The sequence below is a fragment of the Podarcis erhardii genome (assembly GCF_964252035.2).
Source record: "Podarcis erhardii genome assembly, chromosome: 4".
NCBI classification, from domain to species: domain Eukaryota; kingdom Metazoa; phylum Chordata; class Lepidosauria; order Squamata; family Lacertidae; genus Podarcis; species Podarcis erhardii.
Genome location: NC_138508.1, coordinates 68,730,469 through 69,018,826, shown reverse-complemented (window position 1 = coordinate 69,018,826; position 288,358 = coordinate 68,730,469). Strand labels below are relative to the sequence as shown.

The window sequence follows — 288,358 nt, the reverse complement described above, 5'->3', positions numbered from 1 at the left end:
ACTTACTGACTCTGTAAAATTTGATTTATGGGTTGTGGTAGCTTACTGCGTATATTTCTAAAAGCTCGCTTTAAAAATATATGCGCTTTGTCTGTTGCTTGTGGAAGAAGGAGAGGGGGAAAGAAAGGATGTCATATGTTGTGTGTGTATGTATGTGTCTGTGGGGAAAAGCCTACATGTGCAGGCTTACCACACACTTTGGAACGCCTTAGAGTCAGGGTCTACAACATGTGGAAAGGATATGCGGATAGAAGTCTACTCATGTAGTCTTTGCTCTGCAAACATCAATGCCTAATGCACATCCAATGCTTTTTCTACAAGTACCAGGGAGCTAAGTTTATTGACCATTATCCAGTCCATCACTGCATTTAGGCACTAGCCCAGGGCTTGCACAGTCTCTCCTGACTCAGATGCAGTGTTGTTGTTGTTGTGTTTTTTTGGGGGGGGGGATGCAGGGGTATGCATACCCCTAAACATTTTGTGAATTAACGGGAGAAGAAACTAAAAATAATAATAATAAAAAAATCTTCTGTAGCATGGTGAATCATCAGTTCTATTGAATAGCACGGTGAATTGTAAGTTCCGTTGCTACCCCCAATGGCGGTCTCATTTCCTGTCAGGGTGTTTCCTGAGTCTCAGACGGAAGCGAGCATTTAATGTGTGAAGTAGGAGTTGGAATCTAGAGCAGTGATTGGTCAGTTTCACTGTTACCACCTCCAATGGCAGCTTCCTTTCCTTTCCCAGTGATTTTCTTGAGTCAAAATGAGAGTACCCCTAAACATTTTTTTTAGGGAAAAAAAGCACTGCTCGGATGTAGTAGAGAAATAAGAGTTGGTCATAAGGATCACTTCCCAACGGATTCATAACTGCATTGGGGACAAAATACTGCACTGTGGCACCCGTGGTTGGCACTGATAGGAGTTGGAGTCAAAACATCTGGAGGGCATTACAATGGCGAACCTTGACTTAGAAGAATATAACCCATAATAGGACTAAGCACTTAGATAGGGCTTTTCAAATATTCAGAGCATAAATATTTCACTACTCCTTTCAATGCAGCTCGGTACTATTATCACCACATTGAAGTTAGGGGCGGGGGAAAGGTTGAGAAATAAGTGGCTTGCCTCACACAATTCAGCAGAAATTGGAGCTGCTTACAACATGGATCCTCCGTTTTCAGCTCTACACTGAAGAACTCCATAGGGAAGTAGTTTGTGGTCATAGAATCATAGAAGTGTAGAGTTGGAAGTGACCCTGAGGGTCATCTAGTCCAACCCCCAGCAATGCAGGAATCTCAACTAATGCATCCACGGCAGATGGCCACTCAACCTCTGTTTGAAAACCTCCCAGGAAGGAGAATCCACCACCTCCCAAAGGAAGTCCATTCCATGGCCGAACAGCTCGTACCTTCAGAAAGCTCTTCCTGATGTTTAGCCAGAATCTCCATTATTGTAACTTGAATTCATTGGCTTGGGTGGGTCGTACCCTCTGGAACAAGCTTGCTCCATCTTGCATGTGACAGCCCATTAAATATTTGAAGATGGTGGGCAGTATCCACAAGTCACACCCCATGAGAATCAGCCTCTGTAAGGTCTGGTTTTCAAACAGCCATCATACTGCTTCATGGAAGCAGACTGCTTCCATACAGCAGTTTATTGTAGACTTGGGGCTGCAGGTTTTTCACAGCATCCACACTACGCCATCAAAATGTCACCCCATATTTCCATAGTTGTCAACTTTCCCCTTTTTTAAAGGGAAATTCCCTTATTCCGAGTAGGAAAGGGAAAAGGGAAAAGTTGACAGCTATGCATATTTCTCCCCTCATCAATTTAATCTGAATTTAATTTTTCCATTGCTTTGTTTCTTTATCAGATTTTCTGTGCCAGTGGTAAATGGGGAAATCATATCTGGCGCCATTTTGATGATTTGTGAGCAGCATTACGTCCACAATAAAGTGCCACGTGGAAACAACTTCAGACAAAATATTTCTGGCTAAAACCGAAGGCAGGAAACTTAGCTTTGCCCTGTCCACAGACCAATCCCACCCCTCCTCCTTCCTACAAAGTAGTTCCTGTAGGTTTTGGGCTTTCCTTGTCTGGAAACAACCAACACCACTGAATTGCTTTTACTTCGTGCTCCCACTAACCAAATAGAAAAGGGAAATGTATTTGTTTTAAATTCCTCACAGTTTGAGAGTACACCACTGAAAAGCAGTCATACAGATACGCTTATGATAAGAAATGACTAAATATGATTCATAAATTTGTACACATGGGATAAACTTGTATCTGTAAATATAGACTACAGATACAAGTTTATCCCATAAACTGGAGCTATCGATTGGAGATGCCATTGAAATTTTGTTGGCAAAACCAATCTCTGGCCAATCTTTTCTCTCTTATATATTCATTAGCAAAGGCTGCTAACATTCTATCAGCATGAGGTCTAGAATCACTGAATCTTCATTGTGGCCTAGCACACATCTCGGTTATGCCCTCTGATCATATGATAGTGGATAACAACCCAAAAGCTAAATAAGTTGATCCGTGCTGTCCAATAACAAAGAAACCTGCTAACTCTTAGCTTTGGTTTTCGCAAAGTTCCTAATCCAGTATTTTCTCATTATTAGGGCTTGATTTAAGAACAGTTGAGCTGGACTATATTAGATTGACATCTGATCAATTAAGATTTTCCCAAATATTTGGATTATCTCAAATTGTTCACCTAGAGAGAGTTAAGAGTTTTTGGAAACCAGGCTTTCTGGGCAATGTAACAATGCCAGGTTAAACCTGCTTAGACACCTGTTTCCCATGTTACTTTGGAGCTTGTAATCTACTATTTGCAGCTACCACATCATTCATTGACCTCAGTAATATATTTTTTAAAATGCTCTCAGTGCAGCTGCTATTTGTAGTTTACAGGAAATATGAGATGATATTATTATTATTATTATTATTATTATTATTATTATTATTATTATTAAAAGATGGCCTATGTTTGGGGCTGAGGGAAGTAGGAATTTACTTCCATCAAAGAAAAATGTCAGACTAATGCATACTGAGTTGTAGCTGGTTTTAAATCGATATCACTATGTCTCAGATCAATGGCTTAGCAAGCAAATTATTTTTTCAGAGCTATCGACTTTCTAGGAGGGCAATGCTATGTGCACTTAGATCATATAAGCTTCTGCCTTGGCTATGATAATAATCAAGACAGATTTGTAGGTCACCTTGAAAGTGAGACAAAATGTTTCATCAAAAACAGATGCAGAATATTAAAGATAGATGGGGCAGAGAGTTAGTTATTTGTTGTTTAAGGTGTTCTGCTTTATTATTTTATTTTTACATCACTATTACTATTATTATTACTATTAAAGTTACCTTGCTTTTTTTGCACAGGCGGGGCAGAGGAGTCTTAAATAAATAAGCATGCCTTTTTTCCTGAGGGCACTATATTGACTGTCTAGTTTAAAAGGCTTTTTCCACTCAGTCATTTTTCATACTCTGCAAAACACATCTTCCCTGTTGTGAACCTTAATTCACAGCTGTCCCCACATCACTCATGACCTGTGGAAAGGCACTCCTTGCACTGGTAGAAAGCTTTACCCATAATTCTGATCCTATTTCCAAATAGGATTGGAGCTTTCATGTGTATACTGACTATGTAACTCATCACAAAAATATTGCTACACTAAAATACAGAATATCTGATCTCCTTCCACCCCCCACCCCCAGCACCACAAACACCCTTGCTCAAGGGGCAGCAATCACTTGTACACCAGGCTAGACAGACAGACAGACAGACAGACAGACAGACAGACAGACAGACAGACAGATGATAGAGATAGATGATAGATAGATAGATAGATAGATAGATAGATAGATAGATAGATAGATAGATAGATAGATGATAGATAGATAGATAGATCATAGAATCATAGAGTTGGAAGAGACCACAAGGGCCATCGAGTCCAACCCCCTGCCAAGCAGGAAACACCATCAGAGCACTCCTGACATATGGTTGTCAAGCCTCTGCTTAAAGACCTCCAAAGAAGGAGACTCCACCACACTCCTTGGCAGCAAATTCCACTGTCGAACAGCTCTTACTGTCAGGAAGTTCTTCCTAATGTTTAAGTGGAATCTTTTTTCTTGTAGTTTGGAACCATTGCTCCGTGTCCGCTTCTCTGGAGCAGCAGAAAACAACCTTTCTCCCTCCTCTATGTGACATCCTTTTATATATTTGAACATGGCTATCATATCACCCCTTAACCTCCTCTTCTCCAGGCTAAACATGCCCAGCTCCCTTAGCCGTTCTTCATAAGGCATCGTTTCCAGGCCTTTGACCATTTTGGTTGCCCTCCTCTGGACACGTTCCAATTTGTCAGTGTCCTTCTTGAACTGTGGTGCCCAGAACTGGACACAGTACTCCAGGTGAGGTCTGACCAGAGCAGAATACAGTGGCACTATTACTTCCCTTGATCTAGATGCAATACTCCTATTGATGCAGCCCAGAATTGCATTGGCTTTTTTAGCTGCCGTGTCACACTGTTGGCTCATGTCAAGTTTGTGGTCAACCAAGACTCCTAGATCCTTTTCACATGTACTGCTCTCAAGCCAGGTGTCACCCATCTTGTATTTGTGCCTCTCATTTTTTTTGCCCAAGTGCAATACTTTACATTTCTCCCTATTAAAATTCATCTTGTTTGTTTTGGCCCAGTTCTCTAATCTGTCAAGGTCATTTTGAAGTGTGATCCTGTCCTCTGGGGTGTTAGCCACCCCTCCCAGTTTGGTGTCATCTGCAAATTTGATCAGGATGCCCTTGAGTCCATCATCCAAGTCGTTGATAAAGATGTTGAATAAGACCGGGCCCAAGACAGAACCCTGTGGCACCCCACTAGTCACTCTTCTCCAGGATGAAGAGGAACCATTGATGAGCACCCTTTGGGTTCGGTCAGTCAGCCAGTTACAAATCCACTGAGTGGTAGCATAGTCAAGACCGCATTTTACCAGCTTCTTTACAAGAATATCATGGGGCACCTTGTCAAATGCCTTGCTGAAATCAAGGTAGGCTACATCCACTGCATTCCCTTCATCTACCAGGCTTGTAATTCTGTCAAAAAACGAGATCAGGTTAGTCTGACATGACTTATTTTTCAGAAATCCATGCTGACTATTGGTGATCAAAGCATTCCTTTCTAGGTGCTCACAGATTGTTTGCTTAATTATCTGCTCCAGAATCTTCCCTGGTATTGATGTCAGACTGACTGGGCGGTAATCATTTGGGTCCTCTCTTTTCCCCTTTTTGAAAATAGGGACAACATTTGCCCTCCTCCAGTCTGCCGGGACTTCGCCTGTTCTCCAGGAATTCTCAAAGATGACTGCCAGTGGTTCTGAGATCACATCTGCCAGTTCTTTTAATACTCTTGGATGCAGTTCATCTGGCCCTGGAGACTTGAATACATCTAAACTAGCCAAGTATTCTTGTACTATCTCCTTAGTTATTCTGGGCTGTGTTTCCTCTGCTGAATCATTTGCTCCAAATTCTTCAGGTCGGGCATTGTTTTCTTTATCGGAGAAGACTGAGGCAAAGAAGGCATTGAGGAGTTCAGCCCTTTCTGTGTCCCCTGTTTGCATTACACCATCTTCTCCTCTGAGTGACCCCACTGTTTCTTTGTTCTTCCTTTTGCTACGAACATACCCATAAAAGCCTTTTTTGTTGCTTTTAACCTCTCTAGCAAGCCTGAGTTCATTCTGTGCTTTAGCTTTTCTGACTTTGTGTCTACACGTGCTGGCTATTTGTTTGAAATTCCTCTTTGGTGGTTTCCCCCCTTTTCCATTTTTTGTACACATCCTTTTTTAATCTTAACTCAGTTAAAAGTTCTTTAGATAGCCACCCTGGCTTCTTTAGGCACCTTCCATGTTTCCGTCTCATTGGTATTGCCTGAAGTTGTGCTTTTACTATCTCCCTCTTAACAAACTCCCAGCCATCATGAACTCCCTTTCCTTTTAATATTACTGTCCATGGGATCTCACCCAGCACTTCCCTAAGTTTTATAAAGTCGGCTTTCCTAAAGTCAAGAAATTGAGTCCTAGTATACTTGGCTGCTCCTTTCCGCTGTATAGTAAACTTCAGAAGAGCATGATCACTCGCGCCTAATGATCCTTCCACTTCTACCCCACTAACCAGGTCATCAACATTGGTTAGGACCAGATCTAAAATGGCTGTTCCTCTTGTTGCTTCTCCCACTTTCTGGACAATGAAGTTGTCTGCAAGGCCAGTGAGGAATCTGTTTGACCTTATGCTCTTGGCTGAGTTTGACATCCAGCAAATATCCGGGTAATTGAAGTCCCCCATTACTACTATCTCCCTTCCTTTTGCATGCTTGGCCATCTGTTCCAGGAAGGCATCATCTATGTCCTCCGTTTGGCTTGGGGATCTATAGATGAATGATGACAGAGTGGTGCCTCGCAAGACGAAAAGAATCCTTTCTGCGAGTCTCTTCGTCTAGCGGTTTTTTCGTCTTGGGAAGCAAGCCCATTGACGGCTTAGCGGATTAGCGCTATTAGCGGCTTTTAGCGGCTTTTAGCGGCTTTTAGCGGCTTTTAGCGGCTTATCAGCTTAGTGGATAAACGGCTTAGCGGCTTAGAAAAAGGGGGGAAAGGGGGGGAAACCCACAGGAACTTGCAAGACATTTTCGTCTTGCGAAGCAAGCCCATAGGAAATTCGTTTTGCGAAGCACCTCCAAAACAGAAAACTCTTTCGTCTAGCGAGTTTTCCGTCTTGCGAGGCATTCGTCTTGCGGGGCACCACTGTAGGTAGGTAGGTAGGTAGGTAGGTAGATAGATAGATAGATAGATAGATAGATAGATAGATAGATAGGGTTACACTTCCTCTGAAGGAAAAGTTTCGTAGCTTGAGGGTACTCCTAGATCCTTTGCTGTCGCTCGAGGCTCAGATGGCCTCAGTGGCCCAGGAGTGCCTTCCATCAGCTTCAGCTGGTGGTCCAGCTATGCCCCTGTCTGGACAAGAATAGCCTAACTACTGTTGACTATGCTCTGGTAACCTTAAGGTTGGATTACTGCAATGCATTATACGTAGGCTGACTCTGAAGACGGTTCAGAAAATTCAGCTAGTGCAGCTAGTGGGCCTTTCAGTGATTTAATCTTGGGGGGCGGTGTGTGCTGTTTTTGTTGAATCTATTTATTTTCGATGTTATGTTTTTCTGTGTTATTTAATATCTGCATTCTTCTCTTATTGGAGAACTACATGTTATGGGACAGCATGCAAATGCCACAAATAAATAAACAAATTCTTGAAAGCCATTTCATTTCTGAGATTAGTCTACAGCATATCATGTTTATCTGAAAATGTAAAGACCAGTGTGACATGGGACAAAGCAATCCGATCTCACTTGCTGCAAACTCCAGCAGAAAACCCAGCACAGTCCCTTTGGTATGTTTTTAAGCCACAGAGACAGATAGAGAGCTGTGGTGACATGGGCCGTGAAACAAAACTGCCTAACTTTTTCCTATGCTAAAGAGATGTTAAAAATAAATGAGTATCCATTTACTCTGATTTTCCACACATGCAATTGATAACATCTCCCAAAACATGCAATTAGCCAATCTGTGAGTCATTCTTTCTAATTTAGCATTCATATTGGAAGGAGGGCAGTGTAAGTGCTTATCAGCATGATTTAAACTACCCTGTTACCATATTGATGGCTACTAGCCATCATGGCTATGCTGTGCCTTCACAGTTAGAGGCATTAATGCTTCTGAATACCAGTTGCAGGAAACCACAGGGAGGTAGTTTGCTCCTGTGTTCGAATCCTGCTTGCAGGTCTCCTTTAGGCTGGACTAGATGGACAATTGCCTTGATCTAGCAGGCTCTTCTTATAGAGGCTCAGTGGTAGTTTGGATCCATAGACAGGGCTTGGAAGATGTGCAATTGTATTAGGATTCCTTTATGTGCTACATTTTGTGGATCCAGATCTGCAGCAGCATATAAATGTAAGAATGGATCTACCGTATTTTTCGCTCTATAAGACGCACATTTCCCCTCCAAAAATTAAGGGGAAACGTGTGTGCGTCTTATGGAGCAAATGCAGGCTCCTTGGCTTCAGCGAAGTGCAGTGGGAGCGTTCCCACTGCGCTCCAGAGGCTTTGGGTTGCCTTCACTGAAGCCTGGAGAGTGAGAGGGGTCAGTGCGCACTGACCCCTCTTGCTCCCCAGGCTTCCAAGGTAGCCGCCGGAAGCCTCCAGAGTGCAGCGGCAACTCCCGCTATGCTCCGGAGGCTTTGGGTTGCCTTCACTGAAGGCGAAGGCAATGTGGGAGAGGGAGAGCTGCACAGCGCCCCTTCAACGAAGTGGGAGGAGAAATGGAAGGGGCTCCATTTCTCCTGCCGCTTCGCTGAAGGGGTGCTGCACAGAGAGGGGGAGAATTTTTTTTCTTGTTCTCTCCCTCTAAAACAAGGTGTGTCCTATGGTCGGGTGCGTCCTATAGGACGAAAAATACGGTACTTTCTCAATATTCCTTCAACTTCACGAGACTGATAATCCACCTATAAACTGGATGCACATTTAATTTATGTTATCTTTTGTTTATGCTTTTGTGCTTTTACTTTTAAATTTGTATTCTTGTTATTGATTTAAAATGTGCTTGTGGTGTTATTAATGTTAAGTGTAGGCTGCTTCGAGATACTTGTGCTAAAGAGTGGCATGGCAATTTCCCAAAATGAATAAATACATACATTTTCTTTCTTTGCCCTATCTTCATATTCCTCTCTTTCCCCTGTTTTTCTCTCCAAACGATGTGTTTGGTATTGTCATTCAACTCATGGAACACCTTAGGTAAGATCATTTCTGTTGGTAGAAGAACATATTCTATTTAAAAGGTGGTTTAAAACGAACAGGCATGGGCTGCATTGAGCAAGCTAACATTTATTTAGCTGCCATATTTTCTTTATTGCACATCATGGACATGATCACATTTCTCTTCAACTTATTAGACATTGATTTCTGCCAGGGACAAAAAGAGTATTTTATTTATATACCTTGATTTATAGCTGTTCTATTATGAACGCTTGAAGAAGTAATAATAACTACAGAAACAGAACTGGGGGAAAGCTCAATTGAACAGAATAAAATGCAATAAAACTGAAACCAAACAGTAAATCAAACAGATTAAAGCACAGTAACATGGTAGTTAAAGAAATCACCCCTTCTTCCAACTAACCCCTAAATGCCTGTAGACTAGAGTCAATTGGCACATAAACTGCTAATTGAAGTTCCAACAATCTTTTGCTAGACTATGCATTTTGAAGTAGGAAATATATTTCCAATGTAGTATTCCTTTATGGGTTGTTGTTTTTAATTAAAAAAAAACAAGTTGATGAATACAAAAAGCGGCTGGAAATAAACACAAGAGGTTTGTTTATGTTTGAAATTGTGCCTGTCAATCAGTGTTGATATATAATGAATAAAATTTTACCCAGAATGCTTGCATTTGGCATCTTACAGATACAGTCCTGCAGAATAAATTACAGCACCGGCCTGGTTTTTAATGTAGGGTAGCCAGCTCCAGATACTTAGAATAAGTTGAACTGTATAGCTGCAATGACAAGAGAAATACAGGAAATACATCTAGGAGCTGTTCTGCATGTCCCTTGATAACACAACATTACCCCACATCCGTTTTATGCACTGAAGCCTCTGTGGAACCATGCCACTTACATAACAAGACCACGTGTCCTGCTAATTCGTTTATCATGGCCCTCTCATCTTCAACCAATAAACTTGGTGTCATTTCCTTCTATCATTGTTTCCAGAAAAAATAAGGGAGGCACATCCACTCTGCTTCCTTCTCTCTCCCCCCCCCCCCCAAATATTCTCAGGGCATCATTTCAGAGCTGCAATGGCCCAGTCAGCATCTTCCGGCCTGCCAGCCCTTGCATTACCTCACGGCCTTTTCCTCCCTGCTAACACCAGAGACATATTCTCCTACTCTCATAAATCACATGTGGAACAAATAAGTGAAGAGGAGTTGCTAGCAAAAACTATGGAGGGCAGAGGCAGGGGCAGGGGTGGGGAGCAGCTCAAGTGAATCATTGACTCAGACTTACTCTCACACATAAGCAGTGCACAGTTATTGCAGCCAAGCCAAGCGCCAACTTTCACACATTCTCAGCTGCTTTAGTCCTATCAGCGAAGAGTAGGGAAGAGGGCAAGCTCATCGCTAAATAACCAACTGGCTGGCACAGATCTGGGAATGAAGGTGCCCATCTCAGCAGGCCTCTGGCCTCCAGGACATATCTTTCCAATTACTGCAAGCAGAGCTATTATTTTTCTATATCCATACATGTTTCCTCTGAAACAGTTTCTACACTGCTTTAAAAAAAAACAAAAAACTTTTTGAAAGGTTGTTTATAAAACTTGAATGGAAAGATTAAGACTTCTGAAAAAGGTCCAGTGGGAATAAGCCGTCTCATCTTGAATGACAGGAGGATTGTTTTGTTTAATTTGGGTTACTCAATATAGCCAGATGAGATGCATCATTGCAACAGCCACAGCAACAACAAGCAGCTAGGGATTCAAAGTAGGGGGAAGAAATGGGGCTAAAGCTGTTTATCTTTGAAATTGCAACAACCAAATGTCAATGTTTGATCCCGACTTAGGGTAAATTCTCAGAGGCTGAAACAGAAAGCGGAGGGGGAAGCAATTGCTTCCCTCAGCCATGGCTAACCTTCCAGTACTGTGCTGGTAATAAAACTGTGTGAGAACGACATGCTTCTATTTACATATTTTGCCTGGCACACATTTGTGTATTGGGTGGCATTCAGACAAAAATGTGTCGTTTTCTAATTTAGAACTCAAATTTCAACCTTTTCGTCTGTTACTGGCTGGAAATGATCATTCCCGTTGTAGGACAACCATCAAAAGGCAACCAAGTGAATGAAAAATGCCACTAGTTTTAGGATACTGTTTCTAGAAAGCTGCTCTGACAAGCCCAAGATACATACCAGAATCGAGAGACTGCACTGGGCAACAACAGCAGCTGTGCTCTTTCCATCACTGCCCTTTGGAAATGGCCGGAGCAGCCATAAGAGCTGTGGCCTAGGTGGCATAAAACCAGAATTCAGGCCAGGTGTCAGCCTCCAGTGATATGGGGCACAATGTTTGTGCCCACCAGTGGGAGCTGACACCTCTCCCCCACCCCCCACCCCCGCTACCTTATTTATCCTGGCACTCAGCAGAAAAGCACTGGGTGCAGAGAAGCACCATACTCCATAACAGAGGTAAGTAGAAGGTAGATCACAACGCAGGGATAGATCTCTGGGTGAATTGCAGTACACCAGAAAGGTGTGAAACAAGCAGTGATTTTATGAGCAGCAGGCCTTGTCCGCTGGGTTGTGGTATATACACAGCCGGCCCAGCCATGAGACCAAGTGAGGCAGCTGCGTTGGGCAGCAGAAGCCCAAGAGGTGGTGCTCCCCTGGATATAGGTCCCCAGTGTATTAAGTTGGTTTCACAAAGAGCAGTTACAAGGCCTACTATTCTCTCCTTGCCTCTCTGTCCAACTCCCTCTGTCTCTACTTCCTGTTCCTCCTTCAGGCGCGTCTCTCTGCTATTGCTGGTTGTAATTCTGAACTCCATACATTCTGTTGCAACCAGCCACTCCAAGACTGAGGTATTGTCAGCCAGGAGCTGTTGAAACTGTCTCCAGGGCCAGGAGCTTGGCAGAACATACACTCAGCCATTTGGAATACACAATACCTTGGAGGAGCTAAATATGCCATCGGTTTCCCAGGGGTCTCTTGGCTATGTTGATGTTTGCAGGAGGACACCAGTAGACCCATCCGTGGACTAAGCAGCAACAGCAACACAATTCTTGGGATGTTGGATGGAATGTTAATTTAAAAAATCACACTTGATGGTGTTAAAAATTTAGGAAGGGCATAACATAGATACACAATTTCATATATGAGTTTGTGTGTGATGGGAAACCTTCTCCACATAAAAAGAGGACAACCAAACTTTCTTGAAGCCTTTTCCTTCTATATCAGCTCTGAGTCTGCTGATTTGTATTCTCTCTGTGGAAGCAAGGTTCATTAGCATTCCTGCAAGGATCACCCACTAACCCATTTGGCTGCATTCCTAAACACACTTGCCTATAAGCAAGAGGATCTGAAACAAGTGAGACATACAGATAAGTAACCACATTGAGGATGGAAGGCCTTCTAAGTCGAGTGAAATAAACTATTGAAATAGGGTGCTTTTGAAAAGGAGGGGGTACCTGGGGTACCCTTCCCCCTTGCACCAATGACCTTGTCGCTGATTTACAAAGCCCTGCAGAGTAATACCCATCAGAAATTTTGATGCGTCGGAGGGAAATGACACAGTGACGGCAATGCACTTTCTCCTCTCGCCCCCCGTGATCGAATTATGGAGGAGGAAAGAGAATACAAAGTGAGCTGTAAACAGTGGGAACAAAAGCTTCTCTGTGCTGTCTGCTGACCTACTCAGACTCGCAGCTTTATCAATAAATTGCATTATCTATGCTCGAGTTAGTCCCACCACAAAGGATATCTCTCAAGGTTATCAAGACCGTGCTTAACTGTAAAGATTTCTGAAGATTAAGGCTGTCAAGTGCCCCTTAGTTTAAAGGGCTCATCTCCCCCACCTCACCACTGCCCGTAGCACCACCATTTCCAAGCATCTTCTTTCTAAAAACTGCCTTAAGATTTTATACGAAAGACCTGATCCAGCATTCAGTTTGGATACAAGGGCTTCAATGAGGACACAGAGCAGGCTGATAGGGGTGTGCATTGGCATTGTGTGTGCATCAAATGGCAGGGGAATCAGGGTGATTTAGGGAGCCGCCTTCTGAAGTGTGATATCTACAACAAAACCTCACCCCCATTGGATTTGGTGCCCCACAAAGCCCTGTGTCACTCTATTGCTCTATTTCAATGTTTTTCTGTATCAATACAGCTCTCCATTTCCTATATATCTCTATGTTGCTCTTTGCAGGAAACTTGGGATTCATATGCCTGTGCAACATGCACAACAAATACTGGATATAACAAGCATTTGGAGGTGACTCATACACTGGTCTTACATTTTCCTCAAGGGGTTGACTCATATGCCTGAAGAACACTAGTTTCCATATGTTATCTACAGTACTGCTATATTAAAGTTATCAGTGGAGGGACTCCTGGCCGTGAGGTGGGTAGGGAAGGGTGAACCTGTCCATTTTCCAACTCTAGGATTCTATGATTCTATGATTCTATGATTTTGTTTTATCATTTTCCCAATCTTAAGTTCAGTGCTCCAGCTTTCTACATGAGTTTGCAAAAATAGAAAATTAAGTCGCCATGGATAGCTCAGTTGGTTATCAACATGGTGCTGATAACACCAAGGTCATAGGTTCAATCCCCATATGGGAAATCTGCATATTCCTGCATGGCAGGGGGTTGGACTAGATGATCCTCAGGATACCTTCCAACTCTACAATTCTATGATTCTATGAAAATTCCTCAACATCTCTGTTTGAATTCTGCTAATATTTGTATGCAATTTTGAACAAGATATACATTTTTGCAAAGGAATTTCCCCAAATATAATACTTTTTGCATATTATTTTCACTAATACAGTCGTATCTTGGTTGACGAACGCCTTGTGAGTCAAATGTTTTGGCTCCCAAATGCCACAAACCCAGGTGTGTTCTGGTTTGCGAACATTGTTTGGAACCCAAATATCCTATGCGGCTTCCGTGGCTTCCGATTGGCTGCAGGAGCTTCCTACAGCCAATCAGAAGCCGTGCCTTGGTTTTCAAATGTATTTAGAAGTCGAACGGACTTCTGGAACAGATTCCATTTGACTTCCGAGATACCACAGTACATGCATTTATACACACACTTTAGTATATGCACATTTGTATGCATTACTTGCCTGGAGAACTACATTGCAGAATTTGGAAACGTGTAAATTTCGAAGGATGGCTGTATTTTGACTTATTACCAAAAGTGCAAATTTGGCAAGTTCACCTTTAAACATGAACTGAATTTCTCCCCATCTCTAGAAATGGGTAGCTGCCAGTGATGTCACCCCAGTTGTGAAATGTCCCACCAGGCACCTTCTCCATTGTCCTTTGGGAACCAGGCAAAACCATTATTATTATTATTATTATTATTATTATTATTATTATTCCTGCTGGCTTCTATATTGGGGGGGGGCTTTCTTCTTTAATTTTTCTGTATTTACACCTTAATTGTTCCATGCTTTTTGTAAACAGCCCTGGGTGTATGACTGAAGGGTGGCATAAAAAATAAATAAAGACTAGCAGATATTTCTGCAGGCAAGAAAGAAGATGGGAAGAAGGAATTGCTATAAATATCTCCGTAACAGAATGAGACAGGAAGCCTCTTCGTCTGGAGATTTACCAGAGTCTCAGCAGTTTCTAAGAAATGTGGTAGCTCAGCCTGAGCTGAAACCTACAGAGAATAGTTTCAATTGTTTTTCCTCTATTTCCTTTCTAACAATATCTTGTTACTTTAAACATGTTACTACTGTACATCCTTGGAAGCCTCTACAATACAATTCCAAATAATAAAGGAATAAGAGCTGCGATGCATCAGGCCAAAACCTCATCTAGTACAGCATCCTGTTTATCATCTGATCAGATCCTGCAGGAAGCACAAACAGGGGCTGGAGGCAATGGCTTCCCTTGCTCTCAAGCAAGTGGCTTTCAGTGGCCTGCTGCTTCAGAAAGGAGCTTTGCACCAAGTTAGATCATTGGCCCATCTAGCTCAGTATTATCTGTGCTGGGGTAGCCAACATGATACCCTTCAGCTGTTACTGGACCTCAGCTCCCATTACCCTGACCATTGGTCATGCTGGCTGAGGATGATGGGGGCTGGAATCCCAAAAATTTCTGGAGGTCCCTCCATCCATATTGTCTGACAGCTGCTCTTTAGAGATTCATTCAGGCTTCTTTCCTAGAAAAGCCATGAAGATCTTCCTCATGTAATGCATGAGCTTTCCCACTGAGCTACATCCTTTCCCCTAAGTGTCTTATCACTCCCTTTCCACTAGACCCTCTTTTTCTGTTTGCATCCATCACATTTTTACCCACATTCCTATCAGTCCATGCTCCCCACTATTTTCCCAGCATCGGTGTCATCACAGAAACAACCACCGCTATGGCTAGGCAGCCTGCATTTCCTTTTACGTTTTGCCCCCTTTTAAATCCATGTAACTTTACCATAGTAATAATCTGTAAAATGCCTCGTAGTGGATTCATTTGCTGGCTTTTGGTAAACTGGAAGTAATTATTCAGCTTCAGTCTGATCACATGATGCGCTGTGCCACGCTTAAGTGTCTACTGCAGGGGTAGGCAACCTAAGGCCCGGGGCTGGATCTGGCCCAATCGCCTTCTCAAGTCAGCCCCTGGGAATTGGCATGTTTTTACATAAGTAGAATCTGTGCTTTTATTTAAAATGCATCACTGGGTTATTTGTGGGGCATAGGAATCCGTTCATATTTTTTTTCAAAATATAGTCTGGTCCACCACATGGTCTGAGGGACGGTAGACCAGCCCACAGCTGTAAGTTCCCTACAGTGGCAAAAAGAAAGAAACTTGAACTTAATATCACATGTAACGAATGTTTGTACAGTAGCTTCTTTCAGGAGTTGCCTTCACTGTGCATACAGTCAATGTATGTGGAGTGGTGCGGCACTACATGCCACTAGCCAATTAGCCATAAGGTCTTCACGCCGCAGGACTGCTGAGCATTTAGAACTGTACAGCATCACCAGTGTCATTCACCAATAGCTCCCATTGGTTCTAGCAAGTACAGCCATGCTGGCTGAGGCTGATGGGTGTTGTAGACCAAAAAATATGGAGCGTGCCACGTTAGCAAAGGTGCTGTATATACGTGGGATTCCACGCAACGTGAGATGTCCAGTTGCCCAGGATGCCAAATCATGTGGAGTACCCATGCATGAGGAGTTCCACATGTGTCGGAAGCCTTTGCAGACCTCCCAGCTAGTGTGCTGAGCGCTGGGGCCACTGGGACAGTCCCACTCCTCCTTTCCTGTGCACTTGGAGGCAGCACCTGAAAAGAGCTGGGATCCTTATGAATGCAGCTGTTTTCAAGGACAAGGACTTTCAAAATTAACTCAGAGGAAGATTTAGGGCAGAACGACTGGCTCCGCCGCACTGGGTGCTGAGCCTAGGGGGCGCTCCAGGGTGCCACAACTATGACTGTTGCAAATTGAGCAGAATGGAAGGCAAAGGGGGGCAGATTTGGGGCTCAAACTGGGTGCTGCTGAAATTTGAAAGACCCACATCTGCCCCAGACATTCTCCTCATTTAGCTACCCAGTTCTTAACATGCTGAATTACTTCATGGGGGTCCTGAGAAAGATAATGATAATTTACTAAGAAGGATAATTTAATATAATTGTTTCAAAAAGGTCAATTCTTCACCTAAAAAAAAAAAAAGAGGAATGGATGGAATGTAGAATCACATCAAATGCTCACATTTCAGATTTCATTAATGCAATTTCTGTATTGGCATAAGGCAGCCGAAAAGAACTGCTGTGTTACAGTGTCTCAGCATTCAGCACACTTGCAGGAAATTACTCACACTGGACAAGCTTTTATCTGCTCCTCAGCTTGCCTTCTTTACTGGAATGCCATTAGTCATGCTGCAGCCTTCCAAGGGTGAAGAGCCAGCCACACTGCCTTGGCACAGAGATGGCTTGCTACATTTTGTCCTTAGGAAAAGCCTTCACAGTGCAGTGATTTGACTGACTTGAAAGGCTTTTCAGACATTCAAACAGAGTGTAGAATCTCCCAAATAAATAAAGCAAAGGGGGTGGGGAATAGAATGTAGAAAGAATTGCATTTTTGTGTGTGTATGGGGTGAGCGGATAGAATCATAACAGTCAGCTACATCCTCAATCTTTGTGCATTTGTTTGAACAGCTGAATAAAGAGAGAAAGTGTGTAACTTGAAGGAACATGTAAAATGAGTAAAATGCAAGTGTGTGCTTCTAAACACGTATTCTATATGTGAACATTTTATATTCTTAACTCTTTAAACAGTGGCAAACTGGAAAATAAAGATTTGTGTTTATGTAATGCTTGAAAATAGAAAGGGCTTTTAAAAACAACACGCAAGCAAGCAAGCAAGCAAGCCATTAGCTGCGGTTTTAATCATGTCCCATCCACCAGAATCTTTATCTATTATTTCAAATTGTATGCCGCTTTTCCACATAAACATACTCAAAGCAGCAGTGAATGTGACCACAAGAAATGCAAATCAATACATCATTGCAGCAACAGTCTAAATGCTAGTTCATTTCAGAACATAGCAATCCAAATAAATAATTCATTACGATAATATGGATATTATAACATTTTAAATTCATTTTAACTGGCCATTAAAACCTATCAATTGATTATTATTTGGTTACATTTGATCACCATTTCCAATGTAATCAGTTGTTAACAATAACATAACAAGCAAACAATACACAGCCATGCCGTGTCAATTAGTATAAAATCTAAGAAACTGCACATTTTATTCATAGAAGTTAAAAATTAAAGTGCAGTTATTAGGAGCTTGAACATATACTATGAAGCGCTCAAATTCAGCCGCATAGGGAGCCACTCTTCTGTTGACAATAGATGAAATCCATCACCTCCTTTAGTTTGACCTCTTATCCCAGACCCCCATTAAAGCCATCAGATAACCACAAAAAATTAGAGTGTATCTATGAAACCAAACCACCTCTAACGTGGAAGTGGTTCAGCCTGACCCCTTCCCTTCCCTGGCTCTTATCCTATAATTAATACAATGCTCATACCTTCCACCATCATACCACAACACTCTGCAAATTGCATTCATTTAGAAGTGTACCATGGTTTTCAGTCTGTTCCCTCTTTTGGTCTCCTTTTTGGAGAGTCATCAATGCCCTCCAATGGCAGGCAGACTATGACAATACCATAGGCAAATACAATGGGTTGAACCCAGAATTCTGTGAACGCTCATGGAAGAGAGGGCTCTTAGGTCCTGCCTTCAGGCTTCCTCTAGGCATCTGGTTGGCCACTCTTGAGAATCAGATGCTGAACCAGGTGGGCCTTTGCACTGATCTAGCAGAGCTCTTGTGAGGTTCTTACATCTCCCTTCACCCTACGCCACATGCCACAATCAGCGCTGTAAGGTCAGGGAACCTTTCTGAAAGGTGTGGGAGATGCCACAGGGAGGTTACAGAAAGAAAGAGGAATTGGCTAGAATTGCCCTCTCCATGCTTCTTCTCTTAAGAAGCTTTTGCTGGATCCAACCCCCTGCTGTGAATGGGAGTAACATGAACCAAAATCCTCCTTCCATTCAAAAAAGGGCACCTTTGGATCCAGCCCAATGTTTTCATAGCATCCAAATCAGCTCATGGAGATACTGAATTACCCTGACAGCTGGAATTTACCGCATCTGAAGCTTCTGCCCTCTGCACACAGTAGTCATATTTTACACTTTGATGTTTATCAACCTCTACATTTTATTTCACAGAATGGATCTGTCTAGATAGCTACAACTCTCTCCATTCTGTCAATAAATCTGCTGAGTCATTTTGCCTGCTAGGAAGAAGCAAACATCTGTGAAAATTCATAGTTGACTGACTCCCATTAAAATAAATGGAAGCCATGCAACCAAACCATTACAGATGCCTCAGTGGGTGGATGGGGGGGGGGGAGGATCAAGCTGGTAAATCTGAAACTGTGGCAGCATCTTTTGTTCTAAGCCCACTACATATCCAGTGAGCCACATGCAGAGTATGTGCACATGTTTAACATTGCTCCAAGGCCTCTTTTGTAAAGTGCTCCCCAAGAATCCCCATATGGTTGTTTTTAAGAGTGGGTTTTTAGATTGCTGTTGGATATTCTTTGAGGTCACCTACAGAAAAGGACACTTTTAAAACTTGGGGTGCTCATATGGATTGTGTGAGGTGCACACCTCTAGATATTAGCGAAACCTTACAATTGACACTTTTGTATTCAGAGATTGTGTTATCACTGGTCTAGGGAATGAACCAAAATTCAGTGCTTAAACTGAGATAAATTAAAGCACTGTCATTATATTAAAGCACTGCCATAGGCTTATTACAATAAAGAACATTTCTGTCAACAATCCAGCAATCCTATACAGAATAAGTTGAACCAATTGAATTGCACATATCCAAGGGTTCTGGGGACTCTAATGGTCATGCAAAGTTGTGTGCATCATCCAAGAATGTCCCATTATACACAATCCAGTTGTGAATGCATAATATTCTTGCAATTGAAGTGAGCAGGGAACGACATATTCATACAGAGCTCTTCTTTTAAGTGTTGAATTAGGGGTTTCAAACTACAGTACATAGGATCAAAAAAAGAAGATGGAGTTGAATAGGAAATCTGTGCGATTCAAATCAGGTGGAAACTGAAAGGTTGGAATGTTTTCTGAAAGGGCCTATGAGGTGATTACAGCTCCAGTAATTGTTTCGCCCAGCCATTCCTTTAGGGCAATCGCTTCAATAAGAGGTGCCAAGAGATGGATGGAGAGATCTAAATGCAAACATTCTGCAAACAGCTTAATGCTTAAATGTAGTGGAAAATAACTGACATCACAAATGCCCCAAAGCCAAGCATATAGATTGCATACATCAGTTTAAACAAAACAAAAACAAAAACACACCAAGTGTTTCATACATTAATCCTGGAATATTGAATTCAGACAGGAAAATATAAACCCAAATGCTTCTAGGATAATAGAATAGGTTTGTATTGAATGTCTTTATAGTGTCTTATTAGCCCTGTTCAGGCACTGTTCTCTGTGTTTTCATGTAAGCAATCAAACAAGAGAGAGCAGAGGCACACTGCCAAACCTTGCCCCCTCTGGCGCATCATTTAAGACCCTGATTGTGCAGGCTTCTGAATCATGCAGGGAGCCTGCAGGAGGCGAGGAGGCTCCCTGCTGCAGACTTTCACCCTCCAACTGGTAGAGGGGATGCACATGGAATGAAGATGATGTGGTGGAGTGGGCGGGGCTTGGCAGAGTGCCCTGACCCCTTCCTCACATGACTGCTTAGACGTGAGTTCAGAGAGTGCCTGAATAGGGCTTTGTCAATAATCTTCTATTAAGCACAAAATAGAAAACATAGCCAGTGTGATATCTAGTGGCCTCAAGTATTTGCTTGCAGGGCTTCCTATCAGAAACTGGCTGGCCAATGTGGGAAACAGGATGTGGGCCTAGATAGGCCTTTGGTCTGAGCCAGCAGAGCTCTCCTTATGTTCTTAACCTCTATGACCGACTACCATAATATGCTTTACACTTGGCCACCCTTGTAGATGATTCAGAAGCTTTCATTGATGTAGAAAGTGGCAGCATGCCTTTTGGCAGATAAAGCAGAAGGATATTCATCCAATTCTGTAACAATGGCAGTAATTTCCAGTTAGCTTCTGGGACCATTTCACCATGTTGTTTTTGTTTTTAAAGTGTATAGCCCTTTGCAGTCTTGGGCTTACAGACCTCAGGGAGCAGTTCTCATTTTTGCCTCCTTCTGCCAATTAAGAGGCTCTTGTCTCCTCAGTGACCTTGCTTTGGCATGAAGCAGGGCTTTAACTGTGATAGCCCCGAGGGCTATGGAGCAGCCTCAAAGAGGAGGTTCACCACTACACTTATCTTACGGCCTTTGAGGAGGGTTGAGGGCGTTAGATTCAAGTCATTTGACAGCTGATAGTGGAGATACTGGCAGGTAGCATAGTTGCCCTCATTTCATTACGCAGTTTTTGTTTTTGTTTGGGGGCTTCTTCTTTTTCTATTCATTTTTTAAAATTATTTTTAATGCATTGAGTTATGAGGTTGTTTTGTATTTTAAGACACCTCTAGCTTGGAAGAAGAAATGAATGTGTGAATAAGTCACAAATTGAGTAACCCTTTCCCCAGCAGACATAATTAAAATTGTAAACCACTAAGAGGTTCTGTTTACAGTCAAGTGGTAGATACACTTTGTTAAGTAAATACATACATACATACATACATACATACATACATACATACAGATAAAGTCTGCAAGGGACCACAAAGTCTGCCCTTGTTGGTCAGAAGAAAAATAATAGATATGAGATGGGATCCAGCATAGGGGGACTCTGGCTATCCTATTTCCCATTCTGGCATAATCATGCAGTGATAAGACTGTACCATTTGCTGAATTGCTATTAAAGCCATAGCACCTTTAAGAAGGAGCAGGGGGTTAGCTGTCTTATATGCACCTCCACCATTTGTTCTTCAACATGAAGAAGTATCAGTCCCTTTAGAGAGTCTTTAGATCACTTTGATCATTTCTATGTGTGTGTTTCTCTCGTACTTTCCCACCAATGCTGGAAGATCTGGAGCATACAGGAAGAGTCTGTGCTAAGGCTCTGTCATATGTTTGGGTTCAATATCCTGAGGCAAGAGTTAACACGGTGTTTTTATTAAAAAGCAGATACAACAAAAGCAACTGGTTTTGTGCAGGAGCTCCATCAGCCAGTCAAGTTCCACCCACTCACACGATTATCCAGGAATCATCTTTAAACCACCATCTGAATGTTTCTTGTAAGGAAACGTCTCTAACTTACTACAATCACCACAGGATCCTCTCTGTGTCAGAAATGCTCTAGTTTTCTGGAGAGGACAATGGTGTTGAAAAAGGAGCGACAAAGTATCTGGGTGTGGTCTGAGGACATGCGATGCATTCACCCAGCTGAAGAAAAGCAAGTCTGAGTCTGGTCATTGTTTAGTTGGGAATTCCATGTAGGCCACCTTCATTTCCATGGTGGAAGAAAGGCAAGATACAATTGTACCAAAAATCTACCGCGCAGATCTTCTAATATTATTAAGAGGCGCACCGCAGGGGTTACTACTCATTGAAAGTCCCATTAAAGGGGTTCTTGTGTTCAAGTGATAGGTACTCCCATTGTTTTCCACATATAGAGATCTGGTTTTGAAACAAACATTAACACGATATACCAAATAAATAAACAAGAGCCCACCCAATGGGTACCACTTCAGCTACAAAACACCTTGTGATTGAATTTTTCCATTTGCTTCTTGCATCAGAGATACTTGCTCGTCTTGAAGTCTCAATAAGCAAACAAGCCAGTGGTAATGTTTACAATTAAGTCAGAGTAGCAACTGATTAAACATTTAACAGATCTAAATTGGAACAATATCTCTCAGCAGCCTCAGCAGTTTGCTTCCCTGGAGCATTTTGGCTAAAGTGAAAAGTTTGGTGTTGTCGATATACAAATATAGTTCAACCTTGATTAAATAAAAAGCAGCACCAGTGTTTGATTGGGGAATACAAGGGAGTAAGGAATAATACCTATGTTCCAAGGACACACATACATACATAGGATAAATTTGCAATTCTGAGGCTGATATAAAAGCAGTGGTAAAGATCCAGTGTGGTGCATAGACTTAGATGTGGCAAATCCAGACAAGTTTGCTTCACACATCCATTTTTCCCTACATTGTTACTACATCTGCACTTGTTCTCTCTCATACTATTCCTGTGAGGAGATAAGGCCAAAAATGGATACTAAACAGGGATATGTTCCGTCTTTCCTTCCGCCAGCCTCTTCTGAGTAAGGCTCTAGGAGAGTTTGTTTCCTCTTCCATTATGGTGTCACACAGCCAAGTCTGTTTGGCAATGTAGTGCCGTGATATCATTGTATTGACTATCTGGTCCCTAATTGGCTAGAATGATGCAGTGAGAAGCCCTTTCAACTACAAAATTAAAAAATGGAGCTTAAACAGCAGTCAGATCTGGAAAGCAACAGCCATGAATAAAATGTGAAGGGGTGGGAGATATTGGTGTAGACACTGTAGCACACAAAACACACACACACCACATAGCACTTTTACATTCACAACTGAGTCAAATGGAAATGTGGTGCTGCACTAATATTTACATTGTGCTGTGTGATGAGAAAAATATGTGGATTCATACTGGAAACAGGAACCCTACTCAAAAGACACTCTTTGGTCTATACTTCTTGGTCCTCTCCAACTGTTACAGACGGCTGCTTCTATACTTGCCTAACATTTCTCAGTTCTAGTTACAGATAGGTAGCCGTGTTGGTCTGCCATAGTCAAAACAAAACAAATTCCTTCCAGTAGCACCTTAAAGACCAACTAAGTCAGTTCTTGGTATGAGCTTTCGTGTGCATGCATTAGTATCTGAAGAAGTGTGCATGCACACGAAAGCTCATACCAAGAACTGACTTAGTTGGTCTTTAAGGTGCTACTGGAAGGAATTTGTTTTGATTTCTCAGTTCTGTTTTTTATGTTACCTCATGTGTAGGGTAGATGCCACTAAACCCTGCTTCTGCATGGCAGTGTCTTTCTTTCCAGTCTTTTATTGATGATTTCTCCTGTTTATTCATATATAAAATAAAAATAATAATAACAGCATGTTATCCTCACAGTCTATTTTCCAGTGATGGGTTAAACTGAATTATCTAGAAACTCAAGCACACTTCAGGAATAATTAAAGCCTGGAAGCTTTTTCTTTTCTTTTTTTACAAGGCCGTGGCATTTCTCCCTCCCACTTCTAAACTCTCAAGCGAATATCAGGAAAAGGCAAAATGGTGTAATTTGATATTATTAATGGGTCTATACGGCTAATTTAATTTCTGAGAAATTCTTGTAGTGAAATGAGATATACGGAAGGGAAGCAAAAGGGCTTTCTTTCTTTCTTTCTTTCACAAAGTTGCAGGTCTACATTTTTATGCTACATCAATATTGAAAAATTGGAGACTCAAATGTCTTTTTCATAAAGCCTTTGCAAACACATATTAGGGCTGTATTTGTACCTAGCTATTCATCCATGATTCCCAGTGGGATTTATTTGCCCATCATCTGTTGGTATCCTAAATTTGTATGATGTTATGCAGGTGTGCGCTTTTTTCATTAAAAAGGAAGTTTATAGTGACGAAAAAGAAAATGTACCTGTACATTATGCATAAACATAGAAGACCCAGATGCGTAACCATGTACATTATTCGAGTTATGGGTCAACTATGGAATCATACCAACACAGTTTCATCAAGGGGAGGGAATGATAAGTCTCTTTCTTCCCTTTGCTCCTTGTAGGAGCATGCTGCTGCTGCTCCTCAGGCCAAGATATCACACAGGCAGTGCAATCACAAGTCTTCTCACATGCCATCTCCAATGACGAAGTACACTGAGGGATCCGTCATCACCAGGGCTTCCACTTGGTCATGGATTTATTGGGGAAGAGGTAATGGTGAGAGAAGGCCTCTTTGCATGCTGTCTCAATGTAAAAACTACACAGACAGATTTGACAGGTTATACCTCTCTGCAACTCTGCAGAAATGACTGATCCCCTCCTCCTAGCCAGAGGAACTGCTATCAGCTCATCTACGTTAACATGAGCTGCCAGAACAGTTCTAGTTGCCTGAAGCTACACAAGGCTGGCACAGTCATTAGCCAGAATGAGGTAGCTGCTTCCTATGGCATATGGCAAGTGATGGGGGTGGTGACAAGGCATTAGAGGACAGCACAGCATGTGCCACACAGCCCACTTTGCACCATCTGAGCTAAGCTGCTGCCCTTGGATTCCTGGAGGATGTTGGTCTGTTACCAGTGTTGAATCTACTGTCAACCCAGACTTATTTTGTACATGGAATACAACTGGGAGGGTGCCATTTTGCTCTTCCTCAACCTAGTGCCCTCCAGATGTTTTGAACTACAACATCCATCATCCCTGCTGGTTGGCAGAGCTGATGGGAGCCAGGAGTTCAACAACATCTTTCAACCCATGCAGCTACAGCCATTCAAGTTTGGGCAAATCCTTGAAAAATTCTTAAGTCCTGGTGGGATCAGGCCTTTAAAGTATGACGGTCCTGTGTTCTTAAAAGTGACACTGTCTTTTCTACCCAAAATCTTCATGAATAAGATGATAATGGGAATAGATTAAAGAGAAAATATTTCTGTTTTGAGTTAACTTTGTACATCCAGCGGTATTGTCTGTGTTGACAGCTTCGTGCTTCTGGTAGCCAGGTTTATTCTCATATGCCAGAGATTAGCAAATGAAGCAGTAAAAGAGGAAACAGCCAAAATCAGATGTACATGCCAGTATGTTTGGGGCACCTTGTCAAAAACATGAATTCTACTAAACCACACTATCAACAAAAATACTAATTTTAAATAAGCATTTCAAAGGGTTGATTCTTCACTAGAGACCTTTACTACTCATTGGCCATTGCTTACCATAAATGGAATTGAAATAGAAGCTCCATGCAGTATTTAATAATATAGTACTTTTTTATCCAGCAGTGCCTTTCACCATGGCCCAAACATTTCTATAATATTTACACACAAATAAATCCCAGCCAGCAAAGGTCCTTTCCATTGTTAATCAATGTGATGTTGTGGATACTGCCCATTTTATTGCCTCCTGCTGAGCACAGCTAGGCTACTAGTGATGAACTGTCCCATGATTGCCCTTAGAATAGCTTCTCTTAGGGTGCTTCCAGATGACCTGTTTATTGAGCATTCATCCTGATTTCTTTGCAATTAGAGATTAGATGACAGTGGTTTTTAATGCACATTAGTTCTGGTTCTTTTGTGTGTGTAGAGAGATTAGATGATGTTGTGTCAAACCAAGTGCTATTCCACAGTTTCCAGCACATTTCCCCATCACTTTCCTTACTGCAAACCACCACCACCCCAATGTTTTGGGGAAGCGGGTTTGTTGTGCAAGACCTCCAAATCAACTATAATTGTTCAAACAAAATTTGCTGGTATGTGATTAAATCCTACCCATAAATAGTGAGTCTGGAAGTGCTATTAATTGCACAATGCCTGTTTTTGTCCCTGGAGGAGGCTGCACTTACTTTTTCCCTTGCATTTTTCTTTTAATTTTTTAGCAAAATAGTGTGGTTTGGCTATTTAAAAATATGAAAGGAAGATGAGTATCCTAGTAATTAAAACCTTTATACTATCCTATAGAAACAGAAATTGGCATTGGGGAAATTCCAAGAGGCTATTGAATAAGGGGAGGAAGTATTTCTGAGCAGAAAAGACAGGAAACTGCTGAAAGGTTTCTGAGCAAGTGACTCTCTCTCTCTGATGACACTGCTGGTTGGGGTAGCTCACCAAAACATATGACACACAACACATGATGACATTTTGCTAGCTGCTGGACAAGTCAATGCAGTTTGGGGTAGCCTCTGAAATTTCGGGTGTGGGGGGCAGGTGAGAAAAAGCTTACTTGAATACTTAGAATGCAAACTATGGTTTCAACTCTAGGTTCGGTTCAGGTGTGACATCTTGGCTGAACCAACATTAAAGTGTAGCAATGAAAGGTTGAAGAAAATTTTGGTTGAGATAACAATAGGGAAATATGTCAGTTATAGAGACCCTATCACCCATTTATTAAAACAGTAATAATTTTACCCCCATTAACCTGCACTGAATTATGAAGCTCTCATAATTAAATATACTTTAAATGCAAAATGATTACTTCAAGATTCCCAGATTAACACTCTTTGCTCTCGCACAGCATTTCCATGCTTTCCCCTACCAGTCTTATAATGCTTCTCTCTTGTCTTAATTAGCATTGACATTCTTGATGCTTTGGTGTTTATATGGATTAGCAAGGAAATCTTTTTTTTTTCTTTTTGAAAAGGGAAGGGATAAGTGATATAACCCCATTCATTCTTGAGTAATCAACCTTGTCCAAACATTAATTCTTTGTATGAATGAATGTAGGGGAAGCAAGGGATCAGTATCATGGCTCCTGAAGCTGCGCCTGACTCCCATGTGTGTTTTTCTTAGTACCATTTACAATTGGCAATTAAAGAGGGAAAGTGTTCGTTCGTTTTCATTTTAATAACTTACGGTATATGCTGCTTAATATAACACAATCTCTAAGCAGTTCACACAAAGCACAACCAAAAAACCACAAGCAGTGTGTGTGTGTGTGTGTGTGTGTGTGTGTGTGTGTGTAGTATCAAAATACAAAAATAATCCAGAAAAACATTACGCAAAACATTAAAACAGAAATATGGGAATTATGTCTGTGGGCTGCTTTGAAGAGAAGGCATAGTGAACCCATGTTCAAACCCAACTTCACAAACCTTGGTTTGAATTTGGCTCAGTTCAAACAAGCCAGAGTTGAGCTTAACTTCAGCGTACTGGTCAGTATGTTGGTGACAAAGTATGATTACTGAAAAACAGATGTGAAAGCTTCCAATCTATTCCTTGAAGCTGCAGGACAAGGGAAGCAGATGAACCTGGTTTAGTCATGACTTCCAAACCAGTTCATTACCAAAGGCTTACAAACTAAAAACCTTCCTGCACATAAGGAAAGTGGATGGATGGAAGGGAGGGAGGGAGCAGTAGTGGCTAGTGGGACTGTAAGTGAGGGGCTTCCTCGCTCTCCTGGCTTCCCAAAGCCACACACTGTTCCTGGTTGCCAAGAGGGAAAGGCTCAAGGCAGTTGGGGGCTTGGCACAGCAGCAGACCCAATCCGGTGCTCCAGCAACTGTGCCTGCCTCATGCTGAGCTCTACACGTGGGAAGCCAGGACAGGATTCAGCCCAACCAGCTACTACTGGGAGAGTAATTATAACAGAGTACATCCATTCTATTATTGTTCACTTTTATTTAAAGAAAACCAAGCAAATATTTCTGGGAGGACTAAAGCAAATGGAAGAAAGCCCTACCTAAGCGGACAATGAAGAGCTGAGAGCTTTTATCCATCAAGCTTTAAACAGTACTCTTTCCGCCCCCAAAGGTTTGAAAAGACAAGCAATTTGAGAGCAAAACAATAGCATGCAACAGTGGAAGGCAATTATGGAAATTAGTTCCATTGGAAGCAAGAGTTCAGAACAAAACCTTTTATTGAACAGTGGGATATTCAAGCAGACTAAAGTTTCTAAAAAGAGGTAGTACAAGAGGTATATCTATTTGCCATGAGCGTTTTGTTTATATATAAAAAACAATATCTCCACAAGTCTATCCAGGTGTTCTTGGGGTTTTACACAAACATCGTGTGGTTTTTATTCAACAGGTTGGGTATCTTTTTTGGCAAGTCCGTTTGCTCTCCTCAGGCGGACGGCTTTGTGGGCAGGCCCCAGGCCTCCCCTGTGAGCTGTCACAGGCCAGATTGTCCTCCTGCAGCCGAATTGGCCAATGGTGACAGGAAATTAGCAGGCATTCCCCTGGGCATGATGCCAACTAACCAGTAGCGGCACTTGACCCCACGCCATGGGCAAGGATAAATGCCCAGCCTACAGGGCCTTTCAGCCTATTTCTCACTGCATTCATTATTCCACCCACTCTCCCTCAGATTTGGGTTATTTGCGGATGGTACAACCTTACCATGGACAATGTTGGTCACTGGATTTAGAGGCTGGGCAGAAATTTTTCCCGTCTGGCAAATTGGCCCCGCCATTTGGGTTTTCGCCTACCTCATAGCGATCATCAAAACTTTGTAAGGCGGATAGGCATTGGGTAAGCCTAGTCTTAGTTGGAGAAGAGGTTGTAGCTTCCACCTGCCCCTCCATGGGTAAGGGTATCCTGTTAAAAGATCTGGGAGGAATGGCTCCTGTCCAATTCCCAGATAGGGGCTACAGCCATACCACTCCTCAACGAAGACCACTTGGGGGGCACCCCAATTTGATGTAGGTCATAGGGCTCCCCCCTATTCTAAATCAGAGCAAATGTCAATCCAGAGAAAACCCAAATTGCTGTTTGTTCAGATTGAGCGCTAAAGAGGGGTTTCCCCTGAGGAAAAGCAGTGAGACTAGAAGAAGTGTGGATAAGCCCTAAATTAGTCTTCCTGACTTGCTTTGTTAACTCTGTGACTTTGTTCCACAGACACTGATGCACCCCTAAACCATTTGATGGGTATATTTGCAAAGCTACTAGCAAGTGTACTTACTACTTAGTCTTCATGGTGGTTGCTCTTCCAGGACCACCTTCTTGGGATTAGTCTATATTTTGCTGACGACATACAGACAAAGGCATTAATTGCCTCGGCCTTTGTAAACTGCAAAAGAGCTCATTTAGCAGTTTAAAATGGGATCCAGATGCACCCACTCAGCATTTGCCTTGATAGCTTTTGGAGACCAAGAATAGAGGCTTTAAGCAGTAACTTTTTTGTGCTCATGGCAGGAGCCCAAGGTAATCTAGCATATAAAAATAATACTGATGAGTTCATTATTTGGTATTTTCAGCCAACTGGGCTGTTTGTGCCCAAAACATTGTCTGCATGTTTTACAACTATGTATTTTTAAATATTTTTTTAAAAAAGAGAAAATAAAAACAGAGTAACAAGTGAATGCTAAATTACTATCATCAGTTTTGTTGTTGTTGTTCATTTGTTTCTCCTGTACAGTACTTGGACAGACACATGGAAATGTCTTGACTAATATTCTAATTATTGACCTTTGTTTGTTCCTGTGGTAACAGTTGCACCATCAAACCTATTCCAAATGAAAAATAAGCCAATATTTACCCAATGCCAATTTGCCTGGTGTGGTCAATGAATTTCAGTGATGGTGGCTCGTCACACACACAAGTTAATGCCAATTCTATTTGCAACTGACTTTGCTAGTTCTGTAAACACATTTTAAACTGGGTGGAAAAGAGGTTGTGAGCTATTCATTGTGAGACTCAACCAAGTGTAATTTACAGCCCTTAAGGGTGTAACCATTCAACGATTTCAGTCACTATTTGATTAAAATGTGTCAGTGCTATAGAATGTATCTCTTCTGTCACCTTTACAATTTATAGAAGAGTTACAATCAGTGCGACTTTAGTATGAAATGCTATAGCAATCACAGTGACCTCCAACCCTTCATGATTGCTACTGTTGCTTTTCTTTGTCATTTTTCTTTGTTCTGTTTCTTTTTGTCTCCTTCCTTTTGTCTGCCTCTCTCCTTTAATTTAATGTAAGTGGTGGCTGGCAGCTGACTTGGACGGCAAACGTCTTAAAATAACATTGCCACGGTGCAAGGAAACACCCACAGGGATGCTGGACATTGGACAACCAATGTGAAGATAAGATTATTTGTGGGTACAAAAGGGAAAAGTTAAGAGATGACAGGAAAATGATGGGGTGGTAAAAAAAATAATCACCAAATGTTACTAAACAAATCCTGGAGTTTGTTACAGAATTTGGAAAGAAAGTATAAAAGTTATTAATAGATAGACTGTAATTTCTGCATTCCTTTTAAATAACAATCTGCTTCTTTGCCATTCTAAATATTACTTTTACTGCTGAAATATGAAAGGGACAAAGGCTTATTTTGGGCAACCTGTTTATTCAGCATTCATTCTGATTTGTTTGCAAGGAGGTTAGGTCATGACAGGCCAAGCAAGTGTTAGCCCACATTTTCCAGTTCACTTTCCTTGTTGCAAAAGTTTGATTTTTTTAGGGAAGCGGGTTTGTTACACAAGACCTCCCAATAAATTCTGATGGTGCAACCTGAATTTTCTGGTTTGAGATTAAGTTGTACATACCTGAAAATAGCAACAGTCTAGAAGCTCAGGTATAATAGTTTCATTTAGCCAATGGTTATTTGTGTAAATTAGGTATGTTCCTTCTAGTACTAACTAGAGTTTATAGTTACGTATAAGCTGGCTCTAACACAAAGTAGGTCTTTACTCCAGATTTTCACTTCCTTACCCATTTTAATAGGGATGTTAGCACAGTTATGCCCCACTCCAACAGTGGAGAAAAAAGATATTAATTTATTATCTGACTGACAAATAAAGAAACAACAGCTTAACAAAGAATACCATCAAATAAACATTAAAAAATAATAATCAAACCAACACAGTGCCAGTCTAAGCCTATAACTCTAAACATACAGCTAGATCACATATACAACTGACAACACATTTTAAATGTTATTTTTCACCCTTCCTCCTCTGGTTTGTGTAGAGATTAGGGAGGGAGAGATCTAGTCTTTTAGATCTTCTGGATGACAGATCTTTCTTCATGCTCCCACCTGTCACCTGTGCCAGATTAAAACCCACCTCATCACAGATACATTTTACCATGGAACATATTTGCCTATTATGTCTCTCTCTCCATCTCTCTCTCTCTCTCTCTCTCTCTTTTGCTCTCGCTCTCTCTGTATTCTTGGATTCCATAGCAGCATAGTAAGATTTTGTTTGACTTCATAAATGAAGTGTATTGAACTTTAAAGCCCACAAACCCTCTTGGAGAAACATTTAAGAGAAAAATGACTTATAATAGACTTTTCTTCTTCCCTGGCTGTTATTTTCCTCACATTGGTTCACATAGCAACAAATGGCATGTTTGTGCTGTTAAGCATTGGTAATGCCATTAGCTCCACACCCAGTGACATCACACAGAATGGGAATCTATGATACAAGTAATCATATGGCAGCAATTATGATTTTCATTGTCATAAGGAAAGCAGAATGGTATAGTGCTTTGGGTCTTGGCCTTGGCCTAGGGTGTTCCAAGTTGAAATCACCACTCAGTCATGAATCTAAATGGATGACCTTAGGCCAATCATAGTCTTTCAGACTAATCTATCTCACAACATGTCCCTCCCCACTGCCTGGAGACCGGGGTAGGGATGCGGGTGGCACTGTGGTCTAAACCACTGACCCGAGGGCTTGCCAATTGGAAGGTCAGCGGTTCGAATCTCCACAACGGGGTGAGCTCCCATTGCTGGGTCCCAGCTCCTTCAACCTAGCAGTTTGAAAGTACATCAAAGTGCAAGTAGATAGCGACAACCCCAGAGTCATGCGCAACTGGACTGTCAGGGGTCCTTTACCTTTACTTTAAGCATCACCTTAAACCAACTGGAAGAAAGGCCATGCAGAAACATAATGAATGTAACAGCTTAATGAGGCAGCTTAATCACATGTGTAGATTTTCTACTCTTTTCAGCTAGGTCCTAGACCTCACCAGATCCTGGACTTGCAGTGCAGTTTTCAGTGTAATCAGTTATGCAGTACATGAAGAAACCTCTCTTTCTTTACCAAGCAACTACAAAGAGTATCTCATCATCCAGAGCAGCCTTCCTCAATCTGCTACTCTTAAATGTTTTAGACTACAACTCCTATAATCAGTGCTTTTTTTCTTTAAAAAAATATATGTTTAGGGGTACTCTCATTTTCCTACTCATATTGAAAAACTGCCCCTCAATGAGGCCAAACTTAGATTCATAAAATGTTTAGGGGTATGTGTACCCCTATGTTCCCCCAGAAACATAATCCCAACTATTGACCATGCTGGATGGGGCTGATTAGAGTTGTAGACATAAATATTTGGGGGACACCAGGTTGGGAAAGGTGGTGGGACAGAGTTTTCAAAACAGAGATGATGACTCAAGCGCCAGAATTTCTCATGTTGGAAATCAGGAACCTATTTTATGATATACTATGTAGGTCCATTATGTCATTAGTTTTTTTCTTATTCTTTTCTTAAATTACCTTTATTGGTTTTAGAGAAAGCAAGACGTGGGTGAAATAGAAAGAGGAAAATCACACTGAATAAACAACACAACCATTCAATCAATGTCAGTTCCAAATTTCCCAAAGACATACGATAATATGAACCACCATTTTCTTTCAAAGGGAAACAGCTTCCTTTTTCTAATTAGGGAAAATCAAAGCCAGAGTGGTATAATATTGTGTGGTGTAATGACTGAAGTGACAGGGAGACCCTGATTTAAATTTCTCTTCTGTTTTGAAGACTGTGGGTGGCCTTGGGCAAGTCAATCTCTATCACTCTAACCTACATCATGGGTTCGTTGTGAAGCAAAAGTGCCGGTCAACTGCTCAGAGGCCAGATGGGATGAAAATGGAATAGTTAACCCAGTTCAAAATGGTTCCATACCATAAGGATTCTGTCTGTAACTTTAACAAAGGGACGTCTTCTGGGCTCCCTGCTGCTGAGCAAAAGGTCCACCCTTTGTTTCCACAAAAGATGAAATATGGCAATTTGGGGGATTTTCTTTATTCTTCTGCAGCAAAAAAAAAAAAAAAAAGTATTTATTTTATTGCTGAAAGATCCTTTCCCTCTTTAATTAAAATAAATATGCATTTGTCTTATATTTCTGGAAACCACCTGGGTGTTTAGTGTATGTTTTTAGTTTTGTCCACTGGGATAAATTAGCCTACCACTGAGCTAAATGCGACTGCCCTATGCAAACATCCAGACCCACTGACTTCAAGAGTCTTTTTGGTTTTCCCACACAAGCAGAAAATCTGTAATGCATGTGTTTCAAATGCTAGTCGTGCTCTTTTCTTGGAGTTCTATGAGTGAACTCCTAGGCATGTTTAACTCAGTTGTAGGTCCCACTGAGCTCAATGGGACTTACTCCCAAGTAAGAGTGCTTGTGATGGAACTGTTTGTGGTTTATAAAAATGCATGCAGCCTCAGGTGGAGAATAACGACCCATCCACAGGAAACATGGTCTGAAGAACTTGTTTCTCAGTTGCCATCTCTTGTAGCAGTACTGCCTCTGTATGCTCTACTATTTATCTGATGCATAAACAATGTAGAGCTGGTGAATTGTTTAAATTAGGGGTAGGGAACCTGTGGTCATTGAGATAGTGTTGGAATAAAGTCCCCATCAGCTCCAGCCAGCATGGCCAATGGTCAGGGATGATGGGAGTTGTCATGCGAAAACATCTGGAGCATGACAAGTTCCCCACCCTGACTTAAGTAATATTTTTTAGTTCACACAAATTCCTTGTATCTGAAGGCAGTGAAAGTGTGTTAGTAAAACTGATAGGGACAGCTGAAACTGTGTGAACGATGTTAGTGATGACAGAACCAGGGAATGACTACAAGATAGTTCCACATGGACTTCATCTAGATGAGTTGTTGACTGTTCTGAAGTCAAGGTGTCTATTTTCTGCAAGCAATTTTTCCTTACACCACATCATGACCTCTCACAGATTATCCTTGATGCCTCTGTCTCCAGGACACCCCAGCTCCATAGAACTACTTAGGAAGGATGTTGTAGCCTTTATTTGCAAAATAAATGGCTCTCCAGTGGCCTTTTACAGCCTGGGGCCCTCCAGATCTTTTGGACTACAAGTCCCACTAGCCCTGTCTAGAATGGCCAGTGCTCTGGGATGATGGGAACTGTAGTTCAAAACAGGTTGGGAAGGCTGCCTTGCCTGCTTTGTGTCTGGAGGAGGCCTTGATACTTGCGGCTTTAAAAGACCTTCTGAACCATTTGAACACCCCCCTCCAAAGATAAGTTATATACCCCTGCTGTCCCTAAAAAGAGAAAAGGAATCTTAACAGCACCACATCCATGAGGAGAACCAAGATCATGCATTTACTACATTCAGCAAAATAATAAAAAATGCAATCACTGTGCCCATACAGGAGCATATTTGAGTTCCTGAGCTTGTCAAAACTTCAAAACAAGGACCATTAAGACCTAACAGTGCAATCCCATGCATGTTTACTCAGAATCATCTCCTGCAGTGTTCATCAGAGCTTACTAGTTAGTGTGCTTAAGGATTACAGTCCAGCAAGATGGTCTCGATTCCTTCTTTTCTACAGCTACCCCAAGTCCTTCCTATACTCATACAAGTTGCTTGCACTTCTACATCTATACTCGAGATTGTTTGCCTTCCATGCTCACGACACTCAAAGGCCACAGTTCGTATGAGGACCTAAGTTTGTGAAGGAGTGTATGAGCTGTGCCTTGCAACCTTCACTTTTTATGACAAACAGGAACAATTGAAGGTCAAATGCTACCCCTTCTTTCATTGAATTCACATGTCCAGGAATGTGTGTGGTTTTTTTAATAAGCTTGTATTTGTGCTGAGTTTTACAAAAGTTATCTGGCTAAAATCAAACATCGTCTCTGTTTCTCCAGTTCTCAGGTATTCTTTGTGAATTAATAAATGGCTGAAAAAATTCCTTAATGCCAACTGAGTCTCTTGCAGGAGGAGTCAAGGTGAAAAATTTTCTGCTTGATCAAGAGAATAAATGCACAATAAAATTTCCAACACCCGTTCATTATCTGAAGCCAACTCTGCCCTTGAAGGGAGCCAAAAAAAAATCCACAAGAAGAATAGAAGGATTTAAAAGACACCATTCAGACCACGTTGTAAACAGTTTAGGAGGCTATAGGCAAGGGTGACCTCTGAACATTGGACTTAAGAGTGATGAAACTGCTGGATGTTGAAGGAACCGGCAAGGAGGCACATTAAGGATAAACAAAACCCTGTGAGAGTTAAGGGAACTTTTATTTCAAAGGTCATTTGACAGTGTCAGTTCCCTGGCCTCTGGTCACTCACTATTGTTCCCCACAGTGACTGTCCATCTGTCTCAGACCCACAAAGGACAAAATGGCATCTATCATTATCGATTACTTTAGGTTTTGAAGTGTTTTGTGAATTAGAGGCTGGTGCTGATGGAGGACAATGACTCTCGCTTACGCTTTTTGGCTGAAGGGCCATGGGGTGCCTCAGGCACTTTCTTGGCTGGTCAATAGGGGCTTTTGAAGACCGGCTGCACTGCAGCCAACACATGCCAAAAAAAGAAGAGAATATTGCTGTCAGGGTCAAGTTTGTTTCAATGACCACTCAGGAAAGGGTGGCGGGGGGAGCACATTTATAATTATGAGTCCCTCCATCTGAAATTTTGTGGCACCTCCAGTTTAATGAGACAACTACCGTATTAAAATGGTTGATAAATTGTGCTCCAGAAACTGAAACTCGGACTGTGTTTAGGGAAAGGGGACACACATGAGCAACTGGAACATCACAAGCTGTTTATAGCCAGATTGCCTTTATTAATTTTATGTTTTATGTTTGCAGGGCAGCAATTACAAAATATCTATCCAAACATCAGTTAATTTGGAAACGGCATCCTACCAGAATGCAGCAGTGCAGCAGAACAACAACAAGCTGGCTTAAAATTGGGGTGCTGACAGATTTGAGGGCACTCTGGGAAAGGTGACTTCCAGCCCTGCCATATTACTCAGCCCACCCCCTCATTGCTCTGCTGCTGGTTGCCTGGTTGGTGGACCTGAAGATTCAAGGTGCGGGACGTTTTGCTCCTGCAGCTGGCTCTGTGGCATCATTTGGAGACATGCACGTACACCATGGGGTGCTAGATTCAGGCTCTGTCATTTTGGTCCAAAACTAGAGGCCTGGAAGGACCCTACCACATAAACCAAATGAACTGGTCACAAGCAGTAAGGGCCTCAGACTCTCCAGTCTCTACTGCCACCTGGGAATCCAAAAGCAATGGTGGGTTTCCCACATCAATCAGGCCCTCCATCACGGACAATTCCATCTTGCCTGCCTTGCTTCTGTAGTCAGGCAGTGATTTGGATCTCCCAAGGCTTTTTTCCAGGGGGTACTCAAGGGTACACAGGACTGGCACCTCTTTTTGTTGTTGTTAAAAAGTGTGGCACTTACACTGTAACAAATTCTTTTTTTAAAAAAAATATTTTTTATTAAACAATTTCAACATATCAAATTATCAAATCATATAATCACATACATTATTTCCCCCCTTTCCATCCTTCCCTCCCCCCCCCGAGACTTCCCTCAGCTCCTCTCTCTGATTTCTCTGTACATATTATTCTCTGCATGTTATAAAATTATACATAACCTTACATTGTCTATCCATCATGTTATCAACCAATAAATTTGTGTATGTTTATTCAAAACCTGCCAGGGAGTCCAATTCATTTTGTTGTCTTCTTAGATAATTTGTGAAAAGCTCCCATTCTTCCTTAAAGTCCTTGTCCCACAATTTGTATGTCAGTTTAGCCAGTTCTGCATAGCTCATCCACTTTTCTTGCCTCTGTTCTTTCGTTGGGATTTCCTCATTCTTCCATCCTTGTGCTATCAAGACTCTTGCTGCTGTTGTGGCATACATAAATAGATTCTTTGTTTTTCTTGGCAGGTCTTGTCCTACAGTCCCTAACAAAAATGCTTCTGGGTTGTTGTTTTTTTACAAAAGTGTGGCACTTACAGTGTAACAAATTCATGGTGAGTACCAACGCATCTTTTTCTAGAAAAAAGGCACTGGGACCTCCTAATTTTGTCATCTGAATATCAGCTCCTGGGGGTAACAAGTGGAAGAGGTCATTTGTGCACATTCTGCCTTTGAGTTTCCCGTAGACATCTCATTGGACCTGTATGAACAGAATGCTGGACTAGCTAGGCCTTTCGTCTGATCCCGTAGGTTTTATGTCCTGCTCCTTAGCCCAAATTAAATGAAGGGACGTGGGTGGTGCTGTGGGTTAAACCACAGAGCCTAGGACATGCCAATCAGAAGGTCAGAGGTTCAAATCCCCATGACGGGGTGAGCTCCCATTGCTCATTCCCTGCTCCTGCCAACCTAGCAGTTCGAAAGCACGTCAAAGTGCAAGTAGATAAATAGGTACCGCTCCGGCGGGAAGGTAAACAGCGTTTCCATACGCTGCTCTGGTTTGCCAGAAGTGGCTTAGTCATGCTGGCCACATGACCCAGAAGCTGTACGCCGGCTCCCTCGGCCAGTAAAGCGAGATGAGCGCCGCAACCCCAGAGTCGGTCATGACTGGACCTAATTACCTTAGCCCAAATTAGTCTGGGTTCATTTTGCAGATATCTGGAGGACCACAGGCTCTCCACCCGTGCTATAAGTGCTCCAATGCTTTTTGTCAGAAGGCATTTGGTACATTTAGCCACTTTGGGGCGTTTTTCTCACTGTCAATTGCTGTTTTATGATTTTATCTTACTCGGTATTTTTAAATATTCTATGCTGGCTTGACATTAGGAAAGCAATCTATGCATATTTTAAATAAACCCATGACCTTGAGACCTTGTGTACCATCTTAGCTGTTCCCATGGGCTTACGTGGGAAGAAGGACTAATCTTCAGATCCTCTTCCTCAGCAGAAAATTATTTGCTCACCCTGCCCAACACCCTTTATATACTGCAAAGTGCTTTGCTGATTTAACAGGGAGGAATCTTGAATCTTTCTCTCCCCTGATGGTCATGATGATGTGCCTGGGTCCCTGACCTCAGAAATATGGCCATTATCAATTTCCTTTCTTTGTTTCATATCCATTGAGCAAGGGAGAAGATTATTACTGAATGTTGTTCTTGGTTTTATTACATCAATCATTAATTTATTATTTGAGCAACTCTGAAACACTTCTCTGAGGTGGTTATTTCTGTTCTGAAATTGGATTGCATCAAAACCTTGTGCAAAAAAAGAAGAACAAAAGAAATGTTATTAGTGTTGCTCTGTAACATAGACAAAATTGTCAGTGACATTTCTTCCTGACTGAAGACTAGGAAGCAAATGTGACCTCCTGATTTGTTTTTGTTTTTTCCTCCTCAGGAGAGAGTCTGGGAACAAGAACAAACCTAACTTATAGTGCCTGAAGTGCATGATTCAGTACAGTTATTCATTATAGCAAATGTTGGTTTATCTGTTCCATTTATTATGAACATTACTCCTATTAGACTTATGGTTGTTGGGGGAGGAATTCTATATTATTTACATGCCATTGTGTTGATTATTATGTAAAATTGCTTTACATCCACCCTTGTTGACTCCTAATGGTTATGCAACTTTAAATAGTTCGTGATAATCTTTAATTTCACCTTTTCCAGCAATCAAAACATACCTGGAAGGCAGCAAAGCTATTCAAGGCTGGATGAAATATTTTATATATGTTGATTACTTGCATGTTCAAAGCATTTTGGGCGAGGGAGAGGGAGAGAGGGGGGGGAATGCATCTGAGGGACTGGGAGAGATTAAACCCTAGTCTTTCACAGAATATCTTATGCCTTTGACAGGAAGAGAAATCAATGGCTGGTCAAAAAGCATATTCTGGACACTAAGGTATGTGAAAATGAAATGCTCAGACCAGCTGCATATAAATAAAGTGGCTAATTAATGATCTGCCTCCCTGAGAGTTTCATATCAAACTAAAGCAAATGCTGGGAAAGTACCTGAGAGAGATAGAGAGAAAGAAAGAGAGAAAGAAAGAGAGAAAGAAAGAGAGAAAGAAAGAGAGAGAGAGAAAGAGAGAAAGAGAGAAAGAGAGAAAGAGAGAAAGAGAGAAAGAGAGAAAGAAAGAAAGAAAGAAAGAAAGAAAGAAAGAAAGAGGCCTCACACTGGTATAGTGTTCACTCAATAATTTAGTGATGCTTTGCTCTATGAGGAACGGTGGATGTATAAGCTCATCTCTGCCAGATCTGAAGCAAGCCTTATACTGCAAGCAACTGTCACATAACTATTCAGCATGGCAAGGGAACATTGGCCTCCTTTCTCCCAACTGCCCAAAAAAGGGGGAGGGAAGACCAAATACCGTATATTGAATAAAGCTATCTGACATTTTACCATAAAGGTAAAGGTAAAGGGACTCCTGACCATTAGGTCCAGTCGTGGCCGACTCTGGGGTTGTGGCGCTCATCTCGCTTTATTGGCCAAGGGAGCCGGCATACAGCTTCTGGGTCATGTGGCCAGCATGACTTAGCCGCTTCTGGTGAACCAGAGCAGCGCACGGAAACGCCATTTACCTTCCCACCGGAGCAGTACCTATTTATCTACTTGCACTTTGACGTGCTTTCGAACTGCTAGGTTGGCAGGAGCAGGGACCGAGCAATGGGAGCTCACTCCGTTGTGGGGATTTGAACCACCAACCTTCTGATTGGCAAGCCCTAGGCTCAGTAGTCTCCTTTCATGTTTTAAAAGGTACATCTACTCATTGCGGCTCTTGAGAAGAACTGAAACTGTAAGCGTTCATTCATGCATTTGCTTGACCTGCATTTTGATGGTACTGTGTACAGATTAATTCTACTGCGCTTTTCTTGGTGTTCCGCAGCTATACCTTGTGAAAAAAAATCTGATCTTACCAACTGAACAAAAATTCTGTCACACAAAATCTCTCTTTGGATTTCCCAGGCATTCGATAAGATCCAATTCAGCAGGTAAGGTTGGCTTTTTGCAAAGGAGAACACAGGACAACGAGAAAAGCTCTCAGACCCAGGGGAATTAACAGAATACGATCCAAATACAGGTCAGGCAAAAGTGTGAATGAGCCCTAAGGTTGTATACAGTATTTAGAACTTTCATGATAGATTGCTGCAGAAAGTGTTTCTTAACACTTTGAGACTGCAAATTTTATTTTATGGATTTTGATATTGCTGTATATTGCCCCCACAATCTTCAGATAAGGGTGTATAAATAAAATGATCATAATGTTGATCATAATGGAAACAGCAACTGCCATCTGATCCTTTAACCGCAAAAAGTGTGAATCTGCATGCAAAGTGTAAGTCCTACCTCTGAAAATTCTCCCTCCTCAAAAGTCAGGCTATTAAGTTGTGGGTGAACATATCAGACGGCACAGCGATTCTTCAGACAGCTCTTGTTTATTCACAGGCCAGAACAGAACTGAACTGAAGGGTTCATCCAACCTGCTTATATAGAGCTCAACTACAAAGCAACAGTAACAACTTTCTGTAACTATCCAATCACTGAACGTCACTTTCCATTCCTTATTTGCATATGCGGACCTGAGTGAAAACTATCTACAGTATCCCCCTGCTGGCCCAGGGTGAGAACTTCAGTACATAACACAGGCAACCCCCTATGTGGCCACAAAGTGCACAACCAATGCACGCTTGTGTGTTCAAACACCTGCTGAATAAACATGTGCCCCCCCATATGCTACCCCATTCACACCCCACCAAGAACAGCCAGCAGATTGTGTTCAGGAACAGCAGAAAGAAAGTAATTCTGCAACAGAAATTAAGAACGGGAGTGTACTGCCCCACCTTGCACAATGTAGCATTAATGTACATAACATTTGTTTTTTAAATACCACTTGTTCTGCCTCTGTGAAGCAGACCTTACGTATAGCACTTCCTGGCAGCATGGAATGAGCATCCTGTTCCTTAAGAAAATCTCAGTGTTCTTTTACTGCTGCACAAAGCAGAGTTCTTGTGTGTGGTTTTCTTTGTACACTGGCACTAATCATTTGTTATAGTCTCTCTCCCCCCCCTCCATTCCAACTGTATAAACTAAGAGTTAGGAAGGTGGGTTAATTTGCTGACGATTCTTGAAAACAATTGTTTCATTGCTAATGGATTGGGGTGGGCTACAGTTTCATATTTATGCAGCACCTGCTGTATTTTCTGCCTGCATGTGTAATTCACAAGCTATCCATTGTTTGTTCTACCCGTTTTCAAGCGTTATTGGGAATGGGAATGACTTAATGGACAGACAGGCTGCTGAAATAATAATGTTGCCCTTCCAGTGATGGGAAGCAGAAGTAACCAGCAGCAGCCCAAGATACTCACACACAGTACTATTTTTAAAAATCAATTTTGTATTTGCAAATTTAACAAGGAAAAAAAAGAAAAAATAACAGACCACCATCAGTTCACATTGGGGGTGCAGTGACTATAACTGCAGAAATGTGTAAGTTAATATAACCCCACAGATGTCCAAAGAGGTATTCCCAAAATAAAGATACAAAAAGTTCACATCAACAATGGTAGCAACAACCCCAGCCCAAGATTCTGCTCAGCAACCTCAGTTTCTGTAGCGGGAGTCCGTCAGGGTCCTGTCCTCCCAGGCCAAGTGGGAAAAGGCCTGCAAGGCAAGGAGCTGGTCTTCCAGGACTCACAACCATTGGGTGAATCTAAGTAAAGGCTATGGTTTTCCCAGTAGTGATGTATGGAAGTAAAAGCTGGACCATAAAGAAGGCTGATCGCAGAAGAATTGATGCTTTTGAATTATGGTGCTGGAGGAGACTCTTGAGAGTCCCATGGACTGCAAGAAGATCAAACCTAGCCATTCTTAAGGAAATCAGCCCTGAGTGCTCACTGGAAGGACAGATCCTGAAGCTGAGACTCCAATACTTTGGCCACCTCATGAGAAGAGAAGACTCCCTGGAAAAGACCCTGATGTTGGGAAAGATGGAGGGCACAAGGAGAAGGGGACGACCGAGGACGAGATGGTTGGACAGTGTTCTCGAAGCTACCAGCATGAGTTTGACCAAACTGCGGGAGGCAGTGGAATACAGAAGTGCCTGGCGTGCTCTGGTCCATGGGGTCACGAAAAGTCGGACACGACTAAACTACTAAACAAACAAACAAACAAAGGTTCTAGTATTATAAGGTAAGGTGAGAAAATTTATATCTATGCTACCCATAAACTTGATTACTGATGTTAAAAAAATAGGGACTTTCTACTAAGCAGTCACACCCAAGAGATACCGACTAGATTAGGGCGGACCATGTGAAATATGCTCAGATACCACTCCATTGCTGTCCACCCTGCAGCATCTGCTGCCTGAAGCGTCTACCTCACTCTGCCTAATGGTAGGGACCAGCCCTGGCAATCACTATGCAAGAAATACAATGAATACAGAACGGGAGGAATGACTTTGAAACACCATGTTAACGCCTACGCTGAATTTTGTTCCAAATGCCCTGACCTTTGGTTGTGTACACACTCGTTTACTCTGCATCCAGTGTGCTCCCACTGCAGGTTTGGGAAGCAGCATACACATAATGTAAGCCACAATCCATATCTACACTGCATTTTTGTGCAATTTCCCCCCAATCAGCTTCAATCCGAATTGAGAAGAGGAATGAATGACCCAACTCCATTTTAAGCTGGCAATGTGTACAGCACAGCCTTTCCCTGTAACATATTGGAATCCTTGCATTCTCAGTTGCTAAAATCCAAAGAAGCACACAGCCTATGTGGTAATTCAGAGTTTATTTTAAGCCGGCAGCCACTGCTGAGGTGCTCTTTAGAAAAGGCGCAGTCTCCTCCCTCTCAATCGGCACCTTTGACAGATGCAGGGGGAGGTTGTGGTAGTTAGCAAAGAGGCAATGAGTTTACATGAACCTCGTTCTCAGCATGCTTCAAAAGAAAAGGCATCCTATGACGCTGGCAATCCAAATTGTAGAAAAGAACAGCAGTGAGTGCCACTAAAAAAAGGGTACTGCACAGCATGCTTTCATGCATGCCACTACTCCTCCACAGCAACTTTTAAATTGGAAGAAATAGTTGTACCTAGCCATATGGTCGCAGGCAACAAGACAGCCATTTGCCCACAAGGTAGAAGGTGCCACTGAGGACTTACTCGCAGGGTATCTTTTGGGATATTTTCCTCCCACATCAGTAGGGTGATAATAATGCTGTTGGTCACATCTACACCACACATTTAAAGCACCTGGCTTCCCCCAAAGAATCCTGGGAACTGTAGTTTGATAAGGGTGCTGGGAATTGTAGTTCTGTGAGGGAGAAACCTCAGTTCCCATGATTATTTGGGCTGATGGAAGTTCAGCGGGATGTAAATGCAACTAAATAAAATGAATAAATCCTTGTTCCCGTTTAGAAAATAATGTGATACAGCAAAGCTATGGAAATGCAAGAATTCCATCGAGGGTGAGGGGGCAAACTCCAGCCACCAAACTCAGTAGAGTGAGAACTAATGAAAGGTATCAGGAAAACAAGACCTGAGGAAGAAACTTGTATAAGCACCCAGAACCCACTGCGAAGAAATATTTTGTAACAGCACTTCAAATCCAACAATATATTTTCAAGCTCTGAAGCAGTCTGAACATTTGCAGTCTTGTGGCTCCATATTACAAGGATTTATAGGGAGCAGTTTTATATTCCAGCATGCATCCAAGAACACACATTTAGATGTCAGACAATAGCAGTCACAGCCCACACACTGAATATATGATTACCCGGCACAGCAAAAGGTTTTCCAGTTTGCCTCTACTGAATGTAATGTTCTTTCAGTCAAAACTGCCTGAACGCCTTAGTAAATTGCGGCCTGGGCAGGAAGTTTGGCTCAATGCACCTTGCAGAGTGCCGTGCCCTTAATGGTTTGTTGTTTTTTTAAGTTAAGTATTAATGACTAAGTTTCTGTAAGTACAAAGCAGTCACTTTATTTCATGTGTGTTCTGTTTGTGGTGTTCTTTTTTCCTGAGATGAAAATGAAAAGCCGGAGTGCTGTGGCCTGTACAGGCCCATGACATTCCGCCACTCAGCTGCCTGCACTGCATGAAAAAGTGTGCCCCCAACTCTTCTGCAATATCACCAAGGACACTGAGATATGAACTCTTTGAGAGTTGTGCCCCAGGCAACGTCTCTGACGCTGCAAAGAGGTCACACCTCTCAGATCACCTCCATTGGCAGCGCTACAAAAAATGTTGCTCTCTTAAGAAAGCACAATGTCTGCACGGTCAGGCAAATTCTGGCTATGGTGCCTCATACCCTCCAACATTTCTCCGATGAAAATAGGGACGTCCCACTCCATAACGATAATTTTCCTGTTTATACCCCACATATCTTACTGGGTTGCCCCAGCCACTCTAGGTGGCTTCCAACATATACAAAAACATAAGAAAACATAATACTTAAAAAAATAATAATCCCCAGACAGTATTGCCTTCAGATGGCTCAGGGGTCGGATAACTCCTCAAACCCTCCAACATTTCTCCAATGAAAATAGGGACACTGTAAGGAAATGCGGGACATTCCAGGATCAAATCAGAAACCAGGACAGCTTCTCTAAATCAGGGATGTCCCTGGAAAATAGGGACACTTGGAAGGTCTGGCGCCATATGGAACTCCCTTCCTGCCCCCTTCCATGGCCAAGTATTTACACCCAGTGTTTGAGGTGTCTGTGGCAACTGGGTGCTCGCATTGGCAATGATAGCTTTAAAAGAAGAACTTTGAGATAGGCTGTATGCATTGCATAAACATGAGTAAGCTTAAGAGTTTTTGTTGTCTTCTAGGACACCTTGCCAGTAATATACTGCTTCCTGGAATCTTATTAATCTGAATTTCTATGATCATAGTACATGTCTGACTCATTCTATGGTGTTGAACTATTCCTAATAAAGAAGGTTACTGGCACTGCTGATCACATGAGCTGACCTTTTACTGTTTGACAATAACCCTGATTTCTTAAAATGCCAGTAACCAGACATCAAAATAGTAATTCAACAGCAACTAGAACTAGCAGCCTTCCAGATGTGTTGGACTTCAACTCCCATCAGCCCAAGCAAACATGGCCAATAGTCAGGTTGGGAATCCAGCAACATCTGGAGGGATGCAGGATCCCAACCCTATCCTATAGTATTATACTGCTGTGGATTATGAATAATAATTGTCAGATTCTTAAAGGTAAAGGTAAAGGGACCCCTGACCATTAGGTCTAGTCGTGACCGACTCTGGGGTTGCGGCGCTCATCTCGCTTTACTGGCCGAGGGAGCCAGCGTACAGCTTCTGGGTTATGTGGCCAGCATGACTAAGCCACTTCTGGCGAACCAGAGCAGTGCACGGAAACGCCGTTTACCTTCCCGCCGGAGCGGTACCTATTTATCTACTTGCACTTTGACGTGCTTTCGAACTGCTAGGTTGGCAGGAGCTGGGACCGAACAACGGGAGCTCACCCCGTCACGGGGATTCGAACCGCCAACCTTCTGATCGACAAGTCCTAGGCTCTGAGGTTTAACCCACAGCGCCACCCACGTCCCTGTCAGATTCTTAGCAATGCATTAATGTATGTGTTTTCAAAGCAGCATTGTTATGCTGACCAATAATTGATTAAAAAATGTGTATCAAATTATTCTGTTTGGTATGAAGGAGATCACCGTGCTTGTGTGAGGTGTCTTGTTATTGTTGAGTCACAAAACATGATTAAAACTCACAGAACCAAAGCATAGGGAGAGAAACCACGCAAACATATTGGTGAATCTCAGACTTGTCACACCTATGCAATAATACTGTGTGACATGAAAGTAAAACATTGAAAGATATTCATTTTCCACACAAAAAATGATTATATGAATGTGTTTTTGCCCAGCAGAAGAGGTCTAGTTAGGCGATATCCTTAGTAATTGCTATGTATTAATTTGCAGACCTTGTCTGACTAGGCCAGCTGAGATAGCAGAGAACCTTCTTCAAATAGAATTGAGCATTTGTCCAGGCAATCCAACATCGAAATGGCTGTATATCTACAAGAGAAATTGAGTTATAGTGAATAACTTTGTAGAACACAGACCCTGAGCAAAAATGACTGAATTATATGTTTGGGCCTAGTGTAATCAAGAGGCATATTATGGTGATAACAATCATGTTATGGGTTAAGGGGGCTGCTTGTGCGTAAATGGTTGAGCTCTCAACTCATGCAATCAGTTTCTAAACTCTCCCAGTCCGCGGAGCCATGCGTGCATGGCTACCTCAATCGCTGGCAGAATCTGTCAGTGGGCGTTTCCGGAATTTGCGCCAACATAAGAGTTCCTTAACGGAAACTCTCCTTCTGGATTCTCTGCGTGACAGTTTCCTACGCGGAGTAGGCGTCCCCAGCGGAGGTCCTGAAACCTCTCCGCTGTTCTCACTGGAAGTATCTTGGAGCCATCCCTCCGACTGAGTTTCTGTGGGAACTCTCTCTCTCCCCCTGCTGGTTCCTTCCTCAGCATCCGAGGCTCTCCTACCCTCCTTGAGCCCTTCCACCACCTGACTCTCCGATGGCAGTTCCCTGACAAATCATAACAAAATTATAAGTGGCAATATATGGTATATATTTTTTAAAGTGCAGCATCAAATAACGAATAAAGCAGCAGATAAGGATCCCCCCCCATCAAAGCAGCACAATGAAAGAAACGTAACTGAAAGCTAGGCTCTCTCCCATCCCTGATAAGACATGTCTTTACCAAATGACAGAAATAATTTAAATGGCGCTTTCTGAGGAAGGATAAGTTACTGAACAGGCAATTGAAGCTTGCCATGATCAAAAGGATCTCCTACCCATGCTCCATATTTCAAGAGAAAAGACCTCAGAGTATGGTCTGAAGACACATGAAATCACCACTTTGCCAAAGCTAAGCAGGTCTCGGCCTAGCCTGTGCCTGGGCAGGTGATCATCTGAAGGCCGCTTGTATGCTGCCTCGGTTACCACGACAGGGTGGCAAAAGGCAGGAGGCAAATGTAAGAAAATAAGTAGCTGGTGGAGGATACCACAAAAAACCTCTGGTGTTGACTGGAGGGCATGGGAAGCACGTGGGAGAGAAGTTGCTCCTCAATGTTTCAGGTGCTCTAACAATGTGCATCCAAGAAACAATGCACACACTGCCCTACAACAGCAAACCTATAAGATGCTACGTTAAAACTGGCCCTAAGAGGATTATCTAAAGCTGTGTGTCTTTCTCCTAGCTGACAATGAGGACTGTGACATTACTCACACACTATAAGAGACTCTCTAAGCAACTTACGGCACAGTTGTGTTCTTCAGCACCACATGGCTGCTGCCCCTCCCCTCTCTCTGCCCCCCTGGTGCATGATTTGCCTGAGGCAAGTGTGTCACTCTGCCTAATGTTTTCTGGATTAACTAAGCACGCACGCCACGTCAGAATTTCGCCATTTAGCTAGGAAAGGGGTTTGAGACAAGACCCATCCTTGGGTACAGCTGAAGGAGAAATGTCTTAAGAAAGACGTGGATTAGGCTTTCTATGCACCACCACACCCACTCTGAGGTACCACCACACCACCTTCCTCCATATTCTTGCATTTCCTATACTCCTGCTCACATAATAATCATAAAACAGCAACAGAATCACCACAATGTTCCATACAGTGGTACCTCGGGTTACATACGCTTCAGGTTTCAGGCGCTTCAGGTTACAGACTCCGCTAACCCAGAAATAGTACCTAGGGTTAAGAACTTTGCTTCAGGATGAGAACAGAAATCATGCTCCGGCGGTGAGGCAGCAAAAGGAGGCCCCATTAGCTAAAGTGGTGCTTCAGATTAATAACAGTTTCAGGTTAAGAACGGACCTCCAGAATGAATTAAGTTCGTAACCCAAGGTACCACTGTATTAGCTTTTTATCATGAGGTCTTACTCGCTGAATCAGTTGTTAGGCAGCTTAATTAATGCTTGTGCTCACTTGCCCTGCACATGGAGGAAATAGCTCACCATTCTTCTGGGTGATGCCACAATGATAAATTGACCACCATTCAGCAGTTTCCTCCCCCAGATTTAAATTTGCATATGAAAGTTAACGCGACCTGCAGTAGCACACAGCTATCTCTGCCTACTATCCACAGGGGGGTTATGTTTTTTTAGAATATAGATCTGCCAATCATAGCTACTAATTCCTACATATTCCCAATGTTAACTCCCCATACATTGTTCTCTCTCTCTCTCTTTCTCTCACACACAGACACAGACACAGACACACACACACACAGAGAGAGAGAGAGAGAGAGAGAGAGAGAGAGAGAGAGAGAGAGAGATACACTGCTCCAGAGATCAGCATTGGAGTTACCAATGGAGTTGGTAAAGGCTGCAGATTCTGAATAGAAGCTTCTTCCTCACTGGCAGTATTTCATGACGGAATGTGCTTTACTGTGTTAGGCTGCAGGTGAAGGGCCAATGTGAAACTGAAAGCGTTCCACGCCACACTGCCCTCACCGAGCCTTTGAGCAAGCTGGTACCTGGTGCAGTAACTAAATTCTAGCACATTTGCAAAGCTAAGCAGGGTCTGGTGTGGTTTCAAATTAGATGGAGAACCATGCGTTGAGATTCCTGCATTGCAGACGGTTGGACTACATGGCCACTGGGGTCCCTTCCAACTCTACAATTCTGTGATGACTGGCTTTTCACCCACCATCTTGGAAACACATTTAATGTTTCCATACTGGAAATAAAACATCACATAATTGGGATTATTTTAATAATGTTAATATATTGAATGAACTTTGTGTGACAATATCAGGCTCTTCTTCAGGGCAGATATTTCTAGTGGCTCTCTCAAGTAAATCAGACTACAGCTTCCAATTATACTTCCTTAGATGCTAGGCTATGTTCAGCAGGCCTGAGTGGTGAAAGAGAGCCTACAAGAAAACATAATATGCTACAATCAAATGGGGAAATGAGAAGCTGAAGTTATGAGGCTGGATAAGGGCGGCAGTTGTTGTAATTAAATTTTCAAATTCTTCATAAATCTAGGCACTAGCTTGGCAGTATTCATGCTGTTTAAAAAACAAACAAAAAAAACACTTTATACTTACTATAGTAAAACCAAATGTACAAATATCCTGGACTCACCTACTAATAACTGCCTAACCAAAATATTTAACATGGTTGCTCAAGCAGCCTTGTTTGCTGTGATGGGAGCAAATACGCAAAACTATAAATTATGAGTTTCTGAGGTTGGATACTTTCTTCCTAGATCAAATATGAACAAAAGCATTGGTGGTTGGGGTGGAACAGGAGTCAATATTTCCTATGAAAAAGAACGTTTAGTAGAACGGTGGAACTTTACAACAAATGTCAACGGATCAGTTAGAAAATGTCAACACAGTCTGATAATGACTGTAATGAGAACCACGTGTGGAAAGCAATGAGAAGCAAGTGTGAGCTGTTCCATTGTCAACAGCAAGAACATCCTGGCTGTGCTTGCGAAACAAACTCGCGGGGTCACAAAGAGTCAGGTGGCATGTCCTTGAGCTGCCTTAAATCTTACTGAAATCAATGGGACTCAAAAGCAGGGGGCAGGAAAGGTGATTTCTGCTTGAGGTGAGAGGGCAGCAAACAAAAATGATCAAAGGTCTGCTCTCAGGGACGTATTCTGGACTAACCTGCAGAACAGCAATAGGGTGGATGCCCAACTGACTGATTTGCAGAAGCCAGCAAGTTTTCATGGCCTAGAGGTCAACGTTAAAGGTTCCACAATACTGACTAGGCTGCCTAACCAGCCCATGTTTGTATTTAGCACAAACTTCTTCCCCCACTCCAGTCTTCTGGCATACACAGAAGTTGCTTGGGTTAGAGACAGACATTTCTACCATTTGCACCTAGAGATGGGGTAGAAATTCAATTCAGTTCACATTTAAAGGTGCATCTATGAAAAATTCACTTTCCAAAACTATACAAGAACCAAGGCACGGCCATCCTTTGGAAATCAGACTTGTCTGAATTTTGTGTTGCGGTTTTTCAGTTGAACCATGTTCGCAAAAATTCATATATTCAGGAAAATGTGCATAAAAATGAGATTGTATGACTGAAAATAACATACAGAAATGTCTTATATTAGTTTGCAAGAATGTTTACTTTAGTCAAAACTGCATACAAAAATGTGTTTTATCAGGAGAAATTTGCACTAAAAGTCAGATGTACCTTCATGAGGGTGAACAACTGGCAAAAACGAGCAGGTGTCTCATTTTTCTTCATTAAAACGTTAAAAGTGAAATGGTCTGTTTTAGTGGAACTTTTGCACCCTGGCTTGCATGCATCGATATCCCTTCAAAAATTAGGGATAGCTACAGTATGTGTTGCCACATCCCCACAAGTTAACTCTCTAAGCCTCCAGTAGATTCTCAACCACTGCGACATTCTTCAATGTCTCCAGACAAGCCAAGGGAAGAATACTGAAAACCTGTAACGCAGAGCAGATTATTTTGTCTGCCCTGTTCGACATGAATTATAATTCAATATATTGGTTCTCCTGCATGAACGCCATCTGCTTGTGACCATTATAATCCATTTTCTATGCTGCAGAGACAAGATCTTAAGGGGGAACGTGTGTGCACAACCACTATCCAAACACTGCCGCTTCTCCCTGGGGAACTATTAAAGCCCGGCACACCCAAGTATTTATGAGCCATAAACTGCCTGCTTCAAATGGAGATTCATCGGGAATCCCTGGGAGAGACTGACAAAGACAGAGTATCCTGTAGCCGCATGCTGGTGGGGGAAGGGGCGAAGTAAAGGCTACAAAGATTCCTTCTAAGAGCCGCAGCAGCTGCAGCAGCTGCATTGATCAGTTGCTTCCCATTACTGCCCATCCATCGCTTTGTCTCTCCAGCAGCCAGAAGGAAAACAAAGAGATTCTTCCAAAGTCATAGTCCATTAATGTTTTTGGGGGAAGGGGGGTTGGTTTTTGGGGTTTTGTGCTAGGTCACCACTCCAGACTAGTGTCTGCACATTACATTTCATTAAAAGAGTGGGGGTGGGGGTGGGGAATGTGAGATTCTACTTGTACTGAACGCTTTTGACTATAGTCCATGCTGATGCACAAAGGCTGCAATGTCCTACCTAGTTACTCAAGTGTAACTCCCTTAAAATGAGCGAGATTGTGCCCATGCAAAATTTGAGTGGTCGAATTTTGTACTTTGAAGGGGTGCAGCTTTCAGAACGGGGCTTTTGTTAGTGTACAGAAGACAGTTCCATAATTGCATTTTATTTTTAAAAAGAAGGAAACAAGGACATGTGTACATCTCAATAAGGTTTCAAAGATGCATTTTGATCTGCCGTCAAGACAGGCTTTGACACAAAGCCACAGAGACAAATGGGAGCAGAAGCCTGGGGGCGTCCACATTCCAGGAATGTCTGCCTTAGCGAAGCAAATACTTGCAGAGAGAAGACCTTTTTTAAGGGTTTGGAGGAGGTGCACAGAGGCAACATAGCAGCTGCTTGATGACCCTTGAATATATTTTTTTAAAGCCATAACTGATAAGTTTCTGACTTGAGATGGTCACCTTGGACATGGGCACACTTAAAAATGGCAGTCATAGGATGGAAGTCTTGCTAATTTAGATTATAGTGTTATACTTCCTCCTTTAATTCTCACACAACTTAGTGGGGCTTAATTCAGAATGGATATGCATAGGATTTCACTATAGTCTGTGATCTTCTGCATGCAGATGCTCTACCACTGAGCTACAGACCGTCCCCTTCCTTCATTTTGCAGGCTTTAGGGAGATATATCTGCTATTATTATTGCTCTTCCAGTGCAAGTACTTCTGCTGGGCAGATGGAATAAGTCCCCCTCTCCTCCCCTGTCTGCTGTTCTGGGGATTCTCCTGAGCAGAGCAAATTGGGGGTTGTGGGGATGGCATGCAGCAGGCAGGAGGGGGGGATGCCCCATTGCACTAGTAGGACTCATTCTGGCTTTTACTAGTACAACCTAGTTGCATCCAGCCCACTGGTTCTGATGTCTAAGAATTTCATTGCTGCTACTGTTATGATTTCATTATTGCTTGACTGTGGTTTATTATTGTGTTTGTTTCTTTATTACCTGGTTTTTGACTTAAAGGTCTACAAAGTAGTGAATGTGGGCAAATACACTTATGCAAACTTAAAAACTTTGTTGCAGTTGTGATTAAGGGGCTAAGAAGCCAAAGGCAATGGGACAAAACTAGACTGAGAGAGACAGCATCACCATGAGGGAGGAGGGGATAGAGAGAGAAAATGGACGAAGTCCTGAAAAGTTGAGAGTCAAAAGAAAGCATAGGAAAAGGCTATGGAAAGCTTTAAAGGCATGGAGAAGGAATTTGTGCTAGATAAAGAATAGAAGGCAGTAAAGAGGAGCATCATATTGTCTAAGCAACAAAAGAGATGAATGTTTTGTGGATACGTTTGAGCAGACAGATGTGAAAGAGGAATAAAAAAGAAAATATTACCCATTTGACTTTTAAACTGAAATCTTAAATATACTTTCCTGTGTTAAACCAAATGAACCAAATGCTTTTACAAATGACACATTTGTCATCCTGAACGAACACACTGCTGGAAAACTTAAACTGAAAGATGGAGTTTTTTTCAAACCAAAAGCACATCCGTTCCAAAGACTCCCAGTATAGGAAGAAAATAAATCTAAACTTGTCTTGACCCATTCATCTGAGTCACAATGAATTCCTCCAGTTTCTTTCAAAGCACAGAAATCTGCAAGACCTTTTGTGGTTCTCTGTTTCTTGATTCATAGATACGTATGAGATTGCAAAAGGAGGAACTCACTGCCTTATATGGCTAAATAACTGTCTTGTTTTTGGGGGCAGGAACTAGCTGGCTGCAGATTCCAGAAAGAAAAGTATATGGTGCTACAGGATGCACAAATGAACAACACTCTCAGAATGGTATTCCATGATTGTGTAATTTCTTTGAAATTAATGCTGCTAGGTTTTCCAGGGAAATACCTCCAGCCATTCTCCTTTGTCCTCTTAGTATTTCCCTTTCCTTTTTGCCTCTCTATACAGCTGTTCTTATACACCACTGTAGTTGCTGCTGCTTTCACTATAGGTGTGGAAGATAGGTGTGCATGACAGCATTTGGCAGTTTTTGCGTGCATGTGCGCATTCACAGCCACGACTTGAAATGCTTATTAGCCCTGCAAGCAAATACATCTATGAATGCTACCGGGACTTGCCACATCAAAGCTCCAAAAGAAGGCAATTTCCTCCTGCTCTCTTGCCTACCGAGAGATTATGAAATAAAAATGCTTGAGATGCTTCATTGAATCAGGTTTCTAATTCCCTTCATGCCCAGGGTAGCGTGCATACTTCCTCCTGGATTTTATGATCATAACAACCCTGCTGAAAGAACGTAACCCAGTTTCATAGCTGAACTGGCATTGAGCCCAGGTTGCCCCAGTCTACATCAAACACTCCATAGACTGGCTTGGTGTCCTCCAGATGCACCATCATCTCTGATCGTTGGTCATGCTGTCTGGAGCTGATGGAACCTGCAGTCCAGCACATCTGGAGGTCACAAGCCTAGTAAAAGTGTTCTAGATAAACATTGCCCTGCACTGGCTTTTCATACATTGTTGAATTAAATTAAAATAAAAGTCAGCTGTACAGACAACAACCGTTACAGGCACGTCTGACATGTGCATGACTGGGGCTGCATGCTGAATGCACCACGTAAATCGGGAGTTGCCTGTAATTTGCAACTCAGGGCAGTGTCAGACAGAATGCTAAGCGGTTACAGACTGGACATTTTATCACACATCTGCACTTGCTCAGGTATCTTAGGGCAGAGAAAACCTACTCTGAATGATTTTGACCCTGTGCAATGGCTTAGTGATAAGGTCAGGCAGGAAGCACAAATTCCTTGTGCTGTTTCTTCCCTTCCCCTTTTGTTTCATCTCCCGGCCCCCACCCCAACACGTCTGAAGAAAGGTAAGAGCCAATGGGATCTCTAGTCCAAGTTCTTTTTCTTGCAGTGACCAATCAGATGCCTGAAGGAAGCCCACATATATTTTCTCATTTATTTAGCCTTTGTATCAATATCTTTCAGTTAGTTACAAAGCTAAGTTTCTTTATTGCCGTCTTCATCAAAAGGGCTGCATGCATTGGGCTGAGAATGTGGGGTGGGATGTGTGTGTCTTTCATGTGTAGACATGTATATTTTGGTAGTATGCTTAATGCTGGTGGTGTTCCTCTGAAATGCAACAGAAAACAAAGACTGCAGACTCCTCTTCCTGCTCTTATGAACCAAGCCTGATTGCATAGAAGAGTAAAGAGCGGCCCCTCCTGGCTCAAGGCACAACTCGGATTGCAACTTGTGGAGATTCCTTCCACCCCGCCCCCAACCTCTACTACGCAGCAAATGGCAGAGAAAGGCGTTTTCGAGCATGTGCAATGAACTGCATCAGTGCCAGCTTTGCGTTTGTGATTCGGCTTTGCAATTTTGATTCACCGTTTACAGCAGTTGCCAGTGTGGGATCTCATTAAAAAGATACGGTGCACATCTAATTTTGCAGGTGTAACTCTCTGCTTGGCAAGGAGTGCTGTACAGAGCTGCCAGCGAATCAATAGAACAACAACAAATGACTAGATTGACACACCAGCAGCCGGCTTCTGAGACCGAGAATTTCAGCGCCTAGGAGAATTATGTACTTCCCATTTTGACTAATCGCTTCTGGCTGCAGTGGATTCTTTTTAAAGAGGCTGAATCTGCGTTAAGCAGCAAGAGAGACACTCTGGGCAGTGCTTCTGTCTACATAACAAATGAGCAAAATTCCACCATTCCTTCTAGATTTCACTTCAGCCTCATGTGCCTTTGTTTGCTGTGGGAAAATGAGCGGCGCTGCAGACATTGCCTCTTCTTCCAGTACATTGCTATGATGGAAGGAACAGCAACACCCCACTTTTTATGAAACTGTTAATGGTCGTGTCCTGTATCTTTCTTAAAATAACTTTTCATGGGTTTTATAAACAAGGATCATAAAAGGATAAATGATACAAATAAATAGATCGAGTCTTCTTGTGCTATTTTTGTGACATACAAATGACATAATAAATTTGCAGTAATATCTATGACATATGGTTCATTATTAGTGGTCAATGTGTGAGTTATTGGTCTGAACAAAACCAAAGGGGAAATTGGATAGATTTGATTGATAACACTCAAACGCCTAATCAGCAGCCCTTGTAGTTGTTCTTAGATTAAGTATGAGTAATATTCATTTTTCCTCCTATGTTACCAGTGAAACAATATAAAGTCTTGGTATATTCATGAATGTGGGACAGGGGTTCGAAGTGAAAATAATAATTAAAGTTTAAATTTAAATTTAGATCAAACAGATTGAGCCAAATGCTGATGCCGGGTTTTGCTCATTATCCGGACTATTAAATAATAATGATGATAATAATAATAATAATAATAATAATAATAATAATAATAATAATAATAATATTTTATTTATACCCCGCCCTCCCCAGCCAAGGCCGGGCTCAGAGCGGCTTACAAGCAATAATAAAAACAAGATGAATGATTACAAACTTAAAAACAAAAATAAAATACAACATTAAAATAATGGAACATTAAAATATTAAAATGTAGCCTCATCGCAGGAGGAGAAGGAAAAGGAAAACATATTAGCATATGTTATGAAATTAAACTACACTGGGGTAAAGCCATCTGATAGCACTCCGTTCAATCTACAAAGCTATTTGTGATTGCAGTCTGTTTCCCACCCTTCCAATACCATTCTGCTATAGGAAGTACCTTATGAGCGGTATCCTAAACCCCAGGCACAGTGCAGTGGATATAGGAGGGGTAAAAAGCAATGGCAGCACAAGCTTCATCACCCAAGTGAACTCAGCAAGCATTTCAATTTCAAATATTATGGTTATTCATTTTTATGTATTTACTTGATTTAGGGGAAACAGTTGCACCCCCTGCACCCCCAACAGCATCTGGAAGGGCATGCAGCTTCCCCATCCTTGCCCTAGGCCATCCACAGCCAGCTTGAGAAGAGAGTTATTTGCAAGGAAAGGAAAAAGACACCCCACCCACCCAGTGCTTTTTTTCTGGGGGGTACGCAGTGGTATGCATACCCCCAAACATTTTGTGAATCTTTGTACTTTTACTGTATTTATTTCCCCTGATATAAATCACTACAAAATGGTGATTTTCTTGAGTCAAAATGAGAGTACCCCTAAACATTTTTTAAAGAAAAAAAGCACAGCCCCCACCCCACCAAAAAGATTCATATTTGCATGGAATTCGCATATAGTGATTGTTATGTGTAGATGCAAAGTTATAATCATTGTAATTTAAAACAAAACATAATTCATCTCACCACAGTGTGAAAAGACTGTGATAGTGAGGAACACTGATCTGGTGACCTGGGTACCCGCTCAGTCTGCTGCTAGCTGTAGATGGGTGGTTTGAAAGCCCCTCTCATTTCTCATTTCTTCTTCTTACGCAGGCTGAGACCCTACCTGCCCACGGACTGTTTCGCCAGAGTGGTGCATGCTCTAGTTATCTCCCGCTTGGACTACTGCAATGCGCTCTACGTGGGGCTACCTTTGAAGGTGACTCGGAAACTACAACTAATCCAGAATGCGGCAGCCAGACTGGTGACTGGGGGCGGCCGCCGAGACCACATAACACCGGTCTTGAAAGACCTACATTGGCTCCCAGTACATTTCCGAGCACAATTCAAAGTGCTGGTGTTGACCTTTAAAGCCCTAAACGGTCTCGGCCCAGTATACCTGAAGGAGCGTTTCCACCCTCATCGTTCTGCCCGGACGCTGAGGTCCAGCGCCGAGGGCCTTCTGGCGGTTCCCTCATTGTGAGAAGCAAAGCTACAGGGAACCAGGCAGAGGGCCTTCTTGGTAGTGGCGCCTGCCCTGTGGAACACCCTCCCATCAGATGTCAAAGCGATAAACAACTACCTGACATTCAGAAGACATCTTAAGGCAGCCCTGTTCAGGGAAGTTTTTAATTTGTGATATTTTAGTGTATTTTTGGTTTCTATGGAAGCCGCCCAGAGTGGCTGGGGAAACCCAGCCAGATGGGTGGGGTACAAATAATAAATTATTATTATTATTATTATTATTATTATTATTATTATTATTATGGTTCCCCATCTATAAACTGGACTTGGAAGAATCAGCCCTTCAGATAGAATACTGTCCTCTGTAATGTAGGACACATCACCACCTCAAGTAGGGGTCTCTAACAGATTATAGTTCCCTTTCAGGAAAGGAGGACAAGAGTGGTCCAAAATCTTGTAGCATGTGTCATCCAGTGCTTATCTGCTGTCCCTGAGATAGTACAGTGGTACCTCGTGTTGCGAACTGTCCCCCTTACGAATTCTTCGGGTTATGTGCTCTGCTAACCCGGAAGTAGATGCCCCTTGTTGCGAACTTTGCCCTGGGATGTGAGCAGAAATTGCACTCCGGCAGCATGGCAGGAGCGGGAGGTGCCATTAGCAGAAGCGTGCCTCATGTTATGAGCGGTTTCCGGTTGCGAATGGACCTCCAGAACAAATTAAGTTCATAATCGGAGGTACTACTGTATACAAACAAATGGAACTTGCTGCCATCTATTGGTCTTCTTACCAAACTGCGGGAGGCAGTGGTCATCCGAACTGAATTCGCCCATTCCCGTCCATTTTAGTTCACTGATGCCCAGGATGTCAATATTTATTCTTGCCATCTCATTTTTGACCACATCCAACTTACCAAGGTTCATGGTTCTTACATTCCAGGTTCCTATGCAATATTTTTCTTTACAGCATTGGACTTTCCTTTCGCTTCCAGGCATATCCGCAACTGAGTGTCCTTTCGGCTTTGGCCCAGCCGCTTCATCAGCTCTGAATCTACTTGTACTTGTCCTCCGCTCTTCCTCAGTAGCATGTTGGACACCTTCTGACCTGAGGGGCTCATCTTCCAGCGTCATAACTTTTATATGCCAGCTGTCTTTGTCCATGGAGTTTTCTTGGCAGGGATACTGGAGTGGCTTGCTGGTTCCTGCTCCAGGTGGATCATGTTTGGTCAAAACTCTCCACTATGACCTGTCCATCTTGGGTGCCCTGCACAGCATAGTTCATAGCTTCTCTGAGATATTCAAGCCCCTTCGCCACAGCAAGGCAGTGATCCATGAAGGGGGCAATCTAGATGGCTTTTATTTATATCTCTAAGATTTTGCAGACTTTGGGGCCCACCCAAAAAAAAAAAAATCAAGTTGGGCCCCATTTCCTCAAATTGGCTAGCCCCGAGTCTCATAGTTGCTGGACCTAAGTTGCCCTGCCCTTGCATGAAGTCTTGGGTTTGCAATTTTGGAAGAGGGGAGACTGCGGCACTGGGGAGCAGGCAGGCTGGGGAGGCCCCCTAGATTTAGAGGCCCTAGGCTTAAGCCTAATTAACCTATACATAAATCCAGCACTGGCTCAGGCACATAAATACTGAAGACAAGCCCTGGGAAATTAAGCCTGTCATGCATATTGAAATTCCCTTTCTTACACAGCTTTTGAAGGTGTTTTCTTTTGCATCTGGCCACATAGTTCTGAAGCTCTCCCTGAAAGGTGCGTATTCTTCAGACGGTTTAAGATGGTCCGAATAAATGGGCCATGGAAGATGGAATAAAACTTATCCCCTTCTTAAAGCTGCTGGGTACTGCAGTGGCCCCCTCCTCTTCAGGCCTCCATTCAAGGCTAATTTAGTTTCTGGCTTCCAAAGCAATTTACAATACAATCACTTGCACTGTGAGACCGAGTGCTTGGAAAGTCAGTAATGACTCCTTGCCAGTGGTTCACCAGGGTTTGGAAAGGCACAGGCACAAGCCCACTGAGGAGTACCCAGTGGAAAGGGCAAAAAAAAGGGGGAAACCAATCTCAAGATGCTGAAGATCTGCCTTATTTGTTCATTTTCATTCAGGTGATTTCTCACAGGGTTCCCTCAGGGTGGAAGGACTCATTGTTCTTAACAGCCATCCAAAGGGAGTTGCCTCCAAGTAAATCTGTCAGGTTGGAGTCACTGGCACAGTATTAAGGTTACCAGACGTCCCCGTTTCCCGGGGACAGTCCCCAGATTTACAAATCAGTCCCCATAGAAAATCCATTGAAGTTGCCATCTGCCTGAAATTAGCCCTGGAGTTGGGGAGGCCATGCCATGGGTTATATAACAATTACAATATAAGCACAACTGTGACTCGCCATTGGGTGTCACTCTTCTTTCAACTAACAGTAGCACAGGCAAAAGCAGAGAAAAATCATCTGGGTCCTCTTTAAAACAGTTGAAAACACTCCCTTACAAATTGGCAGGGTTGCCGTTTAGATGTGTATTGGAGCCATCCTATGCCGTGCAGCAATATCAAAACCTTTCTCAGCATTTCGGTTAACATGCTCTGCTTGGGTTGTTTTGATTCTCTCATCCTCTCCTCAATAAGGCTCAGGGTTCTAACTTCTTTCTTCTTTTGGAATAATGTTATATATTTCACAATTCACTGAAGGGGGAAACATTCCTGGGGCATTCGGTTTCTTTTGGGAGAGCACCAGTGACTTAGGGTGTCTTTGTGACAGTTGGTGTATTTACAGATATACCATTCACCTAGATATGCCGAGCTAAAGAAAAGCCTCTGTCATGATCAAGGAGACTCAGAATCACTCACCAGTTATACCCCCTGCCTTCCCGGAAGAAGCCCTGTGGCAACTCCTATCAGCTCCAGCCAGCATGGCTGAAGGTTGGGGGTGATGGGAGTTGTAGTCCAATAGCAACTGGAGTCTGCCAAGTTGGGAAAGGCTGGTATGAGGGCTGCTAAAGGAGGCCAGGGAGATATCAAAAGGAATACACAGACCCCTGCCTGCCATGCAGTGGAACATTTATTATCATTTGCTACCCGCTGATGATGTATCAACCAACTATCCTCTACCATTAGCAAGCCAGACGCCCAGTAAATGACGGGTAACAAAAGTTTAGACTTATTCCCATACACCGCACTGTATGGTTTACATTAGCAAAAGGAAACTAGCAGATTACTGATGCTGTCTGCTGATTTTCCAGAGATTTGCAAGCATGGAACAGGAAACGACATTTATATGAAAAAGACTTGATGAAGGAAATCCTCCGAAGTGAGGTGTGGTTTTACATGTGAACCATTGTACTGAATTTCCATCAACAGTGGTGCATTTGTTACGTCTATATCCTGAAGGAAAGAACTGTGCTTGACCCTCTAGCTTGAGCCAGAATCCAGTTCAGTTAAAGTGTTTGTGTTTAAACAATGCTAGTCTTTTTGACTTGAAAGGGACTGCATAATCTAAGGGGCAAACACTACATGGAACACACTTCTTGGATGTGATTATTTTTTTTTAATGTGCATTTGTTTTAAACCTTTTCTATTAATTCTTGCATAATTGTTTTTACACTTGCCATTGTTTTAACTGTTTTATGTATGTTATTATATTATATATATTTTTAAATGATATTTATTGAAATTTCAAATAATACAAAAAAGAAAAAGAAAACAAAACAGAAGAGAGAAAAGCAGATTTAAAAAAAGAAAGAAAAAAGAACAACAATCAATCTTAACAATCCTTTCCCCCCCCCATAACTTCTTTTCTGCGACTTCCCCTCACCTCCCCTTCTTGTATTCCTTATCCAGATATTTGTTCAACAAGTTCTTACCCTTAAAATTTTAACCCTAATTTGTTTTTATATTTAATTCAATTTATATATCAAATTTTAACTTATATACATTGATCATTATACTTAAAGACTTTTTCTAAGGTCGACCCTGTTTCCCTTGCATGAATTCCCCATTTTTACACTAATAGCAATACAAAAAAAGAGAAACAATAGAAAAGATCAAAACATACTTGTACACCCTTCGGATTTCCAGATCCCACCCTCCCTTTCCCGGTTTCAATCCCCAAACCATTGTCCATTTGTCCTTATACTATCAGCCTGGATTCCTCACATCAAAAGCTCTTAAGTCTCTCTCAGTTCCTTTCTGCCGGTTTTTTTGAAAGTCCTTTGTGATAACCACCAAATCTCGGAAGGGCTCTATCCCAAAAATGTCCATATTCCATCTGGCCGGGCCTTCAGATTTAAAGGTGGAGCTCAAAACTTGTTTCTTAATCCTTTTAGGTCCAAATGTCCCAAAATCTTCAGCTCTCCACAAAGGGAGAGCTTTCCAATCCTCCTTCTTCGGTTCAAACCAAATTTTCATCATCCAGTCCTCTTTTTCTTTTATATCCATCTTGACAGGCCTCCAGCTCCCTTTTGCCTTCTGCAACATTTCAGCCCCTCCTTCCTGATGCTCCTGTTCAGCAAATATCTCTTTCTCCACTTTTTCTTGTTCAGCTGCCTGGGCTGTAGACAAAACACGACTCTGCTGTACCAATTTTCTCACGAGAAAAGCAACCTCTTCCAGATCAGCTAGTATTTTTTTACCTATTTTGATTCTTGTAATGTCCCCGAATCCCCTCTAGAGGGATTCTGGTTATTAAGTATTCCTTACACTTCCAGCCCAAAAGTCCAGTTAGCTTGTTTCAATTCTTCTTTATTTTCAACAATTTCTCACTATATTGTAACAGATGTAACCAGCAAAGGCATCAGAAACAAAGTTCTCTACTTTTCCCCACTTTGACAGCTAATTTGACAGCTGTCAAAGTCTTCTATGTCTCCTCAGCAGGCTCCTCTCGCGGATCGCTCCCGGGTCTCGGGGGGGGGCACTTTAGCTCTCAAAGTTAACTCTTATCCTCCAGCACAGTTACTTATACTGTCAATCCGTGCAATTAATAGTTTAATCCATTAAAAAGGAGATATTCTCTCGACCTTAAATATTTAGTCCTTGCTTCAGATTGTTTACAAGACTGGGGAGACGGACTTCCTCTTTGGTCTTCCCCGGTCGTGCCAAATTCAAAGAAATTTTTTCTTTTATAAGTCCAATTTCCGTATTACTCATGGGTTGTTGCTTTTAATCCAAATGTTCATAGGAAAAAGTCAGTGCTCTCCGTCGAATGGCATGCGGCTTCGCTCGTCAGGGGAAGCAGAAGACTCACAGCACCGCGCCTCTCCCGTCCCCCGCTCCGCAGCCTTTAAAAAGGCTCCTTCGCGGGTCGGGGGGCGCATACGGTGCCCGCCGAGTCACCAGGTCCACGGGCTTCCGCGCCCGTGGTTTTTGAGGGTCCCCGCGTCGCCGGCGCGGCAGGACCCAACCCCTGTCGAGCAGATTCCCTCCGGAGCTTGGAGGGAATCCGCCATTCGGCTGTGGCGCCAACCCGGAAGTCCTATGTATGTTATTATATTATAAATAGCTTTGGGATCCTCATAAGAAGTGATTCATAAAGTAAAGAAGTAAATAAATAAACTCCCATCTTTCCTGACCATTGGCCATGCTGGCTGGGGCTGATGAGAGGATGGGAGATGGCGTCCAGCAACCTCGGGGGGGGGGAGCTGTCTTTGCTATAGACAACTAAATTACTGACATGGTGACATTTTATTTATTATTTTGCAATTTTGCCAAAAAAGCTCAACAACTTTTCTGTCTGGATTTTCACCGTTTGAAATATAGCAACCCTAACAGAGGCCCAAAGAGAAGAAGAATTCCAAACAGCACTTGACTGCTGAGGGCGATCTGACTGTGAGAATGAAAACAGTGATGAGAAAGAATGTTACGGACAAGGGTAGCAGGAGAGCAAAACCCAACAATTTTGTTTTAAAAATGAGGAATACCCTTTCACAGGGAACTAGCACAAATGGATACAGCAGAAATTAAACTGACAAAAAAGATAAGAGGCTTTTCATTTGGGGGCCCTGAGGGAATCTAATTAACCACTTTCTAGAGAAACGGCAGCAGTGCCTCACACTGAATCCTCTGTCAGATACTTGGCAAGAAGTCAAATTGCTTTGAAAGAAATTAATGGGGAGGGAAAGCTATAATGTCTGACGATAAAGCAAACTGGCTGGCCTAAGAGCTGTAGGGCCTTTGGTTCTGGAATGCTTGAGTGCATATTGAGAGTAGACCAGTGATGAACCCTAGGATAGTGTTTACAAAAGAACACAAAGAGCATAGTCATAAATCGCCCGCTGCAGCCTGTAATTACTCAAACTCTATTGCAGCAGATTTCCTCTTCATGTGATAAGTACTACTTGAAGCCAAACTAATGAGCAATAATGACCAGAAAATTGATTGGTTGAGGTTACACCTTCTTACATTGGTGATGCAGAGATAGACTCATTTCTAACTGTGATTAAGCTACTTCCATCGTTCTGGTGTCAACTTCAGTGAGTCCATACCTATAGTTTGTCCATTATGAGCTTCTTACTTTACACCCATCCTGCTGTTTAAGGTGATATCGTTGTAATCAAATAGAAGAAGCTAAAAACCACAATTGCACTAGGGAGAAAAGAACCCTACCATACATATAGTTCACTCAACCTAGGAATGAGCTCCAGACAGACTACACTTGCCATGAAAGCTATGGCTATTACATATCCTCCAACATTTCTATAATGAAAATAGGGATTTCCCACTCCATAATGACAACTTTACTATTTATACCCCACACATCTTACTGGGTTGCCCCAGCTACTCTGGGAAGCTTCCAATATATATAAAAACATAATACCGTAAAACATTTTAAAACTTCCCTATACAAGATTGCTTTCAGATGGCTTCGGGGTCAGATAACTCCATAGCCTCCAACATTTCTCCAATGCCAACCTAGCAGTTCAAAAGCACGTCAAAGTGCAAGTAGATAAATAGGTACTGCTCTGGCGGGAAGGTAAACAGCTTTCCGTGCGCTGCTCTGGTTCGCCAGAAGTGGCTTAGTCATGCTAGCCACATGACCCAGAAGCTGTACGCCGGCTCCCTCAGTCAATAAAGCGAGATGAGCGCCACAACTCCAGAGTCGGCCACGACTGGACCTAATGGTCAGGGGTCCCTTTACCTTTACCTTTTAAGGAAAAGCAGGACATTCCAGGATCAAATCAGAAACTGGGATGGCTTCTCCAAATTAGGGACATCCCTGGAAAATAGGGACACTTAGAGGGCATGCTATTATTATTACAACAGAGGCCATGCACAAAGGCTTCTAGAGATAAAGGATAAGCAGCTTTGTGACTGCAGCTGTACACAAGAACACAAGAGCCCTTACCTATACTTGCACATAGTCCAACTCCCTGCTTCTTTCCACCAGTGGTCAACCAGACATCTTCAGAAGGCTCACAAGCTGGACGTGAAAGCAAGATCCCTTTCTTCCCATTATTGCACCCCAGGAATGGTATCCAGAGAACTACTGCCTCTGAACCTGGAAGTTGCACATCTAGCAGCCATTGATGCTTGGGTCATCTAAGGAAGTGGCCATCACCACATCCTGTTGCAGCAAATTCTGTAACCATGCATTGTGTAAAGAAGTTCTTTATTTTGTCTAACTTGAAACCATGGTTAAAGCCATTTTTTTAGACCTGAGGGATAGCTCAGTTCGAGCCCCACACTGGGTGAAAGATTTCTGCAGTGCAGGGAGTTGGACCAGATCCTCATTGTCTCTTCCATCGCTATGATCCTCTGTAATGTGTGACACATAGCCACTCTACACCCCAGTGAGAGGCAAAAGGATGAACTCATTCTATGATAAATCAGTTTGTCTGGAGTCTAACAGATAATGCAATAACATGGAGAGCACCAAGGCTTAAGCATTTTCAGGCAGACTGTCTAGAACACCTGGAGCTGAGAGTGATGTTTGTGACTGACGATGACATTTTCCTCAGGCCTTAAATTAAAAATAACTTTGGATAATGATAAAAGTTATGAAAATGCCCTCAGACCTAACTGACAGCTATTAAATGTGCATGTGCAAGCTATTTTTGAAAGATGAAATGTTTGCTCTACATGTTGTGTCTGAATTATTTTACTGCACATTCTTAAGAAGCTCTTTAGAAGCCTTCTGTGGTTTGCCAATAGGGTAAGAAATAGAATCCCGAAGCAGACAGGCACAGAGTGTTTTAAGGAAAGAGCGGGCTTTTATGAGCTGAATCATCATTTGTTTCCTCACTTGCAGAAAGAGTTTTGGCTTGTTTTCATATTTAATCACAAGCAAGGAAATTCAACATTCTTCTACAACCGGTATCCATGGTCAAATAGATTGCTGAATTAAATTATTATTTGAATGGTGACTCTTTCATTTTACACCCACCAGACTGCCAATAGGTCTGGCTCAAAGACATCCCTTGGTTTCTAATGCCATTTTATCCAGGGACTTTGTTATGCTTCAAGCTAAGGCCAGTATTGTTTAATGATAAAATCCCAAATAACCCCAACTATACTTTGCAGGTATTGGCCCAGTTCACACATCACAGTAATGTTTTACTATGAAAGGTGGTGATTGCTCCCACTGTACTTCTTGACTCTGGCCTCTAAGAGAAACAAACCACAACATCTGGCTTAAAAGGTAAAGGACCCCTGGACAGTTAAGTCCAGTCAAAGGCGACTATGGGATTGTGGTGCTCATCTCACTTTCAGGCTGAGGGAGCCAGCGTTTGTCCACAGACAGCTTTCCGGGTCATGTGGCAAGCATGACTAAACTGCTACTGGCGCAATGGAACACCGTGACATAAGCCAGAGTGCACGGAAACACCGTTTACCTTCCCGCCACAGCCGTACCTATTTATCTACTTGCGTTGGTATGCTTTTGAACTGCTAGGTTGGCAGGAGCGGGGACAGAGCAACAGGAGCTCACCCCGTCGTGGGGATTCGAACCGCCAACTTCCTGATTGGCAAGCCCAAGAGGCTCAGTGGTTTAGACCACAGCACCACCCGCATCTGCATCTGGCTTAGTGTTACATCTGAACCAGGGATTGTTCTTTACCTTGCTTAATCAAATCATGATTGGTAAGTCAAGAACAAATCTCAGCTGAACTTGATTGTTTGTTTCACTTCAAACAGACCCTAGTTCACACGAAGGCAGAAGAGAGGAGTGAAACAGGAGCCATCTGGTTATTGGGATGTACAAACACTGCCCAATGTAGGTTGATGACTGGCTTCTTAGTCATTACATCTCCCCAGTATAATATTGCTCTAGAACTTGAAGGCTGCTGTCCTAATCACATGTACATGGAATTGAGTCCTACTGAACTGATAGGTCTTATAAATTTTTTTTGCTAAAATGTGGGGAATGGATAAGCTAACTTTGCCTGTTTTTAAAGAGCCCACATCCTCCCACTAAAAAATATTATTACAGCCTGAATTAGATACCGGTATTTTCCTGTCAATCTTAAGATTTATGAAAGAAGTCTCTAATAAATCATTTCAATAGGATGGTGAATAATTTCAGTGTAATAATTCAGTGACCGGATCATCTCCTCCTAGCAAGATACACATGGTAAACCTTAAGATGTTGGGGAAAAGCCAGATAGACAAACTTTACAACAGGTAGACATAGGGGAAATGAACTGATTGTTGCCATTTACTCATGTGTACTGTACTAAATCAGACTTTCACAATTATACTGGAAACAAGAGCAGAAATGGATTTTCATGGTGATAGTTACAGTGCAAAACCATAAACCACTGTTACCACTGTTGCAAGAAATTCATCGAGATGTCCCTGAATACAAAGAGATTTATCCTTTATTCTGCAAAATACATCATTTTTATGAGAACCTAGCAATTGATTCTGAAGAACATGTCCAAGCATAGTTTTGCAAATTTCCCTTTTAACAATTGCTAGCTCCCTCCAATGAACTATCAAAACTGCTTAATGCTCACCCAAGTTTGTTTGTTTTTTAAGCTGTTTGGGGAATTTGGTGCAAGAGATATGATGCTGAGGGGCTAATGATAAGATGGTTGGGGGGGGGTCTCATTACCATTAGACACCATAACTAAAAAAATGCCTGCCTATTATAACTGCTCTGGTGTCCTGCACATAATACATAATGAAAACAAAAACAAACAAATAATCCCCCCTCTGATTACACATTTAAAAGGGCATAAAAGGGTCAATTGGCCAAAGGCCTTGTTGAAGAGGAATGTTTTTGCCTGGTGCCTAAGAAAATATATTTCCCAGTCTGTGTCTGTGCTGGAATTATTTTTAGAAGTGATAATGGTTTTATCATTTATGTGTTTGCTACCCTGGACTCCTTTGGGAGGAAGGGCGGAACATAAATTCAGTCACCATCATAATCACCATCACTACCACCATCATCTAGGATGCCAGTTGTATTATTTCTTTAAAAAGAAGAAGGGATAGTTGAAAGTACAGTGGTACCTCGGGTTAAGTACTTAATTCGTTCTGGAGGTCCGTTCTTAACCTGAAACTGTTCTTAACCTGAAGCACCACTTTAGCTAATGGGGCCTCCCGCTGCCACCGTGCCGCTGGAGCACGATTTCTGTTCTCATCCTGAAGCAAAGTTCTTAACCCAAGGTACTATTTCTGGGTTAGCGGAGTCTGAAACCTGAAGCGTATGTAACCTGAAGCGTATGTAACCCGAGGTACCACTGTAAATGACTTTGACATAGAGGGAACATGAGTGGACTTTGTATCTGCTGGGAATGGAGTGGCCATCTTTGTAATGAGATGAGAGGATGGTTGTTATAAAAAGATTTCATGTTCTTTCTTATTTTGATGCAGCCATTTTAATACCAAATCTTAATAATATAATGGGGGGGGGGTCGGATTTCTAAAGCATGTTTAATTCCAGGATTGTTTTCAAGTGCTCAGCAGGTAAAATTAAACCACTGTAATGGGTTTTCAGTCTCACATTGAAAAAAAATGGCTTCGTGGCCATACTATGGAGTTTTGAAGTCTTATCACTGCTCATTTAATGACTTTAAAGGCCCTAGTACGTCATTAAATTGCTACCCATGGCAAAGCAACTACAGTATAATGGCTCACCACCTAGACCAAAAGCTTTAGTCATGAAGCTGCAGATCAGGAAACATCTGAAGGCACATGGGGGAAATCACCTGATCCAATGCGGTGACCGCTGCCATGTGGAATAGTTTAAATAAGATTGTAATGAAAACATACCAAACCATATATTACATTAAAAGAAATGTGTTGACCTTCAAGACAAAATTCATGTGTTTATGAATTCATTTAGCACTATCAAAGTAGGTGGAACTTTTCATGGCATGAAACTGCATATAAGGACATTTGACAAAGCTAGCATCTGTGAGCATTATTTGAGTGTGAAAATATCCCATGATTTCCACCTTGTGTGCTAATGATTCAGCCTTGGCTTCATCTTTGAAGTGGTTGATCTAGAAAGAAGCAACTGATCAGGGTGGGTGGGTTAACTTTTGCAAGAACAAGACTGCTGTAATATTTAGGACTACTATTTATTTTTTATTTTTAGAGGGATCTACAAGGCAAAAAAAAAAAAAAAAGTCAAATCCACAAAGGCCTCTCAAGCTAATCACATTGTCAGTTGCAACTGTATAGCCTTTGGAGAATGAGTTTTTAAAAAACCACACAAGTATGCAGATTTGCCTTTTAACTGTGAATGAGAGCAGAGGATTAAGTATATGATATGAAGTTTTTAAATGTTCAAAGTCTTGAAAAGTTCTTCATATTTCAAGCATATTTAATTACAATGTAAAGCATTTAGGAGAACTGTAAGAAAATACGTTCTGAGTGTGGATTATTGGGATGCAGGTTCCTATTTCCCCAAAGCAAAAGGGGCTGACAGAGGAAACACACCACCTGATGGGAAATTATTACACTTAATGCACACACCCTTCTGGCAATCATCTTCAAAGCATTTTCTAGCTGCAATCACACTGAAATTGCTGAGCTATGTTGTTCTTCTCATAACTCCAGATGGGAGTTGTAGTCCAAAACGTCTGGAAGGCACCAGGTTGGGTTAAGGGTGGTCTAAGTTGAGCATGAAAGCTTAGAACTGGCAGATGTGTGACCTGTGACAATTACTATTCTTTGAACAGTGGAACCACGAATGCCTGTAAATTCGAACATGTTGGCTTCCGAATGTTCAAAAACAGGAAGTGATTGTTCCAGTTTTCAAATGATTTTCGGAAGCCAAACATCCGGCACAGCTTCTGTGGCTTCCGATTGCCTGCAGGGCGCTCCTGCAGCCAATCGGAAGCCACGCCTTGGAAGTCGAACATTTTGGAAGTCAAACAGACTTTCGGAACAGATTCCGTTTGACTTCCAAAGTACGTCTGTACTTTGTTTCTAGTTCTGCATTTCAGTTTGGAGTGGTGGGGATATGTTATCATTAACTCAGTGGCTGCGTACCTATCCTGATCTATTTGTACAGAGTTTGTGGGGAGATTAGATGACACCAGCTATTTGCAAAGCATTCATTTCGATTTGTTTATAGGGGCGTCATACAATGTTCCTTCAAGCAAGCATTAGAACACACTTTCCAGTGCATTTCCCCATAACTTTCTTTATCACAAGTATGATCTCGTGGTTTTTTTCGGGGGGGGGGGTTGTTGCCAAATCAAGTTTAATTGTGCAGCTTGAATTTGGATGGAATGCTGCCCAAAACTAGCAACTCTCTGGAAGAACCCTTAGTCTCTGCATGTCCCAATTGGATGAAATGGAAAACAGGGTGTGAGTGGCATTTTGATGGAGATGCCGTTGGCTGGATGCTGTGAAAAGCTTCCATTCATGAGTAGCAACAAACCCATGATAAACTCACATGTGGAAGCACTCCCAGTGTGGAAGCAGCCCCAGTACAAATTGCTGTCCTGTTATTAAGTCTGCTGTAAAGCAAAGGAAGCTTTTGCTTAGCTAAATTACCCTGGGATTCTTCATGGTGCTGAGGATAACTATTAGTACAGGCACAATGATCTTCTTGCTGATTGCCAAGGCAACACTTAAATATGGCTCTTTGGAACAACTCTCTGCTAACTTTCAGGATATCCCTGGTATGTTGATGGATGGAGTGTGAGAACTGGGTTTCATTTAAATTGCAAGATGAGAATGATTACTGTAACTTGCAATAAACATTCTTCTCTGGAAGGCATGGAAGGATGACATTCAATCCTCCCTCCCCCAGGATCCCATTTTAATTTGCTTCCCCTTTCTTCCCCTCTTCCCACCAACAAGTTTTACTTCAGTTGAAATAAGTTATATATAGACCACACTGATGATTCTATTCCATTTTTAAGCTGCCTTCTATGTCCACAAGTAAGGTGTTCTAAAGGAGGGTGAAGTTGTGGGTTAGACAAGAGAAATCAATAATCCATAGCTATCCTAAAGCATCATTTGGAAGCTATCATTAGCCATTTTAAAAGATGTTGTATGACAAGAGTTGAGGCGCCGCAGTTGACTGAATATTTCTGTCTGCTCTGCATCATTAGTGAAGCAGTCAGTCATGTAGTTTCACATGTTAGTTTTGGCATACAAAGCATGTACAAGCTGAATTCCAGAATCATAATACCCAAGAATGCACACCACAAGAAGCAATTTCCCCCATACATTTTTGTTTTTTTTAGGCAGGCCACTTAAAACTAAGCAGTTTAGATTAGTTTAGTGATATCAAATGTCTTCTGTGTTAGATGAACATATTCGGTGGTTTCAAACAGGATGAGCCAAAAAAAAATCATTTTCTGTGGGTCTTATATTATTTCAACCCCATCAAACAAGAGAACAACAGGAAAAGTCTATGCGCAAGCATCAGATTGAAAGGTGTCAGAACAGGGTGACCCGCTATTTAAATAGCTTAGGAACATATCACAAAGTCATTGACCTGGTCACTTTCAGAAGAGTTGGGGGTGGGGTGGCGATCCACATCCCAGGCAAACAAAATGTAATCAGTCCCCCAAGGAAAATAATGGTTTTCAGCATAGCATGCAGACCCAAATAAAGGAAAGTAAACCTATATGGGAAATGACCTGGATTTGTTCAATTTACATTTCCTGGTTTCCTGTTATTCTTTTTCACATGGTGCTGTTTTATCCATTACCAGCACACCTGGGAGCTAGAGCTCAATCAAACAATCAGGACTAAATGCAAACTGGCACTGGAATTTATTTGTTTTGTTATGGTAGTTGTGTGGTTTCTTGTTTTTTTGTTTTTAAAGCCATTCCTAGATCATGACCCGACATATAATTTTTAAGCCTAACAGTGCTGCTTCTGGGAAAGAGATTTTCTCCACAGGAAAGCAATCTTTTAAAGAGCAAGAAATGCACTATGTAAAAGGAGTCCCTGCAGGGGAAATATTGGGCCTGTCTCTCCATATGTGCAAGTGTCATGGGCCAAGGCTGCTTTCATAAAAGCTGTGCTTGCACATAGTTCTAAGCTGTGATTTAGCATTAACAAGGACAAGGTGCAATAAGCCTCAGGCTCCCACAGGTATATGGAAGAGTTTGGAAGCTTTCATTCTGCTTTAGATTAACCACAGTTTCGCATTACACCCAAACCCTAAACTGTGGCCAATCCTAATCATGTTTTGCTGAAACAAGCCAGCTTTCAACCGGCCATAGTTATGGCAAACCACAGTTTATCCAGGTTTGAACATCACAACAAGTTGTAGTTTATCAAAATTGGAAGGTAAGCTTCCAAACTTCTCCTCATGGAGCCACTGGAGGAGAGAACAGGGGAAGCGCATGAGCCCAAAGTGCAAACACCTGTCTGTGGCTAATCTAGATGCCTTCCCCTTCCACCCCCCACCAACAGGAATGAATGCAACCATTGCAGATCTCTGAGCACAGGTGTTGCATGCTGTGGTGATGATGCGGTCCCTCAGAATTTCACCAAAGTGCTGGAGTGGAGCCTCTCTCTGACTGACTCCCAGGACAGCTAGCCAGAGGCAGGTGGAGCAACACAGGGAGGGAATATAACAGGAGCTGTTTCTGAGGGAGGGAGCTAGTTAGGGCCTGGTTTGAGATAGGAGATAGGGATTAGGATTGGGTTTGTCTGAGGGAAAACTGGTTCTGATTTAAGGTGAACAACCACACTATCTATAGCAAGGGGGGAAAGCCTTGCAGCTTACAGATAGGAAGACTGGGCTGAGTGCCTGGGGAAGGTATACAGACAGGAGTTAACTGGAGGGCTGAGTCTGAGCAAGGAGAGGTAGAACCTGTGGAAATACAGACAACCTGGGTCTCATTCTAGCCAGGAAAAGAAGACTCCCAAACCAGTAACCAGGGGTGAGGCGATCCCCTGGGTCAGTTGTACTCATTAGAAAACCTCAAGAGTAGGATTGTTAAGAGAGTGGGTAACTGACAAACAGTACCCCTTTGCTTGTGAACCAAATTAATAAACTGTGTTAAAAGCATTGACCTGTAGCATCTGCTTGAACTAAGGACCTAGAAACGAGTAACAGAAACGGAAGTGTAACAACTGATTTTGAGCAAAGGGAGTTTAAGAGAAGTCGTGCCTGTGTTTAAGCCTCTGGCATCCTTATATTTAGTTTAAATAATAATAAGTTAACTTCTACCTGAAAGAACGCATCTCCTGACCCAACTTCGTTTCACCAACTTCCTGGGTTGTTGTTTTTTAAATAAAACTGTCCTTGTTGATCAACTCCTGCCTGAGACTCCCTGAATCACAATTTACCTCACACAAGACCCCCAGCCTGTGGTAAATGGTAGGCATTCATTTAATTGGTGTACCGTGAGGTGGCCCACTATGTTTAATGGGGGAGCAGTTAGCAGGGTGAGTCTACATATGCTGACAAGGCCTCACTCCTGGCAGCAATCATGCTGCAGCATTCTGCACCAACTGCAAATCGAACACAAGGGAAGCCCAGCATAACGCCCATGGGAGTAATCATGTCTTGAAGTAAACCAGTGCATGAACTACTGTGGCAAGGCTTTCCCAGTCTGGGAATAGTCGTAGCTGTCAAACCAGCTGCCGTAAAAAGCACTTCTAGCCACTGATGCTCCAGTTACACAGCTGGATCCAGAATCACCCCTAAAGTGCTAACCTGCTCCTTCAGGAGGAGTGCAATGTTTGTCAAGCATTTGAGGGTGGCCCAAAGACTATAGGTACTAGCAGATTTTTTAATTATTATTTTTTTACTTTAATGTACCTTTTATCCAGAAACTGGAAGTCAAATGGGTGTTTTCCAACTTGCCCTGTATATATTTTGCCCCAGGTATGTGGCTTTACTGTGCTCAGTGTTCACTCAGGAAAAAAACATTTTAATTAAAATATCAATTAGTTATTGGGGCCTATGCAACAAGCAATGCCTTTAGGACTGGAATGTGTGCAAGAGGGAGAGATCCCTGCTAAGAAACTTGTGGGCACGCTACCAAGCACTGTGGGAAATGGCGAGCAGAGTTACCAGACGTTGAGAGGCAGGAGGAGAGGCACTTCAAGGAAAAGAGGAGGGAGGTCTGACTTCTGTCAGGGGTGGTGGGTCAAGGCTAAGCATGAAAAGTCCTTAATGAATCCAGTAGTTGTTTTCTACATTAGGCACTGAGGGGGACAAAAAAGAGAGAGATGTTTATGAATAGCCACCTGGAAGGCAGAGCCAAGCAAAGCAAGGAATGGGTGGAAGAGGAAACCTGTGACTAGAAAGGGTTAACGTTCTGCAGCCTACACAATTGTGGGTAAGTGGGGAGCCCTTTAGATGGAACACTTTATTAAATAGTGCAGACATTTGGGCATAAAAAGCAAGATGAGAGAAGGGCATCCCACACAATATGTATGAACAGTGTGTGGCAATGCTTCTGACTGAACCTTCATTGACTGGCTCTTAGGAAGCAGCTCCATCTCAACAGTGTGTCTTGTGGGCCTGTTCAGCTGGACTGCCATTATATTGACCCTGATATTGGTTGGCTTGTGGTTGTGAGTGACATGGTGCCGATGATATAACCTACCTGTCCCCTAAAGCGCTAGTTTGCTAGCAGTCACCGGGGCTAGGTTCAAATCATAAATCATCATCACAGAGGAGAAAGAGACAGCAGGCTGTGCAAATGAAGGATATGTCCTCCAGGGAATCAGTTATGTCACCTATGCTATTCTGTATCTATGCAAAACTGCAGGGACAGGTTGTCCATGGATTTGAGGTGAGACACCAAACTTTATTTCTTCTTTTCTGCTAACACCAGTGAAACTGTTGAGGCTTTAAATCAGTACATCTAGTGCCTTAGTGATGGCCAGGGTACTTGGATGGCTTTAAAAAACAATTAAGACAAATTCATGGAAGATAATAAGGCTATTAATTGCTACTAGTTATGATGGCTATGTTCTACCTTCACTGCTTTATGTCTCTAAATATCAGTTGCTTGAGTGGTGTTGTTTGTGTAAATGAGCTTTGATAATTGAAAGTTTTTTGGTGCGTGGTTTTTCTGCTTTTCTGAAAGAGTACTTAACCATGTACATTGCAGTGAAAAACTACTCAGGGCACCTTCCTTCTCTCCCTCCATGATTCTGGGATGGACATTCTTTTTCCATCCCGTCTCTGCAATTTTAAAGACCATTTTTTAAAAGGCAGTTAACAGCATGATCCCAGATTCCACTACACAGCAGTATAATGAGAGCACAAGATCCAGCATGTCAGTTCCATTGTTCAGCATTACAGAGCTGTCCCCATTCCTTGTGCAGGAACCGCGGCAATTAACAAGACTGTATTGCTGTACACAGCACTTAGGACAGGGGACCTTTGGCTCTGACCCACCGGCAAGAGATAAATGCCGGACTTGCACCATGCATTTAAAGTGGTACCATACCACTTTAAACAGATATGGCTTCCCCCAAAGAATCCTGGGAAGTGCAGTTTGTTATAGGTGCTGAGAGCTGTTGTTGTTTAGTCGTTTAGTCGTGTCCGACTCTTCGTGACCCCATGGACCAGAGCACACCAGGCACTCCTGTCTTCCACTGCCTCCCGCAGTTTGGTCAAACTCATGCTGGTAGCTTCCAGAACACTGTCCAACCATCTCGTCCTCTGTCGTCCCCTTCTCCTTGTGCCCTCCATCTTTCCCAACATCAGGGTCTTTTCCAATGAGTCTTCTCTTCTCATGAGGTGGCCAAAGTAATGGAGCCTCAGCTTCAGGATCTGTCCTTCCAGTGAGCACTCAGGGCTGATTTCCTTAAGAATGGATAGGTTTGATCTTCTTGCAGTCCATGGGACTCTCAAGAGTCTCCTGCAGCACCATAATTCAAAAGCATCCATTCTTCGGCGATCAGCCTTCTGCTGAGAGCTGTTAGGATACCCCTATTCTCCTCACAGAGCTGCAATTACCAGAGTGGTTTAAAAATCAATCTCTCTTGCCAGGAAACTCTGGGAATTGTAGCTCTGTCAGGAGAACAGGAATATTCTAACAACTTTCAGCATCCTTAACAAACTACAGTTCTCAAGATTCTTTGGGGGGAGCCAGGGGTATAGCTAGCTGCTTGGGCACCTGGGGCAGTGTGCACCCCCTGTGCCCAAGGCGAACTATAGCTGAGGGGGAGGCGGCAGACAGATGCAAGCCCCACACTGTGCTTTTGGGCAGTGCGGAGCCTGCAGGCACTTGAGCCACTGCATCACTCCCAGGAGAGATGCGTGGCTTGGGTGCACTGCAAGCCCAAGGCTTGTGGGCTGCAGGCCTCTGCTCTATTGACTGGCTGTATGTTTCTATTGCGCGCAGCTCGCAAAATGCTCCCTTTCCCTAAGCCCTTGCCAGTTTTGCCGCCTGCCTCTTTCTTCACACTTGCCTGGGCTGCCTACTTATTGCAGGAATGGGAAATGTCTGCTGCCATCCGAATGCTGATAGGACTTCAATTCCCACCATCCCCAGACAGGATAATGGGAGTTGTAGTTCACCAACATCTGGATGGCCACATGTTCCCCAGTCCTGATATACTGGGTACTGGCCTCAACTTGTCTCTCTGACCTATGATTTTTGCTTTCCTCCTCAGTCAGATACTTTGGCTCAGCCAGCTTGTTGTAAAAGGGCCAGCGCTGAGGAGACGCAGATCTCTCCACTCTCGTCCAGGGAGGCCCTGACTGACCCTGCATGGGATGGAGTGCCAGATCCCCTCTTCTGTCAGACAGACAGAGAGAGAGGTTCAAACTCGCCATTAGTAAGGTTTAAGTTTCAAAGGGGGTTGAGTTATGGGACAATCAGTTAACATGAAGCACATTAACCTTGCCAGAGCACAGCTATACATTACAGAACTCTTTCATGTTTAAATATCATGGAATGATGTTCAAAGGAAGTTAAGAAGGCTACATTTCATTGTAGTAATATATGGGAAAACAGATAGGCAAAAAAAAAATATATATACCCAAACATGGATTTTCCATGTTACAGAGTAACTTTAGAATACCAATGAATGAATATGAATGAATGCACACACACACACACACACAGTGGTGGTCGGGGGCAAGAGTGACAGAAATCTAGGCAAACCATGTCCAGAGCAATGAGTTAATACGTTCCAAAATTCCTAGCAAAAGCCATGTACAAGTCTTTTCTTTCATTCATTCAAAAAAGTGTTGGGAAGATCCCAAGGGGATGGGTGGCTTACAGAAAAAATAATTGAAAAAAATAATGTGGGGGTGAATAGAAGTTCAAATAAGGAGGGTGGGCAGTATATGTTGGGTTCTACACAAACCAGTTTCTCTCCTGGGGGAAATAGCAGCTGGAGGAGGTTTGTTTTTGTCAGGACTGTGTGGCGAGGGTTAACCCCTCCACACTGTATGCCACGGTGCTGATCCTGAATAGGACAGCCTGTGGCTGTTACTTAAACAGGAGGAACTGGGTACTTTAAATGCAATCATGCATTTAGCATATAGCCTAGTTTGGCCCTGGAGGATTTCATTTACAAATCCTTAAAGCCTGAACATCCTCCCCTTCCTTGTATGACCTGTAGACCCAATGCAAAGGAATAGGCAGGAAAAGCATTGAAGAACATAATGTAAACTCCATGTAATCCCAAAGGGGCTTTCACTAGAGTTCAAGCTTTCTTGATACAGTAAGAAAATACCAGGAGAAGATACAGTCCTTGGTGTGTCCTTCGGGATTTGTGGGCAGGTAGGTCTCAGTGCACCAATAACATTCCAGTTCAATGGAGATGTGTGCTTGAATGCATCCACAGCCTTCGCTAGAGATAGTCCTAGTACTGGAAACTTATGCTGCATTCAGTCTCTGGGATGGAAGCGAAAGGCATTTTCCCAGAGAATTTCTTGCCATGTCAGCAGTGCAGAACAAAAAAATGCACTGGTTGTTGTTGTTTTTTTGTCCTGCTAGTTTGGAACGACGACACATGCAGCAATCCTGTTGTCATCAGCCAAATTCTTCTCCTTTGACACAACACAGTTAATATTAAAAGCTGATCCCGTTCTGAGAAGCAGTTGGCTGTCATTCAAATGCCTGGTGGTAAAGAAAGGTTTTTGACTGGTGCTGGAATAAATTCAGAATTGTCCCAGGCAAATGTCACTGGGGAGAGCCACTAAGAAAGCCCTCTCCTTCCTTGTCACTCTCCAAATTTCTTTCGGATGAGGCACCTGTAGGTCTGAGCCTAAGGGTCTGAGCAGACCTGCAGAAGAGGTATTCCTTATGGTACAGAGGTCCCAAGCCTAATGCTGTAGACTCTGTCGCAGTTAACAGGGTGGATCTCTGCACTGAACATTGCGCTAATAGCACACATACAGAATTATTCTGAAAATAAGGCACCCGAGTCCAAATGTCCTAAGAGAAGAAAGTGCCACAGGAAATATAGCAATGTTGGTATCCGTGAAGTTGAGATAGTTAAATGAGGTGAAAGGTAAACAAGGGGCTGGTGCAGGTATACCCTGATCTCTAAGTTATTTAAGGAGATTTGATTTTGGGTAGGATTTAACTACATCTTAGCAAAATTCAAATGGCACAATTCAAGTTGTGCGACAAACCCGCTTCCCCCAAAATCAGACCTGTTGTGACAAGTCAATCACGGGGAAAGCAATGGAATGTTTGGGATAACAATTGCTCGGTGTGACATCATATAACTTTTCCCAACATCACAACGACTGCTCAATAAATTGCTGGCATTGACTAACCACCTCACAAACTTCATGCAAACAAATCAGGATGAATGCTCAATAAAGGAGTCACTTGGAAAATACTTCAGAGATAAGCTCGGTGGTTTGAATCCCCATGACGGGGTGAGCTCCCATTGCTCGGTCCGTGCTCCTGCCAACCTAGCAGTTCGAAAGCACGTCAAAGTGCAAGTAGATAAATAGGTACCGCTCCAGTGGGAAGGTAAACGGCGTTTCCGTGCACTGCTCTGGTTCGCCAGAAGCAGCTTAGTCATGCTGGCCACATGACCCAGAAGCTGTACGCAGGCTCCCTCGGCCAATAAAGCAAGATGAGCGCTGCAACCCCAGAGTCGGTCACGACTGGACCTAATGGTCAGGTGTCCCTTTACCTTTTTAAGGCAGTCCAGACTATTTGAGCAGTATATGCACCTTATGCTCAAAGCACATGACTTCCCCCAAGGAATCTTGGAAACTGAAGTTCATCCTGCACGGAGCTACAACTCTCAGCACTCTGAACGAACTACAGCTCCCAGGATCCTTTGGGAGAAAGTCTTGCGCACCAACTCTCCAGGGTGTGCGGCGACGAAAGGTGCCTTGGCCCTTTTTAACTTCGGATGCCACGGACTGAACTTGGGACCTTCTGCATCATGTGATGCAGATGCTCTAGCACTGCCCTAGAGTCCAGTTTTTGGAGGGGCAGCAGGTCAGGTTCCCCTTGCACCCGACGCCAAAAATAAAAAATAAAACAGCGTATCTATTACTGTCCCAAGTAATATGAGCGACGCTTTATTCCCGAAAACCCCTTACCCATTTTGATTGTTATGGTCAATGCTTGTCTCGCATTTGCTTGTTTCTCATTTGTTAATTACCTGATCTCTTGTCTGGGGACAGCCAAGCTGAAGGTGCATAAAGCAGCGTGTTTACGATTATTTTAAGCAAGTGCCGGTCCTACCCGCCCCCCCACTCGCCCACCTCTTCTCCATGCAATAAAACCGTTGTTTGCAGCGGGAGGGAAGGGCCTTTGAGCAACGTGGGGGTCTGCCGGGGCGGATCTCCCATGCAAATCTCCGCCCCCAGGCCGAGGCATGGGGGAGAGGCAAAGCTCAGACCTCCCGGCGTGGCTTTTCCCGTCTGGATCTAGCGCGGGTTCCTCGGTCCCGCAGCTTTGCGCACTTGCCAGCTCTGCTCCCCTGCCCCATGGAAAGGCTGGGAGGAGTCCAATAGCTGCGGAGAAGAAGAACGGCGAAGCCAGCTTCCAGGGAGGAACAGAAGACCCCGAGAAGCGAGGCGGGGTCCCTCAGAGAGAGGGGGGCGTGGGCAGCAGCGTCCCTGGATCGTCGCGCGTAGGTTTGCCTTCCAGTTTCAAACTAAAGGACATCTCTCTCTCTCTCTCTCTCTCCCAGCTCTACCCAACTGCCTCCTGTTGCTGCCTCTGTTTCCTCAGGCATGGTGCTGCTCGCCTGGAATACTTTTCTAATTCTTTCCTGGCTGCCCCTTGTTGCAGGTGGATTCCCCGAAAATGTCAGGTTAGTATTAAAAAGGGGCAGGGGGGGAGGTTATGGGGGTTTCTACCGCTTTATATCTGTTCCTTTGGAGCCAGTGTTTTTGTTTTAATGCATATTTTGTGTTTCTCATTTGGTATTTTTATGTCAAGAGCCGCCCTGTGATCTTCGGAAGGAGGGTGGTGTACAAATTTAATATAAATAGGTTTAAATAAAATAAGAGAGTGGGTGGGGTTTCTCTCGGGCACTTGTCTGCCAGTCTTTGCGGCTAGGAGTCACCCGCCAAGGGCTGGTTCAAAGCAGCATTTAACTCACCTGGAAGCTGAATCTGTGACCTGCCTCTCCTGAAATTTATTCTGATGGGTTCTCTGCAGTGCTTGGTCTGCTAGGGCTTTTCCACGCTGGCTGCCAGAGAGCCTGAGTGAGAAATACAGCTGCGAATTGCAGCTCTGTGAGGGGAATGCGTGCAGAGTGCATTTTCAAGTGATCACAGCCTGTGCCTGTGCATCTAGGAGACAGAGCTTCCACTTTGCCGGATGTTGTTCGAAAGAACTTTGGGTGGCAAGCAATTCTCTTTTGGGGAAAAGAACAAACCAGTAGTTTAAAGGTGTGGCTGCTCTGAGGCTAGTGCCGTGGTGAGCCTTTCTAATCTGTACACCTGATTTAGTGAGGATTTCAATGAGAGTAGTGCAGAAGATAATGCCAGAAGTTGTGTCTGCATGCTGTATACATTAGAAGAGGGGCCAAGGTCAGTGTGCAAGGGATTGCATCTCTCTCTCTCTCTCTCTCTCACACACACACACACACGTGTTTCTCCTCTTCCTGATGCCACCCCTCCCTCTCTTCATAGAATCATAGAATTATAGATCTGGAAGGGAACCCGAGGGTCATCTAGTCTGACCCCCTAGAATGGTAGTGGTTCCTTCCTCTGCTTCCCCTTGCCACACCCCATTCCTCCTCTGCTTCCCACATTAGTGGGAAGGCAGTTTATCTCCACCTCTTCTGTCTTGCCTCAGTGCCTTGTTCTGAGGAAGGACCAGGGTGAGGTGGGGAGTCCTTAGCATTCTGTGTGTGGTGACTTTGGTGGCACAAGTACCCTTCTGGTCACCACCCCCAGAATGTCTTCCTTTGAGGAAAGACCCACACACACACACCCCTTCCTCACTGGGTGGGTGGGTCATCAGCATCACCAGAGAACAATAATGTAGTGAGCGGTGGACCTGGGGAGGCGGAGGCATCCGTTTGCTGCTTTCCTGCATCCATCTCCTGAGACAATTGTCTCATTCTGCTTCATGCCACTTTCAGGGCAGCTCAGTTGTGCCCTGCCTCCTCAACAGCTGATTTCATGTGTTTGCCAAAGAATATTGTATGCTATAACATGTAGCTGGACCTTGCAAGGGATGTTGTATTGTAGGGGAACAAGGCTACAGTATGTTAAGCCTGATCCGGAAGAGTGTGAGGAGTTCTGTCCAAATCAAAGGGGCAGGTGGTGTTCTTAACTACCTCATGGGATCCAGATAGATTTACACAGCATTTGAAATTGCACGTTGGCAGTTGGATATTCCCAGTAAACTGTCCTGTCCTGTGTGTTTCTGGCCTGGACAAACAGTATATAAAATGTACTGGCAGCACCCCCAAACATGGGGATAGGCGAACTGAAATCAAACCTGAAAGTGGATAAGTATGGTCAGCGAGTTAAAAAAACCTCTGGTAAAAGATAGTTTTGAGAGCAAGTACAAATTACCATTATAGAAGCGGTCTGAGTCACTCATTATCTTTTAAAATGTATACCTTTATTTTTTTTTTTATAATAATTTTTATTAATTTTACAACATAAACAAAAAACAAACAAACATAATGCGACTTCCCCAAACCTCCCCTTCACTGCATCCAAATTTCAAAATTTTTAGCAATTCTTCATCCCATTTTTATATTTAATTCTCTTTAAAAAGAGTTTCTGCTTTATAAATTTCGATTTATAGCTGTAATTCTTTGTGTCCAATCCCCTGACATCTTAACATTCCGAAATTTTACAACAATTTTTAAGATAGATTTTAAATTTTTTCCAGTCCTCCTCCACTGTCTCTTTCCTCTGGTCACGGATTCTGCCGGTCATCTCTGCCAGTCCCATAAATTCAGTCACCTTGGTCTGCCATTCTTCCAGAGTAGGTAATTCTTTAGTCTTCCAATACTTCGCCAAAAGGATTCTTGCTGCTGTTGTTGCGTACATAAAAAAGGTCCTATCTTTCTTTGGTACCAATTGGCCGACCATGCCCAGGAGAAAAGCCTCCGGTTTCTTTACAAATGTCCACTTAAGGATTTTCTTAATTTCATTATAGATCATTTCCCAGTAGGCCTTAATCTTTGGGCAGGTCCACCAAAGGTGATAAAAGGTTCCTTCACATTCATTACACTTCCAGCAATTGTTATTGGGCAAATGATATATCTTTGCAAGCTTGACTGGGGTCATGTACCACCTATAGATCATTTTCATTATGTTCTCTTTCAGGGCACTACATGCCGTAAATTTAATACCTGTGGTCCATAACTGCTCCCAGTCAGCAAACATAATATCATGACCAATATCTTGTGCCCACTTAATCATGGCTGATTTAACCGTTTCATCTTGTGTGTTCCATTTTAGCAGCAGATTATACATTCTAGACAAATTCTTAGTATTGGGTTCTAGCAATTCTGTTTCTAACTTTGACCTCTCCTTCTGAAATCCTAGTTTTCTGTCCTGCTTAAAAGTTTCATTAATCTGGTAGTAATGTAACCAATCTCGGACTTTAGGTTTCAATTTCTCAAAACTCTGTAGTTTCAACTTTTCACCATCATATTCTATAATTTCACAATATTTTGGCCAGTCTGTATCCATGTTCAATCTTTTTACCGCCTTAGCTTCCATTGGTGACAGCCACCTGGGGGTTTTACTTTCAAACAAATCTTTATATCGATTCCATACATTATACAATGCTTTCCTAATAATATGATTTTTAAAATTTCTATGTACCTTTACCTTGTCATACCATAAATATGCATGCCAACCAAAACTATTATCATAACCTTCCAAGTCCAGAATGTCTGTATTCTCAAGAAGTAGCCATGGTTTCAGCCAGCAAAAAGCTGCTGCTTCATAATAAAGTTTTAAGTCCGGCAGGGCAAAGCCCCCTCTATCCTTTGCATCAGTCAAAATCTTAAATTTAATTCTGGGTTTTTTGCCCTGCCAGACAAATTTAGATATATCTTTCTGCCACTTCTTGAAACAGTCCATCTTATCTAAAATTTGCAATGTCTGGAACAAAAACAACAATCTCGGCAATACATTCATCTTAATTACAGCAATTCGGCCTAACAAGGAAAGTCTCAATCTTGACCATATATCGAAATCTTTCTTCACTTCAGCCCAGCATTTCTCATAGTTATCTTTAAATAGGTTCACATTCTTAGATGTTAAATTCACCCCCAGATATTTTACCTTTTTAGTAATTTCCAAACCAGTTTCTCTTTGAAAACTGTCTTTTTCCCCCACCGTAAGATTTTTTTCCAACACCTTTGTCTTGTGTTTATTCAATTTAAAACCTGCTACCTGACCAAATATTTCAATAAGTTCCAGAACTCTTTTTGTGCTAGTTTCTGGCTGTTGTAATGTCAAAACTAAGTCATCTGCAAATGCTCTTAGCTTATAATGTTTAGTTCCGACCTGTATACCTTTAACCAGCTGGTCTCTTCTAATCATATTAAGGAAAACCTCCAGTACCGATATAAACAATAGAGGGGAAATTGGGCATCCCTGTCGTGTCCCTTTCTCTATTGGAATTTCATCCATAACCATACCATTTACAATAAGTTTAGCCTTTTGCTCAGAATAAATTGCACTTATACCATTTTCAAAGTTCTTGCCTACCCCCATTCCTTGGAGATTCCTCTTCATAAAGCTCCAACAAATATTGTCAAAGGCTTTCTCTGCATCCACAAAAATCAAAACAGCTTTTCTATTTATATCAGTTTCCAAAAGTTCTAGAATATCTATAATATTCCTCACATTGTCTGACAATTGCCTGCCTGGTAGAAAGCCTGTTTGGTCCCTGTGGATCTCCTCTAACAAAACTTTTTTGAATCTTTTTGCTAGAATGTCTGCAAAAATTTTATAATCCACATTCAAAAGTGATATAGGGCGGTAATTCTTAACTTGATGTTTCTCAGTTTCTGTCTTTGGTATAAGTGAGATGAATGCTTCCTTCCACGATTCGGGAGCCTTTTTCCCCTCCAAAATTTGATTGCAGACTTCTTTCAGTGGTTGTATTAACCAATCCTTCAATACTTTATAATATCTCGCAGTTAGTCCATCTGGTCCTGGTGATTTTCCCAGCTTCATATCCTGGATGGCACTCTCTATTTCTTGATCTGTAATTTTCTCATTTAAACTCCTTCTGTTGTTTTCAGAGATTTTTGATAGTCCGTATTTTCCAATAAATTCTTCTATCTCCTGTTCATTTTTTGGCCCTTGTTTGTATAATTTCTTAAAGAAACTTTGAAAACAATTACTTATCTCATTTGGTTTATTAATAGACTTCCCATCTACTTCGAGTGATGTCACTGTATTCAGTTTTTGTCTCTTTTTCAGCTGCCAAGACAGTAGCTTCCCACATTTATCTGCAGACTCAAAAGTCTTTTGTCTCATTTGTTTAATTTTCCATTCTATTTCCTGGTTCATCAATTCCATATATTGTGTTTGATAGAATTTTATTTCTCTTAATATCTCCTGGGATTTAGGCTTAGATCTCAGTTTCTTCTCCCCTTCTTTTATTAGATTCCAAATTTTCTCTTTCTTCTCATTCTGTTTTTTCCTCTTTATTGAATTCTGTTGTATTAGGAAGCCACGCATCACGGCTTTACTTGCGTCCCAAATGATTCTTTTTTCTGTGTCTGATCTCAAATTGATCTCGAAGTAGTCTTTAAGTGTTTTTTGGGCCTTTTTACAAATTTCCTCATCTCCAAAGAGGGTGTCATTCATTCTCCATCTAAAGGTTCCAGCTGTTGTCAGTTTCATTTCCATCTTGACAGCATTGTGGTCAGAGCAGGTCTTTGGGCAGATTTCTGTTTTTTTAACCTTTGATGCCAGATTACTAGAAATCCATATTTGATCAATTCTAGTCCATGTCATTTTTGCTTCAGAGAAGAAGGTCCCCTCCCTTTCCAGAGGGTTCCTAGTTCTCCAAATATCAATCAGATCCATAGTGTCAGTCAGGTCAAAAAAAGTCTTTGGTAGTCTTCCATCATTAGATATTGTTTGTCTTTGGGCCTTATCCATATTTGTAGAGACGACTCCATTCATGTCACCCATCATTATAATTTTAAAGTCCAAAAAGTCCATTAAAGTCTCATGCAACTTCTTGAAGAATTCAGCCTTCCCCTCATTTGGTGCATAAACTCCAACAATCAATATTTTTTCTCCATGAATTTGGATTTCCACTGCCAGGTATCTTCCTTGATCATCCTTAAAGATCAATTTTGGTTCAAATTTTTCCTTGACATAAATCACAACTCCTCTTTTCTTGACTCTATCTGATGATATAAATTCTTGTCCTAATCTCTTGTTTGTTAAAAGTTTTCTATGTATCCTGGCAATGTGGGTTTCTTGTAAACAGATTACATCTAGATGTTCCTTCTTTAATAAATGAAATACTTGGCCCCTTTTTCGAGGGTGGTTCAAACCATTGCAGTTCCAACTGAGGAGTTGCAGAGACATTTTGGTTACTGGGTAGATCTTCCACCGACTGCACCAAGTTGTTGTTCCTCCTCGGTCGGTGCTCGGTTCAGTCCAAAAGATAGATTTGAGATGTCCGGTACTTCCTCCTCACTGACAGTTCCTTTCTGAAGATCCTCTTGATTTCTTTCCAAAAAGAACTCTTTATCCTGGTTTGTTTTTATTTTAATTTTCTTCCCTTTGAAGCTAAAGGACAGCCCTTGTGGAAATTCCCACCTGAATGGGATATTATTCTTCTTAAGTAGATCAACTAGTTCTTTAAATTGAGATCTAACCTCCAAAAAATATTTAGGAATATCCTTGAAGATTTGAATCTGAGAATTTTTAATGACCAAGGCCTTCTGGAAGTGTAGGTTCAATATTTTGTCTCTTTGTTCCTTTGATCCTAAGGTAATTAAACAATCTCTTGGCTTCTTCCCTTGCTTCCTGCCAATCCGAAAGGCTGAAGTTATCATAAATTCATCTTCCTCTCCATCTAGCTCATCATTCCAGAAGTCTTGAAATTTATCTGTGAGGAATTCCCCAAGCTTGTCCTCTTCCTCTTCTGGAACCAGTCTTAATTTCAGATTCTTACTTTTCCTTTCCAGTTCTAGTAGGGCTAATGCTGAATCATGTTCATGTACTTTTTTTACAATAGGCGCAAACTTTCCTTTGGTTTCTTCAGCAGTGGACCTAGCACTCTCAGCTATTCTCCTTGTTTCCGTAGATTCTTGAACCAAACGGTTTATAGAATCTGTATTAGATGAAATTGTTGTTGTATTCAGGTCTAGTCTTGTTGTCAACTCCGTCAGTTTCTTAGAGTTCTCTGTAGACTGTTTGGTAAGTTCTGCAGATTGCTTAGTGAGTACTTCTAGTGGCTGATTTATTTTAAGCAGGGCCTGTGTCATTGACTCCATTGATGCTGCTGTTATTTTTTCTTGTGCAGCTGCTGCTCCTGATAAGGAGCCTCTTTTTTGAGCTTGTTTTTGAGCCTGCTTTGTTTTACTTCTTGTTGAAATCTCTTCTGGCGGGTTGCTCATAACTCAAGGTCATTCACACAGGAAAGTTGCAAGTGGAAAATCCCACTGGATACACCGTAATGTAACTAAAGCCCTCTAGAGGAGGAAATTGTAGCCATCCAAAGGCACCCAGAACAAAGAAACAGAAAGTCCAAAGGCAGAAGTCCCATTAAAAGTCTTTAGTTTGTAGCACTTTACTGTTAAAATTGTAATCCACCAAAGTCCCGAGTATGTTTCAAAATAAGTCTTATTTTGTAGCCGCTGTCCTTTGACAGCTCACTTGACAGTTCCTTTTTTCAGGCGATCGCTGCTCCGGCAGCCTGGCCAGAAGTATCGGCAGCAGAGGTTTTTTATTCCTTATCCCTTTCTTTTGCAGGTTAAATTAATTCTGTTTCCTCCCCCCCTTCTCCTGCACAACAGGGGGGAGATCCTTTCGATGTCTGGTTTAATAAGAGTTAAAAGGAAAGTCCATTTAAACACAGCTTAGTCTTTTCATTGCTCCGTTAGTCATGCAGTTCCGGGAGGCTGACTTCCTTAATTTTGCCTTCCCGTTTTCAGCCAAATCTTCTAAATTTTTTAAGTCCCGTTTTACTTTTGCAATCTTACTCACGGGTATTATTGTTGCCAATCGTTGATTTCAGAAAGGAATCGGCGCTCTCCGTTAATGGCGACGCGGCTTCACTCCGTAAGCTGGGTAGCGATCCTCAGCACCGCGCTCACCCCGATGCCGCTCCGGAGCCTTTAAAAAGGCTCTTTCACGATGCCGGGGGGGCGCAAAGGTGCCCACCGAATCTCCTTGCTCACAGGCTTCAGCGCCTGTGATTTTAGGGGTCCCCCGCTTGCCGTAGCGGGTAAGACCCGAACTTACGGAGCAGTCCTGCCTCGGAGCTCGAGGCTAGGACCGCCATCAAACGCTGGCGCCGACCGGAAGTCTAAAATGTATACCTTTAAAAACCTGCATATGAAATGGATAGATTCATTTAGCTTTATATCCCGCTTGGTCCTGAACCTGCCCCAAAAGCCATAGCTTCCCCACCCTTATTCCAAACCACAGTTTCCAAAAGTGGCCAATATTGACAACCTGGAATCAATGGGATTATGTGAAGGGGTCAAAGGGGCATTAAAAAGGGTCTAGAGGTAGAAAAGAAGTTTCTGAGGTATAGTGCAAAAACTTTGATTGGAACTATGAGAAATAAAGGGCATATGCACCGTATATATAATATTGCCAGTGAGGAACCTCTTTATTTAATAAGTTGAATCGACACAATACAACAGTATTCCTTACGTGTTATGATTCCTAGCAATCGCAATTGGTGATTAATAAAGGTTGCTTATATATTGGTATTTCATTTACATTTCTAAGAATTTTGTTTCTAAGCTCATCAAGCGTCAGTGAGCTCAGATGTTTGGGAAGCCCTGCTCTAAGCCTGACTTCCTTAACTTGACACTATCCAGATGTTTTGGACTCCCACCAGCCCTACCCAGCACAGCCCCAAAACATCTGGATGGCACCAGGTGGGGGAAGGCAGCTTAAGCTCACCCCCAGTGTTATTGGATGCCATCCCCTCCCATTTTGATGCTCTGGGGCTTCCTTTAAATGGTACACCTGCCTGAGTTCTTCCACTTGCTTCTTCCCCTCTTCCCCTCTGCTCCTGTTAACTAACTAAGCCTCAGCTCTTTTTCCCTCTCTGTGGTCTGCTGGCTGTTTCTCCTGCCTCCTTTCAAGAAACATGGGAGCTCTGGCATTCTTCCTTTCACTCATCCCCATCCAGACTCTACAGTTTTCTCTACCGTAAGGGATTTTGGGTAGGGAAAGCAGAATCACACTACCTCTCTTTGTACAGCAAGGTTTTTAAATAGGGAGTGGGGAAGTCACATTTTGACGTAAAGAAATCGGCGGTGACCTCCCTGTCTCAATCCAGGAGGAGGAGTGAGGAAAGCTCTTGAAGAAGATTCCTAGAAGGGGTTTCTGTTCTGAGCCCAACATCAGCATAACTGGAAGAAGAGAGGTCTCTAAGGGAAATCTCTTATCTTGAGACCACTAATGGGAAAAGAGTGTCTTTTCCAGCATCTGGCGATTCCTCAGAAGCAGAATGCTCAGAAGCATTTGAACATTGAAGAAGCAAGTGGCAACCTCCTCCATCGCATCCCTCTTTGGTTGTCTCCTTTCTACCTCTGTCTCTCACCTGACCCTAGAGGTCCCTGCTCTAGTTTACATCAATATGTTTTGAAGCCAGTAACTCTAGTATTGGGGCAGTGCTTGAATTACAGGGAGCTTAGGGTGCTTTGTCCCTCCAGTTACTGCTTTTATATGGCAATGGAAGCATGGTTGGCCAACCATGGAAGTTGAGGTTTTCCTACTTTCCTCTTCCCTCAACATTTCAAGCACTGTGTTGAGGGTGATAAAGGAAAATTGAGTAACGTATGAGTTTCTTCTAAGTTCTCCCGGAAGAATAAATAAAACACACCATGTCTTATTCAAAAATGTTATCTATCATTTAGCTACTTGGAGCTCACAAAGATATAAAGCTGCGCTACATGCACCACAAGCTCTGGGAGAGAGAGAGAGGTTACAGTGTGTACTTTGAGTTAGTTTCCTTTAAATGAAGTCATCGGAGGCATTACTGTGGTAAAAGTTTTTATTTTCACATATATGTAGGTTGAGTATAAGCTGAGGGTTCACAGCATTAACACTCCCAACAGATTCTGCTTCCGCATTCATGGTTTTTAAGGGGCTACCAGTGCCACAGTATTGGATTCTTATAAAGGACAAGTTGGGCCTCTGTGTCTCTTTCTACCTTAGTCCCCTTACCAGTTTATTGCTTTCACATCCGCACTTTGATGAAATCAATTCCCACACGAAGAGGGTAAGCTTAGCTCTGATTCCCAAATTGTTCTCTCCTTCCTGAAGAATCCATCCTTTGAGAGGCACCTCCTTGAGGAAAACAAGATAGTTGACCCCTCTGTCAGTGTCATCAAGATAATCTTCAGTGATGCTGCTGGTTCCATTAACCTCCACTGTCCAGACCGCTGCAACAGACCCGTCTGGTAACATTCAGACTACTGCCTCCTAATCAATGCAAATGTACTGATCTAAAAGTAAGCCCTATTAATTAGGATTGCACCTTAAATGAATGAGTTAAAAAATATTTGACCAGGAACATGAAGAAATCATTATCATCTATGGGTGGTTGGAAATAAGAGCAGGAAGTCACAAAATTAGAATCAGCTTGGAAAAAGTGAAGCCAAAGTATCTAAAAAGAAAGTTTTAAAAAAACACAGGAAATGTGGAAATTTGTAGAAGATAAATGACAATAAATAAAAGGGTTTTTTGGAAACCTCTAGGAAATAAAGCAATAAACTTTTGGGATTTGCATTTAGCAGCAGATTTCAAAAGACGTAAATATTACATAAGGCAGGCGCTTTGACTGTACTCCTTTTGGCGCCTGCTAAAAGCATTTTTGTTTAGACAAATCTACCCAGATTGCTGGTGTGTGTTTAGTTTATTGCTGGTTTTAATTTTTATTGTTTTAATTCTTTATACTAATAATTTTATTGATTTATTTCTTTTGTAAACTGCTTTGAGGGTTTTGAAAACAATCAAACACTATATAAACTTCATGAAATAAAGAAATAAATATTTTCTCTAATTTTGTAGCCTATCAAGTTTGTCAAAAACCTTAAGGAATAACTTTAAACTTATTACTGTACTCTGGAGTAGTTCTTATGACATGAATGTAATTCCTACAAAGTAAGTAGTCTGAGACCTTGTAAGAAAAGCCTCATGAACTATGTGTCATCATTCCATGGAGATTGAACAACTCTGACAACATTGCAACTCTGAATGAGTGAATTCCAAAGCTAAGCAGATGCACAGACCTAAACTAAAAATGGCAGTCAAAGGGAAAGTTAGAGCAAAAAGTTCTTAGCCTTTTCCAACTTTGTAGGTGTTGCACTTTGTATGAGTCCTTGCTTTCTTTGCATGCATGCATGATGGAATTGGTGTGATGTGCTATCACAGGACCTATTGTACACACATGGTTTGCCTGCTGTGTGAAGAATGATTCCAGAGCCTGCAAGGTTGGCAGCTTTTCTGTAGATTGAAACCATTTTAACATGTATATAAAGATTTTCATGCATGGAGATCTGCACTGTTACCACACACTAATTGTGGCAGATCAGTCAGGCCAATGTGTTTGTTTCCGATCAGTTAGCAGCTGCAAAGGTAATTGGAACCTGCCAGATTCTGGTAAGCATGGCTTTTTAAAAAACTGAAGTTGGTTCTGCTGTTGGTGAGTAACAAATATACTGCTAAATTTTACCTTGTGAGAAGTTCAGCAGTAATCCTGGTATATGCCTGGACTAGGCAGTGGGGAATGTTGGAACTATTTTCTTTCTGTTAATGTGCTTAGCATGTTTTATTTATATGCAATGTGGATGTCATTTCCACTCGATTGACCACTACCCCACTGTAACTCAGAAGTATCTCTTCAGGGTTTCTGGTTTCCTTTTGATAGTCTACAGTATCTCCCCTTAAGCCTGAAAATGTATTGGAAGAAAATCTGGAGCTATTTGATGCTGACATGCAATTTTTGCTTTTAATTTTAAGAGGGAGAATAAACCACAAGTTTCTTTTAAAGTATCAGTTGGTTATTATTATTATTTTGTGAGGTTTGGACTTGGTTGTTTTTTTTTTCCCCCCCTCTTGGAAACTTTCGAGGATTTAATGCACTAAATATGTTTACCAGCAGTGTTTGGAAGCACAACATTGCAGCTTTTTCTAATTTTCATTGTCATCAATATCCCACAATCATTTCCAGTTTAAAAAGACAGCCCAATCATAAATGTGTTTACTCAGGGCTTCTTCTTCTTTTTTTTTTTTAAGCTGGAACTTGCCAGAACTCAGTCCTTGCACCTCTCAGGTGGGTGCAATTGCCATTCTAAGAGAAAGAGGGAGGTTGTTCAAGGTGACATCTGGCACTTCTTTTTCGAGAAAAATAGCACTGTCTTTATTTGGAAACAAGACTCACTGGGTCAAACTGTTGCTGACTTCCTTGTAATTATGATGGCAGCCATGGCATCATGCAGAATTCCTACACTTAATGGCTAGGAAGTAGCAAATTATATCTTCATACAAGTTGGCAGCCACACATACCCCCACCCTTGACATAGCAAACCACTTTTGAAACTGAGGTGACAATTTAAAAAATCCTATGACGTGGCATAAATGGCTGCTGTTCGAGGTGTGTGTGTGTGTGTGTGTTCTTAAAATCCTACAGACCTCTGGGTATGCTTGAGTTAGCAGTTTGGATGCAAGTCCAATGTTCCTACATCCCATGCTGAATATCACTGGTGATTCAGAATATAGGCTGAAGCTGTTGATTCTTTGATGATGATGACATAAACATTTTTTTAATAGTACCATAGAGCACAAAGTATAATATAATAGTGGGATTAAAAACCTATACAGCTTTTCTATTTAACCTTTATCATTTAAAGTTTGAAAATAGTAAGGATAATTTTTTTCAGCGGGGTGGAGGAAGTGAACCATGTTTTTTTTCATTCTGCATTTCCCACTGCTAATAGCAAAGTTATATAGTAACACAATCCACAAAATAATGTTCCCGATAGCCTCTGTTTAGGAATGAATGACAGCAAGATTAAGTGGATTTGTCTTGTTGCTATCAGCTCCATCCAGGCTTATTAACCAAGCCATGTAAAAAGTTTTTTTAATAAAACAAAACAATTTATTTCTCTCATATTTCTTTCCCTAGGAAGCTCTACTGCACATAAGGTTTGTGGCTGAATTAATCATGTTTATCTCCAGAGACAATCCATGGTTTCGTTTTACCTTTATGAAAGTTCATAGGAAGTTCATAATGGGATGTCCATAACTATTCTATGGAGAGAAGGCCAAAGGAAACGTCACAAGGAGTTCTGTGATTCTCTCCACTGCATTCCCCCCCCCCCTTAACCAAAATCAGCTGAAGGAGATTTGACCTGGAAAGTGATCAGAAGGGAAAGGGTTTAAGTCTACTAGGATTTGCAGGTGCTCAGGTTGCCTTTGGTTTAAACCAGGCATAGGCAAACACGGCCCTCCAGATGTTTTTGGGACTACAATTCCCATCATCCCTGACCACTGGTCCTGTTAGCTAGGGATCATGGGAATTGTAGTCCCAAAACATCTGGAGGGCTGAGTTTGCCTATGCCTGGTTTAAAGAAACAAACCCAAAGCATAGGAGAACGAATCACAGACACCTTGCAATTTGCCTCTTATTTTATTTATGTACAAACTTTTTTAACAGCACTTTCTTGGTAAAATGTTTTATGTGAACACTATTCTTGCTGCTATGTATAGATTCATATTGGAATTTAACTGCAAAGGTGGCAGAAATGGCTGCGAAAACGGGTGCACATCATTTTATAACCACAGAATCTAGGTTTCTTAGTAGGTTTCATAGGCTGACGCTCAATGTGTGATGCTGAAAACTTACATCTGTGCACCAAAAGTCTTTGTGTGCTTTCAAATTCAGCAAATTAGAACTGGAGGAAAATCATTAGATTTTGTGCTTTTATTTGCTGTTTATTTAATTGAGAACTATCAGCAACATTGGTTGGTAAGGGCAGAGATGTACATCCTAACGCAGCTGTTGTAAATCTTTGGAGTTAAGGAAATTTGGATATATATGCAGGACATAGATGGAAGGCCACCTTAGAACCTCATGCCTGTCCCTCTGAAATCCTTGCAAAGGGGCAGAGGATTTAGAAGCTTAAGAAATAGAAGATAACCAGCATTTTTGCTGGAGGGAGCAAGTCAGTTCTGCTGCAGTAAATCACATAGGCAGAAAACACTTGCGATTAAGGTGCTTCAGGAGTGTTTAATTTCAGTTACTTCAACAGAACACTAGTGTGGCCAACCTGCACAATGGAGAAATGGAACATCTTTCCAGGTCCTGGTGCTGTAGGGGATCTGTTAATTCATCTGTTCTATTTTATGCACAGCTCACGAGGTCGTAGGCAGCTCCTAACCATGAATCAACCTGGAGTCTGCCGCTATGGCTCTAAGCTTGACTGCTGCTATGGCTGGAAAAGGAATAGCAAAGGGCACTGTGAAGGTAATAGCAACAACCTTTCATTCCCTTGTCTCCCTAAATTTGAATGGATTTGACTTCCTGCCAGTGGTTTCGAAAATAAAGAAATGAAAGCTGCATAGTGCTCTTTGAGGGTTTAAAATGACAAGACAGGGTTAAGTGAAAATGTTCTGTTGCAAGAAAAAAGTATTCTGATCATTTTAACTGATTTGCTGTACAGCATAGACCAACTATTAATCATTTAACAGATGCCACATACCATAATCTATCCATTTATATACATGTATGAGAAGAAAACAGTCCATTAACTGATACATATCATATTAGCACTATTGTAGTAATTACCATAACACATAGCATCACAATTACTATATGAAAAAATGCAATTTTCTGCATTATTATTTTTAACTTGTGGTATAATGCTTCATCTTGTTTCCACCCTCCCTCCTATTAGTCCTGGGCAGATGCTGTACTTTCCAGGGTAGCCAAAATTCCTGATTCCCTGGGCTCTTTCCATAACAAGTTCACAAACATAGCTCACGGAAGAAAAGAGCTGCAGCTATTACACAAAATGAACCACATATCTTGGAGGAGTCTAAGGTGTGACTTGCAAAGTCCACAAATAGAATAAAATATAAAACAAAAAGTTTTATCCTAGGATAGAGTTGCCCAACTAGCCAGAAGACAAGCAAATAAAATGGCTTGGGTGATTTCCCCCACATCCACAGATACTCTGCTTTCATTTGGACAACAACAGAAAGTGGGGTCTTGTCATCTGGGCATACACACTGCCCAGGCTTTCACTCCAGGGAGGTCACTTCAGTGCTGCTAACATAGTTGTTTCACTTCACACCCAGAGCCACACTCCATTCATTCATTTTGATTTGCACATGTGTGCCAGGGAGATGTGGCCTAGTGGAACTAGCTTTGCACACATGTGATGCAGGCATAGTTTAAAATGGCTCCTGTGTACTACTGAAGATGGTGGATAGGTGACACACTAGGTGGATAGGAAGGAAGGAAGGAAGGAAGGAAGGAAGGAAGGAAGGAAGGCAGTGAGTGCAGTGACACCACCATTTGAAGACAAGCCTAGTGTTTCCTGGCAGCCTCACCCCACTTAGGGAAAAGAAATTGTTGTGGCAGGGAGTACTGCTTAAACAGTCAGGAAGGTGGAGCCAGAAATGCTCATCTCAGGTCAGATCCAGTATTATTATTATCTTCTTAAATTAAATTCCAATACAGTGGTACCTTGTTTATGAACTATTCGGTTTACGAATTCCACAAAACCAGAAGTAGTGTTCTGGGTTTGCGAAATTTAGCTTGGTCTAAGAACGGAAGCTGAATGGTGGAAGGGCACTGGCAGCCGGAGGCCTAATTACGGAAAGTGTGCCTTGGTTTAAGAACGGATTTGTATTGCCTTTCATCCAATGGCCACATGCTGGTTTAAACTATTAAAACACCAAATTAGATAACATAGAAACAACTAAAACACCCTCTCCCCAGTTTAATAGGCCAAAGATTGTTTAATTAGCATAAGCCTGGGAGAAGAGGAATGTTTTTGCTTAGCGCCTAAAGATATGTAGCAAAAGCGCCAGGAGAGAACGTTCCACAAGTGAGATGCCACCACAGAAAAGGCCTGTTCTCATGTTGCCGCCTCCCATGGAGGAGGCTCATGAAGAAGGACCTCAGCATCTTCTCTGTGCTTGATGAAAGAAAGAAACTGTGTTTTCTGCACACTTATTTCTTTGTGTTTTCCCCATCATGCTCAGCTGTGTGGTGAATATGTGAGCTTTGACCTGTAGTCTTTGGTCTGGCTAACTTTCTTGAGACATAAAGGTTATTTTCCAATTCTGGTACTGTTATAGTCTGGATTGCATTGGGATATGTGGAGCCCTGGTATGATATGTGTATAGTATTGCTTGGTGCTAGGATTCCTGTGAACATATGCAGTAGTTGTTTGCCTTAGAATAAATTTCAAAAGAACCTTTTATGGGCTCTACCCATGAGCTCCACCTATTACCCTTCTTTATTATTATTATTTTAAGAAGATCACTATGGGATTTCCATGCTCAGTTTTTACCCCAAAGCTGTAGTGTTAGAAATTAAAATACTACAGGGAAAATGCAACCTTTAAGCAAGCCATGCAGAGGTATTTATAGCCAGGTGCTTTTGATTAAGTGGCATATGTTGTCCTCAGGTATTTATGTTAAATGGAGTATTTGCTAGATTTTTAACTGTCTAGCATCCTAATGCAAATGCACCTGAGGATAATCTGTGTTGTTTTCAGCCCTCTGGAGAATTACTTCAACGAAGAACCTATGGTTATTTAATGACTTCTAAGATTTTAATAAAAAATAGTAAAAACACAAGGGAGAGGTTGAAATCTTTCTCCAGCTGGAGTCTGGCAAAGCTGAATGAACTAATAAAATGTTGACTCTTGGAGTCGTCTCTTTTGTAGACGCTGCATCTGCTGTCCTGATGAGCTTAGCTTTGAATATATGGGGCAGATGAACAAAAGTTCACATCATAATTGATATGCTCACCAGACTGTTGTCCAATCAAAATAGCTGCCAAAAGAGCTTTTTCTCCTTGAACCTTTATTAATACATGTTGCAGATAATAGCTCTAGTTGAAAGCATTGCCATCTGTTGAATAGAGAAGTCCTTTATTAATAATTTTGGTATTGTTTGTATAACCCCAGTTCAGCTGCTTGAGTATATGGTGTGCTAAGAATGGATAATAATGTGAAGTTCTTTTTAAAAAAGCAAGGAGAGCTTCCCACCAAAAAAACAATAGAATATCTCTGACTAGTACTGTGTCCATTTTTCAAAAGCTTTACATTCTTCTCTTGGCAGATATCTGGTTTGAGTCCTGCATGATATATGGTGAATATATAAATTAAGATGCAGACGTTATGTGCATCTTAACTTATGTACCTTGGTTCTCGAACGCCTTGGTACTTGTACGTTTTGGCTCCCGAACGCCAATAACCCGGAAGTAAGTGTTCCGGTTTTCGAACGTTCTTTGGAACACGAACATTCGACTCAGCTTCCACAGCTTCCGATTGAGTGCAGGAAGCTCCTGCAGCCGATCGGAAACCGCACCTTGGTTTTTGAACGTTTTCAGAAGTCGAACGGACTTCCGGAATGGATTACATTTGAGAATCAAGTTACGACTGTGTTGTTTTTTCTTTATTACACTGTTCCTTTCATTAGACTACTTTTGGTCAGGATTTTTTATAATAAACACCTTTTTACTGCTGGCACAATATCATTAAACCATTTGAAACAAATGATGGTTTAAATTGCCAGATATTGATTTCTAATAGATTTTAGATTAACATTTTGGGAGACTCTGAAATTCAGTCAAGTTTGGAAACTTCTTAACAGTGGCCAAGGACTTCTACAATTCAGCTAAAAACCAAACTAAATTCCACATGTAGAAGACTCTTATTCTGTGGAGTGGAAACCTAAATTCTGTGACCAAAAGCCTTATAGATTTAAATATATGAACAGGAGTTACAGAAACATGGTGCGTATTTTACTTAACCTTGACTGCAGAAGTGTCACTGGGCATGTGAGCATGTTATGGGAGAAACTGCAGCATGGGACTGGAGTTTTTTGCAGGGTGAGGAGCTGGACATTGGAAGACTTGAGGCAAGTGCTTCAAACTTCCCTGTCCCTACTCTTTTTGTGGATGGATTAGCTGCATCAATTTCTAGAAGTTCAGAGCCAGTTCATCATCCCACCTCTACTTCATATTTTGTGATTCGCTCAAAGGCCAGGTGGCCCCTCCCTCATGCAGTCAGCTTAGGAGGAGTGTGAAGCTGCCAGTCATGGGGTCCACATAGAAGTATTTGCATAGAAGGACAGTCCTCAGTTCAAAGGCACCCTTTATTTGAAGGACTAATTTAACCCATTATAACATCACCTGGGTGGCTGTCTGAAAAGGTCACCTGATCCCAGGTTTCTGTGCTTACAGTGAGATGTATTTCTGTTTCAAGTAAATTATTTATTTAAAGCATGTGTACCAGAGCAGCTTACATACAATCAGTTAAACAAGGTTTCCCAAACTTGGGGATTCCAGCTATTTTTGAACTACAGTTCCCATCATCCCTGACCACTGGTCCTGCTAGCTAGAGATGATGGGAGTTGCAGCCCAAAAAACAGCTAAAGTTCCCAGTTTCGAAACCCTGAGTTAAAACACGATAGTCTCTGCCTACAAGCTTAACAGTCTAAAAGAGCCAACACCCAGTGAAAAGGGGTGTGGAGGGGAAGGGAGAGGGAAAAAAACTCAGGTGCCAGTCATTAAAGTCAAAACAGTAGTACTTGGCATGGCAACAGTCCACAGTTCAGGGACAGGAGGCCCTTGATGGAGTCTTTCAGCAGAGCTGAAGGATTGAGCCCTGCTTCTCGCCTCTCCCACCGAAGCAGCCTGCTGAAGTAGTTGCTACTAAAATTACAGTAATTATTTATACATTTACAGACATAAATATACATTAGCACATGCAGGTTATATGCAAATATCTGTGCCCTCCCTTTTCTGGTGATGAATTTCCACTTTTTTGGCAATGTGCAATGAATGAGTTTAGTAATAAAAGACATACAAATACTGGCACCTCTTTTTGTTGTTGTTAAAAAGTGTGGCACTTACTATAACAACTTCATGATGAGTTCCGGCACCTGTTTTTCTAGAAAAAAGCCACTGAGTACAGGTAAGAGTAAAAACTGCTCATGGTCACCAGTTGATCTGAATGTGTATTGTATATGTAATGCCTAATACTTCACTAGACCACTGCTGAAGCACCAGATTAATGGAAATTCAGATTGGCATGGATTTTTTTTGGGGGGGGGTATTGGAAGCCATCATTAACTTTGCTGTTAGTCATACCCAGTCATTCCCTACAGGAGGAAAATCTAATAAAAGTAAAAAAGATTTCAGTTGTGCAGAGAGATAGCTGTAAACTCTCAGAAAGTAGGATTTTTGGCAAGCAGGCATTGTGATGCTTGGGTGGTATATTAGATTCTGATATGGAAAAGTGTTCAGGTCCAAATGTGAGCCTCTTTATTCCTCCTGAGCTCTCACTATAATTTCCAGGGGAAATTAAGTCACTCCAGAAAGAATTTGGATCTACAGTAACCTGAAGCAAATCTGGCAATGATTGGAAACAAAATCAAATCAGCAACATTACGTTGAAATAAACATTTTTTGGAGAACATTTATTAAATTCCATAGTAAACAGGAAAGAAAAGAAGTAGGGGAAAAACAATGGTATGTTACAAAGAACAAATCATATATAACACAATTATAAGTGTTCTTGGGGTGAGTTTCTGTTGGTTTGATTTTCTAAAGTACAGAGTACATTTGGTTTTGTTTTGTTTTTAAAAAACTTACCCAGATTCTAAATACATGTGGACATTTTTCAGACCAAGGAATTAGACAAACTCTGCTTTTTGGAGAGCCAGTGTGGTGTAGTGGTTAAGAGCGGTAGGCTCGTAATCTGGTGAACCGGGTTCGCGTCTCCGCTTCTCCACATGCAGCTGCTGGATGACCTTGGGCTAGTCACACTTCTCTGAAGTCTCTCAGCCCCACTCACCTCACAGAGTGTTTGTTGTAGGGGAGGAAGGGAAAGGAGAATGTGAGCCACTTTGAGACTCCTTCGGGTAGTGATAAAGCAGGATATAAAATCCAAATCCAAACTCTTTTGGTTCTTAAATCCTTTTCTTATTATTACTGTTTTCCAAAATGATAATACTGAAGAATATACCAGTTGGGCTATTTTTATTCTGCGTTTTCACTTCCTATTTCTCTTCTCCTCCTTCTACAGCTACTTGTGAACACGCGTGCAAATATGGTGAATGTATGATGCCAAACAAATGTAAATGCTTTCCTGGATTCACAGGCAAAACCTGCAGCCAAGGTATGTACAATTTATCATTTTTCTTGTAAGCTGTTGCATCCTTTATTCTCCAGCAGCAGCATGCACATTCTTCAGGAGATGTGCATCCCTGCATTTTGGGGAGACCCTTTGAAAGGTCAAAGGGTTATTTCTGTTATATTTAGATCAAAGACCTCCTCCCATCCCAAAACACACACACACACACACACACACACACACACACTCCTTTAATTTGAGTATGAAGTTGCAGTGATTTGGGTTCCTGCAACTACAATAGGCACATTGTGTTCTTATAAGAACATCTGGTGCCTCTTTCTAAGTGTAAGAAATACAACTTATAGGCTAAGGAATCTTGGAATCAACTCAACCTAACACCACTTCTGGCATCCCACTACTGTATTGAGCTATGCATTCTCCGTGGGCTAGGAGAAGCTGCGCTCTGGCTTGCAAGGCCGCATGAATAAGGGAGCAGAGTCTGATGTCATTAAAGCTGGACTGGAACGGAAGGCCTGCTCAGAACAACTCTGGCTTTACAGGAGCTGCATGACTGCAGTGTCCCATGAAGGGTGTATGCTAGTTTTTTCCTGATGAAATTTACATGTTTTACTATCGGGCAGGAGGCAAAGAAGTGACAGCATAGGCAGAAGAGCCAAATCTCCCCTTGTCTTTTTTCCCTGAGCTTAAAAGCAGCTGCTGGAGGAAGTGTGACTTTTGGATCAGTACGGCAGCTGTGGGAAAACGGTCATCTTCTGTGCCTGACTTTTGTACTTGCCTTTTACACTGTTTCCATGATTAAAGTCACCCCTTGACTGAAGCTGGTATTCAAAGTGAAGTAGGGGGAGAAATTTATACAGTGGTACCTCGGGTTACATACGCTTCAGGTTACAGACGCTTCAGGTTACAGACTCCGCTAACCCAGAAATAGTACCTCAGATTAAGAACTTTGCTTCAGGATGAGAACAGAAATCTTGCGGCGGCAGTGGGAGGCCCCATTAACTAAAGTGGTGCTTCAGGTTAAGAACAGTTTCAGGTTAAGAAAGGACCTCCAGAACGAATTATGTACTTAACCCGAGGTACCACTGTAATATGTATATCTCTGTGTGTCCCCTGCTCTGTGCACCAGTTAAAGTGAAGGAAATGACACACGAATGCCCAGATGCCCCCAGTGCCATGGCTCCAGTCTTCTTCATCTCCTTTTCATCAAAGGAAAGGATGTCAAGAGGTCTGATCATAGGTCTTGAATATATCATAAAGTTTGGCTTCTAAGTTTCATTTATTTTGATGAGAGAAATATGAGCATGTGACTAACCTTGGCTAGACTGCTGAATTGGAGCAAACGGCAATTCAGGACCTATACCTAGAAATGTGGAGCGAACATGAATGAGCTCAGTTTCTGCTATATGTGCCCCCCATTACCTGCAATGGATTTTTACACTAGGCAATGCATTTGTGCGCACACGGCAGTTTAAACTGGATTCAGGGCATCCCATAGGTGCGTGTTTTTTCTTTGTCCTCATCTTTGTCCACAGCTTAACATTTCCAGTCAATTAATTCAGATGTTTCTGATCCGTGCATAAGCTGGGGATGGGAGTGGGTGGGGGTTCTAATGTAAAATCTCAGGTTCCCTGAGTGTGGGTACACAGAAGTGAATTGTATGGGTGTGACTTTTCAACATACGTGGTGATGTTTTGCTGGGTGCTAACCCTAACCCGCGACGGGGTGAGCTCCCGTTGCTTGGTCCCTGCTCCTGCCAACCTAGCAGTTCGAAAGCACATCAAAGTGCAAGTAGATAAATAGGTACCGCTCCGGCGGGAAGGTAAACGGCGTTTCCGTGCGCTGCTCTGGTTCGCCAGAAGCGGCTTAGTCATGCTGGCCACATGACCCGGAAGCTGTACGCTGGCTCCCTCGGCCAATAAGGCGAGATGAGTGTCGCAACCCCAGTTGGTCATGACTGGACCTAATGGTCAGGGGTCCCTTTAACCCTAACCCTTTACCTTTAACCCTAACCCTTTGTTTCCACTTGCTCATTGCTTGAGCTCTACCTATCCGTTTTGTCTCCATCAGCACAAAGGAAAGGGTGCCACATGCTTATTACTATTGGTTGTTGCTGAAGGTTCCCTGGCAATGGGAAGGAGGAAAAAAGTTAAAACAGCTGTTTTCTGTTGAACTGCTCTTCTGCAAAACAGCTGTATTAAAAATAAAATTGGCTCGCGCAGGTACAGCAGATGGGGAAGGGAAACAAAAATACCGTCTTCAAATCCCTTTCTCCCAAATCGCTCTCCCTGTCCTGCCTTGTCCATTTTGTATTTGTGTGTGAAATGTGCAGCTCGTGTTCTTCTTCTGTGCCACACCACAGCTTTCCGTGTTGGGAGGGAGCAAGGCTATGGAAAATGGAGGCACTTTGTGTCTTTGCCTGCCAGCCATTCTTCCCCTGGCAAGACACTCTTTTGTGGGTTGCCGGTTCTCTACCTGGTGGTGCTGGGTGGGACACACAAATATATATTCATTTTTAAAACTGCCATTTTGCATGAGTGTGTAATTTGGAAAAAGATGACGCTGCTGTCTTGCCCACTGTGAAACATTGGCTCTGGCGAAACTTTATTACTATGTCATTCCACAGACAAAACAGTTCTTTAAAACAAAAGGTGTGCACTCACAGGTAAGCAAATACCTGTGTGTGTACCCCCAATGGAGCTCAGATTTCCACAACTTCTGGAGGCCACAGAATTAGTAGCTTAAGGGGAGAGGACATGAATACATCCCATAAAACACCACCCACTACTATGGACAGGAAACATTGAGACAGATTTAAATGGAAAGTGCTGGGGGGTGTCAAAGTATGCATGGATAAATTGGATCCATGCTACACACATGTGCATTAACACCCTAGTGTGTGCACAGCCAAATTGTCTTCGCTCTTTTCTTTCCTCTCCAGTTTCCCTAGGGTAAGAGCTATTTAAATCTTCCAGTCAATATATAGAGGCTGTGTTTTGCCATCTCAGAACTTTCTACAATGGAAATAACAATCAAAAGTCTTCTTATCCGAAGTGTCTATCCACTCTAATGCAGAGGCTACACATAAGTGCCATCAATTGCCAGAGCTGTGTGGCGGTTTTGCAGAGGCTGCATGTAAAACAACATTGAGTTATTTTGTCTGTCTTGGGAAAACTTTTTCAGCATGAAGGTGGATTCTGCGATGGGCGGTAGTACAGGGACTAGCAAATATCCTCCATCATCCAAGTAGGAAGTCAAAACAGTCAAAATAGCTCCTCAACTAACCCACATCCCCTAAGCCTCATGAAGGTGATGCCTTATGAGGAACGGCTTAACGATGCCTTATGAGGAACAGCTAAGGGAGCTGGGCATGTTTAGCCTGGAGAAGAGGAGGTTAAGGGGTGATATGATAGCCATGTTCAAATATATAAAAGGATGTCACATAGAGGAGGGAGAAAGGTTGTTTTCTGCTGCTCCAGAGAAGCGGACACGGAGCAATGGTTCCAAACTACAAGAAAAAAGATTCCACCTAAACATTAGGAAGAACTTCCTGACAGTAAGAACTGTTCGACAGTGGAATTTACTGCCAAGGAGTGTGGTGGAGTCTCCTTCTTTGGAGGTCTTTAAGCAGAGGCTTGACAACCATATGTCAGGAGTGCTCTGATGGTGTTTCCTGCTTGGCAGGGGGTTGGACTCGATGGCCCTTGTGGTCTCTTCCAACTCTATGATTCTGTGATTCTATGATTCTATGTGGGTTAGGAAGGCACGTGGATTCCTCTCCACTAGTCTCTGCAAGCAGAGAGGTGTGATGAATGTGGCTGGGGCCTGTCGTAACATAGGCTTCACACTTGGCCTAGGAGTTCTCCTTCCAGGAGTTTGGTGTGTAAAGCCCTGAAACAAAGAGCGGCAGGATGAAGGTGGCTTTCTATCCAAAGTCCCATGGGTTCAATTCTCAGGCTCTGCGGCTACACCAACCTGGAGCTGGCACACAGCAAAAAATGGAAACTGCCTTTGGCGCTACATTCCACCCTGGCATTGTGAGCTGGCATTGTTTCAAATGTAGTGGTGGCACCATGAATGCCATCTACCCCAGCCCCTCATTAGGACTTTTCTGCTTTGCGAAGATTTATTTTCAGGTTATGAAAATTTGCTTAGGAGTGAACCTAGACCTCCACATTTGCCAGATGGTTAAAATGAAGTATTTAAAACTGGCAAGCTGGCATTTCTTCATGCCAGTTTGTCGTTATAGATTTAAAAAGAATTCTCTGTTTAATTCTCTCTGTTTAAAAAAAAAACAAAACATGAAAGGAAAACAAATAAAAGCATACCCGCATTTGTAATCTCTGAAAATTGAATCCTGTCAATGTGTCCATCAGATTGAATTAAAGACTGCTTTTCTACATAAAAGAAAACCACGAGGAAATATAACTGACTGGTTAAGATCAATAGTAAAGGCCACTGGAAAGCAGACAATAAGCATTTTCATTGTTCTAGTAGCAAGGCAGTATGCCTGCCTATTCAGGAAGTATATGAACTTCAAAACAGAAAAGTTGATTTAGATCAATGATATAAAATTGATGCTTCAAGCTTGGCTTTAAATCATTGATTTACAATGGCTTAATAAATTATCCAGCCACAGCCAGGTAAACGAACTAACTTGTTTGCTTGTAAAAGAAATTTACATTTCTTGTTTTCAGTTACAGTGGTACCTCTGGTTACGTACTTAATTCGTTCCGGAGGTCTGTTCTTAACCTGAAACTGTTCATAACCTGATGCGCCACTTTAGCTAATGGGGCCTCCCGCTGCTGCCACGCGATTTCTGTTCTCATCCTGAAGCAAAGTTCTTAACCTGAGGTAATATTTTTGGGTTAGTGGAGTCTGTAACCTGAAGCGTATGTAACCTGAAGCGTATGTAACCTGAGGTACCACTGTATAGATATTTACCATACCTAACTGAGAACCTCTGAGCTGTGGAGACAAGACTACGTGGCCATTCAGCATATAAACAACAGTGTAGCAGCTGTTTTCTTTCCTCCCTTCCCAGTACAATCTATCTCCTGCTGTCAGACACTTCCCCAGATTCTGTCAGGTGCGGTGGGAACTTCCTGCTAGTGCTCCTAGCACACAGACCAGCAGATGGTCTGCTGAATTCTTTCTTTAAAGAATCTGGCTCACTTGAATCCTGGAGACATTTTCTCCATGTGGGAATTTCAGCCGTAAAATAGCAACTGCAGTAAGCTATTTTGTTTTCTTCCAAAGATCTGCAAGCTCATTCCCACCCCCACCCCCAATTATTTCTGCAGATATCAATGAATGCGGATTGAAGCCACGTCCTTGCGAGCACAGATGTATGAACACGCATGGCAGCTACAAGTGCTATTGTCTCAATGGGTACATGCTCATGCCCGACGGCACATGCGCAAGTAAGTGACGGATATTACACAAGATGCAGCACGTGAGATGGGAGTCAAGTCCATATTGTAACTAATCATGAAATAACCCGTGCCTCATAGTATGAAGCAGCTGGTTAATTTATACTGTTACGAGTTGGTGGTGGTGGGGAGTAGGCCGTATGCCGAGACCCTTCTAACCCTTGGATCCAGCAACTGTTAAAGTACAGTATAAGCCAGGCTAGCTTCCTGGTGACGTAATGGGACATTAAGGGAACAAAGGAAGTGGCTCGGGGCCAGAGGACAAATGGGTGTGTCCCTACCAGGTGGGTCCCCTCCGTCAACTGGGTGATAGTTAGAAGGACAAAGGCAGAGTGGAGAGCAGAAAGTAGAGTGGTGTTGAGCTAGAAGCAAAGAAGCAGGCGGAAGACATGCTTGATTTCTGCTGGAATCGGTGCCAGATTTATGTATAAGCTAAACAAGCTATAGTTTAGGACCCCACTCTTGGGGGGCCCCAAAAAAAATTAAAGGAAAAAAACCTGGATGTATTTCCAAAATAAAAAAGAAATAAAATAAAACCTACATACAGCAACAGTGTTTTGTGTTGTGTAGTCCACAAATTACCATATAGCATATATTCAACACAAAAACAGTGACAATTTGTTGTTGACAAAGGACAGCTGGACATATAAAGGGCCCCATTGCCTTCAGTAGCTTAGGGCCTCATCAAACCTAAATCCAGCCCTGGCTGGAATCCAAGGCTGCAACTATGGGAGAAGCAGAACCTCTTGGGGTGTTCATGCTGTGGTCCCCTCAATCATAGGTTCAGATTGTATATATGTGTAAATAAACCATACATCTTAAAGACATCATGGTCTCCACTCCACGAACCCTGGGTAAGCGCCTGGAACCCCAGGAGTATCATAGGAATCTTTCAGTGCTCCAGTGCAATTTTCATTAAAGGATATGCTGAGCATGGTTTACACTTAAAACTATATACAATAGAGACATAGATCTCATTTGGTTTGGGGAGCATTTTAAACTTCAGCAAATTAGTGTTTGTTGTTGTTGTTGCACCCCTTAGGAGCCAGTAGTGGGGCATTTCTTTTTTTTAGCTCTGTCCATTTTTTTTACTGCATGTAGATAAATCAGAAGGAACCACATCTGAAAGCGGAGTAGAGCTTTTAAAAGAGGACTTGGATTTATGGACACATTTTCAAAGGTTTCTGTTGCAGAGATTTTCATTTCACACTTACAAATCCCCTTGAGAAAGGGAGCTTTCCCAGTGGGGTGGTGTTAATTTAGAAAGGGGTAAAGGACAAGTTTCTAACCAGATCATTTTCTCTGAAGGCAATGTTGAAACTGCCCAAAGAGATAAATAAATTTACTAGTTTGGAAGTATTAGCAGTAAAAAGGAGAAAGATTCTAGTGGTTTTGCTGCCCTTTTATAAGGGCTAACTCTTTTTCTTGCAGCTGGCAGGTTGAAAAGCAAAATATAAATACCCAGAAGCAATTCTTCCTTATGAGTTGTCAGGTGTGGTTTCCGAGCTACAGAACAGTTTAGAGTAGAACGGAAAAAAGCAGGCAGCTAAGTTGTCACAGAAGCCTTGCAGATGATATCCAGATAAACCTATTTAATGGCTGTAATATAAAAAGGGAAGATGCACATACGTAACTGGAACCTTTTAGTGCAATCATACCCACCCCTCATATTGGTGGCTAATGTGTACGTTAGGATGGTGTGAAGGTTTGTCTCTGCCAATGGTGTGAAAGTTTGTCTCTGCCATAGGTTGTTTTTTAAGAAAACAGCAATGATGCTGGAATGCTTGGGTAAAATTTAAACAAGATCAGCATTAGGCAAGCTTACCAAGAAAAGGCCTTTTTACATTACAGGTGCCACAACTGAAAAGGCCCTCTCACCAGTCACCAGCTGCCTAAGCTCAGGTGCCTAACCTGGGACATACGATGAAGAACTTAAGGTTCATGCAGTCTCATGTGGTAGACATGGTCCTTCAGGCATGCAGGTCCCAACCAATTTAGAGCTCCACAGATAGCTAGTATTACGTTGAACTATACCCTGTGAAATAGAGCAGCAACCCATTTAGCTGTTTTTAAAACTGGCGGTATGGTTTTGCCACAGCGGTTCCCACTGCCAAAGAGACAAACCACTTTTTAAATCAGAGGCTTGTGTCTATTTGGCAGTGGGAATAGCAGTAGCCAAATAGCTAAGGTATGTGCTCATGTTCCTCCTCCTTTTTTGCATGCCAGTGCATTAATGCTCTTAGGGAAGAGATTTTAAGATCATTATAATCTGTTAATGAAACAAATCCTCTTATGCAGTTTTACCTATGGCTTTGTCAAGTAACATGTTTTTCAAGATTCCAGGAGCTGCGCTATGGTAAATTGTCAATATGGCTGTGAAGAAGTGAAAGATGACGTGCGATGCTTGTGTCCATCGAGCGGACTTCAGTTAGCGTCAAATGGAAAAACATGCATAGGTACATCAGCATCTGTTTATGCTCTTGCTGTCATTAGCACAACCATTCCAAGAATCCGGCCTGTGCTTGCTGAACACTATAGAATGGCTATACTTTTAGAGCAAGAGCGAGTAAACTTTTTGGCTTGGTGGGGCAGGTCCTTATCTGTCCCCACTCCTGCAGGTGAGCTTTGAGGCAGCACCATCTGACTTTCACACAAACAAATCGTGATGAATAAACAGGTGGTCTGGAACTGCCTGCAGAGTTTGGTGGGTTTTTGAAAGTCCCTAAAAACAAGTTTTTCTTCATGTTTTTAGACATCTAATATATCTACTCTCCAACTGTGGCTATGTGAGAAGCCCCAGGAGTAACAGTTTGGAGGTTTTATTCTTTTGGAAAGGGGATACTTCCTCATCCCAATGGACTCTAGGGATCTTTTAGAACCTAGGTGAATCTTGACAAGCACAGGAAATGAACTCTTAGCTGTGATTACAGTCACTCATAACCTTTCAAGCAGCCTATTCATTAAACACATCAAACTGGAAGCATAGCTCTGCAAAAGCCTGCTACTTTTGTCATGGATTTCATGACATGAGAGTATTTTTAGGCACTATAGAATGAACCCTTATGGATTCTTGGCTCAGCTGTTAAACAAGAAACATGCCACAGAAGGAAACACTGCTCCTCTTCTCCCAAATTTGTCTGTATAAATGGGATTATTACTGCCCCTGTCATCCTCCCATCGTTCAATTAATGTTTATTTGAGGCTTTTGTCCACAGCATAAAATCAGGAAACACAGTTGAAATCTAACAGCCAAGTTCCTCATGCACTCATGTTAGTTGTTTATGTTTGCATTTTCTTTATTTATAAAATACTTCACTATACTTGGAGCAAGAAAAATAATCCTATCTGGTTGGGAGTTGATGATTCCAAATTAAGGACTGCACTTTAAAAATAATTATAGACATCTGAGGTTTGTAACTTTCTGTTGTATATTGCAATCGTTTATCCATAATGCATGTATTTATAGAAGGCGGGAATTCTAGCCAGGCGTCCATGTGAACAGTGTGTAAATTCCTTTGTACTTTTTTGTGCCCATTCAAGCACTGATACAAGCTGTTTCTGTCTTGAGACGAGGAGAAGAGGGTGGTTCTTTCAAGCCTGGAAAGCAAGAGGGATGAGAGTAAAATAGAACAGGGGAAGGACTTGTCAGGGTCCCAAACACTTCTGTTCTGAGAAACTTGAATGAAGCATAGGATAGGAATTTAATACATAACCTAAATTTACTAGGGACTAGAAAGCTTTGAACATTTGCTGCATGAATCAGTGAGATCAATGAATTTTGCTGAGAGTTCAGCTCCTGTAATTTTAATAAAATAGGCATGCACCTGTTGGATATTTATTTATTATATGTATATCCCACCTTTCTTCTTTGAATGAACTGAAGGAGACATACAGTGGAGTTCCCAGGTATGGGCCAAACTTGCTTCAACAAAGTTGCTATACTATTGCGTGCCTTCCGATCATAGGCTGGGTATCAGAACAGTGGACATGTATTTTTCTTGGTATGTGATGTGTCAGCTCTGAGTCTTAACTACTCATTGACTTTCCAGAAATTAATCCTAACCAACTGGCCTGGTAATACCTAACATTATTTACACAGCCTAAGAAAGAGGTTCAGAGATCATAGGCAATAATTTAGGCTTGTTGCTGACTTCCATCTAAGACAGAATTTGGAACAAAAGATGGGTCTTGCGGACAGGTGAGGATTTGTTGAAATCCTCATGCTTACACTGGTGTCTAGCTATGTATGGCTTAGAGTGGCATGCATACAGGTGGAGCATCAGGGGACATATTATGGATGGCAACTATGCAGAAGGAATAGGTGGATTTCATCAGAAATTGGTAGGCTTTAATTGGGATAATAAAAAGTCAAGTTGGATTCCAGAGATGGATTTTGCACCTCTCTAGTATGGGACATATCATTTCAGCATTAGTCATTTTATTCACAGATGTGACCGTTAAGGGTTTGTTTAACCACCTTTATCCTGATACCTTTTCCTTGACCTTATCAGATTTCATTTTAATATCTTAGATATTAATGAGTGCTCCAGTGGGAAAGCTGTTTGCTCTTTCAACCGCAGATGTGTCAACACATTTGGAAGTTACTATTGCAAGTGTCAAATTGGATACGAGCTGAAATATGTGAGTGGCCGATATGACTGTGTAGGTAAGAATTAGATTCTAGTTTTCCTCTCGTGTGTATGTACACATGCACATATATGCGCATATTTTCCTTTTCTCATAAACTTGGCTGATTTTGCTGTGTTTTTGAACTGTAGTGTAAATTTTGCTTGTGCTTGTATAAACTAATGCCCTGGAAACCACTTTTGGACCACTTTTGGGACTTTATTGAGTCTCTACTACCTAGTGGCAAATAAATAAAAATAAACACTTCTCTTTATATATTCTCTTTCTAGACTGATATGTGGAACCTATAACACAATATTACAGTGTATCCTCTCTCCTGAAAAGAGCACTCTCCTTCAGAGTCTCCACCACTCTCTCCCGGCAAGCAGAACATTCCATTCCCCGATTCCTGCACCCAATATTCCAGTTTTATGTTTTCAGCTATCACTCCACATTGAGAGGCTACTCAGTAAAGTGCATCCTTGTGGCACTTTGGGGTGTGTTGGCTTCTTAGGTTTGGTTTTTAAAAAAATTGTTGTACGTCTGCAAACCTTGGGAATTCCTCCAACTTGATATCTCTTGTTTCTCATTGGCCTTGTTTTGGCTACAAACTTGGTGGTACTCGCCACCTGAAGGAATGATAGAGCATTTCTTTGTAGCATAGCTTAGAATGTCAAAGGAGAGACTAACATCAATGAACGATCAAGTTTAGGGAATCTAAACATTTGTTTGCCCCATGGACGTGAGCTTAATTTCTAATGAAAAATAGTTTCCAAATCTGTTTTGATGCCATGTGGATGACTGCATACAAGACTTAACATCTGTACATGCATTTGTCCTCACAGACAACACTTTATGCTCTGTAATTATTATTTTTTAAAAAAACCACAATAAAGTTTGTAATTTTTTAAAAAAATAGTTTGTTTAGGAATACTCTGCCCCCTGCTTACTAGTTTTTGACCAAATGCTTATCCCTGTTAATGGTCTAGCTCCAGTTCCCAGAGTGATGTAAACCAGAGAAAGACAATAAATGGGCAGTTTGTTCAAATAGAATTTTTGAATTAATACTCATTTATTGTTAAGATTCCCTCCTTCTTTATATTCATTGACAAATGCAGTCTTTAACCATAGCACTTACAAAGAGGCTTGCCAACATTTTCTTCTGATACGATTCCTGTGCTTGCATGACAGGCAGGAATTAAACAGGTGCAGCTTTTCTCAGCATGAAAATAATATTTAATTTGTTTTAAATCTCTGACTTCTCTCTATCTTCAATTATTTGTTTTCTCCTGCCTGCTCCCCCCCCCATTTCTCTAGATATAAATGAATGTACTACAACTATACCTAAGTGTGACTTCCATGCAGAGTGCCTCAATACACAGGGATCCTTCAAGTGCAAATGTAAACCTGGCTACAGAGGCAATGGATATGAATGCTCTGGTAAGTGCAAGAGAAGCGTCATTGATGTATTCTAACACCTTTCTCAAATGATGGGAAGTTGGGACATTTTCAGAATGTACTATGTCTTTTTGTTTCCTATAAGATCCTGTGAACTGCTGACTGCTATCAGGAATCATTAAATTTCTCTTTTATGTTCTTTTCTTTTCTGACAGTTGGTCTAGAAATTTAATAAACAAATAACCAGAAATCCTGGTAAAGTGGGGAAATTTGAGGTTGGGGCAGGAGGTAGAGATACTTGATACTCTGCGAAGGTGAACATGACCACAATCTTCATGTAGCTGCATAGGTTCAACTTATTTTATATTTGTTGCTCTGTTTTGTTGTTCTGGCTTTAGGAAATCAGGGGGGCATGACCCATAAATGCATTTCTTTCTTTTGTATTTACTGTGAAATAAGAACAAGCCTTGCACTTTCACCATGGAAATGTGTCTTCAGTTCTTGTTAACTTTCCTAGTACAGGCTAGCCCAAGACATTTCACCACCTGAGGTGAACTACAAAATGTCCCCTTCCTCACTAGGGAAGAAGGTGTAAGTTCTGCCACTTACATTGGCCAGGGCAGAAGGTGATGGGGTGGTTTTATCCCATGTTGCTGTGCTTTCTCCAGTCTGGTGCTGCGTAGAGACCCATATTTATCACAAAACAAATGTTTTTGGAGAATTTCCTCAGTGTCATAAGTCGTGCTTTGGGTTTCATTGAATATTGTATACTAAACACTGATTTAACGATGCACACTGTGGAAATTTAATCCCACCTAAAGGGGGATTATAATTACAGTGTGAATATTAGCTCTTTCCACCTCATTTGACATACCTTTCCATAGTTCAGTCTAGACATGGCTTGTGTGATTGCCTGAGGAACAAACATTTTTACCGTGTCAAACTGATTTACCCTGCTAGAACCCAAGGTGAAAAAAAGCTGATTTGGTGGGGGTGGGGTGAGGACCGTCAACATATTGAACATTGGTTTCAGCCTATGAACTGTGGCATCTTCAGTGTTGTCTGGATCTGGCTGAGGAATCTGACATGAGTGGACCTGCAGGGATTGGATGTCCTAGATGAGTGCATCCAATCTCCCAAACTGAGCACCATGTCATGCTCCCTTGATTTCCCAAAGCCAGAACAACTTTGCTGCGCAGTAAGAATATTTCATTACTTATAGAAAGACTTCAAAGCAAGAAGTGCAAGCAGATGTTCTGGTTTGCTGGGCAGTCATTCTGTCTTGAAAACCTCAGCAGGCTCTTTATTAAAACACATGGGGTTTGCCTTTCTTATTTCTGAGAGGAAATTTGTAGGGAATTGGGGGTTTCCAGTCAATTTTTCCTTGCTGTACCCTGAATAAAGATTTCAGTGAACCATGTCGGTTAAATTTCACAGTGTACATCTTTTAACAAAACTCTGAAATGGAGGCACCTGGGCAAAACTAACCAGGAAATATTGTTCATAGGAAAGATTGAAACTGCAATGCTGTTTCTAACTTTGCAGTTTCTAACTTGTTAAGACTGAATGCTGTTACAATATGTGCCAACGAAACAGAACAGCCTTCTTTTGTTTCTGTCCTGGTTGATTGGGAAGAAATTATCTAACCAAGTATGTTAGACAAATATTCTCAATGTTATCTCTCTTTAGTAATACATATGGAATATGATATAGGTTTGTAGCAGGTTATCTCCCCATACTACTGCTACTTTTGTTGTTTAGTCATTTAGTTGTGTCCGACTCTTCGTGACCTCATGGACCAGAGCATGCCAGGCACTCCTGTCTTCCAGTGCCTCCCACAGTTTGGTCAAACTCATACTGGTAGCTTTGAGAACACTGTCCAACCATCTCACCCTCTGTTGTCCCCTTCTCCTTGTGCCCTCAATCTTTCCCAACTGCTACTATTTAAACCCAAATGAGCCTATGTGAAATATCACATTTTCTATTTTATTCCCATGAATTACAATTATGGTGAAATCATATTTTTCCTTGAACAGATGGGTCACAGACATTAATCATGAGCACAAAGGACATGTCTTGCTGTGCAGAAACTATCTGGCTTCTTCTCTAAACACACAAAGTTAAAAATATGGCATAAGGTCAAATCTGTCAGCCGCTGGAATAACTATATATTTGTCTTTTCAGCTTCATTTAATGGTCTTTCCCTGTTTTGTCAACATAGATGTTTAAGTCACAAAGCATTGCTTTTCTCACTAGCTTGGATGTCATTCTAGTACAAAGAACTTCATTGCAAGATCTTGGGGATTCAGGCCAGTGCAAATGTTAGCCAGAGATTCCAGAGCCATATAGACTCAGAGCTGATTCTCATCTTAACCTCTTAATGAATCAAATCTGTACTGGTGGAATGCCTTCTGGATGCTATTACAGGCAAAGGTAGCTAGTAGGGATGGTTGAGGAATTCACTGCTTGTAAATTCTGATATGAACTGGCCTGATTTGCACCTCTTTAACTAATGAGCAGATTGGAACGTTGCTTTCCAACAGGTTTCATGCTTCTCTGAATGCTGCGACAGTTCTTATCTCAAAAAACGTATCTAGAAGTACACGCATCAAGATAAAATGTGTTTGGAAATGCATGTTTTGATTTATTTCTTTTTAATGCCAGTTTTCCTGCAGATTTTTAAACTGCACGGCTTACAGTGGAAACATGACAGAATGGACCTAAAGAGTGGACAAATGCAAAAATGATATGGACCAGAAATAAGACTGATCCATACACCTTTGGTAGCTGAGGGTTGTTCCCAAAGCTTACTTTGTCCTCTGGGAGACATAATTGGAAGCAGCTATCCATAGCTATTCCCATTTATCCCCATGGACTGTGGTCCTTGCTTTCTCGTAACAGTTGGCAGGTTCCTGATAGGGAAGAGCAACTGCTGGGAATACTCCGCAGAATTTGCTATTTTCCTTTGTGACTGATTTGAGCTCTATGGTGCTTGACACCTGGCTGACCACAATACATGCTGATGAATTGTGTTTGACTTGTTGCTGACAAGTTATTCCAGCCCAGTAGTCAGACACAAAACTAAGAAATAGTCGCTTACCTTTTTAATAGGATTGACAAAGGAAACATTCACTGCTGACCAGGTCTTCTACTCTGTATATTCTTGGCTCTACATAGAGACATCTTTACAGATAATATACATTGCTTTGAATTTATTGTACTTCAAATACATTTTCAACATTGCCAACTGGTGTTTCATCATGTTGAGAAGCACTAATATTCTGCAAAAACCTAAAACCCTTAAAGTGTAAGCTAAGTCAAGCATATTTTGTGTTTTCTTGGTTCTCTACCCCATCCCCTGCTCAGTTATTCATGAAAACTATGTGAAAGACATTCCCAGAATCTCTGGAGTTGCCAAAGAGAAGCTCAAGAAGCTGCTTGTGCACAAAAACAGTGTGAAAAAGCATGGAGATATAAAAAATGTGATCCCAGAACCGCCTGTGACCCCAGCTTCTAAAGTTCACGCAAGACCGTTAGACTACGAAGACGGTGTGCACACAGAAGGTGCCTATGGTGAACAGGGGGAAAGTACTGAAGATGTCAGAAGAGAAGGGAAAATACAAGAGGAAGAGGAAGTTGAGAAAGGAGGAGAAAGGGAAGACCTTGAAAACCAAACTGGTCATGAGAAGAAACTTCGAGGAGATGTATTTTGTAAGTTTCACCTTTAATTCCCCCCACCCACCCCAATGTCTAAGATGATGTTGAATTTTGAGAAGCAGTTATTACCTTCTGTGGTGCAATGAGGTTTTTTTCTTGTTTCTTGTTTTATCAACAAAACCCAATTTCTACTCCACCATTTAATGCTACCATTTAATAGCACTTACCTTAACTTACCAAGAACCCTGATAACCATGGGATATAGGAGTGAAACAAAGTCATTCCAATATAGGGTGGGATTCAACTGAGTTGTTGTGTGCTGACACAGAATTCCACTCACACAATGAGACTCTCCACCTCTCTGCCCTCATATGCCTCTCTGTGCCCCATAAATCTTCTCTGGAGGATTGGGGTGGGGGGAAACCTAGAACAGGGTATGGGGCTTGCAGGGGAGGAAAGAAGGGGAAAGTCCCATTGTTGTGAGCAGATCTCATTCCCCCCACTTAGTGGTATGTTGAATTTCAGCCATAGCTGCTATAGTTGACAAATACATTCATGCTTATTTATTACAAGATTATATAGTGCATACGTTCGTGTGGTTACTGTGGAATAGTGCTGTTTCTTTAAATTGGTATATGTTTTGTTACTTAAATCTGGCTTATTTTACACTACTAAACCAAGATAGCTTTGAGGAGCCTTATCAAAAGTATCTTGCCTGATTGCCCTTGCCCACTATAACTGAAGACTTTTGTTAAAGCCCCTGTTTCAACCTTTACGGACCTATTAAATGCAGGTATGTTTTTCCTGTCCTATCCTAGAGTCTTCCACTGGCTCTCCTACAAGACACCAGCACCTAGCATTCCAAACTGCCTCTCACTTCTTCTCCCTTAGCACTGTAGACCAGACATTGCCCACCCCTGCTATACAGCCTCTGCAGACAAAATGAGGCATGCATGCAGTGTGCATCTAAACCCTCAGTGCAAACATATGGATACCAGTCTGTCCTGCTACCCCCACTCATGCATGCAGTAGATCAGGAAGAGAAACCAGGTTTGCAGGACCTGAATTGGCTATGCAAACTGCATGGTTAGCTTCCACGTGTAAACTTGGGGCTGTCCTTGAAAGAAAGATGTGTGTATCTTTTCTCAAAACACTTCCTTTGCTTCTAGTTTAGTTGGAAATCACTAAATCAGTGGCCATGACAATCTGTCATGCAAGTCCACCCTTATTTCACTTAAATCCTCAGGATTTCAAGTTGCCATTTTATTCATATGTGTGTGGTGGTTTTTTTTAAAGTGAACCTTGTTTGGCATAGAATCAGCTGTTTCGTTTTTGTGATGCACAAACTGTTTTTCTTTCTGTCTATACTAATTATATTTCTTTTGCTTGAAAACATCCAAATGCCCACGTCACTATAACAAAACACAATCTGGATAAATGAGATTGTTTGAATCGCGGCCTTTAAAACCCTTTTAGTGTTGGTGCTTTAGAGCATAGTTAGCTTAAACAAATAAGGAAACAGTTTACAATACATGCCTTCGCTGTTTTCAAATATTTGTTGATTGACTTTGCATGTTGATTGGACCATGATAAACTCAGGGGGACTTATGATCCTCATTTATCAAAACTAGGCAGACAATAAGATATTTAATGATTTCTCAGCGATTGCAATATGTTTCTTTGTTGACATATACCAAGCAGGGAAGGGGGATCAAGAACATTTATTTTTGCTCGGTTCTCCTCCAACACCATGTCATAGAGTGGCCCTTTTGGATAATGCTGTGGTTTGCAGTACATGCAAAAGCGTCAGGTTCATATGCTACAGCTTCTCATCTTCGTCCTCCTCTGGTATGGCCATGAAGAGAAGATCAGAAGCTTTCTCTTCCACTTTTAAAGTAACTGACAGTCCCTTGTATTCAAATGTTTAAACTAGCTTTCCACAACCTGATACCCTCTAGATCAGTGTTTCTTAAACTTGGGTCTCCAACTATTTTTGGACTACAACTCCCATCATCCCGAACTAACAGGGTAGTGGTCTGGGATGATGGGAACTGTAGTCCAAAAACAGCTGGAGACCCAAGTTTGGAAAACACTGCTCTAGATGTTTTAGAATACTGTTCAGCTCCTATTGGCCAGGCTATTCTGGCTGAAGCTGATGGGAGCTGTAATCCAAAAAATCTGGAAGACATCAGGTTGAAGAAGGCTTGTCTAAATTGGCATATGATCCTGGCCTGCTCAGTAAAAATCAGCCAGAGTCCCCCAAACTCTGATTAGATTAGATGAGTCATGACTGCACCAAAAGATAAAGGTGAAGGATACTTGTGAATCCAAAGCTTGGGCACCTAATGTTAAGCCATAGTTTAGAGTCACATCTGAACCAGGCTAGTCTCCTCATGGTTTTGTGACATAAGAAGGAGCTGAATTTTGGTGAAGCTGTGAGGAGAATTTTGGAAGTTTTTACTTTTGTTTTAGATTAACCACACCTTGTGGTTCATTTTAACTATAGTTTGTAGAAAGCTGCTTCAACCCTGATTTGAGAATCTGGATTGTTTAGGGATGAAAAAACACACCAGGGGAGGGAATGGGAGGCGAAACCAAGGCTTATTCTCATAATGCTAAACCATAGTTTAGTGTTATCCCTGAAAACAGGCATTGTGTGTCCATAACGCTCCTAGCAGCTGCCAGAAACATGTGGCAGGTACTTGAGTTGGCGCCGCACAACTCAAAGCTAAGAACTGAAACACATATTATGGTTGTCACAAGGAAGCTGCCTAAAATAATCTCGGAGCCAATTATCCCAGCTGAAAAGAAAGAAAGAAAGAAAGAAAGAAAGAAAGAAAGAAAGAAAGAAAAGGTTTCCTCCCACCCAGTACAGTGGTACCTCGGGTTACATACACTTCAGGTTACATACGCTTCAGGTTACAGACTCCGCTAACCCAGAAATATTACCTCGGGTTAAGAACTTTGCTTCAGGATGAGAACAGAAATCGTGCTCTGGCAGCGTGGCCTCATTAGCTAAAGTGGTGCTTCAGGTTAAGAACAGTTTCAGGTTAAGAACGGATGTCCGGAATGAATTAAGTACTTAACCCGAGGTACCACTGTATTTTAAATTTAGGCCCAGCAAAGAAAATGGAGCTCTGCTATGACAAGTGAAGTCACATTCTAAGATTTCTTCCTTACATGACTCAAATTAACCTTTTGAATGAATGAATGCTCCTTGCAGAATTCGTACATTTATTGCAACTCCAATCTGTCGTCTGGGACAGCTTTCTTACCATAAATTGGCAATGTTCAGTCCTATCTCTCTCTCTTAAAAAAAAAACAAAAAACGACTAATACAGAGCATAGTAGGCTAGAGCATAGTAGGCTCCCATTATCACTAAATTATGGTATTTCCATAAGTAAAACTTGCACCAAAACCAGCTTTGTACAGTTGTAGTGGATGCATGAGGTTTGATCAAATGCATTTTTAATGGTGTGGGTGAGATCTGGGCGGGGGGTGGGGTGTTCTGTAATGACTCGCTGCTCTGGTTATTGTATGCTAAAATACTGCTTTATCGTTCTTATATCATATTCCATTGAAGTGTCTAATTTATATTTATTTACCTGCTGAAGTGCCAGAGAGTGTTACAAAGTAATTTGACCAAAGCTCTTCCAGATGGTGCCCTAAAGATTTATTCTGTGCTGTGTTTGTCATCCCAATCTCGTGGTTCCTCAGATGTTTGGCCAAAATGACCTCCTCTTTAGTTGATGCCAAGAACGTACAGAAATCAGGCAGCAGGAAGCACTTGAATGGAGCACAAATCACCATCCGTGGTGATTAATAACAACTACTGGGATCACTGACACAGTTGATCTGAACTTTACTGTTTCAGGAGTAATTTCTGGCTTCACCTTCAGATATGTCCTACATGCAAATCCTTCATTAGCACTGCCACTAGGCCTTGATACTCACAGGCCCCCAGGCTTAAGGCAGCAACTTTTGGCACAAGCAAGGACTCAAATATGCTCACTGATATATATTTTCTTTTGCCTTCAATAGTGCCCCCCATGTCATATTTTTGAGTTTCAAACTGAGCATCAAAAACAGCTTGTGGGGAGATGTTGCAGAGAGGAGAAGGGAATGTTTGCTGTTTGAGAATAATTAATCCAAACATGCCAAGTTGTGCAGTTCTCTGGATTATATCCATAGTTTCTAAGGAACATTTTGGCTGAAATGCTGCATAAACAAGTCTTGAATCCCAGTAACATCAATAGGATATAAGCAACCTAACTGTTATGCTTTAGATGGAACACCAAACCGTGGTTTTGTGTTATGCATACAACAAACTTTGGTATCATACCATCTCCATATTCGCCTTAAGTGCTGCAGTTTCTTAATTTATTTTTGGATTCGAGGCATGGTTTGCATTACATTTGAACCCAACAAGCTATGCCTTCCTCAAACCATAGTTTGTCTGTACTCTAGAACCACAAACTGTGGTTGGTGATACTGGCTTGCAAGCAGTCTTAAGTTTTGACCAAACCATAGTTTGTCCAATTCAGATGAAAAAGCAAGCTATGCTTTGCTGAGAATCCAGAAATAAGAAAATTGCTGTTAATGAGGAGGAAGCATGCAAGCCCCAGGCTCAAACCTGCTCATGCAAAAAAAAAAAAAAGAAGAAGAAGAAAAAGAAAAACGAAAAACTATGGTTTGGCATTATGTCTGAACCAAGTCTACATTCAGGGTTGCCATTGTACCTATGTCCACAATCAAGATTGTTCTACAGTTGTTCAGAAACTACAGTTGGGCATTCCAGCAAATTGAGGTATAAAATATCGCCAACAAGCAATTTTTCCTTCACTTAAAAGCATTCTGTAATTCAGAAGGAATAATTAATTCTGACTGGTGGTGTTTCAGTTATCTCTCCCCCACCCCCACCATGTGAAATGAGCTTAGTATCTCATAGTTAAGTCGCTTTCCATTTTAGTAATAGCTCTTTCCCTTACCTCATACAGTTATATGAAATAAACACTTTTTTTAGAGGCTTACACATTTGATACACTTCCTTCTAATTCAAGTAACAGAAGTCTAGGTGATTTAAACCATGGTCTTAGTAACGTGAATCTTGCAATGGTACTAGACAAGAGAAGCTTTTGGCAATACATTATAGTCTATACAGTATTTCCTGGATCATCTTTCCTATGTTCTGTTGAGCACATTTAACTGCCTTGAGGGTCTTACGTCTTTGTACATGTGTACTTGTCTTTTCAAGTAACATCTGTCAAAGGTTTCATATATGGCCCCCAAAGAGACCTGTCTGTTTTCAGTTTTGCAAAGTGCTAAAGAAGAGCCTTATGTACCAAATAATCTCCATGAACCTTAACACATGTTTATATGGGAATGGCTTGTTGCCGAACCAGGCCCTGGGTTAGTTTTCGTGCCTGAACCAAACTTCCATCTGTTTGTCACATCCATGTACATGGAGGTGATAACTCAGAGTCTGGTCTTCAGGCACATACTGCAGTTCTACTGCTAAAGCTAACTGGGTATACCCCCCCCCCCCCAATTCCTGGATGAGATTACCTAGGGGATCACAAGCTACTCTGAGCTTTTAGGAGTAAGTGTAAGATTGTCCTGGATCCTGTATTGGAAATACCTTTTGAGTTATAACTTCTTACAAACATTGCTTTGCCAACACACAGTATTTTGCCCTGTCCCACAAAATGCATGATGCACAAAAACCTGATTATTGCATAAAAGAATGAACATGTTTTGGTGATGCATTTGAATTTGAGCTCCTTCAGCTCTGCAGCATTTCATCTAATAAGGGATATTATCTGGAGATAGCTTAGCCATATGTTAGTTTTGGACGCATAATTTTTTAAAAAATTGTCATGTAAACATAACTGGTAAGTATATGTGCCATATAATTTGTTACATTGTGAAAGCTTGGTGGTTTGTGATGTACAAATATTTCAGTTAATTCATATTTGTATTAACTGATTGTGTTTTTTTGGAACTAACAATATATGTTTCCATCATTCAGCTAAAGAAGCTGCTGCGTTTGGGCCTCTCCCAGCACAAAGGAAACTTCCAGTACAAAGAGCAGAGCTGGAAGGTGGGCAGATTTTAAAAGGATTACTTTTGTTTTCATCTAGTGGTGGTGTCTTTTCATGGGATCCTTCATTGGGTGAACTTTAGGACATTAAAAATGATAATAAACAGCCTTTTTTGACAGACAGAATCCAACACTGCAATCCTAACTATGTCTACTCAGAAGTAAGTACTATTGAATTCAGTTGGGCTCACTCTCAGGTAAGTGGCTTCAGAATTGCAGCCTTAGATTAGTTAAGTACTTGTAAGATCTTCTATGGGTCTCTTTATAAAACCTCATATTTTTACAGGCCTGCATTCAAGCCTGTCCCTCCATCAGTCAAACTCATAGTATCTGTTACCTCCCATAAATCTTCCTGTGCTTCTATCTGGACATCCTTCTACTTGTGTGTGTGGTTCCAATTTCTCATGTGTACCATATCCCATTTAACTTAATTGATTCTGACTGTGCTGGTTTCAGCCTGACTGCAGTTTATCAAGAAATACAATGGTACCTCGGGTTACATACGCTTCAGGTTACAGACTCCACTAACCCAGAAATAGTGCTTCAGGTTAAGAACTTTGCTTCAGGGTGAGAACAGAAATCATGCTCCGGTGGCACGGCAGCAGCGGGAGGCCCCATTAGCTAAAGTGGTGCTTCAGGTTAAGAACAGTTTCAGGTTAAGTACGGACCTCCGGAACAAATTAAGTACTTAAACCGAGGTAACACTGTATTACTGAAATGTGAGATGAGGTACACTGATACACCAAGATGCTTATCCAGAGCTTATCTAGGCAGCATCACCTTCTACTGGGTTCCACTTCACCTGGAAATAGGGCAAAAAGATACAACAAGAGATTGGTACAACTAGCACTCTTTGCTGATCCTAGTTTTCAGTTCAGAGTAGCAGCGATGAGCATAGACAACTGTTGCGTTCGCAAAGTAAAGGAAGGATTGGACCCTGATTAAAAATCAAGACATGAGGCTTTGACCAGCAAGGCTTTCGGAGAAAAGTGCATAAACCACACCCCTCACCAGGCCATTTTATTAGCAAAAGAATCTTTTACACAGTGCTCGTAAGAACCAATCATATTTCCTCTGAACATTTCATCAAACCCCACGTGGGGAAAAAGTTAGACTACAACATTAATTAGCATGCATATATTTTGGGGTAAATATGTTGAGAACTACAAAGGGGTAGTAAATAACTTGAGAACTACAAAGGGGTGCATCTGGCAACCCCAGAGGGGAGAAATAAACATGATAAGAAGGATGGCCAGAAAGACCAGATCACTACCACCTTCATGTGAGATCTGTTTCCTGGCTCCAAGATTAACATCTTAAGATTATATATAAGAAAACTACATCAAAGTAACTTGCCTACTATCTTTATGGCCCAGGAAGCCTGCCTGGCGAAGCAACTGCTGTGTACGCTGTGTACGTGGCGTGAGGAGAGAGAAATGGGCAGTAGGGTCAAAAGGGCCAGAGATGCAGATGTGTAGATTGATCAAAAATCATATCAAAATAGTTTAAACCCAGTCAACGCACTGCTTTCATTCCTGACACAGATGGCTTACTCTATATTTGTTATAATTCCTCATAGCAATCCCACCTGATCACTACATCTCTGGATATTTGCACTCCTACAGACAACTGCATCATGTCTGCGTTATTTGAAAATATTGGAACACACACTGCTAGCAACGTGTGAACTAGTCAGACAGTTCTATGTCTGAAAGCAATATATTCAGTGCAATATATTATCCTGGCTAAGTGGGAATAGTTTGTCCATGAACAGCTCCAATGCAGCTGGGTGAATAAATATATATAGCTTATCTTAGGGGAGTAGGACTGAAAGGGAAGAGAGTTTTGCCTTGCTTTACAGCATTTTTAAAATGCTTCACCCACTATGTGTAATACAACACCTTGTATTTCCTTTCTCTGAATACCTCATCTCTATTTCTGGACCTCACCTAAGTGGACTGCAGCTTTGGGCAAGGGTCTTGTGCCTGGCAGCAAGATATAAATGATGACTTTGACTGGAATCCTGCAGATCATGATAATGGTAATACTCCTAGATATGCAATGCCTCCCCCATCCCGTGGCCTCGCTTGGCTTCCTCTGTGTGTCCCCTCCTAGTTAAGAGGTGGAGTTTGATCACTAGAGAAAACCCAGGAAATGTGCTTGATCATTGGTCAGTTCAGAAAATAGACCATGGTATATTGGGCCAAGATCAAGAGTTTTCCTTGCATGCTCAAATGCAGCGTTTTCCCCAGGGGTTTGTTGCTCATTATGACCAAACCAGGAAACTGTGGTTTAATCTCTGGCTATAAACCATGGTTTGATCCTGGTTAGATATCTTATAGACAGACATTAAACAACAGTTTCTGGATGTAATGAGAAATTGGTTTATAACAAACCCCAGAGGGTTTGTATTACAGATGGGGAGAGGGAAGGAGAGAGTACATGAACATATTTGTTATCAGTGCAACAAATCATGAATTTCTAGACCCAGAAAGTCGCTTGCGATTCAGACCAATGTATGTCTTTGGTTTCATCTGCTGCCTGATCATTTTTATCTGGAGATGTCAGGATTTGAACCTGAGACCTTCTGCATGCAAAGCATAAGCAATATCACTGAACTATAGTCCTCCCCCTGTGGTAAATAACCAAAATATTTAAGATGAAACAAAAGTAACATTCCGTTTCTCACTTTCTAAACCCCAAATATCTCTCTCTAGGTGATGGATATTACATGATGGTGCCGGGGTTCGTGGGTCACAAGAAGGATGTTGGTCGTTTGAAACTTCTTCTCACTGATCTTGAGCCAAAAAGCACATATTGTCTGATTTTTAGTTACCGGCTTGCAGGAGAAAGAGTAGGGAAACTACATGTGATCCTAGGCAGCAGCGGCGGCAGCAGTCCTTCCTGGTCACAGAGTGTGGGAGATGATGAACAGTGGAGGACTGGACAAATGGAAGTCCACACAGGGGCTGAAACAACGATGAATGTAAGTTAAAGATTAAAAACCACCTGCAATGACAAGTGTAACTAGTTGCAGTTTGCTCTAACTGCTGGCAAGTTGTAATTATGGCTATATGGTACCTCTGGTTAAGAACGTAAGAAGTGCCTTGGATCAGACCAAAGCCCAGTATACCTGAAGGAGTGTCTCCAGCCCCATCATTCAGCCTGGTCACTGAGGTCCAGCACCGAGGGTCTTCTGGTGGTTCCTTCACTGCAAGAAGTGAAGTTAGAGGGAACCAGGCAGAGAGCCTTTTCAGTGGCACCCTCCCTGTGGAAGGTCCTCCCATGTCAAGGAGATAAAGAACTACACTTTTGGAAAGACATCTGAAGGCAGCCCTGTATTGGGAAGTTTTTAATGTTTGACATTTGATCACGTTTTTATATTTTGCGAGGGAAACCCAACTAGATAGGGTGGGGTATAAATAATGAAACTTCCGCTATTTACCCCAAGCAACTAGTACTCAGTGGCATATTTTTATTGTTGTTGTTAGTTCAGCATCTTTTTCTCACAATGGCAAACCAGGTGCCTGTGGGAAGCTCATAAGCACCACATGATTGAAACACCACTCTTCCCCACATATTCTCCCCAGCAACTGGCATTCAGAGTCAGGCCACCTCTGATCATAGCTGTCAACTTTTCCCTTTTCTTACGATGAATCCTATTTGGAATAAGGGAATTTCCCTTAATAAAAGGGAAACGTTGCCAGCTATGCCTCTGATGCTGGAGGGTAGTATGCAGCCATCATGGCTAAGTAGTCACTGATAGCATTGTTCTCTATAATTTGTCTAAGACCCATCCATGTTGGTGGTGTAATGAATTCCACTGTTTTAACTATGCAATGTGTCAAGCGGTACTTCCTTTAGCCTGCCCTGAAATATTCCAACATTCAGCTTCACTGGATGAAGCTGGGTTCTAGTATTAAAGGACGCAGGTCCAGAGACAATATGCCACTGAGTACTAGTTGCTTGGGGGAAATAGCTGAAGAGTCCTGTTGCCCTTTAAGACCTCCTTGTGGGTTTGTTGGAGACATCTAGTTTGCTGCTGTGGGAAGAACAATGCTGGACTAAATGGATCTGTTGGTCTGATCCAGCAAAAGGTGGTTCCTACGTTCTTATCATATGGACCTGATTGTAGCATGATGGTCTCAAGGCTTCAGGGATAAATGTCTTACTGCAAATTCAGTGTGTGTGTGTGTGTGTGTGTGTGTGTGTGTGTGTGTGTGTATCTATCTCAGATTCTAATGCATTTGGGGACTGGAGTATTAGCATCAGAAGCCATTGGAAGGTGAGGAGGCTGGAAACATTTGCTGGGCCTGCTACCTTATTTCTCTTGCCCATATTTCCACTAACGACTGGGCCGATTAAATACATCTGGACAAAGGAGAAAGAGTATGGCATGCTGTGCAATGATGGAATAGCAAAATGGCAGAATTGGGCTTTGTGAAATGGTATGGGAATGTTTTGGTTTTAGTTTTTAGTTTTAGCTTTTAAAATAGGGTGAGGCATTAAAGTGACAAATACATTCCACTAATTTTTAGCTCAACAAAAGGGGTTTTGGTATAAAGAAATATAAACCAAAAACATACTAAGCAAAAAATTCCTTGACAATGCCATTAAGAAGTTAAGGTTGAATCAATGATCATGCATAAGGACAGAAGACAAATTTGCAATGCAGCATACTACAGGCAGAATTTGAATACGGTATTTATTTGTGTTGGGTTTGTAAAACTGAATTTTATATCTTTAGATCTTATTTTGAAAATCTTCTTAATCCATAGAGAAGCATAAACTGTCCCATTATTTCAATGAATTTTTTGATATGGTGGTAATAATAAAAATGTGCATGTAGCACAGTTCAGTTTTCTAACTTATGAGCATCTAGTACGTCTTGATAATTTGCACTTCTTCTGTTAATAATGTTTTCCCCACTCATTTTATTAGATCGCTTTTGAGGCAGAACGTGGAAAAGGTAAAACTGGAGAAATTGGAGTGGACAATGTTACACTGTTTTCTGGTCTGTGTCCTGAAGACCATTTGACATTGGATATCTGAGCTTACTATTTTAAATACTATTATATTATTTGTTGTACTGGTCCAGAATTTTGTATCGTTGTGAGCTAGATAAAGTGCAAATCTGGAAACCAAACTTCAATGCAGACAGATAAACCGACAGGTAAAAAAATGTCTCCAGTTAGATACTACATTTGTATATAAAATATACTAAACTTTGGTTTGTGTGTAGCTCTACTGTATTATATCATTTGTGGCCAAGGTCTTATATAATGTGAAAATATTTTGCCTAGATTTCCTGCAAAAAAAAAAGTGTTTTACATATAATTTCTTTGAAAGAAAATGCCTATTCTCGTATATTCCCCAAGTTCTCCTGCAGGAATGTGAAACAGGATCTTCAAAAGGATAAGCAATTTCTTGTAACACTTAGGACTCCTACAGTTTGCTACAGCTCTGTGGGTACCCTGGTGTATGCCTGGTGGTTGTTGCAGTAAATAAGTAAAGCATTAAAGAGAGATACATGTCTCCAAAGACACATGGATATGTTGGCCAGACAGTTACCTGATGAGTATCTGCCCACCACACTTTAAATGTTAACTGATGCAAACACCAATAATATTTGTCTGGACTCTGGAATCATTTTTCTGCCTAAATATTACAACTGTTTGAATTTATGTTTTTCCTAAAATAAAAAGTCAGCTTCTCTGCTTCCCTTGTAAATCCAACTACAGCTATTTTAAAAGATGCTTTTATAAAAAAAAAAAATGCCAGTGGATTTGGTGGGGCGAGTGTTTTTATAAATAAATGAAGCTATACCATACTGATTTTGGTGAAACTTTTCTTTATGGGGAAACTCAGCCAGATGGGTGGGGTATAAATAATTTATTATTATTATTATTATTATTAGTAGTAGTAGTAGTAGTAGTAGTAGGTAAAAGTGATGTCACAGGCACATAAGGCCACAAATCAGTCCTAAAGTATTCCAAGCAATGGTTGTTGAGTTGCTGGGGCAACCCAGTCAGACGGGTGAGGTACAGTGGTGCCCCGCAAGACGAATGCCTCGTAAGACGAAAAACCCGCTAGACAAAAGGGTTTTCCGTTTTTCGATGCACTTCGCAAGACGAATTTCCCTAAGGGCTTGCTTCGCAAGACGTTTTTGTGTTGCGATTTTTTCCGCTTTCCCTCCCCTTTTTCTAAGCCGCTAAGCCGCTAATAGCCTCTAAGCCGCTAAGCCTTTAATAGCCGCTAAGCCGCTAATAGCGCTAATCCGCTAAACCGCTAATAGGGTTGCTTCGCAAGACGAAAAAACCGCTAGACGAAGAGACTCGCGGAACGGATTATTTTTGTCTTGCGAGGCACCACTGTACAAATAATAAAATTAGTGTTTATTATTATGTTGTAATTGACAGTGCTGGACACCCATGGAGCACAGTGGCAAATTACAGCAGACAGAGACTATATGCATTCATATAGGTCATTTCCCCCTTTCATAGCCAACAATGTTGGGTCACAAAAACAGATAATTCCCAATTCCTGCTTTTGCATGAACACCTGGGAGAAGAGTTCCGATGTGCAAAACCTTTCTTATTTCTTTCATTATGGAAGACAGTGCTGTGCACATATTCTTATGACTCCCCCAAACGTGAAAGTGAAGTGGTTGGGCCATGCTTGCTAGGGCTTTGTAAGTGGATCAGTGTGGTTTTGCAGCTTCATGGATGGGAAAAATATGAAGGTCACAATAATACAGAGAAATAAATATGTTTGAAGCCATTGAAATCAACCTTTCGCTGGTATCTGAGAAACAATGTGTTGGTTCTCTCCGCCTTGTATATATTTATTCATCATTAAGTTGATCATATTTATCCATGATTGCTGAGGAGAAAATATATAATTAATGTCAAAATCAACAAATTGCACCAATTTACCCCCACTGTGTTTTCCTCTAAACTGAAGACATATAAATGGTTTTGTGTGGGTTTTTTAAAAAATTGCTAGCATTACCTAGGAATTATTAATTTTCATATGTATGGATGGCTACCAAAATAAGCGAAAAGGAATACTGTTGAATGATGTGTATGAGTTACAGATATTGCTCTTGGAACTTATCCAATTATATTTTATAAATAACTAGATTCGTTTTGAAAGTGTAATAGCACATCTGGAGACAGATTTGAGCTGAAAAAGGAAAACATTTCCTAAAGATGTCTAAGCAATACAAAGTGATAATTACAAACTTGAAAAATTCAGTCAGTTCATGAGCATTTACTTTATGTGTGTCTTTGTAAACTATGCATGCTGATCAGCTTTTAATTAGAATTCGATTGATATTGTGCAAAGGAGTATAAATGTACAAGCTTTTCTGGAAGAGCAAAAGCAGCTATTTTCCTTTTGTTAATACAAGAACATAAGAATTAGACTAAATGCCCATCTAGACCAGCATTCTGTTCTCACAAGATGTCAGAAGCAGGACATGAGCACAACAGCACACTTACTGTAAGTTCATGATGCTCAGCAACTTGTATGCAGAGAATATCCTGATACTGGAGGTAATTTGTAGCAATCATTCCTTTTTTGTTTAACTTCTTTTTATTCATTTTCTATAATGAAACAACAAAAAAAGAAAAAGAAAAAGAAACAGCACACACCAAAGAAAAAAGAAAACATCAACCAACACAAAAAAACATGAACAAACCAGAAGACAAACATTAATTAACAACAAATAATGGTTGACTTCCCTCCATCTCGGTTTTGGGTTATGTAAATATTACATCCATTCTGCAGTTTTTCATTTTATATCTTCTACACATCGCAAGGGTTATATTAAACCTACTGTGATTTTTATGTCTCTTGAGTTTGTTTCCATGTATGTTATGAATTTGGTCCAATCGTCAATAAACTTTGTACCTTTTTGCTGTCTGATATTCTGCGTCATTTTTGCCAAATCCATATATTCAAATAATTTAATTTGCCAATCTTTAACGGTTGGGATATTTGGGGTTTTCCAATTTTGTGCTAACAGAATCCTGGCAGCTACAGTTGCGTATTGAAACATTATATGATCTTCTTTCTTAATCTCATTTCCGATCACTCCCAGAAGGAAGGCTTCGGGCTTTTTAACGAAAGTGTATTTAAGTATTTTTTTCAGTTCGTTGTATATGGATTCCCAAATATTTTTAACTTCTTCACATTTCCACCACAAGCAATCATTCGTAGTTAACCATTGATAGCTTATCCTCCATGAATTTGTCTAATCCCCTTTTAAACCCAACCAAATTGGTAGAAACGATGGAAGGAAATCTTAATTTGTCTATTGCCTGTTGTCTATCATGCAGTTTGTATAGTGCTTGTATCTATGGTTGCCAGCTGCCCCTACTCCAGGACCCATGGGCTTCTCCTGTTGTTCGAGTGACCTCTCCAGGGTGCCTGGCAGCTGGCCCACTGTCCACCTGTGTCATCACCTTTTCTGGGCGATGGACACCTGATATCCTGCTGCTCCAACTGAGGCAACTCCAGCTAGCCTTTCCAACGCTGGAAAACTGCTCGGTGAACTGGTGACGGAGATCAGAAAAGAGATCAGAAGGATGGAGAGAGATGGCTTGTGGGAGGAATATGTAGAATCAAAATGTACTTTGTCAACCTGTGCGGGGTGGGAGAGGAGAAGGTTGGCAAGTGGCGAGATGTGCAGATACAGGGAGGTAGAAAGAAGACACTATGGAACCAGCAGGAGAAAGCCAGACAGTAATAGGCTGGAAGGGGATAACCATTTGAAACTCCCCACATCCTTTTAAGTTGTGGATCAGAAGAGTCATATGCCCGTTTTTTGTTCTTTAGTTACTCCTATGTCCCAGATGGGGTCAGTGGCATAGCGTGGGGGGTGCAGGGGGGGCCGGCCGCACAGGGCACAACATCTGGGGCGCGCGCGCTCGCACTCACAGCTCTCTGCCCCTACCTGGCTCCACAGGTTAGGGGGCGCAAATTACTTGCCTTGCCCCGAGTGCTGACAACCCACGCTACGCCACTGGATGGGATCCTTTATTTTTATTTATCTGTCTCAGCTGGTACCCACCAATGTAACAGGCAACTATGGTCAAGTCGCCAGTGGTAACTCACTTGAGGCTCCACACTGTTGCACCCTCACTATAATATGCAAAAATGTTTCTGTGTTTGGATTGATGTACATGGGCACTTGCTGAACTATGGTTAAAAACCCCAGAGTCGTCTGTGACAGGACTTAACTATCCTTTACCTTTACCTTTAAGATGGTATAGTATTGAATCCTAGCTGTATGTCCGACTAAGCCACCCAGAGTGGCTGGGGAAGCCCAGCCAGATGGGCGGGATAAAAATAATAAAATTATCATCATCATCCCCATTCCATTCTGGTACATTTGAAGCCACTTTGCTTGGTGCATAGGTGAAAAGAATATTTTGATATTGTAATATACAATACAGCAATGCATGTAGATGTACAACCCGTGGGAATCCTCTGCTTCCCCTGCAAATTACCAGTGCCTTTAAACAAAAACATCTAAAAGTTTTACTGATTTTAGTGCAGCTTCCAGCTGTTCTAAATGTTGGACTACACAACACCAGCAGAGGGCAGTAGATATTCAGACTTCGATCCTGCAGATGAAGGCATAAAACAGTTTTGTCTCTCGCGTGAATTTGCACTAGATGACTGCTATTGTAGTAAAAAAAGTTATTTCAGTGTGGGTCTCTTTGCCTTTGGGGAACTTGGTTGGTATCCCCAATGAAGAAAGTAAGGAGTCTTTATTGCGATTGCTCAGAAAGTGAAACTTCCTTTAGCTTCATTTCTTAATGCAGCTTCAACTTTGCAGAATTTTGCACTAAAAAAGTGAAGTTTGTACAATTTCCTAAACTGCAACGAAGAGGCCAATTGGTTGGAAAAGTAGTTGTATTTTACATAAGCCCTTCTGGCTTGCACTCTTTCTAAACACCTGAGGAATGAAATTATCACCCCTCTTTTATTGTCCATTCCTGGTCGCCCAGCCACTGCCATAGAGTCCTTTCTCTTGGCAGATCAAGATGACAGCAAAGGTTGCAAGGTTTTTAGCTGGGGCAATCAGAATAAGATCCACTATTTGACTGCTGATTCAAAACCCTAACATGTATTTTATGTAATTGACTTTTTATTTCTGTTCTTTGTATATCGTGCTATTGTTTTATTGCTATGGCCGATGGCTGACGCAAATAAAGATTAATTCATCCATCCATCCATTCATTACATAAGCCTCTTTGCGGTGGAGAGGAGAAGTACGGTCTGAGCCTGTATTTCTATCGTTAAGAGCAGCAAAAAAACCCTCCTTAATTGTGCTGTGCTTTTCGTGTTTCGACGTGTTGTGAAGTAACGTGTTGTGGCTTGCACGAGAACTGGTGGCGGATTGAACATGGATACAGACTGGCCAAAATATTGTGAAATTGTAGAATATGATGGTGAAAAGCTGAAACTACAGAGTTTTGAGAAATTGAAACCTAAAGTCCGAGACTGGTTACATTATTACCAGATTAATGAAACTTTTAAGCAGGACAGAAAACTAGGATTTCAGAAGGAGAGGTCAAAGTTAGAAACAGAATTGCTAGAACCCAATACTAAGAATTTGTCTAGAATGTATAATCTGCTGCTAAAATGGAATACACAAGATGAAACGGTTAAATCAGCCATGATTAAGTGGGCACAAGATATTGGTCATGATATCATGTTTGCTGACTGGGAGCAGTTATGGACCACAGGTATTAAATTTACGGCATGTAGTGCCCTGAAAGAGAACATAATGAAAATGATCTATAGGTGGTACATGACCCCAGTCAAGCTTGCAAAGATATATCATTTGCCCAATAACAATTGCTGGAAGTGTAATGAATGTGAAGGAACTTTTTATCACCTTTGGTGGACCTGCCCAAAGATTAAGGCCTACTGGGAAATGATCTATAATGAAATTAAGAAAATCCTTAAGTGGACATTTGTAAAGAAACCGGAGGCTTTTCTCTTGGGCATGGTCGGCCAATTGGTACCAAAGAAAGATAGGACCTTTTTTATGTACGCAACAACAGCAGCAAGAATCCTTTTGGCGAAGTATTGGAAGACTAAAGAACTACCTACTCTGGAAGAATGGCAGACCAAGGTGACTGAATTTATGGGACTGGCAGAGATGACCGGCAGAATCCGTGACCAGAAGAAAGAGACAGTGGAGGAGGACTGGAAAAAATTTAAAATCTATCTTAAAAATTGTTGTAAAATTTCGGAATGTTAAGATGTCAGGGGATTGGACACTAAGAATTACAGCTATAAATCGAAATTTATAAAGCAGAAACTCTTTTTAAAGAGAATTAAATATAAAAATGGGATGAAGAATTGCTAAAAATTTTGAAATTTGGATGCAGTGAAGGGGAGGTTTGGGGAAGTCGCATTATGTTTGTTTTGTTTTTTCTTTATGTTGTAAAATCAATAAAAATTATTATAAAAAAAAAAAAAAAGAGAACTGGTGGCGGGGCAGATTGAGCTGTCACAACCCTCAGTATCTGGGCAAAGAGAGAGAGCGCCTGCGCGCCAATAAGAGTCCCGGTGCGCTTCGACCGCCTCACAACGGCGACCCGCGAAGTCCCAAGCGCGCCTCCTCGGCGGCCGAGGCTCCAGAGCCAAGAGCAGGAGCGCGCGCACCGTGCGTCCTTCCTCCAGAGGGGCGGGGCCGGGGAAGGCGGAGGAAGCTGCTCGGGCCAGGTAAGCGGAAAGCAAGCGCGCTGCTATGTGCGCTGCTGCGGGTGGGAGGTTTGCAACGCCTGTGTGTTGTGGGGTCTCCCTGTCCCCGCCCCCCCATCCCTCCTCCCTGGTGGAAGCTGCTCCGGCCCTTTGTGGATGCCACCTCGGAGGAATGTGGCCCGCCGAACAGAGGAAGCTGCCTTATACCGGGTCTGAGCATAGGCCCGTGTAATTTTGTGTTGTCCGCACGGTTTGCAAGCAGCTGTCCAGGGTTTGGGTCTCTCTCCCAGGTTTGTGCTGAGGAGTGAGCCTGGGAATGGATCGTCTGCGTTCAGACGTCAGGGCTGTCACCTATTTTTGTTTTGTTTTCCCTGGCAGGCTAAAGTGGGCTTGCCAAGGAGTTGTTTGAGAGGCAGAACTTCCAATATCCCCCCCCCCCTCCGAGCATGGAGATGCAAGGGTTAAAATGACCAGAAGAAACAGAAATCAGGAAGACCAAAATGTTAATAAAGGAACTGGGAACATATATAACTTTTCTTAAAGACCACTGTAAACAGTTAAAATCGTTCGTAATATTGGAATATCACTTGTAGTTTAATGGTGAATTTTGGATACAATGGAGAGATAAAAGATTTGGATTATTATAAAAGATGTAGGAGGAAATGATTATCAATAGGACTCACAAAGGGGAGGAGGAAAGTAAAATGGATCTTGGAATCTTGTTTTTATGTTGTATGTTGAATATGTGACTGTAAAATTTTAATCTGAAAAAACAAATAAATACGTTTAAAGAACTTCTAATATTTTTTCCCTGAGCATAGAGATACAGTGAGGGTGGAAGTTGCCACTGGTTGGCATTTGCCAACTAGTTTTCAGATGTTTGAAAGCTTCCCCATACAAGCGGGAAACTTTTTCTTTTCTTTTCTTTTCCAGCTTGAAGTTTTAAGTCTGTGTGGAAGTCACACTGACACTGAAGAAGCCTTTCCCCCTGTGGGTGTATGTGAATGAAAGAGTGAGTTATGGATGCTAATAAATTGTGGCGGAAGGTACTCTGCACATTTTTAAGGGCCCTCTCTGCTTCACATTACGCAAGCAGAGTATTGGCAGCAGGCTCTGCAGCTCTGCTTTTGCTTGCACACACCCAGTCTGTTCCCTCCATTTGACACTGCGAGCCTTGCTTTCTGTACAAGGAGCAAATGAAGAACTGCAATCTTTGAAGAGGTTCTTAATGTGACACGACTCAAGAATCACTATGTCTAATAGTATTGAGGGACAAATGGTTTTCCTTTCAAGGATTGCCAGTTTTTTATTATGTTGGCAAATGGCTTTACGGTCATTCAGTTTCTTACATGGGTGGAGTTAAGAATTCTGCAAACAGCATCTTGTAAAGTCTACCTGATAAAATGTAGGAGCCCTGGGATTCCATGTTTGTATAACTAGGATTCAGCACAGCCTCGAATCATCATTTGCTGGGTTTTTGTTGCCAAGCCCACTGTTTTTCTTCTTCCTATTAGCTGAACAGCTCCCATGAGATGCATTTTGCATTTGGTTGTGTCTACCAAGCATAGCAGTCTCTACTATTGCCTTATGAAAGCTGAAATACCTATCACAGTACTCTGCTTAAAAGATATCACAGGGCGCAATTATTAACACTTCAATTACATAATGTGCAGATGTTCTATGTTTACTTAAATGTAAGCCCCAGTGAGCTCAGTAAGTGAATTCCCTAGTAAGTATGACTAAGATTACAAGCCTTTTTTATTTTATGTACTTAAAAGGTTTGCACTCTGCATTTTTGCCCATAAAGAGCCCCAGTGTGTTAATCACTATTGAAGGTGCAAACATTGCAATGACATTCGTATCTAGCGCTCTATGAAACATTTTATAGAATAGGTTTTGAGAAAGACCCTGTGTCATCTGAGAAATTATCTGAATCGGAGCTCTTCTGTTATACTTCTGCCCTTAATACAATTCTATAGTGGCTGTAGAAAAGATGAATCTGCTTCTTTCGTTACAGGATCTGAAATGTCTTACAAAAAGGTTCTCATGATTAGAGCTGATTGTATAGAAAACCTGCTCTCCGAAAAAAAGTACGAAGATATTGGAAGTCATCTTGCATATCTTGAAACTGTTGATATGACTGTAGACTGTCTCCAGGAAACGGATATTGCCAAAGCTGTGTTCAGAATCCTCAAGAACTGTCCCTCTGTGGTACTGAAAAATAAGGCAAAGCATTTACTATCGAAGTGGAAAACACTTTATAAGCATTATTACAATCAATGCATACAAATTAAGCCAGTATTACCTGATAATGCAAAAGAAGATTCTGATCCCCTTAATGTAGTCCTGGCAGATGCAAACACTTCTGGAAAACTGAATCAGCATGAGATATTAGGCCCTGCCAGTTCCAAGAGTTGCCTGCTATCAGAAAACCATCCACAAGACACTGGAAGTAATGTGCAAAAAGACAACGCAATTCAGCCTGCACTTCAAGAGCACGTGAGTTCTGTTAGTGAAACAAGCCCATTTCAGGTTCATACTACAGCTATGAGATGCAAATGTATAGAGTTTCTTTATGAAGCTTTGATTGACTCAACAAGTAATGCAAGTGAAAAGCACCACAAGATTGCTGAAGAAGTTGAACAACATATCTTTGTACTTCATGCTAAAAACGACAGAAAATACAAAAACTGCATCCGAAGCAAAGTTTCTAACTTGAAGAATCCAAAAAATGCTCACTTAAAACATAACCTGCTTCTAGGGACTTTGAATCCTAAGACATTTGCTGAGATGTCCACAATGGAAATGGCACATGATGAGCTAAAGAAGCTCAGAGCTTCGTATACAGAATCATCTGTCCTAGAGCATCAGCTCCCCCAAAGCATCAGTGGGACACATACAGACAAAATAAAATGTAGACGCTGTGAAAAATTTGATTGCACTGTTACTGCAATTGCTAGGGGAGCTCTTTTCCTTCCTGGTTGGGTACGAAATGCAAATCCAGATGAACAAATGATGACTTATGTAATTTGTAATGAATGTGGAGAGCAGTGGTACCACAGCAGATGGATTTGTTTGTGATTATGCATCCTTTAATCCCTACGTCTTCAGAGGAGATAAGTATTAAATATGAAATTACCAATGTACAGCTATGTGAATAAGGAATATTTAAAGTGCTGTAATGTTTGGTAATGCAATAAAAAGTGGATGAGCGTTATGAAGCAAAATGGTTATGAAGCTATTTGAGAGGAAAAAAATTAAGTTGCTTTAAACTATTTTTAATAGTTTTAATATTAATGTTGTGTTTTAATTGTTGCAAAAAGTAAATTGTTGTAACCTGCCCTGGAACCTTAGGGTGAAGGGCAGGTAAATAAATTGTAATATTAAATATTATTAATAAATCAGAATATGACTCAGTACTCCCCACTTCTTAATTAAGACTGATGTCACTATAATCATTTTCAAGCATATATTTGTTAAAACTTTTATCAAGACTTGATTTTTAAAATCTAGCAAATCTGTACTCATTTCCAAGTCATGTGGCCAGCATGACTAAGCCACTTCTGGCAAAACCAGAGCAGTGCATGGAAACGCCGTTTACCTTCCTGCCAGAGCAGTACCTATTTATCTACTTGCAGTTTTTGGCGTGCTTTCGAACTGCTAGGTTGGCAGGAGTTGGAACCCCGACCTTCTGATCGGTAAGCCCAAGAGGCTCAGTGGTTTAGACCACAGCGCCACCTGCATCCCTTAAACAGAGTGCTTATAATGAAAAGTGGAAGGAGACAGTGTTAAGCTATAAGCTTTCTTGCGGGAACAGTGCAGTGGATTTAGGGCACTGGAAGTGGTGTGTTTGCAAGGGCTGGGGAGAGGGCATCAAATGGTCTTGCACAGGGCAGCATATTACCAATGGCCACCCCTGCCTAGACATTTTAGCCCCTGAGGTGAACCCACAAAATGCTGTGTCCCTCTTCCCACCAGGGAAGAAGGGGTGAGTGAAGATCTACAACAGGCCTTTGACTAATTAAACAATCAATGGCCTTTTAAACAATCAAAGGCTTGCAAACCTTTGTTTGTTACTGTGTTATGCATTTTTGTGTTTTGGTATTGTAAGCTGCCCCGAGATCCTTAGATGAAGGGCGATAGAGAAATCCAATAAATAATAAACAGGAACAAGGGGGAAATGAAGAGCTATATTGGAATATGCTGCCCCTATAGATCCTGCCATCTCACCTTGCCACATGGGTGGGCTGGCTCTGCATTCCTGTTATATAATAAGCAACAGAAGAGATGCTTTGTGTTTTAACCAATGATGTGTCTAAATGTTTTTTCTTTGCCACGGTTGCTCTTACCATCTGAACCATGCACCCGAGAAGCAAATGCTTTCATCCTGAACTATGGTTTTTCACATCTTCTAACATTATTCCAGTGCTCAATCTTAGCAAAATAAATATGCACTGCTTAATATTCTCTAGCATGCTATGTCATGGAGCATAAGTGAATGTCCCAAATGTCTAACAAATGATGCTGCAAAGGGCATCTTATGTTCTTCAGAAAAAGGAACTGAGTGTCCTGTCCCTGATTCTTCTTCACAGCTCACGCTTGTGCTGACTGGCATTCAACCTTCCGATGAATTGTAATGACATGAAACAGCTGAATTACAATTCTTTTTTTTAAATATATAAATATTTATTAAAGTTTTTGAGTACAAATACACAAATAATAAACAATCTTACTTCCAACACAACATAGTTTCATCAATTCTTTGGACTCCCTCACGTCTCCCGCTCCCATTTACATCGTTAAAAGGTTTTTCCAAGCAAATTATCAACTTGTTTACGGTCTTATATCCACTCATTTAAATATAATCTAGCAATTCTCCAAAAAAATTATGTTTTCTTTAATCTCACTTATCATCGAGTTCAAATCTAGTTTAGTGGTGGCCAATTTTTTATAATCTAGCATCCTTCTTAACATTCAACCAAGTTACAATGTTTTTGTAAATACATCTTAAATTTCTTCCAATCTTCTTCAATCCTCTCTTCTCCCAGGTCTCGGATTCTGCCAGTCATCTCGGCCAGTTGCATATAGTCCATCAGCTGCATCTGCCACTCTTCCAGTGTGGGTAGATCTTGAGTTTTCCAGTTTTTAGCAATGAGTATCCTTGCTGCCATTGTTGCATACATAAAAAATGTTCGATCCTTCTTTAGCACCTTCTGGCCGACAATACCCAGGAGGAAGGCCTCTGGTTTCTTAGTGAAGGTATACTTAAATACCTTTTTCAGTTCATTATATATCATTTCCCAGAAGGCCTTCACCTTAGGGCATGTCCACCAGAGGTGAAAGAATGTTCCTTCATTTTCTTTACATTTCCAACATTTATTATCAGACGAATGGTATATTTTGGCAAGTTTAACTGGGGTCATGTACCATCTATATATCATTTTCATTACATTTTCCTTCAGAGCATTACATGCGGTGAAGTTCAACCCAGTGGTCCATAACCTTTCCCAGTCCTCAAACATGATGTTATGCCCAATGTCCTGTGCCCATTTTATCATAGCCGATTTAACCATTTCGTCTTGTGTATTCCATTTTAACAGCAAGTTATACATTCTAGATAGTACCTTAGTCTTTGGTTCTAACAATTCTGTTTCTAATTTCGATTTCTCCACCTGGAACCCTAACTTTTTGTCATTTTTAAAAACTTCTTTAATCTGAGCGTAATGTAACCAGTCTCGCACTTTATCCTTCATTTTCTCCAAACTCTGCAATTTCCAATTGTCTCCATCTTTTTCTAATATTTCCCAATATTTTGGCCATTTGGCCTCCATATTGGGTCTTTTTCGGGCCTTGGCTTCCAGAGGCGAAAGCCACCTTGGAGTCTTGTTTTCCAATAAGTCTTTGTATTTTGTCCAGACATTAAATACTGCTTTCCTAACAATATGGTTCTTAAAGGCCTTATTGATCTTAACCTTGTCGTACCATAAGTATGCATGCCAACCAAAAGCATTGTTGAAACCTTCCAAATCCAGTACGTCAGTGTCCTCGAGAAGTAGCCAGTCTTTTAGCCAGCAGAAAGCTGCGGCTTCATAGTACAACTTTAAGTCTGGCAGGGCAAAGCCCCCTCTTTCTTTCGCATCAGTTAATATCTTAAACTTAATTCTGGGCTTTTTGCCCTGCCACACAAATTTAGAAATATCTTTCTGCCACTTCCGGAAGCACTCCGTCTTGTCCACAATCTGTAGTGTTTGAAACAAAAACAACATTTTTGGCAATACATTCAACTTTAGATTAGATTAGATTAGATAAATTTATTGTCATTGTCCGTATATACACAGTATACACAACAACGAAAATCAAACACCCAAGACCGGATTCACATACACATTTGCACGTATCTCCAACACTCTCATCCTATTCAGACATAATCTATTAAAACATACATAATCCAGAATATAACACAACCTATTAGAAGCATAGCATAACCTAAAACCTATCTCATTCCTTACTACTCACTGCTTGCTATTTCTTACAACTGGCCCTGAGATCATTATTTAATGCAATCAGAGCTCTTGGATAGAAACTATTCAGAAGGCGTGTGGTTCGTGTTTTCATTGTCCTGTATCTTTTGCCCGAAGGCAACAGTTCAAAGAGGTTGTGAGCAGGATGGGTGGGATCTCTCAGGATATTGTGTGACTTCTTCAAGCTGCGAGACGTGAAGATCTCATCCAGGGTTGGTAGTTGGAGCCCAATAACATTCTGGGCAATTTTAATTATTCTCTGTAAAGCTTTTTTATCCATTCCAGAGCTGCTCCCATACCACGATAATATACTATAGGTTAAGACACTCTCAATGGTACTATGATAATAGGACAGAAGTAGGTGCTGAGATAGATTCAATCCTCTGAGCATTCTCAGGAAATACAACCTCCCCTGCACCTTCCTCACAACCATATTAATATTTGCAGTCCATGAGAGGTCCTCAGAGATGTAAGTGCCCAGGTATTTAAAACTACCAACCCTCTCCACCTCCTCGCCATTTATGTGCAATGGTAAAAATACACTTAATAGCAGCAATTCGGCCTAACAAAGAAAGCTTCAGTTTTGTCCAACTGTCCAAGTCTCTCTTAATTTCAGACCAACATTTTTCATAGTTATCCTTAAATAGACTCAGATTTTTTGCTGTTATATTTACCCCTAGGTACTTTACTTTTTTAACCACAGTTAGTTCTGTTTCTCTCTGAAACTGTTCTGACTCTGTATCTGTCAAATTTTTTCCCAACACCTTAGTTTTCTGTTTATTTAATTTAAATCCCGCCACCCGACCAAAGTCCTGAATCAGTTGTAATACTCTTTTCGTACTAGATTCTGGCTCCTGGAGGGTCAAAACTAGGTCATCTGCAAAAGCTTTAAGTTTGTATTGTTTCGCTCCGACCTGAATCCCTTCCACCAACCGGTCCCCTCTGATCATGTTCAAGAGCACCTCCAGAACCGAAATAAATAACAGAGGGGAAATCAGGCAGCCTTGTCGTGTTCCTTTTTCAATTTTGAACTCTTCTGTAACCACATTGTTAACTATCAATTTGGCCTTTTCTGAATATATTGCGTCAATCCCGTTCTCAAACCCCCGTCCCACTCCCATTTCTTTTAAATTTCCCTTCATAAATTTCCAAGAAATATTATCAAAGGCCTTCTCCGCATCTATAAAAATTAGCACTGCTTTTGTGTTTATGTCTGTTTGCAAAAGTTCCAAAATGTCAATAATGTTCCTTGTGTTAGCAAACATGTGTCTACCTGGGAGAAAGCCTGCTTGGTCTTTATGGATTACCTCATTTAAAACTCTTTTAAATCTGCTTGCCAAAACATCTGCAAATATTTTGTAATCCACATTTAAAAGGGAAATGGGACGATAGTTCTTCAGCTGAATTACAATTCATCAAGAGGTTCAGTGCTGTGACTTGTGGACTGAATAAAGACGTTAGATTATCACAGTGCATATGTTAATTTGTGTTCTAGTGCCAGGACATCTGTGTTAACAGTAACCTTTTTGTGTGAATGGCCAGTGTTAGAATCATAGAGTTGGAAAGGACCTTGCGGGCTGTCTAGTCCAGGGGTTGGCAAAGTTTTTGTGTCTTGGGCCGGTTCATGGTCCCGCAGACACAGCAGTGGGCCGGAGTGTGTGCATGCATGTACACGCAAATGCTATTTCCGGCGGAGAGGCGTGCACAGCTTCCCATTGGCTGCAGGAGCTCCGGTTTAGTGCGGCGCACAGGAGCTGACCTAGCAGGTGGCAGGGGTCCCCGAGCGGGTGGTGGGGGCCCATGGGCCAGTTAAACGACCCCATGGGCCACTTGTGGCCCATGGGCCTTAGGTTGCCGACCCCTGGTCTAGTCCAATCCCCTGCAATGCAGGAATCTTGACTAAAGAAGCCATGGCCATTCAACCTCTGCTTAAAACCTGACCTGATGTTAGTCACATAATTCTCACCATATGTACTTTTCTTCATTTCATTTTCCTCTGATTTGACTGCTTACAATCCCTTTCCCTTCCTTTCTCTGTGTATACCTGCAACACAGGATGACACTTTATATATTTGATGAAGTGGTCTGTAGTCCATGAAAGCTTCTGGTATAATAAATAGGTAGTCTCCACGGTGCCACAAAACCCTTTTAGCCATCTAGACATCATTATCACTATTTTGCAGATATGAACCTGAAATCGAAAGTGTGTTTTTACTTACTACTGCATATAAATGGTCATTAGCCTCTTGTAGTCATTATTTGAGGAAAGAAAATGTCCATGTGAGTTCATTTAGGCTGCATCCCGTTCCCAATTAATGTTTAAATTCAGTTGCGCTAACTAGAATTAATTTATTTGAACTCAGTTGATGGGAATCCAATTGGACAATATAACTAGGTAAACAAAGGCTTTCATCGTCAATTCGTGGACATCCTTCCAAGGCTCTGAATGTAAATGTTTGTGAAGGGCAAATATTTGTTGAATATTTGAAAACAGACTTGAGGAACCCCAGTATTGCTTAATATTGTAAATAGATTATTCAGGTACTGTAAACAGGTAATTGGCAACAGCTTGTTGTTGCTTTTTTTAAAAAAAAAAATCCCCAAAAAGCAAAATCTGGAGAAAATACAGTAGGGAGAATAGAGACAGGCATTTTGATACCAATTATGCCATGTGAATGCCAAATGGGGGGGAAAAAATATTGCATGAGGAAACACCAATCTCACAATAAACACTCATCTGCAAGCAGCCAGAAAGGGGGAAAGTTGAGAGCAACCTTTGGGGGAAAACTTTGAATGAGTGATCTGATGGGAGATGAACCAGGTAAGACCGCAGTTGTTGACATCTAAACCAAGAGGAAGTCAACAGTGCCAACAACTGCATAACACTGAAGGTGGATGAGGACAGACAGAGGAGAGGCCTTTTTTCAGCCCCGCAGCTTATGGAAAAAGGGGCAGCCCATTTCAGGCGCCACAGACAATACTACGTACAAATATGTGGCTGCTGCTGAGTGGCATTTCCCGTGAAATGGTGACTCTTCCCCGGGGTGGGGCGTGAGAAGCAGGCGGGAGGCCCCTCTCTCCCTAGCAACAGCCCCTCCCTAGCAACAGCCAGCCCGCCCGCTCCGGACGGAGTTGCGGCTGCCCTTCCCCTGGCGTCACGTGAACGCCAGGCCCCGCCCCCGTGGCGCAGCCTCCGCCATGTTGTTTTTTTTCTCCTCCGAAGCGGCCCCTCCCCCCCACCCCTGGCACCTTTGCGAACGGCGGCTGCGGGTGACTCGGAGAGCCTCGTCCTCGCCCCTCGCCGCCTTCGTGGTAGGTAGGTGGGCGCGAGCGAGCGCCGGGCCCCTTTCCTCGGGGCGGCGGGTGGAAAGGAGGAGGAGGAGGAGGAGGAGGAGGAAGGCGGTCTCCGCTGGCTTTCGGGGGGACACGGGGGGCTTTACGGGACCGGGCAAGCTGGGCTAGCAGCCGGTTCGTGCCTTGCTTGCTGGGGAGGGATGCTGTAGGGCTGCCCTGGTTCGGCTTCTTGGCTTTTGGGTGGCTGGGGTCTCCCCTTGTCGCCAAAAAGGGAGCCAGCGACTCCTCCCTCCCCCCCAAAAAAAGCCCGAGTGGTTGTTTTGCAGGGTAAGCAAGCCGAGTTTAAATCGCTTCCTCAGGCTACCCAGCCGTGCAATGGGTATATATATGTTTCCTTGATTTTAAGCCCGCGGTAGGACTGCGGTACTAGAGAGGGGGGCGTTGTTGTTTTGTGGGGTGGTGTCAGGGTCCACACCTTTCGCCATGGGCTCGTTTCCTGCGCAATGCCGAGAGAGGCTTTTCCCTATAGAGGTGCTTCGTGAAACTTCCTCGGAGGAGGAGGGGGGGGGGCTGGGGTCTCAGGCGGCTGATGCTGCCCGCCTGTTTTCCTGCCTGACTTGCAAAAGGTGGCGTGATTAAAGGTCCCGTGATGGAGAGGCAGGCGGCGGCGGTTCGCTTGAGAAATAGCTGCTCTTCTATACTTATCGGCTGGCACATGACCAGTTTCTCCCTAGGGCAGTTTCTCAGAACTGATTAAAGTCACTGGACTGCTCAAAGGACAGCTCCGCTTCTTATGTATGTCCCCTTTGTCTGCCTTCATTTTTTCTGGCCATTTCATGTGGAAAATCCCCGTACCTTCCCGTTTGAGGCTGATGTATGATACCATTTACTTGGCTGCTCTTCTGGTTTTTTTGTGAACAAACTCTTCCTACCTGTGCATGAAAACAAAGAGCTTTTGCTTTATGCTTATCCAGTGCCAATTGAGATGAAGTTCTGGGTCTTTCTAGCTGTGTGGCAAATAACTGCTGCAGGTTGGTTTAAAACTGTTGAGAATTTTTTGGTTGTTTCTGTCATATGGAAGAACAAGAAAATGTAGGATGTTTGTCCTTAGCAAGGATAAGAGTTTCGAAACATTTTTTTCCAGAACATTGCGTAAAAGTAATTCTTGCTTGTGTTGGAAAGCCACTTGAATGAAGGTGCAACTTTGTGGTATGTAAAGGACTACTACCCTGAGTGCTGCTTCTGAGCCTGTAACTGAACAGCTCTGGTTTCCTTGTGTCAGATTCATAGTTGTCCTAGGGTGAAGAAGCTTTGTAGATAAACTACATTATGCCAAAACTTCCAGTGAAGGATATTCTACTGTTTTCCTAGGCCGCCTAGTACATTACCTCACTTACCTACAGTTTAAAAGTACTTTATTATACTTAAGCTAACCTTGCCTGTCTGCAACTTAAATCTAAAATTGGATGGAAAATATTTTATGTCAACTTCTAAAAAAAAATCTGAAAAGATCAAGCTGCGGGGGTGGGGGAAGATCCCACTTTTAAATTGCACAAATCACTAATGCAGGGGGGAGGTGGGGTGCCAGGAGTCCGACAAACCTATTGCTTAATCTGTGTCATACAACCAGGAGTAGGGAAATTGTAGGTGCTTGTTTTCTTGAACACATGACACTTAGTTCCTGCTGCTTAAAGAATATTTATGTGTGTCTACAGTATTCATTTGTGGATAGAATTAGTAGGTATTTGTTTAGTAAATTTTTATCCTACCTTCATTTCATCATGGAACTTATGGTGTCATACCATGGAGTTTCTAGGCACTGACCAGACCCAGACCTGCCTAGTTTCAGCAGGGTTGCCATATCATCTTTTCCCGCTGTACATATTTTTAAATTGTATCTTACATATTTAGAAATTGCCTCACAACCAGAAGCTATTGAAGTGGTGTACAATAAGATAAAGTGAGTTAAAATACAAGAGAGAGACTCCAAAAAGGCTAAACCTAATTCTACAATTGTAAAATTAATATTCCATTAAATGACTGAGTCATCTGTGGGAAAACTTAAACTAAAATATCTTCAGTTCCCCCGCTAAATATCAAGATGTTAGGCCACTTTCAAATTTCAGCTGGTTACTGATTCCACTGAGCTGGAGCTGCAACACCACAGTGTGAGCAGGTCTGTGCCAGCTACTGTAATTTCACCAATATTTTATTGGAAGCTCTGACTCGTGTAATTCAGTCATGAGAAGGGAAAAGGAATATAATAGTAGGCTCAAAAGCTATTATAGATAAAATAGATTTGAAAAAAATGCTTAAGCCTTTGGGGAAGCTTTGAGGAACAGGTTCTGATGTGTAAAGGGCTGTATCAGGTTTTGCTTAATTTCACCAGAAGGACAAAAACCTTCTGGTTTTAGATTTTTATGGTTCTGTTTTCCAAGTCAGTGATTAAATAGCTTTAAATTCCTGTAATGTATGCTGTTTGCTCTCCACGTCTAGTGTGTGTTTATAGCTGGCCATGGATTTTGTGATATGGTACAGCTAGTATATTGGGCCTTAACTTTCTAGTCCCTCTAACTAGTGCTTCTTGAATACCCAGCTCTTCAGTTTTTAAGTTCCTCTGGAATAGCTTGATCCAGACAAGAGGGGGATGGTGATGGTGAATGGGGCCTTGTGATCTGATGAGGTAAAGTTACATGCCGCTGATAGGATTTTCTTATCTATGAGAGACCAGGCTTACACCATGGGAGTCTGTAAATCCAGCTTTCTTCTCGAAGCATGACTGGACGGTTTCAATTAGTGCTATCAGATTTGCCTATCAAGAAAAACATATAAGCTATAATCCTGCACATGTATGACTTAAATTCCTCTTTAACTTCAGTGGGAACTTAGAAACCCCACAGACATCACTGTTTTAAATATTCCTATACACTCATGCGTGTTTCTAGCTGTATGGTATTAAATCAGACATTCATAAATAATTGGACCAAAACCCCAGATCTCACTTTAAAAAGAGTCCAACACACCTGATAGCTGGTATTCTGAATTTCAAAGTAATCCTAACCCCTAGCTTTCAGTAGTCAAACATACTTGTTTACATACTTTACAGAACATCTGAAGTACTTTGGCTGCCTTTAAAGTAAATCTCATTTAACAAATAATTTGGTGCTACAGAATATATTGTTATAAGCCGAAATTACAAAGCACCCTTGAAGTGATTTGTAAGTAGTTATTATTATTTTTTTACCTGGGGAAGAATAATATAGTGGGTTAAATTCCCCCAACACTGAATTACCTTTCACACCCCTGCAAAGTGCCTTTCTACTACTTCTTCATCTGGTTACTTGAACAAAGTTTGATAAGAGAAGCAATAAGGCTATAGACCTGAAACATGAACAGTCATACAGCCTAATCCTGTCAATGATTACTCAAGTACTACAATTTTAATTAAACTGAGGCTGCAGTGCTGTGATTTGGTACAGCTTTCTTTTGGGTAGACATGTATAGATTTGTGTTTTTATTTCCAGGTATATAATCACTTACATTAAAAAGGCATAAGAACTAGACTATAAATAATAAAATGCTTGGAATAACATGAAAACCATTGGTTTCTTCAGAAAGGTAGAGTGCAATATTAAAAAAAATTCTACCCTTAAAGGTAAAAACATCAGGGTGGTTTACAAAACATTAAATGCCTAAATATATATGAAATGCAGGTAGTTCAAATTATGGCATTAAAGTAACATTACAAATCAAAATATGATATGATCTGGACTTTGGAGGGGACAGTCTAATATATGTAAATCTGTTGATGCTTATGCTAAAATTCACATATTTGCAGTGTGGCATGTGCTTTAAGTGAAATTGTAGAGCAGGAGTGGGGCTCCAATAGTCTTCAGTTGTATCAGTCCCCAAAACCATGGTCAGTGGTAGCAATTATGGGATCTGTAGTTGAGCAACTTCTGGAGGGCCAAAGTTTCCCCACCTGTTGTAGAGACTTGCTCGAACCTTTTTGGTTTATACTAAGAAGACACTGCTTCAGTTTGTGATTCTGTCCTGTATGTCCAGTCTTTTTCATATCTGCCTTGCCCAGCACAAGAGCTCAGTATCTGTGACTGGACTCCCAAAGCTGTTCGGTTTTGCCTGTGTAGTTGGTATTACTTATATTGCCAAAGTCAATTCTTAAAATAATGCGCCCACATTAATTTTTTTATAGAAAATGCACCTTTACATCTTTCTGTTCTGTTCTGCTCTGCTTCCCTCAAACCTCAACTTACTAGCATACAGTAAAAGCATACCTTGGTTTTCTGCTTCCTCTTTTCCATCTAGTTATTCTAAAAGCAGCACGTGAACGTTTCACTTCCTCAAAAAAGGGGGGGTTAAGATTACCATGATTACACAATAACATTATTTGCCAAGTAATCTTAAGGGGGGGGGTATATTCTGTGACCGAGCTACTGCCACTTCCTAAGCCCTGCTGGCTTGCTCCGGCCAGGGGGTTTGGGAGTTTGGCTTTTCTTGTTCTTTTCTAATTTTGACTTTTTAAAAAAAGTTTTCCTCCTAAAAACACAAATGGAAGGGGATATATAGGGCATGTTGATGGAATGAAGGCTTTTTGGATCCCTGCAGATCCAGGGGCTTTTATGATCTGCCCACTTTCAAGCTTTTACACCACCAATGTTATACCTGTACCTGCTGAGCTTTCTGTGGGTGGCGATCCTCTTGAGATGTAAGTGTTTTCCTGTCTGCAGGCCTCTCCACTGGTAAGAGTGGCACACTACATTTAAAGGCACCTTTGCTGGTGTACGGCCTTAGTAGTTGTTGGGGTTTTTTAAAGTGCATGGCATTACTGTGTCTTAAAGTGAATACAATGTGTCTTTCTTTTACAGGTGTTGGATTACAATGACTGAACAGTAAGGGTAGCTTATTTGGTAAGTGTTTCATATGCTTGTAATATTAGATGTCTTCTGCATTTCTAAAATTTCAAGTAGAGGAAAGATCGAGGGGAGGAGGGTGTACCAGGAAATATGGCAGAGGTGGTTGCTTTGCAGAATACTGGTATATCCCAGAAATTTCCCTTTAGACAGATGTTAGGAACTGTTCATAATACCACTGTTTTCTGAGATGCTTCATGAGGATGAGGTCAGTTTAAAAGCAGGATGGATTTAGTTTAACAGTGGTCGTGGTGGTTGTACGATCTCTGGGTGGATGGAGAAGAGAGCAAGCCTGATCTTATACTGGCAGCCTGGCTGTTAGCATGCAGTCAGTTTGTACAGCATGATAATTTCTCATTCACAGAATGATTTTAGTTATAATTAAAATCAATCTACTCCTGCCAACCTAGCAGTTCGAAAGCACATCAAAGTGCAAGTAGATAAATAGGTACCGCTCCAGCGGGAAGGTAAACGGCATTTCCGTGTGCTGCTCTGGTTTGCCAGAAGCAGCCGAGTCATGCTGGCCACATGACCCGGAAGCTGTACGCCTGCTCCCTCAGCCAATAAAGCGAGATGAGCGCCACAACCCCAGAGTCAGCCACGACTGGACCTAATGGTCAGGGGTCCCTTTACCTTTACCATTTGTGACTAAACTTTAGAAAACAACTAAAGTGCCCTTGATTTAATCGCTACCATTTACAGCAGGCCTTTAGCATATAGTAGAAGAGCTTTATCTGTCTATGTTGTTGCTTACAGTTATATTGCATTTTAATCTATCTGTTATTTTTGAACTGATTTTAATGGATGAATTTATGAATATTGCTAGCCTCGCCTCTTTTGTGAGGAAGGGCCAGTTATAATAAATAAGTAATATCAAATAGATATTTGTGTAACAAGTTGGAATTTCTTTGTATGAACTAGATCTGTTCTATTTTGCAGAACTGGATATAAGAAAATATCTGTTCTTGAAGCAACAATGTCAGCAAAATCAACGCTCCTTAAAGTAATCCTTCTTGGTGATGGAGGAGTGGGCAAGAGTTCGATTATGAACAGATACGTCACTAACAAGTTCGACACAGAGCTGTTCCACACAATAGGTGTCGAGTTTTTAAATAAAGACCTGGAAGTGGATGGACACTTTGTCACAATGCAGATATGGGACACGGCTGGTCAAGAACGTTTTAGGAGCTTGCGGACTCCTTTCTATAGAGGTTCTGACTGCTGCCTTCTCACTTTCAGCGTAGATGACTCTCAGAGCTTCCAGAATCTGGGCAATTGGAAGAAAGAATTCATTTACTATGCAGATGTCAAAGAGCCTGAAACGTTTCCTTTTGTGATACTGGGAAACAAAGTTGATATTAGCGAGAGGCAAGTGTCTACAGAAGAAGTCCAGAACTGGTGCAGGAACAACGGCAACCATCCTTACTTTGAAACCAGTGCAAAAGATGCCATTAATGTTGCTGCAGCCTTTGAGGAAGCTGTTCGAAGAGTTCTTGCCACTGATGATAGGTCAGATCACTTGATTCAAACTGATACAGTAAACCTTCACCGGAAGCCCAAGCCTAGCTCATCATGCTGTTGACTATTTTGTTTTATTTTCCAGCCATATATAGTTCTAACTTAACTTGAAGTAATAATAGATCAAATATGATTCAGTGGGTGCCACTCTAATATATTAAAACTGTAACATTCTACTGCTTTATGTGTCGGCAGACGAAAGCTTCTTTTCAATAAGTAGCCTGTTACTATGTTAGTGGAGTCTGACATCTGGGAAGGTACCAGCTGAAGAGTTGATTTAATTTAAATGTGTCATTTGAAAATTAATAAATTATATACTAAAACTTGAAAGTTCTAGAAGCACTACTTGGGAGGACTTGTTCTGAAATTCAGATGCAGAATAGATTTTTTTATATGTACATATATATTTTTATGAGATCACCAGCCCATGTTTTGCTTCACTAAAACCCTTTTTTCATAAAGCAGTAATGGTAGGTGATAGGGTCTTGTTGTAGTTCTCATCTTTAAAGTGATTTTTCTTTTAAAAAAATCAAAGCTAATATAAGTATTTTAAGGGCTTTTGCTATTTGCCTAGTGTCACTGAATTGCCTGTAGATTTTATGTTAGGAAATAAACCTGCATACATGGAGCCTACCTGGTTGTGTCTTCCTGCCCCTTTCATCTGTAATTGACTTTTATAAGGTTGGAGAACATATCAAGAGTTTTCAAAAGAAGGGGCTTAATGTAGCTCCTCATTGATACTAAAATTTCCCTTTGGCATGGTTTTAATCTTAATTTTGTATTGTCAATCTTAAATAGTTGTTTATTCTGGCCTCAGTGGGCAGTTACTTGGATTGCAGGATTTAAGGTTTTGAGTGAGAAAGCATTCAATATTTTTTTGTAGCAACATTTTTAAAAGTTAGAGGTGCAGTCCTGTGCACACTTATCTTGAGAGTAATCTGTATTGGAAGCAATGTGACTAACTCTTGAGTAAACACAGGATTCTGCTGCAAGTTGCTTCAGTATGAGAGATGGTTGAAAGGTTCACTGCCTCTGCCTTTCTCACTGAGCAGTTTTCCATGGCATTATCTTAAGCAGCTGAAGTATGTTTGAATACCACAATGTTTGATACGAGCGAAGCGGAACCTGTGCTCTCCAGAGGTTGTTGCCCACACTGGCTGGGGCTGATGGGAGTTGAACTCAAACGTCTGGAGAGCCAGATTCCCCACTCCAGGCACTCCCTTTTGTTAGATTGCTTTTTGGATGGATAACATCCATTCTCAGGCAGTTGTTGCAGCACAATGCAGCTCAATAAGTGCGAGAAAGGGCAGCTTGGACTTAGGATGAAAACTTTTCACTCGTTCCTCATCCTTAGGCAAATCTTCTCACAAGCATTAAAAGAGCAGTTGCCTTCAACTGCTTGCTCGTGACTTCATACAAATTATTTGATCTTTATCTATGGGGCTTTCTGTACTTTGATCAACTGAAAATAGAGCTGTGGCTGGAGATTTAGGCCATGCTTAATGGGCAGCATAGAAAAGGGCATATGATCTGAACTACTCTCTCACACATGCTAGACAAGTATGTGGCTGGATGGTTGAGTAGAGAAGTTATTTTGCTTTACCACTAGTGTGTGGAAGCGCTATACTTTTTGCCGGGGGTACTCACTATGCAAGATGCCTTATTGCCATTAGCTTTGTGAAGTTTTTGAAAATGAATGCTTTTTAAGGTGATAAACATCTCTGGTGGCCAATATGCTAATGTTATCAGTGAAAAGAGAAACACAGCATAACTTGTGGGAGGGTGACACTTCCTCAGAAGGTTTCCTATCACCCACTCATCTGCCTAACATCAGTGCAGGAAGGATCCTACAGACCTTTAAGCTGCAGGTTGACAAGGAGCTCATATACTTATTCCAGTGAATATATTGTCAAACTACAGGTTTGTGGACACTAGGCAGAAATCAGCAGAGGGGGTGAAAACTAGAGTGTGTTGGTATATGGCTGGGTGGAAAAGGAAACCATCTCTTTTATCAGTAAATATGACCTACAGGGCTTCAATACTGTTCAGACTTATTTTAGTGTTTAAACTCGAGAGCATAAGTAATGATAGAAATGTGTGTGCGCACACACACACTTTTGAAAAAACCATTGCTAATGTTCCTCAAATAAGATGTTTCCCAGAAAATAGTGACCCTACAAGTATGTGTTAACTTGGAGTGGTATTCAGCTAAGTTTTACTCAACACAGACCTATTGAAATCAATGGACCTATCTTATGTTCATTAATTTCAGTGGGTCCACTCAAGAGTAAAAGTTTGTTGAATACAACCCTCAGTCTTGTGCCCATTTTTAATGTGCTGTACCCAGTGCTGCCAGACTCTTGCTTGTAAAACAGCAACTTTCTCCTCTCCTGAAGCTCCTCATACATTTTCCAAAATTGATCCAGCAGATTGGTGGGTAGTGGGGAGAGGAAGCAGAAGTTCTGTTGCATGAGCAGAACACTGCCTGCAGAGTTTTGGGTGCCAGCCACAGTGTGTGTTCTTGAACAACACAAAGTCACAGAATCCTTGGGCCAAATGGTTTTGTGACTTGTGTTACTGTAATTCAGAGAGCTCTGAAGTATTATGACTTGTGCTAGTTATCCAAGGCATTTTCTACATATACTAAAGAAAAGAGATCTAAATGGTTAAAGACACAGCATACTCTGTACGTACTGCTGAATACTTCCTCCTGTTAAATTACAACATACCCAGGGCAGCAGTTAATATCAGAATAGTTTAATGAACTGAAAGACTTAATGACCCATTCAGAGAGCATCAATGCATATAATATTATAAATTTACATTTTATTTGGAATGTTAATTCAGAATCTCTGCAAATGAATCAAACATCACATATGTTATCCTATCACTTCAGTATGTTTATCGTGAAATGTAACCACTCAGTAGGAATGTAGCACAATGAAACTTCAATAGGCTTAAGCAAACTCTTAAGTAAAACATATAAATGAGTTATTTAATGTGAGGCTTTAGTGAGAGCCAGACTACCTATAGATGTTTTTGGCTTTCTTCCTTACTCTTTTCCAGGCTAAGGCTATATGGTCTTTCATATAAAGTACACATCACTGATGTCAAAGTTAGAGGATTAAGAATACAGGCTATTCAATCTACCTAGAATAGGACTGGATAGTGCTTAACTTGATTGGATTGTTCCCAATATAATAAGCGTATTATAGAAAACAAAGTAGTGGGATTTAGTTCTGACCTTTTAAGTTTCAGTTAAGTTGCTTGGTGTTAATACTTTGAGTAAAAACTTGAGGAGCAACAAATACGTTTTACAGGCAAAACACATCACTCTTTTTGCATCCTGTTGCTTCATTCACATGTGCACGTGATAATGAAGTCACTTGTAAGCAAATAGTGTGTTTCTGCCCACCTATGTGCTCAATTATTCCAATAAAATGGTAGCAAGTTGAACTGAGGCAATTCACTTGTAACTATGTGTTTAGGGGTAGTTGTGTTTCTGTTCTGCTATCCACACCTTTTTCATTTCAACATACCATTCTGGTATCTGGTTAGTCTTAATACTGACATAGCCCTGAACTGAATGCTTTCACACTGATCAAAAAATCCTGAGGTCTGGCTTGCTTTAGTTATTAAAAAAGCCTAGGTTCTTCATTTAACCTTTTGCCAAGCTAGCAGAGGTTCTGCTTTAAATATTTAATTTTTTAAATTTATTTTGATATATACAAATGTTTTACAGCTAGAGTGATCACCTATAATAAAGACATCTGTTAGGCTCCTGAAATTGGTTTTCATACAAGGTAAACCTTAAGTGGTTTGTTTGTTTTTTAATATAGATGAGCCTTTATAGGTTCAGAAATGTCAGATATACAGCAGGCTATTTAGGTTCTAATACAGTTATATTAACTCAACTTAAAAGATGCTTTTTCCCAAGAAACTGGACTTTTCTGTCAAATGCAGTTGATCGAATCTGAGAATTCTGTTCATAAAATGGATTCATTGCAAACTGAGGAAAGAAATTAACATAGTGAGAACATATTAGTAATTAAGACATGCCAAAAAAAGTCTAGGCTGAACCACTTTGAGTGGCTCAGTTCACACATACAGCTAAGCCAAATTACAGCCACTTTGCTCCTCTGCCATTCCTGCTGCTGTGAGCTAGGCCATAGTTTGGTTTAGTATGTTATCTGAATCCATTTTTGTGATTTATCTTGCTCTAGACAAACTGCAAAGTATTGCTCTTTGCTTACAGGTTTGCTTGTTTACAGCAAGACAAACCATGAGCCCAGGTTTGGACATGCTATGCCAAACCATGGCTTACCGCACAAGAGGAAAATGGTTTTTGTTTAGTGTTGCTTGTGAATCAGGTAAATATAACTATTCAGTTGATAAGGGTTTTTTAGAAAAGGAAAATTCAACACTGCATGAGGGTACTTCCTCTTCCAACTGAGTATCTCCAAAATCTTCACAGGATTCCCCAAACCCTGAAGCAGATTTTGGTGTACACAGGGGCTAGTGAGAGAAGTCCCACTATGCAAGCAAAAGTCTCTACTATAGGTGGGCACAACTGTTATTTCCCACTGTGATCAACCATCTCCAAATACTTTTTAGTCAATAAGTTAATGTCAGGATCTACATGACTGCTCTAGCCATACGTAGCTGTCTGATACCGCCCTAGTTTGTACTTCATATTAAACCATAGTTTAAAACAAACTATGGTGTAATGTGAACACACAGCATGCTGCTACAGAGTTCTCCACTTCTTCCCTGCTTCTGTGCCACCATTGTGAAAAACTACAGGTTTGCTATGATATATGAACCCAGGCCTGTTTCTTTCCAAACAAACCATGAGCACAATCTAAGCTTTTCAGCAGCATGGACTGGCATGGTGTGCATTCACAAGTCACAGTTTAATGCAATGTGCGAAGTGAGCTATTGTACTCTTTCTGTCCTTGAATGAGGAGGCAGGGCCACATTTCTTTGCTTCTTGTTACTGAAAAGCGAAGTAAGTGCAGATCATTTGGTTCTACTGAGAAAAACTGGCAGGAAAAAAGGGGAGTGCATACAACTCCTTCCCTCCTATGACACATGTTGCTTCCTAGTATAAGTCACTGACTCGTTTCAGAAGAGGTCTAGCTTGCCTTCCTGTATTGTCAACACAACGTGTTATACCTGTGCTGTGGAATCTCCCTTTCCATCACTTTGGGGGCGGGGCAGGGGGCAGTCCTTGTAACATAAGCCTAAATATGTCATCCTTTATAATATAAACATGCTAAGCAGCAATTTACACTTCCTTCTAAATGCGGTTCTGTTCATAGACTTGACAAGTAACTGCTAATTAACCTCTAGGTAAAAATTGAATAAGATAGGGTGCCTTTTCCAGACCAAGATTCCCAATATTAATACTGCATAGCTTCCTATACAGTGGTACCAAGGTTTACGAACTTAATCCGTTCTGGAAGTCCATTCTTAAACCAAAACCGTTCTTAAACTGAGGTGCGCTTTCCCTAATGAGGCCTCCCACTGCCGGTGCCCTTCGACTGTTGGATTCCATTCTTAGACTGAGGCAAAGTTTGTAAACTGGGACACTACTTCCGGTTTTGCAGAGTTCATAAACTGTATAGTTCGTAAACAGGGCGGTTCTTAAACAGCCAGAGGGCACAGTGCTAGCTACCTCTATTATGGATACTTACCTTTATATACAAGTCATAGACATCACTAAAGAAGTTTTTGATTCCATCTTCTTGCCTTACATCATGAAGCATTATAAATCTCATATGTAGAACAAATTAAGAAAATAACCACTTTTTTAACATTAGGGGCTGCCTAGGGGTTTTACCAACCACCCTTCCTTTATCCCTTTTGATTTCCGTCCTCTCACAGCTTGCCCCCAGTCACACCCTGTACTCCCTGTCACTTATTGGGGGCAGCAGGTATGTGTGGATAAAGGGGAAGAAAGACCACCCCCCCACTCCTGCCAGTAGCCCTACCTGGGCTGCCACTCGCTTCTCTCAGGCATGCACACTAGGTTATCAGCATGAAGACAGACGAGTGCAAGTACAATACAGAGATAAGGGTACTAAGTCAGACTAGACCTGAGGGTCCCCTAATATGATTCCTGAACTAAAAGGGAATTGCCTAGATTTGTAGTATGTGAAACAGATGGCAGACATAACCCAAGTGCACCTTGTATGAGAGGGTCAAGATGGCCTAAGCAAGTGAGCAATAACATTTGGAAATATGAAATCATACTTCCATTGGGTACAAATTGAAAGGCTGCTTGTGTGTCTCAAAAGCAACTTTTAATCCTCTCCAGATGGCGCCATGTATTTCAGTTCATAGTTGCCTCCCATTCTCAAATGAATACACTCTGGTTCTGCATTAGCTCAAAATGAGTCATGTCCATTTATCCCTTTTATTAACTACAGAATAACCAAAAATGCTCTAAAATGGGTGGGGAACCTATTTGACTACAGCCAATTCCTTATCATTATCTGCCTTACTTACTGGCTTAAAAGGGGAGCATGGGGAGACTCACAAAGCCTTTTCCAGGTCTCCTGTGCTTCCCCTTTAAGCCTCTGAAATCAGGGCCTGAAAGGGAGGGGTGAAACTTGCAAAAGGCTTTAAGATGCTTTAAGGGCCTCCAGAAGGCTCAAAGAGGAGTGAAGGAGCTGCCATAAAGTCTTTGCAAAAGGCTCTTTGAAGTATGGTAAATGAAACTACTTCAAGGGACATTTTTGCACAAGGCTTTGATCCAAATTCAGTTGATGAGCAAGGATTAAATCCTGCTTCCTTGGCTGTGCCATCTTGTTCCCTACTGGGAACAGAACCCTGCAGCCAAGGTAGGACACCATCAGTGATGTCAGCTGATGGATATGGTTTGGAGAAATTGGACCCCTTGGCAAATTGGACCCCTTGGCAGACCAAGACATGCCCACAGGTTGGAGGTTCCAGCAAAAAAGGATATGTCCTGCTGTGACAAAAGCAGAAACAAACCATTCATTAAACTTGTCCACAGTCTTCAGGTACATATTATTAGACAGCCACATGTTCTCATCTACTAGGTCAAGAGCAGCATGAGCTATGAACTGATTGAGATGGCGATGGTCATCCTGAAAAAAACAACAGAACTGAGTATGGCATAAAATAACTTTCTGTGATGCAATGCAAAACGTAATATACATTTGGCCAGTAATGCATCAGATATACAGACAGTATTCTTTCTGCCTCCATAGAATGTTAACCCAGTGTATGACTGGATGCTGAATCAGCCTGATTTGGGGGATGAAGTGGGGCTGGAGGGGAGGGAAGAGGGAGGAATCAAGCATCAATCAGATACATAGGCACTACCCCTACATAAGGGCAGTAACATTTTCAATGGCAGCAAATTTAATTAGAAACCAACTATTGACATCAAATTAATACAGACCTTGAGCTATCGGATTTCTGGACTTAGACATGCTCATGACTATGTAAAAATTCAGTATTTATACAAAAATTTGCACCTTAGACTCTACTTTACCAGCTGGTAGAAATTCCATTTCAAACACTGGATTATCATGGTGACCCACAATTACAAAGTAGAAGCTTCCAGACATGATTAAGATATTCCTCCTGAAAAAGAGCATAGATCATACAGCTGAAGACTCAAGCTGGTCTTCCTCTCCATCCTTCTTTCCTAAGTAGCTGTGCTTTCCTCTGGACCACACTAGTGAGGCCAAGAGTGGGGTCTTATTGTATGGGGAAGCCCAGAACCTCCGTTTACACTGCCCAGGCTTGCATCCTGGGAAGGTCACTTTAGTGCTGCAAATGCAGCAGTTAACTTCACCCCGGGAAGCATACTCCATTGTATCTCCAGGCAGACTGATACCAACAATAAGAAGAGCATGAGACTCTTGATTTCAAGGTCGCGGGTTCGAGCCCCACATTGGCCTAAAAGATTCCTGCAAATCACAGGGGCTAAACTAGATGACCCTCGTCGTCCTTTCCAATTATGCAGTTATATGATTCTATCATCCTGGAGGACAGTCAGGCCTCAGGGTGAGTGGGCGTGAACCGCACAGAACCTCAATGGGGAACCACCGGTGTCCCCCATTAATGTCTCTACCCTCGACCGTTCAGCGGCTACCAGTTTTACTATTTCCCAAGCAGACGTTTTAACAGGAGTAGGGAGAAGAGGTTTTACCTGAGGTCCAGAAAGCAGATACGGGAAGAAGAGAAAACAGAAGGCAGCAAGGCGCTCCTCCCGAAAACATCCGGCGCAGAGTGATGTCGTCATAGAGGTCAGCCCCTTTTATTGGTTGATTCTGATGGGCGGGTCTCTCAGCGGCGAGTTGTCGCGAGAGTTCTGCAAAGCGACGTGCTTGGCTGAGCGCTAGTAACCGCGGCAACGAGAGCCTTGAAGCGGCGGTTGGGAGCGAGTGGCAGTTGGGAGTCGGGGCGGGGCCGTTGGAAGAGGCTCTCGTCGCGCCTCAGAGGCGACTTCACGGCCGGCCGCTGCCTCCCTTTTTCTGCCCGTGTCAGAACTTCCCCGCTCACCTCGCCACAAAATAGACCCTGAAACTCGGAAGGAGGAGCTGAGAAGGGCCCCGCCGCCGCGCCTCAAGAGTTGTGCCCGGCCGGCTTCCTGAAGCGCCTCTCCTTGACCCGAGAAGCGTAGCCGCTCCCTTTCTGGCCGCCCTCGCGGTACGACCAGGCGGGCGGGGAGCGGAGTGCGCTTCTCGAGGCCGGCCAGAAAGCAGGCGGGGCGCGAAAGGTCTAGCAAAGAGGTGGGCTAGTAGGAAGGGTCGTTTTTAAAAAAACACGGAAGAGAATGTGCTCTGGACTGCGCGCAACTCGCATTGTTATTATTGGTATTATTTAGAAGGTGTCTGAAGTTTCCTAGGGACTACAAAAAAGGTCGGGAGACTCAACCTGTAGACTAGCTTACCCCCCAGTTCGTTTCACAATTGAACAGACACCGTATTGGGGAATGGGTAGGAAACGGGGAAAACCCTGGTGCTGCCCACTTCTAACATGGCCTGTATTAAATTCGGTTGCATCTAGTAGTTAAATGAAATAGGCAGCTCGAGTACTTGCAGCTGTGACAATAGCTCCTCCTCCAGGGCAAGAAGATGTATTTTTTTTTCTCTTTCTTTCCCCACGCCATTTACCACAGCAGTGGATCGAGATAACAGGGAGGCAAACTTCCTTACAGGATGAGCTGTTTGACAGAGGAGCATATTATCTCAGGAGGTGGTGGTACATGCACATAGCCAGGGGGGTTTTTTGGGTGGGGGGAGGATTTATGTTAGGGGGTAGAACCAAGCTATCTGTGATGTGATTGGTCAGTTAAGTATTTGTATTTACTTGATTTAGGGGTAGCAGCTGCCTCTCCTTGGCTACGCCTATGTGGTGGTGAGTTCTTGTAGGTGTTTAAGTAGAGATGGCCGTCACAGGTGTTGTAATCCTGCATTCCTGATCTGGTGTTGAGCAGGTCTAGATGACATCTCAGATTCCTTTCAGTTCTGTTATTCTAGAATCTTAAAACAATCGTGTCACCACATACATCAGTTTTCTGTTGATTCTGAATGTTATGCATATCGTAATTTTTCACAGGCAGAACAATCTGAGTCAGCCCGGGAGGCTGGTCACAACAAATTCTCAGTTACACCCACAGGCTTGCCAACCAGGATGAAAAGCAGTGTTTAGAAACAGAGATATGAAAGCTAGGAGATAAATGGCACCTTAAACCTAGGTTATGGGCACAACAATGGAATGTCTAAGCATGCTTTTTTAAAAAAGAATACAAAGCTGAAAATGAATGAACTACAGCTAAAATAATTCTATTCATTTTTCACATGGTGTCTAGTCCTTATCCTGCCAACCCCCCTAATATTCTTAAGCGGGTCTCTTTTCCAGTCTTCAGAGAGTAGCTAGAAGTGTGGAGGCAGAAAAAGGTCCTCCTCTTCTTCCACTCTGCAGTTTTAATCTGAAATCCTAGGCACAGCACTGTGCCCAGAGCTCAGAAACTGCTCATTTCCCTGTCACAAAATGCGCCTAGAACAATGGGAGTTTCTAACACTGATGAAAAGGGAGGGTTTTTTTGGGGGGGGGGTTGCTGCACCAGCTCTAAGTTGCCATAGCAGAGAGGCACAAATCAGACCCATCTCCAGAAAGTGGATGGGACTGAGATCCAGTGAATCCTACCCCACCTCTTGTAGTGCCCATTTCAGAGCCTCATGCTGGCTACTCTCTGTGGCAACACAACTGGCAGAAGCATTGCTGTGTTTACCACAGCTGTATAATGCAAGGGTTGACTTCGTTGTGACACTGGTCAACTCACCCATTGGGAATTGAGCCTATTATATCTACTGTACTGGCCTAATCCCCACTTCTGTTTCTTGATCATTTTAGAATTGGAAGAATATTGGGAGGTGGGATGGAATGTTATGTACATTTTGTGCACAGTAAAAGTGAGCATGTTTTAATGTATAGTCCTAAGTGTACTTATTCAGAAGTCACTGAATTCAATGGGCCTTGTTCCTTGGTAAACACACATAGGACTGCATTCTAGTTCTATTTTAGGGGCATTCAAAGTATGCTTTTGATGTACCTGTTTTCATTCATACAGAATATAACATTAAAGAATCATGCGCATTAAAGAAACAAAATAATTATAGAAAGTTCATTAGGCTGTTCAGACTTCAATAAGGCACCCTTTTTTAATTATGATGTGTGTTTCAATCCAACCTTCAGCCTTACTTGCTTCTGTTACCCTTTACACTGCCTCAATCCCTAGTCAATCTCCTTGCAAACCCATTTTAAAATTTCCATCCCATTGGGATCAAATCTATTCATATAATTTTGAGACCTGCATTTTTTTAAATGGACAAGTCTCCACTTCTTTGCCATTGCAGTTTCAATGCTTTGAATAGAACAGCTGGCAACAGAAGAACATAGGAAAGTGGCTTAGGTATATAACTAATCACGTCTGTTTACTTCCTTTGTTGAATACTGTTTTTGTAAGTACCAGGATGTTTGTTGATGGTAAATGTAAGCTACACTTCACTAATCGATAGCCCTGCATTTGCAACTCAAATAAACATGCTGATTTGATGCATGCTGCTAAGAATCACTTAAGATTTTGAAATTTGGGGTTTTGATATGCGATTATTAAAAGGCTGGCAACATTTCTGTTACCATGGCTTGTGTTTTTGGTTGTCTGCAAAAATAGCAATATTGTTTTCTCATTTTTTCAGATCCTAATGTCTTCAGATGAATTTCCAGCTCTGTCGCAAGATGAACTCCGGAGAAGACTATATCAGACATTTAAGAGCCGAGGTGTTTTGGATTCACTTAAGGTATTTGATATAATTAAGCAATATTAAAATAAGGGTTTTAATTTATTAAGCAGTATTTATACCCTGCCTACTCACTGAAATTCTCAAGGCAGCTTTCAATATATTTAAAGCACAATAAAGTAGACATTGATATAGTAGTCACAACTGTAGGGCAAAGGTGTATGTATATAAGCCATGAAATTATGAGATATATTGAAAGAAATATTACTGCCAGATTTTCTCTTGATGTATTGCTTGACTGTTCAATGCGTAAAGCATTATACACACCAGTGTAACACAAGGTTTCAGTACACTTAACATATCAAAGTCTTAAACTTTTTAAAATTTATTTAATGTTTCTTTAGGGACGCGGGTGGTGCTGTGGGTAAAACCTCAGCGCCTAGGACTTGCCGCTCACATGGTCGGCGTTTCGAATCCCCGCGGCGGGGTCCCAGCGCCTGCCAACCTAGCAGTTCGAAAGCACCTCCAGGTGCAAGTAGATAAATAGGGACCGCTTACCAGCGGGAAGGTAAACAGCGTTCTGTGTGCTGCGCTGGCTCGCCAGATGCAGCTTGTCACGCTGGCCACGTGACCCGGAAGTGTCTGCGGACAGCGCTGGCTCCCGGCCTATAGAGTGAGATGAGCGCACAACCCTAGAGTCTGGCAAGACTGGCCCGTACGGGCAGGGGTACCTTTACCTTTACCTAATGTTTCTTTTTCACTTTTTCTTCTAGAAATCCTAGTTAACAATGATATAATTTTTTCTTTGTGCCAGACACAGCTTCGAAACCAACTCATACATGATCTAATGAATCCCATTTTAAGTGGAAAAATTCAGCCACAAGCTGTTTCTAGTGAATGCAGTTCATTGTTAATTGGTGCTTCTAACAGTCTGGTGGCAGATCACCTGCGCAGATGTGGCTATGAATATTCACTGTCTGTATTCTATCCAGAAAGTGGATTAGAAAAGGATAAGGTAAGTACCTTCTTTTGAAGGATGTTAAATTATGCTCAGTACATAAATGAAGTCCTGTTTATCCAGTGCAGTTATTACATTGTCTATCAACCTATCTAGACCATCTTTAGTCCAAAAATGCATTTGTCATTTTTTAGTAAGTAAGTAAGTGTGGCCCAGTAGCAGATCTCAGCTATCTTACTGAACACACACACACCGGGCCATGCACACATTGACCCCCTAGAATCCTCAAACAATTTATAACACCACCACTCCAGAAGAGCATAATAGTGTGTGTGTGTGTGTGTACATTTTATATGTAACTACAAACAGTCCAAAAGTGGGTTGGATGTAGGAAAGCCTGTTGACTTGCCAGCAGCAGGAGACAGAAGGATCTGTTTCTGCTAGGATCAGGCCTTTAATTAGTCTTGGAAATCTCAGGAAGAAGACATTATGGGTATGTACAGCAGGATCAGGTTCATCTGTGTAGGGCAGGCACCCTCAAACTCGGCCCTCCAGATGTTTTGGGACTACAATTCCCATCACCCCTGACCATGGTTCCTATTAACGATGGATGATGGAAGTTGTAGTCCCCAAACTTCTGGAGGGCCGAGTTTGGGAATGCCTGATGTAGGGTCTTCTTTCCAATGCCTACTGAAGGTCAAATGGTCCCACAAAACATCTAAAGTACAGAGAAGAAACCACTTCAGAATGAACGCTGCTGATTGCAAAGTTAATTACAGTTGGATCAGCCAGCTTAGAAGCAGTCTGAGATATGTTATGGTAAATTCTAGGAAAGACTTTGTGCATGCATGACTGAGTGACTGTTTCTGAGCCTCTGAAGGTGAGACATTGTGTATGTGTGAACTCCTGTGTGTGTATGCAAGAGTGAATGAATGTAAGACTCAATGCGAATCATTGTGAAACTGTGTTAACTTCTGAGTGCCTATGTGTTTGGCTGCAAAAGTGTGTATGATGGCATGCAATAATTGGCCTTGATACAAACAGTGAAGGTATATGTGACATCCCAATCATTATCTCATTTTGATTTTGTTGGCTTAGTTGTTTAACTTTTTGTTTTGATAATATGGATTGTCAAATATATAATTGAGAGTTATCCGGTTTCTTTATCTCCTTTTACAGGCGCTCACCATGCAAGATTTACTACAGCTGATAAGGATCAATCCAAAGACTGATCTTTACAAAGCACTGGTAAAATAATCTTATTTCTTGCAATCTTATTTTTTGTTAAGCATTGTGTAGATAAGAATGCCGTCAAAATCCTCCACCTGCACTGTGGAAGAGGGTTAGGATAAGGTGGTAGAGACCCTTTGCTTCACTGCTGCGAAGGCCCTACTGCACTCTGTGGAATGGGAAACCATTAGTGGTTGTTCTCTCACTGGCAGAAGCCTTCAGAAAAGCCCCAAAGGGAGTACTATGGGATGCCGCCTGATCCTCAGACCCCTCTGGTGCACCTGCCTGGAATTCACACAGCAAAAAAGGGGGAAGGATATGCCCATAGCTTTTGCCCTGGCCAATGGGAGTGGCAGGGCTTGGGGCGTGGCAGCTACTTTGCAGCTCTTCAGATGGAGCTTGGGACTGCGGTATAAATTGACTAATTTTTTTTTGGTTTTTCCAGATATCAGCTTCAGAAAAAGAGAATACAAAAGGTACAGCTATAATGTAGATATATTCTAAGTAAGTTCAGATTGTAGACCACAGTCCAAAGATACTGTGTGTGTTTAAAATTATGCACACGTGTTTAAACAATTTAATTAATTGTTTAAATAACAGTTAATTGAAAACTGGGTTTAACTCAAAACCTCCAGGGTAGTTTAATTTTTTTAATGCTAGTAATAAAAGTACAGCAGTTAAAAACAGATGGAAACATTTGACATTAAAATAAGTGACCAGTGGTTTCTTTGACATTTTCACATAAGCGGATCCTGCTGCTGAAGAGGCTAGCTGCCGTTTGGAAGAGACGAGTTTGAACAGCAACTTTGGATAGCATACATAAATATTTAGACAGAAAAACAAAAGAATGCACATTTTGTGGCCACCTGAAGCCTGTGTGCAGCAATATCAAAATATAATACAAATACAAGAAAAAGTAGCATCAGTAGCCATCACAGACCTTGCTAAATAAAAAAAATTTCTGCATGTGCTGGAGTTGCCTCATTGTTGGCGCATGCCTTATTTCTAGGGATGACAATTTGGGAGAGTCGACACAGCCAGGGAAGGCCCTCTTCCTGGGTAATCCAAGTGGATGTCTTCTGGCTGTGGCTTATCCATGAAGGCCTTTGTAGGTGATGTTAGGGAATGGGCAGATTTGTGTAGGTGAAGATGTTCACTTTGATAACCTGGTCCCAAATTGTTTAGGGCCTTATACATTAATACCCAAAACTTGGTGCAGTAGCAAATTAGCAGCCAGGGCAGTTCCTTTAAAACTGGTGTTAGATGTCTGCACCCATGCATATCAATTAGTAACCTAACTGCTTCATTCTGCACAGCTTCTAGACCAATCTTATGGCAGCCCCATGTAAAACACATTGCATTAAAAGAGTATTGAGGTTACCGGTGCCTGGGTCACTGCAGCAAGACTGTCTCTAGGAATGGCTGCAGCTGGCATATCTACTGAAGCTGGTAGAAGACACTAATTTCCCCTGGAGCCACATAAGCCTCCAGTGTTAATGATGGATTCAGAAGCACCCCAGTCTATGAACCAGCTCCTGCAGAGCAAGTGCAACCTTATCCCGACCAGGCAAATTGCCTAATTCCTGGACCTGGGGACCACCTACTCACAAGACCTCCATCTTGCCTTGCTGGGTTTCTTTTTATTGGCCCTCATCTACTCCACCACTACTCTCAGTCACTGATTCTGAATCTGCACAGCTCCTGATTCAGATGTTACAGATAAATAAGAAGCACTCCCTTAATGACCATTCCCAACAGCTTTATATAGATGTTGAATAGTAGTGTGGACAAGATGGTTCCTTTCATAACTGCTAACAAACTGTTACCTAATGCTATCTGTGGAACCAGCCCCACAAATAGTGGTAGCACTGCAGAAGAGTGTCCCCTGCTCCCAGCTCGCAAGGCCGAACCAGCAGGAAAGTATTGTTGATAGTATCAAAAGCAGCTGAGTGGTAGAGTAAGAGAGTTACACTCCCCTATCTCTCTCCTGATAAAGAGCATCCAGGATGATCAAGACCAATGGAGTCTCATAACCAGGCCTGAACCCAGACTAAAATGGGTCTAGATAATCTGCTTTCTCCAGGAGTACCTGGAACTGGGCAGCCAGCACACTCTCAAACAACTTCCCTATAATATGGGTGTTGGCAACAATATGTACATGTTATATGTTAAAAATGTTGTACATGTATTGAAATGTTTCAGATATTTTTAGTTGTTTTTTAAAAAATATTTTTATGTATTATTTGCTACCATAGGCTCTTTTTGAAGAAATTTTAAAAATAAGAGGGACAGCTTTTTTTTCTTTAGAATTGTTCAACTTCCTTTCATTGGTACTCTTTTACTGTTGCAAAATAATATTTATTCCTTCTTGAGTTTGAAACTTGTCATTTGTTGGAGAAGAGATGTGTGATTAATGGTGTATCTCTAAGGCTTTCTTGTACAGATATTAACTGAACTGATAGACCATAGCCTGCATAAGCAGATCTGCAGCACAGAAACTCAGACCAGTCCCACACCTGGTAAAGAATCTCTTGGTAAGTGGAGTTACTGCAGTTGCTTTATCCTCAGACTTTAGCTATTTATATATTCAGCCTTAAGAAAGAGAATACTGTAGCATCTGTTCTGTAGCCTTGCTTTCATACTGCTTCTGACATAACTCTTTACTAACTGGAGTATATGTGCACCTTTTTACCTTTAAAAAGCATATAATCCTTCAAAAAAGTTGGGAAAGCTTTTAGCTAAGAAGGAGTTGCACATATTTATATGTTGCAGTTTCTAAATGAGGATCAAAACATAATCATGGGTTCACATTTCAACACAATATGGTTGTGAGTTTTGTGCTTTGAGAGAAAACAGAAACATTGAAAATGGTGTCTTCCCTACAGAGAGTTTTCTGGAAAGATAGGTATGTGATTGCATAGGTATGTACTAGACTGGTCCAATGAATTTGCTACACCTAGCAGCTGCACAAGTGTAGAACAAAAATAGCAGAATTATCCCCCCCCCCAAAAAAAAATCTTGCAGGGTTAAATCTTGCAGTCCTCTTCTACTTCCTGTACCTGCAGCCCAACTCTATGGTTGTGGGAAATTTCCATTTTAGCCATTGCAGAATATCCTTTATCATCACTGTACTGTATACTCCAAAACACTGCATAGGACAGAAAACATATTTCAGATGAACAGATCTAACACAAATCAAATACTAGACCAAGCAATCTATTCATAGAATGGAAGTTAGGATGGAATACAGATGCAGTCTGGAGTACAGTGGCATCTATTTAAGCTGGACATAGTTTCAGGCTGCTAGATACCTGATTTATTTCTATATTGTTTTCTCTCTTTCATTTATTCCTTGGTGCTCTTTTTAGTAGAGGTTTGTCATAGCTTTATGCTTTCAGACCCTTTAACCCCTCAGCAGAGGCAGGGGACCTATTAGTTTGGCCTTCCCTTGGAGGCTGATGGCTTCCAGGTAGCTTTGGGGGATTTTCCGACTCATATGACTGGTGCTTCTTTTGAGGCCCTGGCTAATTAGTGTAATATGTGAATGGTGCAGGCTGTTGACACAGTCAGTCACCATTGAGTGCCCTCTGCCACTTTTCAGTGGTTACTTCCTGCTTGTGGAATGCTCTCTAAAGGGACTTTTGTCTGGTGCTATATTTATCTGTTAGGCACCAGGCAAAGACTTCCTTTTAACCTAAGCTTTAGGTCATTAATTTGAAGATTTTAAAAAGTATTTGTGGGCTCTTTGGGGAGGGGGCAGGATCTGTAAGACATGTCTCTTATTTCTATAGATGTGTGATTTGGGACGGGGGGAGTTATTGATGGTGTTTATTGTAACTGGTTTTAGTATTTCTTCTTATGTTTCCATGAGTAAAGCAACCAATAAATATAAATCATCATTGGCATCATAGCATAATAAAATGAAGTAGGAGAGCTGGCCCCTATAAAAATGTCAACAATGTAAATTTATTTTGTTTAGTATGATCACATATAATGGAACCATGCCTTTTATATATTTTTTCATAGCTGAGAAACTTCAACTGATTGATGAACAGTTTGCAGACATGTATCCTCAGTGCCACAAATCTGAGTCGTTTGAAGTAAAACTTGCTGAATATAGAAAAGAAGTAGAACAACAGCTTCAAGAGGAAATGTCTCAGAAGGTGAAGGGAAATGGGAGGAGAGGCAATGATGTTTTGTCAGTCTTAATGCAAATTTTCATGTGCCTATTTGATGCTTTTGTTAGTACAACAATTTACTTATTCTCAGAGTACACAAAATACATGAAGGAAAAGCAGAGGACAAACATTTATTGATAAAGACATGGCTGTTTACATTATGATTAGTAGGAGTAATCATTGGGATTAGTTGCAGGATCAACTAAATGCTCTGTCTCAGTTGCTTGCTCACTTAACGGCCAAAATTACATTAAACAGGAGATCTGTGATTAGATCACTTTTTCTTTAAAAACTATAGGAAGTGACTTGGATCAGGGCTATAATGTGGCTTAATCCTTGCATGTATCAGTGCTTGCTGCAAATGCCTGTTCACCCAACAGCTGCTTTTAGGAAAAGGAAAATTGGGAGATCTGATTAGTTGTAGAGCAGTGGATTTACCATGGTACTTTATCACATTCTTACACAGTAGGGATTTGCTAGTCACAAGAATTAGCCATCTACCTGTGATCTAATGTTTTTATGTGACAGTTGACACTTACAATTTTATTTTGAATGCCACAGTTGCAACACTTCAAAGAGGTTGAAATAGCCAAAATTAAGATGGACGAGAGAGCACAATCCCAGAAAGAGATTTCAGAGCTTCGTAAAGAATTTGAAAAAGTTCACAGAGCCAAGTCAGAGGCTCTAAGCTCCCGAGAAAGAAATGCTATTGAGAGGCTTCAGAAGCAGCAAGAGGTAATGTTTGAAAAAATTGAACTAAATAGAATGGAGGAGTTGGGAGGTTTTATCCTATATCAAGAGCCATACTGGGAAATGTATTGGGAGTGACTATGTCTTTTGCTTGCAGGTTACTTCTATGTATCTTCCATTGTGGTTTGTTCCTAATCTGCCATTTGTGCCGAAAAATGTGACCACCTGCTATTAAAATGCACTGCATAAGTAATTGTGTGGGATGCTGTATTTGAAAAAGTGGAAATGCATCTTCCATATCCTAATATTTGCGTCTTTGCACTGTTATCCACTGAAAAATAAATAAATCATAGAACTCTTCCCATAACTCATAAGATACCTGTTTTACCTAGTTGTAACTACTGCTAAGTCTTCTAGTAGTAACTAGTTTTATCAGCAAACTGCATAATGAAGTGCAGGCAGTTCCAGCAACCAGTTAACAATAGAATGCTAGTAGTGAATACAGCCTTCCAAATCTCATATAGAATATGCAGCTGTTGCTACATTTGGGGCTGCATATAATACAAATATGTTTTTTCCCAATAGATTGATGCAAGGGAAATTTATCTGCAAAGGCAAAGCCTGCTGAAAGATATTGAAACAGTAAGATCCCGAGAGGCAGAACTGAATCAGAGAATAGAAGCTTTTGAACTGTGAGTTGTTAAACATTCATATAACTTTAGTTGGGAAAAAAACGCATATTTTTCTTGGCCTTCTAAATGCTACAGTTAGTATGAAGCTTCATTTACTCTTATTTCATTAAATGTAATGTTACACCTCTAGAAACAGTATTATCCAGCTGCTTTTAGCGGCAGAATTGTTCCCTGTTAACTGAGTTTTATGGTGTTTTATCGAAAAGTTGGCATTGCTTTGACAGTTTGTCTTGAAGTCAATACATTTTTTTGTTTTTTAATTAAACCATCTAGATACTGACAACAGTGCATGTTGATGTTTTGCCATTAGTCCTGATGTATGTTTAGGAGAATATGGGTTTGTGAACTGCTTAGAGGTTTTCCATCAAATAAGTATGTAACTTTAGTCAGTTAAATACATACAATAAATAATATTTAAGCATAGTTGCTCAGGAATCCATAATTAACTGATTAGGCAGTTTAAGTTTGTCGCCTTTTAATTCGCTTTCCCTCCCCTTCAGTTTAATGATAGATGAAAATCCCTCTGATTACCCAGAAGAGGGAGCTGGTGAACCTTTGAAATAGAGGAATAAGCTTCATCCTCCCTTGTAATTCCTTTACTTTCAGCATTTGCAGTCCTAAATAATTAGTTCGTGAGCCAGTGTTTTTAAAGATTTCCTGAAATCAGTAGTATATGTTCAACAGTAGGGTTGTCAGATTTAAGGCCTAATCTTTACCACAGCCCACATTTAAATCTGTCAGGGCTTGGTAGCTATGCTGTAAACTATCTGAAATATCAGTGATTGCTGCAGTATGCTTTAATACAGGTCTCTGTGCTCATGTAGTGCAGAGTGTAGAACTTGTAATTTGCCAGCATTTGCAGTCAAACCAGAATGGGTAATAGTGACCCTGGAGAGTTGTATGGCAGGGTAGTTTAAGTTGCCAGGATGTTTTTTGTTTTGTTTTGACATAATGAAGAAATTTGGGGTGGGGAACAGTGCCATGTGGGAAGGAGATTAAGATGATGATAAGTTTGGGATTGACTATGGGAAGTAGCATAGGTTCTGTTAAAAGTGGCTTTGCAAAGCACAGTGTGGGTGGAAGAGTTTGGATAGAGAGGGGTATTTGAAGAAGCTGACACCCAGCTTTACTGCTATTCTTGCTCTAAAGAACTGGTTGGAAGGGGGGTGTAGTTACAGAAGGGAATATTTGAATATGAAACTATTGTCCATATGATAATTATGGGAAATGTGGGGGTCTGAAGACACATTATCATCTGAGTCACTTTAAACCTACCAAGTAAAAACATAATAAGAAATCAAATAGCAAACTTAGTTCTCCATGTGTGGGTACTTGAGATGGTAGGAAGCTTGGTGAAAATCTCAGGGGTTGCAGGAGTACAAAAAAAGAGAGAACTCTTTAAAAAGAACTCTAATGGGATGGCAGAATAGCCATTTGCTTCTTACCTCAGCACACCCCCCCCACGAGGCCAGAATATTAATCCAAGATTATTGTTCTAGGCTGGCCAGGGACTTGGACAAGAGCACTCCTAGGCACATATTGCAGCATTTTGTTATGAGTTCCACTGTAATAATAAGTTCCCCATCATGTTTCTGATGCTTCTGTCACCTGATTTGTTCTGTTAGGATTGTTTTATTGTGCATTTTCTTTCTTTGCTTCAGAGCTCAAAACCTTCAAGAATCAAAAAATAAAACTGTAGAAGATGCACTTCGTCATCGAGAGGTAACTGTGAAGAACATTGAAGAGACTTACGACCAGAAACTAAAGAACGAACTCCTAAAGTAATTAATTTGCCTGTCTCCTTCAGTGACTGCATATGATGCACATAGAAAAGTAGTCGCATAGTAAAGACAAACAGAAAATACTAATAAGTGAAATATTTATGGAGCATTTTTATATACTAGGGATGCGTCTGTCAGTGTGATGGGAAGAGATGGAATTTGGAGCTCTTGCCCTATGGAAAAGAGGAGAGTAATGGAAGCAGCAAGCCTATAGAAGTTTCTTGTTCATCCTCTTGCAATGACCTGAAACTCTACTAGGGCAGGGGTGACTAGCCCACAGGTCGTATTTGCTCCCCTATATTTTTTTGTACTGTACTTTTCTGTGTGTAAGATGCCCCCATGTATAAGATTTTGGGGGACTCAAATTTAAGAAAATGGGGAAGATGGCACAAAGTTGTTGAGCTTTTTTGGGGGGGCAGCATTACCCAGGGTTGTTGAGCTCGTCTGTTCCCTTGCCGGTGTAGAAGCTGCCAATCACCTGCCCAATTGCCACAGTGTTGGCCAATAAACACCACCCATTGACACAGCAACCAATAACACGCACAATAGCCGCTGACAGCCATGGCAGAAACCAATGAAACGTACACCCTATGCACTCCCCTTGTATAAGACCACCCCCACTTTTTAGCATGATGTTTAGAGAGCAAAACCTAATCTTCTACACAGAAAAGTACGGTACTTCACACATTGCCCATGCCCACCTCTATACTTCAGTCCCTGGAGTGCTGACCAAAGGGCAATGTGATCCTCTGCCTTAAAAAGGCTAGCAATTGCTGTTTTAGGGATTTAGATTTTAATTAGGAGATGCTCAAATATTCAATATTTAATCAGGAGATGCTCAAATATTTAAACTCAGATTAAATTTTGTAGGGATGTCATGATTGAAGGAAATGCTGCTGGCCAGGGTACACAGATATACTGGCCTCTTTCCTCCTGTGCAAAATTTGAACAAAAAGAAACCAAGAGTGCAGTTTTAATCAAGTTTCAGTTGAGTTCATCTGCTTGGATTCAACTAGCTGTCAATTGTGTTTAAGACTATAATTTTATATATGGGTTCTCCCTCTGATTTGTATCTGAAGATTGAACATGGTTAGTTATCCAGGATAAAGCTACTATGACTTTAGCTATAAAGACACATGGAATTGAAACTGACAGTGCTTCAGTAATTTGGCAACACTTTGCAATGCTTTTTATTCCTAGGTATCAGCTTGAACTAAATGAAGAATACATAGCTAGAACCAAGAAAATTACTGAAGATGAGAAAAAAATTAAAGGTTTTTTTTATATCTATCTCTCTATTTTAAAAAACCCTACCACTCAAAAACAAATGTTTGACATTTATTTAATGAAATATGTCTAATATAAAACTTTCCTGTTTTTGACCAGATAAAGCTATGCTTTTGCATGAAGAGACCATTTCTCTTAATTCAAAAAAGCAAGAATTTGAACATGCTATATCACATTCAAAAGAGCTTGAGGTAGCTAAGTTAAAATGTCTGTTTTAGCAATATATTTTTACTACCATTATAATTCAGATAAATAAATTATCTAGTTATATCCTGTAAGAGGTCTGCTAACTTTTTTTTTCCTAATATGGTATTTATTTCCAGCTGGAAATAGATTCAGTCAAGGCTCAAGTTTTATTATTAAGCAAGCAAAATCAATTGATGACAAAAAAACTGGAAGAAGTCTCAGATTATCCAACACTAAAAGAAGAGAAAATGGAACTTCAGGTGCAGAATAAGCTACTCAAACAACAGTTGGAAGAGGCGCGCAATGAAAACTTGGAACTCCGAGACAGTTAGTGTTAATCTAATATTCTTTGAAAAATTTTATTAGCAAGATTTGCAAAGAAAATACATTTTAGAAATGTAATAGCATGTCTGCTCTTTTCTTTGTTTCTCTGTGTTATATGTCTATTTGTTTTTCTTTTGTGTTTCTGTCATAACTAAATGGGTTTTTCAGGGTTTTCATAGTGCTTCAGGAAGTAACTCCTAAAGTCCAAAACTACTTATCTGCACCTATCTTTTGCAAGACTGTCACTGGCACCTATTGAATAGTGACAATGACATCAATGGGCTTTCTTTAAAATTGTGTTGCAAAAGATATAAAATCTGTAGTAGCTAGCCAAAGGCTAAAGCATATGTGCTTTGCTGATTATATACAAATAACTGTGATTCAAGCAAGGAGCTAAAAAGATGACCTCAGATATAGAGGGACCTCAATTGGCTTGGTTATATGCCCTTATTATAAGTTGTATATATTATGTACTTGAGTGTTTTGATGCCCCAGAGGCTAAGATCGCCAAAAACACAGAACAATGACTCAAGTTTTTGGAGAAGATTCACCAATAGGAAGATAAGGCCTATCTGAAGTCCACTGTTTGCTCCTCTCCTTGGTTTGTTGTGCTGTGCTGTCCTCAGTATCCATGTTGATTTGTGCAAAACCCACATCAATGTTTTTATGATTATTGGATGGAACCTTATTAATCTTTCGTTAAGTCCTGATTAACGCTAAGAAGGATGTTAAGTGACTGCCTGCATCCAGGGCTTTCCAGGAGTTAAACCATTTAAATCATAGCACGGGATGCTAAAGAGTGTACAGTGGTACCTCTGATTACGTACTTAATTCGTTCCGGATTAACCTGAAACTGTTCTTAACCTGAAGGACCACTTTAGCTAATGGGGCCTCCTGCTGCTGCCACGCCGCCACGGCACAATTTCTGTTCTCATCCTGAAGCAAAGTTCTTAACCCAAGGTTAGCAGAGTCTGTAGCCTGAAGCGTATGTAACCCGAGGTACCACTGTAGTTGGATGGTCTGCTACAGAGTATCTGTTTATCAGATGCAATGTTTCCTGGCAAGGTTAGATTTTAACTTTATTCCTCCGCCCCCCCATCCTCCTTTTTATAGAGTTAAGTCGGCCATCAGCTGAATATTTGGTCCTTGAGGCAGAGCTGAAAAGAGCAAAACATGCTAGGAAGCTTGAAGGTGAAGAATCTGACACTCACAAGCAGCTCTTGGAAAAACAGTTACAAAATGAGGTAAACTACCATTTTGTTGTTGTTTACGCTCATTCTTCTAAAAAATACTTTTTAAAAACACAATAGAATCAGCATAAATTCATCAACCACATTTTCCTCACTTCAAATTATTAAAGTCTAAAACCAATGTTAAAAAATACAGTCTGATCCTGCAAAAGCAGTGCACACCCTCTACACTTGTATTTGCTGCTGAACTGAGAACTCTTTGCATGATACTAAGTAAATTGTTAGTGTTGTAAATGCTTACTGTGATAATATTATACTCGAGGAATTAGACAACTAAATTCTCCCAAATAAAGGCCAAGTGAAGACTCTACATTCATATTCTTCATTTCTCTAGATGAGGAACTGGTGCACTCAAAATCAAAATATCTGTTTCTCTCTGCCTCCCTTCCACCAGTTTATTCATTTGAGACCCAGGGGGGCTGATTGCTCATTTGTAACTATATGGATTAGTTGCTTCAGTGTGTTAAGAATGCTCTTGAATTAGTAAGGCATTTTGTCTCTGAAATCTTTTTAGATTGAACGTTGTGTGCAGCTGAAGACTCAGTTGTCGGAATGTGAAAATACTATCAGGAAGTTAAATTCACAAATGGAAGACCTTAAGCTACAACTGAAACAGACACAGACAGGTTTGAAAAATCCTCTCCACTTTTGGGCTAACTCAGAATAAGGTCAGGCTTTATTTAGAGCAATTTTATTTAAGCATTGGAGCAGATTGAAATAATACACATGAAAAATGGCATGTATTGGTTTTTTTTGTAAAAGTCTGGTATTTGATATTGTGATTTTTAAAATTTAATTTTTTTTTCTTATGGAGAAAGATCTTGACCATATGTAGACAATATCTGACAGTTTAGAAGCAGAATCAGCAAAGATTCTTGTGGCATCTTAAAGAATAACACTTTACTATGGCTTACAATTTCATGGACTAAAGGCTCCTTAATCAGAGCCAAGAAATGAAAAGAGTCTATGCCATTTTTAGCCAGAAACCTTCCATAACTATATTTTATTTCTCCCAACTCAGATTTTCTTATTTACCCCCCCCCCCACCGTTCATTGCTTTCTGTTACAACATTCTTTGTTTGAAATCACAATTTCTGAAATCGAGTTAAGTCCAATTTAAATGTGGCTTTCTGTGTATTTGGTCCCCCCCCCCCGCCTTGGGTACCTTATTATAGTTTTAAGAGACCTCATACTCCTCCTCGAATCTTGAAATGACTAGGCAAATACTTTCATTATACTTCTACATTTGATTTTGAAATGTGACTGCCTTCTGCTGGTATAGGCAGCTCTTTGGATCTAACTCTCCTCTTTTGTGGCTCTGATACTTTCAGCTTAATTTGAATATTTTCTGCTCATTTTGTTTGATCGTACTAACTTTAAAAACCTGAAATTTGAGGGGTTTTTGCTATATTTAAGCATGTTGAATTTGTGTGTAGAATAACTATATTAAAATGTAAGGTAAGTTCAGTTTTCAGTTTTGCATGCTAATTATACGATGACCCAATCAAATTTTTTCTTAAATTCTTTTCTTTATCTCTATTAAATTCTTGCCTGTAGCATTAGAGAATGAAGTGTATCGGAATCCAAAGCCCTCTTTGGTTGATCGTTCTATCATTGACTTATTTGGTGACAAGACTGTACCTCCTGATATTTATATAGATGGTGCTTTCCTGAAAACACAGCCAATGGCTGATATTATTGGAATGGGAAATGGTACAAGCCCCAGACATCATCACCACGTACTGAAATCTAACACTTCACAAGATTCTGATTTAGAATTTGTAGCTAATACAAAGGCTAGAATAAAAGAATTGGAGAGAGAAGCTGAATATTTAGAAGAGGCCTACAGGAATTACCAATACAGAGCCATTCAAACCACACCTGGCCCAGCAAAAACCACATTCTCTTCACCTATGGCAAGTAACTTTAACATGGCATCTCGCCAAAGACTTTGGTTTGCACAGGATGATCTATATTCCCAAGAAGTACCCTTTCACTGCCAAAAAAGTAAAAGCTATAGATGGACACCAGGAAATGGGGATCACTTGAAAGATCATCTAACCCCTCCACGGAGGAAGTCTACTTCTAGACGTCTGTCTTCTACTCCTGTTTCTAAAGCAAAGAGAAATATTAGTAACAAGCTGTTTTCTGAAGGTAAGCAATTTGATATTCATGAATTATGAGTGAAGTTGTTGCTTTGTGTGGGTATCAGGAGCAGAGTTTTCTGCCGTGATGGTTCCTTCCCTTGGGTCCATTTCTATGTACTGCAAACATGGAAATGCTGTTTTTCATCTAACCCCCTTTTAATGCCACACTATTTATCATTGAAACTGTTAGTCTTTTACTTGTAGACTCTCTGTAGTCTGTGTGTGTGTGTGTGTGTGTACATACGTACACACACACACACACAGTATACTCTGATTAAACACTCTCTTGCTCCTGCTATTTATTCAAAACATGGAGATAAACTTAAGTGAGAAGTACTGTGCAGAAAAAAATATTTTGTATTTTTTCCACAATGAACCAATTTTTTTCTAATCTGAAAACCAGTGTTAGAGAGTACCAAGCCTATCTTTTAAGCACTCAGAGTCTTCCAATGTTCCTGTGTTTTTACCCCTCCTTAAAGTATTCTGTGGTTTTCCAGGAACAATTTCCAATGCACATCACTGGTATTAAGTGTTTTGTTGCTTACAGTAGCTGTTCAGATACTATTGCACAGTAATATGTGGTTGCCTTCTGTTCTGCAGATACAGTTGCCTCATCTTTTGCTGCCCCTCATCAGAATGCAGACCAACCTCTCTCCCCCATTCAAAGAACAGGCAACCTTTCATCTCCTGAACATGCTTCTAATATATCAGTTTCTTCTTCCCCAGCCTCCTGCAAACAAAAACTAAGGTAATGTTTATATAGTGGCCAAAGATCTTCAGCTATGTCATGTCCCATATTTGTGTGTTACCTGTTGATATCCGTAATCAAACATTCTTCCAAGAGCATGGTTTATCCTCAGGCACTTCAGTAGTTACAGTATCTTTTTGTGTACTGCATTTTTAATACATTACAGAAACATGGAGATATACCAAACATTTCCTAATCCCTTACACAAGCTGTGTGGGTTTTTTTTGCTGCTGAAGGCTGTGCTCTTGCATTCAAAAAGAGATGGAGATAGTAGTGGGCCTCTAACATGCAGACTCGGGGGTAGTGGTGAGTGAGTAGTGGTTGCTTAACTTTTGTGGGTCCATATCCTGACCATGTTGTTCCACTTTGAGAGCTGTATCCCATAAGAGTTAGTGTGTTTGGTAATACTGCACCAGGAAGAAAGTAGAGAGTACTGTACAGTGGTATGCAAGTTGATAAAATGATGAGGCAACCTTGCTATTGTGAATAGGAGATCATGAGTTTAGACATTGGATATTGTGACTGAAATCTGAATTATTAGAACACTTGGACAGCATGGAAGCTGTCATCCAGACTGCAGAAAGGAACCTCGCTATGGTTTTCCCCCTCCATACAACCATAACTCAGTTTTCTGATGGTTGATGCTGGCATAGGGAAGACTGTGCATAAAGGCTCCTCCTGCAAGAGCAAAACAAAGAGCTTTGATAAACCTTTCTTGTAACTAATGTTCATGTCTTTGTATGTTATGCCCATGGTGTGCTCTGCAGATGTGACACAGGCCTATTAACTTAACGTTTTAGAAACTTTTCTAAACAAAATATAATCACTTTTCTCCATCTCTTTCCTTCCTTTTAGTCTTCATCAGCAGCAAGGTGAAACTCAGGGTGTTAGTGACTCTGCAAAATCTGAGAAGCTCCTGTATAAAGACCTTGGAAATGATGACTCTGACCTTGGAAATGATGAGTCTGCCAGTAAATGTAAGTTTTTACTATATTTTTCAGAAAGAAGCAATGCAGAAATTTTATATCTGGGAGCCACCTTTTTTTTAAAGCCAGAAATCTCTTAAGTATGACTCTTCGGGTTTTTTGGATTTTCATAACTTCTCAACTTGTTCTAAGGAAATGGGGGTGCCTTTTAAGCCACCCCTTTTACCAGGCAACTGTGCAATGGTCTTAACATATAAAATGCATAGAACTGAAGCCTAGCCTAATCCTTGTGTGGTGTATGTATGTGTGCAAATGTTAGTGGGAATGGTATTGGACATTGTATGATTTACACATTGGGCTTGGGAACCCACATTAGTAGAAAAGCAAAATATGCAGAAGCTGAAGCTGTACAGGTTATATTGGTGAGGCCTTTTAAGATCTCCATTGCTGGCATAGGCAAAGTATGAAGTCAGAGCTTTGGGAAACTCTGGCACTCTCCTGATAGACATTTTAGTATATTTGATGTTTGCCACAACCTGGAAATGAAAAACTAGAGATAGTTTAAAACTGAGCTTTCCAAACTGTGTGTCGTGACACATTAGTGTGTTGGCGGCAGTGTGTAGTTGTGTCACGCAAATGCTTCTTGCGCTCCTTCCGGGGCTGGAAAGGGATTACTTTAACTTCCAGTTTGCTAGTAAAACTGAATTACTGTTTTGCAAAATGATGCATGTCTTAAATGTGTGTCACCAACATGAAAAGTTTGGAAAGCTCTGGTTTAAAACTTAGAAGATGTGATGTAAAATAATGTGATTTAATGAAAGTGAAAAATGTTTGAATTGGATAATGCACAGGGAAAACCAGTAAGTGCATGAAAGAGAGGGTTACAGCACTGGATATACAGTACAAACTATAATTTTGGTTGGACAGAACTATAGAGGGAGTGCAAATTAAAGCTTTGCCAAAAAAATGCAACTATAACTTATTGGCTTGTGCTGCTATCACACAGTTCCTTGTGTTGATTCTCTCAGTGTTTGTAGATTGATATGAAAGGATAGATGGGCACATGTGTACACATGTATACATTATCACTGGCAGTAGAGGCTTGGCTAAGGAGGTGGGGGGGGCATGGTATACAAAAAAATTGTAAGATGTGTGGCATGCTGCATGTGACAGGTACCTTAGACTAATCGTCTGGATATTGAGCCTGTAAATTAGCCAGGTTATATTTTGATATAATCTGTATCGGGGATGGAGAACCCTTGGCACTTCAGATGGTATTGGACTGTAACTCCCATAAGCCACAGTCTATGTGGCCATTGCTTAGGGGTGATGGCAGTTGTGGCCCTTCAGATGTTGCTGTTCCTTATAAAAACAAGATGTATATAATAACAGTAATGAAAAACCTGATATGAAAAGATAACAGACTGCTGCTTTCTGACAGAACCTTTCTGACAGTGATGTTTATGTGTGGTGATAGAGGAGTTGAAACAAGTGGAGAGGGACATGATGCTTGCAAGCCCTACCAAACACCAATAAACTCCAGCCTGAGAAGAGGCAAAACTATAGGAAACTTGAAAGTTTTGTTTTATGGAAGTGACTCAAATGCAACCAGGCTCTCCATATTTTGCATTCATGCTTGTGTCTCATTGGTGGATTTTAATCCTACAAAGTCCACATTGAGTTGAAGCTGTTTTGACTCTTTGCTTAGGAAACATATTGTAAGAACTAGTTTCCAAGCCAGACAGTCCCATGATTCTGATTAAAACAGCCCATTTGAAGTTTCTTCATTCTTAGGGTAATGGTTGGCTTGGCCAAGAAGAGCACTTAATTAATGGCTTACACTTATGCATTCTGAACTCAGTCATTCCCACACTGTGTCCATTTCTTTGCCCTGCTTTGATAATTGCAGAATAATGAGGGCATTGTTCCTGCTTCTCCTCTAGATCAAGACGACATTCCAGAACAGCTCGAAAGCGATGTGTCACATCCATCTCACATTGTTAGTGGAAGCCATGTTCCGGCTACTGTGCCAGCAGTGGGCACTTCACAGCAGGAAATAAGTGAGTTTTCAGCTCAAACAAGTGTGAATAGCCATTTTAGATGGCTTGTTTATCAAAGTATATGGAAACTGAATCTTTTGCAGCATCTTGTCTGAAATACAGTAAATGGTATTATTTTAAACTGGCTACTGTCCATAACAGAGTATCTTCCTAATATATTTCAGTTTAGAGCTGCTTCAGTCAACTTAAGAACATAATTTTTAAGCTTCTCCATATCTGTAACAGAAAGGCACACAATTATGTTAGACATTTGAAGATAAGGCAACAAGGGTAGAGGGCTTAACAAAGGAACCTAGGGGAACTCGAGATGGGTGGGGAGTGAGTTTGATCGTGACTATTCTCCCTGCATAGTGCACCACTTTCAACAATTTGTATGGCTAAAGATAGGGATTCCAGAGGGCAAATGTTGAGAGAAACAGAAGCTCTATGAAGTAACATGTTTCTTGTTTGCATATTGGGGCAGCTGAAAGGGTAATATTTGTGACAGGGAGCCCTGCAGCAGTCCTCTTCTCAAGCCTACTATTTCTGTTAGACAGCTGTAACTGCTGTACTTGAAATTTTGTTTTGTTTTGTGACATTTCAACAAAATGTACCCTAACCATTAATATATTTCTACTGCACCATCATGATGACTAGGCACAGGCAGGTTTTCTGTAGCTTAGTGATCTTGCACAGTCTTATGTAGAGAGTTTATTGGGCAGCCATAGAGTTGGAAAATCACCAATATACATTAAATGGAGGTAAAGGAAGCCGAATACAGTTTATGCAGGACTTGACATATTCTGCTTCTCTGGATTATTAGTCTTTTCTGTGCACTGTTAAGTACCTATTTGTTTGGAATAATATGCATCCATATACCTTAACTGTTTGATTTAATGCTTCAGAATGCAAAACTGTCTTTCTTTGCTTAATACTGCCCTCTATGTATTAGGTGGAGCAGAAATAACAGCCCTGGAGAAACAAAAGCATCCTGAAGAACAGGAGGAAGAAGAAGAGGAGGAGGAGCAGGAGGAGCAAAAATGGGAAGAGAGGGAAGGAAAAAGGCAGCAAGAGAGGCAGGACACTTTGGAAAGAAAGCAAGGAGAACTGGAAAAAGCAAATGAAGAATTGGTAATGCATTTCAGAGTCTTGGTGATTTAAAATAGTTATTATAAACTAAAGAGTACTTTCTTTTTCTGGACTAGGACTGTAGATACAGGCAGCCTCCCCCCCCCCCCCATTTACATGCGTCCAGTATGTGTTTGATTTTGTAAACTCACATCACGCCGAACCCAGAAGTGACCTGGAAACGCCATAAAGACATCACTTAAAGGGCGCAATGGGGGTGGGGTGTTTGCAGGCTTTTTCAGTGGGTTTCAGTTATACGCAATTGAACCGATGCACACAGTGCCTCGGAACGTAAACCCTGTGTAAACAGGGGGGCTGCCTGTATAGACAACAGATTCTCAGAGGCAGTTTTGTGGAGTGGCTGTTGCGTGTAGTGTGCTGATAGAATTTCTGCAGAACTTGTTTTCCTTCCGGTGGAGATTGATAGATCAGAAGCTATTTGCCACCTGCCATTTTACCACCATATTGATTTGCCAGGGATATGAGTAAGCTGCTGTAAAGCTGCATTAAATTGGGTTTTCCCTGCTCTATTATATCCCCACTATATCCCACCCACCCTGGTTGAACAGAAATCAAATTTATTATATTGGATTATTCATAGTGCTTTAGTACTGGTAAAAGGAAAGTGTTTTACAAATAAAAATAAACTGGACAACCTTTGAATATTTCCTTTTGGAAGAAGGAGATGGTTTATAGAGCAGCTATTTTTGAAGCTCTTTGTGCAGAATAGGAATTTTTATAAATGATCACTTCTGAGAGTATGCTGTCTTGGGGTGCTCTGATGATAGGAGGCTGCAGCCCTGCTACTTCTAATGGCAGGCTGGAGTCCTTCCCATCCAGTGGACTTCCTCATGAGGAACTATGTGGTCAGCATTTCTTACCATTTCAGTAATAAAACCAAGATATGACACATTAATCTGACACCACCAAAGATGGAAAGTAAACTGCATCAGTTGTTCTTAGTATATGTTCTGGGGAAAGGGACCACTACAAACATTCTCTTGGAGAACTGACTTTCTAACAATACTTTGCATTTAGTTGTTTTACTTTTTATGCAAGTATTTCTAAACCACCATATAAAATATCAGGACTGTGTGTAACATTAAAGACATAAAACACCATTTGAGAAAGCAAAATACAGATAATGGTTAAGGTCACTGGCAAATAAAAAATTAAGCTGCTACAGTGAGCTTTCAACATTAATAAAAGGCCTTCAAGTGTCACCTGAAAGTCAATAGCAAGGGTGCCTGCTGAATCTGCTGGAAAAATGTTCTCTATAGCATGGGATTGCAACATCAAATGCCCAACCTCTAGTTGAGGCCAGTTGCGCTTCTGTAAAATGGGGGATTTGATAATCAAATGTAGTTTAGTTCTGGTTGAAGTAAGCCACTTATTGATTACTGTGAGGATTTAACTTGTGTTTGAAGAGACATCATTATTGCAGGCAATTTGCTGCAACTAATTTTGTGCTGTTTCTTAAATATAGTCCTTTAAGAGCCTTATAAAAGTACAGTGGTACCTCGGGTTACATACGCTTCAGGTTACATACGCTTCAGGTTACAGACTCCGCTAACCCAGAAATAGTACCTCGGGTTAAGAACTTTGTTTCAGGATGAGAACAGAAATCGTGCTCCGGCGGCACGGCACCAGCAGCAGGAGGCCCCATTAGCTAAAGTAGTGCTTCAGGTTAAGAACAGTTTCAGGTTAAGAATGGACCTGCGGAACGAATTAAGTACTTAACCCGAGGTACCACTGTATAGGATGCTGAGTGTAGGTAGGATTATGTTACCAGTGGGCCACATTTAAGTGGAGCGTTCCTTTCTTTTCTGTTAAAATGTTTTATGGTGTTCATTTGGTTTCATAAAAGTGTATGCAAGAGTCAGTGGAAACCGAGAAAAAGCATGAAGATGTAGCAGATATGGAAACCATTATCTCAAAGTCTGAAGAGCATGGTGGTGATGCTATTCCTAATCCACTGGAAAAATACATGAAAATAATACAGCAGAATCGGGAGCAGGAGTTTGCAAATGAGGTGATGTTGTCCATTATTCTTACATCTAATGTCCTGTGGTTAGTAGGAGGTCTCCCATCTAGGTTCTGATCTGAACCAAATGTGCTTAGCGTCAACAAGATGGTGGTTTAATGCACCTGAGATGTATTAGTTTGCGAACTCACGTACTCCAAGAACTCCTTTGTCTTTTTCACACTGGACAAGCAAGCATGCAAGATAGCATGTACACAACCAATTAAAGAGTAGAACAAGATCTAATTAATTTAAAATGTTGAGGTCTAGCTTTTGCTGTATCAGAAACTTGGGATATAAAGTCTACCTTATGTTTCCCCCACTTGAGGTCATTTAATAGCCTATTGCCAAATTATTTCGGTTAATAACTAACAAAAATTTCCAATGTACTAGATTGTTGTTGCAAACCTTGTGGATATTTGCAGTTGAGCTGATTCTTCTGCAGCTTGCTTTGCGGTTATCCAGAATTAACCATCTTCAGCTGAATTAATGATTAGCTTACAAGGACGGATTCCAAGCCATCATACTTCCTTGATTATAGCTTTTTGGCTTAATGAGTCATGCTTCATGCATATACAGTAAATTTCTAGTAGCCACACTTGAGTTCAGCTTGGCAAAACCTGCTGTTTATAGCTACACTTTTTTGCTGTATGATATCAAATTCAAAAAGGAACAGTAGAATGTTAGATCCTCTCTGTGCATCAAAATATCCAGGACTGAATGCTGTAAGCAATCTAAACGAATCACTGGAAAGCGCTATCATTTGTTACTGGGGGGGGGGGGGCTTACCTGTGGCCCTCCAGATGCTGTTGAACTCCCAACTCCTGGTCTGTGGTCAGTAATAATAGGTATTTGTAGTACAGTAACAGTTGGAGGTTCCCCACATCTGTTCTACTGTTGATCTATGTCAGTCATTTTGAATTGGTAATACGCAGTGATACCACTATAATTCCATCACGCTGCGGTACAGTGATCTCTGCTTGGTCTTGTAACATACAAATTCTTGCATCAAACTACTTTCTTAATCTTTTATTCACTGATCACTTTTGACAAATACAAGATCATTTGAATTTGGCAATGATACTAGAAAAAATAGTGGGCAAATACTTAAGTGTGTACATTCTGGTTTTAAACAGTTTAAACATACAGGTTTAAGATTACCCACAGACCTATGGAGACTACAAAATTTTGTCTGGAAAAGGTCATACTATGGTAGAAAACCAATAACAGGACATGTGAAATATGCCAAACTAAAATTTCTGATAACAAATTCCATTACAAAGCTGTTCAGACATAAGCATGCTATTTTTGAAATAAAGACCAAAAAACCCCATTGCAGTCAATAAGATTGTGTCTCTATCAGTGGCTGTTTCAATTGGTTGAAAGCAGAGAGAGAAGAAGACCAATTGCCATTTAGCACCTTCACTCCTAGAACTGCCCCACTCCAGCAGCCATTCCACCTTGCCGTGTACAAGCTAGAACAGGAATGTGTGTGTTCACCTTCATTCCCGCCCTTTTGCATTGTATCTGTTAGATGATAATGCATCGTGGCAGTGACCTGTCCTTTCTACTCTCTGTATAGCACTTAGGGTAATTTTAAGTACCTAATCATATTCCTGATTTTTGAGTAGCAGTGGAATGTGGAGACCACACAAAAGCAACCAGTAACAACTTTCTTTTCTCTATTAGGACTTCAAGAAAGAAGCTGAAGTATTTTCTGAGAAACTCTCAGGTAGTGGAAAGGAGGACAGGTATGCATCTTTCTAGTGCTTGACGTGTATGGTTCATATTTATTTATTTTTGCTTTTTTTATCAAGTGGGGCCTTTTTGCATTAAAACAAATCCTTTCCAATAAACACTTTTAATTGCATACTAATTACACTTGTCTGGTAATCTTTACTGTATTGCAGTTGAATTAAGATTTGTTAATTTGAGCAGGTCCCTATTTATAGATTGTTTGTGATAGCAAATGTTGGGGAAGGAGATTTCACCACATCCCTGTAAGTGTCCAAATTATCCCTCCCCCTATAAAAAACCTCCTCTAGATGATTGGGGGACTTACGATTTGATGTGTATGCTGTGTGAGGGAAGGGTAGATGGGAATCCTAAGGAGGAGAAGTGTATTAGTCTGTTTCAAAATTCATTATTATCTGTTTTCCAGCTTTAGTGCTGCAGCCACTCTTCATGGAGAGCCTGATGATGATTTCTGGTGAATATCGATTAGCAGGGGCTCCCTAACCAGAGAAGTGCACTTCTTTTTCATCAGAGGAAGCACCACAAACTAGGGTGAGATTCTGAACATTGGAATATTGCCATCTGCATAATTCAGGAAGAACATACTAAAAATGAAACATTGCTGTTTGTTGGCACAAAGTTGCTATCAGTGCTACTGAAACAGTGTTTCAGAGAATTGCTTCCTACCTGAACAACCAATTTTACGTGTTTAAAATATGCCAGTACAATAAAAATAGCTTTTTATAGAGGCAGTGGGGAAACATTCAAATCAGGTTGGTTTACCTTGTTTTACAAATGAATATTTTTAAAAGAATAAAGCAGCAGTCATAGAAAATTCTGTGTTTAAATCTATTTGAAATATTTTCTTCCAGAGTTTATATTACAGACTGTACAGATAATTGACCAGCTGTCTATATAAGCATAGCTCAAAGCTCTAGAATGAAAACTGTGTTTAGACATTTAAGTTTTGGGGTGATGTGCTTAAGCAGCTTTTGACTTTATTGAATAGTGACGCTACAATTTCCTGCTGCTGCACATCCTTTAGCTACTCTTTAAAAACAAACTAGGGCATCAGCAAGAGTTCAGTCAAGCACACTATAAAAATTAAGTGCTTGTGATTGGGACTACTTCCTGTTAAAAGTACATGGTATTGAAAACGATGATTTACACTATTATTATGTTTAAATTTTGGAAATGGCTGTCATAGTATGAAACTGGCCTGAAAAATTGGGGCAACTGTCTGAACTCACTAAAATTGAATCATATTATCAATGCATTTTAGAGGAGAGTTCCTTGGGAAAGTGATGAAAGAATATTCCCACTTTACAAGCTTTGTAATTAGTGGGAAATGCTGGTACAGATGAATCGATGGGACCTGATTTGTTGAAATGCCAGAGATTTTGGAAGTTGAAATATATCCTGGCTTCATGTAGTTTGACCACGCCACACTAAAATAATGAAACACACTATAGATGGGAAAATTTTGCAGTGAGCTTATGAGAGACACCAGGCATGCCTCAAGCAGCAGTTCTCCTAAGACAAAGTTGAGCAAATAGTACTCTATTTCAAAATCAATTACTGAGAACAGGCCCTTGCAGATTAGCATCTTTCAAAACACTTTTGCATATTTGTTTGCTAATTTGACTGCTCTCATTTCTTAAGAGACAGAAACTAACAAATTTATGTTTATGTCAAACTGTATCAAACCTGAACTGTGAAATACAATATTGTTGTTTTTTGCCCCAAAGGTAAACTGATAGTGGCAAATGCATATACCAAATAATGTGCACACTTTTTGAAAGTCAGACTCAGTCCAGAAGCACCCTAGCACTGAAGGATATCACATCTTGATAAGATGCAGGGAAAGGTCTATCTTCCTATGTCCGTTGGTTGCCATATTTTTCAATAGATACTAAAACTTCCAATTATGTGTCACCGAAACACTAGCTTTGGGATGGCTGTCTATACTGCTACAACTGTTTCAAAACCTTCTTAAAATAAGCATACACAAATATTGGTTCTATTATCTACAAATATTTATTGTAACACTTGGATATAACTACAGGAAGCCCTTGGCACTGATAGAAAATATTGATTCACGGTTAGGTTACAAAAATTTATACATAGCAAAATTTAATGCTCTTTACATAAAAAATATTAGACTACTTAAACAAAACTTCAAAAAACTCCCAGTAAATAGCTACATAGAATTAGAAAAGAATTAGGCTTTAAGACACTGTCCGTTACCTTTATGCAAACACTGGACTAGTAAGAACATCACCTGCATTGCTGTAGAAATTTGTTTCCTTCATGCAACAGGTAAAAACAAACACTAAGCTATTTTTTATCTGCTCTATATAGATTTTGCCTCTTTAAAAAGAAAGTCAGATTAGGCATGTAACAAACTCAAACGCAAGGTAATACCTGAAGTTTTTTCCACATTAATATTTTTTTCCTTTAAAAACTTTCTAAAGAAACATGTGCTTCCTTTATCTTTATACACTTCTGTATGAGCTACAGGAGCATGGTTAATATTCAGCAAACGTTCAAAACTAATCAAACCACACATTAACATGGATGTATGACTTGACTTTTTTACTGATTTAAAACTCACCGATGTACTTAAAGTTTCTCCAACATTTATATTTTTTTTATTTAAAAAAAGCACACCAAAGATACCATCACTAGTACTCAAGCTAGCACTGAATGTTTCTGAAAATGTTAGAAGGCAGATTTTGTGGGAAACACTTTTAAAATGGCACCCAATATTTTACTGAACACCAAATTTCTTAAAAGAGAAAACAAATAAGCACTGTCTATAAATGTGCTGAGCACCAAAATTGAGACGGGTGGTTGACCTGTGCTCTGTATGGCTATGGTTTTTTATGTTCTACAAATTGTTATCTGCTCACTTAAAACAATTTTATCAGTATAATTTCAACTAGGTAACACTTTCTGCTTTGATAAAATACATGATAATGATCTCCCACTGCTATATAAATGCTTCAGACATTTATAGAAAATAAATATTAAGGCAAAGCTGACATTTATTTTCTGAGAAGGGGATCATTATCCTGATCCAAGGGTCTGTCTACATTCCATCAAACGGTATAAAATTAAAAGAAAACAAACTCTGGGCAACAGTGCCCAGCTTACTCTGTAAGTGCAGTAGAACAACAGTGGCTCATTACAGCATCAATGAAAAGGGAGTGGCTCAGAAAATAACACTTCTGGCATTTAGTCCACAAAATCCAGTTTTAATTTTGACAGAGTCTGAATAAGATTATTTGTAACTTCCTGAAACCGTATCAAATAAGCACAACTATCAGTATTCAGAAGAAAGGGAATAACTAGTCATACTAGAATCTTAGTTACTTACATCTGTGTAATTATATACAGCCTTTAAAATCTTTTAGTCATTACAGGGCTGGATACCAACTGTGGTAGCCTGTTTTGAAAGGAGCGTGTTCCTTCAGTAATTCTTTTATAATTGCCAAGAGATATCCATAAAGATCCTTGACCTGGTAACATGTTTTTCTAAAGTGGCCTAGAGACAACCTCTCTCCCCTCCCTCCCCCCCCCCAAAAAAACCCCTCCAATCGCAGTGCTAAAGGAATGGAGGATATCCACTGCAAATTTTCCCTATGATCATGGCCCAGGAGCATGAATGTGAAGTTTTTATACTTCTGCATTTGCTTGGACATGCATCTGTTCTGCAGAGCAGCTGCTTGATGATTTGTCAGAGCTACAAAATTCTTCTGGCAAACATTTATGTGTAAGAATTGAGTTGCTCTTTGGACCGAGACTGGATATCCTGAAGCTCCTGTTCTTCTTTTGCTTTGATATCCTGGTAAGCCTGCATTTTGCTCGCATCCTTTAAGTAGGCCCAGTTAGAGGACAGTATCATGAGGAAGTGTATCTGGAAGAGAAGGGTGAGCATGATGGCTAGTGAGCATGTCAAGAGGCAAAGCAGGCAGCTAGTAATATTAATTTTTAAAAGTTATTCTACATTATTAAATATTAAAAAAGGCAAAGAGGCTTATTTCTAAAGATATCTAGAATTTTGCATGCTTAATACTACTAAGTAGGTACTGGCAAAAGTTAGTAGGAAATAGGAACAAAAGCAGTTAATGCGAAAGAACAACAGAAACGGAAAAGCTTTGAAAATACATTGCAAGTTTACATGCTGAAGCCTAGAAGAGCAACTCAAGATAAATCTGTGATCGTTTCTTCCTTTCCCTGTTTCTTCCCCCATCCTCTTGAGTAAAGGAAAATTGTAATGTGGAAATTTTATATAGTTATCCTCTTAGAAAAGTTGTGTTCTGCCATACTCACTGGGGCAAAAATAGTTTTTTTTTCTAAAATGCAGCTTTCTATATAAAAGGGTTTGCTTTGCGTGCTGCATGGTTATACTTTGGAAGCTGATCACTGACAAGTAAGTTAGTAGCACATAGCCTGTGCCACAAAAGTTGATGTTTTCTATTTCTCATAGGCCAGGGTTGGCGTGGAATGAACTTGTTTCCATGCTTTTACTAGAGAACTGCATGGCTTTTGTTTCTTATTTTTTGGGGAAAATGAAAATGTCAGCTAATGAAAAGGGTATTCTTCAGTGAGCCTAATTAGTTGTCTCTCAAAACATTTGACCAGTAAAAACCCAAAGGGCTGGTGTTATACAGTAAAAATGAGAGGCAAATGTGTGGTACTTTAGAAGAGCACTTCGACAACAATCTAAAAGGTAGGCACTGACAGTTATCAAGAATCAAGCATGTATCTTGTGTGTCATCTATTTGTAGAACAGATGCTTTATTATTTTTCAGATTAGTGAACAGCAGAGACAAAATAACTTATTACAGGCCCTTAATTGATCCAGTAATTATTTCAGAGATGATTGTTAGAAAAAAATATATAGCTTGATGTTAAATGAAAGCCCTCCTTCCTTTAAAGGGATGATTTACAACATCACTGAAAATAACAATCCTCTCATAGTATAGAAAATAGCCAGCTCTCACCCACATCATTATTCATATACAAGAAATAAATTTGAATTAATCTAAAATGCTTAAAGATGCTTACTGAAGCTATTTACAATTTACTGTAACAAACTTCAAAAAAGCTAGACTCTTTAGTCTAGGGTGTCAGTGGTTTTTCAAGCTACACAGTGCAGCTCTTTACTGGGCTTATGCAATTTAGAATTTAGTGCAGCAATCTTCCCGACTCTTAAACTTCAAAACGGCATAGTTATATGTGGTAGCCATCATGTAGATCAGCTGGTGGAAGAGAACAAAACACAGCGTATAAGAGACAACAAATTCTACTGGCCTTTTAGGCAGTTCTTTGTGTTAGAATGAAAATTTATACTGTGTCAGGCACGGATTTCAATGAGAGCTATGGCAAAAATGACTAGCTCTGCTTTACCTAAGCTATGTAAGGGTCCCTGGTTGTTTCAGTGGGAAGTACATTGATAAATTATGACTTTAAATGAATTTGGCAACAGAAGATTGAAAGCAGGTTGCTGCAGCAGTTCATTGACTATAAATGGGTCTTGTTTTTAATCAGACTAACTAGCTTCAGTACATTCAGGTACCTTTCATACTCCCCAAAAGACTTAAAGGAAGGAAAGACAGGAGTATTAATTAAAACTATTTTCAAAGGTAAGAAACCTCTGTCTGAAGTGTCCTGTTGCTGGGAAGTTCTACATACTAATGGCAAAATAGCTATATCCAAAAATGCCATAAATTGGCCATGCAACAGGATGGAGGTAAACGAATAGCAAAAAACAACAAAACCATTTTAAAGCTTGCTTTGGTGCCAAGCTTTACTGGGAAATGTAAGCACTTGCCTGCTATTTGGAATATCCTGAGAAAACTACAATCAGGTGCCAACAAACACAAAAATTATTACTTAGTTTAAGTTAAACAATATTTTAAAGATTACATCTGAAAAGGGAATATGTGGTTATTTTATGAGAGAGAGAGGATGATGGTACTCACCAGGGCTATGACAGTAGCACCAGCTCCAGCACACGCCACAATGAACAGGTGGTAAGACAAATAGAACTATAACAGTAAAGAGGAAAATCATTGTCCTAGGAGCTCCATGGCACATTAACAAATATAACTTGCGGGAGGCTGCCTAGTGTGGAGGAAGGTCTGATTCCATGAGTCACTGCACCAACGAATATTTTTGAGGGGATGTAGTGAGTACTCTGCAAGTCCAATGTCAAAACCTATGGCACGTCAAGCTATTCAGACAAGGAGTCTGTGCCAGTGTTGCTGCAACATAACACTGCCAGTTGAACCTAAAGGCCAGGTTCCTTCACACAACTGTGAACACAGGTGTGACCATGATAGCATGGAAGAAGCCTAGTGGGAATCAGATTCTGCATACAGGAAACTTGCGCTCATCTCTCTGATTGTGACTGGAAAAAAAGGTTAGTCTTAGTAACTGGATGCTGGTCGCCTCATGTGCAGCTTATTCAGGGCAATTTTTATCCATGCCAGCCAAGAGAAAAGAATGAACAAATCCAAAATTATTATTCTGAGTGAGACTAGGGCCACCACCACAGCAGTTCCATCAGCACCACTGCAACCTCTATTAACATTATTCTAGCCCACAGTCGTAACTGAGGGATGCTCCACACATTTAAAAACCTGTGTGCGCCCTTGTTACCCACATGCATGGAATGACATGGAAGGCAGCATAATAAGGCAAACCTGCCCAACCTGCCTGGAATAGGTGCTTTTATAACTGGCAGCTGTGTGTTACTGCCTGTCACTGTAACTCAGTTGCAGTTAGACAAACTGATTAGAGGAGAGAGATGCTATGGACCACATCAGCCCAGTCAGTATGATATAGGAGACAGCCTATTCTGAGGGCACTATTTTTGCAGTTGTTCCTTATTCAAAGGAAGCCTGGCATATTAATCATTGATTACTTATCTATACGTTGTATCCTAGTGTTTACCATATTGATATGTTTTATGCAAAATTGATATGGCCTGATGAAATAATTTTTCAGCACTATGTATTACAGCTACTGAAGGGGTGGGAGGAGAAATACCGTTATCTCAACTGGCTATCCACAGAACCACTTAGCCTCACAACAAGTAGTGCAGACCTATATCCTCAGAATGTTGTATCATTCATTCTGCATGATTAAGAAACCTTTTTTAAAAAATAAAATAAAATGGCACAAGCATTAATGTTTTAGCAGACCAATTGTTTGTATCCCAGTTGTCAAGATATGCAAGACAAGCTCCGGGTGTCGTAGTCTCGTTTACCTCAGGGGTGCTGCACATATCTGCTAATGCTGACCCACATGCCTTGCCAGGCACAGCATTCCAAGGGATGATACCTGAAGTTAAAATATCAAAAAGCCATTGTTAAAGCTGATAGCTGATGTCATTCTCCCTTCTGAAATCCATTTCCCTTCCCCACCTACACGCAAGTTGTGTTCCTTTAACAAGCACCCACACATTGACCAGTTCAATCTGGAGTTGGCACCATCAAGTACAAAATCACTTAACAGTGTTCCCTTTCTACATCCAGGAGAGATTCTCCTTGCCAAGAGATGTTCTCAGATCTAGGATTCCCATATGGCGGACAAATGGTTGTTTTAGTCACTATGGACACTCTTCTTCTTTTTAATCACTGTCATATGCTGTGCTTCCTGACTCTATTGAATGGGCAAAGGGATTGCTGAAAACGGTGCTTGCATCTTTACAGGCTCTGCCTTAAACTTCGTGGATTGAGATTGCAATTGTGGTCAATTGCAGAGGAACTATTCAGAATTATCTCTGCAAGCCACTCTCTTCCTCCATTGCCCATTGCCTTATTAAAGCCTCTGTTCCTTTTCTTCACTACTGATCTTCAGGCCATTTTCTTTCTGGTGGAAGTATACCATGTGAAAGCAAAGTACCTCAACATATTGCACTATAGAAGATATTCATCAAATATATTCATCTTTGACCTTTTTGGGGGGTGGGGGGAGCTATACAGCAGTAGGTATGTGTATGAGAGTTATAAAACAATGGAGAAGTGTGTGGAGCACTAAGCCATGTGGAGTGAGAAGAAACTATGAGCCAAGGTTTGGGCAACATGCCAACTCAACAGTCATGTCATAGCTCGCAGCAGCACAGAAGTAGCAGGACTAGAGAACAGCTACTTTGTCTTGGAATCTCTATAAGTACTTCTATTGGCTTGTATCCAACTAAGTTGGATGAAAGTGAGTTGTGTCCATTAACTTCAATGGGTTTACTCTGAGAAGTACTAGCAGCAGATAAAAACGCATTATTTCCCAGGCTTGCCTCTACTGTGCCTTCCCCGCACATCTCATTTCCACTGGCCTTTCTGAAAGATTTGCACCCTTCTTTAGCCAATATCAGAGAAAGTATGGTAGGAACCTTAAAATACCTGGAATCTGGATGGAACTTCTAGAAGTAAATTGACTCAACTTCTATTATGTGTTCAACTGCCCTGTGTTCTATTGCCTTTTCTTTTTGGAGGTGATCGTGTCTCTCACTCCTAATCCCACACAAATAATCCCAGTCCCAGGGGAGAGTGGGGGCTAAACAATATTTGTCACCAAATAAGCATTAATGATAGGAACAACTGCATAGTGTGTGTGATGTTAATCAGGTAAAAAAGATCTGTTCCCATAATGTGTGATTCTTGGGTGCACAAATCTAGACCCCTGTTCCTTCCTCATACTGTTCTAACATTGTATTCCCATTCCAAAACAAAAGGATAAATGAAACTGCTTTGCACGAGCACATACACAATTCACATTATTACAGAAATAGTAAGAATATGCAGATATATAGCTAAATTCAGGAGACTAGCATGGTAGGTTTTCAAACTATTTGGTGATTGGCTCAGGCTTGCTTAAGCAGTTTATTTTGCTGATTGTTTTATTATTAAGCCTGATAGCATAATACGGATAACAGGCACAAAATCACTTTAGATAAATGACTTGCCAAATGCAGTTAAACTGGGTGCATCTGGAAAGAGGTCAGTGTAATCTGCATTAATTGAAAAAGTAATGACATGTTCAGAGACTCCACACTTGGTTGCTTTCTGGTTCATCTCATAAGGCTAAGACAAACCTGTTGAAGATAGGACAAGGAAAGAGGATAAAGCATTTAATCAGGATTAAAATAAGTACCGTATTGCCTGATATCCACACAGATCTGGTCTGCTGAAGCTGTCATATTTGCTGGGAGTGATCTGATGACTTCGCAAGTTGACCATATGTTATAGAACATGAAGACCGGCACAGCCGAGAAGCCAAAGACGCCAAGCCAGGCCACCCCCAGTACGTAGGTCAGGAAAACAAACTGAGGAGACAGGCACACATTTCACACAGAAAACCCCTTTCTCATTAATTTAGGAAATCAAGGGTTAATCTCATTTACAGTACACACTCTCCTGAATTTTAAAATCCAAGAGCATGTCACAGTCTCCATGTCTGATGTGAAGTCTCAGATTTTCACTCCATAGAGACCTTCCCTATAGCCCGTGTTGCGATGTTAAAAGCTTGACGTTTTGTTTTAAGTAAGCAAAATAAAAAACAGCCTGACTTTCCGAGCAGTAGTCATTCTGGGATGCTTTCTTTGTCATTGGAGTGGCACTTCATTACTGGGAACTGTGACTTCCTTACAGTATCTGTGGGTACCTCCCAATTCCTGCTGCACACAATTGGGATAAGAGGGCATAACGGAGCGCCAGCCTGTTGTCTCGGGTGAGCCAACTGAAAAGAATGTCATGCTTCAGCCAACTAAATTGGACCAAGATATGGGAACAACTTAATTACATTTTTTTTGGGGGGGGGATCTATAAAGTTAAAAATGAATTACTCTCAGTTAAGGGGGGCAGAAATCCCCACCCCCCAAAAAAGCACAACCTGGCTGCCAACACTGGACAAAGCCCAACACTGGACAAAAACACACAATATATAATCTGGACATTTTTATGAATGGTGTTAATGAAAACTTTGACAGAACTGTGGCCCACTTAAAAGTTGTAATTTCTTGGAAGAATAAACTTGGTAAAAAAAGAGGATTATGTCCAAATTATTTTTTCCTCATATCTCTCTCCAATAAAGTACTATTTGAGAGAGAAAAAGCAGACAAATTCACTTGGGATAAGAAAACAAGCTAGAATTAATATCTAATTCTCTTGTGACCATTAAGGGGAGATGTATAGCCTCTGCTGTTCATGTGGATGACTAAGGTTCAGCTGCTAGCATCTCTAGCTCGGGCTTTCTGAAAGCCTAGAAAGACCCTGCTTTCTCTCTTCTCAAAGGCGAGCGTAAAGAGCTGGTGCAAACAACACTGTAGATAATGCTATGGACCACTGGAGTAATGGCAATCCATATTCCTGCAATGGACTCACCATTCCACTGATGCAGCGGCCACAGATGGTTGTCTTGAATTCACCATGCAGCTCCTTCACAGCACTTGTTGTATAAAAGCCCTCCGCCAACAGGATAATTCCATACAAGAAAAAAAACGATGCAATGCCATAGATCACATACTGCATTAGTTTTATTCTGAGAAGGAAACAAACAGGGCAATCAGACTCTTGTCACTCTGAAATAAAGTCTCTTTTCATAATCATCCAAGAGCACAAGGACAGAATGAACATCTTAGTGGTAAGATCACAGGTGAGACCATAAACTAGTTGCGTAAAGAACCAATGTAGTTGGTCATAATTTCCATCAGGTTGCAAGATTTGGCCTTGGACCATGCTGGTGGTTGAGGCTGAAAGGAATTGGTGTCTTCACCATATGGAGAGCACAGGTTGAGCAAGGCATGTCTAGATTCTGATCCAGTTGCTCTTCTTTTAATGTTGACTTGTCAACTGGAACTGGTTAAGCTGTTGTAGATTTTTACCTCATCATATTCAAGAATAAAGGGAACCAGAGAAGATGGAGAAGCTGAATTTCACATACAAACTGAACTAGTCAGTCAAATCCTCGGATGACAACATCTAGTATTTATTGCCCTTCTATACAGCTATTACACCATGGGTAGGCCCGGGGGCCAGATCTGGCCCAATCGCCGCCTAAATCAGGCCTGCGGAAGGTCCAGGAATCAGCGTGCTTTTACATGAGTAGAATGTGTCCTTTTATTTAAAATGCATCTCTGGGTTATTTGTGGGGCACAGGAATTTGTTCTTTTCCTCCACCCAAAATATAGTCCAGCCCCCCACAAGGTCTGAGGGACAGTGGACCAGCCCCCTGCTGAAGAAGTTTGCTGACCCCTGTATTACACAGCCAAAGTTGACCACCAGTAACTTCAAAATGCACCATCTGATGCTTACACATAATTAAATAGCCTCAAGCCCTACCCTCACCAGTCACTATAGAATATTTCTTACTGCAAACATCTTCCCTTACTGTATCCCAAAAGGAACCACAGCAGGCTTCTGCTGGGAAGAAAGCTTTGTTCTTGCTTTGTTTCAGCAGCAAGAAAAAAATTTAAAGGGGTGCCGCTCCTACTCAAATAGACAAAATGAGCTCTGCTGCAAGGATGGAGACCCAGACCAACACACCTCTATGCCATCTAGCAACAAGAAGGGGCTTTCCCCTTTTGTCTCTTGTCAGTGTGTGCACTACATCCACACAATATAAATTCCTCATAGTAGCAGTAGGGTACATTGCCCCCATCACTCAATATAATGCAGCTTCTAGCTCTACCCATTCATTTGTGCAATTAACGTGCAGTTATTTCTCTCTTGTAACGGATCCAGCCATCTTTTCCATTAAAAGTAATGTAGCCACAATTTGTAAGTAATTTGTATTGTCCTCCTTTGCTGCTAAATTTGGTTTCTGGTCCTCACCGCACCCCATGGTATCCTCACAACCATCCTGTAATAGCAGGTTTTGTTTCCTGTTCCACATACAAAATGTATGCATCTAAGGCACTATGCAAAAGTGCATTCGTTTGCACTTCTAGAGGTATGTAAACCATATTTGTTTGTTTCAGATTCAGTTTTATGTGCCACAATTAAAAGAATTTTAGTTGATCCACTAGACATCCAGAAGATAAATCATAATGCCAAAGGAATTATGCAGTGCTGTCCTATAGAAGTGAAGTAAATGACGGCCACTAACATTTTTTTCAAAGATCTAGAACGTGAAAAGGAAGACAAACTGTTCACCAAGGACAGAAGAGGCAACATGTTTTAAGCTTAAGTAATGTAGATGAGAGGTTAATAATGGAGGGGGAAATTTAACCATAAGAACAGTTCAGCAATGGAAGATCCTGTTGAGGAAAGCTAGCATGCTTCAGACACAAACCAATATAGCCTATTTCACTGGGAGGCTAAGAAGATTAGATTCATAGTCCATTACGCATCTACTATGGAGTTATGTGGCATGCGAGAGAAATGTCATGACTGCCTCAATTGCAGTGGTTAGTGATAACATTTATTATTTTATCCTTAGAATTAGCAGTATTGCTTTCCTGTGTACCTCTCCAGTATATTTTTAGTGGTCTGTCATCTCCTGGCAACAGCTATTTTTTCTTGCCTTCAGTTGCTATGGAGCTGAATAACTATGCTCTTTGGGAGATTTATTGCTACCCTTGTTTTCCTTCTCTCTGTTGAACTAGAATATACATTTGGAGGGGGGGGGGAATATATGCTGAATCCCTAACAGCAGCAGACTTCTGGTGGAAGTGCTGCAAATTCCCCAACCCACCCAACAAATTTCATAAGTATATACTGTATATAAAAACAGCCCTAATCCAAAAGATGTTTTGCTTGAAATGGACTCTCCAAATTCACTTCAAGTTTTGAGTTTTGCCAGCCACTCTTACCTTCTTATGGCTGAATTGGCATGCGCTCCTAGCTCTTGTGTTATTAAAGTTATCACTGCAATTGCTTCGCAGAGTAAGAGACGTGGTTTTGTACTTACACTTCAGATAACAAAGCATGGTCAGTAACATTTGTGGAAAAACGCTGTTCGAGGATCGATACGGTCCCGGCGAGAGCCACATGACCGCAGCCGCAGAACAATGCTACCCCAGAGAAGCAGAGAATAGTTGCCACAAGGGAAGCATATGGAACTCCTCCCAGGCACTTAATGCAACATTCAAAGCAACCTAAGCAGAAAAGAAAAAAAGGGGGGGACACAAAGACAACATTATTTAGGTACAAGAGCAAGTTATGAGCACAACATCATTTGGACTTCATGTGGTAAAACTGGTAAGAACAATTAGCAAAGTTACTTGTTCAAAGCTAATGGGTTGCACTTCCTACTTTCATCAGATGACCTTCCTCTTTATGTCTGTCGCCTCAAAGTACAAGAGTGACAGCACCCCAGACTCTAGGAAAATCAAAGGCTGCAGATGAAGCAAGCTTGTGCAGGATGCTTTAGAAAAGAGTGTGTGTTCTCCTCCGTCACATCAAATTAACACTTCTATTTTAAGCACAGACAACAAAAATAAAACTTTGAAACTGAGTGCACTATACTGTCCTTTCAGACATCTTTGCAGGGCAATGGGAGCCAGAAGCCCTCTAGTTAAAAGTCTCATCTGAGCCACAAATTCATTTGACAGCCTTAAGTAATCCACCCACACTCGGGAGCTTTATAAAACCTCAGGCTCCATTTGACAGCACACTGGTTCACCCAACGTGGATGTTAAAAAGTTTACTGGTGTGTGATGTACTCAAAAGGTTCTATATAAACACAGCTGAAAAGTTTGTGCTTTCTTTGAAGAACATACAGATATGTTCAAATACAGAACATCCCAAGCTTGTTAATTGACATTAAGGATGAAGAATCTGTTGACGACAGTTCCCATCACCTCAGGCCAGAATTGTATCTGGAGGGCAGCAGATTCTCCATCCCTAGGGTAGATGAAATGCTACACACTTGCCGTGCTTAGAAGCACTACTGATGCCCTTCCACTTTAGTAAATGTCTAAAAGACTGATTATGGAAAATGGGTGGCCCTTCAGGATGATCTTGTTACTACAATTTCCACCATTCCTGACCAGAGTTCTGGCTGAGGCTGATGGGAGCTGGTGTCCAAAAATAACATGGGGTGTGTGTCACAGGTTAGCCACTTGATTCAAAACCCAGCACGGGAACTAATTTTGCAGCACAACACTACTCCAATGAAGGAATATGCCTTCAAGACTTCAGATGCAACTAAATTAGAATAATTCGCTCGAAGGGGAGTTTCAGATACTGGTGAGGTAAAAAGAAAAGAGGAGAATCAGTTCATATTGGTCTTAGGTGGTTAAAAATGGCAAATTCTACAGCATCACTGATACAGCAAGCATGCAAATGTATCATGAGAATAGAAAAGAAATATCCCAAAAGCCCATTTAGTTCCTTAAATTACATATAGGACACTGTTTCACTGGAGATTCTGTGCTGCAAACCCTCTGGATTTATTTGCATATTTTGTTTGTCCTCAGTATCTGGAAATATTTCTATGTCCTCTAGGGGATAGTTTTATATTCATTAGTAACAACAGAACTGCAGTTTAGTGAATGTTTAGTTTCAGATTCCACTTTGAGCTGCTAGCTTTGCACATGAACAAGGAGATTTGGGCATAGTGGAAGTTTAAAATGATCGGACCCTCCCAGGTGCTTTCTGAGAAGACACAGACTGTGCCTCAACCACCCTGCTGTACTTATGAACTGGAGTTTCTAGAACTGTTGTTAACAACAAGTGGTGGCTCAAAAAGTACACAGCCTAAGATAAAAGGAATTGGCTTTGAACTTGGAAAACTTGCGAGTCTGCTTCTCCAAATGCTCACAGTCACTCATTTGTTCAAGAGAAGAGGAAGCCATTTTGCTGATCGCCATAGTAATAAACTGTCTAGTTGCCCAAGACACCACTTAACCAAGTTATTGTCCTAGAACTGCTCTGTTCTAGAGATGATGCCAGAATACATAGTCCCAAGCATTGCATTTTGAAATAGGGTGGCTTGGAACAGTTGCTTCAAATGCAAGGTAAGCACTACCAGTTCCACTTACGTGTTTGCCTCCAGCTCCCATCAGGAATCCAGGGCAACCAAGGTGCTAGGTGCTGACAAGAGAGAAATATTCCTCTCTGTGCCAGACCAGCAGCCCCAATGTGAATGGGTATTGGTGGGAGGGGGCAGTCATGTGTACAAAGGTAGTGTTATGTGGCAGGAGTTGGAGAATCAGAGTATTGGGAGAAAACTGCTTCATGTACCAAAGTCTCAGATTAAATGCAGATTGGCTTGGAATAAGCCAAGCACCATCCTGAGTCTATTTCATTTTTTAAAAAATTAAAAGTTGGCTTATCCAAGCCAATTTAAGGAGAACTGGGGAGGCAAGAGATGCACTCATAAGTACAACTCTGATGTATATATTATTTGCTACCCACCAAAAGCAAACATTACATGATGTCTTTGTACAGGTACACAGAAATTATTATAGTTGGGCACATCCATAGAGCAATAAAGTCCATGCAGCAGTTAAAGAAGAAGAAGTCTTGTAGCACCTTAAAAAGCTAACAAATGTATTGTGGCATAGGTTTTCATGGTCTGCTTCATCAGATGCTTGAAGTGTCATCTTAAATTGGCAAGCATATATGCACATTGGGAGAGAGATGTCAGAGGAGGAAGGAACAGTCAGGTTCCATTCCTTTCCCCTTTTTGCATGGGTCTCCTGTCCTCAGTCCACTCTGTTTCAAGTATGGTATACTAATGTATAAAAGAAAAATGTTTATTATGTAGCTTTTTTGTATGAAAAATGTTTTTAAAAGTAAAATATTGTTTGGGCTTTAAAATAGATAAATAAAATAAGAGTGTCTGTCACAAAATAGCTGTTATGGGGTGGCATAACCCAAAACTAGAGAGACAGTCACCCCTGACAACCTTATGCTTACAGTGGGAAGTCAGCTTTGTCCTGGTACCCATTGTGCAGATGTCTCTCTCTCTCTCTCTCTCTCTCTCTCTCTCTCTCTCTCTCTCTCTCTCACACACACACACACACACACACACACAGAGAGAGAGAGAGAGAGAGAGAGATAGTCTAATCGCAACAGTACCATAAAAAGTATAGAAGGCAACCTCACTACACTATCATTTCACAGAAATAACTTGCTTTTCAGAAGGGCTCAAGACTTTTTTATTTCTTTTTTAATGAAAGCTCAGAGTTTGGGGCACCTGTCCCAGGACACCAGTTAAAGCCTTAACAGGCATCATGGGCACCAGACTGAGGACACCTGTCTTAGCAACTCCAAGCAGCTATTACCAGTTGGAAAAAAGAAAAAATGTATAAGGCAGCTGACTCAAACTACCTCACAGAACTTCATTGGGGTGGGTGGGTTCAAAGAAGTAGCTCAACCTGTCTGTACATTAACCTATGAAGGTGAAAGACCAGGTGAGTTTGCTCAAGATACAGACCTCCAAGATTTCTCCAGCGCCCCTCATGTCAGAGGAAAATGATGTGTATAAAGAACTGTGAAGGCTAGCTTGAAAACAAAATAGTTAACACTATTTTGCACTATATCACAGCAATGGTGATAACCCACAGGCTTTTTGCAATTGCCATTTATGATATATTTGTGTCCCTTTGTTGCTTTGCAGTGACAGGCCTGCTGGTTCCATGTAGAATGCAGAAGAGCACACTGGCAGATGTTGGCAGATGTTACATTGGACAATGAGGGGGTTAATAAATTCCTGGAGTTGCGGCTGACAGTATGAGACCCTGTAGCTCAGGGTCTGCTTCTAACAGGTCTTAGATGGAGGCGTCCACCCAAGGCTTGTGAGAAGAAAGTATCATTGTCCAGATTAAGCTGTAGATTACTGAGGACACATCAGTAGACTCATCCAAAGCTTGCTGTGACATGTTTGTGAGGAATTCGGAAGTTAAAATTGCTTGCATAAACCAGGATTTGGATTCCATCTTTTGGAACAGGTGATTCTGGTGAGGTGTCTGGTGATGCTGGAGGAGCTTCAGTTGTTGTAATCGGAGATCATGGGTAAGGTAGTTGAAGGTCAGTTTCCATCAACTACCTGTGTCTTGAATCCTTGCCTTTCCTGATTTCTAAAATTGGGCAGGGAGGGGATTGTTGGTTGGGCTTCAAGAAGAAGTTGGTCCCAGGTCTTCTGAAGGTGGTGGTAGTAATACTACTCCTGAAGAAATTGTGGATAACTATGAAGTGACAGACATTAGTGGCTAGATGCACTATAGCAATATTAGAGGTGATACTCTCAGTGATATCTTTGTGGGTATAACGGCCTCAGCAGCCATAGTAGCTGGAAAGGTGTTCTCTGGGAGATTTTCAACGGGTTGCTATTTCCTCAGGATATTGATATTATCCTGTAAGAAACTTGGGAGTACTGGTCACACACAGTTTTGAGTACATGCATGGGTTCACTTTTCATGGGTGATGTGCATACTTTTCACAGCTAAAAGACAGAAGCCATGCTGCAGCATATACCTCTGAGCACAATATCAAGACTTGCCTGAATTTTATTTTCTGTAGAGTATATCTGTGGCGCGCTTAAACTAGTAACACGTTATGTTTTTAACTCTGCATTTCATGACATAAAATATTTTCTTTTGCTGAAAAATGGTTTATCTGCTGGTCTCATTCTGAAACAAACATAACCACACAATATTAATCATGTTGGTGTGGAAGAAACTAAATAGCAACAGGAGGACAAACAGGAAACATTTAAGAACGGCCATATTAGCAGAGTCAAAGAGATGAACTACTCTTGTCTTTATATAAATTCCGCGTTTTGAAAAGAGGAAAACCTTAACATCCCTTACAAAATATGGTGGAAGAGGTTAAAAACAGAATTTAAAAGTATGCCAGGCATGTCCAATACTACCCTAACACACCAGAGTAAAGTAGTTTAAATATAAATTGTACAGATACACACATCAATGCAACTCACTTTCAATGGCCATTTTGTCTAAAGCATCACTAGAACCTTTTGTGCAGTTCAGAATAAAAACAATTTTTTGTCCTCAGGCTTGTGAGCAGCAGTTGCCATGGAAGCAGGTTAATAACAGCTCAGTGATTTGCCCAGAGCTAACGGTGAACCTGGCTGCAGATTTAACACACTCACAAAAGGAGGCCAACTAAAAAAAAAAGAGAGGACTGAAAGTATTCTCTGGAGAAGGGTATAAAATGAAAGTGGGTGTGTGCACACACACATGCACGCACATTTTTAAAATAAGGAATACAAATAGAAGAAAAAAAACAGGAACCAACTATGGTGCACAAAGCACTGGGAAAAACTCATGCTTTTCGAGCATGGGCAACCCCTGCACAAAGGGGTGCTGTCAATAGTATAAAACCCATACTTGGAGGTGTAAGACTTGTCAGTGTGGCAGCCCCTGTTCTGTGGGACAGTATCCCTGTTGGAATAAAACAGGCAACCGTTATTTGTACGTTACAGAAACCACTGAAGACATTTCTTGTTTCAATAAGCTTTACCAGCTGGGTGTATTGTTTAAGAACCTATCTTTTATGTTGTTTGCTGTTTTGACTGTTTTCCAAGCTATTTTTAGTTATGCATGTCACCTGCAGATTCATGTGGATTCAAACAATAAATAAAAGTGATCCTGCACTATCGCCACCTACATGCTGTCTTAAGATGACTAGTGCTGTGAGTCTGGTCTCAAACACTATCTATACTGGCACTTAGTAGAGCAGGGTATAAATAAATTGTCATTGTTTATCATTGTATCAACACAATAAAATGCAGAATGGATTCCCGCATTCACCTACATACACACAGCCAAGTATTTATGGATCATCCTTTACAAAGTGGGCAAAGCAACTTGCCCATACTCACCTTATTACCCAAAGCAACAAACATTGTTCAGGAGAGGGTGGGTAGCCTGTGACTCTCCAGATACAGCTGCTGGATTGTTTGCAATTTTGGTTGTCTGCTTGTGTGTGTGTGTTTTCTGTTTGTTTTTGTAATTGTTTGTTTTCTTATTATTTTTTGTCTGGATTTAGATATTATAATATTATGCACCCCTCTGGGAACCTTTGGGTCCAAGGGCGGAATGCAAATTCCACAAATATATAAATGCAACTCTCATAATCCCTGATGGGATGTTGGCTTTTCTGGCTGAAGCCAATGGGAGCTGGAAGTCCAACAGCATTAGGGGGACCAAAAGTTACAGCCATTGGCTGTAAAGAGATTTGCCTTCCCAATTCTCCCAACACAGTTACACGGAGAACTATTTGGATGCTCTAAGCCACTATGGGTTGATTAGCATGTCAAGAAGAGTTCTAAATACCTCAGTCAAGATTGCTGCCCACCTCCACTGGGAAAACCTTGAGTTATGCTCTTGACATTTTCCAAATGTATAAGAGCATCCAACAGATAACTACCACACATCAAAACAAGAAATGTACTGCCACACCAGAACAATCACACAATCTATGGTTTTATCAATTTTTTTTAAAAAAGTTTGCAACATTCCTGCAGGTTAAGAAGGTCTTAAAAATTCAAGAGTAAACAAAGCTTACTCTAACCAACAAATGGTTGGCCCTGAATTAATAGAAATACTGAGTTTTGAAATTCTAACTGGAGAATTCTTGTTTCACAAGCTCCAATATAAATCTACAGTTTATCAAAATATGTGAAATGGTCTGTAGATTCTGTGGAACAGTGTATTAAACTACTGGCAGACCTTCAAACAGCTGGGAAAGGAGCTTTTCTGTAAGTTTAAATGAGAGGCTAGCCTTGCCCTTGCCCTCACCCCTTATGGAACACTATCTCTAGCCATGTATAAAATGTAATGCTTTAACTAGAAGTCTCTGTATTAATTAAAATCAATACTGTGAGCATGTGAATAAATGCTCTGCAGGGGTTTCAGGCTGGAGAAACTTCCAACTTTACAACATGTTGAGGCCTGGCAGGAGGTGGCCTCAGGATGACTGAACCTCTCTTATTCTTCCCATCCCCTGAATCCCTTGCCTTCAATACACTTGCCAACTCAGCTCTTCAATTTTGTACCCAAGGATTAAGCCCTGTTCCTTCATCATTCCCAAATAATTGGTGCAGAACGGTTTGTGGCAGTATATGCAGAAAGACACTCAGAGGCAAAGGTAAAACAAGCAGTTTGTAAGAGCCATCGAGAACCAGCTGGGCATTCATTATCAGTTTGCTTTAAGCTATTTTTAAAATTGTATTTTTAAATGGCTGCAACCTGCCCTGGGACCTTATGGTGAAGGGCAGATAAGAAACTGAATGCATAACAAATAATAAGCAATATTTTTCTGGTTTTGAGCTATGCTGTCAAACAACTTTGCCAGAAAGGGAGAACATGGGAAGGGCATCCTATATTATGGGCTCACATTGAGTAAGTTTTGAACACTGATCTGGGGTAGCAAGTTCATCCAAGGTGACAAATGAAGGATAATGGTTGGAGAAAAATAAACACAGTACTATACAGTTACGGTCCTCATGACAAAACTAGCATGATTAATTGTAGGCTGGGGAAGTTGGAAATCAGAAGTGATTGCTCACCATATACCTAAAGAAAATTTGTCCAGAAACATAGGTGCTGCTTACAACAGTGGCCACAGAAGATGAATGCTTCATATTGGTGGACACATACCAATTCATTTAGATTTTCAAGGTTGTTGCAGGCCAAAGTTGTTGCATTTATCAGCTGTACACCTTCAAAACCAGTCATATCCATCTTTCCATTTTGATAGCAGCAATAATGCTTCTCTGCTGTCTCAAATCATGATAACGGGATCCTTCTTACAAACAGTGAAGCAGCAAACACTGAGCTACATGCTTTTCCTATTTAACCTTTTCAGATAAATTTAGTGTGCCATGAAGCTGGCAGCTGATGACAAAGAGGGTTCTATTATAATAAGCTGAGAGAGAGAAGGACCTAGACTGGCCTGTAAAATGGAAGAAGCTGATCTAATGTTTGACATCAACACTGATTCAAGTCTAGCTGGTTTAGATAATCAAAAGTGCTCAAAATACAGCACTTGAGACAACATAAGCAAGAAGAGACCTCTTGATCCATTTCGCTTGAGATGAAAGTAGGACAATGTTACCCCTTCTATGATTCTATGATTCTGGGGTGGCAAGGCAAAGCTGAATAAGCCATTCTATGTTGTGTTTGAAAAGGTTAAATTATTTTGCAACACAAGGTACTGCGAAACATCAGGAGGAAATTTGCAGCTCAATTATCTTCCAACAAATTTATGTTTTCTGACATACTCCTTTCAAAAGGAACTTCAAAGCTGCAGGTTTACTGTATTTTATAGAGCTCCCAAACATTTATCTAAAGAACAGTAAATTCAACAGCATATCCTGTTGCTATGGTTAGTTTGATCATCAGGAAATTAAGGATTTTGGGCCCCAAAGCACTGAAAGGTATGGGCCCCTAACTCGCTACCCGTAACATACGGAAACGATTTGCGAAGCCTCTCAAGCAGTTCCGTCCACACAGCTTGCCTCTCTGTCCTAATCACAATACAGTCTCTGGATCCAAACCAAGATCTCACCTCTGTATGGCTCGCTCATTCTATGCCACTCTAATGCCATTTCCTGCTCCTGAACCTTCCTCCTCTGCATAGTATCTTCTTGCATACTCAGTGTTTCCTCACTAAACATGTTCCCCTATTTTGATGCCTTCCTTTCCATTCCTTACAGCCTTTAAAAAAACCAAAAGGGTGGGGATCCCATACCTGGCCAGTCCCACCCAAATTCCCATAACTTTCTCTCTTCCTCTACCATACACATCTCACAAATTCTGTTATTTCTCCCCTCTCATGCTCCCCTTCCTCTCCCTGCCCCAATATACACCCATGCCAGCTTCTAGCCCAATTATCCTCTCCACCATATCCTACAATTCCTGGTGTGCCTCCTATATTGTCCCCTCAGCCACTGTTAACAACTGACCTGTTCCAAACATCCTACCTAGCATGGGCTATGGCTGTTGCAGCCCTATCTGTACCTTAGGGCAGAAGGGAGATGCATAAATTGGTAGTGAAGCTATTTCATACACTGCCACTTCCAGCACATACATTCAACATGGATGCTGCTTCCATGGGGCAAAGTAATTGATAGAATAGTTCCATCAGGCATCCAGGTATACTGTGCAAAAAATAATAATGCACATTTCTCTCTTTTAAACTGGAGCTGGGTGGGAGAGAAATAGGAATAGTGTGTTGCTATACATCTATTCAGCCAATAGGTTCCATTTATTATTGCTAATATTGCTCTGCTATGCTGTTTGCTAATGCTCTCAGAACAAAGCCACACAGGAATAAGATACAGAAAACTCGGTAGCAATCCAGAAATATCACTACTTTGTGGAAATAGCTTGAGAAATATGAGAGTTCAGTAGTTTCCCCACATTTCCTAACTGCTTCTAGGATCAACTGCTAGAGATGGAAGAAATTATTATTATTATTATTGTTGTTGTTGTTGTTGTTGTTGTTGTTGTTGTTTTTAAGAAAGGAAAGTCAACCCAGAGCATTAGGAAGACGTAGGCTAAGTAATCTGAAAAGCCTTGAGCTGAAAATATTAGTTTCCTGGGCTATACCACATTCTTTTGTTCCTCCACATGAAATATTTCTGCAAGGAGAAAATGGAACAAGTTGCCTTGGGTAAGTTTGTGGCTGGTGAGCCCCCCCCCCCCCCGAAATAGCAGTACTAAGACTTAAGATAGATATAGATGAGGTGCTGGGCTAATATAAATTCCTTCCTTGTGTGCAATTCTACCATTAAAAGGATTCTGCTACCTAATATTTGCTCCAACATATGCAGCGTCCACACACCAGTGACGCATCTATGTCTGTATGGCCTGGAAGGGAGCTGGTTGAGCAACTGATATGCATGCAGAACATCCCAGGTTTAATCCCTGACTAAGGCTGGGAAATATTCCTGTTTTGAACCCTGGAGAGCTTCTGCCTCTGAGTATAGACAAGATGAGCTCATGGTCTGACTCAGTTTAAGGCAGCTTCTTCCTATATTCCACTGGCAAGTAAATGCTGCATGCCTGAGTACTGGTAGGCACATGGGTTAAGAAGCCCTTTAAAAGATGTGACAGCAGGCAGCCTGGAACCCTGGGTGGGCAACTGCTGGAAGTGAACAGAACATCTTGTTTAATCAGGCCACATAACCCCAATGATAATACAGTAGAACATCAAACTGGCTTTCTACCCACAGCTCTCAACTTCTTCAAAACACCTAATATTCACAGAACACATGTCCTTTCAGAACCTGCTCACACCAAAGAGAAATGCTTAAAATTGTGGGTTATCAAACAACAACAACAACATGGCTTCAAATAGCACCAACACTTGAAGGGTTCAGACAACCAGGAACCACGCACTAAGAAACTGCATGGCACTAGTAACCACATCTAGTCCATCATTAGCACCTCTCAGTCTTGGTTTCCCAGTGTTGCCCTGTCCTCTGTTTTTCCCCCAGTCATCTGTTGAAGTTGTCAGCATGTGACAGCAGCCACACCCTGAGAATGGCTTCGACTGGCCGGCTAAACCAGGTGAGTGTAGCCGATAGGTCTCAAACCCTCAGTGAGTTAGAGACATCCCCTGCATGCAAAGGTAAGTTATGGTGGATTGAGAGGATGAGACCAATAGCAAGTCCAGTGGTCAAGAAGGCGGTTGTAGAGGGGAGTGAGGAGCAAGTGAGGGTTAGGGATTAGAGTGGGGCAGCGGGTGTGGCTTGGGGATAGTCTCAGGCCAGATAAGAGAATCCTGTTTTAAAGTATATCACTAGAAAAGGGAAGCAAAGGGATTGTGGGATTCTTTCTCTCACACATGCCTAGGCATTGTATTTTATTATTATTTGCTGTTGGTTGTGTTTGATGGATTAGTCTGTCCTACCCAACTCCAGCCTTCCTAGCAAAAGGCACAGAGACCATTCTAAGATCACAACAGTGTGCATTCCGTGACAAAACATCAACGCATCATCACAGAAGCCTCTCCCCCAACTGAAAGAGTAAGGTGAGTTAGCTCAGGGCTAGCTTCCAATTATATTCATTACAGAAATCACTAGTATATGTAAGCAACCACTTTTCTGTCTGAGATACCCAACAGATTTCAAGTGCTTCCATATTTGCTTTTATTTTAAAAAGCCTATCAGCTCAGTTCACAATACACGCCATGCCAAACCTGTATTAAGCAACAGCATTAATAAAATAATACAAAACATACATCCATAATATAAAAATCTGCAAAGACTCCCCCCCCCCCCCCGCACACACTTTCTTTTCTTTTTAAAGGATTTCCAATATATTTGAACAGGAGAATTCACTCAGGGACACTTCACTACATTACTTTTAGAACATGGGGGGCGCACTGGATCTTTTAGGAAAGTCAGACTGTAACATGGGAAGAAATACACCAATCTCTGTCAGTAAGCAAAAACATTCAGAGCAATAAGGTAGATTATCCAGAGGTCAACGCAGATAAATGTGCGTGTATTCCCTTTCACAAGCTACACCTTCAAACTCATTAAGGCACAGATGCATTTTAAATTACCTTCAAAATAAATCTGTATTTAAAACTGAGGGGTATTTTGCCAACTTTCCTTACTTTGTAAGGATATCTGACTATTATGTCAGTGTGGAAAAAATGAAAAATACATTGACATGCGAGCCCTGCGCTCTGTTTCTAATCCATTCAAAAGTTTGTTTTTGAAAGAAGATCAAGGAGAAGATGACTCTGTGATGGAGACAATTTATTTAAGCCTAGCAAGAAACCCATCACATAAAAGAGATTGCTCACATTTGCAACTGAATGTTGAGTCTGAAAGAAAAAAGGAAGGAAATCTTTACAAGCTGAAGAATTTAAGAGACTCTGTGTCAAACATTTTGCAGTCAAGAGCATGCATCTAAAACCACTTCAGAGCTATCTGCATCTGGAATTGGACAGAGCTTGTTCACTGCCTTTGCCTACCATAACATAACATAAAGCAGCTCCTTGCATAACTGTCAACGTTTTCCTTTTTTAAAAAGGGAAATTCCCTTATTCCGAATAGGATTCCTCGCAAGAAAAGGGAAAAGCTGACAGCTATGGCTCCTTGGGAGTCCATGGACAATAGACATCAATGAAATAAACCGGTTAACAGTGAAAGACCTGGCCTGTATGAGGGGATAATTCACGAATGGCAGATTCTATACAACCTATGAGTAAAATGTCTACCCTGTTTGCCCAACCTGGTGTAAGAAGAGGTAGAGGGTGCTGGATAGAGTGGGAGCCCTATCCTATGGGGGAAGAGAAAGGAGCTACTAGTAGGGAGCCCCCAGATGCCTTGCAAAGATCTGCCTACAGTTTTTCCCACCTGGATCATGGATTGCTCCAGGTATGAAAAGAGGGAGGGCAAACAGGACATTTGTGCAACTACCCAACCTTACTAATGGTAGGGTTGCCATATTTTTGGGCCAAAGTTGTTGAATTTTTATTGCAACATCTAAAAAAGAGTGAGAAGTTGTTGAGCTAATTTTAAGGAAATTTGCCAGAAATCCTGGTTTCCAGCATGGGTTTCCATACGTCCAGATTTTCCCGGTCATTTAAGCGATTTCCGCCCGGACACTGTTTCTGACTGCCATATTCCAGCTATGTCAGGGAAATTCCAGATGTATAGCAGCCCTAACTAATGGGCCTCAACACGATTTCAAAGGCAGATCTAGGGAATCGCCACTGGTTCAGTTGCACTGGGCGTGGAGCTTCTAGGATGCTGCAGCAGGAACCCCAACCATGAAATCCAATGGAAGGCAAGCGGCTGGTGGGTGGGGGCAGATTTTGGCGTCGGGCAGACACCACTGAAATTTGAGACACCATGGTCCACCACTGATTCTTTGTTATAAGGAAAGCAAAGGGGAGCCAAATTCCAGTATTAGTTACCATCTATCCCTCCTGCAGTGGCTTTATAAGGTACAACCCTGCTCCAGAGTATAACACCTACCCAGGGTAAGAACAGTGATTTTTTCCTAGCTGTTCCTCTCTGGTTCCTTCCTGAATAGATTTTTTGCCAACTGGCAAAATCCTCTTGCATAGGAGATGAGTACCTAGGTTGGGAGAATGCAAAAGACAGGCTGGGACCCTACTTACTGTCAAGGGTTTCTTACTTCCAATTGTTTTAACAACTGTAACAATGGAAAGGTTGTTTTAATTGGGCTGCTGAAACAAAAAAAGCTTAGTGGAAAACCAGGTGTGCTTTTTGTGTGTGAAAAGGCTGAGAATGAGAGCCCTGTTCTAGTTTATGCTGCTCCCTTTGACTATGTAAACACTTGGCTACTATTGGTAGATGAAAAGAAAAACAAGTATATCTCACAAAACTGAAGTCTGTCCTCCACAATCTAGGATTTCTTTCTTATATCTTTCCAGCTGAGGCAGTGATCCCACATATCTCAAAATGTACCCCAAAGCCATAATCAATACTAAAGCAAGCATTGACTGTGATGGAGCTATTTTTCTAGGCTTAAAAGATCTAGACCATTTGCTTTATATTACTGAGGGAAGAGATAGTTCGCAGATCCGTGTTATTTATCTGCGTCTGATTACTGACATTTCAGTAAAAAAATATCTACTGAACTGTACATCCAGTTGACCGATGGGCTACTGTAGCTTTTAAGCTGCCCAGAAAACAAGACTAAGCACAACAAAACTTCATTAGCCGGTCAGTGATACACTGATATCATTTGTCTTTTTGTCTTGCTTTCTCAGATCCAGTTTAAAATTTATCCTTGCTATCTTACTATACATTCTTACTGGTTGCTTAAACTAAGACATTTTCATCCTCCAAGTTAAGGCACTGCTTAGAAATGCTAATAAGTGAGTGAAATAGAAATGCCTTAAATAAAATGAAATAAATAACACGTTTCATGCCAGCCGCAAAAAAAGTGATTGTAAAATATGAGTGCCATAGCAAATCAGCAGGCAGAGAACTTTGTGCATTACTGCTAGGAAGCTTCTATTCTGATCTTCAGGCCTGCTTGTCCACTAAGGATGATAAAAGAATTTGGAAGGGGGGAAATTATGAAAGAGCATATGGCGCAAATTAAATATGCAAGTTTGCTTTTAGCAAGGAGGAAGGCCATGGTCAAAAATGCATTCAGATGAGACATTCAAAACCACTATATATTTTAAATATGGAACCTTTCCCAACCTGGTGCCCTGCAGCTGTTGTTGAAATATGGCTCCTATCGTCCATAATTGTTAGCAATGCTGATTGGGACTTATGGGCATTTGAGCCCAACAACAACAATAGGGAGCAGAGTTAGCGCTGGCTGCTATGAAGAATACCTAACTCACAACCTCTCCACAGAAACTACCAGTCACTGAACCAATGGGAAAACAGCCCAAAGAAACAAGTATGAGTGTAAATTAAGTCTAAGGTGTAAATAAAGTCTAAAGTAGGCTATATTACTCCCTTGAGAACCACAGAAGTCAAATGTCTGGACTGCAAAGGATATGTGGAAGACCATTTGACTTCTTGTATATGGGCAGTTTTAAAGATTATTCTGAGTAGCCAGGTAAGTGATGCAAAATATGTCTTACTCTGAAAAACAGTTCTGAACAAATGCTTTGAAACAGACAACAAAAAAACCTGCCAAGTGAGAATCAGACACATCAACATATATATTTAGGAACATTTTTGCTACAGCTAGGAAAATGACTATTATGGTGCTATCATATTTAAGTTTTCCAGTTAAGATATTAGACCCCCAGGCTTTTATTTACCTTGAATCCCCAAAGGACTAACATTGCCTCTCAATGCTGGCACATGATGGTACTGGTGTAGCCTTGAATTCCTGTACATCCATTGGTACCTGCCAATTTCCATTTCTGGTCTGGTGATCACTGCCAATTTTAGGTGGTAAAAAGTCAGTGTCTCCAGCAAAGTTCAGTTTTACTTTAAGTACTTTTATTCAATTCAGATTTACTATAAAGAAAGCAGGAAAGGGAGCAAGAATGCAGAAATTTATGCTGAGGTTTCGTAACAGAAGCCAGCCACACCCACACACCAATCAGAAGAAGGGGGAGAAATAATTAGCATTAGATTCTAGGGGCTGCAATTATTAGTAGAATTTAGGAAGCCTGCTAGATTCCTCAGAGCACATATAAATTTGTATGTTGACATATCAGTAGCATCCAGTACTCTAGAGCAGCCTCCCCCAATCTTGTTCATTCTACATTTTCTGGATAACATCTCCCATCCGCTGGCTGGCTGGGACTGATGGGAGTTGGAGGGCACAAGGTTGGGGAAAGCTGTTCTCAAGTCATTTTTATGGTATTTCCATCCTTTATCACATGCATTCCTCTGTTCCCTTCTTTACTGGCAGTGAGCCATTCTATAGCTGATAGATTACAGCAGTTTTTTCTATCCTAATTGTGGGAAACCACATTTACTATTTTTAACTTTTCACTAAACCCAGCAGAGCAAGATTATCATTCCCAGATGGAACGAGGGGGAAAAAAAATATCAAAGCACAATTTCAACTGTTGCAGTATTAAACAGTTAGCATCTTGAGAAAACAAGTAGATAAGGCAAAGCTGTAGCATATTGTGCAAAATTGTTCGAGGTTACACTGGCAAGTTCCTTTGATAATTTGATAGCATACTATTTATTAGAGTAATAGAAATTAGGGATGAAGAAATCTCTCTTTTTCATTCTTCCTGTCTTAAATTCAGTTCTTTACCTTTCTGAATCAGTTTAGAAATTCACCAGCACTTTAGTGCAAATTTCTCCTAATAAACACATTTTTGTATGCAGTTTTAATATGCACATTTATGCCAACAATTTCCCTATATATAATGCATATTTGTATGCTACGTTATTTGCAGAAATATATGCTTTCCCTAACATGCATTTTTGTACACATTGCAAAATTCAGAAAAGTTATGTTTCAGTTCACATATTTGTTTGAGAGCATGAATTAGGTAGCTTCCCATTTAATGCTAACGAAATCAAATTTCTTCTCTATCCCTAATAGCAATGAAATCAACAAAAAAATCATTAAATATAGATATTACAAAAAAATCTAAATGCTGATTTAGAAGTTAAAAAATAAGCCAAAGTTTTATGCATTATCTTCAGCAAGTCCCCCTCTTCATACTCCTGGAAGTTGTCAAACAATAACCAATAACATGCAGTACTTTATATTCTACTAGGAAGTAACATCTAAGTCTAAGTGCCCTGAATGTTGGGAAGATGCTTTTGATAAACCCCACCAAGGCATTTCATTATCAGGTGTTTTCAATTGTGGAGAGATCAACACAAGATGGATCCTTTCCTCAAATGCACTGTTGTTCTTTAGTATTTGATTCCATATTCTTAAGACATTAAAATTTTATTAAGGAGCATGCAACAGGTTTTATGGAGAAATGGGACCCAAACTCTCCAAATGGTATTACTTCTGCACAATGTCTGTTCATTACTTTGGGGTTTAAGTGGAAATCCCACTCAAATGAAAAAAGTTGTGAAATCACCAGTGCAGTGTTTATGGAGTATGCTTTAAATATTCTATTCAGGCTTTTCCAAGTCTTCTTGCAAATCAGTCTTGAGTTGGGTTTGGTTTTGAGGCAACTAAACTGCTTCAGATTTCCCTGGAGAATAAAAAGCAAATCAACCCGGTTGCTGCTATATAACCACAAAATTAAAAGTGTGTGTGGGTTTCAAATGGAAGTGAAATCTTTTGCATCTGCACCCATCTCATAAAGCCAATGCTGATTCTGTAAAGAAACTGAGTCCTTGCAGCAAAAATCTAAGGAGTTTAACCACCATGGACTAAGTTATTTTTGATCCATACGCTTTTATATCTGTCTAAGAAAAAGATCCTCTCTTAGATAGCTAATTATCAACATTTCCTTGAGCATATGTCCATGTTATTCAGCTGTGGCTGTTTCCGCTTAATGCACAATCAGTCTTCTGTCTTTAGGCCCACAATGGATGCCACAGCAGCTGACCATGATCTCAAACAAGAAAATGGAGGGCTGGCTGATCATTCGCAGCATTTTAATTTTTTTTGCATATATGGGTTATGCAGTTGTCTCTCTGTGTGAGCTTTGTAATTATGCTTCTTCAAACTGCTTCCACATTAGAGCCCTTTAGTATTACTGGGGCACTGCTTCTTCACAAATTGCTGGAGGAAGAATCAAAATGGAGGTTCCTCACAGGATTAAAACATAGCACTATGTTAACTAGCATTTCTATCACGCCTGCTCACAAGTAAGTTCCATTCAGCCCTGCCAGCTTTATATATAGTTTATTGCTTACAAGTTCAGCCTCTGTTATTGCTTCCTATTGATCCCAGCTGGGGGTTAGTGAGAAATTACTCCTTGAATAGCCTCTCTGAATTGCCCTGATGTCAGTTTATGTTCCCACCAAAGGGGACACTTTAATTACTTATTTCCTTTCTCTTTTCATTTTTAATAGTGAAATGGTACTTATTCATTTCTCGACGTGAACAGAAACTAACATTCAGAGCATCTATTCAATGGGCAATTACTCATTAAATCCTTCAGACTGGGATCAACAGGAAGCAATTACACAGGAAGAACCTGAGAAAAGGAAGTGTTTAATTTAAAGGCGCAAAAGCCCTGGAAAAATCTTAATAGTGCTTTGTGTATCCACACTTGAAAGGCTGGGGCTGCCATTGCATTGTATTGCAGGAAAATCAGTCATAATTTATCAGATTGTGGGGCAGGAGACATAGGAGGAAAACATGGAGAACACTGCAGTGATCTAACAACAACCTGTGTACACTCTCTCTCTCTCTCTCTCTCTCTCTCACACACACACACACACACGGAACGGTCAAGCTTTGTTCACTCTCTCTTTTTTTTTTTAACAGAACATCCAGATTACGTTCAAAAGTGAGTGAACAGCAGATGATAATCCCAGAGAAAAAGGGCTAACATGGAAGCAACCTGTAGTTCCTTCCCTTTCTTAAAGACATTTTTATGGCCTGGAGAATTGTAGTTTTTCCTTGAGGAAACTAGTAACCAGTACAGCACAATTAAGAGGCATTACTCTTCTCTAGATGGGATGGGGTAATCTAAAGTGGAAACACGGTGTACTATTACTTAACCACCCTTGTACAGCTTTATTTTAAACAAATGATTTTTAATATGTTCTTGGCCTGTGGCAGGACATATGGGCAGACTCAGTGCCAACACAAGGCTACACCTGCACCCTTCCATCACTTGCTGGGAAAAGACTCCTGCACCAGAGCAAGAAGATCATACTAGGTACTTCTACAAACAGGGGTCGTGGAAAAGGAAGAGATGAACGTGCCATTAACACAAACCTGTGCCCCACAGTCCTAGCCCTGCTGGTAGACCAAATTTTGCACCTCTTGGGACCTGTTGCAAGGGCCTCTCTCTCTGTACATAAAGAGTAAATAAATGTCAAGTTTTAACAGCATGCCGCAGAGGGTTATGCTGCAACAGCTAAAGCCTTCCATAAGAATATTACTTAGATTATGTAAGCGTATTGACTTCATTAACATTTTCCTATGCAAATTATTTGAGCCCCTCTGATCTAAGCAATCTCCTCTTGTATGACTGCTTTTCCGGATGCAATCCATGCATGCAGAAAAGCAGCGATGCTTTGGGGAAGCTCAACTCTTATCACCAGGTGATGCCCCAGCATGGCTGAACAGATGGCTGACAACAGCAATCACATGTGATGGAAGGGGTATGAATCCTTCTCCTGTCCTCCCAAACAGGTGCTTTGCACTGTCAAAGCAGACAAACACCAGCCATCTGTTTGGCAGAAGTGACCTTCAAGCATAGAAGCATGTGCAGACCACGACTGCACTCTCTAACATTTGGCCCATTTCTTTGTTCAGTCACCTCTAGAAGCATGATCTGTGCAAGAATACCCATTTCTACCTATCACCCTTGTTAGACCATGATGATGCCATTTTTACTGTCACCATTTTTGCCATTCCATGGCTCTGTGCCTACCTACATCATTGCAACTAGGTGCAACCTATCAATCATAGGCCCCTCTGACAGTTGCAGAGAAACAATACATGATAAGTTGAAGTTATAAAGGTAAAGGTTAAGGGACCCCTGACCAGTCGTGGCCAACTCTGGGGTTGCGGCGCTCATCTAGCTTTACTGGCCGAGGGAGCCGGCGTACAGCTTCCAGGTCATGTGGCCAGCATGACTAAGACGCTTCTGGCAAACCAGAGCAGTGCACGGAAATGCTGTTTACCTTCCCACCAGAGCAGTACCTATTTATCTACTTGCACTTTGACGTGCTTTCAAACTGCTAGGTTGGCAAGAGCAGGGACCGAGCAATGGGAGCTCACCCCATCGCAGGGATTCGAACCGCCGACCTGATCGGCAAGTCCTAGGCTCTGTGGTTTAACCCACAGTGCCACCCACGTCCCTTAAAGGTAAAGGGACCCCTGACCATAAGTTGAAGTTATAGCATCCCTCAAATCAAGAATTCTGTGTGAACCTGAATATGACTGGGGAGATGTTCATTTTATTGGAGAGGGCAGATCCAGGTATCCATCAATTTGCACACACGGAGCTGTTCATAAAACTAAAATGAAGTGGCATAGCCTTTGCAGGGCATGGGAGCTGTGTTCATCAACGCTCACATGCCTGTGAATAATTGCTAAACCTGGAAGAATTGGTTTTGATTTATTTATTTTGCCATACTTGTACAAATTATGTAACTAATCCCATTCTCCAAAGATAAGCATTCACCAAGTTTATTAAACACTGTAAGGATCAGGTAAATTTGCAATTTCTACCCCCGATCTAAATCATCGTTTCTGACATATCTGGCTTCCGTGCTGTCACACAATATGCCACAAATCCTAAGTAAGTATTGAAAGCTTAATGAACCTTAAAATACAAGTAACTTTATATGGTGCCAGTGACCTACAGTAAAATGTAAAACACATAGGAAGCCAACAGTATGACTGGGCATGAACAGTATCCTACCTGTGACTGCTAGTGAGCAGAAGTAGCTGGAGTTAATTCAAAGATTCTGCAACATTGAAACTGATCTCAAATATACATACTTAAAAGTGCCTGTACTATGTAAGCCTACAATTTAGATTCCAGAAAACTCTGATTTTATTTCTTTTTTTCACCACCATTTCAGATTTTCCGTATTTTTAATGGCAACGCACCTTCCACTTGAAATCTCTCAGCAATTTCTCACAGGAAGGTCAATAGTCAAATCCTTCTAATATGCATGTCTTCTCAGAAGTAAGTACCACTGAGTTCAATGGTGTGTACTTCCAAGGAAGTTATTATAGCACTGCAGCCTAAACAGTGCATTTTGTGTGTTCAGGTTTTTCTTGCTTGCTGTAAAAAACAGGCATCATTTCATACATTACTCAAATATAGCAATTCTTTTGGGATTTGCTTTTTAAATCTACCATAACCTTATAGCCAGTTTGCTCTGGACATCTGCAATAAATCTTGTATGACATGTTTCTCCCGTGCTTTACTTATTGGGATAGTATCCCCGCCCCAAATTAATACAAACATCTTGTCTGTGTTAATATGTATCTGGGTGTATTTCCTCCTTCTCTGCTGATATAAAATGGCATTCATTTTACCCATTTATTCCATCTCAGTAAATCCGCCTATCCCCATCCTCATTTTTTGATTTAATTTAATGCCTGCAAGATAAACCCTGTCATTTACAATAATTTATAAACCTTCAGCTTTAAATGCATTCAATCTGTCTTGCAGCCTGTAAAATATCTGCTCAACATTTCCACGGACAATGTTCATAGCCTATTCCTTTGATATTTGATAATCGGAATAAAGCAGCATATTAACAAGAGTGTCACACAGTTTCACCAATTAAAAGAACAGCAAATGCCACAATGGCTCCTCTCCAGAGAAGCCTTAAGGATACTGCAAATCACACTGTGTATTTTTTTGGCTAATCTTTTTTCATACAGTTCTAGAGATTTATAGTATAAGACATACTTAGTTCGAAACGTATTTTAATTACACATTCACCAAAAACTAAACGTCAAGGACTCAAGTATTTTAAAACATTTTACAGTACATTAGAATGAAAAATTAGATGCACTATTGTGCCACTTCAGATGTAAACCCCCATGGGCATATAACCATCATGTTAATGGCATGCAAGTCCCATTGATTTCAGTGACACCTAAGTTAGTCATAACTATAATTTTATGTTGATTTCAATGGGACCAAAGTGTAAGTAACTTGCTCTGATATCCAACTTATTCACTCTGTGTGCTAATCTTTACAGCTATGGATTCCTTTCTATGACAGTAGGTTATTGCTGTTCAACAATTCAAAAAAAGCATTATTATTTTTTGGAGAAACACTTCTGGGCGTTCCTAGAATGCTACAAAAATGAGGATGATAGGCCCACTGCACTTGTTTTTGAAAATCAATTGCAGAATTCTTATGGGTGTGGACAGAAGAAGATTTCACTCAAAATGTACCAACAATTATTTAAATCACCTCAACACTTGAATCTTTATTTGCATACAAGGGGATGTTTTAAATAATCAAAACTATTTATTTTAACAGTGACAAGTGTGCGGATATCTGTGTTCAATATCTGACATTTCGATAACACACCAACAATTGCTTCATAGAGATGGCCAATGAAAAAATATGCTACAATTTAAGACAGGTTTTCTTTTAAATCGACGTAATTACATTTTTAAAAGTCATGTTATTTAGAAAACATTTGCATTACTTAAAAAAAAAGTCTAGGGATTTTGATACAGGTTTTAACAGTGTGAAAGGGTTTGTGTATTGAATTTTTTCTCCATATTAAGTTCCCATGGTGTGTCATACACCTGAAAACAGTACAAAATTCTTATTTTTGTACAACCCACAGTAATATCCATAAAGGTCATTGGGTGTTAAATGCTACAAACAAAATCTAAAACACCATCCAAAGAAATTATGCATATCTAAATTCTATTTAAAAAATGAAAGAGAAAAAAAACCTGACAGGATTTCAAAGCCTAGTAAAATGCTTACATCCTATTGATTTCAGTTAGGAATGTCTCCGAAATAGCCATTTAGAAATGCAAATAATTTTTAAAAATAGTAATAATACCCAAAGCATAAATAGTCAGAGTCTGGTCTGAGTTTTAGGTGAGGGGAGCTATTCATATTTTATTTATCTTTGTAAACCTAACCCATTCTACAAAGGGGAACATCATAACGTGGGTGATTACTTTCTTTTAAAGACTTTATAAGCTGCACCCTTTACAGACGATCAAGGGAAAATGGTATACTTCCAAATAAGTCCATGCAATCTAGCAAACCAGCTAAAGTCAGGATACAATAGCAAAAACAGAAGTGTCATCTTAAAGGTAGAACGACTCTGCAAGCTTAGGTGATGTTTAAAGGCACATACATGACACTAGTCCTGAAATGCTTTAGACATGGACCATGATCAAAAAGACTATGAGCCTCAGGGGACTTCGCACTTGTGTTTCTTAAACAGCAACACAACATCCATCCCAAGTTGCAGAGCAAACTGCTTCTGGAATACAGAAAACTTTCAATAGGGGTTTGTGATATGGCACTGAGATATATAGATATAGTATAGATATCATAGGTAGATAGATAGATAGATAGATAGATAGATAGATAGATAGACAGATAGATTATATCCATCCCATCAAACTGGTGCAAAAGCTAAGCAGTTCTTTAGATGCCACCAATTAACTTTCTTTGCAAGGGTGGTGTGGTGAAGGAAATAATGAATATACACCTTACACACCATTCCTAAAGTTTCCCTGATTTCAAAGACATTCATTCAAGTACAATTCACTTCTTGGCCTGGAGGTACACAATTTTCTCTTCCGTTCACTTAACAAAGAGTGCTAATTGTATTTTTTGAAATTCAAAATGCAACTGCTTATGAAGCAATATTGAAAAAGGATCTGTACACACTTTGGAGGGCTCATTTTATAAGAAGCACCTTTTAAAAACAACTTTATCCATTGAAACAACAACAAAAACAACCTTCTGGGGTGTTTGTCCCCATCATGGGCATGCTAGTGTTTTGATATGTTTTGATTCCTTAGCATTGTAATGTTTCAGGTAGAATATTCAGGATATTATTTTATACAATGGCTGAACTGTTCACCAAATTGTACTTTATTGAAATTGAAGCTCTTATAATATTGTATGTTTTAGATGTTTCACTGAGCAACACAATTAAAATTTGCGGAATATGTATTGCATCACTGTACATTTAACTAACAGGTTCTTTTCCGGACACTCTAAACCATTAATTTAGAAGTATTCATTTGCAATTTAGGATGAAATACAAAGAAACCACTAGTAACAATATATATATAACAGGTCCTGTAAGTTTTAGAATTTCTCAAACAAGATAAAATACTGGAACCAATCCTTTAGTGTGTGCTCATTCCCTTTCAAGTCAGTGGTTTTATATAAGTGTAAATGGCTGCAAAGTTTCTAAAAAACTACACTAGCCTGCTACAGAGAAGTGCAATCGAATGAAATAATGCAGGCTGTTAACTTTGTTTCATTGATCTTTAAGAATAACAACAACCAGCAACATTCAGATTTGATTTCTCTTGCCACACTGCCATTTTCTGGTCTGTAAGTCTCTCAATTGGAACATTTGCCCCCAAACACTATTGTGCACTTTAATTATTTGCATAATATTACTGCCTCATTCTCTTCCCCCAAATATTATAGAAATGCAACACATAAGTGCTGTACAAGAAAGAAAAAGAAAACAAGCCATTATGTCTACACTGGCAGAAAGCTTCCTGTTACAGTAATACTGGATCACCCAAACTCCTACCATCAGACTCAAAATGTGTGAATAAGGCATGTGTGTATGTATGTATGTATGTACGTAGACACACACACAATTTTTCTCTAAGCTGCAAAAAATGCAGTCCAGGCTTTTTCATGGGATTCGAGATGGCTGAAAACACCAACTTAGAGATGTTGGGAGAGATGGCTGTTCCATTAATCTGCTGTCAAGCCATACAGCATAAAAACCACTGGAAGCTAGGAGATGCCATAATGATAATTTAAGCACTGCTCTACAGAGAGTGACAAACATAGCCTAAATCTTTTCACTTAAGGTTCTTAAAAAGATTTAAACAGTCTATTGTTCGGTCCCCTTGGTACCTTTTTTCTCTTGGCTTTGTTCTGTATTTTCCTCCGCTGCAGTTTCCATGGCTGGCTTTATACCATCCACCAAAAATGCTCTCGCTCCCCGCCCCCAGCAAAGAGTCTCTCTTCCTTCTTTCTTCCTTCCCTTCTGTCTCCTATTTACCGCCGCAGTGATTGAGTGGCTCTGTTCCTCACTACAGTAGATTACGCTCCTTTCCAAAATGCACAAAGTCGTGTCAGCTTTAGTTTCGATCTGCCTACTGGTCCATAAAGATCTCTGCCAGGAAACACTCAGCCATACGTCAGAGACCCCAGTTATAAAATAGCAGGTCTGTGCTCGATTGTCTCCCCACTCTCTGTGTGTTTGCAATGGGAGCGTGAAGGGGGGGATAAACCCAGCTAGCTTCCCTTTTTTCACATGGTCTCTACTTTCCTGTTCTCCCTATGAATGTTAATCAATTCTGTGGTGCAGAATAGATTAGTGACATCAGAAGAGGGGCTGCATCTGAGGGAGTGAGCAGAGCCCCCTCCTGTTGCATGACTCAGCGATGACACTCACCCCTCACCATCTCTAAGGAGAGCCCATGGCATCACATGACAACAAGATTCCCTTTCCCATGATGATCGCCTATTTATTATGCTTGGAATTTTTATTAATTCCACATGCCCCCAGTTCTTACAAAGAACATGCCTGTTTCCTTTGTAGTTTTAGGTTTTGACTTGAAGGATGCATGGTTCGAACGCAGTTTAGAAAATAAATGCACATCTATGCCCATCAAATAACTATGTGAGTACCATGTGCTTATATGGTAGTGAGAAGGTTCTCACATCTCTGGGGCAGTTAAGCTATTATGACCAGTGAAGAGAGGAGGTGCACAGGTGAGATGAATACTAGAGGTACATAAGATCTCAACTTTCCAAGTTCCAAAGTTAGATTCCTTCTATTTACGAAGGAGCGTCCTTATTGAAATAGAAGCTTAAAAAAGACGACAGGATGTCCTCATCCAGACATAGGCAAATTTTTATCAGGAGATGACGGAGCATAGCACATCATTCGCCGAGCCCATGTAATAGACGTTGGCTTGAAGATTTTTGCAAATCAAACATTTTCTTTGCCAGTTATTTTGTTTGTTTAGTACTGTGCACAGGGGATCTGAAGATTAAGATCTGAGGCAGATGTTACATTTGCACATGAACCGTATTCTCAAGTTTAATACAGATGATGAAAAACCAGATGAAATGTTTTATTTCATGGAGTGTGTTAGAAGGTATTCTTCAGAGTCATAAACTCCTGGCATCGAAGGAGAGTTGGGGAGCTTTTGTCATGCTAGATTTCCATGTGCAGGGGTTGCCTGCAGTGACCAACAGCATTCAGACATGTTTTCTTCCCACTCATCCCCTGCATTCTGAGCTGAGAGTCCCATGAGCTTTTTCTTCAATGCTCAGATCTGTCCTCAGAGAGCAGTAAACTAGACTACAAAGCTATCAAATACAAAGTCAAAAATCCCAGGTAAATACCAACCTGCTAAATTCAGCGCAAGAGACAGTTAGCATAAAGGAACAGCTAATTCAGCAAGGAGAACAATTGGATACCCTTTCCTACTTCATCACAACTACAATGGCTCCTGGGACTTCTCACCTGTCATGTCCACTTATCTCCCCCTGTCTTCCAGGGTGTGGACGGGTGGGGGTGTGTGTGAAGCATTCAACATGCTTGAGGTTAGCTAATACCATGGGTTCTTTTTCGCTTTCAATACACATGACTGAGGCCTTACTTTTGTGAACCCTGAGTAGCATCGCTTTTCCGTTTCCACAGTTCACCAAATGTGTGTGTCCAGGAGCCTTGGAAATTGCATGCATAGCAAAGCATTGCATTATCTGAACAGTGTGCTATGGCTTCCCCCTATGGTCTTCCCTATGAGAAACCTCTGAGATATAGCTAGATATTTACTGCTAAAACCCAACTCCATTTTTAAAAAGACATTTTCTAGCATCATATGGAGACTACCAAGACATCTAGTGTGAGATGCAACAGCTCTCTTTCAGTCATACAACACCAAGAAGAAGAAGAAGAAGAAGAAGAAGAAGAAGAAGAAGAAGAAGAAGAAGAAGAAGAAGAAGCAGCAGCAGCAGCAGCAACGGCGTTTGGATTTGATATCCTGCTTTATCACTACCCTAAGGAGTCTCAAAGCGGCTAACATTCTCCTTTCCCTTCCTCCCCCACAACAAACACTCTGTGAGGTGAGTGGGGCTGAGAGACTTCAGAGAAGTGTGACTAGCCCAAGGTCACCCAGCAGCTGCATGTGGAGGAGCGGAGACACAAACCCGGTTCACCAGATTACGAGTCTACCACTCTTAACCACTACACCACACTGGCTCTCAACCTTGTGTGATGCACCACTATATCTGCAGCTATACTTCTCCCCACACCACACTGTTAAAGAAGATTCCTACATTCTCCCTCCTTCAAACACTAACCCAGCATTGGGGAACCTTTGGCCCTTTGGATGTTGCTGAACTACAACTCCCATCAGTCCTAGCAATCATAGCCAACACCCAAGAATGATAGGAGTTGTAGTTCAGCAACATCTAGATGGCCAAAGGTTCCCCACATCTGCACTAGCCCATGGTAAATGGGATGGGCACTCGCAGGAACCAGTGCAAATATATGTATCCTTAAAGATAAGATAACTCTTCACCCCCATAAAATGCAAGAAACAATTCTATCAGTGAACCATATCCAAACGACAGAAACCAGGAACACCAAATTGGAAGCAAGTGTGACACAATTCAGGAGAAATTTGGAAACAATAATATGACAAGGCTTGGGAGAGAATCAGTGACAAAAGAGAAGCAGCACAATTTTATGTCCTTCAAAATTCGAAGTATTTTCGAAATGATCAGTGTGCATTACAGGAGGCTATGAAAGAATAACATAGATACAACCCAGCTAAGTTTGTGAATTTTGTCATCAACAGAAAACAAATTTCCTTCTCTGGCCACCACCCTACTTAGACTAGCAAGTCAAGACATTAGAACAGATGTCTTTCAAATTTGCAGAAGCAGATCTACATTAATGAGCACAAATTAAATGCATATTAGATTATCAGCACTCATCCTCTCTGCCGAAATATTTTACATTGTCAGTACCAGCATCTGAAATTTTTTATGACACAACAGACTGTGAGGATTGCTCCCTACACCTTGATGCTTCAACATTAAAAACAAAAAATGAGGGGCGGAATAGTCTAAATTAACGTGTGTGGATTAGAAGGGAAATTGTGACTGGTCCTGGTCTAGAATATTGACTCACTCACATAGGAAATGTAACTTTTGGCTAAAAGATATAGGAAACAGGACATGCAGAAAATGGTACGGATTATCTGTCACCTGATAGTAACCAATTATTCTCTCTCTCTCTCTCTCTCTCTGTGTGTGTGTGTGTGTGTGTGTCACACACACACACACACACACACACACACACACACACACACACTTCAAAGGGCTTTCTTCCCTCATGCACCAGAATTTATTCTCCATTGTAGCCAGATGAGTCCAGCCCCAAAGAGTCTGTGCACAATTACGTTTGAAGACCAAGAGACATGACTCCTCCCTTTCCCATAACTTCAACAAACCCTGATCCAACATTAGGGAGGGAGAGAGAAGCTGTTGTATTGTGAGACAGAAGAAGTAGCAAGTGCATTCTTTTCCAGCTACAGCTATTTCATGGCAGTCCCATTGTGGGGTTTGTTTGTTTTTTAGCCATCTCTTCTTCCAAGGAGTTCAGGATGCCATTCATGATTCTTCCACCCCAATCTTATCATAGGAAGAGTCTGCTGCATGAAAACAGTGGCCCATCTAGTCCAGCATCCTCACAGTGGCCAGCCAGATGCCCATGGGAAGCCCCTAAGCAGGAAGTAAGAATAACAGCACTCTTATGATTCCCAGCAATGGACAGTCGAAGTACAACACTGCCATCATGGCTGGTAGCTCTTGATAGCCTATTCTACTGGAATGTTGCCTTATCCTCTTAAAGCCATCCAAGTAGGTGGTCCCACTTCTTGTGGTAGCAAATTCCATAGATGAACTCTATTACTTCAAACTATAGTTTTATCACCACAACCATTTTGAGGGTTAGACAAGAGAGCACTATAGACTGGCCCAAAATCTCCCAGTGAGGGCCACAGCTGAGCAGAAACTTGAACTGGAGCTTTCACAGTCCTAGCCCAACTCATTAGGCACAACACCACATTGTCCCTCAATGCATGGGTGAAGCTGCAAACAACTTCAAAGCCTTGTTGATTTCATACTTTTGTATTGTTTTTAAGGACGCATTTAGTAATATTGTGTGTGTGTGTGTGTGTGCATCTGCAGATAAATAACCGTTCTTCCCACAGGATTAAATAATTTTAAATAATGCTTTTAAAGCCTCCCACTTCTGCCTCCAAGCACTCTGGCAAACAAAAAGGACTTTGAGGAGTGTGGGGATACCGCTCAGTGGCAGAGAGCTCTGGGTAAGAAGAGAAGCAACTATTTCTCTCCACTGTTGTTTCCTTATTCACACTTCTCTGCGATAGGACTCTACCTCTCTTCCAAGCAGTCAGTTACATCATGGCTAATTTAGACTACGATTTATTGAAACATGCCTGTTTCATAAACCATTGTTAACCCACAGCATTTCTGGGTTCAGGCATAAAGTTAAACTGCATATAACCCAAAAGTAATTAAAAAAATATCTTCCATTCTCCTTGTGGCTTCACTGCAGGTGTAAAAGGGAGCACGTGAACCCAAGGTACACTCCGGTTCATTAATATAAACCATATTTTAGCATAACATCCAAACAAGGCCTTCATATTTGAATCCAGGTATATTACATATCCAGGACCTTAAAAGAAACAGATGGATGAAATCCAGCTATGCTGTCCTTCCCACTGCACAACTACTGATCCAGAGGCACCAATTCCAGCTTCTATGCTGACCTGTGTGGTTCCTCTGCCGTCCATAAATACTTTCAGGGGGTGTAAAGGGCTGCACTAGGATGTGGAAACTGGTGTAAGCATTAGTGGATGCCACCGCTGGATCGAAAGTGGGTCACCAGCATTGAATTTAATCCAGACGTCTGTTAGACTGCTATCTGTACACAAGTACTGTTCACATTTTAATACTGTAAATATATTGGCAAACGTTTTCTTCTGCTGTGCTCGTTGTGGATTTCACCTTGGATCTGCTCCCTCTGCTTCTCTTTCCGAAATGGAGTGTGCCTCCTTCTAATCAAGTCTCATTTCATTAGATCACATACCAGTTTGCATAATTGATAACAGCTTACAATTTACTGCATTCACAGAGATCCTGTAGGGGATTGCTTTTTTCTACATTGCTACCTTTTTTCTTTTTAACTCACAGCAAATTGAAGTCCTGACCTTGTGGAATTAAGTACTCAGAAATCCCAATTCCAGTCCTTCGTGTACCACTTTTAAAGAAGTGGATACGCGTTGGTTATCATGATAAAGTGTCACAAGCCATCTATCGCATCTGAATGTGCACTGTACTTTCCCACCTTCAAATATTCTTCACAAATTCTCTTATTAAAATACTGGATTACAGAGCTCCCAACTTATCACCGCGCTCTCCATAACCTCTTCTAAGCTGCCATTCCCTCATACCTGGTGCATAAGAAACCCAGGCTCAAGTCATGTCTTGATTGGCCCCCTGTGTATGCATAAAAAATAACACTTCTTTCTCCCCTTCACAGTGCCCTAGAGAATGCAAATCAGGAGCAATCAATAATGACAGCTGAAGTCTAATAGTTCTCTTTCACTCACATCAACACTGTATCATACACTCAAGTAGAGCATGCTCTTTGAAACTCCAGGTGATTTTTTTTTTCTTAAGTCTACTTTAATATTGGACTACTTGAAGTGACAGAAGCTAAGAAATTTGCATGTTTAGTCTGGGACTATGCATTGCCAAATCTCAAAACAGTAGGGGATTTTATATACACAATGAACTTGAACACAAAAGCACTGTAGGGTGAGTTGAGGACAAGAGTAGCAGCCTTGATTCTGCATCACCAGATTGGCTGTCTAGTAAATTGCCTTGCCAGAGCAGGATTATTGCCTACAGTATTTATTTCTAACATTTTGTCTACTCTAGACATGGGTTGTCAACGTTTTCCTTGGGAAACTCAACATGAGTCCGAGAAAATGGGGGGCAGGGCAGAAATCTGCATAAATATTACCTGCTTTTATATCTTAAGTGCAGTTGACCTCCCACTAAAACCAATGGCAAAATCATCACAGATTTGTATCCCCTGCCACACAAAATTCATGATCTGTGACTATTATTTTTCCATCCGCGCATCAGAGGTGGGACATGTTCAGGTAGGCAAGCAAGTCCATCAAAGGACTTCCTCAAATGGACTAGTTTTTCTCTTGTACTCAAAGTTCATGCATCACAAAATTCTTCATGCTATGGTAACTGGTAAAATTCTATGCTTTTACACGCAAAAGTGAATTCTATTGTTTTTAGTGGGGCTTACTCACAAGGTAAATGTGAATAGGATTGCATCCTGAAGCTCTAACTCTTAGAAAAATAATAATACATTGATGGCAAACACAGCAGTCAGCACATCAGTTCTGAGCATGGCGCCAAGAACACATGATTTTCTTCCTTGGGCTTCACTTCTCTTTGAAAATTACACATGCATTTATGAAGAGGTAGGCAGAGAAGATGTGCAAGACATGCCTGAAATTGTGTGGATATAGACGCAGAGACTCTACTCTTTAAAAGACTGCTGAAGAAAGAAGCTTGCCTGCTTGGGAACAAGGGTTCACAGATATGCATGAAGCAGCTTCTGCAGTCTCAAATCTCCAAAATTTGTGATCAAATCTGGATTTTCCATTTCAGGTAGGTAGCCGTGTTGGTCTGACGCAGTAGAAATATATTTAAAAAATCTGAAGAAGTGTGCATACACATGTAAGCTCATACTGAGAACAAACTTAGTTGGTCTCTAAGGTGCCACTGGAAAAAAATTTTTATTTATTATTTATATTTCTAACCTTTCCATTTGTTAGGAAAGCCCAAGGCCAATAAGCTGGCAGGCAGGGCTAGTCTCCTCTTTTGACTTTGCTCCCTCATAAACTTAACGAGTTAATTGTACATGGCCTTGTTGTACTTCAGGGCCCCAGATATGGGATGCCTGAGAAGGGAAGATTTCCAGAAGAGCTGGCCGGGAAGGAAGCACAGACTGAGTCCATGAGAACCCACTCATCCCTGAGCAGCCAAGAGGCCATGGGTCTTCATGGGTGACTGAACTCTTCATCTCTATTCATCCCTTTTCTCAATGCATAACAACAAAACAGCAGTGCTCTCATAATACAGGCCTCTCCATTCTTTCCTCTTTTATCATCATTCATATCTCAACTATGACATGACTGAAAGGGATTCTGATGGGAAATGTGCTTCACATTAGCATATTTTCCCTCCATACAATAGCGGCATTAAGCTGCTGCATTTTCAAAGCCTAAACAAAAAGCAGCAAGACTTTTCGCAGCAGCAGTGTTTGAAGTTTAATTATCTGTCTGCCTTATCTCTAACCCATTTTTATTTCTTTTTTAAAACGAAAGAGGGACATATGTTTAGTTGGAAAGTTTGACTAACAGAAAACAGTAGGATGATAAACATTGATTTTTTTTAATGCAATGTCTTTAAGATGATTTTACTGACACGTGATGGTGTTAAAACTCATCTTTACTTCATTGATAATTGTATTTCATGCTCAGAGCCACTTTGTGGTGATAGTTATTCTATTTTAGAATTAAAGAGATCAGTCTAGGCAACTCATTTTAATACTTACAGAAGTTTCTTTCTTAATGGTGGTAGGCTGGCATTTTCTCATGCAAAAAGCTAGGCAGGCACAACGCTGCTTAAGTACACAGCAAGACATCTACCCACCTTGTATTGTCAGTTGCAACAGTCTGAAAGTGCACAAAACCTAATTATTTTAGAAGAGGGCATTAGACTTCAAATAATTAGGAGAGAAATTTTCAAAGAGAATTGAAACCCAAGGAAGAAAACCATTCCAACTGCATTAGTCAGTAGACACATGAAGTGCAATTCACCTCACCCTGAACTGACGGCTGAATGGCTGACTAGTGTAGTTTTCAATGGGAAGTTCAACACAACTTGATCTGAAATAAAGCCAAAATAAAAAATATATCTATGGAATGTGGTTTAGAAAAGCTGCTGTTCTCCTTTCTTCTTCAATTTTATTTATATAAAAAGGTAGGAATCTTCATTTATTTGAGGCCTCCTCAGTGCCTGAAGGCTCTAGTTAGCAGAGGATGGAACAAGACGATAAACTGCAGCAATACAGAAACATCCTATTTTTAGGCTTAATTCGGGCAACCAAAGGATTTACCCTCATCTATAATACCCATGTGTCAAACTAGAACCCAATGACAAACAGAACTTCCTTGTCTGAGCTGTCCCTAAGCCTTCTGCTCACAGAGCCAGGGCAAGAAAACCTCTCTTTTTAGACAAGAGGACAGTATACCTTAAGGGAGACTAAAATGACAGCAAGGCCAAGCTCCAAGTAACAATTCAAGGGAGAGCCCCTCAGTAACAACTGTGCCCCAAAAGTACATGAGAAGCTGCTAAATTATTTGTGGATTAGAAAACTCAGACCGTTTTAGCAAGCAAACTGCACTATAGATGTGCCAGCCAATTGTCTTTGCTGCTGCAGGCAACTGGCATATTCTCTCATCTGTGATCCGTGCTGGCTTTGCACAGATGTAAACATGCAGGGTTCAATCCAACTTTGGACCTGCTGAAACTGATGGACACGTGGCTTCATCATGCTGATTTCAGTTGATTACTCATAGCGTATGACTTAGTTGAGTATCACCTGCAAGTGCCATTGCATTTTCTACCTTTCACTCTACCTGTTCTACCTACATTATTCCTCACATTTAAACATGTACATAGAAGGGGCAACTTTTAGTGGTATAGGTAGGGCTTGGTACTTTATTAGTTTATTGTTGAGTGAACATTTTATGTATCTTGTATTGTTAAGAGTTTTAAAAATTTTATCTGCTTTTGAATTTCCTTATGCTGCATTTTATTTTTGTCAGGTTGCGTTGACACTTTACTGTAAAATAGATAGATAGATAGATAGATAGATAGATAGATAGATAGATAGGTGATTTATACCTCGCCCATCTGGCTGGTTTCCCCAGCCATTCTGGGTGGCCTCCAGCAGAATATAAAAACATAATAAAATGTCAAACTTTAAAAACTTCCCGATACAGGGCTGCCTTCAGATGTTTTCTAAAAGTTGTGTAGTTCTTTATCTCCTTGACATCTGATGGGAGAGAGTTCCACAGGGAGGGTGCCACTGCCGAGAAGGTCTTCTGCCTGGTTCCCTGTAACTTCACTTCTCACAGTGAGGGAAATTATCGTTATTAATAGAATTGTAAACCACTCCCACCTCTCCTGCGCTACAATATGTGCAACAAAACCCACTATTTTGGGCAAATACGTTTAATAAATTCATTTGGGGAAATGCAATCAATGCAATGAGACAAAGAAGAAAGTAAAAAATGGAAAAGTACTAAACAAAAACAACAGAGTCCTACCAGAATCCGAACAATAAAAAAAATGATAGCAAGAAAACAAGCTTAATATGAACCAAATGCCTTGAAGAGGGTTCTCTCTCTTTTTTGTATGCCCTTAAAGCAGAGTCATTTAAACTGATGGTCACAGGCCATTTTTCTGTCTTCCAGCTGGGTTATTTGTGGGTCTTATCTCCCCAGTTCCATATCACTCTGCTACACTTACAGGGCTATACATAATTAGCAACCCTTCCCCAAGTTACTGACTGAAATCAGTTGATTGTCAGACCTTAATTGGTCACATGCTTCTCATAACATCAGAAAATCAAAGCCACGCTGCAGGCCAAGCCAATTCCAACACAGGAGACTTTTGTTGTTTTTGAAAAGCACTACAGTGAGTTTTGGGGGGGGCGGGGGGGCATCAATATAACCAATTAATATTAATTTGTAATGGAATGCAGTAAACTGTAGATACAATTTATCCACTATATAGAATTAAGGATGATCAATGTTAATAAAGTGCCGATTGTACTTGGTCCCAGGGTTTAACTGAAGATGCAAGAACACAGGAAGCTTTTGTAAACTAAGCCAGACTATTGGTCCATCTAGTGCAGTCCTGGGCTTTCACCCCCTTCCTCTTGTCCCACTGCTTTTCCTTGGAGAAAATCATTCTTTAGCACTCAGTTGGAGCAAACAGCAATTCTGGTTCTTTCCGGATTGACGTTTGCTCTGATTCAGCACTAAAGAGCAGGTTTCCTCCAGGAAATGAGGAAAGGGGGAAACCACTTGGCCTTGTGCCCAGAAAGTGCAGGGCAAGAGGGAAACTGTGCTTTCTAGGCATGGGGCAAACAGAAGTGTGGAATGACTGGAAGTGGTTCTGCAGGTCTAACTGGAGATGATTGGGAATTGTACCTGGGACCTTTTGCAGGTAAAACAGGTGCTCTACCCACAGCCCTTCCAGACACAGGTGACCTCCACCTTGCAGAAGCCAAGCAGGTCTGGGTCTGGTCAGTGCATGGAGCAAAGGACTCTTAGTGATGATTCAAATGCCACTCTGGAAGAAATGTGGGATCTAAATGTAGCAAAAATATTGAAAATCCTTTATCCAGTGGGTTTTTGAGGTGGGGGGACACATCAGCCTGTCCCTGACATTTAAATTGGCACTGCAATAGTATCAAGGCAATGGGAGGGGTGCTGGATCTTCTTTGTGTCCTCTAGCAAACCAATGCAGAAACAGTTGCTGCTGCTCTCGGTGCACAGATGTCACTTGGGGCCATAGCTGTCAACTTTCCCCTTTTCTTGCAAGGAATCCTATTCGGAATAAGGGAATTTCCCTTTTAAAAAGGGGAAAGTTGACAGCTATGCTTGGGGCTGGATGGGTGGTTTGGTTTAACTTGGGTCCCTGGCTTTTGAACTGCCTCACCCAGAAGCCAGCCTACACAATAAACAACCAGGCAGGCTCATAAAACCCAACCAAAGTGGCAGCCAAAGAAGTCTGGATGGGCAGTAGCACCTTGTTAGCGACAACTAGCAAAAACTCCCTGCTATGCAGGTGCCACATGCAAGGGATAAGCAACAAAAGATGTTTATCACCATCACCATGCCCCTCATAAGTGCCTAGAGCAGGGAGAGGGAACTCCTTCAGATAATAGGCAGTATTCAACTAACATGTCCTCTCAATCCAAGGGTTTCCATTTGTGCAAATGGACTTTCCCCCTTCTTCACACCATGTGCTCTCTCCTAGAACAGATTTAGGGAGCATGCAGGGAGAAGAGGAAGGAACATTCTATTGCACAAGCAGAAATCCCTTGTACTGAGAGAATGTTCACACAGTGCTATGCAGAATACAACCTTCAGTATGTGTTCTTTGGGGTTGGTCTAGCACGGCAATTTTCGAAGTGTTCTCATGCTGTCTTACAGCCATATGCCCAGAACGATGTTGACAAGTCTTGTAGTGGGGAGGCTAGTGTTGATGTCATTTTGCCATCTTGCTATGACATTGACAGAGTCGATTCAGCTGGCCTGGTTGGCTAGGAGAGCGATCCTTCCCCGCGTCCTGACCATTCTAGATATGTACCCCCACCCCACCCCAAGTTGCACGTTTGTTGGTCCATGGAAAAGAAGGACCATTTCAGAGAGACGATTTGATCAAAGATCAATATCATTTTGCTATATTCATTGCATACCACGGGTGGCAAAAATAAAGGCTAAAGGATTAAACCCCAATGAATGATCCAAGAAAGGAAGCTGTGAATAAATATTCATGAATCTCGAATTCATTATAAAACATCACGAGGCAGTACACAACCTAAAAAAACAGGAAAACCATTTTTAAATGTCAAACATATCAGTAAAAGCTGGTTGCCAGTATATTAAAAAAAAGTCTTGTCAGTTAAACACTGTCAATGAATATGTAAAAGCTTCAGTTAACATGATCTGCACATACGATTCTCCGCAACATAGGCCTCTTGGTATGACAGTCCTCTCACACCCAGCACTCCTAGGAGAAAGCCCAGAGAAAGTCCTCTGTCCTTTTGTATTGTGCTGGCAAAGACAGATCATTGTATGCAACAGTGTCTTCATATCTCAGCTTGCTGACATTCTAAACCATTTCAATTCTAAGTTCCTTTCGTCTCTTTGGACCATGCATCTAAATTGTCTTCACAGGCTTCTTGACTCTGCTATTCTGCTTGTTTGCACTTTCACCAAGGTTTTTCCACTTAAGAGGATTGCTCTAGCTGTACATACACCCTGTATTTAAAATTCTGACAGGTCTTGAAACATAGTAGTTCTTACCCACTCTTTGTTGCCAAGACAATCCCAGAGAGGGCTACATTAAAAGTCACACAAAATACATATTACAACAAGTAATAGAACAACCTAAAATCAACAAGATTAACAACCCAGCAGCCTCCTCCAAATGTCTCAATGAATAAATGAGACTTCAGCAGGTGCTGAAAACTCATAGTTGCCACTAGCCATATCTGAGAGGAGATTTCTTAAGTTAGGTGCCAGTACTGAGAAGGTTGGAGATGGAATCCACTGCCTCCATTCCATTACCAAAATGATACGTGCTTGTGCAATGGAATTCTTCTCCTCTCCCCGCCCCCACTGTGCATGTCCTATCCCCCCAATAGGCTCTGGAAAGTTAGGAGAACCCCAAAAACAGATTTAGGAGGGGTAGAGAGGGAGCAGTTCTATTGCACAAGCAGAACCAATGACTTAGTGCTACTTTGGACAGAACTCTTACAGTTTACTTACTTGCCATCTAAGCATGCGTTGATTGTGTGAAGGGAAGATATTGTAAACTGTGGGTGAATATTTAACATAAGGCTTTCTTGAAAGAAAAAAAGAAAAGAAGGGAGTGCATTGATCCTGCATCCCAACGGGCCTTGAGTTTATGACTCTGCAACCACAACGATAATTTCCCAAGGATTAAGCCCCCTATCAGTCCAGCAAAGTAGTGCCATTAAGTCCTTGTAAGGCGTTGTAGGAAACAGCCAATGTTACCTTAGCTCAGATGCATCCATATGACATATGATTTTCTATGCTGGGTTCCCAAACTAAGGATTCTCATCTTTATCAGAGTACAGCATTCCAGTTCAAGAAAACAATTGGCGCATCTCCTTATGTGACTAAGAAACGACATTTCACTTGGCAGGGTGCACTGCTGTTCTTTGGTCTTAAAAGAAGTCCATGAACATAGAGAGGAAAAAGAGTGTGAGACTGCATGAAGTGTGCTTTAAAGGCTCATTGGGGAGGAAATCAACATGTTATTCCTCTCTAAGAAAACCCCATGAAAATCAGTTGAAGGAACGGAATACCTTATCTACCGTATTAAGCTGATATATTGGCACTTTGCTTCTTGTCCCAAGACAGAGCTTAGGATGGCCAGGAGGTTGTTCTGCTCTCCTAGCAACCAGGTGCACCTAACATTTTCTTCCACAAAGTCCTAGAATGAGCTCTTCATCTGGCTACTAGAGGAGGCAGAGAGAGGCATAAGTAGTGCAGAGTCCACAATTTCTGCTCACCCCCTCCAAGAGGTGGGCGGGGTTTGCAACACCACGTGGGCTTACCTGGCCAGGAGCCACCCATCTTGCTGCAGGGTGGCCGTCAGCCCACCCCCATCTTAGCAGGACAAGGGGCTACTGGCTAGGGGTGGGGGGTGGGACGAGGGCTGGGAAAAGGGCTGGTGCTCTTTGGCCCAGACTCACTTTGTTTTCCTTCCTAGAACTTTAATCAGAACACTTGGTAGCCAATGGCCACTTTAGACAATTTCATTTTAATCATTTATATGATAAAACTCAATAATCAGATACTTGTGTACTCAATAAAGTCAAATCTCATGTACTTCTGTAAATGTAAAATGGTAGCTACAATTTCTGTTACATTGCTAAAGTGCAGAATGCGAGTCTTACTAGTTGTTGAGAAACATTTTGCATTAGGCATGAATTTCACCTTCCTATGGATAATCTGTGGACCTCTTGAAATACATCTGTTCTCATAGTTGCAGCAAGTCTTACACATGTAGCAAACCCAATTTGTCGCCATATTATCCAAACTGAGACATGCAATTAATCTTAAAAGCCCTGCACTGAGGATAGACAAAACACATAATTATGCATCTTGTTTACATGTAAAACTTCGTTTGCACTTGCTATTAGCATCACAGTATCCTGAAATATTACAATATAAATTAACAGTCACATATTAAATGCTTGGGGATTGGCAACTTCATATTGCCACTCTCATTTAAAGTTCAAATTAGCCAAGCAGAGGCACACATGATGACATTTGAACGTTTTGTTATTTTACCCTTCCCTTTCCTTCTCACAGCATGCTGTTCTTGAAAGTTTACTTTTACATATAGTGTTCTGAAATCCTACCAAGATCACAGTAGAAAGAGGCATAAAAGATAATCAAAGGAAGCTACATAACCTCAAAACTACAGCTGGGGAACAAAGAAAAGTCAGTGGGACCCTGGAAAAAAAACAAACCGACAATTGTTTTGTCTAGTTGTTCTGTCAGACAAACTGTGTTGCATAGTCTTTCCAGACTAACTTCCAAGTTCTTGGGTTGGACCCAAAGAGCCATAAGCCGAAGGGCAGTGGTTCCCAGTTTTGTAACAAATGCTTGAGCAAGAGCTTGGCCGAATTCAGACCATTTGATTTAAGTTCTGAACAAACCATGGTTTATTGGGGGCCGAAGAACTGGGAAGCTTGTGCTAACTTTAATTTGCTGTTATCTCTGAATTCTCAGACCACTGAGAAACCTCAATATGCTGTTGTATTACTGAGATTAGAGAACTTCGGATGCTGAGCAGACCGGAAAGTGAAAACAGCTTTAAACCATACATTTGCATCCATCTTAACCAAGATTTACAGTTACATATTTAAGCAAGTTAAAATTACTTAACATGTAATCAACCACTCTTACAAGCTGTAATGCCTCTATCTTACATCCTTATCTCAAGATCAATGGTCTTCTTTACATGTCACATTGAACCATTGTAATGTTTAACTATGGTTAATATGAACAAGTAGTGCTCACTTCACTCCTCCCCTGCACAAAGAGCAACAAACCTTGGCTTGTTGTGTTGTCCAAACCAGAGCTCATTGTTTGTTCCTCTCCAAACAAGTCATGAGTGGTAGTCAAGGTTTAGTGCTTGTGGCTTATTTGGGAAAAACAAAACCAGCATTTGGCTTGGATCCTATTGGACTATTTAAAGAACTGGCTAGTCCTAAAAGGAGACAATTAATAGCAAAGACCAGTAGTTCTTACTCAGGTGTAAAACTGATGCACAATTTCTGCAAGTAGGTAATATTTTATTTTATAGCTGGCTGAAGAAAGGCCGACTTTTGTACTTCCTTCTATTTTTTCCACCAGTATTTGACATTTTCATGAAAAGGTTTATCTGTACAGGAAGACAATTGGCTGATAAAAGAACAATAATTGTATATATTGAAATATAATAGACTTCTCTAGATATATATTTATATCTTGAGATTTCAAATGAATAATAGTATGTGAAAGAAAATTCATTCTTTGGGTGCCGGCAAGCAGCAAATAGGATATTGATAAAGCAAAATTGCTTTAACAGAATTGTGTTAAAGCAAGGTGTTTAAAAAATCGGGACATAGTGGGTAAAAAACAAAACAAAAAGGAATACACCTGCTAGAACTGCTGTATAAGGTTTGGTTTAGGAAGTGCCTTTACCAACTTTCAAAAATGAATGAAAAAGATTTGATTATACCACCCAAAATGAATGGCCATTAAAAATGTAGTCCATCCAGCAGAACAAAATGATTTAAAATCCAAGGAACTTATCTAATTTATGCCATTACAAAGGAGTAGCAGTTTTGTGCTGCATTGACCAGAGAATGTTGTTGTGATAGAAGAATGTCACTCTAGGGTCCTTGGGGAAAATAATGAGATACAAATGCAGCAAATAATTTTTAACAGTTGATTTGGCCCTCAAATAATTAAAACTAAATGTAACTGAGGTGCACTTTTTGGACACAATAAATTGGAAATGTCTCTTTTGCAAAATTCTACTGGAAAGAACAGATGTTCCATAGCAGCACAACATGGCTAATTATGCATGTGCAATTTTGCATGCTTATTTTAAGGTTTCCTCCAGGACATATCATATGATTCCGGCTATAGCCTTTAACATAAAGAGTTCACACAAAGCAACATGAAGAGATATGCCTATGAGTTGTGCTATTTATAGTCTGTTTAGAGAACAAACGTCAATGCTTTCTCAATAGGTTTCCTTTTCCTTGCTTAAATTCATTTTTAGAACGGGGGGGGGGGAGGAAGAAAAGATTGCATTCAACATTCAAAATAGAAAGTGAGCAACAGTCACTGTTTGATAAGATATGGTAGGAGTTTCTAATACCATAATTCCAGAGCTGAAGGTATGACACTTATGTGGGCTTTGACCAAGGATTATATTGTACCCTTTGGCATCTGGAACTAAATCCTGCCAAGGTGTGAGCTGATGTATCACAACAAAAACACAGTCCTTTGAGAAACTATTGAAAAGTCGTTTCACATTATGAATGGATTGATGAATGAACAGTCTTCTTGTGGAGGCAGGGGGAGGGAGCAGATATTTATTGTTTCCTTAGGTTCCAACTTAAACCACTACAAATGAGATCTGCAACAAAATGTTTCAGTGTGGAATGCTGTAATTCAATATATCAGCCAGTTAGCTAGACAGTTTTTCAGGATAAAGGTAAAGGGGCCTCTGACCATTAGGTCCAGTCGCGGACGGCTCTGGGGTTGCAGCACTCATCTCGCTTTATTGGCCGAGGGAGCCAGTGTACAGCCAACATGTGGCCAGAATGACTAAGCCACTTCTGGCGAACAAGAGCAGTGCATGGAAACACTGTTAACCTTCCTGCCGGAGTGGTACCTATTTATCTACTTGCACTCTGATGTGCTTTCGAACTGCTAGGTTGGCAGGAGTAGGGACCAAGCAAAGGGAGCTCACCCTGTCGCGGGGATTCGAACCGTCAACCTTCTGATCAGCAAGCCCTAGGCTCTGTGGTTTAACCCACAGCGCTACCCACTTCCCTCCAGGATATGCGTTTTCTAGGATTCTCATGCCCAATTGTCAGAGTTACTTGGCTACTGAGCATGCTCAGTCCTCACTGTACTGCCTCGGAGTCTCAATCCCCTCAGATTTTTCTCCTAGGGATTGTTTGTCCTTCTGTGAATCTTGGGGTTCCCCCGAGCCTGCTGGTACGTCCCCTCTTGGGGGGGTGTGGGCAGCATTTTCACTATGTGAAGACTCACACTTGGTGAATGAGTTCACCATTAGTATAGATTATGCCCTTCATAGCATACTGATCAAAGGAATATCATGCAGTTGAACAGAAAGTAGTCCATTGCCCAGACTCTTCTAGCTAATGTCAAAACGTTAATTCCTTTTAATCCTTTAAGCTTCTTTCTGGATTGAACAACTGCTCCCAACTTGACTATTCCCCCCCCCCAAAAAAATATAAGGCTTCCAGATTCAGCTAGCAAAGCAGTTAGACACTAGTATTAATATGCATATTGTAGAAGGGGAAAGATGCATTCTCCTTTAAAGAGGCATTTTCCTTTCAAAAGGTATGTTTAGATTCATCTACATTGTGCTTAGCTCCAACAGTGCCCCTACAACAATGGAATCCTCAATTTAATGGGGGGTGGGGGTGGGTGAATGGAAATTCAGATATGCTGTTCTATTTGCACAAGCTTTTGCACCACCATTTGCACATTATCTTCCCCTCTGGATGTAGCATGTTTTACTGTTTAGAACTTAAATCCCTTACTAATGTCCCAATGGCTAGAGGTGCATGGATGTTGCCACTGCAAAACACTTGCAAAGGCAATGACATGAAATCCAAAGGGCAAAGAAAACAGTTAGGAGTGGAGGGCAGATGTGCCAGTCATAGCATGCTTTGCAGTGAGGGAAGTGCATGCACCACATGTATGGCCCTGTAGCTGTGAAAAGTTTCCCACTAGGCATTGTGCAACAGTACTAATGGATTTACTCTTTCTGCTTCTACTTCTTTGGTGGGTCCACTCCATTGCCTTGGGGCAGCCACAAGTCCACAAAAAATGGAGAAAATTAAGGACTACCCACAATATTTGATGCCACTGATTTCAGAAACAATAAAATTAATCCAGGTTTATATCCCAACATAAAAGAGTTGGCATAACTACATAAGAAACAAGCTTGGGGTCTCCAACTGCGGTGTGTGTGTGTGTGTGCATGTGCATGAGCGATCCTTTTGATAATTGCTGCCAAAATGCATGAAGTTTGCTAAATGGAGCCTCTGTTTTCAGAGACCACATTCTCAATCCAAGACTGGGATAAACATCTGGGCAGTGCTGTTCTCTTAATTCCTGACATGTGAAAGGGGATACAGCAGAGATACAGTATGAAGCATTGCATGATTCAAAAGCGATGCCAACTGTTCTTCAATTGAGTAGCCATTGCACTTGTTACACATGGTCTCTGGGAAATATAATGCCCTACAAAAAGGTTAATTGGAGCTTTGTGAAGTTAGGGGTTTTTCCCCCTTACCTGAAACCAGTCTTGAGGCATTCTGAATTGGCTTCCATCCTTACATGAGATGACACAGAACTCTTGAAAGCCCCACTTGCTATTTCTATAATATAGTGCATTTTTGCCAAAAATTAGACAAAATCATTTTTGATAAGGCTATCAATGGCTATTAGCCACAATGACTATGCTGTTAAAGGCAGTATACTTCCAAATACGAGTTTCTGGTAACTGCAAGTGAAGAGAGTGCTGTTGTGCTAAAGTCCTGCTTGTTGGCTTCCCACAAGCATCTGGCTGACCACTGTGAGAACAGGATGCTGCCCTAGATGGGTCGTGAGCCCAGTCCAGCAGGACTCTTCTTATGCCAATATATTCTTAAAACACCCCTTAGTTTGCATAGTGCACATGCTAAGCTTGTTTCAATAATGACTTGAACATGCGGTAGGCATGTTCCTTGAAAGGAGACAAGGCCATATGAGGCCCCCAAACAAAATGTGGGTGTGGCACTTTGTCTTGCTGTCTTCCCTTATCCCTCCCTCCCTTCTCACTTTTCAGACTGGGGAGGGGGTCACGTCAAAGGAGTTAGAGAGCCACAGGTTGCCTACCAGGAAACATATATACCAGCAATTTCACAACCATGTTTTCAGTTCATCATTACCTTTAAATTAGCAAGGTTAAACTTTAACCAGGCCACCATATTGTTTAGATATCAATAAAACCAATCTCTTTTTTCCTTTTTCCCCATTTCTGCATGTTAAATCTGGGAACTAAACAAAGTGAATGCATTTCACAGAAAAACAGTATACAGTGGCAATGTTAGAGAGTATTAACTGCAGCATTTTTTTAGCCTTTGATTGGGCTGCTAAAGTAGGTACTGAAATGTGTTTTCCCGAAGCAAAACACTTTCATTTTGGAGCAAGGCTGGCCATTAAACAGCCTACAGGCCCCTGAAGAATCCATAGGCAGCCTACACACTTCATCCCACACACTTTCTTCCAACAGTCTTGAGAACACTAGGTATATTTTTACTCTCCCTCCCTCCCCTTTCGGAAGAGGAATTTTCCGGCTTTTGTGGCTGCAGAGACAAATGTGACAGCAATTTAATGTCATAATGAGTAGTGATGCAATTAGAAGGATGTTGACCCTTAGTATTTGTACAATTCTCTCCATTTCTAAAGCCCATAATCAGAATGGCTGGCTCAAGTGTGCCTGTGCTTGTTTGCAGCTCATAATTTCAGTCTGTTACCACCATCGGAATATAGGCAATGCTTTACCCAGCAGCAGTGCTGGGTAAATCATTGCTATGATCTTCTCCACACATGTATGGAGATATTTCTGGAGGTGCAGCCCTTGCACCTCCACACTTTCCAGTATTACCTTATACCTCCTTGAATACTCTTTCCACTTCTTCTCTGGCATGTGCCCCATTTGGTACCATGTAAACAGACTATCATTATCAAAAGCAAAGCGTACCCATTCTCTTCACAAATAAGCTTAATCCACTGCTTCCTGCAAGTCCAGCAAATGGGTACTGCATGTGCTTGAGCTCTACAGGATGAAACAGTGAAGGGTGGTGGGGAATGCAGGAACTAAAGAGTTCATTCGGTTGCATGCACTTGCAAATGGCATTTATAAAATTTTCTCTTTCCTGCATGTAACAAATTTGAGAAAACACTGGGTAGTCAACAATACATTTGGGAACACCACGAATTTAAAGATGCATGATAATCTAGTGGCTACACTTTTCACGAGCTGACGTGCTTCTGCTTCAGATCAAAAGCTCTCATTAGAGGTGATCTAGTTGTTTACAGAGTCCAGGCAAAAATAAAATACAAATTTGCTTGTTTTTCACCACTACCATGAAAGCTGGGTTTGTGCGACCGGGATTCAAATAAGCAAGTATATGCAGTAGGCTATAGAAGTTAGAGATACTTCAGTTGGCTGGTTATCAGCAGTGCCATGATATGGCCAGAATGCGTTCTGCAGGATTGGCCTGCGAGAACCACAATGATCTAGGTCAGTTTCTAAATCAGTGCTTGTTGCTTTTAGGGGCTTTGCATCTGGTTCAGGCTGGCGCTTTAGCGTATTGACACAGCCATTAGCCTTGGCTGTCAGCCAAGCGGCAGGATGATTGCCCTGTGCACCACAGGGAGTAGTGCCGTCTGTGCACACATGTTGTTCTGTAGCACAGGGCCTCCAAGCCATGTCACATCAAAACCCACTAGCAAAGACTAAGAGATGCATTTCAGGCATTTGGTTATCTCTTTCGCAATATGGCAAAATCAGAAAGTGTCATTTAGCACATCTATGTGTGGGCTGATGCCGCTGAGTAATACAGCTATTTTAAAAGCTGCTGCTAAGCAACACTGATGAAGTTGCCATGGACGAGAACTTATTTTTTTGTCTTTTAGAGACACTCTATTTTAATACATGTTTATAAGTCATCTTTAAAGTTATTTATTCAACTTTTACTTTCTATCCCACCCTGCTCTTAAAGATGCCAGATTTAGTGAAAAATGCTTCTTTATCTCACTCATCTTCACAACAATGGGAAAAGCAAAATCATCATTAATTCCCATTTCACAGACAGTGAAGTGCAGCTTAAGGAGTATGGCTTGCCCAAGCTGTTGTGAGTCCTGAGGTCACATTTTGAAGAGGATGACTGGATGACAAGGAAGAATAGGACTTTGGACCAGCGGCTGAGCATTCCCTGCCTGTGCCCAGTGCTGCCCAGCTGGACAGCACCTTGAGAAGGATGCAACAGCTTAAGGAGCCCTCCCTGTGAGCCCAGTGCCACTCACAGAAGCAGCACTGGGCTTGCAGGCACCAGGGTGCAGCCTCTTGAATCCTTCTCAGCCATCCTTCAGGTGGAGGTCAGCTAAGAAGGATGCAACAGCTCTTGACGGGGCAGGGTGCCTTGATGGACACCCCCCAAAAAAACAGTCCAGAGTGACAGCCCCCTCAGTTCCCCCATGCTACACCCCTGGTTTGGACAATTGGAGGAGGCTTATTTGGGGAAAGGCTCTATTGGGTTGGGAGACGAGAATCTGGGATCCCAGGAAAAGTCTGGGCATCCCAGTGGTTTGAGTCTGGGTGTAGAGGAATATACTTATGGGATGTCAGAAGAGCATCCTGCTCTTGTGAAACTGAACCCCCACAAGTGCAATCTCACAAGCTGTAGAGGTGGCTCCCATGCCCTCCCCCTTAGTGAAGAGCACGCCCCTTCTGTGGAGGTGCCTGGGGTTAAGTCTGGCATTGAGCCAACTCCATCTCCAAAGTTGCAGAGACAACAATACCAGCATGAACAAACCCTGCATGCCCAGCCTCTGTAGAGGAGTACCTATTTGTTTGCCCAGTCCTAAGGATCAGAAAGTCAACTGTGCAAATAGCTGTGCCTGCCCTGCTTTTCAAAAGGAGAGCACAGGGTGGGCATGTCAAGTGTTGGATTCACATCTTATCTCCAGCCTAGCCGTGTATCAAAGAGCTGTGCCATGTCGTATCCATTTCTAAGCTGTAGAACCATGTTGGGATGCTGTACTGGCTCCATGAATAAACCTTTAGAACTTCCAAACATGGTGGTAGTTAGAGTTCTGAGTCTGGCAAGGAGAGTCAGGATACCAGCAATATCCAGCATCTCAGTGAGTGAGTATCAATGCCAGTCATTGAGGTCTGGATTAAACAAGTCCAGGCTTTCTATGGTGTATGGGCACATTTGATTTGTCAAATGTGCCAAGTGAATTTTGGGTGGGTGGCTGCATGCATGTGTTTTGAGGTAACAAGATTCTGATCTTCGTAAAGCTTCTTCTATGAATGAACTGCAAGACTGTAAATCTAATGGGGGATCAAAACATTGTTTAAGCAAGCTCACAAAAGCATCTCTCATAAAGCTCAAGTCCTGGACTGTGCCGTAATCTTAAACCACAGTGAAAAACGAATTTAAGGACAATTCTCACAGAAAAGTTGATTTATTGATAATGTAGTGAGAGCAGGCTTGGCATATGGTGATGAATCAGCCACGGAATTGCTTCGCTATATGCAGAACTTCACAACTGTATGAGATGCCATTCATGATATTAGCAACTCATGCAGTTAGCAGGTGGCCTCCCCAATCCAGATCAAGGCCCTGATAGTGATAGTTATGGTCCCTGTTATGGTCCCAATATAGATTGAGACCACTGCACCTGCCATTTACTTGTTAAAAAGCCATTCAACACAACTGATAATGGCACGAATAGCAGCACCTCCTAAGCCTGGCCCAGAGTGCACATTTATTGGGCAGCCAGAAACCAGAAGAACCTAGCAGACCCATAAAAGGTCTGCTTCTGTGGTTTGGCATCTTTACCACCAGGGGAAAGCCACAGCTCCTTTTCCCCGCCCCCATGCCATCAACTGCACGGGGCCAGAAGAGACTGCCATATACACATCCATGTCCCCATATATATTGCACTGCATCTTTGGGGTGGATTTTCAAATTTGGTTTGAGAATTGCTTTGGGAGCTGAGCTATAAGGCATGGTAAAACATGACTCAGATATCAAGCTGAGTTCATGCTGTAGTCAAATGACTCCGAGCTCTTAATCTTGAGTCAAACTGTGGTTACCAGTAGCCATCCACTAGTGCCATCTTTCTCTTGTGTGCACTCAACAGACTGACGGACCATGGATTTTTCTGTTGACGTCATTCTAAGTACAATTAAATGCTAGTGACGTATGACAACTTCCTGTTCATCGAGGAAGAAGAAATGTTAAAGTCTAGCCTTTTTAAAGGATGCTAGAGTTGTTTGCTTTCCTTTATATATCTAAACATTTTTTTCAAGACGTGAAATGACAAAAACGATTAAGAAGTCATTGTATACATCTTCATTGAAACAATTGATACAAGAGTACATGGAGGCTCTCCTATTGTTTCCTATAGGCTGCCCAATCATAATTCACTATTGTTGCCTTATGTGTGAGAATGATACTGTTTCAAAATCTTGCAAAAGAACCCAATGTTATACAAAGTTGTCCATTTCTGTAGCATTTGATATCGGGGGGGGGGGCAGTACAAGGGAATAATAATTCAGTGTTGCATGACATTGTTTTGATGATAATCTATTTTGTCTCATTTATAGGGGATTCAGCACATTTTATGCAGATAGAAATGCTAAGAGTTAAGCACCACTAAATTCATAGGGAGCTCTGGGAACAGAAAGGAATACAGAGCTTTCACTACGAAGCTATTGATATGAATGTGATGTAGATCAATAGTGACTTTCAGATATTGCTGTCATGTAGTTACACATCACCAAATCAGCAGGGTGCCCATACTAAAAGACCATGTGAATGACTAGAAATGCAGACTAGAGACAGACTGTTTGCCCTGAAACATGAAGTCACAGTTTTTCAGGAATTTTCTCAACTTCAAACTTTATGCTAAAAGAAGGTTACTTATATTTTAAAATATTTTAATTAACCGTTAAGCTTTCCCCAAAAATTTCAAATACCAGTGTGCAAGTGTGCAAACATTATTTCTACAATAGATACCGGTAATCTGCTTTGCAATTTTTTCAACATGTACTATTCTTTGAAATTGCTGAACCTGTTCCCAAGTAGAGCATTACCACTGAAGGTTTAGATTTTGTTGGAAAGGGGGTGAGAACCTAAACCATTTAAGGATTCTTATTTGTTTTTAAAAAAACAAAACAAAACAAAACAAAACACACCTTAGAGATAATTTCACAATTGCTCTCTGTGCTGCTCTGTTCATTTACTTATACATTCTAAAAGAAGCCAAAGCCCAGGCTCAGAACAATTTTCTTAATTGTGAATCAAGGTAAGATGCCACTATGTGCTCCATATTCATGGGACTTCAGTTTTTACACTGGGTTTTACACTGATTTTTCTCCTCAAATCTATAGGCAAGTTGTATGAAAGGGGATTGTCAAATTATTTTTATTTATTTGCTCAGAGAATGCAAGGTTCCCTTGGACTAAACCATGTGAACTTCTGTATTTAGCTAATTCAGGGGCATAGCAAGATTAGGGATTTCCCAGTCATGCACAGGTAGATGAAAGGTCCACAAAATCCAACTGCCAAAGCCAAGGGAATCTGGCCCCCTAGCAGAGCTTGAATAGGGAGCCACCTGGGGCCCTTTTGCAGGCCATTCTTAAACTGCTTGCTATGAGAGCAGGGTATAATATGCAACTCATCTGAACATTCTGAGAGAGGTTTGGTATTCAGTTTTATAGGAAAGTACAGGACTGTACAGAATGTAAGTTAAGCGAAACCTTGCAATAAAGAAGAGAAGAAGAATAGTTTGGATTTGATATCCCACTTTATCACTACCCTAAGGAGTCTCAAGTGCAAGTAGATAAATAGGTACCGCTTTATAGCGGGAAGGTAAACAGCGTTTCCGTGTGCTGCGCTGGTACTGGCTCGCCAGAGCAGCTTCGTCACGCTGGCCACGTGACCCAGAAGTGTCTGCGGACGGCGCTGGCCCCCGGCCTCTTAAGTGAGATGGGCGCACAACCCTAGAGTCGGACACACTGGCCCGTACGGGCAGGGGTACCTTTACCTTTAAGGAGTCTCAAAGCGGCTAACAATCTCCTTTCCCCTTCTCCCCCACAACAAACACTCTGTGAGGTGAGTGAGGCTGAGAGACTTCAGAGAAGTGTGACTAGCCCAAGGTCACCCAGCAGCTGCATGTGGAGGAGCAGGGAATCAAACCCAGTTCACCAGATTACGAGTCCACTGCTCTTAACCACTACACCACACTGTATTATGTATTTAGAGTATTACGTTTTAGAGACCGGACAGTGTTACGTTTTAGAGACCGGATATGTCCTTCAGCTGGCATCATCACAAGTAATAGTTTCCACTGAGCCAAGGAGAGTCTGCAAAAAGACCCACATGCAATCCACATTATAGAAATAATATGGCTCTCTGAAAATAATATGGCTCTCTGAAAAATGTGTCTGAACAGACTAGGGTGGAATCTACACACATTAAAAAAACCCCAACACTGTGAATTTTTTTAAAAAAAAAATGTTCTGAGAAATACATTGAGTTTGGCATAGCTTACGGTTGCCATCTAGTGTCACGTTTGTATATTGCACTTTACAACACATTTAAAATGTTTTATTTGCAGCTGTGTAGCAGAGTCCCCAGTCAGGGATGGGGTCTACCTGACCTTGCAGATGTTGCTGGACTCCCACTCCCATCAGCATGACCAACGCTCAAGATCAGGGATGATGGGACTTGTAGTGCAAGAACATGTCGAAGGCCACAGGATTCGCACCCTGAGCTAGATGGATTGAGTACAAACATCATCATTTGGAATAACTGCACATCAGACCCGTCTTTCCTTTTCTTTTTAAATAGCTGAAGCTAGCAGCCAAGACTACACAGCAGCACTTATCATGAGATGACACTTGTGAGTCATAGCACTCCAAGCCCAGGATGTGCATATGGTACTCAGCATCATCTACTTACGTTTGGAGAAAAATTAGAAATATATCACAGCAGGTAACCAAGTCTATCCTTATTAGAATTTTAAAAAGTTAACGAGCTAATATTTTTAAGATATCTTAAGATAGCACATAACAAAAAGTATATTAGGTCAGAGATGTAAAAATGTTTTTTTACCAAGTAAAAATGTTATTTTTACCAAGCATCCTTGATTCAAGGAGCAAATGGTTTTAATCTTTCCAAGTCTAACTAAAAAAAACAACAACCCCAAGATGTCTGGCAGAATTTACTCATGTCCCATAAATAGATCAGAAGGATGAAAGGGGAAAGGATGTATGGAATCTGACCCACGTGAGTCTATGTCATGCTTTTAATTTTGCACCCTATGGAAGTTAAACCTACGGTGTGGGATAAGAACCCATTTCTATTGGGTAGAACATTGATAAGTACTTGAAGAATGAAGGTCTCAGACTGCATTTGTAAGCTCTACTACATCAGACTGAAAGTCAACCATGCAGGGGTGAATCAGATGTCTACAGAAAGCCCACAAGCAAAGTTGTTACCTTTAACAACCATCTCTCTCACTTGTTCCCCTGTAACTGGTATTCAGATGCATCCTGCAGCTGTTCCTAAAGGTAGTATACAGTCATGAATGCTAGAAGCCACTGGTAGCTTTTTATTCTCCCACGGAATTGTCTAATCCTCTTCTAAAGTTGTATAAACTGGCAGCCATCACTATATCTTACTTAACATTGCACTGTGTGAAGAAGCAGTTTCCTTTGTCTGTCCTGAATCTTCAAGCATTGGTGGACCCTGCTTTCTGGCATGAGGACACCTCCATACATGTGACCCTCGGGGATGAATGCCTACCTCTGCATTAGTGAGACAGAAATTACCTTACAGAAGCCATGCTGATTCTTTCTTCAGCAAGAATTGTTCTTCTATATGCGTGTTAAGCTTATCTTATTAACACTTTCAACCAGTTTCCCTGAAATGTATGTTCTAGTTAGCTAGCCTACACAATCCTCGAACCCTTTTTAAAGCTTGGTGCTACTTTGGTGGTAGCCAATCTTAGAGATAAGCAATATATTTTTCTTAGAAGGCTATTTGTCTCTGTTCTTCAGACTCCCTTCCAGAAAAGGTCAGTGCAGGTATCTGCACTACATATTATGCAGTGAAGACAGCTACAAACCTATCAGGGTTTGAAACAAATAACTAGGCCTAGAACCAGCAGAGGGAAAATAATAATTGCTGGGTTCCCTTAGTAAAGAGTTTGATAACTGTCTGATAAAATCCTTTGTCTACATACATTTCAATTATTTTTTAATCGAAATGGAGTTCATTCTACTTTCTGAACATAGCTAAAAAATACTGCCCACCACACAAAACAAGACACTTTTCAGAACAGTTTGGTAACACTGCTAATTCTCTCTAGCCTTGCCTTGAAATATTGCAACTGCATCAGAGCCTTCTACTGAGAACATTTTGTTTTGTAAGTCTGAGATGTAACCACAGAATGGATATTCTGTGAAGACAAGGGTGGCATTTCTTTACAGGCCTGACAGCTGCACTTTCCTATTAGTAAGGACGAAAATAATTTAGACATTTCAGCTCATAACACACACACACACCACTAAGAGAAGTTATTATCTGTACTAGAGGCTCCCAGTGAGAGTATAGACCATATTAAACAGATTTCAAAAATTCCTGGAGGATGGGAATGTCAAGATCATGCTTTCAATTGTGACATGTTGGACAGGACATAAGAAGAGCCAGCTGGACCAGGTCAATGGCCCATCAAGTCCAGCATTCTGCTCCCAAAGTGGCCAACCAGATGCCTGTGGAAAAACCACAAGCAGTTCATGAGCACAACCGTGCTGTTCGTTTTTGCAGTTTCTAGCAGCTGGTATTCAGAAGCATCACCGTCTCTGACCATGGAAGCCAAACCAAGCCATCATGGCTAGTAACCATTGATAGCCTTATTCTTCATGAATTTGTCTAATCTGTGAATTTGTCTTGCTACTTAACCAGCTGCTGATCCACAAGAGGAACTCTTCTCTTATTCTATACCAGCTAAGGAGTCTTTGGTGAGGTACCTTGTCAAAAGCTTTTTGAAAATCCAAACTCATTATGTCAACCAGATCACCTCTAGCTACAGTATGCTTGTTGACAGTCTCATACAATTCTATTAGGTTCATAAGACAAGACTTGCCCTTGCAAGAAGCCACGCTGGCTCTGCTTCAGGAAGGCTTGCAGTTCTATATGCTTGGTTATTTTATCTTTAACAAATACTTTCCACCAGGGAGTGGGGTCATCTGGAGTTTTGGAGTACGTTGTCAGCAATATGCTGATGACACATAGCTCCGATTCTCCTTTACGTCTTCAGGTGTGGCAGTAAATGTGCTAGACTGATCTCTTGCCTCAGTAACAGACTAGATGAGAGCCAACAAACTGAAGCTCAATCCAGGTAAGACTGAGGCACTGTAAGACCAGATGGATGGGAGGTTGCCTGTTCTTGATGGGGTTACACCCCCTCTGAATGAGTGGATATGCAGCTTGGAGGAGGACTTCTGGATCCACTGAGACTGAGGGGGCACAGAGTGCCTTTCAATAGCTTCGGCTGGTGGCCCAGCCATGCCCCTTCTGTTGTCTATGCTCAGATAACCTCTAGATTTGATTTCTGCAAAGTGTTACATGTGGGGCTGCCTCTAAAGATGGTTTGGAAACTTCAGCAGCTGCAGAATTCAGCGGTCAGGTTGCTACCAGGACAAGACAGTTTGAGCATATAACACCAGTCTTGGTCTGACTGCAGTGGTTAACAATTAGTTTCTGGGTCCAACTCAATTTTTTGACCTATAAAGCCTTATATGGCTCAGGACCACAATACCTCAAGAACCACCTCTCGCCATATGAACCAACACAGACCCTACAATCATCTCCTGAGGCCCTTCTTCATGTGCCTCCCCCACAAGAGGTCCGGAGGGTGGCAACATGGGAACAAGTCTTTTTTTTGGGGGGGTGGCTCCCCATATGTGGAATGCTTTTCACAGGGAGGCTTGACTGGCACCATCATAACATATATTCAGGTGCCAGGCAAAATTTTTCCTCTATAACCAGGCAATCGACCTTCAACTCTGTGGCCTTTTAGAAGGGGACAGAATTTTTTAAAATGTATTTCTTGTTCCTCCTTGGTTTAAGGTATCTATGTAGGGTTTATTGTCTGTCTGTAAGTCTGGGGACACTGACCCAAATGTTCTAGGGCACAGTCATTTAGGGTATATGAAAATTTTACTGGAACACATACATAGCCCATCTATGTGAGGGTAGCTGAAGTCACACATTACTACAACATTTCATCTTTTGAATGTTTACTTGATTTCATTCTTTTTTTAGCAGTGGGGTGAATGCACATCTACAGTACTAAATTACTCTTGGGGTCTGGTATCACCGCCCATAACAATTTTGTGTAGGAATCTGCTCCTTTGGGGATTTCTGCATTGCTGGACTCAAAGATGCACAGGATGACATCACCTCCAGTACATCCTTCCCTGTCCTTCTAATCATTTGTATCCCAACATAACCATGTCCCACTGGTTTTCTCTGTTCCACCAGGTTTCTATCATGTCCTATGAAAAGGGTCTCATATCTGAAGAATGACTCGTCAAAAGCAAACACCCTTACTGAAGTCACAAGTTTAGCCCAACAATTTCTGGGCAATGGATCAGTAATGTCAGGCTTCTTTTCCCTACCATGGCTAGGGAAGTTCACAGTAACAGTTGCTCCTACATTCCCTCTCACTGAAATCCTGCAATAACATCAGAAATAGTAGAAGGTGATGAGATGTCATCAGATATGCATTTACCAGAGCAGACAGTATGGTTTTTGAGTATGTGGTGCTCCTTTTCAATCACACCCCCCCCACCTCTGAAATGTGTATTTTCAGGCAACAATGGCAGCACATACTTGGGATATTTGTGAGTGGAGGAGAATGGCCAGTGCATCCGAAGCACCCATTAATGATCCTTGTACCCCTTTCCCCACGAGTACTGAGTGGGAGGTAGTGCCATCTACTAAACTCAACAAGGGATTTTGCTCAGGAACAAGAAATATTCAGGCTCATCTCCCACAAACATCAGCAGCTATCAAACAAGATAGGCATGAGATCCAGGCTAATGCTTTGGACCATCAACAAACTGGGAATGAATGGAAGGAGTTTTAGGAAGATACAGAAGGAAACTAACAGTTGGACATAGCTCCAGTTACAGATAGCTAGCCGTGTTGGTCTGCCATAGTCAAAACAAAATAAAAAAATTCCTTCCAGTAGCACCTTAAAGACCAACTAAGTTAGTTCTTGGTATGAGCTTTCGTGTGCATGCACACTTCTTCAGATACACTGAAACAGAAGTCACCAGACCCTTCTATATAGTGAGAAGGTGGGGAGGGGTATTACTCAGAAGGGTGGTGGGATTGGGTGATTGGCAGATAGCTGTGATGAGCCTGTTGACGACTCTTAACAACTGCAATAGGTCTTACAGGAAAAAGCAAGGGGTGAGAAGGTTGAAAATGGCTTTGTCATGTATAATGAGATAAGAATCCAATGTCTTTGTTCAGACCAGGTCTCTCCATGGTTTTAAGTTTGGTAATAAGTTGCAATTCAGCAGCTTCTCTTTCCAGTCTATTTCTGAAATTCCTTTGTAATAGAACAGCTACTTTGAGATCTTGTATAGAATGTCCTGGGAGATTGAAGTGTTCTCCTACTGGTTTCTCTGTCTTGTGATTCCTGAATGTTCTAACAGGTTTCCTTCTTCAAGAAAGTTCACTTTACCTTGGGTCCAATACTCTCTGATCAAGTTTAGGGCAAATAACACTAAGGTAACGTGATTAACAAAGTTTCCAAGGCACTAAAATGTTTTCATTTCAGTCTAATTTGGATGATTTTATTGTTCTGTGATTTCAGTTACAGTTTCATCCACCAATGAAGAGATTTTTCAGAACTGAAATAAAATAAATAATCACCTTGTGGAAGGCTAGAGACATCCTTCACTTTCAAAAGGTGTTTTAGAAGAGGCATTTGAAGAAATATTTAGATGACTAATATTGCATGGAAGGTTCCTGTCATGAGCAAGACAGTTTCCCGCCCCCCAGCAAGAGAAGAAGTAAGTACTGTAATACCCGTATCTCTGTACTTGTGCGCAAGGATGACATCCAGAACAATTCTCAAGGCATAGCAAGTTTAGATACAATGTTTTACTCAGGGCCAAGCTAGGCATGGCATTGGGGAATCTGTGATCAGAGTTCCTGCAGTTTTTATTTGTTTAAAATAGCAACTGCAGGGAATCCAGCTGGGACTGCAGTACTGGGGGAGTGAGAGTTAAGCCTTTTCCCCACTCTATTTTCTCCAATCAAAATTACTCCTCCCACAAAGCTGCTATTTGCACCATGGGGAAAAACACAGAGATGCCATATGTCACATCTAATCTGTTATTCTCAGAGGAAAAATGCAAACTATGGAGTTGGTAAATCTCCAGATCATTCCTCTTGCTTCACTAATCTGAGTGAATCCTCAGTTTCCTGGGAAGGTAAGCCTCACGAGGGTTACTTCTGAGTAGACATGTACAGAATTGCACTCTAAATTACTCAACTGTAAATCAATCTATTAAACGTTAATTAATCAGGCAAAAGAAAGCTTCCTCATCTAACAATTGCTATTTTAGCATGTACAGCAAGAGGTTAACAAAGATTGCAGAGATGCAAGAAAGCATCACTCTGTACTCATGACATGGAACAAACAAATTTTAAAAGGCACCCAATCACAACACAATGAATTGGCATCTGACTGCCAACTAAAAAGAGAACAATGGACAATCTGAGCGGCTTCTGGTTTTACAATGCAGCCTTGTCAACTTCTAAAAGCAACATTTTCCACTTGCAATGTACTGTACAAGTGGTACATTCTCCATGCAAGCATCTATTTGAGCTGTATAGGTCATGCAGTTTTGGAACATTCAGTTTAAGGGTGAAAAATTGAGTTCTATAATGTAAACAACTAGGTATCTTATGACTTCCATAATATCTCAGAGAGAGGAATGCTACACTTAATGCATTAATAAGGTTTGACATTTTTAGAACAAATGAATTATCATCTGGGCAGCTAATTATTAATAGCCAGCTGATAGCAAGCACTTAACAGCTCAGTTAATACTAGGACTGTTGGCAATTCCTAGCATTGTAGTAAATTTCTAGTATTTATAGTCATGTGCTTTATATATTTTCCAGAAATGACTGGAGCTGGAAGAAAACTAATAGCCGGATTAACTTTTTAAAACATCTCATGTGTTTTATTGCACATCAAATTGTGAATTCCAGGAGTACTGCTATATTGCTTAGGATTATAGTTCTCAGTTGGAGAAACGCCCGGTTCTCCAATGATCTATTATGCCATGGCGAAGGAAACAGTGACAACCTTTGGAATTTGGGAGCATCTGATCTGGGTTTCCTGCCCACCAAAACAAAGAGTCAGGTGACAACATTCGAGTGAATGACTGCAAATGAGGGAGTGAGAGATCACTGAGCAGCACAAGGCAGGCATTCAATGGAAGAGCAAAGTGCCACTGCCTTTAGCCATACAGGTATCTTATTTGTCATCGGTAAGACTTCAAAAAGAGTGAGGATAAAATGGAATGGAACAGCCTTAAGTACTTTGGCTCACACAATGATTATAAGATGGCAGGTCATAAGCCCAGAACAGCATGATTACTTTGAGGTCAAGCTTCACGTCCATGTTTTCATTATTTCTAAGAGTTAAGCAGCAATTAGAAAAACATGAATGAGTATACTGTACAAATACTGTATAAACACAGGATGCCAGGGCTGTGCAGCCCTAGCAGACAATATTGTTCCTAAGATTGATGTATGTTTCCCTCTATGAGGAATCAGATGTATAAAAACTGCTTGGTCCACCTTAACATTCATAGAACACTGGGGTTTAGGTTGTGGGGGGAGTTAAGGGAGAATCACCACGCAGCCAAATCCCTCATACTTGTTGCATGGCAGCCTCTAATTGGATTCTCTCCTTTGCCAGGTCCCAGCTGCATAAAGACAGAGACAAGCAGATGCACTCAATTACTGAGATGATACCTTAATGAGGCTTCTGAATACAGACCAATTCAATGTCCATTCGTGACAATGGATATATAAGCATGCCAAGTTATACCTGCACACGCAATGTCCAACATTGCTGATGCAATAAGGAGGGCCTAATTTCTGCCATCTGAATATAATGTGCATTTCAAACATAATTTTCTGAGTTCCTTAACTATGACACAGAGTATATATTTCAGAATGGGGCTCATTTCAGTGCAACATCCCTTTTTAAAATTTATGCAGTAGAAGAACAAAAGAGGGATGTATCAGCCTGGCCTAATTGTTTGGAGACTCTGAATTTTACAAAATACACCTTTTCCCACACTAGCTTAGCAAGAGAGGAGGCTCACACATGTTTGAAGGGGCAAAAATCATATTTATGGTTTGACATCTTCTTTTGTAAATAGATTATATTTCTGTTTTTAAAGACAAAACATATTTCCAGGAAGAAGAACCCTCCTGAGTTATTTTTAAAACAGTACCTATGTCAGTTCAAATTGCCTCTATTACCTAACTTTTAAGAAAGAGTAAAAGGCAGCTAAACAGATGAAAAGCAAAGCACCAGACTTAGCTGTTTGCTTTTCAGAAAGCAGTACTTTGCCATGGTTCTTTTGAAACAGTTATTTTGCAAATTTCACTTTTTGAAATGTTCAGCATAGATAAATCATGAGTTTTCTGAAAAACAAACATCTTTCTACATTTATGAAAATGTCTTCCTACTTGCCAGTTTAAAGTAGGTGTCTGGGGGCCTCTACTGGTGCACCTTCACATATTACCAAGTTAGACACTGCATTTCATAAACATAATAGAGCTAAACAAATATTTTCACCAAGGTCATTATATGCCGGTCCATACTGGGCTATAAAAGAAAACTGTGCCACACCAATGACTGAAATGGAGCTGTAGGAATCCCCAAATACCAGCACAACTTGTGATGCACCAAGCTGAACTTGCTGCCCACTTGTCTTGTATAAAGGTCTGTGTCATGGCCTCAATAAACCTCCTTGTTTTGCTGCCTGTCTGGAGCTGCAAAACAGGAATTCAAGATATTCCAGCAAAATCCTGGTGCAATTAATGCTTTGTGGTTGTCCTATCAGCCATCCCTTGGGTCTGCAGCTGTTGTTGCTGAATGTCAGGTTGGCTTTGAATAAGTCCTCCCTCTTTCATGATCTGATTGCAGATGAGGAGATTGATCTGGTCTGTATCACTGCGACCTGGGTAGGTGAGCAAGGTAGAGTTGGTCTCACTCAGTTCTATGCTAACATTAGCTTAGAAGTGAGGAACAACTGCAAGTTTGGGTACAAAAATAAAGCCTCACGTTTCACTGGGACTTAGTAGCCAACCATCATTTCTAGTAGCGAGCACGGTGGACTTTCTTGCTCCCAGCTCCAAAAAACACACAAGTTGTGTCCCCTTTGCACCAGTTTCCTAGCAAGAGCGTTGTATAAAACAGAAAAAATGAGCAGGGTGTGCATTCATATTAACTTTCCCCTTCAACACTGTTTGACACTGCTGCTTGCTAGAGATGCTTTCTGCCTTCCCATCTTTGCCAGCAGCTTTTAACAAAATGTTACTCCTGCAGTGGACAATTAGATTTCTGGGTGCCAATAACAGTGGAAACTATGGACTCTTGGCAAAGAAAAGCCTTCTGTGGCAGCACTGGTCCCAGCGGAGCCCTACAGACATGGACATATAAACATGAGAAGTAGACTCTGAACACATACTTTTTTTTTTTTTTTGCTGTATTTGCACATAATTACAGAGTACAACAGACCTCATAGGCTGCTCACCTCATAGGATGCAGATGACTCTGGGGAAGCCCAGGATCCCCAAATACCTGGCAAAATGTCACACATCGCTATACTACAGAGGCATGCAACAGCTGCATACTTATACTTCAACAATATCTTTAATTGTCTAATAATTTCCACTGTGCTCTAAAATGTACAATATTCTACCTACTAGGAGTTTACTTTGTGATTAACGTTTCGAACATAGATGTTCTTTTTAGCCAGCATTGCAACATTTTCTTCCTATTTTATATAAGTCCAGCCAATACTCAAAACAAACATTGATTAATGCTAAGGCTACTTTGTCTGAAAACAAATCTAATTATGTTTCACTGCACTCTATTATATTGAATTCCAAACAGCTTATCACCTACCCTTAAAAAACCCTTTGGAAGTCTAAACTTGTAGCCCAATTTTCAGAAATACCACATGCCTCTCTGTTTCCTTTAATGTCAGTTCAGCTGCTAGCCATTACTCAAAATATTTTTAAAAGCTTATTGTGCAAATACATTGGTTTAAAGCCTAATTCCTAAGACTTCCCATGTTCTAATTATATCTACTGCCTTGTAATATGATCTGTCTTACCACAGAATTCTGCCAAATGAGTTTTGTCCCAGTTTGTATAAGCTTTTTACAAATTCTGAGATATCATTGCACCAAATAGCTTGGGGATGAAGACATGCACTATGTCTATGGAAGAATAATGTGTCCAAGGCAATGAAAGCTATCATTTGGGATATTTTTCAAAGCAAGTGCATCTAAGGCAATAAATGACATGAAGATGCTCAAATCACAGAGAGAACCAAAGGAGACTCATCACCATTATCTCTGTATAGAAAGCTACTGGAAAAGCCAGAATTTGGCTATAACTGAGATAAATCAAGGGGTGAGATTTCATTAAGGACCTCCAAATTTCTTCCAATATTTGTACATTGAAAATGATGCAAAACACTCTGAACTGCTTGCAGTCTGCAGTCAACAAAGTGATGAATATTTGTGGCTTCTTCTATCCTGAGATAGTCTTCCTACTACAGAATTCCTGTACTTCCTATATCTGCAGTGGACCATGGCACTTTGTATCCACATAATTCTGTGCATGCAACAGGAGTTACAGTGTCCAGGTAAATATTACAAAACTCTACCCTGTTTTTCACGTTATAATAGTTGATGCCTAGAAATGAACTAAAACGTTTGAAATAAATGTGTTGGACATCTTGCATTTGGTGGCCCCATAGTCGGATCCACTGCCATCAACTTCCCAGCATTTGGCCACCCCTTCACTCAGCTGTCATGCCTTTCAGGTCCCTTTCCCACCAGGCTTTCAAGTCCTCCACCAGCATTCCTGTGTCTGACTGAGCCTCTCCAATTTTCTCTCCCAGTCAACAACACACAAACCACCCTCTCCCTAGGCCCCAGTATGGCAACCTTCCTCTCTAACCAAACTTAAGTTTTCCACTTCCCTTACAGCAGCTACACTGTTTATATTACAGGCAACTCTATATGACTCATTCTCCGTCTTTCAGCAATTAGAAGCACTTGTTCCATTCCATGCCATCATAGCAGTTAGACCAGTGGGTTGAAGGGAATTACCTTTTCGTTAATGTCACCCCAATCTCTCTCTCTCTCTCTCTCTCTCTCTCTCTCTCTCTCTCTCACACACACACACACACACACACACACACACACACACAAACACACACACTGTCAGCTGGTCAGCAGTGGCTGCAAACCCTGCTTTTGGCAGGAATCAACTTTCCTTAGGAGCCCCTGAGTGGAACCAATGACAGTGGGCTTTTATTTGGCACCAATCTCAGAAGGCACCAGCTACAAGCTCAGCTTGCAAAGGGACAATTTGAGAGTGCACTTTAAGGCTCCCAACTGCTCGTTTGTAGCTGCCTCTTTACCTGCCCCACATGGGACATTGTATATGATGTCAGGTGGGTGTGACTTTAAGAAAAGGAACACCCAGACCAAATTAGCCTCGCAGGCTGGACGTTTTCTCTAACTGGTATATAGTGATTAAGGTTTCGTCTACATTAGGTGCAGTATATATAAACAAACTTAGTATCTCTAATATTTAAAGTATTAAGGCAGGGGAGGGGAGAGAGAAGCTAAATCATCTACCTCATGGACACAGGGACTGTCGTATACAGAGCCAGACCACTGGCCCAGTAATGATTACAGTGGTACCTCAGGTTAAGTACTTAATTCGTTCCGGAGGTCCGTTCTTAACCTGAAACTGTTCATAACTTGAAGCACCACTTTAGCTAATGGGGCCTCCTGCTGCTGGAGCACGATTTCTGTTCTCATCCCGAAGCAAAGTTCTTAACCTGAAGCACTATTTCTGGGCTAGTGGAGTGTGTAACCTGAAGCGTCTGTAACCTGAAGCGTATGTAACCCGAGGTACTACTGTATTTTAACTGGCAGTGGCTGTCCATGGTCTCAGGGAGAAGTCTTTCCCAGGCCTGGTACAAAGGAGATTAAGAATTATGTTGCTGCCTAAGTGCTCTGCCACTGAAGTATATTGGGAGTGTACACACACTCCCAATATAAAGGAATTCCATAGCTGCGTATGACAAAATGTAACTTTATGCTTTCAAGTGCTATCAAAGGAGAGAAAAATAAGCTATCTGCTGATTTTCACCGTGTTAAAATTAATGAAATGTTGTGATGATTGGAACAGAATGCACTATTCTGTCCCCCTCCCCTTGAAAAGAATAAGTTGAACAGAAAAATAAGATGAACAGGATGTGCCGCTTAACAGATTGCATACATGGACGACAGACAGCTAACTCCCTCTGCTGCTATCTCAAAGGAGACAGCAGTTACTTATTCCCTCCCACATCATCCCTTTCCTAGCGAGAGTGAAATGCTGGAAACATAAGTGTGCATGCACATGCGCATGAGGCTGCCATATAGTCTCAAGTTCATATTCCCTATGAAAGTCAAAATCAAAGAACATATAGCTCCGTTCAACTTGCTGTCGTGGGAAGTAAGTGTTTCCTTTAGGGTGGTACAAACTTGCTGAGCCAGCACAGCAGAAAAATAATTTATCGTACAGTACCAGCATTTACCATGATGTTACATCAGGGCTGCAGGCAGATTTTTTCAGCACAAATATTCAGACTCAGAATGACAAATGGGAATCTCATCCTTCCACATGGACGAGTTTTATATCTGCACTGCAATTCCTCTCCAAAGTACCACCACTGATCTTCCTGGCACTTCAATTAAAACTCCTGAAGCGAATCTACTGACCAGCATAAGAAACTGAAGTCTTATGTTATCCAAATGGCTACTAGAAGGGAAGATAAATTTCACTCCTAGGCTAAATCCAAAGAGCTCTGAAGTCACATGTTTCTTCCTCAGACTAAAAGCTGTATAGTAGTAGACACTGTGCATGTGCACTCAGATGACTATGTGAAGCTCAACATCAAAAAAACGAAGATCATGCCCGCTGGGCTCATCACCTCCTGGCAAATAGAAGGGGAAGAAATGGAGGCAGTGAGAGATTTTACCTTCTTGGGCTCCATGATCACTGCAGATGGTGACAGCAGTCATAAAACTAAAAGACGCCTGCTTTTTGGGAGAAAAGCAATGACAAACCTAGACAGCATCTTAAAAAGCAGAGACATCACCTTGCTAACAAAGGTCCGTATAGTTAAAGCTATGGTTCTCCCAGTAGTGATGTATGGAAGTGAGAGCTGGACCATAAAGAAGGCTGATCGCCGAAGAATTGATGCTTTTGAATTATGGTGCTGGAGGAGACTCTTGAGAGTCCCATGGACTACAAGAAGATCAAAGCAATCCATTCTGAAGGAAATCAGCCCTGAGTGCTCACTAGAAGGACAGATCGTGAAGCTGAGGCTCCAATATTTTGGCCACCTGATGAGAAGAGAAAACTCCCTGGAAAAGACCCTGATGTTGGGAAAGATGGAGGGCGCAAGGAGAAGGGGATGACAGAGGATGAGATGGTTGGGTAGTGTTCTCGAAGTTACCAGCATGAGTTTGACCAAACTGTGGGAGGCAGTGGAAGACAGGAGTGCCTGGCGTGCTCTGGTCCATGGGGTCACGAAGAGTCGGACATGACTAAACAACAACAACAACAACACTGAAGGTCGTAGCTCATTGGTGGAGCCTCTGTTGGGTGTGGAGAATGTCCCAGGTGCCATCTAGAACCCGAGCTAGATAGGCCAATGGGCCGGCTCAATAGAAGGTGCCTTCTTATCTCTGGACGCACCTGAGGGCACGACTAAATGACTAAACAACAACAACAAGGGACCATGTGCACAAGTGTAGCATACCATGGAGATAGGGAAGGGCATGGTTAACCGAACCCTCCAGCACTACTTTCCTGATCCAAATTTGCTCCCGTGGCTGCTGCTGTTATTTTGATGCAGAAGATTCAGTTCAGAGATACCTTGCAGCATGTATAGTTTGCTCAACCCCTCCCCTCCACCCTGAAAGTGCTGTGCTTAAAATAAAGAACATAATGGCGTAATATCACTGAAAGGAGGAGATGTTCAGGAAGGAAGCATTAGGATTAGTTGACTCTGCCATTCTTCCAGGAGCACAATGGAGCTTGCTTTCAGCAGCGCAGGGCAAAGAGAAAGAGGGAGCCTTTTCCTTCACCTTTTGCAGCAGCCCTTATGAAACTGTTTCCTTTGAAAAATATTGTATTCAAAGCAATATGGAACTTCTGCCTGTGAGTATATGCAAGGGATTTTTGATGTTGTAGGCATCCAGGGAGGAACATGCTTCTATTTGCATTTCAAGGGAAGGATCCACTGAAGCCAATGGGAGGTTTCCCTTGAAATGCAAATACTAGTCACAGAGAGGTGATTCTTTGTCACTACTGTGACAGAGAGAGGAATAAGCAGTCCTGAGGCTGCTGTTTACATAACGACAGAAAAGCATACTAATTGTATTCATACAATTAACCCACACACTTCTAGTTTGGTGTGGTTGGTTGAACAATAAGAGGTGCTGTGTCCGTTTTCAGTAGAGGAACTTCCCACTTCGCTACAGTGGGAGCATCTTTGCAAAAATGAGCAACTAAAGTAGTATTACAGGGAAATGTTACTTCTTGGTGACACTGGTCACAAATATGGCTGTAGCTAGATTAGTGATGGGAAGGAAGGCACAGATAAAGAGCCTTGAAGGGCGATCAGCACAGCTTAAGGTGCAACTGCATGGGGGCATTTGTGGGTAGAACTGATCGATGCAGTACAGTGCAACTGAAGATTTTCTTTATCCAACTAACAAACTGAGACCAAAATGAACTTTTTGCTGTCCCTTCCACCATTATATTCACCATATTATCCATACACACTCCAGCAATAGCAAAGAAGATCAATTTTTTGGTCTCTCCAATACAGTGTTGCTGCTTTTAATTACTATTAAAGTTCCCATCCCAAATGAACTTGGAGCAAGAGAATCAGAGTCATGTCCTTCCATCATCAATACAGTAAGATACCATTAGTAGTTCACACAGGTTTTTATTTGGAAATCATCAATTGCAATTACAGAATGAAACCATTATGTGCATTTAATATAATTCATTGTTTGCAAATGAAGAACACCCCCCTGACTGCTGCATTTTAAAAAGATGAAGAGGATACAGCTAACAAGAAGAGATTCACACAGGCCATAGATCTAATTTGAACTAAGCTTTGAGCTGCTATGTTGTGCCATAGCAGTTATTTTAGCTTTAGCAAAGAGAGAAAAATAAACTGGACTACCCTGATCATTGAACCGTTGGCTATCTATTTAATATTCCCCACTTGTTCTCCACTTATAAAAACCTCTGGATGCAACTGAGCCAATGTATAACCACCACTACTTTTAAAACATTTAATAAGTGTCACTTAGCTCTATATCAGGGTTTCCCAAACTTGGGTCTCCCGATGTTTTTGGACTACAACTCCTACCATCCCTACCTAGCAGGAGCAGTGGGGTCAAGGATGATGGGAACTGTAGTTCAAAAACGGCTGGAGACCCAAGTTTGGGAAACCCTGCTCTGTATGGTATCAGGTATGATAAACATGTGAGCAGCCAAGCTGATCAGACCAAACGTTCTGTTTCTGCAGTGGCCAACCAGATGCCTATGGGGAAGTCCCAAAGTTCTCCTATGTGCTGTGTTAATCTGTGGTCCTCCAGTTGTTGTTGGGCTACAACTCCTGTAACTCCTAACAGCTGGCCATGCTGACTGGGGCAGATAGAAGATGGGGAGCCAACAATATATGGTCAAAGGCTCCCCACCACTTGCTATACATAACAGTGAAACTCCAAGTAACACTGGAAGATGATAGGAGAAGACTGGACAGGCATTTCAATTAGCACTTGCAATAGGCAAGAGAGAGTCCAGAAAAAGAAGAGACCACAGTGTCATGGAAATACTTTCTAGAAGGAGGTTTCAAGGAAGGTACCACAGGACGACAGCGAGACTTGTGTTAACTGTGCAATCTGTGTCACTGTAAATGTATCTAAGGTTACCACAGATTCTCTGAGGAATGTGGTTATTCTCTAAATATCTGGATAGGTAGGACACTTAACAAAAGAAAGAAAAGAAAAAGCTGGCTAGAATTTATGAAAACTGAACATCCTGACCAATAGCTATCTAAACCAGGGGCTGGCAAGGTTTACCTCGCCTGGGCGGGTTCACTCCAGCCGAGATTCCCTCCGTGGGCTCGATTGTGTGTATGTGCGCTCGTGATTTCCTGCGTCTGCCGGTTTAGCGCAGCGCGTGGGGACTCACCGAGTGGGCAGCTCGGTACAGGGGTGGCTCATGGGCCTGTTAAATGACCCCCGTGGGCCGCTTGTGGCCCATGAGCCTTAGGTTGCCGACCCCTGATCTAAACAGACATAAACAAATACCAGGGTTAAAAAAAAAAGCTGGGTAGGATCTAAAGTGCAATCCTATACCTGAATACTCTAAAGTATGCCCCACTGAGTTCAGTACTGTTTAGTCCCAAGTTAGCAGGTATAGGATTCAGTTTTTAAGGAACACCAGTCTAATACCAGTAGAATTTGAGCCCTATAAACGGACCAGCATTATTTAAGGGTCCTTGCTTTGTTCGGATTAGGATTGTTACACCTCTGGAATATGTTTCAGTTTTGTTTTGTTTTTTGGTTCTAAAGCCAAACTGCATTCATGAACATGGGGGTGGGGAGGGGTAGAGAGATAAATGGTCTGGTACTTTGGAATTCCCAAAGAGAACTTTCTAGAACTTTTCATGTATGTCTCTGAAGCTTATGGCAATTTTTTTTTTGCAGAATAAGAGTTTAAAGGACAGCATAGTGCTTAGCAGATGACTGGAATGTGAGCAGGACGAAAATAATTGTATTGCAGTTTGAAAGAATAAAGCAAAGTTATTCAGATACTTTTTACAGCTTAGAAGCAAATAAGGAATTTAAGAATTATGCCTCCAACTTCTAACAGCTGCTGTGAAAGAATTCTCTCTCCCTGCTCCCCCCTGTCTCTTTTCATTCCTTCTCTGCCCATTTTCTTCCTAGCAGCTGCTTTTTTATCCTCCTCCTCCTCCCTGTCTCTTCAGCTACCAAAGTTGGGGGGTGGGAAGCATGGGGGTGCCAACGCACAAAGCGGTACTTGTTAAAAACTGAATATATCCAGGCAAACTGCCAAATTTCATTCCGAAGTTCCCCATCAGTTTCTCGGCACTAAAACAGAATATAGTAAGGCTGTATCCATTTCTAGCACAGAGTGTCTCCTATGCATCCTACAAGGAAAATATTAATTTCATCCAGGAAAGCAACATGGTTTTTTTTTGCATCTTTAGGCACTAGAAACAAGATGATAGACAGTGGAACATGGATTAGGCATAGCTGGTTTCACAAATATAGCACTGCCTTTCAAAATGATAGATATGGATCTAGCCCAGTTCATACATGGGATCATGGCTTGATAGATAGTTACTTTAAAGTATGTTAGATTTATATCATTTTGATGGCCTCATTTGAAATTTCTTTAAGATTTTAAGTTATTTATTGGCTTCCCTCAGCACAGTAGCATGGGCAGAAAGTGTGTGTGTGTGTGTGTGTGTGTGTGTGTGTGTGTGTGTGTGTGTGTACCCACTCACCCACGTACCCAAAAATGCAAAAAAATTGGCTTTAGCACCAGATGTTCAGTCCAGCCAGCTACTCATGATGGACGATAGTCTATTAGTATTAATCAGATAGTAAACGCACAATTACTTGGAAGTAAGAAACAATTCACACACATATTTTTCAGTGAAGTTTCTCAGCCTAAGTCAAATGTCTGTCTGCAACCAGAAAGTCTGAATGAACTTGTCCTAAAATCCATGAAGAGCAGCAGTTTACACATTCCCACGACACAGAAAGATCAGTCCATCTCAATATTGAATTCCATTACTGGGCCACAAGCAGCTAAGCATAATGAGAGCTCAACGTGTGAATCCCAGCAAAATGTGTACTAGTGTTGGGGTGGTTAGCTGCAGCACAGAACAGTCATAGCAGATCCACAGAACAGTCATAGCAGTGGAAGCAGTTGCAGGCCAGGATCTTAGCTAAACAGCCAGACCAGAGAAAGGCAGAACAAAAAATGAATGGGAGCTGAAGGCAGGCAGATAGGGAAGGAAGCAGATGGGCAGGGAGATTAGATAAAAACAGAGGAAGACACTGAAAACAAGACTAGATGCTGGAGAGGGAAGGGGGTTATTGAATAGGCAAAGGCCCAGCGGTCATGACCAGAAAACATGTCTAAATCGGAGAGTGGGAAATTGCATTCTTCTAGGAGGCCAATCCTGTCCCTTTTGTCTTCTTCCACTTTGCAGCCCTGAGTGGCTCACAGCAATAGATACAACAATGGACACTACCATACTCATCAACTGTCCTGATTTAATTGGGACATCCCTGATTTTGGCACCACAGCCCTCACCCTTGGAGGTGGTGGAGGCAGTGCTGCACTCCAGTAGGTACCGCCAAACTCCTCGGGACGCTGCTGGGCACCTGCATTTCCTTGCATGTCAGCTGCCTCAGCATAGTAGTGAGGGCAGGCAGTGAGTGGAGAGGACCGTGTGGTGGCAGAAACTGCATGCAGCTCTCCTGGCTGGGAGGCAAGTGGCTGAGAGAGAGCGCCTACAGTGGAGCCAGTGGTGGTGCTGCCTAGACAGCTGCTACCTCCGTCCAACATTGGAGGAAGTGAAAGCAGGTTCCAGCTCCCTCCACCATTTCCTTTCTGCCTCCCAACTGGCTGCATTTCTCACCAGCAGCCGGCTTTAAGGAGAGAAGGTGTGCTCTCGGCCTCCAGGAAGCCTGTCCTGCCAGAGTGAGTTGGTAATTTGGCCTTACAAGGGCGTTAGTCAAGATGACCCTGAGGAGCCCACCAAACTCTACAGTTCTCTTAGAGAAAGAAATGTGCCATGTGACTCAACCCCGAAAGACGTGTGTCCCGATTTTCCTCTGCAGCATGTTGGAAGTTATGCACTACTGTACAGACCAGAAAGTTCCTGAAGCTCAGTGTCCCTGCTTCTGACACTGGTTCACCAGCATTATCGCCTCCTCTTGGCAAATAACCGATTACTGACTCCAAACTAATTTCCATGGTGCAAATTTCCAGTTCCGGGCTAAAACTATGTGCATGATTCCCACAGTTGCATCTTCCACATGCCTGGAAATTGGAATAGTAGATTCAGCTGCATGGACTCCCATTATGTCCATTTCAGTGAACAGACAAGTCTGGGACTTGTATCCGGCTCCAAGTGGTGAAGCTTAAACTAACGACACAGGATTTCATACCACATTACCTAAATAATGTGTCTGCTAAGAACATCACACTTAAAAGCTGTGATTTCCAAGCATTCTGGAGCTTGAGTGAACACGGAAAACACTTGACACAACATGCTAAACCAGTTACCATTTTTGCCTGCAGAACTATGGGTGGGGTGGAAGGCCCAATGTACTGCGCCCAGAAAATCCTGATGGCTTCTCTGTGTGCATGAATTGTGCATGCCCTAAAAACATCCCCAGAGTGTCCCCATAACATGCTATGGGTTCCACAACAGACAAGTCAATGCAGAACAGGTCTTAGTTTGAAAGTCACAACCCTAATTAAAGCACATTGATAAGGGATAACCTCATTATAATTACATGCAGTTCTCAGTCACTTACACCAATTCACTGGATCAGGATAGCTGCCTAGAAATCTATTTAAATCCAAATATATGTGGTGGACAAATTACAGCCCTCTTACTAGCTCTTTATATTTTACTATGCAGATTGTTTGCCAAAGAGGACATTTTTGAGCTAAAAATTACCGAGAGGCTGTTGACCCAATATTTTCTTAATCCAATTACACAGAGTTATTTCAGACCTAAAATGTAATTTAAACTTTTCTTTAACACATACAGCCTTACATGTTTTTTGTTCCCATCATGCAGACAACTCTAACTAAACTTCTTACTTTCAAGGGACATAGAAAGTTGCATCCATTCCAAGCCATCTTAGGTGCCAATCCAAAAAACTGGCAGTGCTAATGAAAAAACTCTGCATGTTTCAGAACAAGGCAGAGTTGAACTAAGGTCCTTTCTTACTTCAAAACAGATATAAAACAAAGAGACTAATTGAAATGCAAGGAAGAACACAAGCAATGAAGTGTTTTAAATTTTCCCACCCTCTCTGAAATATAGTTTCTACTGATCACAGGAGAATGAAGTAGGGATTTGCTATATATCTTTCTAATAAGAAGTAAACCTTAGAAACCTCTTTGTAAATTTTGCAACTGGACTGTTTTTTAATGTTAAAGCTGAGAGAGAGAGAGAGAGAGAGAGAGAGAGAGAGATATTCCATTTACAAATATTAATATTGAACCTTGCTATTGCAATGTTAACCAGAATTTTCTTGCACCTGATGAGCTGGTGGAACCCAATGTGAGGATAAGGAAGAGGGAAGCTTCTTCCGGAGAGAGATGGGAAGGCGCACTTCTTTGTATGTGGACTGAAGATGATAGAAGGATACATATACATATATATTTCTGTTTGATTATGATAGGGCTTATTTTTTAATGTTCCTTATCTCTCTGCTTCCTCCTTTTCTTTTTACTCTATCTTTTCTTGTTCTTTTCCCTTTCCTTTTTGTCTCTTTGATTCTATTCTAGATACTATTTTACTGTATTGTGAAAACTTTCATAAAATATCTTTGGGGGAGGGGGGTAAGGAAATAAAGGTGGAACCCTAGGCAGCTCTTATGTCTTCCCAATGGCAACTTGTAAAAATGTGTCAGATGATATCGGCCTATCCACCACTTCCTCTGCCTCCCCGCAAGCAGCAGCAGCAGCTAATGAGCAGGGAAAGGGAAACATCAAATACAATGTTGTCTTTTCACACATTTCTTCTACAGATGTTACTGGAAGAGCCTACGGTTAGCAGCAAGCATATGCTCCCCATAAAATATAGTCAGACCCTATGAAAGTGGATCCCACATCGGAAGCTGCCTTGCACCGGGTCACACTATTTGCCTGTCTAGCTCAGTGCTGCCTACACTGGCTGGCAGCAGCTCTCCAGGGTTTCAGGAAGGATGCATTCCCAACCCAACCTGGAGATTCCAGGAATTGCATGCAAAGAAGGGGCTACTGAGCTGTAGTCCTTCCCTTACTACCCCAGATAATGTATATGCTTGCATTGATGTGAGGCTAGGGGTGGAAGGCTCAGTCCCTTCAATCTTTATTGCACCGGTCCTGAGAGATCATATAACACCGGTCCTGAGAGATCTGCACTGGCTCCCAGTACGTTTCCGTGCACAATTCAAAGTGTTGGTGCTGACCTTTAAAGCCCTAAAAGGCCTCGGTCCTGTATACCTGAAGGAATGTCTCCATCCCCATCATTCAGCCCAGACATTGAGATCCAGCTCTGAGGGCCTTCTGGCGGTTCTCTCATTGCAAGAAGTGAGGTTACAGGGAACCAGACAGAGGGCCTTCTCAGTAGTGGCGCCCGCCCTGTGGAACGCCCTCCCCTTAGATGTGAAGGAAATAAGCAGCTATCTTCTCTTTAAAAGACATCTGAAGGCAGCCCTGTTTAGGGAAGTTTTTAATATTTAATGCTGTGTTGTTTTTAACACTTGATTGGAAGCCGCCCAGAGTGGCTGTGGAAACTCAGCCAGATGGGCGGGGTATAAATAATGAATTATTATTATTATTATTATTATTATTATTATTATTATTATTATTTATTGCAGTTGATAATACAAGCAGCAGCCACATTTGGTGATGGCAAGTCTAATTGCCTGCAGTTCTCCTCTTTCTCACACTGCTATCTGATGACTTTAAAGTGAGGTCAGGGATTGTGCAACTCTTCCCACTTCAGAAAATGCAGTCACTTAGACAAATGCCATAATTTAATACAATTCATGTGTACATCTACAAATAAGGATTTAAGAAACTAAGCCAGGATACTAATTTGGAATGATCATGGAATTATATCAGAGGAAGATACAAGTGGGGATATGGAACAATAGAGAGAACAGAAGGCATCTGAAACAAACCACAGCTTACCACAAACAAGCAGGTTGCTAGTGTACACTGCTCAAATCATGCCTGTCACACCAGTCCTCTTGCCAAGGCAAGAAGAAACAAATCACAGCTCTGGCTTAGCACTACGTGTGAACTAACACTCATGGTTTCCCTCCAAACCAACCACTAGAAGCCGCCAGGGCAACATATTACGTATCACAATATTTAAAAAGAAAATGTATCAGAAAATCTTGCTACTAGACTTCTATTTCATATGATTTTAGAAACCCCTACAAGTTCAGAGAAGAGAGAAACTGGCTTGTACTTAGGGTATCCCAGCCTCCAACCTGACGCCTTATATTGCTGTCCTGACTTGTGGAACGAGAGATTTTATTCTGTGACCTCTAGGCATAGGGCGCTATAGAAATTCAATAAAATAAAAATAATAAAAATATATAACAACAGCAACAACTTTTCAAGAGTGGAGAAATGGCACTTTTTTCCATTTTCCTAAACCAGGACTCCTTAAACCATGTGGATGAACTCCAAATCCCATCATTCCCAGCCAACAACATTTGGAGGGCCACAGGTTCCCTAAACAGTGTTTGAAATGGGAAGAGGAGAAGCAGGATGATCAGGACAGACTAAGTCATGTTCACCAGAACAAAAGCATGTCAAGTTAAAGGTCCATATGAAAAGAAATGGAATGACATCCCAACTTCGAGCGCTGCCCCTAGATAATAGGAAACTACTTATAAATACAACCCTCCTGATTTTCTCTCTCTCCCTGCGACTTGAAGTTATATATGGGTTCGGGAGTGGAAAGACAATCACCAAGGACAATCCATGGAACAGACTTCCCCAAATGAATTTCCCTTCTGTTTCGGAAGCCGGATCCAGGCAGGAAGCCGCTACATTGGGAACAGCAAGAACTTCCCACAACCAGTAGAGAATGCCCTTGTGTGTGGCGAACCTGCTAAACAGATGACTGCTATGAAAGCATCAGTAACAGGTTGTGGGTGGTATGGCAAAATCCCGAAACCCTTCTCTATTGTTCAATAGGTTACCAGGAAGGAGAAAATCAATTCTGCTGGGGTTTATTTTGCCTCCTTGTTCTCATGGGCTCAGCTGCTCTCCCTATAGTTGGGAAGTGGAGAAGAGCAGGAAAAACAAACAAGCTGAAGGAAAAGTGCCTGATGGCAGCGGTCCAGAGATTATTATGAAATATGAGAAATATTACCAAGTTCAACTGGATATCTCAGAGGTAAAGGTGAAGGACCCCTGGACGGTTAAGTTCAGTCAAATTTGACTATGGGGTGCGGTGCTCATCTCCGCTTTCAGGCCGAGGGAGCTGGCCTTTGTCTGCAGACAACTTTCCATGTCATGTGGCCAGCAGGACTAAACTGCTTCTGGTGCAACAGAACACCCTGATGAGTGCCAGAGCGCACGGAAATGCAGTTTACCTTCCCACCCCAATGGTACCTATTTATCTACTCACGATAGTATACTTTTGAACTGATAGAAAGAAACACTCACATTTGGAGGGCCACTTTTTAAATCTCTCAAGGGCTCAGAGGTCCCCAGAAGCCACAATCTTGATTGTGACAGGAAATATTAGCCAAATGTCAACTTCCTCTAGTGCCTTTAAACTGAAATATTTTACAATGTAGAAAGGAGCTAAACTGAAGATGACGATATTTGTTGTTATGGGAAAGCCCCACATCCTGTGGTCCTTTGGGGAAACAGTTATTAAGTGTGGGAGATGTTTTCTTACTGGCTTGTCTAAAGATAGTACGGGGAATGCACATCTGTAAATATAAGCAGCAATTATCACTACTTTATACAGAGAGCCAACTTCATCATACTATTGTACTGTTCAACAAATAATAAAAAATCAGAAAGACAAGACACGTCCTACCACAGTATTGTATTTCAGCACATTAAGAGGAAATGCACTGGCAAATCTTACAACAGGATTCCTATTTCAGATGTGATTTTTTAAAAGATTGTTTCTTGCAACTTAGGGAACTGGATAGCAACCCTGCTTCAACTTACTTGTTTAAATTCCATCTCCTACAGAATTGGAATTCATGCCAATGTCAACTTCTTAACTACTGTGAAAACAAACAACGCTGATTTAAAAAAGCAAACACGACATATGTTCTACTAGGCTGGAACATAGGGAGCACACGATTTCCCTATGCTGCTGGAACAGTGAACGGGCCCATTCATTTTGAAGCACGATGCAACACTGCTGGGAGTACAGCCTAGAAACCAATCAGCCCTGAAAAGCAAAATGTATGTCTGGACTGGACAGGCTCCACAGAAACTAGGCAGTGTTAGAAACTGAGATATAAAAGCTAGGAGCTAAATGGAACCTTAAACCTAGGTTATGGGCACCACAACAGAATGTCTAGGCGCTTTGTTTTTTTTAAGAATACAAAGCTGAAAATGAATGAACTGCAACTAAAATATTATGTTCATTTCCCACATGGTCTAGTGACTAGTCCTTCCCCTGCCCACCCCCCTAATATTCTCTTCTCCAGTCTTCAGAGAGTAGCTGGAAGTGTGGAGGCAGAAAAAGGTCCTGCTCTGCACTTTTAATCTTCTACTCTGCACTTTTAATCTGAAATCTTAGGCGCCCAGAGCTCAGAAAGTGCTCACGCACTCATGAAATTCCCTGTTGCAAAATGCACTTAGAACAATGGGAGTTTTGAACACCGATACTAGGTCTGCCTGTCTTCAACCTTAAAATAAGAAATGTCTGTATATAATCTCTTCCATGGTATTCTCTGTCCTCAGTTGAAGTTTCTCAAAGCTCCCTTGTGATTTGGTGGTGGTGGGCTTATTAGGGAAGGGCTGTGGCTCAAAGGGAAAAGACATGAGTTAATGGAAGAGCACAACATTTTCATGCAGAAATTCAATCCACGCTTAATCCTCAGCATGTCCAAACCAGGACAGAGAAAGACTCCTGCCTGAGTCCCTGGATAGCCACTGCCATTCAGTGTTGGCAGTAGTCATCTAGAGAAATACATGAAGTGACTCAGTATAAGGCAACTTTCTATGTTCCTAAATTGCATGCATTTCAGTCCCACCTAGATGCTCAATAGGCAGCTACAGGTAAGGATGGGGGTAAGCTGGGATTCAGCTAGGATGATGCTTCTCCTGAAACAATTGGGGGGAAGGGGTAGATACACCACTTTGCCACATCCCCTTTAACTAAAATTCTGGTCAACACTTATCTGACTACTAGAAATTTCCCTTCATCTCAGTTTCTTTCACTTCCGTTAAATATACATTGCCAAAATCATGCCCCTCCACAGATTTCCCTACGCTGTCATTCAGCACAGACTTCTTGTCCTTACCTTCAAAGCTCCCCGTGACCATCTCCAACCTTATCTTTCTGTCCTCATTTCCCACTTTTCACTCTTACAATTATACTACCTTTCTCTATCCAAGCCTCCCACCTCACTTAAATTACTCTATTTCCCAGTGCTAAGCTTTACATGCTCCTTCCGATAATTTTTGCTATTAGCCTCATCATTGTCCTCTATCTGAACTCAAAACCTGCCAGCTTTTGGCTTAACTCTTTAGCCCTGATTTAAATGGCATCTAGGTACCAATAACTGCATTTGCTCATATTCAGCCCATTAACTCTGCCTCCCCTGACTTCTCCCTCACAAACTGTCACTATTAAGACTTTACATTTTCAATAAAGGTACCACTTTGCCCATCTGATGTAATAATAAAGGAAGATCATATTCACTGCACAGCTTACTTTTCTTTTTAAAAATCAAGTAGTGCTGTAACTGCAACCAGCTAATTCCTGTATATACTAGTCAAGAGAATTAAGGACTAATTTTAACTATGAGATGGGCCACTTCTGAACTGAGAAGATGACTGGATGGGAAAAGAATGTCTGAACAGGTATGGAACAATAGCCTGATGGGCAGAATACCGAAAAGTAATTACATGATATATGTTGAGCATGTGTAATACAGCTTGTATGTCCAATAAAGAGATTCCAAGTTCATCAAAAGGGTCACAGGGTGCATCTTTGTTTCCATATAGAGCAACTTTTACAAAAGAAATTATCATTATACACATTGAGAAAATGCCAATTTTCATGGTACAGAACTATATGTTAAGGACCACTCACATTCTACGTTATTTACTTATTTTAATACCTGCCCTTCACTGTAAGGTTCCAGAGCGGGTTACAATCCTTTACAATTCATTAAACTTGTTGTGAAAGACTGAATACATGCCAGTAAGTAGTAGATGTACTTAACTAACTGACTGGCATATTATTGCTCAAGTTAACAGCCAACATATTTAAAATATTTTGCCCCCACTCTTCTGAAGGAAAAAAAGTCCTCAAAGCATCTTACAAAATCAAGAATCAGACATAATATTGGAAGGCACAAACAAAAGGCAAAATGGCTGGGAAGGAAACGAGGTAAAAGCAAACTCAAGCAGTAGTTCCTAGTTACAGAGTTGTTATAATGGGGAGAAATCAAGGAGTAGAGGCTCCAAAAGTTGCTAGCCAAGCCAATGTGGAGATCCTATAGTCCCATCTCTCCATCTGCAATAGCCTGGAAAATAGTTGTTGCCAGATCACAGCAAAGATTAGTTAGGTGCCCTCTATAGATTACATGGAATGGATAGAAGCTACAGTTCGGTAAGATTCATCTCATGAGTCTACTGCAACATTTTAAAGAACTGCAACTAAAAAAAAAAGTGCCTGTACTCACAATGAAGTTATTACATTAAGTGCCACACTTTAAACCTTTGGGGGGGGGACTGTGTATCCCCCAGAAACAAAGCACTGATTACATCTCTTACTCAGATTCTCAAATCTTTATTGGCATATGTACAATCTTAAGGCAGCCTTGTAAAAGAAAGTTTTCAATGTTTGATGTTTTATTATGTTTTTATATTTGTTGGAAGCTGCCCAGGGTGGCTGGGGCAACCCAGTCAGATGTGCAGAGTACAAATAATAACAACAACAACAGCTACAAGATTTCAGTGGGGTTCAGTACAAAAAAAAAAATCACTCATCAAAAACCTGCATCTAACACTTAAGTTAGTGTTGTATAACATTCACGACTCTTCATTGTGTGTTGCAGAAACCTGGCTACTATCTCCATCTTATCCCCATATTGAGTAAGCATACGAAAGGCTACACTTGTATGAATGCCACTCCCTACTAACAACCAACTGATTAATAAACTTATATCAATTTGTCTGATACCAGGGGCAGTGCAAAATAACGTGCACAACTGATTCTATTATATCTCTTGCACCTTTCTTAAGAAAACAGAAAGAGACGACGCATGACAGCATTTGGATCACTAGAAGATTTTCCAAGTGCTTACACACACACACACAGCTAGATTTTATATTATCAATATGATTGCTGCAATGGGCATGTCTGTGTTATGGCTCTTCTTGGACATTTCCACAGCTCAGCGCTGAAACAATGGCAGTATTTCCTCATAATGCTAAGCCAAGGATGTGGTGCTAAGCCAAGGATGTGGTGCACTGACCACACATGCAAGCCTGATCACTTCAGCTTCAGTCCTTCTCCTGTATGAGTGGGGTACAAACCAGGAAAAGGATAGGCAGCTAAGCGCTACATTCAAGCCTAGGATTATGGTTTCTCTCTCTCTTTTTCTCTCTCTAACAAGTCACGACTGCTAGCCTGTGGTTTTATGAAAAGTGAAAAAGAATCATTAAAAGGGGTGCTAACAAAAAAATGTCTAGCTGCTGAAATCATCAGCCAGTGGGAAATTTTAAAAGATTGCTCCCAGAAGCAAGAATAAGAGGTCCTAAAAGCAGAAGGCATGGAGGAGGAGGAGGACGTGGGTGAGGCATGGTGGGAGAAGGGTGGAGTTCAAGATAAACCAAGGAGAGAAATCAGGGTAAATGACCAACTAGGTCTCCTCAATGGTGTCTTGTGACAGTACTTTCCCTCCTTTCCAGATGTTATTGTCCCATAGTGAAAATCTGGGTTGTGTGAAGTTAGAGGTTCATCCAGAATTAATGTAGGGACAATCCACATTAAGTAAAAGTATGGATGCGCCCAAAGTGCGACCTGGCTCCACCCACAATTCCACTGGCAACCATGGGATACAGTTTCCAGAGCTGCTCTAGCATAGCTAAGCCAACACAATTCTAACACAAGTTAAAACAAGGATGTGCTTCTCTCCATCAACCACATGAAGCGGGAATGAGCTATGCCCAAGTGTGAAAGTACGTCATTATCTGGCACTTCAGAAGAGATGTTAGCAAGAAGTTTTACACCAGGAAGTTAGCATTTACAGGCAAAAGTTAGTCTGTTTTTATGAGCAGTGATGAGTACACCCAGACTGCTCTGATAAACAGTTAATATTTTGCTTCATGCTTTTCACTGTCCATGTTTGGACTATTAGAGCATGACATAATAAGCTGAAATATGAACAAGTCTTTCAGCTGCACACAAAGCTTCTTTGCTTTTCCCTTTGAACAAGTGAGCAAGCAAACAGGAGGTCCTCCATTAACTATAAACTAGGGAATTTTGGCCAACAACTTCAGAACAAGTCAGAATATTCAAACATGGTTTGAAGTCTATTCATTGCAAAGCTGTTAACCATAGTTTCCTGGTTCAGACAAAACAAGAAACTCTAGTTAAAAGATAAAAGAAGATTTCCTGGCTGGTTGGTTAACCCCTTCACACATGGGTGCTGCATATACAGCAAGGAGGCTTCTTCATATGTCAACTTACTAAGTCAAAATATGACCACCCAAACTCTCCCACAAAATGGTACAATTAAGCACTGTCTTCTCTCAGCATTTTATGCAAGGGGCGTCAGCTGTGAGTCAATCGCCCAAGGAGGAAATCTGAATCCTACATTCTGTACTGCTGCCTCTGAAATGGACAGCTGCATTAGTACACTGTTTTAAAGGAAATCCATTTGACATACACAGAAACTAGTCTGCTCTTCTGAATTCAATATGCCTGTGTTGTGTAGATTAATACCATGCTCCAGCTGTGCTTATATGTTTTTTCCCTCCATGGAATAATGCTGTTAAAACCACAGAGCCCTTTGTTATATATCTTATGGGGATAATTCACAAGAGTAGTACTTGCCTAAACAGAGCTTCCATTGGCAGCTGCTCCCACCAATATTTATTTTCAATTTGTCACCAATATAAGAGTCACTGTGTCCATGGCTTAGGAAAATCTGGGTTCAAATCCCTATTTACCACCAAGCTGAGTGGTTGACCTGGGCCAGTCACATGCTTTCAGCCTAGTCTCCTCCACAGGATTTTTGTGAGCTTAGAATAAGTGCAACCTCCATGCATGTGCATTGTTGTGAGCTGTTTGGAGGAAGGATGGAATGAAAATGTGAGATACAAATAATGGATATGAAGATGTGGCAATAATTATGGTATCTGATTGCAAGATCTAGTAATCATATATGGTAGGAATCATACTCTGTTTCCTATTCACACCAGGGAATAACTCCCCAAAGACTAAAAACAGATTACTGCTTTTGGAATAAAATTTAGATATGGATTTGTCCACAACTGATGCCTTTCTACTGGCAACTTGTCAAGTTAGACAGAAGTTAATAGGTGTCAAACATCACAGGGAAACAAAGCTTTAATTTCCTCAGATCAGCATTCCAGACAATGTTTACAGACAACTTTTTTGCAAAGGGTTATTCAAGTAGTTCCCACCCCCCTTATAAACATCGGCTGGCTGAAATCTAAGATGCAGGGGGGGGGGATTATACCAAACTCTGCATTTATTTCCCCAGAATCTCTTCCCCATTTTTCAGCAAGCTCTCCAGTATCAACAAGAACTCTCCAGACATCTGTGCTGTAGGTATTGTAGCCTCCGAAAGTTGGGTCACAAACATAACCTCAATATAGCATCAGGCTGGTACATCCATGCTTCATCAGAATGTGCCACAATTTCCATTTCATTTTGCTGACTTGCTTTGATAAACAAGCAAAATTGCAACTTGGAGAGAGGGGCAGAGGAGGTGGGCAGGCAAGGGGGTGTATCTTTGAAAGTGTCAGTTGCAGACTTTTAAAATTTTTATTTCAGTTGTTTATACTGTGGGTTCCTCTAGTGGTGCATAGTTACAAGTGAATAGACATTCCACTGAGTGCAACTTGGTGCAGAGACACGTCCATATCTAGATGTACATTCTGACCTGCTTTTTTACCAGCTGCATTGACTGCTGGTAAAGGTAGATCTGCAAGCATGCACATATAGACCATTCTGCCTTGCCATTAAGATCTGCTTGAGAATCCCTGCATATAGGCCCACTGTAAGATCAAATTGGCTGGAGAGCACAAGAGACAAGGCCTTCTCAGTTGTGACTTCTAGCTTATGGAACTCCCTCCCCACCAATCTCCATTTCGCCCAAAGTTTAGAAACTTACCTGTTTTGAGTGAGCTTCTCTAAAGTTCTTTAATGCAGCTGGTCTGGAATTATTAAACTGTTTTAACCATCTTTTAGAGGTGTGGCATTGTTTGGAGAATAATCTGCTGGGTTAACTAATAATGTTTAAAACACTCTGGGCCATGTAAGCTTTTATGGTACCGTTCTCCAATTCTGAATCATCAATATGAATGTGTTGTTCTAATGCATTTTGTGTGCTTTATTGCTGTTGTGAGCTATACCTGTATACCTGAAGGAGGGTCTCCACCCCCATCATTCAGCCCGGACACTGAGGTCCAGCTCTGAGGGCTTCTGGCGGTTCCTTCACTGTAAAAAGTGGGGTTACTGGGAACCAGGCAGAGGGCCTTCTTGGTAGTGGCACCTGCCCTGTGGAATGGCCTCCCATCAGATGTCAAGGAAATAAGCAACTATTCTACTTTTAAAAGACATCTGAAGGCAGCCTTGTTTAGGGAAGTGTTTAATGTTTAATGCTGTATTGTGTTTTTAATATTTGATTGGGTGCCGCCCAGAGTGGCTGGGGAAACCCAGCCAGATGGGCGGGGTATAAATAATAAATTATTATTATTAAGAATGACACAAATATAGATCAAATCAATGATATTAGGAGGATGGAACACTGGGACAGTGATACCTGTTAGTTATAGGGAGACACCTAAGTACAAAGACGCTTTCATCCTTGCGTACAACAGACCCATGTGGTGGAATTCAGTAGCAAATGTAGAATTCTCCTTCTTGTTATTTATCAGAGTGCAAAATGGAAGCAATGGAGGAACTTGCTGGGGAGTTGCACTTGGTGGAACAAGATGCATAACCCTTTTCTTGTCTGCCACTACTTATTGCCTGCCCCCCCCCCAGCTGCTTTTCTTCATTTGATGAGCAGATGGTGGAGTCCTTAGCTAGGGAAAAACCAGCATGGGAAAACTGCAGAGGATCCCTGCTCAAATCTCCTCACTGCTTAGTAGATGTGTGGCAAGCACGGGACTGGGAACGGCCACATTTTAATGAAGTGCTACAGTAAGTCACTTTCTCTTATATTAAATTTTATGTTTTTAATAATAATAATAATAATAATAATAATAATAATTTATTATTTATACCCTGCCCATCTGGCTGAGTTTCCCCAGCCACTCTGGGCGGCTCCTAATCAAGTATTAAAAACAATACAGCGTTAAATATCAAAAACTTCCCTGAACAGGGCTGCCTTCAGATGTCTTTTAAAGATAGGATAACTGCTTATTTCCTTCACATCTGAAGGGAGGGTGCTCCACAGGGTGGGTGCCACTACCAAGAAGGCCCTCTCTCTGGTTCCCTGTAACCTCACTTCTCGCAATGAGGGAACCACCAGAAGGCCCTCAGTGCTGGATCTCAGTGTCCGGGCTGAACTAGCTTGACAAGCTGCCAGTAAAATGGCATCAGTTGTGCACAAATCCATATCTAAATTTTTCACCTTTCTGACTAAAGGTAGAAGGTGATAATATTCAATTCCATGGATGAACAGGTCACCTCTAATGATGACATGCTCAGGAAGCCAACATATCCATAAATGAAAACCATAAATGAAAACTTTACTGAAGGTCACACTTGGGAAGGCAATGCTTTCTATCCTCTGCATTAATTTATTCTCTTTCAAACTTACACAATGATTTAAGTCTGTATAAATAAAATAAAGAGGAACTTATGAATCTGTTGGGGTTTTTTTGGGTTTTTTTAGAGAGATATTTATGTTTCTTTGTCTCTAGAGCAACTCCAATTTATATTCTGTTGAATCTTCATTGGAGACCACTGCTTGGAATATCTAGACTACAGACAATCTGATTGCCTCTGTGAGTGCATACTATAGCCTCCATTAAGTTAAGTAGTGGAGACAGCACTACACTCTTACTTTTTTCAGAGGCACAGTGTCCATCATCATCCTTCTTTTTATTTTCTGTTTTGTCAGAGTAGTAACCAAAGTCATCTTTCTTGAGTCTTATTCAATAGCAGGTTGATATCTGGGTCAGCAACCTTTATGGTCAGTGGACACATCTGGAATTTTGAGAGAGCACCATGGGCACCAGTCACAAAATGGCTGCCATGAGGTCTGTGGCATAACACAATAACTGCCACATCTGAAAGAGAGGCAGTACTACAAAATGGTGTTGGAATGTCCCCACATCAGTGGAGAAAAGGCATTGCTCACTGCTCCACAACACTTTACAGCTAATCTCTATTCAGAGTAGAAGAGAGGATGGGTGTCTAACCTTGGCATCCAATGTGGACAAGTTTAATGCAGGAGCATCACAACTCGGAGTCAGGAGTGGAGCAAAAAAACCACTCACCAGTCTTTTGTGTACTGTGGATTTGCTAAGATCTTTCTCTGGCACCCTAGGAAGTACTGACAGGCACCCACAGGCACAACGCTGGCTATCACTGTTCTATATCTACATTACTATGCAAGTAAAAGGGCAACATTGATCCCAGCGTTAGGCAGGGAGTTCCTTGCGTGACCCGTCCTGACCATGCATAGATTAGATTAGATTTTAGAATTCCACAAGATGGGGACAACCTTCAAGGGTGTGTGTAAGGATGTGAACAAATGTTGGGAGAAGATATTATTATTAGATATTATCCTTCCTTCCTCACATTTGTGAGTTCAGCACCGTGCATCCCTTTGAAGCTTTAAAAGCTATCCCACAGTGTGGGTGCTCATGTAACTGTGCTGACTTGATACGTGAACTTAGATATCATGCATGGACAGAACACAATGGAATTTAGGCTCAGTTTAAGAACGTTAAAACATGAAAGTGTGGAATTCTTTAGTACTTTAGAACAAGTGTCCACTATGATCTCCCTGTTACATAAGCAAGCAAAATAACCCAACAAAGTTCAGAGGGCAATGATATACATTAAAGTTAAAACAATCCAAAGCGTCAAATTCTGTCATCTGACTTGAACAGAGAACTTATTCAAGGAACCATTGATCAAAGCAAGTTCAAGATCTCTCATAATATTTTAAACAATACAGTCCAGTGTGTTTTCATGCTTAACTTTAAAAGCGTATTATGACTCACTACATTGTAAGAAAAGAATCAGTTGTGTGATAGTTCACATACAAAAACCACAGACATTTTTTTTTTAAAAAATGCTTGGTTCCCTTAGTTTATCATTCAGATGAGATCTGAAACAAACAAACAAAAACACAATAAAGTTTCAACAACAATGGATTATTTATTTAGGTAAAGAGAGATAGCAATTAATATTTTTAAGTTCATCAGGGGGAAAGTATGCATATGAAAAGAAAGGATTTAAGCATGGACTGGACCAAAGGATCCCACAATTGAAATGTAGCCAACTATAATGACCAATACTAATCAAATTTGACCATTACTATGTCTCACAAAGGGTTTTTAATCCTGCCTGGACAAAATGAATAGGAAGAAAGAGGGCTGCTTTTCTTTCAGGATTTGCCTCCAGCTGTTCAGAAGAAGAAAGCACAGTTTAAACACAAACAGATTTGTCTTTCTTTTCCCAGTTCAAATCGTACGTTGGAGCCCTAACTCCAGGTAGTTAAAAGTATGCTGTTCATGGAGTTTGTAACTAACATAACTTTTCAACAGTAGCAGTGAGGCCAAAGGTCTATCTAGTTGATTTTATTCAAGTTACCTTTTCAAAAGTTTGCTGAAAAAATGTGTGCCATCTTCTCTCTCAAACAAAAAGTGGCATTAGACTTCTGAGAAGAGACGGAGATGCAGAGAGCTGATGTTTGTATAACCAACTTTTCTTTAGTATTCTCCAGCTATGTCCTTTTAAAGTGGGGGGAGGAACTGGCCTGCTCATTTCCTCTTCTCTTATGAAAACCCCAGTGTTCAAGACCCATTCAGCTTAGTCGGTCTCACGCCAAGGAATCTGGCTACAAGATTGTTTCTCAGGCATGTAACAGGGTTTAGACTGAAAAGGGAGGGGTTGGGATGGAAGTTAGTAACACATGGACAGTTAACAAGCAGCCAGATCCAACTATTCCTCTGGCACAAGATCTTCCTAAGCCTGCTTTAGAGGGAGGAGCTGTGTTGTACAATCCTCTGTCAGCAAAAGGTATTTGCATGCACAAGGTAGGTTTGCCGGTGTATCTATTGACACCAATAAGGTATATAAAAAAAATCCTTCTCTTGAAATTTCCAAGTCCTTTTTGCTTTTAGCATGGCATTCATACCTAATTTCTGCTTTTCATCCAAAGCTCTGGGAGGCACAGCAAAAGTCTACAGGGGACAACTGAGGTACAGCTCTGAAATCTGGATGTTCCTTCAGCAGCAGTTCAGGGGAACTTGCTGGGCAATGCAGAAACTTGAAAAGGGTTGCCTGCCCTCGACTCAAAGGCTACAATAACCCCAAAAGGGTATAGTGGCTTGCCTGATCTAGTATTCAAACAAACAAGCATGAGAGTCAGAAAATCCATCTGGTGTAGTTAAGTCTATAAGCCAGTTAGGAAATTTCCTAATAATTCAAAATCTATCAAGAGTTAAACCAAGTGTCTGCACAGCTACCAAAAGCATGAGGACCTGTCTAGAACTGAAGCTCCTGTTGAGGTGGCTAGTCTAATCCAGAGTGCTTTGAGAATGTCTTCACAACTCAAACTGCATTCTGAGGACCTTTTTAAAGATGGACAGAGTTCAGAGTCCTTTCCCCCCACCTCAATTGGTAACATCAGGCATCACGTAACTACTTACCATAACTGGGCAGTTCCTGTTAGTTTGCTCATTCCTTAATGTGGTTTACTGATCAAAGCTTGTTCAGGTTCTCATTAATTATTGGCATCAATTACGCCAGCTAAGCACTGGTATCTCATCCAGTATCTCATCCAACTCTCATCCCTCACTTCCCTGAGCTTCCCAAGTGAAATCTATCCAACTCCCTTTACACCAGAAGGGCAAGTCAATAGCCCAGGTAGATAAGAATATTGGAAAGAGTGTGACTTTATTGGAAAGAGTGTGACTTTTATAAGTTAGCTGCTGGGTGAAGTGCATTCAGAGCTCCATCGGGAGGAACACTGTTAGTTGCCCTTGTGTTACAGAGGCCTGATTGGAGCCCAATGAAAGTTGGGTATTTAGTGCCACCAGTCCTGTGCTGTGGAAGGAACATTCTTTCAGCAGAGATTTGGCAGGCAAAACCGCTTGGCTTTCAGGTGTATCTTGAATGCCCTTTCATGCCAAGAGGCCTTAGCAGGTGTTTAAATTGATTAACAAGTCACTTTAATGATTTGTATTGTTTACAGTGGCATTTTATGTTTTACAGTTGTGCACTACCCACCACCCATATTTTACGATACGACTGTATAGAATAAACAAATGTTCTGATCGCAACTAACTGTTTCAGGCAGGATGGAACATTAACAAATGTTTTAGAGTGGCCTTTGAGAAAAGAAGAACTTGCTGTTTTAAAACAAAGATCAAGACTGTTGCTTTAACAGCCCTGGCCAAAGCAACATTGTTTCTGGATGCTTCCAATCCTGCTCTGGACAGCAGTACTTTTTCTTATCTTCTTCACATGCTTGCTATTGCAAGCAAGACTCCAGTCTTGCCCCACAGTAGGTCACTGTCCCCAAATGCTGCTTATCGAGCCTAAAACTGTCAAAACAACACTAAGTCTCCAGGTCCAAATATCTGATGGTACACTTTACAGAACTGATCATACAGTATAAGGTTTCTTCTTTTTTATCCTTTGTTGCTATCACGTTAAAACTACAGAAATGCAAACATACCCCCACCCCAGTTTAAGTGTCCATATCTTATTTAATTAGCTAAAAGCCTGGGAGAAGAGGAACGTTTTTTGCCTGGCATATAAAGTTATGTAACAAAGGTGCCAGATGAGAAGAAGAAGAAGAGTTTGGATTTGATATCCCGCTTTATCACTACCCGAAGGAGTCTCAAAGCGGCTAACATTCTCCTTTCCCTTCCTCCCCCACAACACTCTGTGAGGTGAGTGGGGCTGAGAGACTTCAAGAAGTGTGACTGGCCCAAGGTCACCCAGCAGCTGCATGTGGAGGAGCGGAGACGCGAACCCGGTACCCCAGATTACGAGTCTATTGCTCTTAACCACTACACCACACTGGCTCCCTGAGCCTCCCTGGGGAGAGCATTCCACAAATGGGGAGCCACCACAGAAAAGGCCCATTCTCATGTTGCCACCTCCAGAACTCTCACAGAGAAGGAACACAAAGGAGAGCCTCTGATGACCAGCAAAGGGTTGGGTTTGGTTCATATGGGTAGAGGCAGTCCTTGAGATGTTGTGGTCCTGAGCCATTTAAGGCTTTATAGGTCAAAACCAGCACTTTGAATTGCAGCAATCTAACCTAGAAGTTACCAGAGCATATACAACAGAAGTTAGGCTATCCCTATTCACATAGGGGTGCAACTGGGTCGTCATCTGAAGCTGATGAAAGATACTCTGTGCCACCGAAGCCACTTGAGCCTTAGGTGACAGCAAAAAATCCAAAGGTACCTGTTCCTTCAGAGAGTGTGTGTGTGTGTACCCCCATCAAGAACAGGCAACCCCCCCCCATCCATCACGTTCTAGGGAACTGCCCACTAAAAGTGCCTCTGTCGTATCTCGATTGAGCTTCAGTTTGTTGGCTCTCATCATATCTGTTACTGAAGCTAGACCTCAGTCTAGCACATTTACTGCCACACCTGCAGATGTAAAGGAGAATTAGAGCTATGTGTCATCAGCATATTGCTGACAATATACTCCAAAACTCCGAATGACCCCACTAATGGTTTCATATAGATGCTGTACAGCATGAGGGATAAAACTGAACTATGGGGCCAAATAGCACTCCCAAGCATCACCTTCTGGAAACAACTATCCAAGTACAGTAAGACTTGGAGAGTCACTCCAAAAGGATACCATAGCCAATGGCATTGAAAGCGGCTGAGAGGCTGAGGAGAATGAACAGGGACACATTTTCCCCCTCTCTCTCCCAAAAGAGGTCATCATACAGGGCAACCCAAGCAGTTTCTGTGCCAAAACAGGGCCTAACCCCCAATTGAAATAGATCTTAAAAATCTGTTCCCTCCAAGAGCACCTGAATATGATCCACAGCCACACACTCAAGACCCTTGCCCAAGTAAGGGAGATTGCCAACTGGCTGCTAATGATTTTTCTAAACTGGGGTTCCCCAGTTTATCTAAACTGGGGAGGGTTCCCCAGTTTATCAATGCTATAATACAGTGGTACCTCAGGTTAAGTACTTAATTCGTTCCGGAGGTCCATTCTTAACCTGAAACTGTTCTTAACCTGAAGCACCACTTTAGCTAATGGGGCCTCCTGCTACTGCTGCTGCCGTGCCGCCTGAGCACGATTTCTAAAAGGCGAAAGATTTATACGATCTGAAGAGAAACCAGAGTATACCTGAGCACGATTTCTGTTCTCATCCTGAAGCAAAGCTCTTAACCCGAGGTGCTATTTCTGGGTTAGCGGAGTCTGTAACCTGAAGCGTATGTAACCTGAAGTGTATGTAACCTGAGGTACCACTGTAATACTTTAAAAACATCCTTTTTTTACCACAAGTAATATTAAACATATAAATTGAAAACAAAGATATCTAAGATTCAATATCAGAACAAATGGCAACAATAATCAGGAAACATTTCACATCTCTAACTCCTATCATTGTGATTGTACTCTTTATGGTTCTCCTCCCCCTTCCACATTTTAATCAATATTCTTCAATACGGCCCTAGTCTCATGATTTAATTTAGTCAGTCAATAAACGTTTAAAGTCTTAATGTTTTACTGCATTAATGAATCTCAGTAGAAGAATGGCCCAACAAATTCCATAACAGTTAATCAGTTTCAAGTCATGTGTAGAAGCAATTAAGTAGATAGCACAGGATGCCAATAAAAAAATCATTCTGGAACCTTAATGGTTTGGCTACCATTTCAATTGCCAATCTTTCAATCTTAGGACTAAGAGGCGCGTATCTTAGGACTAAGAGTTGCTTAGCAGACCTGACCCGCTTCTGTACAATGAGTTCAATGTTTAATTTTGCTTTTCAACTCTTAAGCACGCAGCTCGATGAGACCTGTATCCAAGTTTATGTTTAGTGGCCTATTTCTGCTGCAAAGAGGCAAAACAATACAGATTGCTTGCAACCATATTTGATGAATGGGCAGAAACTAGTTTTAAAACTGTTTAGCTTTAAAAAAAGAAGTTAATAGGAGTACATTGTATCATTTTGGAATTGTGAAATGAACCGTGTGCACCCACATACACAAAGCCAGTCTGTTTGAGCTCTTGTGCAAAATAAACTTCTGTGTACCCAACAAATGTATCCAATACCTGGATACCTACATGTATCCATATCCACAATGCTCATCCAGGCCTGTTTGAACAGGCTGAATAAGTTTTTTTATATGCAAAATGCGCGCGCACACACACACACACACACACACCGCCCAGAAGCACTAAATTGTCTATAACCAAATCTGGATCAAGGCCAACACAAGTAGATTAATATAAATGGCACTTTCCCCATCAACTTCATTGGAGTGGAGAGTGAACTCCGTATCTGTCAAGGTTAAAAGGGACAGTTCTTCTTCTGCCTGCCCTTCCTCCCTTCTTTCAAAGTTAAGTAAGCACTGCAATTCAGGAGCCTAATCTTCATTCCCAATGTATAAGGAATTGTGGAAACCATAAAGCAGTTTGAGAATGTCAGCTAATTTGATGCTGTACATCCGCTTTGGCTTTGACCAACCAAGACCATATAGACATATAATTTAAACTAAAACCAGATGCACGGCACAAACATCTGGATACTAACATAGGGATATGAGCTGATAAACAGCAGTCTTGCTCTGATAACCTTCGTTGGGTCATATAAAGTCTAAAACTGAGCAACTTGGTCTTCTTTATCTGAAGCGTCAGCATTTTATAAAACTTCTGCTCTACCCAGGAGCCAAAGGAATTCATTTTAACCTTCCAAACCAAAAAAGCTTATTGTAAGCAAACTATACAATAGCTAGTCTGAGATTCATCTGTGTGCTGAATTTCAATTATTCTAATTATTATGAGAACCAAGATATCCTGAACATATTAAAGTTTATAATTCCAAAATAGAATATTAGGGTCCCCTCCCTCAATTGTATCTGCAAAGACACAATAACAACCACAATCAAACAAGAACTCTGAATAAGCCCTTCTGATTTCATTTTTTACATCTTGTTTTTTAACTTACTGCTCTTATAAGTATTGCCACACTCCAGAAATCCCCTTAAAAGTGGTCACAATTGCGTTCACAGTTGATTCCCCCCCCCCCCCCCCGCGTACATGTTTAGCTAGATCTTTCCTCATTTTTATTTTTATTGAGCAGCCAGTGTTAAAGACCTTCTCTAAATAAATATTTTTTTTCTGCATAAATTCCTGTTAGGACACCTATGAAGTTTTGGTCATAAAAAATACACTGTGAATATACTCTACCACAATGGGGAAAAAACTTTCTTGGCTATTTCTCCTGCCACTTCGGTGTTATCTCTAACCTAGTTTCTATACCTACTCTTCCTGATCAGTATGCTACACTTTCTCTACCTCTGCCCACCCCCACCCCTCTGCAATAATGGGCCCTCACTAAATAAGGACTTCCTGCAATTAATTCAAGTCAGTCACCACACCTTCCATATGCTATGTACTATATACCTATTTATTTGATGACCACATAAGCAAAGCAGTGTCTCAGGAGTGCATTAGTACATTTATGCTGACTGCAAAATTATTACATGTGTCACAAAGAACTGATACTGTGCTTAATTCTCACAATTTCATCCAAAAAATAAATCCCTCAGATGACTTTTTTAAAGCAGTCTGCAGCTGGAATGCATTAGTGAAATCTTTGCCATATACTTCTAGCCATCAAGACTGAACTCCTGTGCATCGTTATTTCAATAACTCAAAAGAGCTTTAAAAGTAGTTAAATACCTTTTGCGGGGGATATGTAAAGTAAAAGGAGATGTAAAGAAGGGAGGGTTGTCATTTGCACAAAGATCGGGCAAAACCTTTCCCACAAGGACACCCGCTCGGTCCATGACTTTCAGAGTATATCTATTGATTGTGTTTAATGAAGCAGGCTTTAAAGTCATACAAGCCTAAACGAAGACTCAAGCCGGGACTTATGACTTATAGCCAAGTATAAATTCTCAGCTGGGCTGGGTGGACACACTTAATTCAAAAAAGCGAACACCGTAGTAGCCAAGATCTCAAGAAGGTGAAACGGTTTGCTCATGCCTTTCCTCTAACCATCCCTTTCCAAAATCCAGCTCCAACCCACCAGAGGCAGTTTAGATCTGATTTGTTACCATTTTAAAAAGGGACACAGTAAGAGTGTGAGAGTCCACGAACTATATGCAGGGCAGTATTGCCGTTTTAAAGTCATGTTACACTTTTGTAGTCATGTACCAAAACAAAGCATGCATCTTAAGCTTGCTCCTGTTCACTGCTTTGTGTCTGGTCAGAAGCTTTAAGAGAGCAGACAAAACTCCACTGCAGGGTGATCTGCAGCCAGCGGGGCTCTAACCTTACTGCAAAGTTAAAGGGAGAAGAGGGAGCCGTCCTGGTATCTCAGGGCTCCCTCGGCTGCATTTCGTCGCTTCCCCTTCCCTCCTCTCAGCATCCCGAGGAAGACCCAAGGAGCTCAAAGGAGCTCAACTTCTTCCCAATGCTCAGCACCTCTCTCCCGCCTCCCCAAAGAAAGACCCGCGCCCACAAGAGCATGTGCAGAGTGCCTCTCCCATCCCAGCCAGTATCTGCAATAAGAGGAAAGGAGGCTTCTCCAGAGGGTGAAATGCAGGGGCGCTTAAGATTTCGAGGTTCCCTCTGCTGCAAAAATCACCCAAGTTTGGGTCCCGCCCCCCTCACACCCGCCTGAAGGGCTTGAGGGGAAGCCAGTTCCAACCCCGGAGCCGTTTTCAAGGCAAGAGCCGAAGCAGCCCTTCTCTTACCCATGGCGTCGGGCAGGCGTGCAGGTGGCTCGGCTGGCGGCGGCAGTGGCGACTTCCCCGCTTGCCCTTCAAGGCTGGCTTTCCCCGGCTGGCTGCGAGGAGACGAGCAAACTCCTCCCGGCGGCGTCCTCTCTCGGCACAGGCGCCTCAGCTGCTCCTCCGCGCGCCGCTCGCCTGCGCCCGCCGCTCCCGCCCTGGCTGCGCTCTCGCGCCTGCTTGGCCGAAGGGGGCGGGGCCTGCGCGCAGCCGCCTCACAGAGGAGACCCCGCCGCGGGTCGGCAGGCCCGGGAGGCGGGAAACTCCGCCGAGGCAGCTCTTCGCCTCAGACGCCTTTGTGAGGGGGGCAGCAAGGCAGGGTGAGGAGACTTCAGGTGCCTGGAGCTTCCCGGGCATTGTGTGGCTCTCTACATGCGCCTTGCACCTAACTCTCTCTCCTAGGGGAAGGCTATCTCCCGAGTAACACCATTGGAGCTCTAAGGAATACACGCGTGTAGTGGGGCGCGTGCGCCCTCAGGTGCGCCCGGAGATAAGAAGGTGCCTTCTATTGAGCCATCTAGTTTGGTTTCTAGATGGCACCTGGGACCTTCTCCACGCCCAACAGAGGCTCCACCAATGAGCTACGACCTTCAGTGTTGTTGTTGCTGTTTAGTCGTGTCCGACTCTTTGACCCCCTGGACCAGAGCACGCCAGGCACTCCTGTCTTCCACTGTCTCCCGCAGCTTGGTCAGACTCATGCTGTTAGCTTCAAGAACACTGTCCAACCATCTAGTCCTCTGTCGTCCCCTTCTCCTTGTGCCCTCCATCTTTCCCAACATCAGGGTCTTTTCCAGGGAGTCTTCTCTTCTCATGAGGTGGCCAAAGTACTGGAGCCTCAGCTTCAGGATCTGTCCTTCCAGTGAACACTCAGGGCTGATTTCCTTCAGAATGGCTAGGTTTGATCTTCCTGCAGTCCATGGGACTCTCAAGAGTCTCCTCCAGCACCGTAATTCATAAGCATCAATTCTTCAGCAATCAGCCTTCTTTATGGTCCAGCTCTCACTTCCATACATCATAGATCTACAATATTCAGAGTGCATTAACAGTCAGTCCCTCTTCCTAGGGAACTCTGAGAATTATGAACGCCTAACAACTCTCAGTGCGGGACGCGGGTGGTGCTGTGGGTAAAACCTCAGTGCCTAGGACTTGCCGATCATACGGTCGGCAGTTCAAATCCCTGCACCGGGGTGAG

General features: G+C 41.3%; 6 protein-coding genes and 1 long non-coding RNA gene across 20 annotated transcripts; 4 read left to right on the top strand and 3 right to left on the bottom strand.

Moving 5' to 3' along the window:
• Window positions 1-78,577: 78,577 nt before the first annotated feature.
• Window positions 78,578-126,305, top strand: EGFL6 (EGF like domain multiple 6). The gene is made up of 13 exons (XM_081858722.1): window positions 78,578-78,706; window positions 79,407-79,529; window positions 93,276-93,388; window positions 99,192-99,284; window positions 104,561-104,680; window positions 107,026-107,145; window positions 109,221-109,355; window positions 110,633-110,755; window positions 114,080-114,424; window positions 120,400-120,471; window positions 122,426-122,512; window positions 123,189-123,457; window positions 125,413-126,305. Exons 2-13 carry the CDS (start codon window positions 79,450-79,452, stop codon window positions 125,521-125,523), a joined length of 1,668 nt encoding a protein of 555 aa, XP_081714848.1. The 5' UTR covers window positions 78,578-78,706; window positions 79,407-79,449; the 3' UTR covers window positions 125,524-126,305.
• Window positions 126,306-132,085: 5,780 nt separating this feature from the next.
• Window positions 132,086-135,617, top strand: TCEANC (transcription elongation factor A N-terminal and central domain containing). 2 transcript variants are annotated; one of them, XM_081858755.1, is made up of 2 exons: window positions 132,086-132,219; window positions 134,216-135,617. In XM_081858755.1, exon 2 carries the CDS (start codon window positions 134,224-134,226, stop codon window positions 135,277-135,279), a length of 1,056 nt encoding a protein of 351 aa, XP_081714881.1. In that variant the 5' UTR covers window positions 132,086-132,219; window positions 134,216-134,223; the 3' UTR covers window positions 135,280-135,617. The 2 variants fall into 2 exon arrangements, with proteins under 2 accessions (XP_081714881.1, XP_081714882.1); XM_081858756.1 differs by lacking the exon at window positions 132,086-132,219 and adding an exon at window positions 132,390-132,408.
• On the bottom strand, window positions 134,277-141,791 carry LOC309340180. Of its 2 annotated transcripts, XR_014155827.1 has the most exons (4): window positions 141,494-141,744; window positions 140,764-140,910; window positions 134,504-134,644; window positions 134,277-134,412 (listed from the first exon to the last, which is right to left on the bottom strand). It is a non-coding gene; the product is annotated as an uncharacterized lncRNA (long non-coding RNA). The 2 variants fall into 2 exon arrangements; XR_014155826.1 differs by lacking the exon at window positions 140,764-140,910 and having other exon boundaries at window positions 141,494-141,791.
• A 105-nt stretch (window positions 141,792-141,896) lies between these two features.
• On the top strand, window positions 141,897-149,090 carry RAB9A (RAB9A, member RAS oncogene family). Of its 3 annotated transcripts, none has more exons than XM_081858785.1 (3): window positions 141,897-142,035; window positions 146,900-146,941; window positions 147,884-149,090. In XM_081858785.1, the coding sequence occupies exon 3, from the start codon at window positions 147,921-147,923 to the stop codon at window positions 148,524-148,526; it is 606 nt and encodes a 201-aa protein (XP_081714911.1). In that variant the 5' UTR covers window positions 141,897-142,035; window positions 146,900-146,941; window positions 147,884-147,920; the 3' UTR covers window positions 148,527-149,090. The 3 variants fall into 3 exon arrangements, with proteins under 3 accessions (XP_081714911.1, XP_081714910.1, XP_081714912.1); XM_081858784.1 differs by having other exon boundaries at window positions 141,898-142,031; XM_081858786.1 differs by lacking the exon at window positions 141,897-142,035 and adding an exon at window positions 143,199-143,222.
• A 2,113-nt stretch (window positions 149,091-151,203) lies between these two features.
• TRAPPC2 (trafficking protein particle complex subunit 2) lies at window positions 151,204-157,953 on the bottom strand. 2 transcript variants are annotated; one of them, XM_081858793.1, is made up of 6 exons: window positions 157,814-157,946; window positions 156,651-156,812; window positions 155,971-156,079; window positions 155,435-155,577; window positions 154,159-154,246; window positions 151,204-152,471 (listed from the first exon to the last, which is right to left on the bottom strand). In XM_081858793.1, the coding sequence occupies exons 3-6, from the start codon at window positions 156,061-156,063 to the stop codon at window positions 152,373-152,375; spliced, it is 423 nt and encodes a 140-aa protein (XP_081714919.1). In that variant the 5' UTR covers window positions 156,064-156,079; window positions 156,651-156,812; window positions 157,814-157,946; the 3' UTR covers window positions 151,204-152,372. The 2 variants fall into 2 exon arrangements, with proteins under 2 accessions (XP_081714919.1, XP_081714920.1); XM_081858794.1 differs by lacking the exon at window positions 156,651-156,812 and having other exon boundaries at window positions 157,814-157,953.
• Window positions 156,886-183,903, top strand: OFD1 (OFD1 centriole and centriolar satellite protein). 4 transcript variants are annotated; one of them, XM_081858666.1, is made up of 23 exons: window positions 156,886-157,233; window positions 159,706-159,807; window positions 160,562-160,762; window positions 161,885-161,953; window positions 162,381-162,411; window positions 164,365-164,469; window positions 165,962-166,098; window positions 166,675-166,848; window positions 167,389-167,495; window positions 169,157-169,276; window positions 170,477-170,550; window positions 170,663-170,754; window positions 170,887-171,076; window positions 172,187-172,317; window positions 172,838-172,949; window positions 173,881-174,477; window positions 175,071-175,218; window positions 176,074-176,195; window positions 178,088-178,204; window positions 179,136-179,314; window positions 181,179-181,343; window positions 183,024-183,085; window positions 183,496-183,903. In XM_081858666.1, the coding sequence occupies exons 2-23, from the start codon at window positions 159,712-159,714 to the stop codon at window positions 183,545-183,547; spliced, it is 3,081 nt and encodes a 1,026-aa protein (XP_081714792.1). In that variant the 5' UTR covers window positions 156,886-157,233; window positions 159,706-159,711; the 3' UTR covers window positions 183,548-183,903. The 4 variants fall into 4 exon arrangements, with proteins under 4 accessions (XP_081714792.1, XP_081714793.1, XP_081714791.1 ...); XM_081858667.1 differs by lacking the exon at window positions 156,886-157,233 and adding an exon at window positions 158,881-158,919 and having other exon boundaries at window positions 173,983-174,477; XM_081858665.1 differs by lacking the exon at window positions 156,886-157,233 and adding an exon at window positions 158,881-158,919.
• On the bottom strand, window positions 182,349-287,284 carry GPM6B (glycoprotein M6B). Of its 6 annotated transcripts, XM_081858762.1 has the most exons (9): window positions 220,190-220,389; window positions 210,770-210,889; window positions 195,987-196,173; window positions 193,460-193,616; window positions 192,231-192,402; window positions 190,348-190,421; window positions 189,059-189,124; window positions 188,908-188,933; window positions 182,349-186,987 (listed from the first exon to the last, which is right to left on the bottom strand). In XM_081858762.1, exons 1-9 carry the CDS (start codon window positions 220,236-220,238, stop codon window positions 186,972-186,974), a joined length of 867 nt encoding a protein of 288 aa, XP_081714888.1. In that variant the 5' UTR covers window positions 220,239-220,389; the 3' UTR covers window positions 182,349-186,971. The 6 variants fall into 6 exon arrangements, with proteins under 6 accessions (XP_081714888.1, XP_081714886.1, XP_081714885.1 ...); XM_081858760.1 differs by lacking the exons at window positions 188,908-188,933; window positions 220,190-220,389 and adding an exon at window positions 287,131-287,284; XM_081858759.1 differs by lacking the exon at window positions 188,908-188,933.
• Window positions 287,285-288,358: the final 1,074 nt, after the last annotated feature.

What these genes read in the sequence shown, in the direction of transcription:
- EGFL6 (XM_081858722.1), top strand. Translation starts at nt 79,450, where the DNA reads ATGGTGCTGCTCGCCTGGAATACTTTTCTAATTCTTTCCTGGCTGCCC. An exon ending in TGGCCGATATGACTGTGTAG is followed by an intron (nt 109,356 to 110,632) that starts GTAAGAATTAGA and finishes CCATTTCTCTAG; the next exon opens with ATATAAATGAATGTACTACA. An exon ending in CAATGGATATGAATGCTCTG is followed by an intron (nt 110,756 to 114,079) that starts GTAAGTGCAAGA and finishes TCCCCTGCTCAG; the next exon opens with TTATTCATGAAAACTATGTG.
- TCEANC (XM_081858755.1), top strand. Translation starts at nt 134,224, where the DNA reads ATGTCTTACAAAAAGGTTCTCATGATTAGAGCTGATTGTATAGAAAAC.
- RAB9A (XM_081858785.1), top strand. Translation starts at nt 147,921, where the DNA reads ATGTCAGCAAAATCAACGCTCCTTAAAGTAATCCTTCTTGGTGATGGA.
- TRAPPC2 (XM_081858794.1), bottom strand. Translation starts at nt 156,063, where the DNA reads ATGTCTGGAAGCTTCTACTTTGTAATTGTGGGTCACCATGATAATCCA. An exon ending in CTGGTAAAGTAGAGTCTAAG is followed by an intron (nt 155,578 to 155,970) that starts GTGCAAATTTTT and finishes TGTTTTTTTCAG; the next exon opens with GATGACCATCGCCATCTCAA. An exon ending in TCTATGACTTGTATATAAAG is followed by an intron (nt 152,472 to 154,158) that starts GTAAGTATCCAT and finishes TTCTTTCCTCAG; the next exon opens with TTTGCAATGAATCCATTTTA.
- OFD1 (XM_081858665.1), top strand. Translation starts at nt 158,896, where the DNA reads ATGTACATTTTGTGCACAGTAAAA. An exon ending in AAACTTGGAACTCCGAGACA is followed by an intron (nt 171,077 to 172,186) that starts GTTAGTGTTAAT and finishes TCCTTTTTATAG; the next exon opens with AGTTAAGTCGGCCATCAGCT. An exon ending in TAACAAGCTGTTTTCTGAAG is followed by an intron (nt 174,478 to 175,070) that starts GTAAGCAATTTG and finishes TCTGTTCTGCAG; the next exon opens with ATACAGTTGCCTCATCTTTT.
- GPM6B (XM_081858759.1), bottom strand. Translation starts at nt 220,238, where the DNA reads ATGGAAACTGCAGCGGAGGAAAATACAGAACAAAGCCAAGAGAAAAAA. An exon ending in TAGTCCTTTGGGGATTCAAG is followed by an intron (nt 196,174 to 210,769) that starts GTAAATAAAAGC and finishes TTTTCTGCTTAG; the next exon opens with GTTGCTTTGAATGTTGCATT. An exon ending in GCCGCTGCATCAGTGGAATG is followed by an intron (nt 192,403 to 193,459) that starts GTGAGTCCATTG and finishes CTGTCTCCTCAG; the next exon opens with TTTGTTTTCCTGACCTACGT.